This window comes from Cryptomeria japonica, chromosome 1 (assembly GCF_030272615.1).
Source record: "Cryptomeria japonica chromosome 1, Sugi_1.0, whole genome shotgun sequence".
NCBI classification, from domain to species: Eukaryota; Viridiplantae; Streptophyta; class Pinopsida; order Cupressales; family Cupressaceae; genus Cryptomeria; species Cryptomeria japonica.
The window spans coordinates 27,272,807-27,555,771 of record NC_081405.1 but is presented as its reverse complement, the minus strand read 5'-3'; the positions used below and the strand labels follow the sequence as shown (position 1 = coordinate 27,555,771).

Below are 282,965 nucleotides of genomic sequence, written 5' to 3'. Positions count from 1 at the left end.
ACCAAGAAATTCTAAACAAGTCTCCCCCTGTGGAAGACAACCAACAATCTCCTGCATATAGCTCTGAATATCAATGTCTCTCTCCCTTTGAATAATATCTCTGTAAAGTTCTGAATTTCTTTTTCACATCACTATCTCTCCCCCTTTGACATCAATGCCAGAAATCTGACAAAAATATCAAAGCAAAAACATAAGCCTCTAAATCTCTAAGTTGACTACTCCCCTTGAGCAGTAGCATCCCACATCAGTGTCAGAATGAATAGCATCTCTAATAATTCATACTAGACTGATGCCAAACCTCATCAATCAAGTCTTTGTCGGAGGGGCAGAAACCCCCAATCTGTTTCTCAGGTACTTAAATGATTCCTTGGATAAGGGTTTAGTGAAAATATCTACAATTTGTTCTTTAGTGTTCACATAAACTAGTTTAACTTCATTTGCTTCCACTTTCTCCTTCAAAAAGTTATACTTGATATATATGTGCTTTGTCTTAGAGTGAAATACCATATTCTTTGATATATCAATAGCAATAGAGTTATTACAGTCAATAACTACCAATGCAACACAAACCACCTTTATATCCTTCAACATTTGCTTCATCCATAAAACTTGTGTACAATTAGCAGCAGCAGCAACATACTTAGCTTCAATAGTAGATAAAGAAGTACATGATTGTTTCTTACTGATCCATGAAACCAACTTCTTTCCAAGACAGAAAGCTCCACCAGAAGTACTTTTCCGGTCATCAACATCTCCAGCCCAATCAACATCTGTATATGCACATAAAGTAAAGTTATCATCCTTAGGATACCACAAACCATATTCTGATGTACATTGCAAGTATCTAAAAATCCTTTTCATTGCCATCTTATGATTTTCTCTAGGATCACTCTGAAATCTTGAAACAATACAAATAACATTCATAATGTCAGGCCTAGTCTAAGTCAAATAAAGTAGACCTTCAATCATAGATTTGTATCTTGTAGAATTTATTGGTGCAAAAACATCTTTCCTTGTTAATTTCTCACTTGTAACCTATTAGTAAACATATTTGTCACTTCAAAATATTCTACTATGTGCCCAATGGAAGAGTGACAAAAAGTTCCCAACAGTTGGATAGATCGTTCGTGGAAACATGATCTTCCTCTACGTTTGAGAGGGGCAGCTCCCTCGTATGATAGGGGTATTTGTATTTTCACGTATAATTAACTTTGAAAAGAAAATGAACAATAACGTTGAATGGAGTTTAAGAAAATCTACGCAAAAAACATACGATTGTCATTTAGATTATATTGGCTTTAAGACGTATCACTATCAACTCTAGACTACGCATGAGAGGAGAGTGAAACAAAACATTAAGTTTGCATAACGCCTATATATTTCAGAGATACCAATGAAATCTACAAGGTTACATGACCATTGTCTTCATGAAACTGGGAAAGTAATTTGCAAGCTTGTTATTTCAATATCAAACGATAATCGCATAACATCAAGCAAATGAACACTTAACAATCATAGGAGCACTCCCAATCTGCCTTGTATTCAAAAATGATGAAATAATACAATTCAAAAAATTTAGTTGTCCCAAAATCATAAAATCCAAAAAGTCCTTCTTCCATCTATCTTTCTAATATTTATAACCTCTCAAAATAACTACCTCATAACCAACTTTGATCCTGAGTTAAAAAATAACTCATTTCTGCGCGAATTACAATGAGTTAATTACTAGCATATTTATGCGTAGAAAAAGTCAACTTATTAACCTTGACTCTATGAGATAGAAATTTACAACTTATACAATGAAACCAGAAATAAACTAAAGAATAACCAAGCATCACATAACAAAATAAAATATACAAAGATGTGAACATGGTGTTACTTTTCGATATCCCAAAAAGCGTGCTAGCTGACTATTTGTTTCTATTGAATTGGTGTTTTGGCCTTGAATGACTTGTATGCTTTGAGTGCGTCCACCATGAACTTGTACCTGGGAATGATCACGTTATCCATTTTTAGTTTAGCAGTTGCTTGGTTATCCTGAATGTTAACCAAATCCTGATAATATGAAGGCATGTCACAAGCATCTAAAGCAACTAAAACAACACCGAGTCTTTTCATTCTATTTGCATCTGACACCTGTGCATCTGCTAATTCAATATTAATCATGTCATTAAACTTTCTTAAGAAAAATTGGCTGTCCATTTGCTGAAATTTCTCTTTTACTGATATATCACCAATTATATTCATTGTATCTTCTATTATCTTCATCTTTGTTTGTTCTCAAGCTATCAAGAGTTTTTGATACTCATCCAAGCATTGCTTAATATTCTCCAATTTCCAACTTGTACTTTTGCACCATGTATTGGATTGATTTTCTTCTTTATGAGAGAAGACCTTCTCGGCAATGAGTACGTTCATATCTACTTTTGCTATCTTCTAGAATTCCTTCAAAGTATCTTGCCAAGACATTTCTTGTTCTTTAGCATTCTTCAATTCTGCTGCAATCTCTTGTTCCTGTGCATCCAATTTTGTATGAATATCCTTGGCCTTCTCAACAAAATCTTGTGTTTCAGACTTCATTTGATTAATCCATTGTTCTAACATCCTACTCTGTTTCTTGCATTTGTGTATATCTTCAATCACCTTCTTCTCAATAATTTCTCCGGTATGTACTAATGTTGAAGTTGAGGCCGACTCCAATTGTGTATCTGAAGAATCCACAATAGATTTGATGTAGGATGAAAGAATCTGAATTTGTTGCTTTAGTTGATTCTTTGTTTCCTTATCCTTATTTTCTTTGTCAATGAGAATAGCTACTGAAATTTGAAAATTATGGATAGCTCCCTCGTGAGTTGTAGGACCTAGATCCACCCATGTCATGTTAAAATCTGCCTCACTAGCTTCACTTACATCTTTTTCAACAATGGGCTGAACCACTTCAACACACAAATTTCTCGATGATGGATTAATTCTCAATCTAGATGCAACTTTGGTTTTCTTGGGTTTGGTTGTCCTATGAAGTACATTTGCAACTGCATCAAAACTAGGAGTTACTAGCTAAACATTCCTCTTCTTATTCTGCAAACTCTGTTGTAACCAGAATGATGAAGATGATAGCAACGATTCTTGATTGCTCACATATGCAGAGGTTAAAGATGTTAAATTATTTGGGAAAAATGAATATTGGATTTTAGCATCATTCATTTCAGCTTCTTCATGAATAACAAAATCACCATGTTGAGGAGATGAAATAATGATAGATGGTGAGGTGAAAAGAATTTGTTGACTTTCAATATTGGGAGGGTGTTGAGGTGAAACACTTTCCAACTCATCTTCAAGCTCCTGGACAAGGTTCACTATTTTTCCTTTTATCTTCAATCTCTTTTTCTTAATGACAATACTAACTTCACATGCCTTGGCAAGATCCTTCCCTTTTTCAAGATCTTCTCCATCATCACCTCGTTTGGAAATATTTTGGTGTGGACCCATCCTTGGGTTAGATCTTTGTGAATTAGCTGGAATGGAAGAACTTCCCTGTGCTCCATTTCTATCCTTTGAGGAATTAGCTTTATTTAAAGGTCTAGTTGTCGTAGACTCAATCCTCTTACTTTTAACCCATTCAAGGGTCCTTCGAACCACATAAGCTGATCTTTCTTGAATACTTCTTATTTCTGAAATTGACCAATTGATGGGTGGAAGTGGAAGAAGTTGAATCCTTTCAAAGTATAAACCATCGATCAAATTAGATTCATCATCCTCAATGCCATTCACATTTATTTCAATTCTATAGTCAATTATTTGTTTGATAGAAAATCTCATCCAGTCCCTTTTTCGCACTTCAAAATCATCTTCGCAGTCTTGCCAAAAATCTTCTATATTAGGAAAGTGTTCAAATCCGGCACCAAGATCTAACTCTCTTGTAGCATATCCTTTTCTATCAAAGGGAAATCTCATTTCATAAGGATAGAGGTAATCTTTGCTATAGACCTCTCGATACTTTGAGCATCTGAATGGATCTCACAGCTATAATAACCAAGTCCAATGGGAAAAGAAATGATACCCTTTCTTTTATTTCAACAAAATTTGTTGACTTGTGCAATCTGTCAGCATACCTCAATGAGGATCAACTTATCTTCAACAAACCTTGGTAACATGAGAGGGCAACCATCATAACCTCCTATCCGAATGTATGTGAACTTCAGAAACTGTATAAAGTAACTACCATATTTCTCAATAAATGCTGCTGCTTCTGAGGATATTTTGAGTCCAATATTTCCCTATAGCTCTCTTACTGCAACATAGTGAAAGCATCATTAATCCTCTTGAAGTGATGATAACTTTCCTCCAATTGCAATTGTGGATGATAATTGTAAATCTAGGTCGCATCATCATAAATACCTTCAACATTCAATCCTGGCCATTTCTTCATCCCAGCAATGGCATAGAAGAGGTACGATGTCATGTAGAAGTTATGATTGTCCTTTAGTTTGAGTAACTGATCGCAAAGATTATCACTAATAATCTCGGCCCAATTAATAAATTGTATGCCCTCACATATGATATTAATGAACAAGAACATCCTGTTACTACTCACTAAGTTGCCATTAGTCTTATGTTCAAAGTTATTCTAGTCAGTTACTACTGCCGAAATATTCAGTCGGTAAGCATAGTGCAGTCGGTTATAGAAGAAAGTAGTCTCAGAGCTTAGTATACACTGAGTAGTCTACCAAGTAATGTTCTATGACTACCGAGCAGCAAAGATGATACACCGAGTTGATATACACCGAGTGAAACGTGTTACCAGATTCATTGAACCTGGACACACATATGGAAATGTGTTACAAGATCGAGGAACATATAATCGTTATCTCATTGGAAATTGCACTTATAGATTTTTTATGATTTTGAGGTCATCTATCCAATGAAATATTTTGCATGTTCATTCAATAAATCATGTTTGTAATATCAAAGCATGAACCTAATCACCGACATAAGAGATCTATTTATACATCATGAAATAAGGATCAGGATAAGTGTATGAAGCAAGACATGTGTAATAGATAAGGAAGCATAGAGTATTGTGACTGTCAGAGACACAGAGGTCACCTAGAAGGATTTCAGAGAATAGTCAAGGAACAAAGTAAACATAAGGGTTTACCGAGTTAATATATGGATTACCGAGGTATGCTATAAGCAAGGTAATATCATTTTGAGCACATAGAATCTGCTATAACATTCCAGATGTAAAGTTGCAGATATTTTGTAAGATTTGATTGTAATATTTTGAGTTGTAAGAGAAACCTCTAACAAGGTAAAAGACTCTAACTAAGTCTATAAATTGTAAAGCCTCTAACTAGGTGCAACATTTAGAATAAGTGTTGTAAAATCCTTTAGCAAGGTAGATCTAACAGATCTTGATACTCCTAACAGGGTAAGCTATCAGAAATAGCTAAACATGTAGCTCTAACTGAGCAACCTTTATTATTGCAGTAGTGAAGTTGTGGGTGTCATCCCCACCGCAGTTTTTCTCTCTAACCAAGAGTTTCTGCATAACCAAAATATATGTGTTATGGAGTGAATCATGTATGATTGTTATTTATTGGTTTTAGCATTATATTATGTTACAACAATATTCAGTTTATGCTTAATAGTAAAGTTATTGTTGAAGAAAAGTTTTGAAGTACTAATTCACCCCTCCCCTCTCAGTACATTAGCTTTCCATATTAGGCCTAACACATCCACCCCTCCAAGTCATTTGAGTCTTCATTTCTTGTGACCCGATTCAAGAAAATAACCATATTAGCGATATCTTCCATCAACAGAGACCTATGAATTATTTTAGGAAGCTGTGTTTTTCCTTTCCTTGGTTTTGCTAACCACTTCCTGGCTATGTTATTCAAACACTGGGTTTCACTATTGATAAAATAATTTTCTGCATATTCCCTGTTTACCTCCGTGAACTGATCTTTGAAAGGTAACCTGAAAGTTATAGCAATGGAGACTGGATCAAGTTTAGCGATCATGTTACCCTCTGCTGTCCTAATTTCTTTCGTATCTGGATTAAATGCTTTCATACATTCCAGAACTGATTCCGAACATTGCACTGATGTGGGTTATCCTACTGCGTGAGCTAATCCACTATCTAATAACCTCTGAGCTGTCAAAGTCTTATCTTCTCTTTCCATTGATTTCCAGAAATCTGCAAGACTCACATTTCCTAACTTGGTATCCCCAATATCTGAAAGTGAACATTTGAGAATGGGAGCATACTCGGGGGTATGAAACTTATATTTCATTATGAAAAATAAAAATAATGCCCACACAACTCTATTTTAATAAATATCCGCAACTTTGCCAAAACAATTTATATACTCTGTCTTTGTATTGAAAGTCTTCAAATATCACTTGTTGTGAACATACTCCTGAATTGCATACAAATCTTCTGAAACAGCTGCAATCATGACATCTGGAGATATAATTCCATCTCTATACTCTGATGAATGTCTATACCCCAATTTAAAGCTCTCTGCAATCATATATATCAGAGTAGTTGCAACTTCCCCCCTCTGCACTCTGCGGATTATTATACTAATCCAAACCACATTTCTTTAAAGCGCTCTATCACACACTTCGCGAGAATCATCTATACTTTTGCATACTGTAACATTTCCTATGCTTCTACCATGATTTGCAATACACAACACAATCTCAATGACTTCACCGCATTGACTATGCTTCCCATGATTTTGTAGTCATGTCTACTAGAGCAGTTGCATCTACAACATCTGACAAAATTCCTCTAACTTTGCGGTTTGATCTTGTGTATATCTTGCGATCATTGCATGAAATGAGACCATATTTCTTTGAAGCATTCAGTCAAACAATTCACATGCCGTGCCTGAGCTTTTCCATTATTGCATTTTACATAGTATACTGTCAAATACTCCACATGCATTTTCCATGTTCCACACTATGCCTGGGTTTTCTGTCAAACAAATTAGGTACATTGTCCATGCATTCACAATCTGCATCCATGTCTACCAGATTAGTTGCAACTTTAACGTCTAACGAAATTCCTCTACCTTCTACGATTTACTGAAAGTCATGGTAAATTCAAAGGCTTGACTTTGATTATCGGGCAAAGACGGTGTAATGTCGTGTCTAAACTCCCATTATTGCATACGTTTTAACCATCATTTGTATGATCCCTCACTCTCCTGCCATGATTGGTAATCAACAAAGAAACTTGTAGCAGAATGCAATTTTAATTGGCGAGACAGAGCAGCCCGTAATTTCTCATGTTCACAGTTGGGGTAATGTTTACCATGGTGCACATAATCATACATAATTCTTTGGGATAATAGTTCATTGGTGCATTCTGACAAATGGTTCACATCCTACCATGCATTCTACCTTTCCCACGCATCTGGATTTTACGACATGTCTATGCTTGTATTTATTTTTTTGCAAACACGTCAGTCAAGGCATAAAATGTATTATACTTGGTAGATGTCAATACTTCGTTTCAGAGTTTCCATTTTAGCACAGGAAAGGAGGATGCTGATGTAGGTTGTGGAAATCGGCCTTACACTTGCGAATTGCACTTGCTTGATAGTTTCTAAATCATTTCAACCACAGATCCTGCACTATGAATGTACCATGAGACCACATTTCTTTGAGGGATTATGTCAAACAATTTGCATGTCGTGTTAAAGATTTACTCATTGCATATACACTTTTACTGCAATATTAGCATGGCGTTGGATGACATAAGCTGGTGAAGGAGAATGAAGATTGCTTGTGAACTTACTTGGGCGTTAATTTTGCAGTCTCTGCTCACCATAATGAAGTGACATCTCATCAAGGCAATTTAGTCAGACAATTCGCATGCCATTAGTATGTTCCTCATTCTGCACACAAATCTCCCGAAACATCACATGGAATATTGTATCTTCAATTTGGTTTGAAGCTCCCATTTTGCACAGGCTGGGATGATGGAGTCAAGAACCTGACCAATTACAAACATCTGCAACTACATTCAACACACATTCAAAACCTGGAATTTGAAGTTCTTTCCTTTCTCTTTTTTTTTTATTCTTTCTCTTTGCTAAAATTTATGGAAGAGGTTAAGAATGCTAAAAAACAGAGCATTTCTAACCTTCTTGACAAAGTGGGGCCCGCAAGGTTAAGAAATGAGGTAAGAAATGCTCAATTTTTTAGCATTCCTAACCTTTTTATGAAAGGTTATAAATATGGGTTAAGAATGTTCAAAAAGTGAGCATTTCTAACCTTCTTGGCAAAAGGTTAAGAAATGAGGTTAAGAATGCTAAAAAACTGAGCATTTCTAACCTTATGCTTCAAAGACTGTGATTTTGACCTCGGAAACCATTGATCACGGAGGGGAATCAAGGAGGAATGCAACTGATGTTTTTAGACAAATTTTTATTGCAAATGACCAAACATATTAAAATAATTTAAAATATTAAATTATTATTTGAGAAATAATTTAAATATTTTACATTTATTGCTTTGGCTAGAGAAAAATGACATAACTTTCAAACGGTAGGGAGTTAGGTCCTAAAATTTGAAACACGCATCAATGGTAGGGAAATAGGTCCACACAATTATTTACACCTCATGAAAAAACCTAGGATGAGATATTTTAATCATTTTTGGGGCAACAGACACCAAAAATTGAAAGTTTAAAATATGACGAAGTATGAACTGGGTTCAAGTGAAAGTTGGCCATGTGATATAAAATGATGCTTAGATCCTGACTGTCAACTGATTTCCCTCAACTTGTGATAATTTTCAAAATTCTTCCATTTTTCATATTTTGACTAGTAACAACCTTGGAAAACACGCTCATTTCTTATGCATAAACACCCATTGGACCTTTTCTCGATACTGAGACTGCTTTGAAAAAGATATGTCAAATGTGGGGGTAACATAACCATAGGTGTACTTACCAGTTTAGAATCTCCCATACCAAATTTCTTCAACAATTCCTTAGCATACTTAGTTTGACAGATAAAAATACCTTTATTAGTCTGAGTAATCTGCAAACCTTAGAAAATTTTCATCTTACCAATCATAGACATCTCAAATTCTTTCTCCATGTTCTTAGAAAATTCTATGCATAATTTATCTTCACCTCCAAAAATAATGTCATCAACAAATACTTCAACAATCAGTATGTCATCATCAGTGATTTTATAATATAAGTTACTGTCAGCATTGCCCTTACTAAAACCAAGCTTCAAAATATATTTATCCAACCTTGCATACCAAGCTCTAGATGCTTGTTTCAATCCATATAAAGCTTTCCTTAACCTGCAAACCATATCAGTATCATCTGATAGTGAAAAACCATCAGGTTGCTCAATATAAACTTCCTCATCAAGATCCTCATTCAAGAATGCACATTTAACACCCATCTGATAAACCTTGTAGTTTTTATAAGCAGCATAGGCAAAAAATAATCTTATAGCTTCAATCCTAGCTACCGGTGCAAAAGTTTCTCCATAATCAATTCTTTCATTCTGAGAATATCCTTTACAAACCAAGCTAGCCTTATTCCTTATAACTTTACCATCCTCATTCAATTTATTCCTAAAAACCCATTTAGTTCCAATAACATTTTTAATTTTAGGTCGGGGAACCAAAGTCCATGTGTTATTTTTCTCAATCTAATCTAATTCTTCTTCCATAGCTTTTAACCAAAATTCATCTTTACATGCTTCAACTACTGATAGCGGTTCAACTTGTGAAATTAAACATACCTCATTAGTTGTCAATCTTCTTCTTGTCATCACTCCATTTCTCTTATCCCCAATGATTTGATCTTTGAAATGATTCAATCTCACATACCTAGGAGTCTTCTGACTCTCTGTTCCTCTTCCTTGTTCTTCAGTTACTGTAGAATTCTCTGATGTTGCCGAAGTAACTGGTTCAACTCTTTATTCTGGTAAAGGTGCTACTAGTTCAAATATAATCATTTCCACTGTCGGTTGCTTCTCATAAATTTTGATTTGACTTTTGCTCAGCTCATCTACTTTGACATTAGCACTCTCCATTATTTTCTGCAATCTCTTGTTATAACATCTATATGCTTTGCTTTCATTAGAATAACCAAGAAATATGCCTTCATCACTTCTAGGATCAAATTTCCCAATAGTATCATCTCTCCTGATATAGCATTTACTACCAAAAATTCTAAAATATTGAACTATGCGTGTATTGCCAAACCATAATTCATAAGGTGTCTTATCGGTTTCTCCTTTTATATGTACTTTGTTGAATGTATAAATCATTGTACTAACTACTTCTCTCCAATATATATGAGGTAGATTAGCTTCCATCATCATTGTTCTAGCAGCATCCAAGATAGTTTTGTTTTTCCTTTCCACAACTCCATTTTGTTGAGGTGTCTGGGGACCAAAAAATTGTCTTCTTATACCATGCTTGTCATAAAAGTTATTAAACTGACCAGATGTGAATTCTCCACCATGATCTAATCTCAAACATTTAATCTTCAATCATGTCTCAATTTCCACTTTAGCCTTAAAGATTTTAAACTTTTCAAATGCTTCAGATTTTTCTCTCAAAAAAGTAACCCACATTGTTCTAGAATAATCGTCAATGATTAGCATGAAATATCTATCACCATGAAAACTTTTAACTCTAGCAGGGCCACACAAATCGATATAAATAAGATCAAGAACATCATTTGATTTATCTTGTATACTCCTAAAAGAGGTTCTGACCTGTTTACCCATTTGAAATTTTTTACATACCGGATTATAGGGCTTCATAATCTTAGGTATATCTGTAACAACCTCAGTTGAACTGATCTTCATAATGCAATCAAAATTCACATGACATAGCCTTTTATGCCATAACCAACTCTCATCAATCTGTGTAATCAAACATGTCTTCTCACTGAAGTTCAAATGAAATATGTTACCTTTTGTCTTCATACTGGTTGCAATCTCCAAGCCATATCTATTAATTATTTTGAATTTTCCATCCTTGAACTGTAATTGAAATCCCTTATCTACCAATTGTCCTACACTCAAAAGATTGTGCTTCAAACCTTCAACATAATAAACATTGTCAGTATTGTTCTTACCATCCAATGATATATTCCCTTTTCCTTTAATCATACATGCCTTGTCATCTCCAAATCTAACTAGTCCACCATCAATTTCTTGCAAAGACACAAACTTTCCTTTATCTCCAATCATATGATGTGAACAACCATTGTCAATTACCCATTCATCCTTATCCTCAATTTTAGCAGCAAGTGCCTTCTTCTTAGGTACATTCTCTTCCAATACCAAATCACCTTCCTTGATAGCCAAGAATACCCATTCTTTCCCATTACTAGATCCACTAGCAGAGTCTTTTGTCGGTTCATCATCTGAATCAGTAATGCCTTCCTCATCAACTATGTAGCATGATTTGTCTTTGTTTTTCTTGAATCTATACTTGTTTTGATATCCACAGTTAGGTTTAAATGATCTCTTAACTCTTTCTTCAAATCCTGAATTCCTTTCAGGACATCTAGATGCAAAATGACCAATCTTATTACATGCAAAACATTTAAAAGGTGTTTTTCCTTCATACTTACTTCCTACCGATTCTTTTGGTACTCTTCTAACAAATAGTGCTTCAAGTTGCTCAAACTCATCATCTTCTCTCTTCATATCTTCTAATTCTTTTGCATATAAAGCTCTCCAATCTTGCTTACCGGTTGTAGATGCATGAAAAGCAGGTTCAATTTTCACAGCTCTAGAAGGTCCAAATTCCTTAAGCTCAAAAGCATATAATTTCCCACCCAAAGTATCTCTATTGATAGATATATTAGCCATTGTTCTCAACTCATTAATTGTAGTAGCCTTCATTTTGTAAGTCGGTGGTAGGGCTCTCAAGACTTTAGAAACAATTTCATCTTCGCTCAGAGTTCCACCACAACATTGAATTCCCATAACAATCTCATTTACCCTTTCCATGAATGCAGTAATCCTTTCATCTTCTTCCATCTTTAGGTTTTCATATCTCACCCGGTAACCATCAAGTTTAGCAATCTTCACTGTAGGGTCACCTTCATTAAGAGTCTGCAATTTATCCCATATAGCCTTTCTAGATGATTTGTCGGCTAATCCCATTATTTGTTGATCAGAAAGTGAACACAAGAGGGCTTCTCTTGCTCTACAATCATTCTCAAGCTCTTTTTCTAAGTTTGTCGGAGGAGGATTGCCAGATCCCAGATTATAGGGTGTGACACCATTCTATGTGATCTCTCAAATATCCTTGCCAAGAAATCTTAGATGAGTCTCCATCTGAATCTTCCATATTGTATAATTTGTTCCTTCAAGCCTCGATATATCCCTTCGAAAGATAGCTCCAAAAGAAGTAGATGAAATTGAACTGTTAGTCGCCATAGGATCTTCTTCAAGTGGTTAAGCTTTCTGCAGAGAGGACCAAAGCTCTGATACCAATTGTTAGACAGTTCAGATAATCGGAAGACAACTGAGAGGGGGGGTGAATCAGTTGTCACATATTACCGGAAAAATTAGCAATTTAAAACAACAATACCGAATTAGAAGTTAATCCAATTAAGCATAAACAATAATCACATAATAAAATCCATCCACACAACACCAAGATTTGTATGTGGAAAACCTGGTAAAGGGAAAAACCGCGGTGGGAAGCCTACCCACAGTCGGATAATACTTCTGCAGTAAGGATGTGAATTTATAATGAAGGGGCCTGGACTTGTAGGAAGGCCAACATCCTAGAGCACACTTCTCATCACAAAAGGAGTCTCACTAACTACATACAAATCCAGACTACAATTCAGAGAAGTGTTGAATGCAAAAGATAGCATCTCCTATGCCTAAGTACAGTTCCAGTGAAGCTCAATATCGGAGGACTAAATCCTCTTACAAACCCAATTCGATCTCCAATGTTTGACCAACTCCTCTGCCTGAATGATATTACATTATTCGCACATTACATTCCTTGACCATGACCTCTTACAATAACCATGATGATCTACAATGAGATCTTACATCTTATTTATACAAACCCTCGACCATAAACAATCAGGTCGGCTACCAGACAACAAACCAATTACATAATTACAAACCATGTTAGCCTTAGACTAAAACAAATAATATCCAACGCATAAGACATCTCGTAAATACAACAATAGGTCCTATCCACACGTTACATAAATGTCAGTCCATAACCTAGATCAACCGGGACCAAGTATAGGTCCACACGCTTCAGCAATGATCTCCAAATACTAAGTCTCGAACATGATCACCACCAACATCCTGAAATTCCATCAGAAGCTGCATGAGCACCAATTATGCAATGCATCAAAGATCTCCACCAAAAGCTTTGTTGGTGAAACCCTCGTCGGAACTAGAAACCAATCTTCTAAGTAAGATGGCATCCAATCACCAAACCAAAACCAACTGACCAAATATGAGTATGAGTATCAAGAACATGCCAATTCCATCACCAGATTATACCGGAGTCAACCAGATCATGCCGAATCCAAGTTAACCAAAAACTACTCAACCTATCGGGACCAGAAGAGTGTCGGTAAAGCATCCAAACTGCTAGTGTTGACATCAATGACAAAACATCAATGCAACACATAATCAATTCTACCAAATGGCCAACATATATATGTATATATATGTGTATATGGTGAAAATGGATAACAATAATGACAATATTGAAAGGCTAAATGAAATCAACCACAAAACCTAGCCTAACAATCAACAAAGATCCACCATAACATATGAAGATTACCTAAGACAATGCAAATCACATGTCCAATAGGGTTTTGATCTCCATTCTTCCTATCTCCATTGATCTTTCTTGATATATTTTCTCTCAGATTTTATATGCACAAGAGCTCAACAAAGAACAGAATGTGGTTGCAAGTAGGATCGTAGTGTAGTCAATTGATCAAGTAGTTAGCTCATTAGGGTTTGATAATGAAGGAAGCATCTCCTTATATAGAAGACACAATAAGAAATGGAGGGATAAGATTGAGAGGTGTAAAAGGAGGTCGGCTATGATTAGAGGGTAGGTAAAAGAAATAATAAAATAATGAAAGGGGTAGGTATTGTATGAATTAAGAGATGAATGACATGTGTCATAGGTAGAAAAGGCTAATGAATTAATTAAATAAATAAAGATTTATTTAATTAATAAAAGAAGTGGGATAAATTAAATAAATAAGATATTTATTTAATTTAGGAAAATGATAATTTAAATAAATAAATGTATTTATTTAAATGAGAAATAAGGCTAGAAGAGGATAAATGAATTAATTAAATAAATAAGGATTTATTTAATTAATAGAAGAATTAGGCTTAGATAATTAAATAAATATTTAATTAGACTGGACAATTTTAGGTGTCTACATTTTGCCCCTCTTTGAGACAATGCGGCTTGTCGCATTGTTTCAAAGAAGATAAGATGAACTGATACAGAGTTGCCCCAGAATGGGAATGATATGCCCCCTCGAGAGATTGGATGAAAATGTCTGAAAAGATTGCAGACAATCTCTCGATAAGAAAGAAAGGCTAGAATGGATTGACCGGAGAAAGTGACAAAGTACGGGATAATGAAGACTGACTCGGGAAATGAAGGCGAGGGCTAGGGTAGGCTATAAGATAGACCACGGGGGAAAAGACATCCTCATTGTCATCCACACATCCACAAAAGCATATTGCAGAGCGAAAATAGAGCAAGAGCAGTCAGCAGCGATGGCTTTCACTCACATATTCGACCGCGTTCGTTGATTTCAGAGGCCAGTAGAGGCAGGAGAGCCGGTAAGTACCACCAAACCTCCTCGTACTTTGACGCATTTAATTTTGTCATTAATGCATGTCGAATAGGGTAATAAATGCGCTTAGACTAGGGTCCAAAAAGTGTCAAAAAACGTCTAGGCGCGTCTGCGTTGGTGCCAGGTGCGTCTGTGTTCGCTAGGTGCGTCTGTGTTTGTGCCAGGCGCGTCTATGTCTGGACCTGCGTCTGCATCAATTGCGGCCGTGTCTGTGTTGTTCAGGCGCGTTTGTGCCAAGAAGGCACGTCTATGTCTAATAGGCGCGTCTATGCAGAGCATAGGCACGTCTGTGTCAGGCAGGCGCGTCTGTGTTGTTCAGGCGCGTCTATGCAGTCTTTGAGCGCGTTTATGTCATGTAAGCGCGTTTGCGTTTGGGAAAGTATGAATTTGCATCTTCTAGGTCAAATCGGCAGTTCTGTGATAAACATACGCTGTCGATTGGATAAGCTGCTGAGAGGATACACTCAAGCAGGTCCTCTAGGAAGACTAGGATAGATCAAGGCACTTTGTGATGAACAGTGAGTACCAAGATAAAGTACTTTGTGATGAACAGGGAGTACTGAAATATGAGCAGCACTTTGTGATGAACAGGGAGTACAAATATGAGTAACACTTTGTGATGAACAGGGAGTGTCACACACGTAGTACTTTGTGATGAACAGTGAGTACCACTAGGATAAATAGCAACACTTTGTGATGAACAGTGAGTGTCACTAGGATAAATAGCCATATGCATTTAGATAAAAATGTAGCATTTTGTGATAAACAATGAATGCCACTATAACTGACATGATTGATTTGCTTGACTGTAGGAGTATTTGCCTATGCTGGAGTCACGGGAGAGATTCCCGTCTACTCAGAGGTTGCGACCTGAGTTGTCACTCGAGGACAGAGCTGCCATTGAGGAGATGGGTTTGAGACATGTGCTGTATGTGCCTGAGTTCCGGGCGAACATGGGACTACTGACTGCGCTGGTTGAGAGATGGCACTCTGAGACGTGCACGTTTCATCTGCCGATGGGTGAGATGACAGTCACCCTAGAGGATGTGTACAGGATACTGAGGATACCGATCGATGGGGAGCTGATCCCATACGATCGAGATGGTGATAGAGAGGCCCTGAGACGAGTATTCTTGGACCCTGGATTGGAGATGAGGGCAGGACACGTGGCATGGGACACCATGACAGCCACCGGGTTAGCATTGCCAGCAGTGATCGGAGGAGCTATCAGTGGTTTCCTGTGTCCAGACAGGGCGACATGGGGTTTGGCTGTGGGCTGGGGAGGAGCACTGGAGATGCTAGTGACACAGCATACCAGATATGCCTGGGGACCATGTGTGTTGGCCCACCTGTATTATGAGCTTCATCAGTTTGTCTACCATGGATCAGTAGGATTGGGCTGCGGAGTTACATTGCTGCAGGTATGGGCTTATGAGCATCTGCCGGTTACCCGACTGATACACTTCAGGGGCAGAGATTATGGATGCAGCTTTGTGCATTTGTATGATATGATCACATCGCAGCCACGGATTGGCAGGCTAGAGCATTGGCGGCGGGTGATTGATGACATTCATGAGGTCATATGGCGACCATATCTGGGTTGCGAGCAGTGGGAGGATGACGCAGTTGAGCTTCCCCACACCTTCCAGAGCAGGTATTTGATTGGGCGGATGCCCTATGTGCTAGAGAGGCAGCTGGTAGACAGGATTGGCCGACAGTTTGGCCGGATTCAGAGGATGCCGCGAGGCTCAGGCATGTATGCCCACACAGTTAGAGATCAGGCACAGTTTGGGTCGTTGTTGTCGTATGATCAGGCAGTGACACATCTGGTGGAGATGATACCTCTACCCTAGGACATGTGGCCAGAGATCGAGGATGCCGACATGGATGCCGAGTATACAGCTTATTGGGCAGAGCATCCGTTCCCACAGTTGACAGATCCAGGAGAGGCACTGGAGGGAGATAGTGGGGGAGATGATGATGATGGTGGAGGTGATGGGGGCCGAGACCGATGGAGGAGGAGGGGAGTAGTTGGAGAGAGGAGGGTTGCACCTCGGAGGGAGGGTGGTGAGGAGAGGCAGGCTCGGGTGGTGAGGGGTCGCGATGGATTGCCGCTACAGGTACCAACAACACAGGGTCCTGGACAGGTATAGGCATAGAGACAAGTACCAGTACAAGCACCAGTACAGGTACAGGTACAGGCACAGGGGCAGGCACCCGTATAGGGGGAGCCACGGGCAGAGGTAGAGGGGAATGACCCAGTGGAGGCCGAGCTGCTAGATCTGAGGGAGATCTGTCAGGGCCAGGCAGATGAGATCCAGGAGCTGGAGAGGGAGAGGGATCGGCTCAGGACGAGGCTTAGGGATACTGAGCGAGAGCAGGATCAGGCTATCCAGCGCTACACAGAGGCTGAAACAACACTGAGGGTAGGGAGACAGGCAGCTGAGGATACAGGGGCAGGATATGCTTATGTCCTGCGGGCAGGAGAGGAGATAGCCTACTGGAGAGACCTCTACTATGGTGCAGTGCCAACAGATCAGCGGGCGAGGAGCTTCCATCGACCATTGCGTACATCGACAGCTATGGGAGGGAGCCAGAGGAGACAAGCATCGAGTGGTGGGGTTATGGGTCCTCCACCACCACCAGATAGAGGAGACAGGAGGGATGATCCTGGGGCGGGTCCTTCAGGGGCTCAGATTCCACCGAGGCCAGCGGCTCTGAGGGAGGGAGTTCATCATAGCCTTAGAGGGCTCCCTATGTATCAGTTTTGTACCATTTTGTATTGTAGACACCTGCGGGTGCTTTTGTAGCCATATGATTTTGACATCATTGTATCATGACACTTTATATATATATGAGATGATTTATCTTTGCGGTAGCTATATGCATGTGTACCTATGTGATGAGATGTTCTTATGATGTATGTTTTATGCTATGGATGCAAATATGTATGTAATGCAATATTTTTGTTCTTTTATGTTTTTAAAATGTTATGCCAATGCAAATGTAAATGTATGAAGTGCAGATGAATATGATAATGCAAATGATTATTGTGCTAACAGATGTTGTGTGCAGGATGTGATGCAGTTGTGATATCTATATGTATGTATGAAACGCTTATATGTGGTAATGCAGGTGCAACTACATGAAATGCAAATGTTTTTGGTGTGTCATTATACTCAGTCATGTGATAGCAGGCTATGCAGACTCGAGAAGGATGATGGAAGTCAATCAAGAAAGGGGGATGGAAGACAGAAGATATGAAAGTGAAAGACCTTCTTGTGCGTTATCATCATTGAGCTTTATTATGGCAAGTAGGTTATGACAATCGAGGCATATGTTCGACCCAGAAAATCATTGTACCTGTTTGCATGGAGATAAGACAGTCATAAACAAGGAATGCCCCAGTTCACACTAGACTCACAGTGTCCTCATATCCTTGGACAAGTCATAGCATTACTAAGAGACAATCCACAGACAACAAATATAAATAGGTGACGATACCCCATCCTCGCCTTTCTAGTCAAAGACATCCTGGAGATAGAATCTCTAGTCAGAGACATCCTGGAAAAGCTAAAAGACATGTCACCAAAAAAAAAGATGAAATCAAAAGAAAACCAAGACTCAACACCAACATCCACTGTAGTCCTCAAGTTTAGTGTCTCTTGTCACTTGTATAAGTCTTATTTGATTGTGGTCACAATGTTTACTTTCACAGAAAGGATAGATAGCACTGAACCATAATGTTGTTTGAGTCTGTTGAAAGATTTGATTTGTTGAAGCCCATTGTTGCTGCTGTGTCTCATTTGAAACTGACTGAATCCATGAAACTGATACCTTATTGCGAGAAAGATAAAACTTTATTGCGGATCTGTGATGCAAATGTTGCTTTATTACGGATTGTGAGCGGATAGACTGAAGGAAGCTGGAAGAAACTGTACTCCTCGAAACATGTGATGTTCTCAGTTCCACACCCATCACTAGACATAGGATTTGCCTTAGCACAGATAGGATCTGATTTATTATGGATGGAAAGGGAGGTGAAAAGGGAGGTTTATTATGAATGGCTAACCAATCTTGGGTAGATCAATAACAAGCCATGATGGGAATGGGTAAGTTTATTATGAACGAATAGGTTGTGAGTGTGTGCAAAGTGAAATGATGAAAGAGAATCCTGAAGGAGGGAGGAGCAATGTTTCTACACATGGTGCTGGTGACCCAGTTTTCACCATGGTACTTGCCCAGGGCGCCACCGAAGTGGTTTACACCGTTGGACGAAATTATTTCTCTTTACTTTTTTTGATTTTTCAATGTTTTTTTTTTTGTGTCACAAGGCGCTTGTTTGCTAGGTTTTCACTAAGTAACGATTTTTTTGTTTTATAATTTTTTTTTGTATTTTTGAATTTTTTTTTTGATTTTTTTGTATTTTTGAAATTAGGATATTCTGAAGAGCTATGTGTAAAACCTGTGAAGGTGCATGCTATTGATAGGATCCTCCAAAGGTTCACCTTCTGTAGTTGAAAGCTGATATGCACCAGATCCATATGCTGCTGTAATGATGTAAGGACCAAGCCAATTTGGTTCAAACTTGCCCTTCTTCTCTGTGTCTTGTTGATTTTTAGGATTTTCTCTGAGAACTAAGTCACCTACCTCAAATGTGCGAGGCTTGACCTTGTGATTGTAGCTGCGACTCATTCGTTGTTGGTAAGCCTTGAGATGACTATAAGCAGTTTGCCTTCGTTCATCCAATAGTTCCAGCTCTTGTAAGCGAGAGACCCTGTAGCCTTCATCACTGATGATGTTTTGCAAAGAGACCCGTAAAGAAGGTAGCTCGACCTCAATAGGCAAGATGGCTTCAGAACCATAGACTAGTGAATAGGGTGTAGCTCTTGTAGATGTACGGACACTTGTGCGGTAGGCCCAAAGTGCAGGATTAAGTTGAATATGCCAATTACGACCAGCATCGTCGACTGTCTTCTTTAAGATTTTAAGGATTGTTTTGTTAGACACCTCAGCTTGGCCATTACCTTGGGGGTAGTATGGTGTGGAGAAATGATGGGAGATATGGAAGCGGTCACAGAGTTCGCGAACATCCTGATTTTTGAAGGGACGCCCGTTATCAGTGATGATGGAAATAGGAATACCGTATCGGCAAATGATATAGTTGTGGATGAATGTAGCAATCTGTTTTCCAGTAACTTGTGTGAGAGGCATGGCTTCAATCCATTTTGTAAAATACTCTGTGGCAGTGATAATGAATTTATGACCATTGGAAGAAGGAGGGTGAATCTTGCCTATGAGATCGAGTCCCCACTGACAAAAGGGCCAAGGAGACGCAAGTGGTTGAAGTTCTTGTGCTGGCGCATGTATGAGATCTCCATGAATTTGACATTGCTTCCATTTCTTGACAAACTGATATGAGTCTTTTTCCATATTGGGCCAGTAATATCCAGTCCTGATGAGTTTCTTGGCCAAGGTAGGACCACTAGCATGTGGACCACATATTCCTTCATGCACTTCCCGTAACGCAATCTGAGCTTCGTCGCTTTCTAAACATCTAATAAGAGTGTCATATAGACCTCGCCGGTATAGGATATCAGCTAAAATGACATATCGAAAGGATTGGCAAATGAAAGTGCGACGTTGGTTATTTGATAGATCAGGAGGTAAAGTATTGTCTCGTAGGTATGTGAAAATGGAACCATATAACTGGGATTTGGGACCGACAACACATATCATCTCAGTAGGCATTATCTCATATGAAGGGACCAAAAGGTTATCCACCAAGAACTCATAGCGGGTCTCGTTTGGAGGTAAATTGATCAGTGAAGCAATTGTAGCCATGGCATCTGCGGCGCGATTCTGCTCTCTTGGTATCTGCTCAAAGTCTATCTTTGTGAAATGTTGTTTCAGCCATCCACCATTTGTTTATAAGGCATTAACTTTTCATCTTTTGTTTGATAATCACCAGTTGCTTGACGGATAACAAGTTGGGAGTCCCCAAAAACACGAAGTTCCTGGATCTTCCATTGAACTACGATTCGTAATCCTGTTGTTAATGCCTCATATTCCGCTATATTGTTAGTGCAAGGAAATGATAAGCGGTATAATTTTGGTATAGAATCTCTTTGAGGAGTTATAAAGAGGATGCCAGCTCCTGCCCCATGCTGTGTGTATGAGCCGTCAAAGTACAGTTGCCATGGCTTTGCATGTGACATTGTCAAAATGGATTCATCTGGAAATTCAGAACTTAGAGGAACATCATCTATCATGGGAGCGTCTGCTAGTTGATCTGCGATGGCTTGTCCTTTTATTACTTTTCTGTCCACATACTTGATGTCGAATTCACTCAGTATCATTACCCATTTGGCCAGTCGCCCAGTAAGTGTTGCCTTATTGAGAAGGTATTTCAACAGATCTATCCTTGCAACTAACTTTGTCTTATGAGTAAGCATGTAATGTCATAATTTATGTGAAGCAAAGACCACAGCAAAACATGCGCACTCAATTGGTGTGTAGTTTAGCTCGTATCCCACCAATGTGCGACTGATATAGTATACTGCTTTTTCCTTGCCTTCAGCGATTTGTTGTGCTAAGAGTGCCCCCAGTGCTGTTGGAGTAGCTGATATGTATAGTAACAGTGGTTGATCTGGAACTGGTGGCATCAGAACTGACAGATTTAGAAGATAATCTTTGAGTGTCTGGAAAGCCTGTTGACAGTTGTCATCCCATTTGAATTTGATGTTTTTATGTAGCAGGTGCTGAAAAGGATTACACTTATCTGCCAGTTGTGCTATGAATCTTCGGATGGACTGGAGTCTGCCTTGTAAGGATCAAATTTGACTGATATTTCTTGGTGGTTGCATTTCCAAGATAGCTTTGACTTTTGCTAGATCCGCTTCAATTCCTCTTTTGGATACAATGAATCCTAGGAGCTTCCCAGAGGTTACTCCAAAGACACATTTCTTAGGGTTTGATCTTACTTTGTATTTTTCCAACCGATCAAAGGCAACTGAAAGTATGTCCAAATGTGTATTTCTGTCTATTGATTTGACTAAGAGGTCATCAACATAATCTTCCACAGTTACATGCATGAGATCATGAAAGATAGTAGTCATGGCTCTTTGATATGTAGCACCTGCATTCTTTAGCTCGAAAGGCATGACATTCCAGCAGAAAGTTCCCCACGGACAAGTAAATGTTGTTTTATGTTGATCCTCGGGTGTGATCCTTATTTGATTATAACCAGAGAATCCATCCATTAATGATAGCATTTCATGACCTGCTGTGAGATCAACAATCAAGTCAATGTTTGGTAATGGGAAGTCATCCTTTGGACAAGCTTTGTTGATGTCTCTGAAATCTATGCAAATTCTGATGCTGCGATCTGGTTTACTGACAGGTACCAAGTTGGAGATCCATTCAGGATAATCAATTGGGCGTATGAATCCGACATCGAGTAATTTCTCAAGTTTTGCTTTGACTAGTAATGCCACTTGTGGATGCATTTTTCTTAATTTCTGTTTTACTGGTTTTGCCTCTGGTTTGACTGTCAGATGATGCATTACCAAATCCGGATCCAATCCAGGCATATCAACGTATGACCAGGCGAAGTTGATTTGTCGCTTTTTGAAGAAACTTATGAATTTTGACCTTTCAGACTCTGTCAGTGATTGAGCTAGGAATATGTTGTGTGGAACCTCTTTTGTACCAATGTTTGTTTTGACAGTCTCCTCTACCAACATGGATGATTTTTCCTCATATGATGCTGGGAGAATGTCGAGCCTTCCATCTTCGGGCGCCTCAGAGAGGTTTTCACCCTCAGATACGTCCTTTCTTTTTACTTTTTTGGGGTCAGATAGCGCCACAATGTGGTTTTCACCATAAGACCCTTGATTTGTTCTTATTTTCACATTTTTGCGACTGGAAGGTCCGACACCCTCATCAAAATATGCCACGCTATTGAGTTCTATGGTGTATCTCGCTTTATGATCTCCAAGGGGAAGATCATCTCGTATGCCTAGATAGTCAATAAAAGCTTCATCATTTTGGAATGTATCCAACTGTGCAGGTCCTTCATGATCCCAGTCAATGAGCTGGTGGTGAACAAGAGGAAGGTCGTTAATGTCTTCAAAGTTAGCGGGGCTAAGAGTGAAGATGTGGTTATATTCGGGCATGTCAAGGTAATTATCGAGGTCATTGATGACACTCTCCTCATCAGTCTCGATCACGAGTGAATCCAAATTATCATCACTAGTAGCGCATTTCGGAACAGGTGTTCTCATCTTATGTGATTTCAACCTAGAACCTTGAGACAAGGACTGTGTAGACTCCTCATGGGTTGTTTCTTGTCCAACTCTGAATTTGTTATAACACTCCTCTTCTTCTGTGGGTTCACCTGGCTCTCTGAATGTCTCGATGAGCTCATAGTCACTGGAAGACTTGTCGGAACCCCATTCCCATTCATTGGAATCTGTGGAGTAGCGATTCTCTTGTTGAATTTTGGCAGCTTTGATTTGTAAGGCTTCTTCTGTCCTTTGGGTGTGGACCTTGGAAGTTAAGAAACCAAGTCCTTTCGAGCGTTCCTTCTTGAAAGTCAATTCAGGTTGTAAAGGTTCAATGATGCCTTCCTTTCGTAACCCCAGAGGGCTTTTTCCATCATACCCGAATTTTTGTAGAATTTTGAAGCCTTTGCCATATTTCTCACATGGTAGATTGATGTGGTCTTGTGTTTCCTCTTCATTGTCTCTGAAAAGCATTTGGTATAAATCTTCCTCTTCTAGTTCACCCCATCTTTGAAAGGTAGTAGGGTTCCATTTGAGCGTCATGATGGAGATTTGCTTGTTAGGATGTGGTCTTCCATATTCTTTTGGGTAACTCATGACTTGTCTTAAGTACATGGTCTGATTGAAAGTATATTCCCCCATGCCCTTGTCCTGAAACTTGCCTTTAAGCTCACCTTGTTTTGATGTCGAAGGTTTTAATGACTCAGGATCAATGTATGCCGATGAAGGAATAGCCTCCCGATTACTAGGAATGATGGTCTTAGTCTTTGATTTCAGGTTATTGCAGTATATGAATGGATTGGGATCACCGTTAACTGTTACTTCCACTCCATTATGAGGAAACTTAATGCATTGGTAATATGTGGATGGGACTGCCCTCATTTCATGAATCCAAGGACATCCTAGCAATATGTTGTAAGTGAGATTTAAATCCAGGACTTGACAGACCACATCCCTTGTAACTAGCCCAACTCTGAGAGGTAAGATGACTGTACCCTTGGATGGACGCTCTTCATCATCATATGCTTTAATGGTGATCTTGTTTGTAGAATTCACATCTTTATCAGAATATCCCAATTGTGTGATAGTGCTTAATGTGCAAATGTTTAGACTTGCTCCTCCATCTATCAGGACTCGTTTTATTCGATGTTTGTGTATGAAGGCTTCAATGTGTAATGGCGCATTATGCGGCTGACTTACAGAGGCGTCATCAGCTTCCGTGAAAGTAAGTGAATGTGGAATGGAAAGGTATCCCACCATGGCTTGAAACTGGTCCTCATTTAGATCAGTAGGAACAGCAGTATCTCTCAAGATTTTGTCAAGAATGGCTTTATGTGCGGGAGATATGCATAATAGCTCAAGGATTGAAATGAGTGTGGGTGTCTTCCCTAACTGTTCTACAAGGTCATACTCAGGTTTGGTTGATAAAGAAGCTGTGTTTTTAGTTGGAACACCTTGCAAAGTGATTTTGCCTCGACGGGTTGTAACATGACATTCAGAGGTAGGTTCGGAAGAAGATCCAACACCTTTTAGGACAATCCTAGGTCTCTGAGTAGAATTCTCGGATGCTTTGTCCTTGATGATAATGGTAGAGACATAATTGTCCATTGAAATGTGATTAATAGTTAAATCATAATTGTAAGATGCTCTGGTATAGTTGGTTTGATCCTCTGTGACTTTAGCTTTTCCCTTGTCATGTTTTGGGAATGGTTCCTTAAACATCTCATGTTCTTGATTGGAGGAATGTCCCTCAATCTCAATGTCACCTCTATCAATGAGATCCTGTATGATGTTCTTTAGTCGATGACAATTTCCTATCTTATGACCTTTGCTCTTATGAAATTCACAATACTCATCATCATTCCACCAATTTGGTTTAACCTTTGGTTCATATGGAGGAAAATCTGGAATAGTAATTACCTTGTTTGCCACAAGCTTCTTAAAAACTGACTCAAGTGGTTCTCCCAATGGAGTGTACTTCCTTCGTGATCTGGAAGTTGTTTGAGTATTCACTTGATTGTTTGTAGAGCTTGATCCTGAAAAGATGACTTTGGGTCGCACGGTGTTGGCATCGACAACACCATCATTGACTGTGTTCTTGTTTTTATTCCAAAATCTTGGCTTGTCTTTTCCTTTAAAGTCATCTTTGTTTTCCTTGAATATTTTAATGACTCCTTGTTCAATTAGGACCTTTTCTGTCGCTAAGCCTTTTTCAATGACATCCTTGAAGGTGGACAAACAAGCTTTCCTTAAGTCATAACCAATCTCTTTGTTAACATTTTGGGTGAACATTTCTACCATTTGTTTTTGTGGAATTTCACAAGAGCATCTGCTGGCTAGGTTTCTCCATCTTTGTAAAAATGATGCAAAAGATTCTCCCTCTTTTTGCTTAGTATTGCACAAAGTAGTGACTAATATGTCTGTCTCTATGTTGTAGGAGAAATGTTGAATAAATGCCTCTGCTAAGTCACCCCATGACTTAATTCCAGGTGGAAGTTGGGAGAACCATTCCATAGCTTGATCACCTAAGCTTTGTGGGAATAATCTCATCAAATATGTCTCTTCTGTTGCTACCTCAATGCAAGCTGTGAAAAATTGTCTTATGTGTGCCTTAGGATCCCCTTTTCCTCTATACTTATCAAATTTAGGCGTCACAAAGTGTGTAGGAAAAGGAGGCATTGGAATGCTCTTGTCAAATGGATAAGGACATATGTCTCTCATTGTGTATGTTGGCTTCGGTGTATTTATGTCCTCCATTTTCTTTTGTAAGTCCCTGATTTATTGCTCCAAATTGCTCTTAGGTGGAGATCGACTTCTTGGACCATACCCCATGCTTGAGGCACCAATTGGAGGAGGTGCATGTTGCATATATGGATGATATTGGTCATACACATGTTCATATGGAGGAGGTCTATAATGATGCTGCATATGTGAACCACTTGGTGTAGAATCATGTTGAGGAACACCATATCTATTTTGTGCATGTATACCATATTCTACAGGCATGTCATGTTCCATTGTGTTGCCCCCAAATTTGACATGAGGTTTCCTTGTGTCCAAATTTTGAGCATGCCTTTGAATATCCCATTGCTTTGGTGGTTGATCCTTAGCATTAATATGTGATTGAGCATATTTTTCTCCATAAGACTTCCATAATGGTCTGCGAAGGTGAGTATCATATGTTTGACCATGTGTATGTGGGACCTCTAGTTTTTGAAGCAAAGCTGATGGTGATTCAGGTACCATATGTGGTCCTCTATTTCCTCCACTATTAGGTCTCCTTTGATCCATATTGGAGTGAGGTTGTTGCAAAGGTCTATGTTCCATTATTTGAGACATGTCAAAATCATGAGGTATCTTGGCTCCACTTTGTGCCATCATTTGTAAGAAGTATTGTCTATCCCTCCTCATTATTTCCTCAACCAATCGATTGAAATGGGGATTCATAATGGATTCTTCCACATCTGTTGAATGTACTGAAAAGTTGTCCACATTGTCATTGTGTGTAGCATTGTTGTTTATAGTGTCCATGTTCTCAACATTTGGAATGTTTCTATAGACATCCATGTCAGGTAATGTAGTATGATCAGAATTGAAAAAGATATCATTGTCATACTCATAAGAACTCATGTTTGCAGACTCTTGAGCCTCTTTAGTTTCTCTCCTAGATTTTTGAAGATGGGTTTCAACCATGAACTAGGTATTGACCAAGATGTGAGAGACTAGATGAAAAATGGAAAAAGTATGGAAGACCAAGAGTTGAATGGAATGTAAATGAGTCTAAAGTGTACTTGCAATGTCCAAAGTGTAAGACCAAGTATGTATGTAGTAGAGTAGGTGTGACTTCCAAAGAGAGGATAGTTTCTCTTGATGAGGTAAGTTGACCTTGACTCTAAGTAAGACCAAATGAGACCCAAAGGTAAGAAACCTTGATGAGGGACCACTTAGCAAAGTGTTGTTGTATGTAGTGTGTTGACAAAGTATAGTGAGGACAAGCAAGTGACCTTTTGACTCAAGTTTAGACAATTGTGAATGTAATGAGATGTAAAGCAATGATGGACTTTGTGAGACCCAAAGACAGGTTGAATGCTAGATGAAACCCTGGAGAAATGACTTAGGAAGCTCAAGAATTCTGAAACTTGCTGTGTTTGTTTGCTGGACTATAACAGTTTTTCAATTCTGGACACAAACGTGTTTGTATACTTCACAGACGCGATTTCCCGACACAGGCGCTTCTCTGTTTAACACAGACGCGCTTCTGAGATTTTTTGTTTATGTTTGCTGGACTGTAACAGTTTTTCAATTCTGGACACAGATGTGCCTGTATACTTCACAGACGCGGTTTCCCGACACAGGCGTTGCTCTGTTTAAAACAGACGCGCTTCTGAGATTTTTTTGTTTGCCAAATGCAATGTTGACTATTGGAACACAGACGCGATTTTGTCCTTCACAGACGCAGCTAGACAACACAGACGCTATTATGCCCGACACAGACGCGTTTCTGCAAATTTTGTGCAATTTTTCCAATCTATGAAGTTGTTTTGTTGTGACCCAATCTGACTGTTTGACTGTTTTTCGTGACAAGAGGACACAATGTTGACGAGGACCCAATGTTTGCAAGTGTTTAGACTCAAAATGACTCCAAAAAAAGTGTGTTGTTTGATGTAAAAATGTTTTGCATACACTTGAAGACACAAAAGACACAATGTTTTGCTGTTTGGTCTTGAATGTTTTGAATGTTTAACATAAGTCAAGCACAATTCTTATGGTTGGCCAAGACAATAGTTGTTGATCCCACATGGGGTTTTACCCTCGAGGCTACGCTATTCAGAGCAGATACTTAGATGCTTGACCTCACTGGCTCCACCCTCGGCACTCACTTCTCGGGTCAGCCAAGCATCAGTCGCCATGAAAACTCCCCATGGCGAACTTTGTATCTCTACTAAGAACCGTATGTGTGTGGGCCGCTACCAGAGGTCCGACCTTCTGCCCCAACAACTAGAAGGATTTGGGCTTCTAAAACAAAAAGGTGCTAGTAAGGGCATCCGCTCGTGTGGCCATACATGCGGCACTTTCAGCTCTGTAAATACAGAAGGCTCCCAGCTGGTAGGGGTTACGCCCTACAAATGATCAAATAAATTTGATCAAACGGGTTTATGGGGAGACATAGTGTCGGTATGAACTAATCAGCACACATTATTCATAGTTTTCACCATGAATACATTTATTTATAGTGGTTCGGAAGAAGATGGCTTTTCTTTTGCTACCACTTGGGTCGTTCTCTTCTCACTAGTAGTCCTAATGACCACACGGGAAGACAGACCCTCTAAAGATTAAACAAAAAGAGCCTATTGCTCAAGACACAAAAGATAATGATTCAATTTTAGTCTATGAAAACAAAGCACACAATAAAAATCCAAAAACCCTTGCCAAGGACCTGCACCAAAGATTTGTTAGTAGTTTGGGTTGTTTTCAAATGATCACCCCTTCCTGCAAGCACACAAGTTAGGTAAATTTTAAAACCCAAAAGACTTTGTGAAAATAGGGGCCTTCAACCAAACGATTTTGCTTCCAAGACAAGCTGCACCAATTTTGTTAGCTAGATCTAAAAATGTCAGTCAAAAAATAAACCAGATCTGAAACCCTAAATGCAAAATCCGAAAACTGAATCAATAAAACTTCAAAATTTTGAAACAGGCGATACACAGACGCGATTACCCTCGACACATATGCGACTATGAGACACAAACGCGGTTCTGTGAGACATAGACGCGGATAAAAACCACAGACGCGCTTCTCATACACAAACGCGGATAAAAATGACACAGACGTGTTTCCGTAACACAGACACGCCTTTCAAAAACCTGCAAAATAAAATTTTGTCGAAAACACGAACGCGATCCCAGATGTCGCAGACGCGCCAGAAAATAAAAAACGCGATCCAAAAGTATGCAGACGCGAAAATGTCAAAAATGTTGTCGGAAATGCCAGATCTGCAACTTCAAACACAAAATCTGCAACAAAAGGTTAAATGCAAAAGGGACAAGGGTCCCACCGGGTGTGCCAAAATGTATATGGTGAAAATGGATAACAATAATGACAATATTGAAAGGCTAAATGAAATCAGCCACAAAACCCTAGCCTAACAATCAACAAAGATCCACCATAACATATGAAGATTACCTAAGACAATGCAAATCACATGAAATCACAAAGATTATACCATCACATGTCCAATAGGGTTTTGATCTCCATTTTTCCTATCTCCATTGATCTTGCTTGATATATTTGCTCTCAGATTTTATATGCACAAGAGCTCAACAAAGAACGGAATGTGGTTGCAAGTAGGATCGTAGTGTAGTCAATTGATCAAGTAGTTAGCTCATTAGGGTTTGATAATGAAGGAAGCATCTCCTTATATAGAAGACACAATAAGAAATGGAGGGATAAGATTGAGAGGTGTAAAAGGAGGTCGGCTATGATTAGAGGGTAGGTAAAAGAAATAATAAAATAATGAAAGGGGTAGGTAGTGTATGAATTAAGAGATGAATGACATGTGTCATAGGTAGAAAAGGCTAATGAATTAATTAAATAAATAAAGATTTATTTAATTAATAGAAGAAGTGGGATAAATTAAATAAATAAGATATTTATTTAATTTAGGAAAATGATAATTTAAATAAATAAATGTATTTATTTAAATGAGAAATAAGGCTAGAAGAGGATAAATGAATTAATTAAATAAATAGGATTTATTTAATTAATAGAAGAATTAGGCTTAGATAATTAAATAAATAAAATATTTATTTAATTAGACTGGACAGTTTTAGGTGTTTACAATATGTATATATACATGTGTGTATATATTTATATATATATAGATATGTATGTATATGTATGTATATGTATGTATGTATGTATGTATATACATACATACATACATGCATGCATGCATACATACATACATACATACATACATACATAAAATGCATTCACACATACACACACACACACACACACACACACACACACACACACACATACATACATACATACATATGCGTACAAAAAAATGATAGATGGGAGTAAGTTTTGATGATGATGAATATGCAAGATATGTGTGTGTGGAAATTGGTAGTAATGATGTGCGACTTGATGGAAGGATGTCAATGTGATGATATTATAGTGTAGGAGTGATAGTGGATGTAAGTGTTGTGATCTGGAAGGTCTGGTGATCCAGATATTTCAGTAAGAGTAGAGTTTGAGCTTTAATAGTGATTGTAATCAGCATATGGAGATGCTTCTATCTATACAGTTCTGTTTCTGAAATCTGTAATTTTATATCTTGCCCTGAGTGCGGTTAGCTTTGGGTGTGCAAGTCCTATTTTGTATCTTTCCCCATGAGCAGTTAGCCTTAGCGTGCAAGTCCAGAGCAGTGTGCTCTACCTTTTGTAATCATTTCTATATAGCGGATCATTTTGTGAGTTAACACTCACCATGGTTTTTCCTAGTTCGAGTTTTCCATGTACAAAATCTCTGGTGTTCCTGTGTGATTTCTTATGCTATTGCTGCTTAATTCTTCATGGTGTGGTTAAATGGATTAAAATAAAATTGTGTTATTGAGTTCTAGAATTTAATTTATGTTGATTCAGCCCCCCTCCCCTCTCAACATTTGGTGTGTGTTCAATATTTCCATCATGTGACAAGTGTCCTTCACATGACCAACTAAACCTTGTGTTAAAATGAATAATGTATTGTACCTAGTAAGGGTCTCGTGGCTTATGATTCCTTAGTAAGGGGACATATTCACATGTTAAGTCAACTTAGGTCCAAGGTCTCATTCTAGAAGTTAGTAATAATGGGGTCATGAACTCACCTTATTTACTTTTAGTTACCTAGGTATTTAATATGTGCATTAGGCATTTAATGTTTGTATCAAGGTAGTTTTTGATACTACATCTCACCTTGCCTATATAAGCAAGGCTCTTGTACACTTGTAACATATCCCATTGATCATTATTGAATCATATTCCATATCTCGGATCTCAATATTCAAACAAGCTCGTTATATTGCATACTCTCTTATGGAAGTCATCATTGTTTTTGAAAGTGACCCTGAAGTCAACAACTCCTACATGGTATCAAAGACACAACCATGCAAAACCATTCTTAGATTTCAGGGTAAAGTTATTGCCAAATGAGAGATCTCTTGTGGTTTTTCATTGCAAGTTATTTTTGGCATATGCTAGAGGATATATAACATCCTCATTGAGTCCATGACAACTGATAAATTCAAGATTAGCTTACATTTCATCTGAATCCGACATTTTGTGCCAAAGTTATGAGTGTTTCAAGTTGGAGCAAGTTACTAGATCTGGGAGGTAGCTAAATTTGTGGAGCAAATTAGGCCAAATAGACCCTACCATTCTGTTTGAAAGTCTTAAGAACCTTAGGAACACTTATCAAATTGTTATTTTTTAACATTGTCACCTATGGATGGAGGAAAAATTTCACCATTTTCCCAGTCATATAGATCCACTCTTGGCCATAAATGTCATATGATCTATACTTGTACAATGTCAACAAAAACTAATTGGCTCATTTGTAAAAAAATGACATATTCAAGAGAATATTTTTTTTGTATTATTATTAAATCAACCAACATATTGTTTGTCCCTTCACACTAGTCACACGTGTCATTTACTAGTATGAGTGGTACATTAGTTTTTTTAATTAAAATCAATTTATTATGGCCATTTGTGTTTTGGGCTTTAACACTTTTAAAAAAATTGTGTGGTCACATAAGGGAATGTGTGTTTAATGCCTAGTGAGTGGCACAATTAGCCCCACTACTCCATCACCTACCTTAGCTGGTAGTGCCACCCCTACCCAGTTGTTCATTTTTTTATACCCTGTGTAGTTACGCTCATATGGTGCGATCACCCACTAGCCTCTAGGCACCTAAATTTGGTCTCCTTGAGCCCTAAAAGGGGAATTTTTTTTGACAAATTGTAATTTGAACTACCAAAGTCCATTTTTTTTATAAATGGGATATAATTGGAAAGATGGTTCACTCAATGCCTAGGGAAGCTCACTGCTCCTAGAAGGACTTGCAGGTTGAGGTTTACTACCTCAAGGCATTTTTCTAGATTTTGCTATTGGTGAATTTTATTGCTCATTGAAGTTGATTTTTCTATTTTGAACCTTTGAGCTCATAAATTCTTGCACAATCTCCAACTTTCGTTATTCTTGTGATGTTTTTAAAAGTATCAAGGAGCTCTATGTTTACACCCATGCAATTTTTTCATATTCAACCCTATGCATTATTTATTTAGTTTTTTACCTGTATTACATTGTGACTGATTTCTTGGACATCTCGACTCTTAGAGAGCTTTTTTTCTTTTTGGAAAGGCTTCATATGTAGTATAGATCACATCTGGGAGTTTTTATTCCATATTGAGAGTTCTAACTTTGTAATTTTGGAAAAATATTATAGTTTCTAATGAGATTTTCATTTCATCATTTTTTGATAATCTTGAAAAAGGTAAAATATAAACAATGGATAAATGACATCATAAAACATCTTAGATGGCTTAATTTGTTTCCACATTTTTTATATTTTTGTTCTTTCTACTGGCACACCTAGTAAGAAATTTGCTTGGAATTGTAAAAGGGATCATGTCGTACGAGTTATAGAAATGTATGTTTATGATGACATATTGGAGTGTATTGTTGATTTTGAGTGTCCTCGTTCTCTTTGGACTAAAATTGGGGAGCTATACGGAGGTCCTACTACTCAACCATTCACCTTTCACAGGTGATCTTGTTTTAGATTGTAATGTGCCTCTTCACTTTTTAGAAAGGATACCATATGACCTTGATACTATTTAGGAGCACTTTGAAACTTTAGAAGATAAGGACAAGGTGACTTCAAAGGTATGTGATTCTTCTTTAGAGGTAGCTGATGTACCTTTACCTTTATTTATTCCTTGCGTAGAGTCATTAATTTAGGCTTCCATCGTTCTTGTTCATCAAGAACATCTTTCTATTTAGATTCGTAGGACACAATTGAGGGCTTAACTCTCCTCTTTGATGACAATCATGGAACTGTTGTTGTTAAACCATATTCATTGTTGGAGCTTGTTTAACATCAGTTTATGCAAAATTGTAGCTTTTCAATTTTTTTGATTGGGCATGTACCTGATTGGATTGTGGCGTTGTCATCTTTAGCAAACAAGGAGACACATGAGTAGTTTTCAAAGACACCTCCATACTTCTTCATGCTTCTATCTTTCAATTTCTATCCTAAATGGGAAGCATTCCTACATTTGTACATGTATTTTTGTTTCTTCCTAAGGGGAGACAAGTTGTTTGTAGGTATTTGTTTATGGTTTTTCCTTAGACACATCAATTTTTCTAGAGATTATTCATCATGGGGGCTATCTAATCTATATTTTTGCTCTTATGGGGGGGATATCAATTGTATCTTCATGACATAGATTATTTATTATGGGGAGCTATCTAGTCTCTCTTTTCCCTCTTATGATGGGTTAGTTTGTATCTCCATGACGGATTTAGTTCTTGGGGGGCATTATTGAAAACTCCATGCATCACACATTCTATCACTTGTATATGATCTTCTTTTGTGATGGTTTTTTTTCAAGTAGTTTTTCTCCTTTCTTCATTGTTGAGTAATTATTTGTACATGTTTATTTACCATGGCCTAGTGGTTGGGACCCATCTTTGCATCTTGCATCATTTAAAAAAATAATCTAATCTTGAAGTTGCACTTAAGTGGGGTGTTAGAGTCAATAATATCTTATACCTAGTAAAGGTCATGCAATTTCCCAGTTTGGGGACACATTCACATGTTAAATTAGGTCCTAGCTGTCATTCTAGAAGTTAGTTATAATGGGATTACATTCATCTTATTTTCTTTTAGCTACCTAGGCATTTAATATTTGCATTGGACATTGAATGTTTGTATCAAGGTAGTCTCCCATACTACATGTGACCTTGCCTATATAATGGGTCTTGTAAATTTAAAACAAATCCCATTGATCATCATTTGATCATATCCCATAGCTCATACTTCAATATTCAAGCAAGCTCATTATCTTGCATACCCTCTTGTGGAAGGCATCATAATTTTTGTTGGTGATCTTGGAGTCTACAACTTCTACATGGTGTTGGAGCATCCTAAACCTTGCCTGCATTCATTGAACTTAGACACACCACAAAATTAAAACTAAATTTTCATCTCATCCATTCATTCCATACCTCACCTCTTAATGTCATCTATTCACATAAAGATGTTGTCAGAATGCACCTATTGAACCTAAAGCTTATCCATCATGTGATGATGCATGAGCGTCCCCGGTTCATAGCAATCTTGCATCAACCAAAAATATTTCCTTTCTGTTTGTAGTTTCATCATTTCTTTCGGTTAGACAGTTCAAATAACCGGAAGACAACTGAGAGGGGGGTGGTGAATCGGTTGTCTCAGATGACCAAAACATTTAACAATTAAAACTTTAATATCGGAACCCAAAACATTAATACTGGAATGCTTAAACCAAATACCAGAATAGCAGTTAAACCAATTAAGCATAAACAATAATCAGAGAATAAATACCATCCACATGACACCAAGATTTATATGTGAAAGATCTGGTAAAGGGAAAAACCACGGTGGGAAGCCTACCCACAGTCAGATAATACTTTTGCACTAAGTATGTGAATTACAATTGAGGGGCCTGCACTTGCAGGAAGGCCAACATCCTAGAGCGCACTGATCATCACAAAAGGAGTCTCACCGACTACATAGAAATCCAGACTACAATTTGGAAGAATGAATGAACTACAAAGATAGCATATCCTATGTTTGAGTACAGTTTCGGTTAACCTCAATACCTGAGGACTAAATCTTCTTACATAAACCCAACTCGATCTCCAATGATCGACCAAATCCTCTGCCTGGATAATATTACATTATTCACACATTACATATCCATATCCCATTCCCATCACCATGATCTGCAATGAGATCTTACATCATATATATACAAACCCTCAACCATAAACAATCAGGTCAGGCACCAGACAATAAACCAATTACATAATTATAAAACATGTTGGCCTTAGACCAAACAAATAATATTCAACCCATAAGACATCCCGAAAACACATCAAGAGGTCCAATCCACACGTTACATTAAGTTGGTCCATAACCTAGATCAACCGAGACCTAATATAGGTCCACACGCTAAAGCAATGATCTCCATCCACCAAGTCTCAAACATGATCACCAACACCACTTATGCATATCATCAAAGATCTTCATCAACGCTCTGTCGGTGAAACCCTCGCTGGAACCACAAACCAAGCTTCCAAGCAAACATGATAGAATCCGATCACCAGACCAAAACCAACTGACTGAATATGAACATGAGTATCATGAATAAGCCAAATCTATAACCAAATCATACCAGATCATGCCAGATCCAAACCAACCAGAAACCACACATCCTATCGGGACCAGAAGGGTGTCAATAAAGCATCCAAAACAACTAGTGTTGACATCAATGACAAAACATCAATGCAACACATAATCAATTCCTCCAAATGGCCAACACTTTTTGTGTGTCCCAAATTTGGCTCATCAAAACCTATGGAGTTGGATTTTTATTGAAGACTTGATCATCTTCCTTATTTCCAAACCGTGGAGCATTTGGATCATTTTTCGGCAAGTTATCGCTATTGGTTTCCGAGACAATTTTCTGTTATTGGTTACCTAGACCTATTTGCATTGGTGATCTACCAGATCCCTTCCACAACTTGTGGAGCCCTGAGCGTTGATTCCGATGTTCCTTGGCGTGTGGCCAACCTTTTCCCGTGATCTACACTTCATCCTTTGGATTTTCCGAAGGAATTTCTTTGGCAAAGGCCGACCTTGTTGGTTTTGCACGTTAGGTCTTGTGTGGCCGAATGGATCCCCTTGGATCGTATAAATCATTGTAATAGAGCATTAGAATGCAACCAAGAAGTTAGACTGAGAATAAAAGATATATCTTAAGATTTGAGGTCCTGGTTGTGACCTGTTCTGTATTTTGAGCATGTTTTAGCAGACTCGTGAGTCGATTTTTGTAACCTGGTTGTTACCGGTTGGTTGTAATCAATTTTCATGATATAATTCAATCTGTTTTGCATTGCCTCCATCATGTCCTTGTGTTTTCATTGTGTTTACTCTTGTTGACCGATCTGGACTGATCTCTTTGAGGTCCCTCCTAGCCGGTGACTGCTTCATGTGACACTTGTCACATGACTCCATCTTTGATCTTAATCTTAATTTTCATTCAATCCTAGCCATCCATCATCAATCTATCTTAGCCTTTGATTTTTTCTATAACTCGATTTTTTAGATCTAATTTTATCATAATGTTAAGTTGTTCATTATATCACTTAATCATCTTGACCATACCATCATGCTACTATAATTTTAGGCAACCATATCCAATTTATCAATATCGATATATCATTTGATCTTTCTGAGGTCTACATTATTGGCAAGAGACACTGTTCTGGTGAAGATTGATGCATGTGAGATGTTTAGGAGTTGTCATTGATGGCAAATCAGTTCGGAAATCATATCCGGTGTACATAGATTTGGTTTACTAGAAGAAATATAGATCATAAGGCATAAGTCTGGAAGGTGGAATACAATAACCGGTCGAGTATGAGTTCAATTTGGATATCTTGATTTTGATTGTGTAACTTTGGTTGCGGTGATAAAGGAAGACGATTCAAGGTTTGAGGCAACTTATCTTGTGATTCCGATATCCAATGTTGATTCATGAGCAAGATTAAAGGTCCGGTATCCGGTAATTCAATTAGAACATAACTATTTTGGTGTAACGTGTGTTGCAGAATCTTAGGGTTGATTTTGGTGATTGGTTTCATGTTCGAGGTGATTGGGCTGACTTGTATGAAGCATTTTATCATTTTGTTTGGGCACGCATATGGATTTATGGATGGATTGATCCGACTCATTGATTACACATTTCATGTTGTACGTTATGCGGTTTTTGGAAGCCGACATGGGAAATGATTCATTTTGTTGGTGTGGATATATAAGATCTATTTGATTAAGCATTTTGATATATGGGATGAGTATGAGAAGTATGTATGAGCAAATTTGAGAAGGTTGGTGAATGTGTTTGAAGATTTTGGTGCTCCGGTGTATGTCAGAGTAGGAAAACATAGTAGAAAATCAGAACAATTGCAGAAGTCAATTTGAGCCACCAGAACTGTTATTTGGCATATGTAGATGCTATACTTCAGTTTATTCATTATTGTAATAATTTGTTATCGCCTGTAAGGCAGTGAGCCTTCCTTCAGGTTGTAGCCCTATTTTGTATTTGAGCACTGAGCTCTATGCAGTGTGCTTGAATGCAAGTGCATTCCCCTAATGTAATATTATCATACTCCTGGCCATAGTATAATAATATTGTGGGTTCAAATCCCATCGTGGTTTTTCCCTTTCCAGGTTTCCATGTAAAAATATTGGTGTTATGGTCGTGTGGTTGATTGCTTTATGTTTATGCACTTTACTTTCATTCTTATGCATCCAATGGTTTAAGAATCAACTTAATAAGTTTTTTAATTGCAAAACACTGATTCACCCCCCCTCTCAGTGTTCATTGATTCCAACATACATGTACTTGGTTTGATTTAAGCTAGATTTTATGCATATTTTGGTTATATCATTTACATGTAAGACACTTTCTTTTGGAGAGGAGTTTTTCCTTATGTGGTTTTCTCCTTTACTGCAGTCACAAGAGATTTTTTTTGTTTGTACATAGGTACCGAGCATTAGACCTTATAGTTGGCACCCATCCATGCATCCACCATTGCATTCATTATTAGATTTTTAGCTTCTCCATAAGTTGATCTTAAAGGGGATGTTGTAGTAATTAAGTAATAACTCTAGTAAAAAATTAATCAATCATTAATTAATTAGGCCCCCTATTTTATTACATCTAAGCTAAGATTATGAGTGCTTTTCTATATTTATATTAAGTTAATTATAAGTCATGTTGCCTCATAGAATAGGATGAGGACACTTGTTATGATCTAACTTAATCCTCACCCAAGGTTTCATCTAGGGTTTTATTTTTATGCTTTTATAAGCATCCATTGTACATTGTATTCCATCAAGTGCAATCTAATTGCATTCAAGCTAATATCAATATGGAATTCTTTCTTGGATCGATTTCTCTCTCAAGGTTGCATAACACTTAATCATGAATTTTTCTCTTTAGACGTAACAAGTGTTTTGGTTGATTTATGAGAGATATGGGGTTCACTATCAACTTTATCATCTTTTATATCTTTTGATATACAAGGGTTACCAGTAGTTATAAATACTTTAGCAGGAGTGCCATTATATCATAAATGAACATTATCTCCTAGGTCAACCAACAAAGATGTATCTATTATTGAAAATAACACTTGAAAAAAATGAATATACTTCTAGGATGATAGTGCACATCTAGATTCCTTTTATTGCACCAATTGGAGTGTGAAATTCATATGTCAAGTGAATATATCTCTTAAAGTCATGGATTTTTAGGATGAATGTCTTCAAATACAAGAAGATTGTAATAAATTTAATAAATTTCACAAATTGTGTTTAGTTAGCCCTTAGAGGGAAATTATTTGGTGTTAGTTGCCTACAATTTAAAATTTGCAAGGATTAAGTCTATGGTTTCTAGGTTGACCCCAAAATCATAAACTTAATTTGGAACCAAAAACTTGATAGATCAAGGTGGGAAATGCTTGTCAAAGACTTTGTAGAAAGATAAACATAACTAGAATATAATACAATAAATGTGTATAAGAAAAAATTAAAAACAAACAACACGAAATTTAACTTTATAAAAAATTACATAATTTATCAATATATTGAAACACTCACCTTAAAACAAATATAAAACTAAATAAAAATAATAAAAATAAAATAATATATAAATTTAATTAAAAACACTAATTAAAAAATTATATAAACCACCTAAACCTTATTAAATTAAAGGAAAACCAAAGAAGAGGTCCAAATTACATATATGAAAGAAATATCACACAAACCTCACTGCTTAGGTAGAACATCTTCGGACTGAAAAAAAAAAAAAAAAAGGGAATATTTTTAGCCGCAGATTGGATGAAACAGCCGAAACAGTTGACCATCCAAGCTGATGATTGCAAGTAAAAGCCGGCAAAAATCTAGCTACAAATGCCGATCCGCCCAATGATTTCAGACGGCACATATAGCTTGTTTGAAAGGATGAATACAATTATATCCGTCAAAGAGAACTTATGCAAACTTCAATATGATATCAAATAAATTAATGTGACAAGATGAAAACTTATCTAGATCGAAAGGAGGCGGCAAACTTCTCCGCGTCTGAATGTTTCTCCGCCTGCTATCTTCTTGGGGTGGACTATCTATTGTATCAAGCATATCACTCTCAAAATAAGATTCGATTCAAACACACAGGAAAAATCATGGTGGAGGGAGTCAGAATTGAACATCCAACGTCCAAAATCTTGAGTTCAGGGAAAATTTCGAAGCAGCAAATAAGATTCGATTTGAACAGAAAGGGAAAATCATCGTGGAGGGAGTCAGAATTGAATCTGTGACGGCCAAAATCTCAGATCAGGGGAAATTTTGAAGTAGTAAAAAATTTAAATCAGGGAAATGGATGATATAAGGAGACATTTATGTTTAATGTGTCTAATTTTTCTTGTATCTGGAGTAAGGTCTCAGCTTGACGAGAGCTTTGATTCGGTTTCACGGCGTATATACGAAAGCATCGAATTGATGACTGGAAATATCACCAACGAAGTTGCCGATAAGTTCCCTTTCTGTATAACGGACGTGTAAGTATAGTTGTGAGTATTTTCAGTATCGCTTTTGAAATTGACTGCGGTGTTTTAATCTTAGCTCTGATTTTCCCTTTCAGAGATAAAGAACGGAATGATGCTTTTAATTTCTCTTCAAATCCGGACTTTTTATCGCTTTGTCTGTTGGAAACCGACGGTATGGTTGCATTTCTTTTCTTCCTTTTCAGCTATTTAAGTATCAGGCATATAAGCAATCTAAATCATTCAATATATTAACGAGGCTGGTAAAATTGTTTGCGAATCTTCGATTTTGGGCTTTTTTCCAGCACTTCAGGTATATTTATCTAAGATTAAATCAACATAAATTATGCTGCGTTGGCGGAGTGGAGTTGAATCTGCAGTCCGAATCTCGTTCATGCTCTTGGCCTTTAGGTTAACTCACTGCCCACTCAATAATCGCTGTCCCACGACAAATTGGCTTGTTTTAGAAGAGGATGAATGGCAGAGAATAGAGGGTGGAATCGCATACTTACAAATGTTCCTCATGGCCCCTTTTCAACTATAGTTGTTTCGGCATACTTAACCCTCTGCCTGCCACTCTCTATCCAAGCCTGCCGAAAAAACTCATGGCGAATTTTAGGCAAGACTCACTCCTGCTCAGTCAGTCAGTACAAGATACTTGGTCGTTGCAGAAAACCCTGCATAAAACCCTTTCTTGTCATTTTGTCCTCAGCAATGGATCTCAGCAGTCTGAATTTGATTGTCAAGTCATTGGATCTATTGATGATTGGTTAAAACTTAACAACGATAAAGTTACGAAAAATGGCACGTGCCATGAAGGTCGTCCTGGCCTCAAAGGCCTTAATTTGGGCCTTGGGGTGTCAGCTTCACCCTTCGACCTTATCTTGAATTGCAATGGAACCCACAAGGGCCACTGCAGCCCCTAAACCACCACATCTGTTTTAAAAGTAGAAAAATAAAAATTGTGCACAGAATAAAAAAGCAACATTCTATTCTTTTATTTGGCTTGAAATAAAAATAACAAATTTTTAGAATTTTTTCTTGATTAAATCTTTTAACGATTGAATTCCATTTATATTATAGTTTGATGAGTCAATCCTAATTCTCAGTAATGCTGCTATGATCAAAATAGACTCATATATTGTTTAAATTTATTATATATTAGTTATCTAAGTTTAGTTTACAAATTTATATATTTGTTCAATATGTTAAGTTTTTGCCTTGCCCCAGGCCAAGTGAAATTTTAGGCTTGCCAAATCCAGAGTTTAGAAAGTATGTTTTCAACACTCTACACCCTCACTTATGCATGTTTGAAGCCTTTACTAGTAGTTGCTCTCCTTCAACAAATCAGCCTTTTAGGTTAGTTTGAGCGCATCAAGTAATTGTTGTCTTTCGACAAATTAGCTTACTTTTGGAGAAGATGACTGAATAGGAAAACCACACAAATATATTCTGTACCCCATTTTCAGCACTCATATCCTCACTTATGCATACTTGAAACCCATCCAAGTTCTCACTCTTCGTGGATTGTATTGGGAGAAGAATAATATTGGAAAATAATGATTATGAATTACATACTTATAAACGTGATATACCCCATTTCCAACACTTCAGTCTCACTTATGCATATTTGAATACTAAAAAATTCGGTGGCATGTTTTTCATCTTATGGCCGTCTTATTGAATTGCTATTTGATTGAAGGACCTGACTTATTCTGGTATGGGGAATTCAACCTAGATTGCTCTAGTTACTGATGTATTGCCGTACCATGATAAACGTTAGAACAGATTTGGTCAGCTTCTAAAATAACTTAAGCAAATTCTTGAAAATTTCTTTTTACTTTGTAATCTAATGCATCCTTTTCACGATATATTGTAACCCTTTGGATAGCTTTGCCATCTTTTAAAATGACTTACTTTAAGTAACTTTGTCAAATCCAGATTTCATTCTTTTTACTCATGCATCTCTTCACACATACACTGCAAATCTTGGGACAGCTTTTATCTGTTATTGAAATGACTTACTGTAAGTAATTTTCTTGTAATTGTGTTCTGATTATCAGATGAGTTTCATAAAGACCACTTCCAATTTTCTGTGCATTTTGCAGTCATAAATTTCCTGTGGCACTTTAAATATCTTGCTTTGATATCAATTTCATAATTAGCTTATCATTAATGTTTTTAAAAAACCGCTTCTTATCACTTTTCCTTGAGAGATTACTATATTTTCACCATAGTTTTTTAAACACAATATTCTATATTCTATATTTCATTATTTTCACTAAAGCATTTCCTGCTGCTTTTACTTTTCCAATTGCCATTTTGTCTTGCAGTTGGCGTCTTTAGGAGCAAACTATTCATGTAGCATCCAGTTTAACAGTTAAAACCAATGATGCTAAAATCCAATATATCATCTATTTAATTGCTTATTGCTATAATCCTATTGAAGTCATCGTAATCTATTCTCATGGAATTGATATGCTTTCGTTTTGCTACAATCCAAGTGGAAGCATCGACAGAAGTTATTTTCTGTTTTACCTAAAATTTTGGAACACTCTTTTATTTTACGACACTTTTTACTAAGGGAATTTTTTTTCACTCGATTCTCTCGAGGAAGCAATTCCTTGGGGCTTGAAAATCTTTTATCTTGGCATTAGTGCCCCACCATACTGCTGGACTACAACCAGATAAAAGGAGTTTCTAGTGTGTCAAAGAAGTTTTATTCAATGATAGACATAGTTTCTGGAAGTTCATTCTCATTTTCTCTATTTTTCAGATATTAAAGTCTATAAAGCAATTAGCGTACTAACTTGACATCCACTATATGTGATTGTCAATAAACCTTTAAGTAGTTTTAAGAAAGTAATTCAATTGAGATACAAAATTTTCAACTCCTCAAACAGGGGTTTAGAGTTATCACTAATTCAAGGATTTAACACAAACACAAATATATTGCAAATCAGGCAACAAGGGAAATCTAAGAGTATTTTTATTTATTGTACTACTCGTCTTCCATTAGAATTATCTGTTCCAATCATCAAAGTCATTTAGTGTTTGTGAATGTAGGCTAAAGGGAAGAACACTTAACACATAGTCTTGGTTTGCTGTTTTCGGTTGTTCTGTGGCTAAAACTGTTTCATAAATCAGTAGTTTTTTATTCTTTCAGAAATACAAACTCCTGTTTAGCATGGCCTCTCTCTCCTATCACGTTATTATTGTTTTGAGTCACGTTCTTCCTTGTAGTCGCATATGGATATCTCAGCAAAAAAATGTTTTTGAAGAGCAATAACTCCATAATGTCGGTGCCACTAGGCAACCATCCTTGTCCACTTGCTGTAAGGCTTAGCAATTTCAAAATTTTGTTTTCATGAACCCACTATACAAATAATTAAAGGATACCATATCAAAGAAATAAATACGTGGCAATAAATTAAAACTAAAAAGGATAAGATAATAAGATCAAAGTTCATTCAAAGGGCATCCATCAGGCTTAGTGGTGATGAAAGCATATTGCAATCATCTCTCTGTTGAAATAAATAAAAGAATCAAACTGAAAGTCAATCATCATAACAAATACTAATAATTGCAGAGGAGCATTCATACAAAGGTGTATGTCAACTAAATAACTTGAGAAGTAAACGTCTTAGTCCTTTGTAATTAGCAAAAATGTCTCTTAGTTTAAGTAAATAGTTCATTCCAGCATAAAAAAGAGTGAAAATATGAAATAAGTTAGTCAGATGCAAGTTGTTGCAGTTAAGAGAAACAACGCACAATTTTTATAAAGAGAAACATGTTTGATAACTTAGGAAAAATGCTCCCAATTAGAACCTGTTGTGCGTGCTTGCGCACCTCACCCCGTCATTGACAGGGACCCCCACTGCCTTTGTCTATCTGCCTGTCTGCGAGGGTTAGGCGTTTTAAGCAAAGTTACCCCGAGTTTCCAGGACAGGGACGGCAGGGGACGCGTTTCTGGGACGACAATTTTTTTTTGCCAAATTTGGGGACGGCAGGGGACGGCAAAGGGGTCGGCTATATAAAATATAGGAAAAATTTAAAATATATAGGAAAATTTCAAAATTCTAAATGTTCATATGAAAACATGGATAAAGCATGCATATATACATTATATGAAAACATGGATATAGCATGTGTATGATACTATGAAAAGCCAAAAACATTTTAGAATGTAAATTCTGAACATACAACATTGTTAATACTCAATAGACAATATGCAATAATGCATTCATAAATCAGAATCTCAGTTCATTAATATATAATTTTATTAATTTTAAATTTTTAAATGTTTAACAATTTGTCAATTTAATATTTATATTTATAATATGAATTAATTAAAATTTTAAACGTTTGATATAAAATTAATAAATTTAAAATTTAATTAATGTTTTCTTTTATTTTTTTTATTTTTAATAACAATTTGAATTAATAAGGGGCCTGTATTAGAAAATTTAAATAAAAAATTGAAAATACAACATTTTTTATTTTTTTAATATTTTTTAATGACCTTAGATATGGGGGACGTTTGGCCGTCCCTGGGACGGATTGGGGACGTCCCAGCCGTCCCCAGCTGTCCCCGGGACGTACGGACGTCCCCCAGAGCTAGGGCAGGCATTTCCCTGTTTCGGGGACGTCCCCTCAAAATACAGGGCAATTTGGGGACGGGGGGAAACGTCCCCTGGCTGTCCCCAAGTCCCCGAAACGTCCCCGAGACGGGGACGGGGGTTTTCAGGTTGGGGACGCGTCCCCGGGTAACTCTGGTTTTAAGAGCTCGAGTTAAAGTCAAGCAATTAAAGCAAACTCGATCATTCCTTGTAGAACCCAAGGTCATAAGGTAAAGCAAACACAAAACAAGAATGAAGGGTGTTTGAAACATAAATCTCATTTTGTTTCTCAGAGGCCCGAGCTTCCATACGAAGAGAAAGGCATTCAAACACAAACTCGTGCATTCTACTCTGTGAACCCGAAGCCCTAGTTGTCGCTTAAAACAAGTTCGCGCGATAGGTCATCCAGACCGAAATGCACATTTAAAGGACCAAAATCGGCCTCTGAAGACAAGACTCACAAATCGGCCTTTAACTCTGAAGTGCAAGTTCGATGAAGCTCTCCAAAATCGGCCTCTAAGCCGAAAATAGAAAATAGAAAATCGCGAAACTTTCAAAGGAGAAGGTAAAAGCCGAAAATAACAAAATACACCATTTGCCCGAAAAGTCATTCAAAGCTTTCCTAAACTCACGAAATCCCCTCATTGGCCGAAATATAAGGGGAAGAAAAACGTCAAACTCCCAAGATGGTCTCATAAGCCGAAATTCAGAGAAGGGCAAGTAATAAAATTGCGCAGAACACCCATATTGCCCGAAAAAAAACAATCTCTCATTTCTCCTTAGAAGCCTAAAGTCGCGGAAAAGGAAGACGAAATGTGAATTTAAAATCGCGCATTTTATCTTAGATGCTCGAGTTTGCCGGGGCAAGAAGGAAAGGCGCCTTGACAATTGATCATGTTAAGCCGAAAACGTTCTAGGTAAGTCGAGCTTGTAGGCCGAGAAAGACAAAGGGAAACCAAAATCTCGCAACCCTAGTCAAAATGCCGAAAATAAGATGAAAAGTTTGAATTCGCATTCCCTCAGTTGACCGAAAAGAAGAAATGAGACCAACATATAAATCGTGCAAGATCTTCTATTTACCCGAAAAATAGAATGAAGAGTAAAATCGCATCTTGGCCATTTTGGCCGAAAACCAAAAGCTCTCGAAATCGGCTTATAGCCCGAAAATCTTAAAGAAAGGAAAACTCAACTTTCGCAAATGGTTTGTCTAGGCCGAAAAATGAAAATCGCGAAATTCGGCTAAGTTACTGCCAACGCAAAAGGTGACAACCCCTACAAATTTTTGCCTAAAAAGTGTCATTTTTGTCTCCAAGGCACGTTTTACGAGGTACAAAACTCACATTTGATAGTGTCAAATCATTGGGGGGTGTCTTTGCCATCATCGTCCAAGTTTTGGTGAGTTTTGGTCTTCCTTTTCCTAACTTTCTGTGCAATTTTGGGTTTCAGAACAGTCACTACAGGTTGAAGATTTTACTCTATGGCACGCTTCCCGAGGCATAATTTCGCCTAATCCTTGGACTGGCTTAATCCCCAGTCCATCCTCAAACCACGTTTCAAATTTCATCGCATTCTGGGTTGGTTTGCTATGTCTTTCCTTCAATTTCGGGTTTTTTCTCCCTGGCTGCAAGTGGGAAATTTTCCTTGAATTGCAAGTTTTAATGATTTTCTTTGTTTTAGTCTTTGTAGGGAAATTTTTGGCTAATTACAAATGCACTTTATTGAAAAAAGAACTTGTAACTTACTTTTTATTTCCCCCTTGATGCTTTTTGGCTTTTTAAGTCATAATAGGGATTTTTTGGATAAGTTACAAGTTAATTTTAAATGGCATATTTAAAAGTCACTTGTAATTCTTTTCTAAAACCCCTATTTTAATGTCTTTTGTTTGTAATATGGATTTTAAACCCCTATTACATGTGTTAAGTTATTAAAACTTGTTGTAGGGAATTTATTTTCCCTTTACAAGTTATTTATAACTTGCATATCTCTCTCCAAAATCCGATTTTGCTTAGAAATGGAATAAAGTGACAATTTTAAACTGGCATATCTCTCTCCAAAACCCGATTTTGCCTTGTTGAGAGAAAGGTAACATTTTAAACTTGTAATATGGGAAGGAATTAAAACTCGATTTTCACTATTACATGCAAAATGAAACTTCTTGTTCTTTCCCAAAAACCCGACCAGCAATATTGGAGGATTTTGTTGACAATTTCCACCGATTTTTGTGGAGAAATTTTAGGAGGAAGGCGTTTTGGATTCCTTGCTATTTTCATGCATTTTTCAACTCTCTTCATGCCATTTGTAAGACATTATCGCTGGTTTTATGGTGTTTTAATAGCAAAAACGTTTTTGAAAAATGCCACAAATCTTGTCTTTCCTAAATCGTTTTGGCTTGTCTTGCCTAGGCGTGGAGGTTGGGTGCTTTACTTGACCGATTCTTCATGCTTTTAATGGGCATTTTGATACATATGACATTTTTTCAAAAACGTGGCTAGGGTTTGAATCTTCTTCTTTTTTCTATAAGAGATTCTTTCTCTTCATGATAGTTGTTAGTTTTGTTTTTCTCTTTCCTAAAATCGGTTTTTGTGAGAGATTTTCCCCTTTGTTCCAAGTTTGCAAAGCAATTTGTGAATTGCATTGATCTTCCCCATTTTCCCTCTTTACTTGTATTCGGGATTTTAAATCCCGATTACAAGTTGAATGAAAATAATTGATCTTTCCAAAATCCTTCCATTTTCATCCATGTTCATTGCCATCATCCGTGCATAACATTCCCACCATTTCATCCACTCATTTCACACCTTCATTCATTTATCCCATTTAAAGTCTACCTACAGTCAACCATCCAAAACCCGAAATTGATCCAAAATGCACTCAAAAAACACTTGAAAATGAGTTTTAAAGGTCCAATTACAAGTGCAAACTTGTAGTTACCCATTACACATATGAAGTTGCATGTTTGTTTTCCACAATTGCAAGTTAATGCTCTTGTTTTCCCCACACATGTAATGCAGCTTCCAGAACCCGAAATTCACTTGTGAGCCCATTTTTGCATCAATTTATCTCTTCCCTTGTTAGTCTGGTTTGCACACACGATCTACCAAATCAATGGATTAAGGCATGGGCCTTATTTTGCAAGCAGATTTCAAGAATGGAGGATGATACAAAGAAGAGATACAACAACAATTCATGGTTGAGAGCATAGAATGCTTTCAAGACAAAGACGATCATGACATGAAAAGAGGAAAGCAACCCTTTCCCTCCTGAAAAGATAGTACTACCCCAAGCAAGAAGACAAGGATGCAAGTTCCCGTTCCGGTTCAAGATGTCTTTACCAATCCAAAATACTTCAAGTTCTAGCATCCTGAAGCGACATGAAGATCATCACAGACAAATGATGATGCAGTTAGAGTCGTGTCTTTAGACACAGAGAATAGTTTTAGTTATGCATTTGTAATTTTGTTTTGACAAGTTACATGTAAAAAAAAATTAACTTTGTAATTGCAAGTTAATTCATTACGTGCACTTTTGTAATTACATGTAAAGCAACTACAAGTTGTGTTCAATTAGGACTGTAGTTGGAATAAGTCATAGTTAGTTATTGAATAAGTCTTGGTGGTTGAGAGAATTTCTCAAGTTAGTTGGGATCCTCCCACCTTTTTTTCATGACTCCTCTCCTATAAATACTTGAGGGGTCTATTGTAATTTTTATCTTTTGGAAAGCAAGCAAAAAACTCTGCCAAATTTGCAGCAAAGAAGTCTTTGAGCTTTTATGTGTAAATTGAAGAATTGAAAGGAATAGAAGAAAATTGCTCAAGCTTTGAGTCTTTGTGCTACATTCTTGAGTTTGTGTTCCATATTTCCTTTCTTGCAAGTGTTCCTTTGAGAACTTAATCGAATCTGATTTGCAGTCTTTGAGCTGCAAGTATTGAAGATTAATTTAGTTAAAGTAGAAGTTCTATTGGGAAAAGCTGTAAGACTTTGTTCTTACATTTGTTCGTAACAGAATTTAGAAGTAGATTTTGTGAGAAATAGCTGTGAGTCTTTGAGCTTATACTACTTCCCATTGTTTTATGTAGAAAGGATGAGATATTTCAGTCTTTGTGCTGTTATAATTTGTTTTTAATCAAATTAGTATAGAAAAGGGTAGATAGGACTTCACATAATCAAGTCTTTGAGCTTGATATTGCTGTCCCGTCCGAAGAAAGTGACTGAAGTCTTTGAGCTTTCAGGAAACTTCATTTCCTTTCTCTCATTTCATTTCGAAAGTTGTTACTGCTGTTTTATATCGAATCGCTATCACTTTTCTGTGAAGAGAAAAGGATATTGTCTTTCTTGAAAGAAGAAGAAAGATTGCTGTCCCATCCTATTTTATTTTTTAAAGTTGTAGTTAGATAGGGGGAGCCTTCCCTTAATTAGGAGAGTTTTATTCACACACTGTGGTTGAAACCACAATTTTGTATATTTCTTCAAGTGTACACAATTTTCAACCAACAGACTCTGACTTAGCAAAACTCATAACCAAAACCAGAACCCTGTCTCTTGGCCTTGAATTCCCTTTTATAGAAACAAGGGAGCAAACAAGCTATGGGCCAGAGGAGACACATGTCGCAAAACAATTGGATAACATGTGACATCTTGTTACAAAAATATTCCCTTTATGGAATGTCACAACCAAAACCAATATCTTCAAAAAGACACTCCATGCACTTTATCCCTTTTGTTGTTGCCGATGAAGATCTGATATGGGCCCACCTTGCTGTTGTTCGTGCTAAAAAAGGTAACTGCTGCGAGAGAACAAAATCGCCTGCCAGACTAACTGTTTGTAGTCCTTACTCCTCTTTTAAGAAGGTGTTACTCTATTCGTCATATTCTTCATCAGATGGCCATCTAAAATTCATGACCTCATCAGCCTTTGCTCTATTTGGAGTATATTTAACCACTACCTGATTTGCCTCTCTTTCAAAAGACTCAAAAAATGTCCCTGTACATATTATTTTGTCCATACTATCCTCCAACATGCTAGTATGCAATCCCTCACAAATCAATTCTACTTGGGTGTTGATAACCCTTTCTGCCTCTTCTTTCCAAAGTTGTAAAGGCTTAATTGCCCCATTTTCATCCTCAATACCTGGCAAAAGTGTTTCATTCAGCTCACTGAAGTTCCTCATTAACTCCCTTATCTTTCTTTCTAAACTTTCTGGCAGAATTTGGGCTTCCTGCATTGACTTCACCAACAAATAGGTTGGCTGAAATGTAGGTGGCCTCTCAACATGATATTTGGAAGCCATTGACATTATTCGTAATGTTCAACATAAAATTTGGGGTTTGTAATTTCTGAATCGGTTGGTTAATTGAAATCAATTGTGTAGTTATATATTTCATTCTCAAACACTTCACATCTGCTTGTGGATTCATTGTTTTCTCATTATTAATTAAATGGAACGAGCCATTTTATGTCAACTATTTATGATTTTTTGGGAAATATATTGCAAATGTTGGGTAGAAATTAGAAGGGTTTCTTTCTGGCTTAGTCGATTCTATCCTCCTGGGTGTTTGTTGGTGCTTCAAAAGGGCCTCTTACAGGCATTTTTTTCAATTTTGCATGACTTTTGCAAATGGAGGCTGATTTTTGCAAACTAGATATTGATGGAATGGTCTATTCGTAGGCATTTTTTCAGATATTTTGCTGTTTGATACTGTTTTTTTTTGTGTTGAAGTCAGATTTTGGTTTTGCGCAATTTCATGTTGTTGATCTCTATTCATGTTGAGATAAGTGTATCATTGATGTAATCATGGGTTATGCAACACATCCTTTTGTTATCACTTTGAAATTTTGAATAAGGACAATTATGAGTCATGGGCAAAAGGAATCATCACACATTGTAGGCAGCTTAATCTCTTGCCTCATCTTTATGGACTCATTCCTGAGCCAAAGACAAAATGGAAGTAATCAGTTTGGGGTAATCGAAATCATTATATCATAGGATTGATTGGTTGTAGTATTAGAAAGAGCTTCTTCTATGAAATCTACCCCAAGTTTAGAGATATTTAGTGCCCATGCACAATTTTGACCATTATTTGGTAGAAGTTTGGAGATCCACATGTTCCTCCATTCCCGGATGATCCTGGTTCAGATTGCCTTCTTCTAGTTGACGATGTTGACAATATTCCCTTGGATGATGGTACCTTAGAGGAGTTTGAATATGACACAACGCTTGAGAGCTATGATGATCAAGAGTCTCCACTTGCCGCTCCTACTTCTCTAGTTGAAATGACACATTCATCTTTTGTTGGTGATTCCAATGAGTCATTGCAACAGGTATCTATTCATCTTCCTGATTGGGATTCCTATTTGCCAGACTTTGGTTCATTGTTTGTGGAGTCTCACATTTCAAATTTGGGAGACACATTTGAGGGTTTATCTCTCCTATTTGATGATAGTCGTGCAACATTAGTTGTCACTTCATCTTTGTCTTTGGAGCTTGTTCAAAATCAATTTCCATTGGTTCCTTGTTTGTCACCTTCTATTGTGATTGGGCACGTACCTGATTGGTTTGTGGCATTTTCATCATCCAAGGACTCGGCAACACATGAGCAAATTTCAAAAACATCATCGTCATTCTACATTTGGATTTTGATTCCTACCAATTCCTATCCAAAATGGGAAGCATTCTTGCATTTGTACTTGGTTTATCTTCTTCCCAAGGGGAGAAATGTTGTTTGTAGGCACTGGACTATGTTTTGTCTTCAAGCACTCACCATTTTTGTAGGACATTATCCATTATGGGGGGGCTATGTAGTCTCCTTTCCTTCCTATGGGGGGATACTTGATTGTATATACATGATCTATGTAGTCCTTGGGGGGTATTAGTGAGTTCTCCATGCATCATCTTGTTTGTTTCTGCTCTCTTTCGGAGAGGAGTTTTGTCCCATTGGGTTTTCTCCTTTTCTCTGATTTGTGAGAGATTGCATTTCATTGCATTGCATTTGCATTTGTACATGGGTACCTAACATGGCCTAGTTGCTGGGATCCATATTGCATTTTGCTCTCATATTGCATAATAACTACTCCCTAAGTTGCACTTAACGGGGGTGTGCTGGAGTAAATGTGGTTTTACCCATTTACCTATGCTTAAGTTTTATTTAGGCAGACAACATTATTGGTTATTAGTTAGTACATTTAATTTCTATTGTTGCTAGTAGTTGGATGTCAGTTATCTATACCGACTCTCTCCTTGCCTTTATAAGCAAGGCATATGTACATTATTTGCATCTCAATCTCAATTCTAGTTCATTATTTGGTGAAATAGCTTTGCTTCTCTCCTTCTGTGAAGGTTATATTGCAGGTTCAGTTCCTAGTTTGGAGGTTGCTCCAACATAGATGAGAATCTAATGTGCTCAAGTGGCCCATCAAGTGGAACAACGTTGTATTGATTAAGGTTGCGTCAATTATATTCAAACAACCCCCTTGTAACATTTGACATAGGAAGATGTGGACATTCAACCTTAGACAATTGGATCAAATAAAAATTTGATTTAGTTCTTGAACCAAATTTAACTTTTCTTGGACTTATAGAAAATATTCATGTGATTATGTTGCCAGGTTGATGGGATCCTCTTGTGATTAGAATCATAGTGTTGAGACTCAGAGTCAGAAAAACTCAGAAAGCTTACTTTGACTTGGATCCAAACTCAGTGAAAAAACTTGGCCAAACCCTGATGAATTAAAAAAAATTAAACTATAGCAAAATTTAGGTATCAAATCAACTTTGAATATATTGAAAACTAGTCATTACATTGATCATACAAATGTATACACCAAGAAGTAAATGTTGTGAAGCTGAAAGTTGAACTTGTGCTAATATAAAATAAGAATTGCTATTATATTTGGAAATCCATTGCAATGGCATAAAAGAAACATTATATGAAAGACCAAACTAAGGTTGAGAGGAGCTTGCATCACTTGTCCCAACACTAGATGCATGATGTTGGATGCAATGATGTTTTATGTAAACCTAGGAAGCAATTGCAAGCATTGTACTTGCAATAGAGGTAGGTGTTGATGATGTAGCGTTAGAATTAATCCTTCAGGGCCAATTAGCAGATATTCTATCGGCCTTACATATCTAGTAAACCAATTTACTTGTGCATTAAATATCAAACATATTGCATTATCGGGTTTCGATGATTAATCATTAAAAGATGTTTATCGGGTGTGTTAACATTGAACAATATAACCGATTGTGTTATTAATGAATCGGTTTGTGTATAGTCAATAATGTTTTAGTGAAAGCGATTTAGAGTGTCATGAAGAGACACGTCCTTATTGGAAAGACATCGGAGTCAATATATATGGTTAATGCATCTCCCCTCTTGGTTCGTGGTGATAGATATATGCGATATACTCAGATCAGAAACACACAACGAGTTAAGACTTTATCATAACTTAGAGGCAGATTGAAGACATATATAGTAGTAAGCATATTGCATATTCTTTGGCAGATCATGTTATCTACTATTGCAGTCCAATCTTCTACAACAGGCCGATCTTCTACAGCAGTCCGATTTATTATCTTGTGTGTTATACTGTTGTGGCATAAAGCTTCAAGTAGTGAAGCTATTCTTTGTAAATCATATTCAAACCTGATTAAATATAACTGAGAATTTTGTGGCTGGGTTTTTCACCTTCATAAGGAAGGTTTTCCCAGGGTAACTTAGTGTTCATACTGTTCATTTGTGGAGAATTTTTGTTCTTGTTATAATCTGATCATAAACTTAACATGGTATCAGAGCCACGGTGAAATCAGATCGTGATCAGATTCTAGACAACTTCTAAGTATTCTCTCCTCTCTCTCTGTTGAGCAGTACCGCTAAGTCTCGAAAATGGTGAACAGTCTTAAAGTCAAAGATAGGCTTGAAGGCGCATCTAACTTCACCTCATGGAAGTTTAGAGTGCTCACTGCACTTGAAGAAAATGATCTTCTTCAATTCATAGAGGAAAAGGATTTATCTAAACCTGAAGATCATGAGGAGAAACTGCAATTCAAGAAGAATGCATTCAAAGCAAAGAAGATATCAATCGACTCCGTGAGGGATCACTTGGTGCCTCTCATCTCCAAGATGACAACTGCAAGAGATATGTTCAAGACCTTGGAGGGTTTATATGAGATTAACAACGTAAGCAGGGCTCTTGCCTTGAGACAACAACTCCACCGAGTGAAGATGGCAAAAGGAGATTCAGTCATCACCTACTTCATGAAAATTTCAGAATTAAGAGATCAACTATGCGCAATTGGGGACCAAGTGATAGATAAAGACCTTGTTATGCTAGCCTTGAATGGTCTGCCTCATTCATGGGAGCCATTTATCCAAAGCATAAGTGGAAGGTCAAAATTACCTAAGTTTGATCGACTCCGTGCGGATTGTATTCAAGAAGAATCAAGATTGACTACCAGAGGAATCGTCAAGAGTTCTCAAAATGAAGATACATATGTTCTTGCCACTCAATCTACCAAGAAACGAAAGTATTGGAAGAAGGGCAACTTCAAAAAGAATAGAGATTTCAAATCAGATTCTGCACCTGATTCTAGGAAGAGGAAGAAAGATCTCTCTTGCATCCAGTGTTTTAGGTGTGACAAGTTTGGTCACTTTGCAAAGGATTGTTTGACAAGACCTAATCATCAAGGAGCAAACATCAATGAAGTCTCATCTCAAAAGGAGGATGAAGATAACTCCAATGGTTTTCTTTTCATATCAGCATTATCAAGCAATGTTCCTACAGACAGTGATACATGGTTAATTGATAGTGGAGCCTCCCGACACATCACCGGTCATCGGGAGCACCTTTATGATCTAGTGGAGAAATAGACACATCTCCAAGTCATTATTGGGGATGATGCTCGCTATGCTGTAAGAGGAGTTGGTGCTACATCTCTAAAACTTGAATCTGGAGTTTCTCTACGCCTAAGTGATGTATTGTTTGTACCAGGGATCAAGAGGAACCTTGTGTCTATTTCAGCCTTGGAGGATAAGGGATATCAAATTGCATTTTCTGAAGGAAGAGTTCTTGCTTGGCCTAAGAACTCCGGCATCAAGACTGCTCGTGTGATCGGAAATCGACATATACAAACTCTCCACTCTCCCAGTTCAAGCTCTTATTCATGATTTTTCTAGTTCCAGCGAACTCTGGCACAAAAGACTTGGACATCTTCACTTTAGGGCTCTTCTATCTTTGGAGAAGATGGTAAAAGGTTTTTTTAAACTTATTCATGTAAATGATGGTACTTGTAAAGGCTGTGCTATGGGTAAAAATATGAAAAGTCCTTTTCATAGCAGTGAAAGTAGGTCTAAAGAAATACTAGATCTTGTACATTCAGATTTATGTGGTCCAATGTCAATTCCATCTCTAAGTGGATGTTTGTATTATATAACTTTTATAGATGACTACTCTAGGAAGACTTGGATTTATTTCTTAAGGTTTAAAGAGTCTGATGAAGTCCTAGGTAGGTATAAAGAGTTTAAAGCTCTTGTAGAAAATTTATCTTGAAAGAAAATTAAAACTTTAAGGTCTGATAATGGAGGTGAATACACCTCGGGTAGCTTTTGTGATTTCTATATTGAGGCAGGAATCAAGAGGGAGTTCTGTGTTCCTTACAACCCTCAACAAAACGGGGTTGCTGAAAGGAAGAACAGATCTATAGTTGAAGCTGCAAAAGCTATGATTCATGATCAAGGCCTTCAGATTTTTCTATGGGCAAAAGCCTCTAGAACAATAGTGTATGTTCAGAATAGATGTCCTCATCGGATATTACAAAATATGACTCCTGAAGAAGCCTTCTCAGGTATCAAGCTTGATATTAGTCACTTGAGAATATTTGGTTGTCCTGTGTATGTTCATATTCCCAAGGACAAGAGAACCAAGTTGGAGCCTTCTGGCAAGAGAGGAATATTTGTAGGCTACAGTGAAACCTCCAAAGCCTACCGTATTTACATTCATGGACAAAAGCAAATAGAGGTTAGCAGGGACGTCACATTTGAGGAAGATGTTGCATTCAGGAAATCAAAGGGCTCATGCATGGAGATAGATGATGAGACTCCTCAAGACATGGATGTTGATCATGCTCTTGAGATTCGGAGGGAGACTACATAACCTGATATGAGTAATGATCCAATTGAACCCTTGGATCCCACTGATGGGCCCAGAGATATTGTTGTGTCTCGAAAGAGACCTCTTTGGGCGCGAAACACTATGCAGGAAGCAAAACAATTTGCCGCTCCTAGAGGAACATTGAGAGAAAGCAAAAGACCACAAAGATTTTCTGGTTATGTTGCATTAATGTGTAATCTTATTGAGTCTGAACCTTCTAGTGTAGAGGAAGCCGCAAAACAACAAGTTTGGAAAGATGCAATGGATGAGGAGTATCAATCCATTCTCAAGAACAATGTGTGGGATATTGTGCCTAGACCAAAAGGGAATTCTGTTGTATCTTCCAAGTGGTTGTACAAGATAAAACATGCAGCTGATGGCAGCATTGAAAAGTACAAAGCTAGATTTGTGGCTCGTGGCTTCTCTCAACAAGAGGGAATAGACTACGAAGAAACATTTGCCCCTGTTGCTCGCTATACTTCCATTAGAACCATCATTGCCATTGTAGCAGCTAAGGGATGGAAGTTGCATCAGATGGATGTGAAGACTGCCTTTCTCAATGGTGTGATTGAAGAAGTCTACATCGAGCAACCAGAGGGGTTCGTGATTCATGGGAAAGAATCTAATGTGTGCAAATTGAAGAAAGCCCTATATGGTCTTAAACAGGCTCCTCGGGCTTTGTATGAAAGAATTGACAGATACTTAGTGGGTTTGGGTTTCTGCAAAAATGATGCTGATCCAAACCTTTACTTCAAGGTATTCAATGGTGATATGTTGATCTTGGTACTTTATGTTGATGACCTATTTGTTATCGGAGAAGATCATCTCATTGATAGATGTAAGAAGGAGTTGACTTTTGAATTTGAGATGAAGGACTTACGACTTATGCACTTCTTTCTAGGGTTGGAGGTGTGGTAGAGGCCCAATGGGATTATCCTAACTCAAGGAAAATACACCATGGATATCTTGAAGAATATCTTGAAGAGATTTGGAATGATAGATTGTAAACCTATGACCACACCAATGGAAACTAACTTAAAGAAACTAAGGGAAGCTGCAACTAGTTCAAATCTTGTGGACCCTACTATGTACAGGCAATTGATTGGGTCCCTGATGTATCTAGTTAACACTATACCAGATATTTGTTATGCAGTGAGTGCACTTAGTCAGTTCATGAGTGAACCTAGACAGATACATCTAGTTGCAGCCAAGCATATCTTGAGATACTTGCATGGCACAGTTGGATATGTTTTGAAATACTCTTCTAGTGTGGACCTGATTCTTGAAGGATATTCTGATTTTGATTGGGCAAGGAGTGTTGCTGATCGGAAGAGCACCTCTGGTTGTTGTTTTAGCTTAGGATCTGCTATGATTTCCTCGTGTAGCAGGAAGCAGTCTTCAGTAGCTCTGAGCACTGCAGAGGCAGAATACATTGCAGCATGTGTGGCAACTCGAGAAGCAGTGTGGCTTTGTAAGCTCCTTGCAGGATTGTTTGGACAATCATTGGAGCCTACTACCATTCATTGTGATAATCAAAGCTGTGTGAAGCTTTCAGTCAATCCAGTTTTCCATGACAGAACAAAGCATGTTGAGATTTAGTACCACTATATCAGAGATTTGGTACAGAGGAATGTTGTTCAATTGAGATACATTTGTACTAAGGAACAGACGGCTGACATTTTCACCAAGCCTCTTGCGAAAGTGAAATTTGTGCATTTTTGAGACAAGCTTGGAATTGTGGAGAATGAAGCCCTTGTTGAGAGAGAGTCTCAGCATCAGTGATTACCTGATATGTATCATTATGCATTCTTCTCTGTGAGAGAAGTTTGAGGTATCAGCCATTGTTATGCATTCTTCTCTGTGAGAGAAGTTTGAGGTATCAGCCCTTGTCATGCATTCTTCTCTGTGAGAGAAGTTTGAGGTATCACCCTTGTTGTGCATTCTTCTCTGTGAGAGAAGTTTGAGGTTCTAGCCCTTGTTCCACCCTTTGCGAGTAGGTATGGTGGATCCACCCTCTGCGAGTAGGTATGGTGGATGTCATGTATAGACTCTATGACTTAGCATTTGTGTACTCACCCTCTGGGAGTAGCCATGGTGGTTGTGTTCATTTGTATTAAGAAGGATTCCTCCCTAGCTAAGAGGGAGTGTTGATGATGTAGCATCAAAAGTAATCCTTCAAGGCCGATTAGTAGATATTCTATCGGCCTTACATATCTAGTAAACCAATTTACTTGTGCATTAAATATCGAACATATTGCATTATCGGGTTGCGATGATTAATCATTAAAAGATGTTTATCGGGTGTATTAACATTGAACAATATAACTAATTGTGTTATTAATGAATCGGTTTGTGTATAGTCAATAATGTTATAGTGAAAGCCGATTTAGAGTGTCATGAAGAGACGCGTCCTTATTGGAAAGACATCGGAGTCAATATATATGGTTAATGCATCTCCCCTCCTGGTTCGTGGTGATAGATATATGCGATATACTTAGATCAGAAACACACAACGAGTTAAGACTTTATCATAACTTAGAGGCAGATTGAAGACATATATAGTCAGTAAGCATATTGCATATTCTTTGGCAGATCACGTTATCTACTATTGCAGTCTGATCTTCTACAGCAGGCCGATCTTCTACAGCAGTCTGATTTATTATCTTGTGTGTTATACTGTTGTGTGCATAAAGCTTCAAGCAGTGAAGCTATTCTTTGTAAATCATATTCAAACCTGATTAAATATAACTGAGAATTTTGTGGCTGGGTTTTTCACCTTCATAAGGAAGGTTTTCCCAGGGTAACTTAGTGTTCATACCGTTCATTTGTGGAGAATTTTTGTTCTTGTTATAATCTGATCATAAACTTAACAGTAGGAACATGATCATCCTCCACAACTTGTTTATCTATAGCTATATATTGGCTCTCTCCTCTTTCCCTCCAATAGTACAAGTTATGCTACATGGTTAGCCTTATCAACCAATGCATGGTCCTTCTTTGTAAATGTGGGGTTTTAATCCTAGTTGATCCACTTTGATTGTGAGTCCTACTCTAGCTTGATAGGTTGTAATCCTTCACTATCCCCTACAATATTCTTTTGAACGACTTCATAAATCATTGGATTTCTATCCTAATGATGCATCGACTATAGATTTCGAGCTTAACTCATCTCATAACTCTCAGCAAATTACTCATAAAGGGATTAAATACCTACAACGATATGAAATTCAAAATACTAAGAAGTAAACAATTATTAACAGAGCACAAACATAGGAAATAAGTCACTTGACATAAAGTTTCCTCTTGAGAAAACCCAAGATGGGTGAAAAAGTCTAGGAAATGTATGCCGTTAGCATCCCATCACTAATAGGTATCACTACAAAGAGAATAGTGCCACTACAATGATCTTCTTTAAGTATTACAATGCAATATTCAAACTCCTCTATGTCCTCTTTGCTCTTGCAAACAAAAGAACTCTGCAACACCTTTTTCTGCTCAAATCCAGTATTAGAGTTACTTCCCAAGACAACCAGACCTGTTGAATGCTCAAAGTTATTCTTTTATCCCCTTTCTACTTATGTCGCTCCAAGGAAGATGGACTGGTGCCTTTTGAATAGGAATGGTTGTGATTTGCAACTATTCAAACATCCTTCTAACCATTTGGCAATTCATCTTCTTTAGTCCAATTGTCACCATCAAGGATTTCCAATAGTCAATTGGTTGCCACCCAGCTACATCTGCAATCATGATAAAAAATAAATGATATGGCTACAAATAACCAACAACTTGCATCCTATGGTGTTTTGCCGCCCCTTGATTGCCCACATGATAAAAGACCATCAAGTGGGATCTTTTCCAAGTCGACAATTGTTCAATGAACATAAATGTCTTTTATCCTACCAATGTGCACTTTAGCAGCAACATGTATTCTTCAGCAGCAACATATGCCTTCCTATATAGAGAATATAGTTGATCTTTGACAACATCCAAAGACACTTTTGGAAGCATAGTCATTCATTAGCTCTTAGACAACAATTGAAGGCACTTTGGCAACAATACTTATAATATCTTTTCAATTTACTTAAGTTGGAGAGTATTTGGGCTGCTTTCTTCCCTTATTTTGTTTCCCTCTAGCATCGAGTATCTTTTTAGCCCAATCCTTGCTCCTCTTTGCATCAAGTATCTCCCAATCCAGATCCTTGCTCCCCCTGTATTTAGTATCTCCAAATTTCAATCCTCACTCCTTCTTACATGAAGTATCTCCCTTATTGGATTCTTGGGCTGGAGTCTTGGACCCATGCTAGTTAGTCCCAGGATTGGGAGTGGTGATGGGAGCATCTTGGCTACGGTATACCCACAAGGAACTCAAGGCATCTAAGATGTCCCTTGGTTGCTCTTGGGTGCTCCCATAGATGTGCGGATGGGAAAGGGTGCCGATTTAAAAAAACACTTTTTTAAATTAAAAAACATAAAAATTTGGTAGCAAATTGGCCTGATTGCAGGTGAAATTGTTAAGTGCACTTGTATTAGAGTATTATAAATATGGGTGACCTCTTAGAAAGTCAAGGTGCTTCACCTTGTGAGCATCCCTAGATGCAATGAGTGTCAAGTAGTTCATTCACGCTCATAAGAGATGGCTTCTTGTGAACTTCTACTCATGAAATATGTATCTTGAAAACTAACTTGAAACCATGCAGCAGAATCCTAAAATATTGTATTACATAGTAGTGCATTGTGGAAACACCAATTGTATAACTTCAAAGATTTTTTTTTGGATAACTTGTTCATAATCCTTCCATGATCCACACATTTAGTAGTCAACTAGTCAAGACTTTGGTTATGTTCAAAATTATTCTATAGAGATATTGACATGTTATGTCTCTCTAAACTTGCTAGTCAACATGGTCAAATTTCATTCAATTGCATGATGCACATGCCTAATTTTGTGTTTGAGTCAAAATATAGCTGCTCATTTCTTCATTGATTTAAGTAAGATTTGATATTTGTTACTCACTTACCGTAAATTAAAATAAACACTTTTTTTAATCCAAGAACATAAAAAATTGGGTAGTGTTGACGTGTATTTTGTACACTGCCTAACACAGAATAAAATACCCAAGGGTACCTTATCCTCTCTTGAATAAAGCCTCTGATTGCTGAAGATGTCGCAAAAAAGGATCAATCAGGATGACTCCAAGGTTCTTGTATGTAGGGTCTCTACGTGTGGATAAGCTCTTTGTGGTATGATGTGATTTGCTGGAATCACAAGGGGACTTACACTTGATGATTGAACGTCTGATCTGCTTTGAATATTGCTGGAACACAGGATTTCACTAGCTTTGATTTGCAAAAAAAGGAAAAAAGACGAGGGCAAGGAGAGAATCTAATCCTAATACTAAGGAATGTAGGAGCAATGATTGATCTTTGATGAAATTCTAACTAAGTCTTGTTTTGACATCATAGGAACATCTCCACAAGGTTAGTGCGATCTTCGAAGGAAAGCTTTATGATGTTCAAGTCGTCACTGCAGGCATAGACACCATCAGGTTGATGCATATCAATGAAGAAGCGACAATTGAAGGTAGGCTTAAGCTGAATGATTCCAGTTGACTACGCAAGGCAAGTCTGCAATCAACAAACTGCTAGTAGTATGGATGTACGAATTCCACCATCAATCAAGCACATTTCTTCCACTCATCTAATAACATGAAATCAAATATGAGAAGTATAAAGACCATGCAAATTGTCGAATCGACCCATAAATTTCACCATTTCTTCAATGAAGTTACAAGTCTTTTACAACAACCTCTTGGCAACAATCTTTGCCTTCTCTCTCTACTCTACTCTAATTGCTATTCTATCAACTATATTCTAACTCTTCCAACTATCTTCTAACTCTCTAACTATTGCTAATTCCTAATTATTTTCTGATTAGCCTTTACAAATGAAATGCCAGGGCTTATATAGTGCCCACAATACAATTCGATGGCTTAGATCAATTCGAGATCAATGGCCAAGATTCAACAATGAAAACCCTAATTAGGGTTTGTTACAACCATTACATAACATTTAACGCTTGACCAATGATAAAATTGTATTGCTTGGACACATGTCCTCTCTAGAAAAATCGACCAATGGATAGCCGGGGTAGGTACATCGGAGTTTGTGCCACCTTCCATGAGTTAGGTACATTGAATCTGGAAATGTTGAGGTGGACCACACTGACTGGAGAAGTGATGACTAGGATGCCACCTTGTCTGACACTTGTAACTTGGTAAATATTCAACTTGGTGTTGTTGAGAAGCTAACTTTAATTAATTCATCTGGAACTATTTGCTTCTTCAACGAACCCTTGTTCTGACTTCTTGTGTCCTTGATGTGTAGGATGATTGATGTACCTCGCCTTGGAATGCTGGATTTGGAAGAGGTCGCCCTTGATGACGTTAGTCCAAAGAAGGCCGTCCTTGATCTGGCTTGATTTTCCAACTCCGGGATCTCCATTTGATGCCTACACAACATTTCAAAATTAGTAATATATCTTGAAATCTAAAAATTAAACTTTAAAAGGAATATTCAAGATTTTAATTAGGAAACTTCATGATAAATCTTGAGTTATCATTTCCTAATTAACCATGTAATACTTAGATTTTTCCCAAAAATGCTTAAAAAAAATCAAACCTTGAATAAGGGTGTCAAGATGATTTTGCCATACCTCTTCTTGAGAATCAACTCTAAAAAATAGATGAATTTTGGCTAGGCAAAGTGTAGATCAAAGCCCTCCCTTGGATAAAATGCACCTCCTTACTTAATTTCACCACCTTGAGGACTTCAACGCTTTGATAGAGAATTCGCTCCACTTCTAACCAAATTCGCACTCTTCCTTGGATGGAAATTTCGCACTTTTCCTTGTCTTCCAAAATCGCATGCAAGTGAATGATTAAATGATGATTTGAAATGCTTCAAAGTACCCTCCTTATATAAGCGCTCACCTCTTTAATTACCTCTAGGCCGACTTGAAAATAAGGCAAATAATAACAAAAAATTAAAATAAAAGGAGGCCGACTTTTGTATAAATATAAAAATAAAACCCAAGCGTTCTCCCTCTTATTTAATTAAATTAATAATTAATTAATTAAATGCCTTCGTAATTAATGATTTTTAAAAGGCTAAATTAATCAATTAAATGCCTTGTGCGCACCCATTAAATGCCAATTTTAATTAAAAATATCAAGGTCCATCGAAATTTAGCATTTAATGCAATTTGGAAATGATGTTGGCGCCTAGACATGGGAAGAAGAATGAATTTTAACCTCATCGCTCTGGTCCCTGGCAGAGGGACAGGAGCGCTTTAGCATTTTGTTCTTGAATTTCTCGCCTTTTACGTTCAAAGTCACTTCCCTTACGTCCAAATTGGCATTTTAAACGGGAACCTTGAGCTTGATCTTATTCAATCTTTCGAATGAATGTCTCTTAGACCATTATCGCCCTGGTCCCTGGCTGAGGGACAGGAGCGAACTTTGCATTTCCCCTTGTTTATTTCACACACGCCAAACTTCTTCTTTGCAAAGCAAATTTGTCCTTCAAGTGGTTTTCGCCCTGGTCCTTGACTGGAGGACAGGAGCGAACTTTAGTTTCTAGCTCAAATTTGTGATCCTTTATCATTCACTTCTTGCCTATCACCTTTCAAATGACATTTTCAACCTTGTATAACTTTGCTTTGATGTGATCTAGGAAGAAAAATGATGGATTTTGTGAATATCGCCCTGGTCCTTGACTGAAGGACAGGAGCGAACTTTGATCTATGGTGCAAATCCTCCATCATATTGATATCAAATAATCTTCAAGGCGTAGAATGATGTCCTTTATTCCTTCTTGAACATTTGAAACGAACGTGGCCTTCAAAGTTTAAGCATATTTGACTATTTCGCTCTGGTCCCTTGGAGAGGGACAGGAGCGAACTTCATTTTCTAGGCTCAATCACACTTTGCCCATGTTTAAAATTATCTTCAACGGACTTGTTGTGCCCCTTTTCATTCATCCTTGGCCGGGAGTTTGTTCAAACTTGGCGAGAAATTGACCTAAGGCAAAAATCGCTCTGGTCCCTGACTGAGGGACAGGAGCGCCTAGGCCAATTTGAGTCTCCTATTGATGTCTTGTAATCTTCAATTTGTCTTCAACGGGTTCATTTCATCCTCCTTTCTTGCTTCAAACTCAAAACTTGCTTGATCTTTGCCCAAAACATGTCTTATAGGGAAAATCGCTCTGGTCCCTGAGAGAGGGACGGGAGCTATCACTTAAATTCGCCCTGGTCCCTGGCAGAGGGACAGGAGCGATTTTGCTTCTAGGGTCAATTTTCCTCATGATTGCGCTTTCAAATTATATTCAACTGATAAAATGTATCTCCTTTGATCTCCTCAAATCGTCAAATGGTTCGAATCCTGCAAGGACAAGGCAATGTTTGATTTTGAGCTCCGGTCCTTCAGTGAGGGACAGGAGCGATTTTTGTCCTCCAGGCCCAAATGCTTCACTTTTCACCATGAAATGTCTTTGCTAGGGAAGATATCATCCTGCTTCATGCTATGAATAAAAGTTAATGTCCAAACAAAGTCTAAAAATGTGCATATGAATAAAATCGCTCTGGTCCTTCAGTGAGGGACAGGAGCGAATTTCACCTTCTAGGCAAAAACTTCATCATTTCATTGCTTTTGATAAAGTCTGGATGCTCCATCACGTTCATTTTGCCCTTCACCATGCCTTTGATGTCTCAATTCGTCCAAAAAAGGTCAGGAATGGCTCAAATAAGTATTATCGCCCTGGTCCCTTGGTGAGGGACAGGAGCGCACTTCGCTCTGGACCCTCAGTGAAGGATAGGAGCGAAATTTGACTTTTCGAACTCTCTATCAGGATAATTTTCATGGAATATAACATTTAAGTATAAGTTCTTATACTTTAAGTTATATTCCATATATACTTTCAGGATGTTTGAGAGTGGTTTGAGACCTCCAGGAGTTATATTGCAAAATCTAGTTTTTTGAGGTTTTTCAGTTTCCAGACTTAGTCAAATTTCAGGATCAGGACATTCCAGACTTAGCCAAATTTCAGGATCAGGACGTTCAGACTTAGCCAAATTTTCAAGACATTCCAGACTTAGCCAAATTTCAGGATCAAGACATCACTCAAGCCAGACTTGCTTATCCATGTGATCACCTGGGCGACACTCAAAATGCAAAGGCTAACTAACAAAACCCTAAAAGACCAAAAACAAACCCTAAAAAGCAAAAAACATGGGTCCCCATTTGCAATGGGGCGACGTGTGAAAACGTCACAACAGGTAGCAAGTTAAATGGCCTGATTGTAGGTGAAACTTCACTGTTAAGTGCACTTGTATTAGAGTATTCTAAAAATGGGTGACCTCTTAGGAAGTCTGGGCGACACTCAAAATGCAAAGGCTAACTAACAAAACCCTAAAAGACCAAAAACAAACCCTAAAAAGCAAAAAACATGGGTCCCCATTTGCAATGGGGCGACGTGTGAAAACGTCACAACAGGTAGCAAGTTAAATGGCCTGATTGTAGGTGAAACTTCACTGTTAAGTGCACTTGTATTAGAGTATTCTAAAAATGGGTGACCTCTTAGGAAGTCTAGGTGCTTTACCTTGCGAGAATCCCTAGATGCAATGAGTGTCAAGTAGTTCATTCATGCTCATAAATATGGCTTCTTGTTAACTTCTTTTCATGAAATATTTTTCATGAAAACTATCTTGAAACCATGCAGCTCCTATTACATAGTAGTGCATTGTGGAAACACCAATTGTATAACTTCAAAGATTTTTTTGAGTAACTTGTCCATGATCCTTCTACGATCCACACATTTAGTAGTCAACAAGTCAGGACTTTGATTATGTTCAAAATTATTCTGTAGAGATATTGACATGTTATGTCTCTCTGAACTTGCTAGTCAACATGGTCAAATTTCATTCAATTGCCTGGTGCACATGCCTGATTTTCTGTTCTAGCCAAAATATAGCTGCTCATTTTTTCATTGACTTATGTAAGATTTGATATTTGTTAGTATAAACCTACATAAACCTTTTGAAATCCTTTTTTGTCTACAAGACAAGGCCAGGTACATATTACCGCTCTTCTTGTCTAAATTGACAAATAGGAATGCGAGGCTTGAACTTGTATATTCTCTTGATATTAAATGACATATGCACATGAATATGAATATGATGGAAACATTTAAAGTTCAATTCAATTTGTGAATCATTTGTTTGCCTTGACTGAAGATAGCAAACATTTCTTATCTTAAATTTTGCAGAAGAAGATGGTCATCTAAGGGCCAAAGCTAATGCAGATCCAACTCAAACACTATAATATATATCATAGCAGACCTTTAGAGTCAGTTAATGTGGTGCAGATGATAGTTTACTTAAATATCAGTCTGAGTCATATTTAATTTTCTTTGTTATCCATCTCACATATATTATATCTGACTTTTGATTTAATTACAGGAGACATGTTGCGGAGGCTCTGTAGTGTGGCAGAGGTCAAATTCTACTTCAATACCTATGTGCGAACTGGTGATGCATATGTAAACAATAATTGTAATTCTTCATCCTGGGGTCCAGGATGTGAACCAGGATGGTCAAGTACTACTTCTACCGTGTTTGATCTTCAGAATCCCACAAAGTGGCCTGCTCGAACTGAAAATTCTAAGCCATGCTGCTCTGGATTTTTCTGTCCTCGTGGTTTGACATGCATGATTCGTAAGTTGCAAAAAATTTAATAGATCTTCTTATAAACTTTCTTTGTGAGGAATGGTTCAAATTCATCCTTTCTCATGTTTGAGCATTCACTGTATGCGGGTAGATACAACTTCTGTAGACTCTTAATAGTACATAGCACTTTTTCATAATGAAATAAAAAGCATGAGGAGTTATGTGTTGTGGTTTGGCTGGGAGAGGTCTAGTTAAAACTTTGTACTCTGGTGGTTCTCTGTGTTGGACACTACTTATTTATGCACACTACTTCTACTTCTAATTTATGCCTGTTCCTCTGCAGTCTTATTTATGCACACTACTTCTAGGGAATAGTTACCAATCCATGAGAGTAGTCAATTGTGTAATATTGTTTGAGATCATTCTATTTTATGTACACAGATCTGTTATATGAATACAATGATCTTTCTGCATGCACTTGTCTTGTTATTTTGATGCACCAAACTCTCTTTTCCATGTTACTGTTTGATTTTCCATGGCATGAGTATTTGTTTTGTATGGAATTTCATGTAGGAAGTTTAGTATGCATATAAGAATTGCAGCCTGCAGCTTCTTAATGAACATTTTGTTGGAATTTTTGTCATTGATGTCAAGTTTTATTTGAAGTTCAGCTGAGCTGCTTGCTTTCTTGGATGAGCTGTCTACTTGCCTGGTTGAGCAGCTTGAGGTGCTTGGGTGCCAGCTTGAGGTGCTTGGTTGCTTGTTTGAGCTGTGTGTATGTTTACTTCAGCTAGCTGTGTGCTTGCTTGTCAGCTTGTCAGCAGTTGCATCAGATTTCTTGCCACATCATGTTTATTTTATGCCATGTCAGCCTTTGAATTTTCAAAGGAGTTCTTAATTATTTAAGGAAATTATGAAACTTTATATTCTTGGGCTATTTTATCTCAACATAGCATTTAAATTTTTCCTTGTAACGCCTTAGTTTTTGAGGGCAGCTTCAGACCTCTTAGTGGTGATGCTATTTGTGGTGTTTCGAATTCTTTCTGGAGTATCGTGTCTCTGACTTGGCAGAGATAAATGAAATAATTGATGACCCTTCTTTAAAAGCCTTTGATTAAAAAATCGCTTTCGATAGTGGAGAGTTTGCATCGTGGGTAGTGGTATATGTTCTGAGTTTGCATTTTTTTTTGAGATGTATGAATGAAGACGTTTTCAGGTGTTTTTAGTCGTTTTTTAATTAAAAAAAAGGACCACGTCTGGCTTTTGAAGAATGTCGTGGGTCAGCATATACCACAATTATTGTGAAACGTATTGGATTATTGATGCCGGACAATGTAATGGCAAGTGTTGTGTAGCTTGGTTTCAAAAAGGAAAGGTTATCGCAGCATTAGGTGGATCAACGTTTTTGACTTGGAAGTCGTATAAGTTCTTGTGTGCTAGGGACGATTTTTCTTTTGGAAGAAGAGTTTGCTTGTAACGGCTGTGTGGGATTAGTGTTGGTGTGGAAAGGAGCTTTCATATTTTTGGCGTGTGTATGCTGGGAAGATGGTGTGGGATTGAATTAATATCGTGTGTGGAAGGTGTCTGAAAAGAGTCTGCAGAAACAGCAAACACAATTTTCTATTTCAGTACTGTTTGGATGGGTTAAGTTTTTGGTTCAAACTTGCAGATACGATATGAAATTAGTAGTTGAGCTGTGAAATTTTCTTTGGGATCGTTGTTTTATCCTGGTCATAAATATGGTGAAGCTGTTTTTCAAGCTTGAAGTTTTTGTTTTTGCATAAGCAGTTTTTGGGTGTGTGTATTCTATAGAAGTCACGGTAAATGGTAGTTGCTGGATATTCTAAATAGTTGCTGGATGTTCTTTCATGAAGAAAAGGATATTTTGGAACCAAAAATCAGACAGAAATTGTATGAGGGACTGATGCAAAAGTAGAAGATCAATACATTGCGTTCTTCAGTTCAAGGTTTCTGAATTCAGTTGTTTAGAGGAAAGTTCAAGGTTGATGCCTTAATCAGGTGGAGTGGGTGCTTCATCTTGCAAGGTGTGATCTTCAGGGATTTGGTGCTCTCAGTAATCTGATTAATCTTTTGTAATCTGCGTTGGTGCCCATTTAAGTTAATGAAAGCTTATTGATGCCGTGGTTTTTTACTCGAAAGGGTTTTCCACGAGAAATCTGTGTTCATGTTTGCTGGCTGTTTCTTTTTGTTTCATTTGGTTTAACTCTGAAAATTGTTTTTAAAAAAAAAGTCTCAAATACTGATTCACCCCCCCTCTCAGTATTTGCTGTGTGCGTCTCACATTTTATCATTTTATGTGGGTTTACATGATTTTAGCATAGTATTATTACTCATTAGCATTTGTAGATGTCCATTTTGATTGAAAGTTTTCCATTTTTCATATTTATCTGTTTGAAAGATGTTTATAGAGTCAATTTCCACTCACAGTTTTCATGTTGGCATGGATGGCTTTGTTGAGTGAAACATAATTATTAGGGAAACTGGAGTCCATGTGTTGGGATCTGAATTCAGACTAATTACTGATAACATTTGCCCGAATTACAAACATTATGTGGCTTTCAATTTAGTTTTTCACAGCTATTTTGGAATAGAAAAACTGCGCCTAAACATACTGCGTTTAGGAGCTGAAAATCTATTCATATTTATTGAACACACATAGGATTGCAACAATTTGCTACAATCTGAAAATTCTGTTTGAATATTCCTGTATAGTTTGTGATAATTAGTCTGAATTCAGATCCCAACACATGGACTCCAGTTTCCCTAATAATTATGTTTCACTCAGCAAAGCCATCCATGCCAACATGAAAACTGTGAGTGGAAATAGACTCTATAAACATCTTTCAAACAGATAAATATGAAAAATGGAAAACTTTCAATGAAAATGGACATCTACAAATGCTAATGAGTGATATTCATAGTTTATGATTTCATATTTATTGATTTGTTTTGGGTGACCTAAGGGATATAACTTTTTATCACAGATAGATAGGTATCAACCAGGCAGGGCATTACAAACTTGGGCTATGGTCAAAGGCATTTTGAGTTGCAGTTGATAGCAAGGCATAGTAGAACTACTAGAAAGTGTCCATTAAAGTAGACAAGGGCCTTACAAGATGTGCCAACACCATAAAACCATTGAGATTTGAAGAGGTAACAGAATGAATATCTTCCCTACATAAATTTCCTAATTAATGTTGTCAAATAGGGAAAGGTTTATAGGCTAGGCATAGTGAAAACTGATAAAATGGCTAATACATTCTCCTGTAAATTTGATTTTAGTGGTCAACTGTAATCCAGGTCCAGCCAGAGGAGGAGGTATCATCAGAAACAATGCAGGTAAGATTATGGGTTCTTACACCCTTAACGTCAGTTTTAATTCAAATAATATTACTGAAGCTGAATCCCATGTTGGTGGATCAAAATTGGCATCCAACATGGGAATCCAATATAGCATAATTGAAGGTGAGTCTTCAACAAAATGAATGTCAGCAGTGAAGGTTTTGAGGAGCATCTCTGTTGAATATTTGCCAGTATTTCCTATAATCATTGTTGAAGGGATCATAACTAATCTGCAAGTAGAGTCATTTGGTAGTGTGACACATAGTAGCCAAATCTCTCTTGGGAATAATTCCGCAAACCAAAAGATAAAGAAGTTTTCAATTTATTGGAAAAACTTGGGAAAATATCAGCATTTGAAGAAATGTAGAAAAAATTTTAAAAAGAAAAGAAAGAATTGTGCCCAAAAAATTAAAAACTTCAAGCAATGACAGTTTTTGTCATTACATTGAAGAATTCAGAGAATTTTGAGGTCGAGGCTTTTTTGAGAAGTTGAAATTTGAGACATTCTATATCTCTTACATTTTGTAATTTTGACTAGTACTATATAAATGGGACGTGTTTTATTGCATGTGTACCTTCATTTGTGTAGAAATATTGCTGTATCCTACAAGCGAAGAGACACAAATCTGTTAGTAACATCAAAGTTTACAAGATGGGGATGGTATGAGACAATGGGATGCATTTCAGGGACAGCATAGGATAGGAGGCTTTTCTTTAGGGGATGACAATTAAAAATAGGGAAAATTTAAAAAATGTAGGAAGTTTCAATTAGTCTTATATAATAATATAATGCAATCATCATAAACATTATAGAACCATGTTACATAACATTACAATTGATTTGAGAACTCACATGAGAGTTGGCAAAAAAATTATGAAATGCTTTCTTTGTTGACATGTATATGTATTGTGTAACAATTACAACAAAGTGCTACAAGTTACAGCTTCAAAATGACAAAAAACATAGAAATTCTGCCACTCCGCCTAATCTTAATTGGCTAACATGACATCAAAATTTGAGTCTTGAGTTTGAATCAATCCTAGTATGAGGCACTACCTCATGCAATGGTACCACAACTAGCCCCTCTCGTGTCTCCTCATCAATGTGGCATCTTAGGGATCAAAATCCCAACATGTGTTTGGAGTTTGACAATACTTAGGAGTTTGTCAATCTTGAAGTCACAAGGTATAATGCATGGCTACCAATTTCTCCAATCGTTGAGAGGTAGGTCTATTCCTCTTGATGGATTGAATGAAACTGTATGTAAACCGATTCCTCTTTGTAATAGAACAAGTGACAACCTGTGAAATGAGGCAAGTGGCAATCATCTTCAACTCTATGGTATTGATGCCATGGCATGCCCACAATCCGATAGGTTTGTTTTGAGCTAATGTAGCCCTATTTGCCCTAAACTCTAGTTTTTTAAATGGTTGTTAAAAGATATCCCTTTGTTGTCGAAGTAAAGCTACCTCTTCAATGCTCTACATCTTTTGAAGGGCCTTTGTGAACCTGTTGTGACCATTTCACACATCGCCCCATTAGAATGGGGACCCCCTCTTTTTCGCTTTTGTTTTGCTTGTTCTTCTCTCCGCTTTTAGGGTTTTGAGTGAGTGAGTGGTCTGTCTGGGCTAGGGCTAAACCTTAGGGGTTTCTTTTGATGTTATTCAAGCTGAGTCCAGTCAAATTTTGAAAAGTTGTTAAGTGTCCTCCCGAAGAATTGAGACGATTGAAATAAGGTAAGCCTTTCAGGGAAGTCAAATAGGTCTTAGGTCAAGTCTAATCAGGGTTTTTAGGGTGAAATCCAATTTTGACTAAGTGTTAGCATTTTTGAAGGAGAAATTGTGTGTTCATGCCTGGGTAAGTTTTGATCCATTCTTTGAAGTGAGATGATTCCTGAAACAGAGAAATCGCTCCTGACCCTTGCTGAGGGTCCAGGGCGAATTTTATCCTAAGTACAATTTCTTATTTTTGATGGACTTGCTAACTGGTTCCTGACCTTGAAAATGACCTGACTTTGCCTTGTGAAGCAGTTTGAGACTTAAATTTGAAGCAGTTTGGCCAAAAAGGGTAAAATCGCTCCTGACCCTCAGTGAAGGCCCAGGGCGAAAATGTTGTTTAAGTCATATTTGTCACTCACTTTTCTAAATTGCTTTGTGCAGGGTCTCCTGGAAGGATGATTGAACGTGACTTGATGCTTTGGATGGTTTGGAGACATGAAAGATGGTGAATTTTGGAAACTAAGAGAAAAATCGCTCCTGACCCTCAGAGAGGGCCCACAGCGAGAAATCTTATAGGGGTCATTGCTCGCCTTGTTTGGTCGACTTAAGATGTCAAAGGCATGGGGATGGATGAAATGAGCACAGTGAAGTATCCAGACTTGATCAAAGATGATGAATTGAAGGAGTTTTGCCCAGGAAAGGTAAAATCGCTCCTGGCCCTCAGAGAGGGTCCAGAGCGATTTTCTTTGTGTGCACATTTTTGGACCTTTCTTGGGCATGAATTTTTATTCATAGCAAAGAACAAGATGACATCTTCCTTGGCAAAGTGATTTTTAGACGAAAAGTGAAGCATTTTGGTCTAGGAAGCAAAAGTCGCTCCTGACCCTCACTGAAGGTCCAGAGCGAGATTTTCAAAAAATGCATGTTTTCTTCAAAAGGGTGCTAAGGCAAGGTTAGGATAAGGAGAAGAGAACTCCAAAAACATGATGAATATTGTTTTGCCTTTGAAACTTGATGATTTTGGTCAGAAAATGAAAAATTGCTCCTGACCCTCAGAGAGGGCCCACAACGAAAAATCGCTCCTGACCCTCAGAGAGGGCCCAGAGCGATATTGTTGAAAATCCTCATTCTACCTTGCAACAACAAAGCGAGTTTGGATGAGATGGATGAAGGAAGAACATTGCCAAGTGATGAATGAAGTTTCAATGAAAAATGGTGGATAATCAAGCTCAAAATCAAAAAATCGCTCCTGACCCTCAGGGAGGGCCCAGAGCGAAAAACACCAAAAACACACCTTTTCCCCAAAATTTGACAAAGCTAAGTTTGCAAGTCAGTGAGGGGGCCTAGTTGAAATGTCTTGAAGAGATTTTGGAGGTTGAAAATGCTAAATTGGAGCAAAAAATGAAAAATCGCTCTTGACCCTCAGAGAGGGTCCACAGCGAGATTTTGATTTCCTTCATTTTGCAATGAAAAGAGACCAAGTTTTGATCATAAATGGAAAATAAAGGACTTTCTCCACCCGCCTGAAGAAGTTTTGACTAGAAATGATGAAGGACTTTGTTGAAAACAGAAAAATCGCTCCTGACCCTCAGAGAGGGTCTAGAGCGAAATTGCCTTAAAGGACATTATTTCCTTCAAAATTATTGATGAATTAACTTTATAGTGCAAGGAAATGGATTTTGGAAGTGACATTGTGAGTTTAACAAACAAGTTGAGGTGGATTTTAACTAGAAAATGAAAAATCGCTCCTGACCCTCAGTGAAGGTCTAGGGCGAAATTTACATTTTCACCTATCTTTCCTCATAAAAAATGTTAGTTTGGAAGTGCAACTCGTTAACTAGATATCAATTTACCCTCCAGGAGATTTTCAAGTCAAAATGTGAAATATTCAAGGCTAAAATTCAAAAATCGCTTCTGACCCTCAGAGAGGGTCCAGGGCGAAATCCTCATGAAATCTCATTAAGCCTTGTTTTAAAAATTCATATTCTCCAAATTGCACTTGATCGCCAACATTGCTAATTTTGAGGCGTTTTGGAAAATTAAGATTAAATTGACATTAAATTAAAAAACATTTTGGCATTTAATAAATTAATTTTAAGCCTTAAAAAATCGAACTTCTATCTTGGAGGCATTTAAAATTAATTTTTATTAAATTAAAATTAAATATAAAGCACTCAAGGCCTTATTTTAATTTATTTTGCCAAGTCGGCCCCCTTTTTGGGAATTTTATTTATTTTTTAACCTCTTTTTTGCCAAGTCGGCCTAGAGGGAGCAAAAGGGTGAGCGCTCTATATATTGGAGGAGTTTTTTTTCACATTTCAAATCATTCAATCATTGCCTTAAGTGCGAATTTGGAGAGCTAGAAGGAGGTGCGAAATCTGGTGTACTTGGAGTGAATTTCTTTCAAGTGTTGAAAACTAGAAGGAGGTGGAGTTTTATCTTTTCAAAAGCTAGAGGAGGCGCAATTCATTCAAGAGAAGGCTTTGATCTACATTTTGCCTAGCGAAATTCATCTATTTTTGCATCATTTCTTAGAGTTTAATACTCAAGAGGAGGTATGGCGAAATCATCTTGACACCCTTGTTGAAGATTTGAATTTTGAATATTTGTTTTGAAAAATCCAAGTTTTGCATGGTTAATTAGGAAATGATAATTCAAGATTTATCATGAAGTTTCCTAATTAAAATCTTAAATCTTCCTTTTTAGTCTATATTTCTACACTTCAAGGTATATTGCTAATTGTGAAATGTTGTGTAGGTGTCAAGATGGCGGCTCCAAAGGCGGGAGCATCTACTAGTCGCCCGACTCTCATGAAGGAAGATCAGAAGAACGACGAATTGGAGACCAGGATCGTGTCCAAATGGAGTAATATCGGAGATACCAACTTGGGAAACTTCAGTGTGAAGAAGTTTCGAGAAGTCCCCTATATTGGCAAGCCATCACCTGTTGCGAAGAAGATTATTGAAAGTGGCATCATCAAGGCGACAGGTTTCCCTCCAGCAGTCCAGTGTCATGAGCTGATGATCGAGTGTGCCCGCCATTATGACTCACAATCAAGATCGATCGTATCCAAGGAAGGAAACACTTTAGCTTACCTTTCAGAAGAGGCTATAAGCGAAGCTCTTCATCTTCTAGAGCATAAAGATATGATTTACAAAAGCCTAGAAGGAGCCAGGTCAATGTATCAAGATGATCCCGACACTTGCCTGAATCTCATCAACAAGAATTGGTTGCTCAAAAGTCGTCCTCGCCTGAACAAGATTCCCAACACACCGCATAGGATTGATTTCCAGGAGGAGTACAGAGATTTGATAACTTTGCTCAATCGAGTTACAGGGGCTCCTCAAGCCTTCTACTTCGAGAAATGGATGTTCTTCTTCATTCAAGTGATTGTCCAAGGAAAAGGAACGATTCATTGGGCCAGAATTATTAGCCATAGTCTGGATGTGCAGTTGAGAAGACTAAGACCTACCAAATCATTCCATATGAGCTCATATGTCATATACGCCTTGATCAGGAGTTTCGAGTATGCAGGGCTACCTCACAGAGGAGTGATTGGAAGAGGACCCGGAGAGGTGAGAGTTTGTGACTCTTATGTTCATTTGCATCATCCACCTAGAAGTGACTACAAGTTAGTCAATGATACCTTCACGATGAACATCACTAGGATATTGCAAGGCGGGATTCACAATCGACTATCTCTGGATGCACAAGAGCTTGTGAAGAAGTATGGTGCATGGTTCATCCAGTTCCCAAAGTTTACATATATCAGAGTTCAGGGGTGTCCTTCACCTCCCTACATGTTGCCGAGATATCCGACAGACAAGATAGTGCTACTTGAGGTAACCAGGCAGTTGGTAGCTTGTGCAAAGGTATCTAGACACAAGCAAGGAAATGGAGTTCCCGTACCTATCATATTGGGGAATTCAGTTGAGGTATGTCCTAATACTCAAGCTTCGGAGGATGCAGAGAAAGAATTAGCCTTGTATTCATTCACCTTCTTTGCCCCGCGGGAGAATTTTGATCCTTATGGTTATATGAAGGAAACAGTTGCTAGGAAGTACGGACATGAGTTTTAGGTAGAAGACTTTTGGATGAATCTCTCAAGTGATTTAGAAGTGAAAAGAAAGATGCATTCCGGATTACCTTTAGATTTCATCAGGAAATGCAAAGTTTACAGAGTGGCCGATCAAGCTCAGGACAATGGCAGACATCTCCAGTCATCCTATGACAAAGAAGACAAAGCAGTGAAGATAGATTGGAATGAACCCGAGGTTTTCAACTTGAGAGCTTTGATGGCTCCTGCTTTATCATGTACTCACAGATGGGTGGACGTATAGCATCAGAAGTTGAGAGAACAGAATGTGTCAATGACTTTCACTTTGGAGGCTAGACCAGATGAAGGAGAAGCTAGCGTGAGTGAGAACACTTCTCATCCTAGAGGTGCAAAGAGGAAGGAAAGACCTGAGAAAAGGGAATCTTCCAAGAAGAAGCAAGAGGCCAATCGAGATCGCCCATCAGGCACATCTTCTCGACATGGAAAGAAGGCAAGTCAAGATGAAGGTCAAGAGAAGGTAGTACCTGATGTTGATGAATCTATGGAATCCATGGTGCAAAATGATAGGCCAGAGAAAGGATAGACACCTCCACATTCATCAAGTCAGTCTCCCCAAATTAATGAGCTACATGAAGATAAGAATGATGATGAGGCGACATCTCCTCTCCGAGAAGATGAACCACTACCTAAAGAAATACAAGTGAGAGAGACAAGATCTGCCATTCCAGATTGGTTGAAAGAGAGACTGACAAGGGTGATTGTGATTGAAGAAGAAGAAGATGTAATTGACTTAGAGAGCCTTATAGGAAATTCTCAAGAAGTAACGGAGAAGAGGAAGGCCACGAAAATGTCCAAAGTGATAAGGGATGAGACAGGATCCAGGAAATTGCAGATAGCTACACCAGTGGTGGACAAGTATGAAGGTGAAATTCTTGCAGATGAGTATGATGTAGAAACATTTGAGCTTGGTCCACTCACTACTGAACAGGCAATGGATGAGGCAACCGATTCATTTGAAGCACTTAAGGGCAAACTTAATGAAGAAATGGAAAAGAATAAGAAGCTTGAGACAGAGGTCGGTGCTTGGAGAGGTTACTTTAGTCATCTCAATCAGCCCTTGAGACGTCAGGATCCAACTGTATCTCCTATGCAAGCACTTCCCCTTGAATCAGTTGGCGAGGCAGAAAGAGTCAAGAGTTTGGTTCAGCTTATGAGCTCTTGGATTGACAAATCCCACACGGTAGCTGTTGAATTTACAACAAGAACGATGAAGACAATCCATCGAGCTATCCAGGTCCTTGAGATTGTCCACAATCTAATGATAACTGTAGCCGCTTTCGCTCACACTAGAGATGTTATCATTCCTGTCCTGCAAGTAATCAGGCAAACACCAAGGAAGATCCTAGCACAGGAAAAGATAATAGATGGAGGAGCTCATAGCCTACTTCAGTGGTCAACTCTACTCCAGATGAAAGAGGTTCTTTTCGAAGACATCAACACCAAAAGCAATCAAGTTGAAGGCGTCATCCATCCAATTCAGGATAGGGTGTTTGAAGTGTTGTGTACCATTCTTGGCAGGCGGATCAAAGTTGAGACGGATGTGGACCTCCAAGAGTTGTGTTGACGTGTATTTTGTACACTATCAAACACAGAATAAAATACCCAAGGGTACCTTATCCTCTCTTGAGTAAAGCCTCTGAATGCTGAAGATATCGCGAAAAGGATCAATCAGGGTGACTTCAAGGTTCTTCGTTGTAGGATCTACAAGTCGGCAGGTTCTCATCAAAGAAGATCTGGTCCAGGACAAAGATGATCTCCTCCAGCTCAGTATCACCAAAGAAGATCAAGCAAAGATAAGGGCGACCTCCTCCAATCTAGCATCGACAGGGACGACCTTCTTAGGTCAAGCATCATCAGGAATAACTTCTTCCAATCCAACATTCCAAGGCGAGGTACATCAATCATCCTGCACATCAAAGACAAGAGAAGTTAGAGCAAGGGTTCGTTGAAGAAGCAGATAGTTTCAAAAGAGTTAATTAAAGCTAGCTTCTCAGCAACACCAAATTGGCATCGACCAAGTGTCAGACGAGGTGGCATCCCAGTCATCACTTCTCCAGTCAGTGTGGTCCACCTTAGCATGTCCAGATTCAATGTACCTAACTCATGGAAGGTGGCACAAACTTCGATGTACCTACCCCAACTCTCCATTGGTCGAATTTTCTAGAGAAGACATGTGTCCTAAAGATGCAATTTTATCATTGGTCAAGCATTAAATGTTATGTAATGGTTGTAACAAACCCTAATTAGGGTTCTTATTGTTGAATCTTGGCCATTGATCTCAAATTGATCTTAGCCATCGAATTGTATTAAGGGCACTATATAAGCCCCGACTCTTCATTTTTGTAAAGGCAGTCGGAAGAAGCTAGAAAGGAGTTAGAAGATAGGGAGTGAATAGTTAGAATAGTGAATTAGTCAGTTGATAGAATAGCAATTAGAGTAGAGTAGAGGGAGAAGGCAAAGATTGTTGCCAAGATGTTGTTGGAAAAGACTTGTAAAACTTCATTGAAGAAATGGTGAAATTTATGGGTCGATTCGACAATTTGCATGGTCTCTATACTTCTCATATTTGATTTCATGTTATTAGATGAGTGGAAAAAATGTGCTTGATTGATGGTGAAATTCGTATATCCATACTACTAGCAGTTTGTTGATTGCAGACTTGCCTTGTGTAGTCAACTGGAATCATTCAGCTTAAGCTTAACTTCAGTTGTCGCTTCTTCATTGATATGCATCAGCCTGATGGTGTCTATGCCTGTAGTGATGATTTGAACATCATAAAGCTTTCCTTCGAAGATCGCACTAACCTTGTGGAGATGGTCCTGGGATGTCAAAACAAGACCTAGTTAGAATTTCATCAAAGATCAATCATTGCTCCTACATTCCTTAGTATTAGGATTAGATTCTTTCCTCACCCTCATTTTTTTTCCTTTTTTCAAATCAAAGCTAGTAAAATCCTGTGTTCCAGCAATATTCAAAGCAAATCAGACGTTCAGTCATCAAGTGTAAGTCCCCTTGTGATTCCAACAAAATCACATCATACCACAGAGAGCTTATCCACACGTAGAGATCCTACAACGAAGAACCTTGAAGTCACCCTGATTGATGCTTTTCGCGATATCTTCAGCATTCAGAGGCTTTATTCAAGAGAGGATAAGGTACCTTTAGGTATTTTATTTTGTGTTTGGTCGTGTACAAAATACACGTCAACAGAATTGGTGCTAGAAGGAGGGCGGATCATTGGCATGATTGCAATATTTGTTTGAACAGCTGATCCTATCAATTCGCAAGGAGTTATCTAGGACTTTTGTCCCTCCTCCACGCTCGACAGAATTGAAGTAGAAGAAAGGTGAGCGAATACGAACTCTTGAATCCAAGGAAGATCAGTGGAAAGCCTGTTCTCAAACACTCGACGAAAGTGATATAGAAAAGGAAGGTGATCGCTGGATCGGTAGTTGGACTTACGCAAGAAGGAATCAAGTTGGAACCAATTGAACATTCAAGTTGAATCTGAGATATTCAAGATCTCATTCCAGAAAATAAAAAAAAAAGTGAAAAATAGAAAATCAAAAAAAAAAATCAAAAATCAAAAAATCAAAAAAGAAAAGATTTCTCAATGTAGCGACAACAGTTTTACGAGGAGCAACAAGTTGATTTTCCTGAACTTTGGTGGAGATTAGATACACAGCTTTATCCACGCAGATTGTCCGAGTTTGCAAGGCTCGGGCAGTGTCGAGTCCACGAGACAGAGGAATATGATGAAATGCATTGCTTGAAGTACTTATCAAGGATGGAATCGGCAGCACAGGGAAAAATCTTCTTTTGGGATGTCCCCAGGCCAGAAACAGAAGAAGGCAACTTCAGTGTCCCAGAGAGCAAGGATCCTCTTCTAAGCTTCTTGTGGATGATCGAAAGTCAGCTCATTTTGAATGGTGAAATGCGTTTAGAGAACATATTGCTACCATTGTGGTGTAGAATTCACAACTCACCTCACTCTGAATTTACTTGCTCAGTATGTGAAATGGCTATCAATCAAGTCAGAAACCAGTTTGGAATGCTAACTTTGTCCGAGGAAGAGTGTATTATGAACAAATCTTGGGGTGCACATATCGCAGCCGAATTCAAGAGAACCTATGAAAAGGACATTGTTCCAGCATCTGATTGTGAGAAGGATGAGTTGTACGTTGACAATACAAATACACCTGATAATCAATGTATTACAGTGGATAGCTCGCCATGCCTTGCACCTGAAAAGGAATACCATGAAACGAAAGTTGAAGAATCAGTTGAGAATACTCAAACAGTAATAAAGGAAGATCCAGGAGTTGAACAAGCAATTAAAGGAGAAGATGACTCATTCCTTGAGGAATTCTCGTTTATGTTACAAAAGGAGATCCTTGAGATTGAATTGCAGGAGGTTTCAAATGGCATTCTTAAAGAAGACAATCAAGTTGACATATTGAACAAAGAGCTACAAATCATCATAAGTGAGCCCAGGTATGAAGAACAATTCAAAGGGGCGCTTGAAGATTTCATCGCCATTATGCTATTTGAGGAAGCATGGAAAGATCTTATAGAAGAAGTACAAATGGAATCACTGCCAAATTTTTTTCAAGATAAGCAAGTTACTATGAGTGATATGATCCATCATTAGCTCCGACCTCCCGAGACTATGCATGAAGGAGAAAGGCCACCAGAGATTATATTTGATCAACTAGAGGAGATGTTTGAAGCTCAATCCATCAACGAGACTCTCATTTTTGAAGATATGCTAACAAAATTTCATGAAAATGCCTGGTTTATGCAAGATATCTCAGTGGAAATAGAGAATCTTGAGTTATTCAAAGGGGCGCTAAGCTTGTTTCAAGAAGAACTTCCTAATCAAGAGCAACATGTTGTGGATGCTCGTGGAATAGTTCATCACCAATGGCGACCTCCTGAAGCGGCTGGTGACCTCGCTTCCGACAATACAGTTCCGTCTGAGCTTGAAATATGCCAGGTTGTCTCTTTCCTTAATCCTAGCCTTGAAAGTTATTATGATTTTGATTATGGGGATTTTGGGAAAACAACTTGCATCTGGATTGATCATGGTCCTAACGAATTACCTCAGTTGATCATTTTGAGTGAAAACTTGCTTGAGTATGAGAGATGCATGGTGAGAGTTTGCTTTTCTGTGTTTAAGGATGAATTTGCCCTATTGAGAACCATCACGTTTGCCATGCTCCTGTTGCACAACCTGAGAAACCATGTAAAGTCATGTATATATTTTGCTTCTTTAAGTCGTGTTGAGTCTAGGAGTCTTGTATATAGGTTTAGAGTAGGTTTTCTTTTTGTGTCTTTAGTTAGGTCTTTTGAGCCTTGTTCTTAATTTGCCTTGAGTCATTTGACTCATGATCTAGTGTGGCTCAGTTAGTTTAGTTGTTTGCTTTCTTTCGTTGGCTTTTGGTGTGCGCTTTAGCTTAGTTTGCTTTGAGTCAATCCGTCGGTTGTTTGCTTTAGTTTAGGTGTCTTGAGTAGGAGACTCCATTCGTGAGAGAGGCGTTTGTGTTGTTGCTTGCACATTGGCAATATCCTGGATCTTATGTTAGACTCATTTCTTAGATATCTATTCATGAAGTGCTCGGAATCCGAGGTTGTTCCTCTCCAGCTTTATCATCTGACCAGGATCTGTATTTGACTTGGAAGGGAATCATTTTCTGTATCTTGATGCCGACATCTGTTGATTACTATATCTTCACACATTAATAGACTCCGAGTCATTATGGTTTTCAGGCAAAGCTGTGATTGGTGAAAAATCTAAAATCTGACTTCAGCACCACCGCAATCTTCAAACCCTAGTAAGCTTCACTGCTTATGAGCCAAAGGAATTGACGGAATGAAAAAGCAATATCAAAAAGAAAATGAAAGAGAAAAATGAAAAAAAAAAAATGAAATGAAATATCAAAATTGGCTAAGGGGAATATGCGAGTAACTCCATCGGGGCTATAGACGCCTGGCTGGCAATGGAGCAATGTTCGTGAGCTTGCGGCGATAACCTCGTCGAGACTATGGACGTCTGACTGGCAACGAGGCTCTATCCAGGATGCTTTTGAGGATCAGATAAACTACGTAGCCGATCATAGGGGAACCTGAAGGTTATAATTGTCTTGTCGAGAGGAATGAATACACTTGCACACACCTGGGTAATCAAAGGCTAAGTGTCTAGATCTGGTTAAAGATTCTCCTTCTACTTTGAGTACATTTTCTAATCTCTTGATGAGCTAGGTTGAATTTTCCGGAGGTTCTAGGTGTTGATTGAGTCTTTATCTTTGAAATGTTTCAGGAACATTTATTCAAGGTGGCGCTAGATGTTGTGACGTTTTCACACATCGCCCCATTACAAATGGGGACCCCTACTTTTTTGCTTTCTGGGGTTTGTTTTCTAGGTTTTTTAGGGTTTTGTCAGTTAGCCTTTGCATTTTGAGTGTCGCCAAGGGGATCACCTGGATAGCAGGTCCTGCTTGAGTGATGTCCTGATCCTGAAATTTGGCTAAGTTTGGAATGTCCTGATCCTGAAATTTGGCTAAGTCTGAAAGTCCTGATCCTAAAATTTGGCTAAGTCTGGAATGTCCTGATCCTGAAATTTGACTAAGTCTGGAAACTGAAAAACCTCTAAAAACTAGATTTTGCAATATAGCTCCTGGAGGTTTGAAACCACTCTCAAACATCCTGAAAGTATATATGGAATATAAATTATCCTGACAGAGAGTTCAAAAAGTCAATTTTCGCTCCTAACCCTCAGAGAGGGCCCACAGCGAAAAATCGCTCCTGACCCTCAGAGAGGGTCCACAGCGAGATTTTGATTCACTTCATTTTGCAATGGAAAAGGACTAAGTTTTGAGCATGAAAGGGAAATAAATGACTTTCTCCACCCACCTGAAGATGTTTTGGCTAGAAATGATGAAGGACCTTGTTGAAAACAGAAAAATCGCTCCTGACCCTCAGAGAGGGCCCACAGCGAGAAATCTTATAAGGGTCATTGCAAGCCTTATTTGGTCGATTTGAGAGGTCAAGAGCATGATGAAGGATAGAATGAACATAATGATGTATCTAGACTTGATCAAAGATGATAAATTGAAGGAGTTTTGCCCAGGAAAGGTAAAATCGCTCCTGACCCTCAGAGAGGGCCCACAGCGATTTTCTTTGTGTGCACATTTTTGGACCTTTCTTGGACATGAATTTTTATTCATAGCAAAGAACAAGATGACATCTCCCTTAGCAAAGTGATTTTTGAATGAAAAGTGAAGCATTTTGGTCCAGGTAGCAAAAATCGCTACGGACCCTCAGAGAGGGCCCACAGCGAGATTTTCAAATATGCATTATTCTTGCGAGATCAAAGTGATTTTATGATTGGAAGGGATGGAGGAAGGCAAGATCTATCTGTTGAATATAATTTGGAGGATCAACACAAGAGGAAATCAACCCAAAATGAAAAAATTGCTACGAACCCTCAGTGAAGGCCCACAGCGAGAAATCGCTACGGACCCTCAGAGAGGGTCCATAGCGAGAAACCTAAAATGGGAAATTTTCATCCAAGTTTGAGGAAAGCTAAGGTTAGGCATGAGTTAGAAACGATGTTTGAAAAGCCTTGAAGTGAAAAGAAATCGTTGAGAATCAATATTTTGAAGGCAATTACAAAAATCGCTATGGACCCTCAGAGAGGGCCCATAGCGATTTTCCAGTTTTCTCTCCTTGGTTTGAAGAATTGAGATAAAATCTTGCTTGGACAGAGGAGAACGTGATGTGTTATGCCTTGGAGGTGATTTGAAGATTAAAAGATGAAGGAATTTGCCTAGAACCAAAAAATCGCTACGGACCCTCACTGAAGGCCCACAGCGAGATTTTCAAAAAATGTATGTTTTCTTCAAAGTGGTGCTAAGGCAAGATTTGGACAAGGAGAAAAGACCTCCAAGAGCAGGATGAATATTATTTTGCATTTAAAACTTGATGATTTTGGTTAGAAAATAAAAAATCGCTCCGGACCCTCACTGAAGGCCCACAGCAAAAAATCGCTATGGACCCTCAGAGAGGGCCCATAGCGATATTGTTGAAAATCCTCGTTTTACCTTACAACAACAAAGCGAATTTGGTTGGAGTGGATTAAGGGAAGGCATTGCCAAATGATGAATGAAGTTTTAATGAAAAATGATGAAGAATCAAGCCTAAATTGCAAAAATCGCTACGGACCCTCAGAGAGGGCCCACAGCGAGAAACTTCAAAATCACGCCTTTTCTCCAAAATTGGATTGAGCTAAGTTTGCAATTCAGTGAAAGGACCTAGTTGAAATGTCTTGAAGAAATTTTGGAGGTAGAAAAGTGCTAAATTTGAGCAAGAAATGAAAAATCGCTTCTAACCCTCAGTGAAGGTCCAGGGCGAAATCCTCAGAAAGTTTCATTAAGCCTTGTTTTAAAAATTAATATTCTCCAAATTGCATTAGATCGCCAAAATTGCTAATTTTGAGGCATTTGAAAAAAATTAAAATTAAATTGGCATTAAATAAAAGACATTTTGGCATTTAATAAATTAATTTTAAGCCTTAAAAAATCGAACTTCTATCTTGGAGGCATTTAAAATTAATTTTTATTAAATTAAAATTAAATATAAAGCGCTTAAGGCCTTATTTTCATTTATTTTGCCAAGTCGGCCCCCCTTTTTTGGAATTTTATTTATTTTTTAACCTCTTTTTGCCAAGTTGGCCTAGAGGGAGCAAAGGGGTGAGCGCTCTATATATTGGAAGTGTTTTTTTCACAATTCAAATCATTCAATCATTGCTTCAAGTGCGAATTTGGAAGGCTAATTGAAGGTGCGAAATCTGGTTTGCTTGGAGCGAATTTATTTCAAGTGTTGGAGACTAGAAGGAAGTGGAGTTGATTCTTTTGAAGGCTAAAGGAGGTGCATTTTATCTAAGGGAGAGCTTTGATCTACATTTTGCTTAGCGAAATTCACCTTTTTTTGCATCATTTCTTAGAGTTTAATACTCACGAGGAGGTATGGCGAAATCATCTTGACAACATTGTTGAAGATTTGAATTTTGAACTTTTGTTTTGAAAATTCTAAGTTTGGCATAGTTAATTAGGAAATGATAACTCAAGATTTATCATGAAGTTTCCTAATTAAAATCTTAAATCTTCCTTTATACTCTATATTTCTACGCTTCAAGATATATTACTAATTTTGAAATGTTGTGTAGGTGTCAAGATGGCGACTCCAAAGGTAGGAGCATCTACTAGTCGGCAGGCTCTCATCAAAGAAGATCCGGTCCAGGACAAAGATGATCTCCTCCAGCTCAGTATCATCAAAGAAGATCAAGCAAGGATAAGGGCGACCTCCTCCAGTCTAGCATCGACAAGGACGACCTTCTTCGGTCAAGCATCATCAGGAATGACTTCTCCAATCTAGCATTCCAAGGCGAGGTACATCATCATCCTGCACATCAAGGACAAAAGAAGTTAGAGCAAGGGTTCGTTGAAGAAGCAGATAGTTTCAGAAGAGTTAATTAAAGCTAGCTTCTCAGCAACATCAAATTGGCATCAACCAAGTGTCAGACGAGGTGGCATCCCAGTCATCACTTCTCCAGTCAGTGTGGTCCACCTCAGCATGTCCAGATTCAATGTACCTAACTCATGGAAGGTGGCACAAACTTCGATGTACCTACCCCAGCTCTCCATTGGTCGAATTTTCCAGAGAAGACATGTGTCCTAAAGATGCAATTTTATCATTGGTCAAGCATTAAATGTTATGTAATGGTTGTAACAAACCCTAATTAGGGTTTTCATTGTTAAATCCTGGCCATTGATCTCAAATTGATCTTAGCCATCGAATTGTATTGTGGGCACTATATAAGCCCCCCGACTCTTCATTTTGTAAAGGCAGTTAGAGAATAATAGAAGACAAATAATCAGTAGTTAGAAGGTGATTAGCTAGTTGATAGAATAGCAATTAGAGTAGAGTAGAGAGAGAAGGCAAAGATTGTTGCCAAGATGTTGTTGTAAAAGACTTGTAAAACTTCATTGAAGAAATGGTGAAATTTATGGGTCGATTCAACAATTTGCATGGTCTCTATACTTCTCATATTTGATTTCATGTTATTAGATGAGGGGAAGAAATGTGCTTGATTGATGGTGAAATTCGTATATCCATACTACTAGCAGTTTGTTGATTGCAGACTTGCCTTGTGTAGTCAACTGGAATCATTCAGCTTAAGCTTAATTTCAATTGTCGCTTCTTCATTGATATGCATCAGCCTGATGGTGTCTATGCCTGCAGTGATGATTTGAACATCATAAAGCTTTCCTTCGAAGATCGCACTAACCTTGTGGAGATGGTCCTGTGATGTCAAAACAAGACTTAGTTAGAATTTCATCAAAGATCATTCATTGCTCCTACATTCTTAGTATCAGAATTAGATCCTTTCCTCACCCTCATCTTTTTTCCTTTTTTCAAATCAAAGCTAGTAAAAACCTGTGTTCCAGCAATATTCAAAGCAAATTAGACGTTCAGTCATCAAGTGTAAGTCCCCTTGTGATTCCAGCAAATCACATCATACCACAGAGAGCTTATCCACACGTAGAGATCCTACATACAAGAACCTTGAAGCTTCTCCGATTGATGTACAAAATACACGTCAACAAGTTGGAAGAGAGAGTCAAGGTCATCTTTTGCAAAGATGAGAATGTCATCACAGATGAGCAACGAGATCTAATGTTCACTACTATGCTCCTGATTGAGAAGATCAAAGAACTCGAACCTGGATGGGAAGCGGCTCTTCTCATTGCCTTTGACCAGGTCTTTCACTTGGAAGAACGAATGAAGAATCTTCCTGAGATTCCTATTGCTGAGATTGAAGGAATTGTGTCCAGATTCGTTGCATATGCTAAGAAAGAGCATTGGAAAGGGAACAAGGTTCTAGAAGAAAGGTTGTTATAGGATGATGTGGCATCTTAATTATCATTGGTCTATGTTTCCTCGACTTTTGTGCCAATTAAATATTTGGCTATGCATTTAATAATGTTCATCTAAAAAGGGAACTTTTTGTAACAAACCCTAATTAGGGTTTAGGTGTCAGTATCTCAGCCGTTGATCTTCTTTTGATCTGGGCCGTTCATTGTAATTGAGGATGCTATATATACCCTCACTCATTTTCATTTTGTCAGGAAATTAGATCAAATTAGATATTAGAGAGATAGATAATAGTTAGAGCTTTGGAGAGAAGAAAGTTATTTTGTAACAAGATTGAGTAGTGAAGAAAGAATTTTGAACAATTGTTGTCCATTTGGCTTTGAGATCAATAAAATATTGAAGTTATGGTGTTTTATTGCAATTCTTGTGGCTATCTTCATGGTTGTTTATCTTCTTGAATCATTCTCAGTCGAAGTAGTTTTTAAGTTTGAAGGACTAAGTGTTGTGCTTGATCTTTGGTGAGATTCACGTTCCAAACCACTAGCTTCTTACTGATTGTAAGGACGCCTTGTGTGGTCAACTGGAAATATTGAGATTGCTTGAACCTTCAATCATTATTGAACTATTGACATGTATCTTTATGGTAGTATCTATAATTCTTGATGATTTGAAAATCACTAATCACCTTAGAAGATTGCATCAATTCCAGTAGAGTTGTAATTCCTTGGCAATACTGAAATTGGTAGAATCTTACCAAGTCTAGCCTACATTGAGTTATTCTTAGGATTAGATTAGAATTCATCTCTTGAAAACCCTATCTTTTGCTATTTTTTGAGAACCTGTTAGCATTTAGGAAAATCCTGTTCCTGCAGATCGAGAATACGTAAGGCCCCTTGAAGAAACAACATTCACAACGACCACTGGTGCTTATCCACACGTAGAGATCCTACAACAAAGAACCTTGAAGTCACCCTGATTGATCCTTTTCGCGATATCTTCAGCATTCAGAGACTTTACTCAAGAGAGGATAAGGTACCATTTGGGTATTTTATTCTGTGTTTGGTTGTGTACAAAATACACGTCAACAAAACCCTTCTCTCAACTCTTCATCTTTGAAAGGAGGCAGTTTCTTAGGTGCATACCATTTGGGATTTAGAGCTAAGCAACCATGTGAAGTGAGGTTTTCATAGTGTTCCACCACTGCATTACAATTGGATTAATATGCTCCTGATTTATCTCAAATGAGGGCCTTTGCTATGAATTGCTTGCTTCATTTGACCAAGCATGCTATCAAATGTCTCATAAAATTCACCAATACTAGGAAAGTCTGTACCAACATACATAATCACTTGCATAATGGGTAAGATAAAAGAGAAAATGTCTCTTGAAACAAAATATTCAGAAAGGAATAAGACTCAATTCTAGTTTAAAATCAAAATACACAAATTTTCCAAATTCAAAATACAGAAAAGGAAAAAAGCATTCTAATTCAATTATTTAGTAACTTAACTTAAAATGGACCACTAATTATCATCAAGGATCTTTCACTTCACTCTTCCCTTCAGTTGTGATGGCCGTTGCCCACTTACCCTGCTGAACATTAAATATCATTAATTGTAGCAGTTCCTTAACCTCAAGCATCCTCCCTAACAAGATTAAGTAACTAACACTGATCAGGATTAAATTGGGAAAATATTGAAATCTAATTTTTCCAAAATTTTATATGTTTTAGTAAATTGCAATTTTGAGGGTCTTCGGTGCATTTTTGGACAAATATGGTGCCCGGAAACATTATCATGTTTCCGGAATTTGGTTCTAGATTATTTGAGTACCTTTCCAACGCATCAAACGGTTTGTAATTCGGAGCTAGGATGAGAAAGTTATGCCTTCTCAAAGTGGACTGAAATTTTATATTTAGTTTTTTGATAATTTTGATAGTTTTAATAGTTTAATTGTAATAAACATTATGATGACTCTTCATTTCAAATTCCAAGGGATTTGTGTGACCCTTGGGATACATTCGACTTGTATAAACTCCAATTTTGAATAGAATGGAGACAGTTTTTGGTTTGCAATCTTCTTGTTGTCAATTTCTTTTTGTGTTGAAATCTACAATACCGCAAGTATCACACTAGGTATTGTAATCTGGTTTTCATAAATCAGATCAAACACATATCTAGTCCCCACAAGTGTGAGGAAGTCCTTTGAAAAAGTCTCGAAGATAGTGAGTTATGATGGTTGCAAATGAACATTTGTATATCTCTAGCTTTTGCCACCATCGGTTTCACCCAATCTATCTTTCCGATATCTTTCAATGTTTGAATGCAACATGGGCCCCAAAATATATGTTTGCATTGTTCTATGGTTTCTTTCAAAATCTGAAATTGGAAGTCTACATTTTTGCATTTCCCTGAACAATCAACAACTCATAAGAAAATAAGAGCCAATGGCATATGTATGTATGATATTGATGACTGGCTGATATGTAATATCAATCCATCCTTTCATAATTGATTAGCCCATCCTTAGCCAAGTTTTCCTCAAGTCCTCCATCAACAAACTCACCATAGAATACACTCTATTAAGGAGGGTGGTATATAGTCTATGTTCTCTGTGGGGACATTTGAGGAATCAATGGCAATTGTCTTTTTCAATATTTTTTTTTGAAATAAGGAGAATGTGCTGTTTACCTCACTGGGTAAACAGGAAGAATACAGAAATCGAACAGCAATGTACAATGCAAATATAAAAGAAGTACCAGAATAAGCTTTCCATTAATGTCAAAGGATGTTCATATTATATCTGTCCCAACATTACATGACCTCCAACACCCGGAGGTGGTACAATATATGACAGCCGAAGGGGTGCGACACAACCGTCGCGACTCCAACTACCTACCCGTCGGCTAACTAACTGACCGCCGTAACTCATTATTACCGACGACAACATAAACATAATATACCAACATAACATAATGATTATTCCCGTCAACATGTGCCACATCAAATGGGATGGATGGGCAAAAAAAAATTGGCAAATGAAGAATTTAGTTCTTCTTTTGATTGCATATTCAACATCCCTACTAATATTCAACATCCCTACTACACTAGTAGCCCTTCTCTTTGTTTTCATAGAATCATCTCCCTATTGAATCTCAATTTTTTATGGTATGGGTAGGCATAGTAGATTGCATAGTCTCTGTTAGCACACCCTTATTTCTTGCCTTACCTTCCATTTACAATGTAGACACCATGATCTTCTAAACTAGGGTTAGTTTTTTTACTTCTTATCTTACATCTAAGTGTACGCACAAAAGATGATTGCAGGCCTATGTATAGCTGCACTTGTAATCCTTATTGCACACATAACATGACCAATATCTACTCCCTCTTCAATTTTGCTTGTTGTTTTTGTGTATAGGAGTTGCAAATTGCATAAGGGTTTTTTTGGGATTGAATGGGCATTTTGTAAAAGATTGTAGGATAGTTGAAGGGCATTTAAATGGACTACTTCTCACTTCACCTATGACACTTTCATACCCAAAAGAACCCTCGGTATCTCTATAGCTTGTTTGTTGAATCTTAATCTCATCACTACCATAACCTTCACTGCTGCTCATCTTGCCTTTTTTCTTTTGGAAAAATAGCTGCAAACATTAAAAAAAGACAGAAAAAAATTCCTAATTATTTGAAACTTTAAAGGAAACCAAAACAAAATCAAAAGGATTTGTGAAAACGAACAGTAGATACTAAACTTACTTTAAATGGTATAGTTTGATGTTCTCTTTTTTTCATCTCATTACTGTTCTCATTCTTTGTCTTTTCACAACATGTAAAATGGCAAAATGAGGGAATATGTTTTTAAGTGTAAATGCTTGTGTGTTAGTTTAGAGTTGTGTAAAGTGGTGTGTGGGGCCTTGTGAGCTTTCCCATTATTTTATTTATTTATTTGTTATTTTTCAATATCCCTTTTTAAAAATTTTCTGGGCTATAGGGGATGGCTGGCTGTCCTGCGGACAGTCGGGCAATGGGAATGGCTGGAAATTCCTAGTGGACATGTCCCTGTGTAACATTTGCTAATTATCTACTAGAAATTCACATAATAATTGCAAAACATAGCAAAAATAAAAGAATCATATATGCAGTCAGAATACCAAAACATTTACTTTTGTTATAAGCAAAATATATATTAAGCAGTGGGAAAATTATGTAAACCAGTGATCTGAAAACTGGTCAGAAAATGGTTGTTCAGACTTCAGACCTTCAGGGCCTTTGAGAATGTTATATCCATCAATTATTTAGCTGACTCAGTTATAGTGTCAAACATTGGTAATATCCAGCTTACTCTAATGAGAGTCTGAAACTAGATTACTTATATCTACACACACTTCTAACTCCATCTTTAATCGATGCTTCAGTCATGCTGTGTGGTTCATGAGATAACAGAATTTTGTTTTTGGATGAATATCCCAGAATTGTAAATAACAAATCGCTGAAATAAGAAAGCAATGCCACTTCAAGTAGCTAACCCAAAAGCATTGGGACAAGAAATGAATTACGCTAGTGATTATCTCCATATTGATATCCATTCCCTGCATATAGGAAAAATTAGGGTTGGGCGATCCTTAAGCCCTTAATTAGGTCAATCAATAAGAAATATAAATTTGAAAAAAAACTACCATAAAATCATTGATCTAAGAGGTTCATCTAGGACTTCTGATGTAAATTAGTTTCCTCCCCTTCGAAATGATTTCAAGTTCAATACATCTTTTCCTTAGGTGCAGCTCTATCTCTATTCCTCTGATTTCCTGTCTCTTCTTTGTCATATAATTATAATCCCTGGATTCTACCATTTCCAAATCCCTATCTTCATCTGACCAATCTAATTCCTTCCTAATTCCTAAGTTCTCTATTCTAATCTCATTTCCATATTCTTTCCCTGCTTATTTAATTTTTGTTTCCTGGGACAGAATAGTTTTGGTTGTCTCCCAACTCAATCATGCAGAATAGTCCTCATTAATGATTTTTATGATGGGGCATTTTATGTGGCATGCTGCCAAACTCAGTTTCATATTTTTGGGGAGTGATGTGATGGGGAGAAGAGGATTAACTTCTGTGGGGGGAGTAACATGAGAAGATGATGATTATTGGTACATAGAAGTTGTAGAGAACATATTGGAAGGATTTACCTAATTTTTTGTCTGTTGGTGTGGGTAGTTCTGGTGTTTTGGTCTTTACAACCCTTCTCTTTCAGAATTTCTGTTCCTCTGTACTTGGAAATCTACAACTACCAGAATTACTTTGAATTTGGGCTACTTTTGGCTTACCTTGGTTGTTGGGTGGAAGCATTGCTGCTTCTGCTGGAAAATGGGATTCAGATGGGATGAAGAATCTCTCTCTGGCTATTGCTTCTTAATCTTATGATGTTTGGGATAATAAAGGAAGAATCAATGCAGCATACATCCAAGCATCCTTTGCATAATGTGACTAAGGAAATCCAGAATCCTCACAATAGAATTTGAATTCGAAGGATGTGGAAATGGCTAAGAAAGTGGATGAGGTTGAGGCAGCTGATATTGATAAGTTAAGGGAATTTATGGAGACTCGAGTCAATGAATTAAGAGAAATATATTTCATATGCTTGATAACCTCATTTGTGCTAATGTGTTGTCTGATGCTGCCGATTCTTTCCTTCTCCACTAGGATTATTATGCAATTCAAATGGCAGTTCAGAGTTGGGGCTATGAAGCTAGTGATCATTACCATCTTATCATAAATGCACCGAGGGCAGTCATGCAAGAGAACAAAGAGATTGCTGTTAAATTTGGTATACAGCTCTCCCATGAAGCTACAAAGCTAGTGTTTACTGCTCTATCTGATAAAATAAATACATGAATTACTAATAGAGATGACAATGCATACCAGAAAAGACTAAAATATATCCTTATCTGCACTTGAAATTATTATAGAAGAAGACCAAAGATGGTCACAATTGATCTGAGTAGATCATACTTCTTTCTTTCATGAAACACTATCTATTTAAAGGACTCGACGATTGCCAAGAGGAACACAATCGTCAACCAATTGACGCTTACTTGACACTCATAACTACTTGAGGCCAAAAAACACAATACGAACAAATAATGCATAGTCAGATAACCAATATTATCGAAACATAATAACAGACGTTGTACATTGACTACATTATTCCCCCCAAAAGAAAACGTTGTCTTCTAAATGACAAGTAAACATCAATTAATATGAGGGAAGACTGATAAGTAATAAAGATAGAGTAGTCAATGACTTGTACTTTGCAAACTCAAACTTGGACTATGCTTGGAAAATTAAATGAGTGTGATGGGGGTTTGGGGGCAATGCCATGGCGCACATCATTTCGCAAAAAGCAATGTTGACAAAGCTAGAAAATAGAGATTTTGGAGTGTTTAGCCAACGTATGATGTCGACCATAGAAGGAAAATTCTATACAATGGTTGATTGCCATGCGATAGATTACATGCGCCTAACGATGTAACTAGGTCGTATGTTGTAGAAATGAGTTGATGTTCGTTGTGTAATGAACTTAAGTGTTGGTTGGATGGCATTTGAAAGTGGACGATGTACAAGAAGAAGAAGAACCAACAACCACTATACGGTGAGCACTTGATGCCGTATGTTAGAGAAGAGGTACAATCGTATAATCAAACAAAGTTGCCACTATCGTCTGCTACAAAGAGATGGTCGCCGAATAGTCAAGTACAATTGCTCCCATTGCATATTGTCAAACGAAACTCGCTCGACGATGCTGGACCAACATTGTATGATGGGAAAACTTGGTTGTTATATGGTCAAACTTGGATGCTTTCATTGCCATATGAAGAACAAAGGGAGCCATACGCTGGACATTGAAACCAATACTTTGAAGAAAGACTGTTGTTGTACGATACAATCAAGATGCCACTGCTGTACATAATAGAAATACGGCTGTTGTACTATGAAATTCTTAGGTTGCAATACGATTGAAGTGTAAATTAGAGGCCGTGTGATGAATTGGGCGTTAGTTGGTTTGGGTGCACTTTATAGTTAGTTGAAATTACCTTCTCTTATGTCATACAATTAGAAAATGAAGTGGTTGTACATTATAATTGGTCTTTTTATAATGTTCGTTGAAATTTAATCTTCTCCTTTTTTGTTCCAATCTTTCCTTATTTCCTTATTTTCTTTTTCTTTTTCTATAATTGTTCTTAGTACTTTGAGATGTATTGTCAATAATATTGCAAAGTTGGATACCTCTACAACAACATAAATTGTCTAACTTTGTAAAATCATTTTTCATCAATTGCTCCTCGCAAAGAATCGTAGCTTCGAGGAAATTACATGATGGAAATACCTCATAGTTTTCCATTTGCTAGTGAAACAGGCCATGGAGAGAATTTGTTATGTCCTTCGAGCATGATTGTAATTCCAAAATTCCTTTGTCATTTAGTTCCATTGGACCTTGACTCTCCATCCATTCTTCTTCAGAGTTTGATTTTGACAAATCCAAGGAAGGTGCTTCCTCACTAACAGCTGGTTCTTTAAATCAATTACATACTTTTGACCCTTGTTTTCATTGGAGATTGTATTCTTTGTCCACTTGTGATCGACTTTGGCTACTATCAGCCATCCTCTCCCTAATAATGCACTATAGGCTCTTTCTTTTGCAATGGAATGACCACAAAATTCAGCAGGAACTATTGTGTTTTGATTGTTACCTTCTGTGCCATCAGTGTTCCCAATGGCTTGATTCCATGTTGATCTACGCTTACTAGTTGGAAGGTTGATGGCTAGAGCGTTGGCTTCTTGAGGCATTTCCATGTATCCTTTGGTAGTATGTTGACTCTCGATCCTCCATCAACAGTCGTGTTTTTCAAATTCTTTCCCATGATTTGCATTTGTACGACAACTAGCTTCTTCCCTATGTTCACTGTCAACAACATTAGATCAATGACTTGTTCTTCTTGTGGTGGCGCTTCCATATCATGTACCTACTTGTACCTTCCTGTCTCCAATTTTGATTGCCATTGACCATGTTGGTGATTGCCACTCTTAGTTGTGGCATTCTTTGAAAAAGGTTTGTCACCTTTATCGATATGGTTGTTTGTAGCACCTACCATACTATGTTCTTCAACTTCAATTGCAAAGAGGTACTTGTAGTTTCTTTGGAGGTCCTTCATTTGTTCGCCATCACTTATCTTACTTCCACTTTGGCTTCTTAGAGTCATTCTTTCGTTCGTTTGCCATTGTTTGTTCAACTTCTACTTTGGCTTCTAAAAGTCCTTTCTCCGTAGGACGGTTTGGTATATGGTTTTCTTCGTTTGTGCTTTGGTAATCGCCAAAACTGCCTTATATTGTTTTTCCACGTCCAACATATTAATACCCTTTTGTTTCAGGAAGTTAGTTTCTTCGTGGTCACCTAGCCCATACCATTTGCACAATAATTGTACTTTATCTTGCTTGCTCTAGTAGTCTCTTGCAAAGCGTACCCATTCACTACATTGTCGACACTGTATGATAGGATGTTCTTTAGAGTTGTATTGTATTTAATTTTGCTCTCCTTGTTGATTTCAATAACCTCTTGGAGATGCATTTTGTGGCTTTGATGGAGTGGATTCTCCTTGTGTGAAGAGTACTTGTGTACCTTTGGTCTTCAAATTGTATGGGCACTCTTTTATCGAATGATCTATAACCTGCCAAATCTCACAAATCATCTTTCTAGGACCATTACCTTTTGTGTGCCCCTCAATTTTGTACTTAGTACACCATAGTTCATTAGTTTCTTTCTCTACCTTCAACTCTTTTATCATTCAAAGCATGTCCCTCTAAAGTGTTTGTACTGTTCCCAATTCATTGTCACCATTGTCATCCAAACTTCCATCTTCCGTTGTTTTTCTTTTATTGCACAAGGACATTTTATCTTCACTTTTTATGTCCATTGCCCGATCATAGGCTTCAGAATAGGATGAGGGTGGTACTACCTTCATCTTTTTTCTTAACAATGGAAGTAGATCTTAAATGAACCATTGCTTTTTTAGACCTATAAGCTCGTACATTTTCATGCCTACCTTGTTTTGTATTGTAAATTTTTGCTACTTTTCATTATCATCACAAAGCAATTTAAACTCTTCTTCAAAGGCCTTATTTAATCTCTCCCATGTATTTTTGGAGGCTTGGCCAATTTCTGTATGCCAGTCAATCACTACACTTTGCAAGGTGGCTGGAAATGATCGTAGCAAATTGCTTTATCATCTTGTCTATTTGCTGTCCAGATTGTCTCACAAGTCTTACAGTGCCTAACATTGTTTATCCGACTATGTATTAGTAGACATTGTACGCTGACTATAGCTAGTCTTGGACTGCTGTGTTTCCCATACTAGTGAAGAAGATGAAGAAAGAGTGGAGGAATCGGATGATGAAGTAGAAATCCTAGACAAGATGGAGAAAAATGGGAGGTACTTACTGGGTTGATGTTTTGTACTTAAGCTGAATGCAAATAATTTTATGTAGTCCTCTCTTTTAAACTTCTTGGATGTAACTCCAAAGAGATCTTAAGTTTTGAATATGTATGTATAACTCCCCTTTTGGGCTCTTGGTTGGTTTGCGCTGTGTAATTTGCAAACCCTCCAAAGTCCCCTGCTGTATAAATTTCAGTTAAAAGATCATCTTCTGTATTCCGTCTCTGCACGTTTGTTGGTTATGGCATGAAATTTTTTATTTTTGTACATGTGGAGAGGATGTGATAGTTTAAGCAGCTTTAGTTTTGGCTGACTGCATCATTTCCTTAGTTTATATGATCATCGTGGTTTGAGTTCATTCATGATGGTATGCATGATTTCAGTTTAATCATCTTAGTTTGGTTCAGAAATGTAAAACTAGAGTAAGCTCTTCTGTTATTCTGTTCTGCTTATTCTTTTTAAAAAAGAGAAAGGGTATTATTGAAAAATCTGTTGCATATGAATTGCCTTTTTAATGCTACATTCTCATTAAAAAAGAAGGATAGAGATAGAATGGCTAAAGATGTCATTACTCAACAAACAATTGCTGTATACATTCACCAATCAGTTCATGTCTGCTAATTTGTGTAGATAATGATTTAAGAAAAGAAATAGTCGAGTGATTTAATTTTGTCTCTATATGAATGTATGATGGAGGGTTGTAATTCTTTCAATACAATTCTTTTATATTGAATGGTGTTTTGAAAAACTAAAGATTTTGTCTTTTAAAAAGAAATATTTCTAATAGTGAATATGCATATGTTTTTTTGAGGAAAGCATGCCCCTTAGGTGCTTACTGTCCAAGAGCCAAGTTGAATAGTTCTACAGGTTTATGTGACCCGTAAGTATTTTACCAATAGCTGTTTTGTATTCCTTCTGTATTTTGTTTATATATACTTTCATCTTTTGAACTCAGCAAATTTTGAGGTTCTGGTGCAGATATAGCTATCAGTTGACTCCTAGAGGGGTCAATCATACTTGTGGAGGAGCAGATCGATGGGCTGATGTTAAGAGAACAGATGAAGTTTTCTGCTCGGCTGGATTTTATTGTCCAACTACCACAGAAAGAACAATCTGTAGTGATGGGTGCTTATCCTTTCTTTTAGCTGCATGTGGTTTTGTAGTCACTATATTATAAATCAAATGAGTATCTTTATGAATAATGTGTGCAAATGGAATAAAAGAGCACTTTTCATGCAGTCTAGAATATGTGTTTCCATTCCATTCAATTCTACTATGCCATTTATTTGACATCTGCCATAACTCTGTTTTCTAGATATAACTCAAATTGGGTCCATAATTGTTCTAAATGAGATTCTGATAAGTACTGGCATTGTGCATGGTTTTTGCAGGCACTATTGCAGACTGGGGTCTACATCACAGAGTAGTAAGTAAAATCTCTTTTGCAAATGTTTAAGACAAGGTAGAACTAGATATATCCAGTTAACTTCCTCTAGACATATGTTTCATGTTCGATTATGGATTTGTTATTTCATCACGAGACCCTAGATACCATATTAATATTTAATAGCACTATGATTATGCTGTATGGGTTTAGTGATCCAGCATTTACCTTTATGGTTACCCTACTGCAGCAGACATCCTCAAGTATGTGATGCCTCATTAACTTAGTTACCCTTTATAGCATTCCTTTTGGCATTTTATACAATTTACATCTAGCTAGATGTTAGATATTTTTATTTCTTTTTCTCTTTTCTTTCCTCAGTTTAGTTTATGTCTCTGCTCTTGTCATTTAGAAATGTTCTCATGTAACAAGAAAATAATTAGTCAGTCTTCTTCATAATTGTGTATAAAGGATCTAATTGGTAAGCATAAGTCTTTCAGTAGCTCTGTTTGATTCTTTTGCTTTCTCCTTATAATTGATTTCAAGATGCCAATGCTTTAACCATTCCATGTAGGCTTCCTACTCCGTTATAGAGCAGTCACAACATTTTTTAAAATCACCTATTCTAGGGTAATGTCGTTCCTTAGTTTTCCTCGCCTACTTGACCTAGATAAATCTACAGACAGGAGAGAAGGAAAAAAGTATGAGTTAAATGCAACTCTGTCATCCTGTTACTCTTCATTGGATGCCAATAATTGACTTATAAACACAAAAAGAGCATATCATAATATGGCAAACATTGGCTGCACAAAATACAAAGTAGCAATTTGACATGCAATACAAAAATAGGATATGAGACAAACGTGCAATGCTACTTGTAAATGGAAGAGTGTGGCATGTGTCCATATGGTCTGACATAACTAGAATGATTTTGGAACTTAGTATGCTGGAAAGATAATTTCCTTTAACTATTTAGTTCTCATCATTTTCTCTGCGCTAAAAGGACTCTGCCCCAATCTTTGCTTGTTATAGAGAATTCTCATCTAAATAGCTGATTCAGATGGCCATTGTGATTTTTGATTGTGACAAACTTTTACAAGTTAAAATACCTCAAAAACAAAATCCATGATATAAACATAGCAGCTTTCCTGTGTAGAAAGTGTTCTTTTTGTCTGACCAAGTGGCAATTTTCTTATATCTAGTAGTTATAGTTTAGACATCAAGCAGTGTGTCCCAAGTTGAAAGAGGATGGTAATCTAGAAAGGCATTTGCATGATGAATGACCTGATTCTTTTAAATTTTTGATGGATTGTGCAACTTGAGTTAATGGATGCCCCTACCTCCAAATATAAGTGCTGGAAGAAATAAGGTTGGGTGCAAAGCAATTTTTCAGGATGATACTTCTGTACTAAGCTTAGAAAAACTGAGTCTCTTTTCTTTCCCATTTCTTGTAACTGAGAATTTTTAAGAAATATCTAGTTTTTATTGTTAAGTCAAGTTTGGTTGGTTTGTAAAGATATTGACTTCTGGTCCATGGGAAAATAGGGATAGGTGTTTTCTTTTGTTGATGTCATAGAAAGATATTTTCCTTATAATCATGCATTGCAGCTGATATTCTCCTTGTAGATGCATTTCTTTTAAAAAAAGAGACTTGATGTTGACCATATTATGTATGCCAACCTGAGTAGGCAGATCCAAGTGTTGAATCCAACCATGAAGATTAGGAAGACCAAGCATTAGCATGCAACAATGTGCATCCTTCAACCATATTGTCCCAAGTGCATGTATTCATTGTGACTTGATGCAGGGGACGAGCTCTCTGAGATTAATAGGGAATAATGTTTACTTCTCTTTTGGATAGGCAAAATATAGGGTATTGTAAACAGAGTTATTTGTGAAGAATTGAACCAGATAAGAACATACTAAACAACATATGAAATGAGAGAGTATATCAGATGTCTTTTATTCATCAATGTTCTTCATACAAAATGGGGATTAGGAACTTCTAACACAATCCGGGACCTTATCCTGACACAAGGAAGTATTTATACTTGCCAATGGTTGCTAAGGAATTCCCAACCATTAGCAACTAACCAAAACCAGAGAAACAGGACTTGCCCGGACTCGCCCAAACTCAGCGAGTCCGAGTACGAGTCATGCTCGGCGAGTCCTAGGGACTCGAACTCGGACTCGTCCGAGTCTGGGGAGTAAACTCGCCAGACTCGCTGAGTTGGCGAGTTTGGCTCAAAATCGCCAGACTCGGCTACTGGCTGGGTTAATAAAATGACAAAAATTAAACATTTTAAAAAGTTTTTTTTTAAAGTAATAAGTTTTTTTGGAAGGGTCAGGGGCGAAATTTGACATTTTGGTCTCTTCGTCAGGATTAGTCTATGGAATATAACATTTAAGTATAAGTGACTTTAAGTTATATTCCATATATACTGTCAGGATGTTTGAGAGTGGTTTCGGGCCTCCAGGAGTTATATTGCAAAATCTAGTTTTTGGAGGATTCTTCAGTTTTCCAGACTTAGTCAAATTTCAGGATCAAGACATTCCAGACTTAGCCAAATTTCAGGGCATTTGAAGATCAGGTTGACATTCCAGACTTTATCACTCACCAACTTGACCTAGCTCGGACCTTCAAGAATGATACTCACTCACCAAGCAAGACCCAATTAGCAACAAGAGCAAAACCAGGCCCTAAGGAAGACTCTCAAAGAAACCCTAATTCAAACTTGTAATAAGTTTTTTTGGCCTCGCGGGGCGCTGCCCCTCGACCTCGCCCTGTATCGCGACAGGGAGCGCGCAAGGGGCGATGCCCCTTGACCCCACCTTGGGGGCGCTGCCCCCAAACCCCCGTCGAAAAATATGGGGGGAAACTGCGTCGATAGAAGTAGAGAAAATTTAACCTCCGAGTTTGACACTGATTGGATCGACCAGGTACATATAGAGGTTGAGACTGTAGCCATGGCAGAGGAGGAGCGGAGAGCACGAGCACAGATAGGAGATTCAGAGACAGATAGTGACGCAGATGTTCTTGATGTTGGTGAGCATGGCATGGTGTCACGGGGAGCGGCTATGGCAGTCGAATCATCCAGGACCTACCTTAGATGCCTTCGCAGGGGGCCAGGGCCGGAGGGTGCAGGCTCCTCTGAGCCATAGACTTGTAGTTGTATTTACCTTTGGTATTTGTATGAAACATTTGATGATGATAATATGATGACATGGATTTTTTATTCCATGAGTTTTGTAATATTGTATACATTTGACAATATTTATATATCTATGTTTGTTATTTTCTTCAGCTACAATTTGCGTTTATGCTTATGTGATTGATGTATACTTGTGTATGTAATCAAATGAGCCGAGTTTGATGATGTTATTGTGTCTTTAAGGTGTATTCAATAAAGGGTGTCCGAAACAAGTTTTAAATATTTAAAAATCTCTAAATTTCTTGAGTTTTTCACTATCTCGAGTCCAGCCGAGTTTGATGCCGAGTCCCGAGTCCGAGTCCGAGTCGGCCTTGCCGAGTTCGAGCCGAGTCCGAGTCCCATTTCTTTGACCAAAACTACTCAACCCTATCGATGAGTCGTAGCTATTCTCATTGATTATACAACATAACAAAAGTAAACTAATAGATAATTTAACTATCAACATCATCTCTCCCAAAAGAAAAGTCGTCTTCTAGACAACAAAAAGTAGACTAAAAATGACTATGATTGAGGGGTTAGGTGAGAAGACGTTCTTGGTTGTTGAGATATAGAAGCTGGAGTGGAGTGGGAGAAGTTGACTAAAGCAATTTGTAAACCTTTGCTCGTTGCTTCAATTGATGAGCTATCAAGAGTTCTCTTTTCGGTGAAAGCTTGACCATCTATGTGGTCTCTAGTAGTTGAGATTTAGCCTTCTCATTTTCAAGCTTCAACTCTGTAATTTCCTTGTCATTCTTAATCAATTGTGTGTCTCTGCTTGTGTAATGGCCTCTTTTGGTGGCTATGCAAAATTAAACAGGAGTCCCTTTTCTATATTTTGTTGTTCGTAGGATTGTTTTGGCATCCTCACCTTTACTTGCCAAAACTTATATTTCAAGAGAGTTCCATCTAAAAATAAATGGCCAAGAAGGATCATATTTTGAGTCTGGTTTGAGCCTTCTCGCTACAACTGCAAACCCTTGTGTGAGAAGGGCATCCATGAGTAAGGTGATTGTCTGTTGCATCATATAAAAGTTTTTTTGCTTTAGAGACAAACTCTTAAATGTGAGCTGATAGAATCTCGACCCAATTAAAAATCACTCCTTTGTTGAGGCCAATCATATACTCAATCATCCAAACCAGCAAATTTAATGCATGTGTTGACCCCATTGATCTACTGCAAATGAGGTCTAATATGCACTTCCATTGTTTGTTTGTTAGGTAGTCTTTTTGTAGGTCTTGGTTGCCTTTTCTCTAAATATCTGCTTGTTCTTGTGGAGTAAGGTTATCTCGATAAAGTAATTGAATAGTTGCTTCATTTTGGTTTTCATTGATATTCATGAAAGGTTTAGATATTGAAATGCCTGGACATGGAATACCAAATACTTGAGGAAAGTCCTTTAATCTATATTTAATAATCATCGTGGAGTCCATGTATTGTATGACAGATTTTTGTGCTTTTTGATCATAATTGGCAACTGTTCTTATTAAATAATGTTAAAATTCCAAAAATTAAAATTAAGGAATTTGTATTACTTTATCTGCCTATGCATCTCATAGTGCAGCCTTCAACGGATGGTCATTTGGACTATTTTCCCACCATAATCGACATTCACTTTGCTCTCGATGAGTCCTCTTCCCTTTTGTTTTTGTTGATGTTAGAATCTTAGGCTTGTATACTGAGCTACCTGAGGCTATGCTTTGTGTAGCTAATTATTTTCCTTTTCTAGCCACTCTCAATGAAGATTGAAAGTTCTGAACTGTGATGTATCGGTAAACAAAGTTGCTCAACTTGCAATTAAATTTGGTATTACTATGCTCACTTGCACAATGATAACAATTGTTTTGAAAAATTTTCCCACCAATTTTGAAAAAACTTGACTATGCATGATACCTATGTCACCCCAAGTTTCCGGGACTGGGGGATGGGGAAACGGGTTTCTGGGACGTTTTTTTTTCCCAGAACAGGGGACGGCTATATGTGTGTGTGTGTATGGAAATCTGAAATTTCTATAACTGAAAAACCCACTTCAGTCTTCTTTTCCCTTTCTCAGACTGAAAAACCCTTTCACACTTCACCAGTTCACAGTATTCTGTATTTCACTATTTCTCAGACTGAAAAACCCTTTCACACTTCACCAGTCCATTTTTTTTTCTGCTCCTGTTTTTATTTTCTTTTAGAACTTTGTCACTGACTTATATCAATATGACATCGATATCATATTTCAATGTTTCATACGATATTGATAGTAAAAATAAAATAAAATTTAATCGCTTTCTTAAATTCTTTTGATATATTTTTTTAATTTATTAAAAATATATATTTTTTAATCGCTTTCCTAATATCAGAAATTTTCATTAAAAAAAATTTAATTGATTTCCTAGTTCAGAATTCCTTAAATTTTTAATATCAGCGATTTTCATTTAAAAAAATTATTTTTTAATTGTGTCTACTGCCGAAAATGGTCATCTGTCCCCAGGATGGTTAGGGGACGACTTGGGCATCCCTAGCCATCCGGGGACAGTCAACAGTCCTCGAAATAAAAGTTGACTGTTTCCGAAAATTTTCAAGGATCGGGGACGGCTTGGAAACGTTTCCGGCTGTCCCCCCACCCTCGAAACTGTTTCCGTTTCCGAAACGTGTGCCTTAAGGGTGGAAATTCGTTTCTGGGTAACATTGCATGATACTGATGAATTGTGGTTGTGAGCAGATTGTATAGTGAAGTTATTGTGACTGAAAATCAACTATATGGTGAAGTAAATGATGAACGTTAAATCGTACAATATAGATAGTAGATGGTATGGTAGTAGAATTTGGGAGTTGTATGATGGATTGGGTAGAATGGACGACATATGTATAGTAAAGTGATGCGAAGTGCATTGGTCGTATGATCAGGTTTTCTAAACAAACATGACGTGTACAATGAAAAAGGGGTGTATAGGTGAGGAGGAAGTGGAATATACAACATTGATAAAACATACAACTAGGGTTAGGTGAAGACGTATGACATACAACAAATAGACTAGATATATGGCAAAAATGAATTACATGGTAGGTTGCTGGCAATGTCATATAATGTACGATAGGCAAGGAGAGCGTTAAGTCAATGCAAATAAGAAAAGACTATTGTTAGGGGAAATTCAAAAAAGGATGTTTGACAATTTTCTTGGGATCATACAATTGCATAATTTGAAGATAGAGGAAGCTGTATGGAGATTGTTTATTGCTATATTTAATAAATTAAGTACAAGAAATAATAATACAAATGATAATGCATACCAGACACAACAATAAAATATATCTTTTATTCACACATGAAATTATTACAGAGAAGAAGACCAGTGATGGTCAGCCAAGGATTATAATTAATCCGACTATACCATACTCCCTTCCTTGGCAGTACACAACATATTTAAAGGACCCGACGGTTGCCGAGAGGAACACAACCGTCAACCAACAGACACAACTACCTGAGTGACAACCCACTTACTACAAATAATTAATACATTGCTAGATAACAAATATTATCAAATATAACAATAGGCATTTTATGCCAACTACATCATCCCCCCTTAAAAGAAAAAGTTGTCTTCCAGACGACAAGTAAACATTAAGTAATATTCGGAAAGACTATGTTGGCATTTGCATGAAGATTGCATTAATGATATGTTATGTTGTCATTGATGTCAATTGAACCGGTAATGATATTGTTGATATTGTTACTGTAACCGGTAGGAAGAATTTGTGAGGTAACTGGTGTAAACCTTATCTATTGTTGTAACCGGTAAACCCTACCTGTTGTTTTTGATAAACCCTAACCGATTAAGTTTGGTGAATTGGTTATATTGGTTTATGATCTGATGATGAGCGGTAATGATGATGACACGCATGATTATTGTATGAAGACAATTCCAAGAGATTTTGGCGAGTTGTAACAGTTTTTGTCTAGGGAATGAGCAAATGTATTGCATCTAATGCAAAGCGCGTGATGAGTTACTAAGTTCAATGAAGCGGTGATCAAGGAGTGATCAAGGTTTTCTTGATTGATGTGCAGAGATTGCTATGTAATCCAATGGTCATACTTGAACCGAATTTTGTAATCTTGATGAGAGTTAGGTTTTTGTTGTTTTACCGACCTGATTGATTTGTATTTAAGGTCGATGAAGTTGTTTAGTTTTGAGAGAGTTGGCAAAGAGATAGACACAATTCAGTTGAGTGTGTGGTTGCCGAACCGGATGATGTATCTGCAATAAGGCAGATAGGAGCATGAAATGGATCTGATCAAGCAAGTGTAGTGCTATTCAGACAGATCAACAAACTCCTGTTGTTTTCTAACAATTACAGCAGAATTGAAATCCCCTAACCGGGTAAGCTCTAACAAGCTTGGTGCTATTCAAATCCTCTAACGAGGTGGTCCATTAGATTGGATTTTCAAATCCTCTACCGAGGTTAATCCTTACAGGGTATTGCTTCTAATAAGGCATTTGTAGTCAATCCCTTAACCGGGTGATTCCTAACAGGATTAGTTCTTAACAGGACTTTTTTGTAAAGCTTTAACAGGCTAGGCTCCTAACAGGTCGAACTTTAGAAGAGTTCAGATATTATCTTGTGAGTCTCATCTCACCGTGGTTTTTACCTATTTGGGTTTCCACGTCAAAAATATTTGTGTCAAGTGGTGAATGTTTATGTGGTTATGTTTTCATGGTTGATTTACTTAACTACTTAACTATTTTTGATAAGTCATGATAACCGGAAGTTTTGAGATATGAAGAAGTTTACTGTTAAATTGCTGTAACAGACAACTGGTTTATCTTATGAGTTTTTATCTTGACAGAGTTATTGTTCTAAGTTTACTTTCAGAGATTGATTGGTGAAGTTTATTATCAGTTTTTCTATCTACTGATTCAACCCCCCCTCTTAGTAGTTGACCGGATACTTATTCTTTCATCATACCATCAGACTAATGATAGGCAATGACTTGGATTGGATAACCCCAGCTTGTAGTGTACCTGCCAAATGAAATGGGGGTCTGGAGGCAATGCTCCCAAAGGGGGTCTGGGGGCAGCGCCCCCAACAGGGTCAAGGGGTAGCGCCCTTTGTGGGGCCCCGAGGCAGCACCCTGAGTGCGCTCCTAAATTTAGACCTTCAAAACCACACGAAACTCCATGGCGCACATGATTTTTGTGATTTTTTAAGATGCCAAAAACATTGTTGGTGAAGCCAGAAAATGGAGATTTGCTCCTACCACCTGCTTTTTTTGCCCTTCTCGTACGACCTGATCATGTACGACTACCCTCACCTCACGTACGACCTGATGCACATCACGTATAGCCTGAAATCATAGAAACGAGACTCGGACTCGACAAGGCTGACCCAACTCGGGACTCGGCAAAAACTCAGCACGACTCGGCAAAAACTCTGCAGGACTCGACAAAAAACTCAATTTCTAGTGATTCTTGCTTAGAGTGAGTCTTGGAGAGTCTCGAGTCCCTAAGTCTCGGCTAGGGTCACTCAGCTCGGGACTCGCCAGGGCTCGGCGAGTTCTGGAACTATGCCTGAAACAAAACATGCATGGTCTGAAACAAAAAATGTACAGTCTGAAAGCTTACGTACGGGCTTGACTGCCTGTTGTGACGTTTTCACACATCGCCCCATTGCAAATGGGGACCCATGTTTTTTGCTCGTTTTGCTCGTTTTCGCTTTTCTTTTTCTAAGGTTTTGTTAGTTTGTTAGTTGTCTGGATTTAGGGTCAAGCCTTAGGGTTCTAATTACCGTCTTTTCGGACCAAAATCCAGTCAGTTTTGAGAGCTTTTTGAGCTTCCTTTCGTAGGATACAAATTTTGAATGAAATGAATTCGCCAGAATGGTCTAATTTTCAATTGGAATGTTGATGCAGAGCTTAAATTTGTCTAAGTGTTGAAGATGAAATGTGAATTTTTGTCCAATTGAATATTTTTGACCAAATTTTGACTTTTTTGAATTTTGATCCTAGGCATTTCAAATGATTTGTTTTCGCCTTGTGAAGTGATAAAATGTGTAAAATCATGATATATTGGCCTGTAGGAGCAAAATCACTCCTGTCCCTCAGTGAAGGACGGGAGCTCGTTTTCAAATATCTTACTATTCCTGCAGGGTCAAGATGAATTACGAATTGGAAGTGATGGAGAAAGGCGAGATCTTTCCATTGAATATAAATTGAAGATTTTCATGAGCACAGAAATGCCTCCAGGAGCAAAATCGCTCCTGTCCCTCAGTGAAGGACCGGAGCTTAAAATCAAATATTGCTTTGTCCTTGCAGGATTTTAGCGTCTTGACGATGTGAAAAGGTCCAAAGAGGTACATTTTATCAAATGAATATAACTTGAAGTGCTGTCGGGGAGATCACATGGATAAGCAAGTCCGGCTTGAGTGAGGTCCTGATCCTGAAATTTGGCTAAGTCTGGAATGTCCTGACCCTGAAATTTGACTAAGTCTGGAAACTGAAAAAACCTTCAAAAACTAGATTTTGCAATATAACTCCTAGAGGTCTGAAACCACTCTCAAACATCCTGAAAGTATATATGGAATATAACTTAAAGTATAAGAAAGAAGAAACTTAAATGTTATATTCCATTAAAATTGTCCTGATCGAGAGTGCGAAAAGTCAAATTTCGCTCGTGTCCTTCTCCAAGGGTCCAGAGCGAAATGCGCTCCTGTCCCTCTCCAAGGGACCAAGGCGAATCACTCGTGTCCCTCACCAAGGGTCCAGAGCGAAAATGCTTAGTTGAGCCATTCCTGACCTTGTTTGGACGAATCGAGACATCAAAGGCATGGTGAAGGACGAAATGAGCATGATAGAACATCCAGACTTGATCAAAAACAATGAAATGATGAAGTTCTTGCCTAGAGGGTCAATTTCGCTCCTGTCCCTCACTGAAGGACCAGAGCGATATCTACAGAATGGCATAAATTTCAAAGGACAAACAAGTTTCGAGCAACCAAGAGGGTCGAAAGGACATCATTTCACGTAATGAAGATGATTGCAAGTTGGTAAAAACAAGAACAAGCACATAATGATGAACTTCGCTCCTGTCCCTCAGGAAGGGACCAGAGCGATATTAGGTATATTGATCAACTCATGCAAGAATCACGTAAGGTCAAGGTTTTGCAAGGTCTTAGAGGGTCCATGGAGTCTTTTGAAGGTGATACACGAAGATTTCAAACGTAAAATGATCATCAAGTTGAACATAGAGACCATATCGCTCCTGTCCCTCTCCAAGGGACAAGGGCGATGATCCCTTTAAACGTCCAAACACCTCATGCAAACAAATGGAACAAGCGCAAAAGGAACGAACAAGGATGTTACTCACTTTACAATGAAAGAATGAGGTCGAAGATGCATAGTGAACGTGAAAATATGAAGATCGCTCCTGTCCTTTGGACAAGGACCAGGGCGATGAACACTCAAAGGCACTTAAGCACACATGCAAAGCAATCAAATTCGAAGAGCCTAACAAAATGATCAATTTTTGAACGTGGAGATGAAGGAGTTGGACGTAAAAAAATGCAAAAATCAAGACAAAATCATGGATCGCTCCTGTCCCTCTCCAAGGGACCAGAGCGATGAGGTACGTCCCTTTGTTTTCATAGTTTTGGCGCCAAATAAACAAATTCAAATTTCCTTAAATGCTAAGTTCGATAAAAAATTGAAATCCTATTTAAACTAGCATTTAATATGGTGTTGATCTTTTATTAATTATTTTTGCCTTTATTAAAATCGAAATTTGCAAATAAAAAACGTAAGGCATTAATAATTAATTAATTAATTAATATAAAAATCGATTTCAAGCGCTCATTTAAGGAGGTCGGCCTTGTTATTTTATTTTAAAAATCGTTTCATATCCTCAAGTCGGCCTAAGGGATGAAAAGGTGTGAGCGCTATAAAGGGAGGGTGAAAGATTTCATTTTTACATCACCTTTTTATCATTCAAATGCGATCAAAGGGAGAAGTGCGAAGTTGTATTCAAAGGGGCGAATTTTATTTCAAAGCAAGGTGGTGCGAACTTGAAGTTTCCATTTGAGCGAAGTTGCCTAGGACGTCAAAGACATATCAAAGATGGCGAAATTGCTAACTTGAAGAGGAGATCACGTCCAAGACTTGAAGGGTGGTGAAGTTGATAAGAGGAACGTTCTTTTGAAGATCACATCAAGACCATCTTATTTCAAATTTTGCCTAGGCAATTTTATTTATTTTGCATTTTAGAGTTAAGCTCTCAAAGAGGTATGGTGATATGGATTTATTGTTTTGATTTCGAATTTTGATCATCATTGCCTTAATTTTGAATTTTGAAAATTTTGTTTTGCCTTAGCTCAGTCGTTTTTAGGAAATGATTAATAAAGGACTTATCATTAAGTTTCCTAAAATTTGCTCTCTAATTTATGTTATGTATTGCAAAATCATGTTTCTAATTATGAAATGTTGTGTAGGCATCGAATGGAGATCTCATCAAGGGAAATCAAGCCGGATCAAGGACGGTCTTCACCAGGACATGGGCGACCTCTTTCAATCCAGCGTTCCAAGGCGAGGTACATCATCGTCTTGCACATCAAGGACGCAAGGAGTTAGAACAAGGGCTCGTTGAAGAAGCAAAATAGATCCAGAGGAATTAATTAAAGCAAGTTTCTCAACAACATCAAGATGAATATCTACCAAGTTACAAGTGTTAGATGAGGTGGCGTCCTAGTCATCATTTCTCCAGTCAGTGTGTTCCACCTCAGCATGACCAGATTCAATGTACTTAACTCATGGAAGGTGGCACAAACTCCGATGTACCTACCCTGGCTATCCATTGGTCAATTTTTCTAAAAGGGACATGTGTCCAAGCAATACAATTTTATCATTGGTCAAACATTAAATGTTATGTAATGGTTGTAACAAACCCTAATTAGGGTTTTTCATTGTTGAATCTTGGCCATTGATCTTGAATTGATCTAAGCCATCAAATTGTATTGTGGGCACTATATAAGCCCAAACATTTCATTTGTAAAATATAATTTAGAATTAGAGAGAGATAGCATGTAAATAGTTGGAAGAGTTAGAATATAGTTGATAGAATAGTAATTAGAGTAGAATAGGAGGACAAGGCAAGAAATTGTTGCCATTGATTGTAAACAAACTCCATTTTCATTGAAGTAATGGTGAAATATGTCGTTTTCTTGCAATTTGCATGGTTTCTTGTTGAAGTCTTCAATCTTGGATGGTAGATAATTAGATGAATGGAGGAAATGTGATTGATTGATGATGGAATTCGTATATCCATACTACTAGCAGTTTGTTGATTGCAGACTTGCCTTGTGTAGTCAACTGGAATCATTTAGCTTAAGCTCAATTTCAATTTGTCGCCTCTTCATTGATATGCATCAACTTGGATGGTATCTATGCCTGCGGTGATAATTTGAACATCATAAAGCTCCCCTTAGAAGATCGCACTAGCCTTGTGTAGATGTTCCATTGATGTCAAAACAAGATCTAGTTAGAGTTTCATCAAAAATCAAATCATTGTTCCTACATTCTTAGTATTAGGATTAGATCCTCTCTTCGCCCTTATCCTTTTTCCATTTTTTTAATCTAAGTTAGTAAGAGCCTGTGTCCAGCAAAGCAGATCGAAAGTTCAATGTAAGTCCCCTTGTGATCCCAGCAAATCACATCATACCACTGGAGCTTGTCCACACGTAGAGACCCTACATCAAAGAACCTTGGAGTCTACCTAACTGATCCTTTACGCGAATCTTCAGCAGTTAGAGACTATTTTCTCAAGAGAGGATAAGATACCCTTAGGTATTTTATTCTGTGTTAGGCTGTGTACAAAATACACGTCAACACTGCCTTGATTAGTTTTCCATGTACGGTTTAGTGTTTTCGTTCAATGTCTTTGAATTCGAGTACGGCTTCTCCTCTGCCCCATATGGACTTGACTTCTCTACTGTCATGTGCGGTTTTGTGTATGACATCAATCCTTACATCCTCTTCTCCTGTCTGTACGATGCCTGTAAGTATGTTCTTGTGGTTAGGTATGGTCTTTCATGTCTGTACGACTTACTACCTCCCCCTCTATACAACGTTTGGTCTTTCCTTTTGTATGGCTTGTGTATTTGCTCTTCGTACTACCTCCTCCCTACTTGCCCATACGGTGTAGTCACGTATGGCCTTCTCCTACTTTCGTATGGCTTCCTCACTTGCAACTCGCCTAGTGCATCATCTTCTTCCACGTACGACTCCTTGTATTTGGTCGTGTATGGTCTCCTCTATACAACTCTTGCACCTAGCTTGTATACAATCCTTTCCTTAGTCCTGTACGGCTCAACCGTGTATGGCTCCCCAATGCTATGTTGGCCCATTGCCGACTAACATATAGACTTCCCTTCCCTCGTCCGTACGGCTCACCTCCACTCCCATATAGTTTCCTCCAACTTCTCTTCACCTTCTCATACGGCTTGACCCCATACAATCCCTTGAGCCTGTTCTCATACATAATGTTCGGGCTTGGCCTGTGTACGGACTTTGCACTTCCTCAATTCCACCAATCTGTAGCATGTTGCAGTTGAGGTAGAAGACTTCATAGTCCTCCATTTTCTAGTGAAATAATTCGTTTAGAGAACTTGTTTCATCCTCCCAACAATCTTCCAGTTCCACTACCCCTTCGTCATTTTGTTCCATCCTCTTGCTTCCTCCGTACTCCATTCTCTGTCTTTGGACTTCGAGTTTGAAGATGCTAGTTCTTCACTCACCACCTGATTCCTTAGGTCGATGACGTACTTCCTTCCCTTACTCTTGATGGAGTGCGTTCCACTTCCATTTGTGATCTGCCCTCGTATTGATTAACCACCCTCTCCCGAGGAGAGCCTCGTACACCTTCTCTAATAGGATGACGACGAAATCTAGGAAGAAGGGCTATGTGCCAATTGTTACCTTCTGTGCCATCAAAGTCCCTAATGGCTTAATGCCGTGCTAGTTGGCATCCACCAAATTGAATGTTGGCGGCCAGAGCATAGGTTTTCTAAGGCTCTTCCAAGTTTTCTTTGGTAGTACATTGACTCTTGAGCCTCCATCGAGGATGGTGTTTGTTAATTTCATTCCCATAATTTCCATCTCCATGACGGCTGGCTTCTTGCCAATGCTCACTGTTAGCAACATCAGGTCACTCGCCCTGTCCCCTTCACTTAGGGGTTTCTCTGTCAGTTTCTCCCGTGGCTTGTTCTGTTTTTGATGATTGGAGTTGTCATCACTGACCGCGTTGGTAATTGCCATTCCTAGTTGTGGCATAGTTTGAAGAAGTTATATCACCTTGATGGGTGCGGTTGTCTGTAACATCTATTGAATTATGTTCTTCTTTGACTCTGATCGCAATGACGTACTTGCAGTTTTGTTGGAGGTTATTCGTTCCTTTGTCAACACTTGTTCTACTTCTGCTCTAGCTTCTTAGAGTCGTTCCTCCTCTGTACATGGGTTCGAGTACACTGCCTTCTTCGTTTGTGCTCTCGTGATTTCCAGAACTGCCTTGTCTTGTTCTGCTACGTCCAACATATTAATATCCTTTTGCTTTGGGTAGTTGGTGTCTTCATGATTCCCTGGTCCACACCATTTGCACAATAATAGTGTGTTGTCTTTCTTATTTTGTTAGTCTCTCGCAAAGTGTCCCCATTCACTACATTGTCGACATTGTATGGTAGGAATTCCTTTGGAGTCGTATTGTATTTGATTTCGCCCTTGTTGATTTCCATAACCGCTTGGCAATACATTTTGTGGTTTCGATGGGCTAGATTCTTCTTGTGTGAAGAGTACTTCTAGTCTTCGAATTATATGGACACTCCTTTATTGAATGACCAATCACCTGGAAAGTCTCGCAAAACATCTTTTTAGGACAATTACCTTTCGTGTGCCCCTCAATTTTGCACTTAGTACTGTTGTGACATTTTCACACATCGCCCCATTGCAAATGGGGACCCCCTCTTTTTGCTGATTAAACCAAGTCTTTTGCAGTTTGTGTTGTCTCCCGACCCCGAGGAATGAGTTATAAGGTCTTGTTGGTTTGGATTTTGATCTTGAAAGTAATGAAGTGACTAAGTAGGGAATGGATTCTTAAGGAATATACAGCCTAGCCAGGATACAGTCTTAATATTGTCATCAAGTCGAGAATTAGGGTTTTAATGTATTGAGAAATGCATTGTGCTTATTGCTTTATCCTTCAAACTTTGCATTTTGCTAACTATGAACTTGATCGATGCTTGTACTTCACAACATTTCCTTGTCTTTCTTTAAGTATATTATGAGGAGCAAGACTTTGGATGCTGAGAGGACATTGTTGAGTGGGTGATATCATCGTCCAAGGAGGAGATGGCAATAATAGAACAAAGAATGCACATCAAAGGAAGGGAATGATGGACATTTGGCTAAGTGTCAAGATAACCTTGAGAATTGATATGAGGAAATGAAAGAGAATCCAAGCCACCAGTGAGATTTGAGCATTTTCGGGAACTTTCTATTTTTAGCAATATCTATTTTTAGAAAGTTTCACTGTGGCTCCGTTTGGTCTAATTTCGCATTTACAACATTTCCTTGTCTTTCTTCAAGTATATTATGAGGAGCAAGACTTTGGATGTTGAGAGGAGGACATTGTTGAGTGGGTGATATCATTGTCCAAGGAAGAGATTGCAATAATAGAACAAAGAATGCATAGTCAACGGAAGGGAATGATGGACATTTGGCTAAGTGTCAAGATAACTGTTGGTGTACGTTTTATCATCTACCAAACATTAGAATAAGATACCCAAAGGTATTCTATCCTCTCCTGAAAAATCACTATTGATTCCAAGGTCTATATGTGCGAACGCGCGACTTTAGTGGGATAGCTACTTGGGTAGTGTATGCTGAAAATCTCAAGGGGGACTTACGTTTACGAATGTCTTTCAAGCATCTGGACTTACATAGATTTGTCAATTTTAGGCTCTTTCTCTTTTTGTTGGATTTTCCGGGATTTAGACTTTCAAAAAGGGGAAAAGGGGATAGGGTTAAGAAAGCTGATCTAAACCTACGAATTCTGGAGATGGTATTAACTAGGTGTTCTCAGGAAACCGCACTTTGCTTCGCCACACCAAGGACAACTACACAAAGTGGGTGCAATCTTCAATGGGTTGTGCTTATGATCGAAGTTTTGGCATACACAGGGAATAGGCTCAGACTAACTTTGCACGGTGAAATGGAAATCATCCATTCACCAAAAGTATGAGCGGAGATACACCGTTAATTAATACTTATCAAATTCTTCATTCAATTCTAATAACTTTGAAAGCAAATCTAAATTAACTTCTAATTAATGTGTTGAGGAAATTGAAACCATGCTAATCACTCAAATAACAGAGATTACAAAGCCTTAAGAGAAAGCGCACATGCAATGTATTATTTGAAAAATGACCTTCACGCAACAATATATCAAAAACCTCACCCTCTCCAAATGAGAGGAGGTAGCCTTATATAGTTTTTTAGAAAATAATGAATGACCGAGATCAAACAATGATCAAGGGCCCATATTGAAAGATAAAACCCTAATTAGGGTTTCCCAAAATTAACTACCCCTCGACCAATGAGAAAATTACATTTGGGGACACTTGTCCTTCTTGCTAAATATGAACCAACAATGAAAATAGAAGGTTGTTGCATTGTGAAGTGTGCCCTTCTAGAAGCTTCTGGATAAGTTAGGTTCATTGAACCTAGACATTCTAACTTGGAACATTTTGATTGGTTGGAAGATGACGAGGCGCCACCGCAGCGTGTTGGATGTCTTCCTTGAATTTTCCAATTTGTGTGAAGAAATTGTCTAAGTATGGAAATTTGATTTCTTCTTGTCACCATTTGATTCTGATTGGGAGCTTGTCTTTTAAATTTCTTTAGGAGATGAAATCCTTCAAGAAGTTGGAAATTTATTTAACTTTTCCATATCTTCACCAAGTCTGAGAACTTTTCTTTCTTGATACCTTGAGGTTCTTTCAAGTGTCTCGAATTCGGAGATGAATTCCTCTAGGCCTTCATCATAATAGCTCTTCCCATACTTAGCCAAACTTTGGCCATCTTTATGCTTGGACGAACCTTGCTCGTGGTCCTGTCTTCAACTCTGAATTTGGCTTGAAACTCCATTTGTGTTTTCTGTGACGATCCCGCCTTCAGCTACCAATTTATGTTGCACGGGAGGAGGGTAAAAAGCTCTAGATAACTCCTCACAAATATGAATTGATATGATTGAAAGTTCTGCTGTTCAGACATTCATTACGTTCAGCCATCATCCAAAACCTGCAAAACCAGAAGAAAATAAATTAGAATCCTCATTTTGAGGGCAAACTTTGAAGGTTCGATGGCAGAGTGCTCTTATTCTCCACTTCCTCAAAACTTTTAGCTTTCAACAAGCTGCGGACACTTAGGAATTTTAGAAACCCTCAAAAACTCATTCTGATTTAAAGGTTTGGGAGTGAAATTTGTCTTTGATTGCTCTGAGCAACTTAGTACCAAAGTTTGTGAATGTCAATCAGATTTGGATACAGGGAAAATATGTTAAAATCAGACTAAGTCCCTGAAAACTCCATCCAAAATTTGAAAACCAGGATGAAAACTCAATAAATCTTCCTTGAATACCCCTGTCACCTTCAGAATCTCAAAAATATGTGAATTTTCTCTTCAAGAATCTCCTTCAATCTGCGTGTAAACTCAGACCTGCACAAAATCTCGCAGAAACTCTCTCCTTTTGCTATCCAAAACTCGAACTTCATGTGAGAAAATGAAAGGATGAATTGTATTTGTTTTGAAGTTCAGAAATCTCTCTAAAATTTGTTTCTAATTCATCCTCAGTCTTTCAAATCTGCAAGGAATGTTTCTAATTCAGTCTTTAGTTGACTTGCCACTACTGAAATCTTCATCTTGTCTTTCCAATGCAACTTTCTAAATTGATTTTCAGTTCACAATTCGAACCAAATCTGCAATATTCTTCTTTGAAAAAACCTTCTAATTTGGTCTCAGTTCAAACTTTATCATCAAATCTTGGTAACATCACTCAAGAATATTCCTTTTTCTTCAAACTTAGCATGTATCCCTCTCCCTTGGGCAGACTTATCTTAAATTGTTGCACTTCAGTTTGTAGGGGAAGGGCAGACTTGAAGAAACTTAAGAATCTTTGCTTATTATCATTCTTGGGCAGATTTGGTGGAGAATGTGCACCACTTGATACACTTGGCCATATTTTCCTTATCTCAAGGCGGACTTGGATTGATCTTTGCACTCCACTCATTGCCTTGGGCGGAGTTCAACTTACCTTGGAACTTTTCATCTGCAGCATAGGGTGGACATTGCTCTCTTCATGACTATGGCAGACTTTGCCTTGCATTGGACCTTTCTTCTTAATACCTCCAAGGTGGACTTTGTTAATTGCATGCACCTTACTCATGGCGGACTTTACTAATCTTGAGCTCCATGCAGGTTAGGCGGACTTTTATGAAGATGATGCACCACATAGGAAGGCAGACTTTGTTTGATGTATGCACCTTGATTTGAAGGAGGGCGGACTTTACTTGACTTGAGAATCCTTCAACTTTGTTATTTCCCTTACTTCTTGGGCGGACTTTACTTGACTTGAGAATCCTTCAACTTTGTTATTTCCCTTACTTCTTGGGCGGACTTTGAGATACTTAAGCACCAAATGATATCCTTTTGGGTGGACTTTACTTTTTTCATGCACCATTACCCATCACCTTGGGCGGACTTCCATGAGTTTGTGCAACATACATCAAGGCGGACTTTGCTCATTTCATGCACCTCAATTCCTTTCCATCTAGGGTGGACTTTTGCGAGACTTATGCATCTTCACCTTGGACTTTTCTCCCTCCATGGCGGACTTTTTCAGGTTCATGCCACTTTGCTTGCCTTTTATCTTAACCTTTCATTGCAAGGCGGACTTTTGGAGTTTGTCACCTTTTCTTATCACCTTGGGTGGACTTTGGAGTTCACACACCACTTTGCTTGGGCGGACTTTCTCCTACATGTGCACTTTGGAGGGCGGACTTTTTGGACTTCATGACCATTGCCTTTGTACTTTGGAGGGCGGAATTTTGGAGTTACACCTTGGGCGGACTTTTGGAGTTCTCCTTCATGGGCGGACTTTGGAGTTCACCTTCATGGTAGACTTTGGAGTCTACCTTCATGGCGGACTTTGGAGTTCACAACACCATTTACTTTGCTTGGAGGGCAGACTTTTTGAAGTTCATGACCTTGGGCGGACTTTGGAGAGTCTCCATCATTCATAGGGCGGAGTTTGTAGAGCTCCTGACATGCATTCACCATCAAACATTGATTAGCCAGACTTAGAGAAATACTTGAAAAACTTAAAAATTTAATAACTTCATCAATTTTAGCCAGATTAATGTGATATTTGAAATCCATACTTAGGTAACCCATTTGAAGCGTCATGACCCCTAAAATGTAGGAACTTAGCTTTTTGGGTCAAAACTTGGAAATCTTTGATTGCGATTGATGCAGGTCGATGGTACCAGTGCAAACCCTAGGTCCTCACTCCGAAAAAGCAAAAAGAAGACATTCCTAAAAAATAGGGAAAACTTTCTAAAAATAGCCATACCGGGGATCGAGCTAAAAATGCCCAAAACGAAACTTCCTAAAAAATAGGAAAAAGCAAAAAAAGCAAACTTTCTAAAAATAGAAAGTTGTTCGAATTCGTTCAAATCAATTGCGTTCTTCGTCCTTTGGCCTTTCTAGGCACTTTGACAATGTCTAGACTCTGTTATCACTTGGCTTGCACAAATTGACTTTCAATCTTTAGGACTCAAGCTATTCAAAACTTGACAAAACCGAGCAGAACTGAAGCGGAAGGCCACGAGACTAACAAAATTCCTAGAAAGCAAAAAAAAAGGGAGGGTCCCCATTTGCAATGGGGTGATGTGTGAAAAAGGTCACAACAATAACCCTGAGAATTGATATGAGGAAATGAAAGAGAATCCAAGCCACTAGTGATATTTGAGCATTTTTCGGGAACTTTCTATTTTTAGCAATATATATTTTTAGAAAGTTTCACTGTGGCCTCGTTTGGTCTAATTTCGCATTTTGGCAATACTTTATCCTTCAAAGGGCCTCCCATGTTTTGTGAGAACTTTCTATTTTTAGAAAGTTTCACTGTGGCCCCGATTGACCTAATTTTGCATTTCGACAAACTTTCTATTTTTAGAAAATCTATTTTTGGAAATTTTATTTTTAGAAATAATTCAACATTAACTACAAGTGGAACAGATATCCAGATTCAAGTCTAGAAGAACGAATATGAAATGCAGAGCATAAAGAGTTAGTGTAGAAGGAAAAAATCCTCCTCCAGGCCAAAACTCCACCCAAGAGTGGAAATTCTTAGTGAAGGAGGAATTTGGCGAAAAGGAAAAATCCTCCTCCAGCCCAAATATATATTTTTCGGGAACTTTCTATCTTTAGCAATATATATTTTTAGAAAGTTTCACTGTGGCCTCGTTTGGTCTAATTTCGCATTTTGGCAATACTTTATCCTTCAAAGGGCCTCCCATGTTTTGTGAGAACTTTCTATTTTTAGAAAGTTTCACTGTGGCCCCGATTGACCTAATTTTGTATTTCGACAAACTTTCTATTTTTAGAAAATCTATTTTTGGAAAGTTTATTTTTAGAAATAATTGAACATTAACTGCAAGTGGAACAGATATCTAGATTCAAGTCTAGAAGAATGAATATGAAATGCAGAGCATAAAGAGTTAGTGTAGAAGGAAAAAATCCTCCTCCAGGCCAAAACTCCACCCAAGAGTGGAAATTCTTAGTGAAGGAGGAATTTGGCGAAAAGGAAATTAGATGAGAGCAGAGTGGCAGTGTCAGGAGGTGGCCGGAGAGAGTCAAGTGCAGACTTTGGTGAGACAGATTGAGCAGGCTGTGCGGGATGGCTATTACCGACTCCAGGAGGCTCAGATCCAAGCAGATAGAGCTGCGGAGCTGGCCGCTCGCATTTCGTCGTTGGAGACGAAGTTGGCCTAGCAGCAGGCCCGAGCCGGCCGTGTGGAGGAGGTTCTGGACATAGTGAAGAGAGAATTGAGCTCTGTGAGAGTAGCATTGGCGGTTGAGTCAGAGATGCGGACCACAACAGAGACCTGCGTTACCAGCCTTGCAGCAGAGTTGGAGGCGAAGCAAAAGGAACTCATGGAGGCTGTATTCAGGGTGAAGCGGTCATGGGAGCACCAGTTGGTGGCCGAGTGGGACCTTGCTTATCGAACTGATCAGGTGATGCGGTTGCGGGCGCAGTTGGCTTCGACATCAGTGGCCCCTTCTTCTTCAGGGATGCCCTCTTGCCCTCCCCAGTGATTTGTTGTTTGGGTTTCAGTTTTGCTTGTACATCATTCCCATTTTGGTTGTCTGTCGTCCAGAGACGACATTTCTTTTTGAGGGGGATGATGTTGTCGGGTAATTAAGCATTAAGGTAAATTGCGTTAGCATCGGTAGTTAACCCGTCGGTTGTCGGCAGTTGGCACCGGGTAACTGACCAAACTCCTTTATATTGTATCTGTTTCCAGTCTTTGGACATGCTATTGTAGTCGAACATATCGCTATCATTGTATGTACTGGCTTATTATGAATCAATAGAACACTTGTGAGTTCCATATATTCTGTGTACTTCTGTCATTTATGCAATGTCTTAACTTGACACCCTACGGGGAAAACAATGTCAAAATGCATTTGAAGGTGTCAAAGTGTATTTGGGGTTGGGAAACGATGGGATTCACTCAAGGAGTATGTGAGAAGCCTTCCAAGTCAAAGGTGGGCGATTGAAACAAGTTGTAATTGAAAGATCTTAAATCATTGAAAGTGTTGTCTTCCCTAGTTTTAAAAGAGTAAGAAATTCAATGACAGTATATTGCTGCAACATTGTAAGTCACCATAAGGAGTCTTTATGATCTTTTATGCCCTATAATAGGCCTGTACATGTCACCTAAAGTGCCAATACAGATGTGTTCGAAGGTTCCAAAGTAAGCCCAAAGGTAGTTGTCTAGGAAGAATACATAGGCTGCACCTGTGTTGGAATTGTTGAAACCCTTGATCAAGTTTGTGTTTAAACCAATGTGAAAGTCCTTTTCTCTGCATCAAAAGGCTTTAAAATTAACAATAGACATCTTGTTGAAAATATGCAGAATTCTTTATTGAAATGCTGTAAGAGCATTGCATGAGACAAATGACATTTTGTTGTATGCACATACTCCATCTTCCACAACAGAAGTAGTTTTCAGTTTATCTTCTTCATTAATATTGATTAGATTGTAGCTAGAGAGTCCATCCATAAAGGAGTATATTTCATGCCCTGCCATTTCCTCAAGGATGGAATTTGTGAAAGGTATTGGAAATAGACCTTTAATAGTCATTGCATTGAGACTTCTTAAGTCTACAAATATTTTGATTTTCTATGACTCCAACGAGATGACTTATTGGTGATACCCATTCACTAGTTTCTACCTTGAATATGATCTTTATTTATCTCCTCTTGGACCTTAGCTACATAATTTTGGTTCATCCAATATGGTCTCTTTCTTATTGGCTATTCTCTTGGTACAATGGGACATCGGTGCACACATAACTCCAGAGGTACTCTTTTAAGATCTTTAGAGGTCCATACTAAAACATCCTTGTTTTATATAGAATTTTTAAATGTTGTCGTTTTTAACATTGGGTCCTGGTCATCACTGCCCATCATTTTATCTAATCTTCCTTCTTACTCCAGTTTAATTTTTTGGTTAGGGGTTCTTGTAATGTCCCCAATTTTTAAAAGTGACAATTAATTAAATTAATTCTTATTAAGCTGTCCAAAATAAATATTATTTAAAAGGATGACTTATTAATTAATTTAATTATTAAAAAAGGGGATAAAATTATATAATGAAATGTCACTTTAGCCATCTCCGCATGCAATTGCAAGGATAGGAGATGATTGGGGTTGTAGAGATGTTTTGTAGTTAGCCATTTTTGGCCTTGGGAGGAGTAAACTATTAACACTTTATGTTATTTCATTATAAAGTTACTTTATGATTATAATAAAAATATTTCATTAAAAGTGGCTTTATAAAAGTAAGTTATAAAGTGCAAATTTAAACATAAAGTATTTCTCCCTTTTGCACGCCTACCTAGGGAAGTTATGGTTTAATTAAGTGGGGGCCTATTTATTAATGAAATATGACCCTCATATTGGATGCCTAAGTTGGGAGGGAGTATTATTTGAAATCTTGGTATTTTGAAGCCCTAAGTTGAGTGTGGGATTTGGAGAAGGTTAAAAGAGGTGTATGGGAATGATTTGGCATTCGTTATTTTTTATTATTGATATTTTCATCCTTGGAGAGCTTTGCAATAGCAAGATTGGTTGGAATTTCAGGTTGGGAATGAAAACTCTGAATCTTCTTCAGCGTTTGGACGAAAACCCACACACTTGCAGCATTGAAGGATCCTCTTTCAGGCCATTTGGGGTCAACATTTGGAGGAGATTTTACAATTACAGCAGGTCTGAGACAACAGTAGATTTGAGCAAATTGAAGGACATTTCTAGCAAGTTAGTTGCTAATTGGTGTTGGCATTACCATCTTTAGGCTGGCCGTACCATTCTTACTTGGCTTGTGAAGCCAATAAAATAAATTGGAGGGTTTTAGATTTGGAATTTGTTTGTAAATTCATTGTTGGCAGCAAATAAAGACAAATCAGTGGTTTTTTCAGGGAATTTATAGCAGATTTGGGCTACATTAGCATTTTAGTGGGGAAAAGAGGTCGATTCTGGAGATTTCTCCTGGCAAGAATTAAAATAAAGTACTTGATCTGCTATTTCTTCAGTTATTTGTTTTTGGTAATTATATACTAGGAGAATAAAACACCTTGGAGCAATTTACAGCACTTGGAGGCTCCTGTATTGTTTTGTGCACCACCTCTAGCATCAAAATAAGCTCATCCAGGCTAGCGTAGGACAACTGGTAAGCCAATTTTGGCTCTACTTGTCTTAAACAATTATTAATTTGAAATTGTAATTTGCTGGTAATAAAATCAGAATTCCAAGCTACTTTCCATACAACCAAGGAAAGTAGTATGGAATAGTCGGGTCAATTGTAATCCTTGGCTGACCATCTTTGGTGGTCTTCTTTGAAATAATTGCATGTGCGAATAAAGATATATTTTATTGCCGTGTCTGGTATGCATTATCATTTGTATTATTAATTTATCAGATATAGCAGCAAACAGCATGTTCTTCCTTTTTCATTTTTTTTGTAATGTTTGTAATACGACATTGTTATGAAATATTTTCGGTTTCCTGCTTTTCTTCACCCTCCTTACTAGGTAGTCTCTGCTATTGTCACACATTCATCTTGCATTCATTTTTCAGCCTAGTATAAGATTGTAGCCTCTTTGGATTTCCTTTCCTCTCTTGTGTACCATTAAGTTCCATTGGTATATTTTGGTCTTTTGTGGACATTAATATTATTATTTTTTTGTTTCTTTTATAGTCAGTGATAGTTAATATGGTTGATTTCATTTCCTTAAAATTGGTCTTTGTTGATGAAAAAATGGAGTGCATACAAAAATTTGAGGTGTTGAATAATCCTAAGCATATTGTGTGATATTTTAAAGGTAGAGGAGCATTGTCTAGACGTTAGTGTCATTGTCTACTGAAATTTACTCTTTTTCAATTTAGAAAAATCTTATATATGAAAGGACATATAGAAATAACATTAATAATGTAGACAATAAAAGTTATCATTCTAATAGTGTATTTTCTTTCCTAAAGTTATATAACTTTAGGAAAGAAAATACTAAGAAAGTTGGCTCGGAAAGGCCTCTATAAAGGGATTAGAGATGTATTATGTTCAATGCTTTCCCTTTTGTATGCTCTGATATGGTTATGTTAAAATTTGTTAGGAATTTTATGTTGTATACTGAAATATATTGAATCCAGATTTGACATACTTCAAGATGAAATGATGACATGTTAATATCTGAAAAATAATCATAAATTGCCAATGTGCCAAAATGGATGTTGTTTATGAACACTAAAATTGGTACAAATATTTGCAAGCACATCTTTGAAAATACAACAGAAATTATGATTCTTCTAATGCAATAAATATGCTGGTCATTGTTATATCATTTTGGAATATGTGTTTAATTTTATACTTCAATGTTGAAATACAAACCAAGAATTAGATCAGTAAGGATGCATTATCTATGATTCTATATACTTTCAACTTTGACTAAATGAGACATTTTCTCTGATATTTGACAGGATGCTATCCATTTACAACTTGCGAGCCAAATTCAACTAACCAAAACATTCAAGCTTATGGCGTGATGCTTATTGTAAGTCATGTCTTATTCATTCAGGAATCGTCTCAAAGTTCTGTGTATCGTGTTTCTTAAATCTAGATTGTAGTAAAGAAGATAAGAACTAATCTGAAATACTGTCATTGCAGTATTTGATCATTTATATGCTGTGGATCTTCCTACTAGCAAGTGGTTACCAATAATAAATATTGCATGTTTAATTGATATTGTCATTAATACATTTGCTGGAAAATCATTCAGGTCATAATAATAACCTTGCTTTTGCTCATCTACAACTGTTCTGATCAATTGCTCGTCATTCGTGAAAGAAGAAGAGCCAAAGCCAGGGAAGCAGCAGCTAGGTCTGCAAGGGAGAGCATGCGGGCACGCGAGCGATGGCAATTAGCAAGAGAAGCTGGAAAACGCTGGGCAAGTAAACGTCAGAGACAACTGAGTAGAACATTTTCATGCATCCAATCTAGTAAGAATCCTGAAGAAGAGGAGACTTTGGCTCCTTCTGGACCACTTCTCTCAGATGATGTTTCATTTGTTCATCTGTCAACTATTCCTGAAGAAAATGTGGAACAAAAATCATCTGTAGAATTAAGAGATCTGTATGAGATACAACCTTCTTATATTGCTGACCAGGAGGAGGATCCTAAGAAGGATCCTTCGTTAGCTTTTATTGATCCTAATGTTAATCATCACAAAGCAAATAAGCATCATATTGGCCATAGTCGTATTCATCTTTTTGAGTATGCTTATGGTGAAATAGAAAAGGAAAAGATGACACAGACAAATCACTTGACTTTGATGGATGCCATTTCAAAAGCTACTTTAGGTGGGATTAAAAGTCGGCCTCAAATTGAAGTTTCTTTCAAAGATCTCAGCCTCACTCTTAAAGGGAATGGAAAGAAAATTTTGAGGAATGTGACTGGAAAACTGATGCCAGGACGTATTGCTGCTGTTATGGGTCCTTCTGGTGCTGGAAAGACTACATTTTTGAATGCTTTGGCTGGCAAGGCGACGGGCTGTGTTGTGACAGGTTCTGTCCTTATTAATGGAAAGCCAGAGTCAATATATTCATACAAGAAAATAATTGGTTTTGTTCCACAAGATGATATTGTACATGGCAACTTGACAGTAGAGGAGAATCTTTGGTTTAGTGCTAGATGCAGGTACACTCTCCTCCATTTTTTAATTTTATATATTTTTCTGTTTGTACATCTTTTCTGCAATAGCTATGCACTAGCTTGGCCGTAAAGACTGTTTTTGCTGCTATTGACTTTCAAGTCCCTTTCTTCCTTTCTGTTTCTTGTTATTTGCATAACAAGCACTTTCTCACGAGCATTTTTGTTTGTGCCACCTTATAGATATATTGCTAATGCTATTTGTGATCGGCATTATCTTTGATGAGAAATGTTGATAAACTAAATAGTTGACATGAGTCTTGAACTTATTTTAAAACCTTTTGTCATTGTTTTTGAAATTGAAATCATATGGAATGAGGATGTGTTATTAAGTATGCTTTCAGTGATTCTTTAATAGGTTGTTTTCGAATGTTGAATAGAGAAATTTGTAGGGTTGCCCAATCTTTCTGTTTGATAAAATAGCTTTTGCTTTTCAAGAATTGAATTTTTATGTTTGTATGGTTTATATTCTTAGTGACTCACATGATAATATACATAATGTTTGTAGGCTTCCTGTTAGCATGCCAGAAGAAGAAAAAGTTTTCATTGTTGAACGTGTCATCGAAGCTTTGGGGTTGCAGTCTGTGCGAGACTCACTAGTTGGTACAGTGGAAAAGCGAGGAATCTCTGGAGGACAGAGAAAACGAGTAAATGTTGGTCTTGAGATGGTGATGGAACCTTCTCTTTTGATCTTAGATGAACCAACATCTGGTTTAGACAGTACTTCTTCGCAATTGCTACTAAAAGCTCTTCGGCGTGAAGCTTTAGCTGGAGTGAACATATCTATGGTACTTCATCAACCAAGGTAATTTCAGAAGAATTTCAGCTGTGATTTACATTTTATTGAATTGCCTTGGTGAGAGGAGGGAGAAGTTGGAAAGATCAGTCAAGTGAAAGTCTACGAATTTTGTTCAAATATGGAATCACATGGAGAAACCTTTCACAAATTCCTTTTGCCATTTGTGGTTTTACTTTTACAAGAACTAGTCTTCTTGTTCTTTCCTTGAATATTTTGCAAGACTGGATGCCAGTTTTCTTAATTTGATTCTCTGTTTCCTTTCAAGTTATGTAACATAAATTTTGTTTATTTTCTCAGCTACGGATTGTTCAAGATGTTTGATGATATAATGCTGCTGGCTAAAGGTGGATGCACGGTGTATCTTGGACCGGCAGACGAAATTGAAAAATACTTTTCAAGCCTTGGAATTAATGTCCCTGATCGTATCAATCCACCCGACCACTTTATGGATATCTTAGAGGGGATCGTAAAGCCTGATGGAAATCCAAATTTTGAGTGCAATGATCTTCCTATCAAATGGTTGTACAGTAATGGTTATGAGATTCCAGTAGACTTACAGAAAGCTTCTGCAAGAGGCAGTAATACAAATAACAACCCTTCTAGTTCTGACAATGGAAACATAAAAACTTTTGGACAGGATCTATGGGAAGAGGTGTGGTGTAACATTGAGTTAAAGTGGGATAGCATTAGGCATAGCTTCTTAAGGGTAAAAGATTTTTCTAATCGTCAGACTCCAAGTTTCTTCAAACAATTTATACTCTTTTTACGGAGGTAATGCATTGTTTAAAGGAACATAGAACAAATTTTATGACCAATCTTTCAGTCAATGACATCTTTTGGTGAAATTCTTGATTACTAATTCACAACTGTTTGTCTGATGTCACCAGAGTTGCCAAACAGCGTTTCCGGGATGCCAGGGTACAAGCACAAGATTACCTTATTTTATTGCTTTGTGGAATATTTATGGGAATTCTGGCTAAAGTAAAGGATGAGGACTTTGGATTTGCTGGGTACACATATACGATAATTTCAATGTGTAAATACCAAACCATACTTAGAAGCTGAGCCCTGAGGACAAAAGCTCTCTTTAGTTTGTTTAATGTGCTTTAGATGTGGTTTCTTGTTCCTTCATGCCATTTAGCATGAAATTATTGTTGTTGTTTGATCAGCACTTTATCTGATAATGCTATTCAGAACATTTCACCTTGAATATGGTCAATGAAGCATTATTAGGCTCTGGATTCAAACATCTAGAATAAAGTATTTTGACTTCTTTTTATCTTTGTTGTTGATATGCAGCTCTTCTGTGCATGATAGCAGCATTGAGAACATTTTCTCAGGATAAAATGCATTACTGGAGAGAGAGTGCTGCTGGAATGAACAGAGTAGCATATTTTGCTGCCAAAGATAGTATTGATCACTTCAATACAGTGATTAAGCCACTCGTTTATCTCTCCATGTTCTATTTTTTTAACAATCCACGATCAACATTTGCAGCAAATTATATTGTGACACTTGTAATGGTTTATTGTGTGGAAGGAATTGCTTACATATTTGCCATAACTCTCAATCCGGGATCAGCTCAGCTGGTGGGCTATCGTATCACCTATTCGTTTCTTCAAGTATAATCATGCATTGGTACATGGTTTCTTTTCATATGAACTAACAGTTATTTTCTGTTTTTGACAGTGTTCTGTGCTTTTTCCTGTTATTTCCGTTCTGCTAGCAACTCAGAAAGAGCCGGTTGGAATTATGAAGCATCTCATGAAAGCAAACTATTCACGTTGGGCTCTTGAGGCATATATGATAGCAAATGCAAAAATGTGAGTTGTACCTTGCTCTTCATTTAGCTGACTAGCCTTACTTGAAGAAGTATGTCTTGTGAATGGTCATCTCACCTTGCAGCTCAAGCCATACTGTTTTTACTTAAACGTGTACCTTTTTTCTAATAAATAAACTATGATGTCTACTAGTAATTTTATTGAATAGGCAATTTCACATTCAATAAAACTATATTAGGCTTCAATATTAGAAATTTACAACTTCTAAGTGTATAATAATCGCCCTTCTTTGCATATGGGTGTGGAGTGCTCTGTTATATTTGGTGAGTACATCCTCCTCTATGTCCATGCCCAATATGGCCTATTGCTGGAATCCCATAATCTGTAATCCTATACACTTTTCTCACTACCTTGTTTGTAATACAATCACTTAATTTTCTGATTAATCTTATGCCCAATTAGATAAAAATTTCTAAATTCTAAATCCCTGAACCCTCCTCACTTAGACACGACAGTTTTTTTCCCCAAGTAATTTTTCCACCATACAAGTGCATTACCAAACATTTTGAGACATGCAAAAGAATTCTTTATACCCCATTTACATTATGTATACTAAAATAAATCTCCATTTGTTTAATCCATGAATCTAATAATTTAACATTTACTTACTCATCAAATGATTTAATTTCAATTTTATTCTCAACTTTTGTTGAGTTTGTTCAGTTTTTACCTTCTCTTTTGATGGCCTTTCTGCAAAGAACTGTTCTTTGTCAAATCCATCTTCTCCATTGTCTCCAATACCAAATTTCTTGGCTAGAGCTCTTACCAACATATTGGCAGATGATTGTTTTTGGCCAAAATTTGTCCTTGTAGTCTTGTCATTTTGTTGTTGGTTAACTGAGGTTTGATTCTTCTTAACTCTCTCCATATGGCCCTCTAAAATAGTTACTTGAGCATTAAAATCCCCTTGCATTCTCACTACTTGATTCCACTTGTAGGTATCGGTTTCTAGATTGCAAGTGGTCAGTAAAGAGTTAAAGCTATACCTCAATCTCTCAACTACAATGGATACTAAAAGCTCTTCTTAGTACAATCGTTCACTCAACATTGTAATATGTGATCATGTACAATGAATCAATCATGCTCAAAATAGAGCAAACATATGAAAATTCAAAATATGCATGAAAGAGATCAACAACCACACAAAAGAGACAAGAACACCATCAGACCATTGGATGAACCATTAAATGGGGAGAAAGCTCTAGAAAGAGTGCATATACACTCCTCATGTCACACGATCAGAGGTGATTTACAAGTGTTACGACTCCAAGACAGATTATTGGAGCTAACAAGAAGCATATGTAATCCCTTCATACCTGCTCTATCTCCAAACACTATGAAAATCCTGATATCTCCATGCAAGTCCACTCCATGAGTATAAATCAGAGTTCCCAAACTTGCCGCGAGTCAGGCGAGTTCGCCGAGTTGGCGAGTTGAGCCAAGCTCGGTGAGTTTTGCTGACTCGGGACTCGGACTCGGCGAGTTATGGCAAAACTCGTCAAGTCCAAGCTCCAAGACTCGGCCACGACAGGTCAATGTTTTGACTTGTTTGACAAGTTAGTCTCTCCGTTAGGATTCATATATGGAATATAACATTTAAGTATAAGAAAGAGTCCTTATGTCTTTTTCTCTTTCTTATACTTTAAGTTATATTCCATATATATTGTCAATGTTTGAGAGTGGTTTCGGACCTCCATGAGTTATAATGCAAAATCTAGTTTTTGGAGGATCCTTCAAATTTCCAGACTTAGTCAAATTTCAGGCCATTTCAGGATTAGGATGACATTCCAGACTTTTAAGGCGAGTTCACTCTGACCTTGATGTAAGGGACGGGACCTAGGAGGACACTATGCATTCAACCAAGGTTTGATTTAGCAACTTGAAGCGTGACTAGATAATACACAAAAACCCTAGGAATGATCTAAATAACCCCTAATCACTCAACTGACCTAACCTCCTTCACTCCACCTTGAGGAGATCCACCTGATTTGATGACCTTTGAGAAACTCAATCCCTTCAATGCAAAGGCTAAGACACTAAAACGACCAACAACAAAACTAAAAGAGCTAACCCTAGAAAGCAAAAAGTGGGGGTCTTCATTTGCAATGGGGCGATGTGTGAGTACCTCACAACAGGGATGTTTCTTAAAATTTTGAAAAAAGGGGGTGAGTTGGGGGCATTTCCTACATGTCCCCACATCCCAAAAAATTCCCCCATGGGGCACAAGGTTATTTTTGGCAAGGGACATGTCTCTGAGGAGCATATTTTCAAACCCTTCTGGCCTCACAATTCCCCCTTCCATCCAACATATATATAGCCTAAAAACTAAGAGGTCCAAGAAAGACCAAGGTCAACTATAGTCCCAAGGTAAAACCTAAGTTCAACAAGCACACTATTTAATGCTACCATACACAAGCACTCCTTACAGTTTCCAAGTAAAGATGTTCATGATGTCTCATGTTGGTGCTCCCAAAATTTCAATTTGGCCAAAGAAAATATTAAACAGAAGCCCCAAACAAGTAGATACTCTACCAGCATGCCTTTCATGGCATAACAAGCTAGCACACATTATAATTGGGCTTTATTCAATAATGGGTGCATGAAACAAGTTTTAAATTGTTAAAAATCTCTTAATTTCAAGGGTTTTTTTATTTTGCCGAGTCATTGCCGAGTCGTTGCCGAGTCATAGCCGAGTCACGAGTCAAGTGGGCCTTGCCGAGTCCGAGCCGAGTCCGAGTCTGGGAACTTTGGTATAAATGCATGTTTGTACAATGAATCAACCCTTGCACATTTGTGAACTAACAACAAATAGATTCCTTCCAGCCTGCGATGCCCACTAGAAAGCCATGTGTAGTTAAGTTAATTCAAATGCTTAAAACTCTTCATCTTCGATGCACTACCTACATAAGAGTATGATCATTACTTTTTGAATTTATTGTTCATTGGTTTGCAATGAGTTTGCCATTTGTGTGTTTGTCATTGGTCTAAGTGACGAATTTTCTATTCTTACTTTTCTCCTAAGGTTTGACATCAACAAATTGAAATGAAGATTTTTAGGATGTTTTTGACCACCCCTTACACCTTCCTAACCACTTGGCCAACTATCTTGCATCATTTTTTTTTCATTTTGGAGGCAAACATTCTCCCAAGTGCAAGTCCTAATTAGTGGTTTCCAACTTGACTCCATTGGTCCAATGTATGTGACTCAATTTTCGGATTATACCTCTTCCACTAGGAGGCTTCTGGTCCTAAAAGCTGAGGGATTGATCAAATATGGAAATTTCTTTTCCTTATTTCTAGAACCAATTTTTCCTTGCTTTGTAGTTGCCCTTTCTAACCTACCAACCACACTTCATGCTCATCTTGTTGGGTTTGTCATACCTTGTTGAGGATAATATCAGTTTCTATTTCTTCATATTCCACAAGTGCAAAATCTTTCGTGTGTGGCATAATATCATCTTATTTATCAAGCGACAAAGCTTCAAATAATCTCAACTTGTCAACATTAACTATGGAGAAAATCTTCAAATACTTAGGCAAGTACATTCTAAAAACGTTATTACCCACTTGCTCTATGGTATAAAATGAACCATATCTTAATGAATTGAGTTTGTTTGAGGCTATGAAGTCTATCTTTGTTATGTACCTAGGGATATGATATTATAATGTATATAAATGGATGGAGATTCCAACATGTGGCACACATCTCTTAAGTTAGCTATATTGGGTCATGAATTATATTAGGTAATTGGGATGCATCATGTGTTTAGTGGTTTACCCCTACATTATGTTATTAGGAGGTCTATATAAGGAAGGTGATTATCATTGTAAGGGTATGTGTTAAGTATGATATTATGTTTAGGACCTCTTGGAGACATAGCATGGTGTAGCATCTTCTATAAGGAATATTGTATGGAGTTACCCTACCTCAAGGGTTTATTTTATTTCTACATATATTGAATATTAGGGCATCTTGATCCACAAACATCTCTTATGTGGTGTGTGATTGCTATTCTTTGTCTTATTTCCCCTACTATATGTGGGGGTCTTATCAAGTAGTACTAGAGCATGATCTCGGCCCCGACAAAGTAAGAAAATATGAGAGGTCATATTATGAAGGGCATATCTCTTTTCCATTTGGTGATTTTAATTTATTTATAGCATGTTGATCGAGGATATATTGAAGCAGCTATAGTCTAAATTTGAGGCCATTTGGAGCAGATTTGAGGGATTTATTTGGAAAATTAGGTTTTCCACCAAATTTGCTCCAAGGTTAAAAACAAGTTTTTTTTAATTTTTAATTCTTGATTGTTGAATCCTTATAGTTATATTTGAAGGGAAATATATTTTGTAAATTCTTGATGGTTGAATAGAGAACACACCACACAAGGGATATTTGTGTAGCAAGATGCTCTTATATCTATTATGTGTAAATTTGAAGCAACCAATAAAAATTTGTGGTGTGTGATCTCTATTTTATTTTGTCTTATTTCCATTATTATATTGTTCATCTTATCAATCTTTGCCAATTATCACCCACTTGGCATTTGTGCTCAACTTGATGTTGATCGCGGAAACATTTGTATCTTGCTTAGACTCGGACTCTTTCTTGAACTTTAAGATGGATTTGTCTTACCTTATCTATGGTATTTGCTGCATTATCTACCTTTACATACCCTTCTTCCAGTCCTATTGACCTTCCAAGGCATACATCAAATGGGATAGGAGGAAAGTAACTAACACAAGCCTCAAGTGGAGAAAAATTTGTTGACAAATGAATGGCTCTATTATATGTTATTTTTTTGGATCAGAATTTAAAATTACAGAAGTACAAAACAATATCTCTGATATTGTTGAATTAATACAGAATTACAACTGAAATATCTGAAGCAATACGTCAATATGCTGAAGATATTGATTGTGCCAAGGATATCGATTATGCTGAGGATCTCAAGACTTTCCTTAATCACTAGATTTCCCAATGTATTTGATCTGGTTGTTTGCCCTCTCGGGTGAATACTTAAAGCATAAAGTACGTAATGCAGAACAATGCCATAGATATCAGACAAGTATCAGATATATTATTCCATTCATAATTCGTGTCCTTCACAAGTTACAATCAGGAGTATATAAAGATACCGAGGGGGTGCGAGCGCCAACCGTCGCACCGCAACTGCCACCCCTCGGTTGCCAACTAACAAACCCAATTACGACTTAATTAACTATTCTTATTCCCGTATACAATAATGCGGCTAACATCATCCCCCCCAAAAAGAAAAGTCGTCTCCAGGCGACTTACAACAAAATGGAGAATACATGGAGCTCGCAAAAATCCAGAAGAAGAAAAAACTAAGGAAGTGCAGAAGGCGTCCCTGATGAAGAAGGCGCCGGTTGTGGTGTAGCAGTGGACGCCAAGCGCCCACGGAGCTCATACACCTGCTCTGTCCTCCTCTTGAGATCCAGTTCCGCGACCATCTGCCGCTCCATAGCAGTCTTTACCATATAGGCTGCCTCGAGCACCTCCTTATCCTTCTTGTCCACATTTTCCAGGGCACTGACCAACTGAGTCTCCAACAGCTCCCTCGAGGCCCTCTCCTCTTCCAACTGTATCAGCAAGGCAGACTTCTCTGCTACTAAAATGTCCATCGTTGCTTGGTTCTGTGCCATGGTAGCCTCTAGCTCGCGAAACCTGGTAGCCAGCTCCTCCTGAGCTGTTACTGCTGCCACCCTCAAAGCCTCAATTGTAGTTGCCGTCTGTTGTGACCTCTGAAGCTCCAGATAACCTTCACGGAAGGCCTGCTCTACCTCTCTCACCAACGACTGCATCTGGGTCTCGCCAACCCCCTCAGTGAGGCGCCAGGCCTCCAGCATCGCCAGGCTCTTCGTGTCCGGCCATCCGGCACACTCAAAACACCTCTCAAACTCAGCTCGGCATCCCGTGCGGGCAAAGGTCAACAACCCTTCCATCCGCTCAACCATGGTCGCATCGGCCTGGAGCGTGGCAGATGACACAAGCCGCTGTGCTCCCAGAGTCATCTTCATAATAAACTGCTCCAACTCTGCACCCTGCTGACTTCCCACGGGCACCTCCTTTGCTCTGTACGGACTGGTTACTACCACCACAGGGGGTGAAGCAATCCTTTGAACTGCCCTGCTGCTCGGGGAACTCCCTTCCTCGAGGTCAATGACATCCAAGGAATACGTGGTCCGCCCTGGGGATAGAGTGGCCTCTCCTGGTGCCATGGGTGCCATCTGGTAACGGCTCAACCAGTTAGTGAGGTCATCATGAAGAGTTCCTGCTGCTGTCATTGCCTCCTGCATATATCCGGGCAACCCTGGCACATCCTGTCCTGTCACATCCGGCACCTCGTGCACCATGGAAGCCTCTGCACTCGCCAAGGTCTCCACCCGTGGTGGTGTCATGGCTATCGTCGCCCGAGGCTGCTTGAAACTAGGAACTGGTACCGTGGTGACTACACTCACTGTCCCGAAGGACCGCGACACCGCCAACTGACAAGTCTCTGGTAAGCGGGCTGGTGTAAAGTGGACCTGCACCTGTGATGCTACAGTAGACCCTACTGTACCTGCAGACTCCACTACCCCTTCTTCAGGCAACTGGTCGCCCCTTCTCCCTGCCAGTCGGAAACTCCCTCTGCTTACCTGGGAGGTGTCTGCGGATTCCTCCCTGCCACTTTCTGCATCCTCAGCCTCAGACTCTTCTGTGTTAAGACTCCGTATCGAACATGGCGGCCTTCTTTCTTTTTGTACCCAAACGTGCCTCCGTGCCATGTGCCAAGACATCCAAGTGGGACCAATAGAATATGGGTGGCTGGTTTGGTGCAACACGCCCCTGTGGCTCCAATGGCTGTGAGCTCGGGGTGATCTGCGTGTGGACTACGTCCAAGAATAATCCAATGGCGTGATGTGGCATGTAGAACTTCTTGTATTGCAGCGTCATGAACTCGTCCATCCTACCGGCCAATAGTGACGCCCAATCGTATACCACTCCATTGTGCAGCCCGTTCATCAGCACTATCTGTGCAATGGCTATGTCCGACGCACGGGTGGCACCTGTGAGGCGACTCTTCACCATCGACAATAGGCATCGCCATACGCCCTTGGCAAAAAATTGTTTCTTCACTCCTTGACTCTTGCCTGCACTCTTGAGGCTATCTTTCTCGCTTTGGGTAAGGTTATCGCGCAACATCAACTGGAGCAGTGTGGCAAGATTCTCTGGGGATATTTTCTGTGAAGTGTCTATTTTCTTTCCTTTTATCCCCGGTATGCCAAATACCCTAGTGAACTCGCCTATCGTGAATGACACTGTTATCCTCTGATGTTGATAATCAAATACCGATTGGTGGCGATGTCTATCATAGCTGCCAATCATGGCACGCAAAACTACCTCAAAGTCTTTTATCGAAAAAACTGGCATTTGGACGGCCCAGTGTACTTGTGCCTGGCGAAGGCTTTTCTTTATTAAATCATCCTGAGGTGTCTTTGCCCACCAGTTCCGACAATCAATTCCATTCAAACCCTCGAACATAATATTATCTGCCGTTATTTCATCTTTGTCCTTTGTCGCCAAGGGTTTGGGACGATGCTTCTTGCTTTTTTGACTGGTGCTCATACCGAGACTACTTGCAATGCGCACCCCAGATGGTAAAATCCGTTTGCCTGTGTCTGCACTGGTTTCTTTTTGCCCTCCCTGCAACTTGTCTTCTAACGGCTGCAACCGTTTCTGCCAATCTGCCTTGTTCCTGTTTATGTCCATTAGTACCAGATTACTTCTTCAATTTTGCTTTTATAACCTTTTTTTTTCAAAACTAAAACCCGTCTGCCGTAGCGGCACAAACTTGTGCGGCCTGGTGCGGTTGCGGGCTGCGCGGCTGTGCGTGTGCGTGTGCGGCGTGGCGTCGTTCTTCCCCTCGCGACTGTCGTTTTTTCTTCTTTCCCCCTCGGCTGTTGGGGCTTTTATTTGTTTCCGCGGGGCTGTGCGGTGACCACAGCACGGTGGCATCCATCGCCGGTGGCCCCACAGTCGGTGGTTCCATCGTATGGTGGGCCCACTTCTTTTTTTTTTTTTCCCGCCTGTCACGCGGGTGACCCGGGTTCGTTCCCCGGCAACGGCGCCAAAAGTTTGCCCTCTCGGGTGAATACTTAAAGCATAAAGTACGTAATGCAGAACAATGCCATAGATATCAGACAAGTATCAGATATATTATTCCATTCATAATTCGTGTCCTTCACAAGTTACAATCAGGAGTATATAAAGATACCGAGGGGGTGCGAGCGCCAACCGTTGCACCGCAACTGCCACCCCTCGGTTGCCAACTAACAAACCCAATTACGACTTAATTAACTATTCTTATTCCCGTATACAATAATGCAGCTAACACTGGTTGCATGAGTTTTCTTGGTTGAGTATATGCAGCATATAATCCCCACATATAATGCGAATGTGCACAGCAATATTTACACGGACGATTCTATATCCCAATAACCCTGATGAAAGAAGCATAAATACCTGACAATGCCAGTTGAAATGACATGACTCTAGTCGGGGAAGCACGACTAATGCAAAGATTTATGATTAGAACTAATCAACCCAATAGTCAACCGTTCTTTAATCATCCGCTAACTAACCATAATGAATCACACGTATAAAGATTAACAAACAGTTTAGTAAATAAAAATCACAGAAATAATACAGCGATGAAAGGAAATGAATAAAGTTAAGACAGCAGTCAGAAAGATAACTCCTGCTGCTAGAAGAACATCAACATTATTAAGTGTGCTGAATGTAGATCAAATGCTCAACCTGACCTTTAAGATAACCTTTGATTATACCCTCATAGAAGCTGTACCAAAGTTCTATTCACCACCTCTATTTTCCAATTCGTTTGAGGATGCAGCATCATAGATTACTTAAGTTTTGTATCCATTCGATTTCACAAGGTGTATCAAAACTTGCTTAGGTATCTCATATCATGTTCTGAAGTGATACTTTCTGGAAGATCAAAGTGTATACAAACATTCTTAAAGAATAAAATAGCTGCATTGCTTTTGGTTAGATTCTTCTTACAAGTAACTAATATGGCATCTTTGAAAAACTAGCTACAATAACAAAAATGTAGTTATTACCATGTTTTTTCTTTGTCACTCCACCTACAAGTTCTATGGATATACCTCTTCACTATATACCTCTGCCAAATAATTCTGACATAGCCAAAGTGCTAACTGTGGGGAGAAATGGCAGTCTAAAAGGCATATCCGCAAACTTATTTGTTGAAAAAGTCCTACCCATGCTTATGGTTATACTTGATCACTAGATGGAATTGTTGCAAAAATCCCATCCTTTTGTTTTGGCATGACTGCAGCAACTTTGTTTGAGCTAGCAAATATTACAATCGTTGGCGATCACTGTGCCCTAATTAGGTAATGCTTCCATTTCTTTACAACTAAAACTAAGGTATACAACTCCTTATCATATGTGCTAATTACATCAAATATACACCATGGACATCGTTATCTTGGTTAAACATAGTTTGTGGTCTATTTCAACTTTTTGTCATACTCTTTTATTAGCTTTGTAATATCATGTTTACCTTTCTTTAGTACTTACAATTGACTCATGGGTAAACTGTTTGCTTACACATAATGCTAACCTTAGTTTTTTTGATATAACATAATAACTTAATTCTTAATTTTAATTTTTAAAAATCAATGTTAACTATAGGATACCAAAAGTAGGTGGCATAAAATTGGTTGTCATTAAATGACCATTTTTATTGTCCAAAATTATTTTAATCCAACATGTTTTCTTAACTAGTGAATGATTAATTTATCAATTCAAGATAAATTCATGCAAAACAATGACAGTGTTTTCTTTTAAAAGATAGACAACATATATCATTATTTTTCTAGTCGCATGCACTACAATTTTAATAGTTTTAAGCAAGTTCTCATAACCAACTAGAGGAATTTTTAAATTCGAATGCATATTGTATACATGATAGGTATTCTGGTGTCTGGTTGATATCTCGTTGTGGTGCACTGTGGGGCAGAAGGTACAATCTACATGATTGGATCACTTGTATTGAGGTTCTTGTTGGTATTGGAGCATTAGCTCGGTTGGTAGCTTTTATTTGTTTGCTTTCCTTTAATAGGAAAAGGCAAAGGTGATGTATAATATCTAAATTCTAGAAAACATGTTGCATTGAGATGTAAAATTAAAATATTTGTGGTATACTAAATTTATTCTTTGGAAATTATTTGTTATTTCATCAAAAAAATCTGTAATGCTACAATGATACTAGAGTGTATTGTGTCAACTATATGCTATACCTATAATTAATTGTTTGTATTAAATTGAGATCGAATGAAAAATGTATTCCAAAAATGCAAGTACTCTGCTTAAGCTAAGCATGTACATATTTGTAAGTTATAGAATGCCAAATAAACTTGTAATGCTAAGTGTCACCCAATGGTTGTAAATCAAAATTAGTAACTTGAGATATGCAAGTCAATAAATTTTAAAGATATAAGAAGATAAGAAGGAAAAGTGGAGATTTTTTTTTGAAATGGAAGCCACAAACTTTTTCAACTATAATATGCCAAACCAACCCCAAAACTAAAAGTCAAATGCAACAAGTTCACCTTCCCAAAAGGAGTTAAAGAGTTTTTCAAATTTACGTGATTTGATGATGAGTGGTCTAATATTGCAAGGTAAGACAATGTGTTAGTCATAACCATGGACTTGGAGTAATTTAACCTACAAAAAGTTAGCACAAGATCATCACAATCAACTTCATGACGAAAACTACTTGCAACATTTAACATAATAGCATGAAGCTTGCAAGCTAAAATAAATGAGGCTCAATACAAAAGACATCAAAAGAACCAATAACATAAAAAATTTAAAACAAAAGGTTACATCCTAGGGTTTTGCTTGTATATCTTAGGTCTTCAAAGGATATCCTCAATGGTACAATATTATACTCCCACCCATTTCATTGATTTATTGATGAGGGGCTAAATTGTATCGTCAATCCAAATCTTCAAAGGTGTACATAGAATTAATCTCATCAAATGGATTAGTGGAGAGACATTGATTTCTATTAAAAAGTGATTTAGGGTGTTGATGAAATGAAACCAAGGCATGAAATAAATTAAGGTTTACATGGAAAGAAATGAAAATTTTAACATAAACTCACATTTCCATTTAATTTTATATAAATAAACTTATGAACATAAAGTAAAACTTGACAAAGTTGCTTTATAATATAGCTTGGGTTGAAATACATAAAATCTCATCACACAATTTTCAAGGTATACGTCTTTCAATTTACTCTTAGAAGTAGAAATTTTGAATACATTTGAGCTTCGATCAAACAATTATTCTTTGGCAAAGTTTGTTTTCATTGCCTCATAGTAAGGGAACATTTTGCTGCTTATTTCATTTATGAGGTATTGTTGGAGATAATATTGAAAGCATACAAAGTTTTGAAGTATAATGCTCAAAATGTTAAATGAGTATTTTTAAAGGTATTTGTAAATTTGTAAATTTATAAGTTGTATTCTTAGCAATTTTAATTCTATAAATTTAATCCCTTTTAGTGTTTGACTTATAGTATGTTTCTATGGTAACAATGCAATAAAAATGCAGAGATAATTGAAGAGCACATATATCTTTTTTTGGAAATAGTTCATTGTTTCTAGGGTAAAAGTGTAATAAAAATGCAGAGATAATTAAATAGCACATATTTTGTTTTTTATACAATTCATTGATCAGCATTCCATATTTAACCAATAGGATTCACAATGTAATCCAACTAAGTAAGCAACCAATCATGACAACTACCAAGTACCAAAATGACTTCTCACAATAACTAATAAGTTAACAATGTTTATTATCTTATATTCTCCCCTGTAATGGACTTTGCAAGAAAACAAGGAAAAAATATTCATTAGTTATCCTATTTCTCCCCTATAACGAACATTAAGAAGAACACCAAGTAAACTCTGAAGTGTTTGGAAGTGATTATGAGGAAGGGGGCTTATGAAAATAGTAGCAATTTGTGTTGAAGCGGGATAATATACAAGTTCAAACAAGCCTTGTTGAACCGATTCATGAATGTAGTGGTGTTGGATGTCAATGTGCTTAGTCTTGCCATGCAACATTGGATGTTTAATCATTTGGATAGTATTTTGATTGTCACAATACAACATTGTGGGGCCATCTTGAAGTTGAAATTTTTATAACATTCTCCTCAACCAAACAACTTGTTAAGTAGCAAAAGTGATAGCTTTGTATTCAACCTTTGTAGTAGAAATAGATACAATGGGTTGCTTCTTGAATTTCCAAGAAATGATTGTAAAACCAAGACTAAATGTATAACCAGAAGTAGACTATCGATCATCCACAGAGCTTGCCCAATTAGAATCAATATTTCAAACTAGCTGACTTCCTTGGAATGCTGAAATTTTAGCAATACCTCAATGTGTATCCTTAGATTTAAACATGTACTTAGAGACCAAGTTTACTACATATGAAATATTTAGTTTAGTAGTGGTCAAAAAAGAAAACTTCCAATAAATTTTCAATATGGAGTGGGATTGACAAAAGAAGAATCATAAGAAGTAGACAAGTTAACATCAACGCCCATAGGTGCAACCATGAGATTGCAATCTCACATACAAAACTATTGAATAAGATTTGAAACACTTGTTGTGACAAAAAAATACCACCTATATGTTGCCAACCTTCAAGACCAAGAAAGTAACACATGACCTAAATTGATCATTTCAACTATGGAAACCATAGTTAATCTAAATTTAGGAAACAAAAAGGAATTATTATCAGAGTATATTAGATCATCTACATATAGAACAACAATTAGAATATCCTAACCACATTGTATAATATAAAGATTAGGATCAAACTAACTTCTTATAAGACCTTTTTGTTGAAGATAAGAATCAATTTTGGAGTACCATGCTTGGGGTGCTTGTTTTAGACCATATAAAGCCTTCTTCAACTTGTCAACAAATGCTCTTTGGAAGGAACTTCAAAACCTCGAGATTGAGAAACATTAACTTTCTCATCAACATAACCATTCAAAAAAGCACTTTTAACATCCACTTGATAAAAATTTCATCCATTTTGAGTAGTTAAAGACAAGACTAATCTAATACTATCCATCGTGGCTATAAAATCAAAAGTTTTTGAACAGTCAATGCTTTCCTATTGAGTGTATCCTTTTGCAACTAGTCTAGCCTTATATATATGAATAGTTCCATTAGATTTATATTTGCTTTTATAAATCCACTTTGTACCAATATCCTTACTAGGGGAAAATTCAACCAACTCCTGTGTGTCGTTTAGTGGAAACCATTTCATTCTTCATGGCTACGACCCACTCTTCCTTTGCATTGACGTTTGCAATATATTTTGGCTCGTTATTTTGCATAACATGAGTCATGAGAGCATAGTTAACTTGTCTATGGGACCTTGTAATCTTGGAACACACCCCAAGATTCAGATTGAGGGGGCGGGAGTGGGGGTGAATCAATCTTGATCAATCACTTAAACTTTATACCACAAATCAATAGCAACTTAACCTTAATTCTTAACAACAACAATGAAAGATAAACACTGAACACCATACACAAGAGAACACCAAATATATGTCGAAAACCCAAGAAGGGAAAAGCCACGGTGAGAGTTAACTCACAATATATGAACAAGATTACAATATTTGTTTTAGGTACACTATCAAGGAAGCTCATTGCTCCTGAAAGGACTTGCAGGTTGAGGTACACCACCCGAGAGCAAGATATAAGAGACTTGTAGGCTGAGACTCACTACCTCAGAGCAAGATACAAATAACTTGCTAAGGAGACTCACTATCTCCCAACACGGTACATGAATATATGAAACAAGATGAATAAGCTTTTAGTATATTGCCTCCAGCAATCTCCAAGCATGAAGCTGTCCTTGAATCTCTGTCTCAAGGGACCAACTTCAAAACATTCACTGCACACTTTCTCTACCTTTGCATCACATACTCTGCAATTGATATGATCATGTAAACACTCTAATCCACACATTCATGCCACTCATTCACATTGATTTGATCTTCTATATATCATTTTCTTCATCACAAAACATAATTTAGGTCAATCGGGACAAGGGACAAGCATAAGCCCTATCAAGTCAACCACCAAACACAATTGCAGTAAAAGTGGTCCAATCCAGGAGATAGAGAGGACTAAAATATTATTTTACAAATTTCTAAGTGGTCCCAAACATCACATGCGCTAGTACATCCTCCAAAGTTGGCAATAAGGTAATGTGTAGATAAACCATGTAGCACATAACCAATCGGCCCAAAAACATATCTTCCAAATGAATTAAATCAATGCGGATCCCCACAAGTCAGAGTAGGACCCAAATACAACTTATGACAATCTCTAGTGTTGGCATGACCCCTAAAGACATAACACAAGCATGAGAACAATCTGTAATGGCCAAACCATAATAATTACCCTGAACAACTAACACTAGACAAAATGTGGCACGAAATAGATCATCTAACATCATGCAGAGTATGTAAGGACGTTCCTTGAACATCCAAAGACATTCCCAAATACTTATTTCTCATTGCCGCATCAAAACATGTTGGCGCAACACAAAGAGATACAAAACACTTTATTTCGGAAGGCCAGAAGACACAATTATGAACAAAACATCATTATCAACTCTTGCGGACCACATCAGCACTTGTAACTTGAATTGAGACACAACATCATCATTACAAGCATGTCCCCTGAGCTGCAACAATAAAAGCATCAATATGGAGAAATGCAGAGCATTTTTTGAACCAATCTTGATAGATAATCATATTGCCAATGAGCTGAATTACCGACCACATTAGTTACATCATCAATGACTTGAAAAGATAGGAGTGCAACATCCACAGAGCAAACATATTATGTTCAAGTTTGCAAGACCATATCATCAATGCGGAGGAATGCAAAGCATTCTTCCAAACCGTCTTCAACATACATTCCTACACTTACTCTATCAATCATCCAAAGACCAGAATTTCCTAGAAACATCATAAACCATCATCTTGTAGCATACACAAGATCATCACAAACCTAGCTTCTAATCCTCATCTTAATAATCCACAATCACATCTGAATATGGTATCATCATCATTCTTCTAATCCTCATCTGAATGCATCTAATCCTCATCTTAATAACATATTAACATTATGCCATCTTTGCAACTAGCCAAGAGCATCAACACCATTACTGCCATAAAAAATAGCATACAAGGGCAAGCCTCATCTAAACATCTTTACTATCATTGTTCTTCAATGCATCATTATCATCGTCATTGCTCCACAACATCAAGATCGTACCACAACTCCTTAGGTATAGACATCTAACTAGGAACATCTATGCACCATAGTATACAACCATTTCATCATACTGATTGTAGACATTTGACCAAAACCAACATATGAGATCATCATTATCAAACAATCCAATTAAGGACTTCATCAACTACATCACTATCATTTGACTCAACTCATCATCATTAGCATCAATACTATCAATCATGAAATATCAACACCAAGAGGGTGGACATCAAACATGAAACATTTGCTTATCTCATCTGCATTCTTCATTAATGCCAACACAATATGCAACACTTGTCTGCATAGTCTATAACAAGAAACATCAACCATGAATCCACCATATCAGTACATGAGATATCAATCTGCACTATTAACTAGTCACAACAACCAACTGTTATAGTATCATTTCATCATTAGTTGTCAGTAAGAGAGAGCTCATTAACAATAGACCCCAATCAACAACATCAACATGTACTTCCATCATTAGCAGCAACAACAATACAAGCCAACAACATTAATATGAAAATGACAACTTCTAACAATTCCAACAATCTCCATCATCATATCTTTGTACTCAACTGCACCATGTGACATTAATGACAACACTACACTAAGGGTTAACATCAATGACACCACTAAACTAAGGGTTGACATCAATGACACAACTACACTAAGGGTTGACATGAATGACAACACTAAGTCATCAATGACAACAATTGCCAACAATAATAATTTAATCAAACTTAGTATCTAACATGAGTGATGGGGGGTGTTTTTTCTCAACTCTTCTTTGGTATTTTTGAGATTTCCTAGTCTCCACATTTAAGGATAAATGTTTTGCATTATTAATGACTTTTGATTCATCAAACATGAGTAGATGAGAGTCCTCTTCACCTACATCATTCATAGGAGGGTTAGATTTTTTCAAATCAATCTCAATATTTTTAGCCTTTTTATTAGGAGTATAATGTGCTCTTTCATCAAATATGACATCTCTTATTATGATTAATTTCTTATTATATGTTCATATAATCTCTAAGCTTTGTTCTTAGAGCCATAACCAATAAAAATGCATTGGAGACCTTTTTCATCCAACTTTGTTCTTTTTGTTTAGGAATATGTGCATACGAAACACAACAAACACTTTTAAATGATCAATAGATGGTGCAAAATCAGACCAAGCTTGTTTGGGATTCATTGCATGAATTGCTTTTTTGGGGCTCCTATTCAACAAATAAATTGTAATAGTGATTAACTTTGTCCAAGAACTTTTATCTAGATTCTTTTCTTTCGTCATGCTTAGAGCCATTTCAACAATAGTTTTATTCCTCCTCTTAGCAACCCTTTTTGTTGTGAAGTGTAGGAAGTGGTAAACTCTTTTTGAATCTCAAGCTCTCTAAATAAATCCAAAAATATACGTGACCTATGTTCTCCCCCATTATCTGATTTGATGACCTTAATAGATTGACCACTTTGTTTTTCAACTTAATTTTTGAACTCAACAAACTTAAAAACTTTAAATTTATCAACCAAGGAGTAAGTCCAAGTTTTACGAGAAAAATCATCAATGAAAGTGAGAAAGATCTTGGATTTAATTAGTGAAAGAGTTGCCAGAGGACCACATAAATCAATATGAATAACTTCAAGAGGTTTTCTTGCCCTTTTAGATAAACCAATCATAAATGTATTTCTATGTTGTTTTCCAAACAATCATTCTTCAAAACTTCTTATTTATTCTTAAGAAGTGGAAATCCTTAAACCATATGTTTCTTCTTACACAAAAGTAAACCGCCAAAATTTAGATGTCCATACATTTGATGCAATAGTTGACTATCATGCACCTTTGTAGTACTCAAGACCTACTTGCTTATAGAAAAGTGAAGGGGAAACATACAATCACTTATCATTTGTGCTCATGCAACTATTTCATATATGTATGACTTATCATTAATTATACATTTATTCTTGTTAAAAACAACTTGATAAGTTTGTTCAAGCATCTAACCAGTTGATAACAAATTCTATTTTAGAGTAGGATCTCACAAAGTATAAAAAATATGCTTAATTTTACCATTCTTATTTTCTACTTCAATGATTTCTTTTCCTTTAGTCCCATGTGATTTATTGTCACCAAACCCAACAAACTATTGTTTTTCATTCAAATTATTAAATAAAATTTTACTAGAAGTCACATGCGAGAAACAAACGGAATCAACGTACCATAAAGTCTCTTCATTAGAACTTGTATTCAAACAAGAGAAACAAATTTTGAGTATCTTCTATAATATTGTGAGTAGATTGCTTATGCTAGCATTCAAACTCATAATAGCCAAATTTATTAGAATGAAAATATGTAATATGTCTTTTGTCTCTATCAGTATCTCTATTATTACCTCTTTGAAAACTAGAATCCCTTCCACAATCATAGCCCCTGGCTCTGTAGTTGTGACTAGAGTCACCTTTATGCTTAGTTTTGGAATTATAGTCATGACCTTTAGAAGACTTATTTTCCTTTTATGTTTGCCTTAGATACAAATGCTTGTTCTAGAAATTCTTCATTACTTTTCGAACTTGTTCTTTTGCTATTGGTAGAATACCACTTAATTCATCAATTGTCATGGATGTAAGATCTTTTGAAATTTCTGTGGTTGAAACAAGATCATCAAATTTGGAAGACAGACTTCTTAAAACTTTTCAATCACATGTTGATTACTTACATAATCTCCTAGAATTCTCATTTGATTTATAATCCTTTAACTTTTATCAAAACTTCATTAATTGGTTCATTTGAATTCATTTTAACATTTTCAAAACATTTTCTTAGTTTTTGCAACTTAACAGTATGACCACCTTGATATGCATCTACAAGACCACACCATGTCTATTTATAATGTACAACACTACTTATCCTTGGAAAATTGATTGAGTTAGTGCACCTTGAATTAGAAAAAAAAGCTTGATTATCTTTAATTTTATGTTTTCTTATGTATTTGTCCTTTTGTTGATAATTTATCATTTTTATTCTATCGAACATTTATGCAATATCTAAAATGTCTATATTTATACCGTCATCCCTGACTATTCAGAACTATTTGACCTTTCACCCTATTTTGAAATTGTTATCTTTACATTTCTCCATCAGCAAAAATAAATAATTTCTATCTTTACACATCTTAAATGAAATTGTTTTAGAATTTTGTTGTTCTTCTCTGATTTGATCATTAATTCAATAGAAAAGATTCTATCTTTGTCTTACATTATTTGAAAACTTCATCATCATTATGCACAGTCATAATAGCGCTTCTTTTTCATTCCTCATTATTCTCTATAACGCAGCTAAATTTCCATTCTTACATGAATACACCTTTGACCACAAACAAAAAGAAAAGTATTTTGTTCTCCATTCAATTCTTCTTACACCTTTGACCACACGCAAAAAGTATTTTGTTTGTCATGCGCTCCACTCCATTCACACAATGATTTTTGGAGAATTATCTTATGTTTTTAATACTTATGCTGTCCCACGCATTGTAGCTATTTCACTCCATGCAACCCAAAAAAAAGCGTTCTATGCACCTCTTCATTGTTTATTCCCCTCCATTCTATTTTCCTATGCAATCGTTTTATTTGTGGCCATTCAACATGTAGAAGTGCAATCTCCATTGCTATATACACAATGATTTCTGTAGAAGTGCAATCTTCATTGCTATATACACAATGATTCTTGTAGAAGTGCAATCTCCATTGCTATATACACAATGATTCTATACAAGTTGAAGCGCAATCTCCATTGTTATATGTATAATGATTCTATATAAGTTCACTTTGTTCTACATTGTTATGCACTTTTGGGTTTAGGTATGAGATCAAGAAAAATAGTCACTCATTTTTTTGAGTAGCCTTTTATATCTGGTTCAATAATAGTCACTCATTTTGTGCACCTCTTCGTTGTTTATTCCTTTCCATTCTATTTTCGAGTGCGATCATTTTATTTGTTGCCATTCAACATGTAGAAGTGCAATTTCCATTGCTATATACACAATGATTCTATACAAGTTCACTTGTGTTCTGGCATGTTATGTACTTTTAGGTTTAGGTATGAGACCAAGAAAAATAGTCACTCATATTTTATAGGAGCTTTTTATATATTGGTTTAATTCATTCCATTGGGATTGGAACATACAATCATGTTTAGATTGTTTGTTGTGTATTTTTTGTCATGTTTTCTTGTTAATATTTCTAATTTTTTTTTCTTTGTATATTCCTTCTGCAAGCTATTGAAATCATATTGAGCTATTGCTTTCACTTTCTTCTGGAGGGAGCAATATTTTTGTAAACTTTTAATATCATATTCTTAATATCTTTCTCACATTATGGTTTAAACTTTCTTATTAACATTTGTATTTTTTAATTGGTATGTTTAAATTTGTCTATTACCTTATTTTTCTTTTGTATATATAATATAAAATTATAATTATACAGATCAAAATTATTCTACTATTATTTTTATCACATAATTATTTAGTTGTTGATTGTACACCGATCTAGTCTAAATGCACACACATTTTTATCAACTATTCGTAGAAGTTAAAAGACTAAAATGTGGGTTTGACCACTTCGATAGACTCCTATGTAGTCATATTCTTTTCTCTTTTCTCAAACCTAGATTGCATGGTGATTCTTCTCTTGGGATTTGATTAAATATCCTTTGATTTTATAGTCCAAACTCTCCTTTTTCTTGGGCTTTGGTGTATCCACTTTATTTAGTATGCTATTTAACTCAATTGTAGTAGTACTTGCCTATGGTCTTCTTCTTTGGATACATTAACATCTATCCAAATAGGTATTGAAGATGCAAAGTCAACTATTTGTTTCTCTATTACATTTGTTGTCCAATATTTTGAGAATTAATATGCTAGTCAAATGAGGTTTTTTTTCTTTTCCTAATATTTATTCCAACACTAGATCTTCATTTATATTATACATTAATGCTTCTTCTACATTATTCTCTTCTTTCACTATATAGGGATTAAGGTCATATGCAATCATGTAAATAGAACTCATTGCAACACTTGGTGTACACCTAAACCTTATTTTGGCTATTCCACTAGTACATTCGGAGCTGATTTCCGATGGCCATTTGTTGGATTTTCGATGAATTTTCGTCGGAGTGTCGACAAAATCCACCGTCGAAAACTTGGCGTCGGATTGGTCGACGATGCCATGCCCGTCGGAAATTCGACAATCCAATGGACTTTGCCGACGGTCAAAGAAGTCGTCGGTCGAAAGCTTGGTATTCATCGTAATTCTGACGATGATCATTTTTATAAAAAAATAAAATAATTATCATCGATATAAAAGAGCCATCGAAGGAAGGAAACACTGAAAGGACTCACCGAAGATAATAACTTCATCGACAAAAGATATGCGATTTTTTGTTGATCTAACAGTCTGCGTTGATTCGCGACCAAAAAGTGCTCAAAACTTAGTTTTCGCAAAGTAGCGAATGGCGAAGGTGGACTCGACATATAGGTTTGGACCAAAGCTAAACACCAATCAAGTTTCATCTGATCGGACGAACAACGTGGTTTCGTGAGATCAAGCTGAATGTGTTTTAACCTTCGCGAAGTGGCGAAAGGGTTTGGCGGGTCCCAGAGATAAGCGGTCTTCTTTGGTTAAAGAATGATCGGGTTCGAAAAAGATCAATGGCTCGCGTTGATTCGTGGCCGCAAGCCAAACGAAGTATAATGTTCGCAAAGTCGCGAAAGACAGGTGGAATTCACACGGAGGTGTGACATGGCATAACAGCTACCGCTTTTTGTAGAGCTCGATAGCGATGTGTCGAATGCCACGTGGCTCTAAAAGTGGTTGAGGGCCCGCCTAAGGTGTAGGGTCCATTTGTCATTTACCTAGGCGGTCCCTTTAAATATTTTACTCTTGTTCGCTTTTAATCTGCCTTTTCTAATATCTGTCGGGCCTTATAAGTATCATACGATTTTCTATTGATCTGACGGCCCGCATTGATTCGCGACCAAAAAGTGCTCGAAACTTAGTTTCCGCGAAGTAGCGAAAGGCGAAGGTGGACCCAACATATAGGTTTGGACCAAAGCTAAACACCGATCAAGTTTCATCTGATCGGACGGACAGCGTGGTTTCGTGAGATCAAGTTGAACGTGTTTTAACCTTCATGAAGTGGCGAAAGGGTTTGGCGGGTCCCAAAGATAAGCGGTCTTCTTTGGTTAAAGAATGATCGGGTTGGAAAAAGATCAATGGCTCGCGTTGATTTGCGGCCGCAAGCCAAACGAAGTATAATGTTCGCGAAGTCGTGAAAGACAGGTGGAATTCACACGGAGGTGTGACGTGGCATAACAGCTGCCGCTTTTTGTAGAGCTCGATAGCGATGTGTCGAATGCCACGTGGCTCTAAAAGTGGTCAAGGGCCCGCCTAAGGTGTAGGGTCCATTTGTCATTTACCTAGGCGGTCCCTTTAAATATTTTATTCTTGTTCGCTTTTAATCTGCCTTTTCTAATGTTCGTCGGGCCTTATAAGTATCATGCGATTTTCTATTGATCTGATGGCCCCCGTTGATTCACGACCAAAAAGTGCTCAAAACTTAGTTTCCACGAAGTAGCAAAAGGCGAAGGTGGACCCGACATATAGGTTTGGACCAAAGCTAAACACCGATCAAGTTTCATCTGATCGAACGGACAGCGTGGTTTCGTGAGATCAAGCTGAACGTGTTTTAACCTTCGCGAAGTGGCGAAAGGGTTTGGCGGGTCCCAGAGATAAGCGGTCTTCTTTGGTTAAAGAATGATCGGGTTGGAAAAAGATCAATGGCTCGCATTGATTCGCGGCCGCAAGCCAAACGAAGTATAATGTTCGTGAAGTCACGAAAGACAGGTGGAATTCACACGGAGGTGTGATGTGGCATAACAACTGCCGCTTTTTGTAGAGCTCGATAGCGATGTGTCGAATGCCACGTGGCTCTAAAAGTGGTTGAGGGCTTGCCTAAGGTGTAACCAGCAGTTATGTGGGAATAGTAAAAGGGAACACGTGGCGGATTAAGGGTGGAAAAAAAAGGAGTTTCCAGGGCTAATGGCCGACTGCCATGTGATGTTTATTAACCGAAGAACAAGTGGGGTAAGTAATTCCCGGGTAAAGGGCCCACTTAAAAGGCATTCATCTCAAGATTGATCCAACGCTTCTCGTTGTTTCGTGGCCCTAAGATGCCCATAGCTTAACCTCAGCGAAATGGCGAAAACCGTTAGCCGTCAAGATGAGGCGCGGTTAATTAAAAGGATTGACAGTCCTGGTTGGAGTTAAAGGCCGGGTGATTTGAGTTTGATCTAACGCTTGGCGCGGCCTCACGAAGGAAAAGTGAACGACTATTAAAGTCCGCGAAGTGGTGAAAAGGAGGTAGGGCCCGACACTAAAGCAAAGAGATCAAACGGAGATAAAGGCGATGCAAGTTCTCGTGATCCAACGACCGGCGTTGTTTCGTGAAAGAAAAGAGCACGGGTTTTATGTTCTGTGAAATAGCGAAAGAGAGAAACAGAGGAAAGACTTAGAGGAATTATGACCCGTTGGAGCCAGTTTTGAATTCGATTTGGCGAATTCAATTCTGAAAAGAAAGCCGAAGCATGCAGAGTTAATTTCTAAAACTTAAATGCCAACTTGTCCTTTTTGAGTCCACATCAACTTGATTGGTAGGTATTGTTTCATCGAAGTTTGTTGCAGGGCGAATTGTTGCAGAGCGATTTTCTTCAGGCGAATAATCAGGTTTCTTGTGCTTTTCTTGATAACTCTTGGTTTGTTCTCAAATACTGTTGTGTGAATTACTTCATTAGAGGTTTGTGCTAGTTGCTAGTGGTATAATTGTTTGACTAGAATGGCACCCAGAAGAGAATTGACAGGGAAGGTGAATTACTAGGACCAAAATATTTGTGATGATTTTTTAGAGCAATTAACCATGTCCACCAATGTTGGGGCTAAGACTAAAGAGCTAGTACCTAATAACCCTCGTCTAAAAATTGGAGATGGCCTTTATGATAAGGGTAATTGGTTGAGGGACCCTGAAATAGGATTGTCAGGCTTAGGACTCTTCAAATTCGGTTTTGGGCAGAGGAATTCCCTAGCTCCTTTGAATGGCATATGGGAGCAGGATGTAGGAAAGCTTGTGGTCCCAGGTGTTTTTATGGATGTAGATCTGTTAGCCCTAATTGCACAAAATTATGACTCTGTGGCAAGATGCATCAGGAACATAAAGGGATCAGTCTTGATTGAGATAAATGAAGATGAATTCAGGAAAGTGTTTAAACTCAGTGAGTCCTCCAATTTGTTAGAACCTATTGACTTTGAGTCGTTAGCCTAGGTTTACAACACACAAAGGAATCATCTTAGAAGTGGCCCATTGAAAGAATTCTTTGTAAAGATAGGGGGGTTAACAGTTGTAGGCCCCAACACAATGGAACCATTCTCTCTCAACCTATTCACTCTGAGAGCTAAGGGCATGTATTGGGCATTATGCCAGATTTTTGTTGAGGATGCTGAAAAGAATATGCCAACCCATTATATGTTAATGATTGCACAAATTCTAAACCCCTCCCTAGCAATAACATTTGATTATGCCTCATACCTTGCTGATGCAATTCGTAAAGGGCTAGTAGGAATAAAAAATAGTAAGGTGGATAGGCCATTTGGATGGTACTCCATGTTAATGCATATGCTTCTGTTCAAAGGGGCTAATTATTTTGGAAAGGAGATGGACTTGATTAAGGTCAAGGATAAAGAGGAGATGCCAGTGCAATTGTGGAGTACTGTTCTATCTTGGGATAGAGAAGATGCAAGTTATTTAAAGTTTGATAGATGCTTTGCATCTAAAATTAGGATTCTTCTATGCAGAGAAAACCCTAGAATTCCTAAGGCTCTTTTGGAGTTTCTCAGACCAAAGGAGTTTTCAGAGGATATCAAGATTGTTCACAATTGGGGAGACATATATTTGTACCCTGTGTCTACTATTTTTAGAGTGTTTGGATTTAGAGGCACCCCCTTTTTACTACCCTATCAGGTCCCATTGAAGATAGGGATTGTAGAAGTCCTGAGACAAATTGGGGGAGTACAAGAAGCAGAGCTAACCAATAGAGGTAAAGGGACTATTTTCCCAACTATTACCATGGCTCACCATTTTGTGATCACTAAGGGTGGATGGAGATTTTTTGAAGAATTCTTTATAGGCTGTCTACTGCAGTGTCAAGATGTGCAGACCCCGAGGATTTTTTCAATGGCATGTTCAGAAAAAGAGTAGTGTGCAGAGGTAGGCCACATCAATTTCAGTTCCCAGAAGATCTGATTAGAAATGAATTCAGCTTAAATGAACAAGAAATGAGGAAGGAGAAGTGGGTGGCATATAAGAAAGCACTTGATTTTATCCTTCAATTTGACACTGGCTATGACCCCCTTTCTAGCTTCAATCCATTTGAGGAGAAAATAAAATTCCTGATTCTTTATTTTGAAGATCTCATGCAAACCTTAAAAGAAAAGAGGGAGGCCATAATGCAAAATGAGCTTGATAAGACTAAGATGGTATTGGCTAAGCCTGCCTTTGCTAGAGATATCCCACCTGGTGACTATGTAAAGCACAAAAGGTCAAAGTACACTGTGATAATGCCAGTGACAGGTGAGCCTTCCACTTCAAAAGGGAAGAGGAAAATTGAAGATGTCATTGCCATCCAAGATTCCCCTAAGAAGCAGAGAGTGGGAAAGGAAATTGAAACTGATGAGCCTCAATATTCTCCATCTCAGTCTCCTATCCACATTGGAGATGAACAAGCTGTGGCTGAACAATTATTGCAGTTAGGGAGTCTCGGTGAGATTGCCTATACCTATGAGGAGACCCAAGAGGGGATGCCAGAAGAGCCACCTAATGCTGAAATGGATTTGACTGATGGTGAGTTAAAGGGCCAAGAAATGGACCTTACTGTTAAGCAAGCTAGTGAAGAATTCCTAGCTGACAATAATTTTGTCACATCAGGAGCTTTTATACAGTTTCTATGGAAGCAAAATATTGATCAATTCAAGACTAGATGTGAACAGAGGAAAAGTGAACAGCCTCTTAAAAATACAACTTAGGTAGAAGAAGAGGCTAAGCAAGAAATGATGGAGGAGTTCAAAGCAATCACCCCTGAGAAAGGAAGAGAAATGGTAGCAAAGGCTGGTGTGTTGATTCTCCCTGAATGGGATATAGCTGATGCCTTAGTGCTTGATGCAGTGAGGAAAGAAACAAAGCCTATGGAAGGAGTGACATTCGACAAGGATAATGCTGCTCTTGTCATGTGGTCTTTAAAGAAGGATGAAAACAAAAGAAGGAAGGATGCATCAGATTCTAGCCTCTTAGGAGGCATGATAGTTAAAAGAGTCCAAGACACAAGGGTAGTGGAGGTTGCAAGCACAGTCCTAGAGACTGCAAAATTCAGTGTTGCGGTGGCAGAGAAAGAGGCACAAGAAAAGGCTAATCTCCAATTGAATTTGGAGACTATTTTAAAAGCTTACAATGATGCTAAAGAAGGAATAGCCATTAGAGACAACATAATTGCTAGACTCCAGAGTCAACTGGCAGGTCAATATCATCCCAGTGAATCTTCCACACTCATGATAGCCTCCTCTCTAGCAAGACCCCCTCCTACTAGTCCCATAATTGAATATCCCCCTTCTCCTATGCCTTCTAGTTCCCAATTACCTGAAAATGTCCAACATGAGTTGGAAAAATTGAAACAAGCTCAGACATTGTATGCAAACAAATATGAGGAGAAGGTGAAAGCCACCATCTTGAAGTTTGCTAACTCAGTGAAAACCTCCAATGTATACATAAATATGAAGAGGATTCTTGAGATTTTGATCAAATTTAGAGAAGAAGAAGCCACTTTGGAACCAATCCTGAATAAGTGGGTGCCTAGAGGTAAAGAGTTAGAGCTCATGTGTTCTTCCCATGCAGATGCAGAAGAGAATGACAATCTAAGGTCCACATGTGAGTTTATAAAAGAGATGAATATTCTTTTAGTGGAAGGAGCAGGTATAAAAAGAAAAGCCCAACTTTATAGGAAAGAATATTCAAATCATAAATTTGAAATGTATCCAAGAGGTTTCATTGGTCCTGTCTAGCTAAAGGAAGAGAAGACTTGGTTAAAGGAGGTGGACCACAATTTGTCCCTAAGGGTCAATCAGATTATTAGTACTGATGACACATCCTTATTTGTCCAAACAATTGAGGAAATTGAAAAAGTGAAATCTCATTATGGTTTCATAGAAACAAAGATTGGGCATGTACGAGTCACTTGGAAGTGGCTAGAAGATATGAAACAGAAGATTGCTAGTTTTACTTGGCCTAGTGATGATGTGTATCAAGACTGGAAAGATAAGTATATGGGACAAAAAGAAGATGCTCAGGAGCAGTTACAGGAGGTTGCAATAGAACAACAAGTAGAGGAAGCCTTAGATGCTGAAAAGGACTTATAACCGCTTCTTGAAAAGGACCGATTGTTTGTAACAAACTTTCTTTTGAAGGGTCCAAAGCTTGTATGTATCCATACTATTATAAATGGATACCAGGACTCCTAAAAAAATGATCGCAAGTAATTGTAAGAAAACGCTGCAGAAATTTGTCTGAGCTTTTTTCTAGTCTTATGGAGAATACTCTGAGTTTTATAATATTTTCTCAAAATTAATATCAATATACAAACTATCAACTTTCGAGCCTAAATTTTGTGTTGCCTTATTGTCTACTTGTAAATATTTACTGTTTTCAATATGAGTAATCTAGGGTTATTCATTTGAGTATGGATTGTAAGGCAATCTTAAATAGAGGCGTTTCTTAGCTTTTCTTTCCAGGAGGGAAATTAAATATGCATGAAGCATTTCTATCAGTAAATTCCTTGTGGGAGATTTTGAATTTGATGAATGCAGTCTAGTTTGATAAGGGTAAATTCTTATGTATGTCAGGTATATGTGGGGTTTTATAGAAGCGGAGGTGATGGGATGTGTGGAGATATTTGATTGTGGGAGTATTGTTTAAACTTAGATGACTCTATGGCCTGGATAAGGCATTGGTATGCATACAAGAAACATATAGTTCTATTAAGGCACAAGCATCAAAGTTAGAGGTTATGACAACTAGTGAAAAACATCAAGAACAAAAAGTTTAGTCTCAAGCATTAGGAGTTGTAATAAAAAAACTTACAAGGATGAGGCATATTCATAACTTTTGCAGTCCCACCTTGGATATCAACACTAGAAGCAACTCATATCTGTTGGACCCTGCAATTAAGATTCAATATACATTATTCAATAAGATTAACTGTGCAACATAATGAAATATTGAAAAGTGTGTTACCTTGTTGAGCTTCGCTTGGTTTCGAGAATTTTAATATTCTCTACTTAACAGGGCCAACCACGTGAAGGTGGAAGCTCATTTGGCCCCTCCCCCCCCCTAACATCACTCTAAATTCCCCATTAACATCTTATAACATTCATTCATTAATTCTTTCTACCATTAATAAAATATAGCATTCATTCATTAATATCACATAACGTTCATTAGCACATAACATTGATTAACATTAATTAACATGCAACATTCATCAATATTAATTAACACATATCATCCATAACCATTAATTAACACATAATTACATTCACTAACACATAAAAATCAGTCATTATAAAATAAGTTAGATTACAATCATTTCTTTCTTTGTTTTTTCTTTGAAGCTATGAAAAGACTAAGTGGAACATCGGTGTCTTCATCATTTCCCCCCTCTACAGATGTTCCACCAACTGCTCGTGATCTCAATGTATGCCTAGTCCTATACTGAGGACAAGGACACTGAAGCGAAGGGGGGTCCTCTGCAATAACAAAGAAATGGATTAATTTCAAAAAAATAAAATTATTGTTACAAGTATTTCATTAATTTAGAGAACATAATTGCTGTGCTCTTTACCTGATGGGGCCACATCATTTTGTGTAGCCTCAACCTCAACATGCTGAACACCAATTGCAATTATATTTGTTTAAAGCAATAACAGTGGTCCTCTTTACCTGAGTGGGGAACATCACGTTCTTGAGGTTGTGTACCCAGATCATGCTCCACTTGCTCACCACCGACTACATGCTCTAAAATATTAACAAGAAAGGTTACATTAATTACTACTCTAATTACAAATTAAGATGTTTAATTGTATTAATAGCTAGATTAATAAATTTGAATAGCAAATGAATACCTCCACTACTCGGATGCACATCCGGACCTTCACGTGCAGGTGGTGTTTCACAATTAGCAGGCTGCATTCCAATGACATGTACATTGATATCATTGCTTGCTTATTTAAAACAAATATTGTCACTTTATGTTGGAACTCAACATCAATTAGATTATTGGTAAAGTTGTAAAGCGGAAAAATCGAACCCTAGTTGTTCTCCCCTCCCCAACTCCAAGGAGAGAGAAGGGAGAGTCACTAGGGTTGATGGTTTTCACTTAGGAGAGACTTTACATTCAAAAGAGGGGTTGAAACCCACAAGATCCAATCCCACACAATGCAAGATTGGATTCTAAATGAGTTTCAAGGGTTGTGACATCAAGGATACCCTCTTTTGTAAAGAATGTAGATAGAAAGATTGAACTAGGAATGCATGTAAAGTAGGAAAGATTCGCTTATAAACAGAGATAGGGATATGGAATGAAGCTCCGGACCTGGAATTAGTAGTAAAATGTCGAGACGGTGTTGTTCTGCAAATTTGAGCAAAAGTTGACTGGACGATGGCGCCCGGCGTGCACACGGTCCTCCGAAAAATCCGCGAAACGAAGGGGGATCTGTTCGTCTCTGCACAAGGATTCCAGATCTTCAATTACAGCCGCGTACCTGCAACCTACACACAGAAAAGAGAGGACGATTGGGGGGTTAGGGATGAGGGGTTTGCCTTTAGGTCAAACCCCGATTTTGGAATTAACCAAGAAATGAGAATGCTGTAAATGTAAATGTTTGTAATGTAAACAAGTACTGATACCTTGTTGTAAGAATGTTTGTATTCTTACATGCAAAGGTGTAATGTATGTAGTATGTTGTATGTGATCTCCTCTTCAATGGTTGAATCCTTGTCTTGAATGCAACACTTAGCCTTGAATGGAGACTTAGAATGATCAATTGCTTGAAGAAATGCTTGAATGCTTGAATGCTTGAATGCTTGAATGTTTGAATATCGTTTTCGCCTTTTTTCCATCTACCAAAATGGGAGAGGAAATGTAGTTTATATACTTGTCAATTAGGGTTGATAGACTGATTTTCCCGACCTTAGGCCGACCAGGAAACATTATTTTCCAATTTGCAAACTTAAAGACCCGAAGCCCCATAAGAGACCGGGCCCAAAATAGGGCCAGGGACCAGGGCACTGGGCGCCATGGTCCTGGGGGACCAGGGCGCTGGGCGCCCTAGTCTTGAAGGACCAGGGCGCTGGGCGCCATGGTCCCACCTCCCAGGACAGCAGGGTGCAAGGAGGATCAGGCTAGGGTGCTGAAAAATGCAGTTTTTGGTGTCATAAGCAAGTTTCGGGGTCTCCATTCAGGTTCAGTGTTGCGCCGCCATCGTGAAGACCCAAATGCGGTCGAAATTGCAAGTGTCACAATTTTAGGATGCTACAAAAGTATTCAATTTGAAACAACTTCCATTTAGCATATTTACCTATGTGACGGATGCACTTGAATGTTGTGTATGCCCACTCAATTCTCGTAGCTGATCAGCCATGGCTGAATAGCCTTGTTGGTAGGCAATTCTTTTGTCATCTTCTGTGGGCGCTCTATTGAATTCAGAGCCCTGCATTTTTGCTTGGTACCGTGAATTTTGCTTGCATTGTTTGAGACAAGTTATTGCATGGTATGTTTGCAATTTATTAATATTTTGAGACAATATGGGAGTTTACATGAGATACTTACAATTCGTGCAGCAAGTTTCATGTAACCACTAGAGCAGAGTTTGTGTTGCCCATGCTTTACTTGCCTTGCCTTGGTTGCCTTTGACGTGTCACTCAGTCTATAAAAAGTTTGAAATATGTTAGATTATATAAATATAAAGAGTAATTAATTAGTACATAATTACATTCTTAATAGTATCCCGTACCTTCTTCTGGCGTCTACTGGTGTATTTCCTTTTTTCCTTTCAATTCTCTCCTTGGCATCCAAAATCAGGTCCTTCCACTCCCTCTTTGGAATCATGGGGGGACGCTCGTACTTTAGGTTCCTCTCCAAATGGGTCCTGTATTGGTCCCTCACATACTTTAGATATGTGCCAGCTTTTTCAAGGAGCTTGGTTTTGTCAAAGGTGTCATTTCCAAACCACTCAACCATTTGGTTTGTCAATTCATCTTTTAACCTTTTTTCTTGGTCATTCCACCTTTTAAAGCAAAAACAAACCTGTTAGATTCAGAAAGGAACTGACGCTACATTTATTACACTTCAAGAAATGGATCAAAGGAAAAGTATTCTAGCAATGATATGAAATCAAGAGTGGATAAGGGTTAGTTCACATATGATGTACCACCTTTTACGTATGGTGGGCCCAAATATCTGCAATGCAATGTCACTAAGATGTTTATAGAAAATATCATTGCCTGCAAAAAATTCATGGGATCATTAGTCCAAAACGAGTGATCATAAAGTAAATTACAATTAGAGTATATATAATAATAATTTTAAAGTACCTGGAACCTTTTGTATCTTTAAGGGAATCATTTCTTCATCGCTCACCACGAATGTGGCCTGCAATGTTCCCGTACTAGCAATACGAGAAGATCCAGGAAACGATGCTATGTTATCAGCAGTAGTTGCCTGTGGCACATCCTCATGTGCATCTCCTCCTGCAAAAAATGAATCCACTATGAAATGGCATTAGAATTCAAGAAAGAACGCTTGAAGGGAAATAAACACATGACAGAAGATAGAGCAAAAGAGGGATCTACCAACAGTGGGCGGGCCAATATGACGTGCACTAGAGGATGTCTGCATGCTATGTGTTGTCGACATTGCAGAAGAAAATACAAGTGAGGGTGACCTCTAATGAGGCGGCATCAACATTTGCACAGTAACATTGACAGCACCTAAAGAATAATACATTAAATATATCAAACATTAAATATATGAAAAGTGCAAGAATTGTAAACAAGGATGAACCTTTATTTTGAAAATTGACAGTATGAAGTATGATTTGTTTTGGGTACTCAGAGTGATAAGCCAAGCAAGTGATAATACAAGAAAATCGTCATCACCTGATCCTGCAACACCCTGATCGTAGGAACGACTTTCATGAGGGCGGATAAATTGCTGTAAAAACAATATGTACATATTTTAGTTAATGACATAAAAAGAGAATAAAATATAAACCATTATTGAACTTTTGTTATAATTAAAGCTTTCATTAATGCTTGCAAGTTTTTTGTTTTCTTATACAATAATTCCACCCTCTGTCATATCTCATCAGTGGTAGGATGCACGACTGCCAAAGCAACAATCTCTTTTCTAATTTTTATAAGAGGCATTTTAAAGAATTTCACAAGGTCTGTGGGATCTTCAGGGTCATCATTGCTTAGCCCTAATGATTCCACATCAATAGAAAGGTGCTCAGGTACTGCAACTCCCTTTCCCTTTCCCTGAACATCCGTCTGTGTCAAGAATATCATTAACAATTACAAAATTAGTATAAATCACTAAAAAAAAGAACATAATAATGTAACACTTTGCTTCTACGTAATTTGTACAATTACAATGAGGTTTACCTGCTCAGTAGAAGTGTCGCAAGGTACATCTCTGTCTGCGATATGTGATGGATCCATGTCGGCCTGTGACAAAGAAAAAATATAAAAAACGTTAGCGAAATTACATCATACACAACATGAACAACATGAAATTTGTAGACAAAAAGAGTATTAAATATTAAAAAGATGTTGTCATCAAAATCATTGTAAATTTTTTAATTCCTTACCTTTACTTTATGTAGACTATGCAGGATCCTCAACTAAATGGTCACATAAATAGTCACATAGCTAATAAACAATCCAATTTCCATAAATAAACACAGTTCAAAAATTGTCACATAAATAGTCACACTCCCTATCTCCATATCCATATTAAAAGGTGCATCATGAATTAATTATGTAATGGCATTAGAATTCAAAACAAAATGAATTAATTATGTAAAAAAAATTCTATCAAGAAGTCAATATTAAATAGATAATATACTAATCGCATTCCTCATACATTTCATTCTTCATCATCATGAACATCAAGGTCATCATCGCCATCATCATCATCACCATCATCATCATCATCATCATCATCATCATCATCATCATCATCATCATCATCATCATCATCATCATCATCATCATCATCCTCGTCGTCGTCATCGTCGTCGTCGTCGTCATCGTCGTCGTCGTTGTCGTCGTTGTCGTCATCGTTGTCGTCATCGTCGTCGTCGTCGTCGTCATCATCATCAACGTCTTCGCCATCATCATCACCATCACCGTCATCATCATCATCATCATCTTCTTCTTCTTCTTCTTCTTCTTCTTCTTCTTCTTCTTCTTCTTCTTCTTCTTCATCGTCATAGTGAAATTGTCAATCGTGATCATCATCCACTTCATCTTCTACTTCTTCGGTATCTTCTTTTTCCATCACATTATACTTTATCGACCTTCCTCTTGGATCATGTCTAACAACAAATGACCAACCCGGTTTATGTGGAACCTCTGAGTAAAATACTTGCTCACATTGGCTTGGAAGAACATAGGGCTCATCCCCAACTGGTTCAAATGACCTTGTATTTAGCATTATAAAACCATTATCATGTTCAATAACAGTTCTATCAGGATCATTTTTATTCAATTGTAGCCTATACCATTTGACGACGAACAAAACTAATTTGAAGGAATTAAAGTCACACTCAAGTATATCATCCAAAATGCCATGGTATTGATTTGGAGACTATTGAGGATGAATGTCATTTCTCGATGAAATATTTTTCACCTCAAAGACTGCAGTGATGCCAGAATCACAAGTTTTCTTCGTGTCATCCAACTTTTTAATGCAAAATTTATGACCATTGTAGCACATAGCATTGTGGTGTTTGACCTGCGATATGTCAAACATGTAAAATTTATTGCATTGTGAGTTGATAAACATATGGGTGATTAATAAATTTATACGTACCTGTTTATCTCTTAAACCATATGCTAAATCAATTTCCCTTTGCATAACATTGGAATCTCCATTATGATGTGCTTCTTTAACCAATGAAGCCACACCTTCCCATGTTAACGTGCGTCCAGAATGTTGACAACGTTCAATCCATACCATCATCCAATCAAGATTGTTTGCAATATACAAATGTAGTGCATCCCACTCTCGACCAATTGTACAAAAAATAAATAGATGTCTTACAGTCGATTTATTTTGAAGATTAAGAATTAATTAACTACAATAACATCTAATAATTACCTCTCACTTTCCTCAATCTACCTTTCCCCATCAAGTACTCCCCTTCGAATTTGTTAATGGTGTTGGGATCCCAAATGTGATCCACGTGGATCTTTGTTGCAAACTTAGGAAGATATTCAGAAATGTACACCATAGTCTGGTATACCATATATCCCTCCACCATAGAACCCTCAGGATGTGCTCTTTGTCGAACCAAAGCCTTCAAAAATTTCAAGTGCCTCTCAACCATCCACATTGACCTAGTGTGTACGGGTCCACACAATTCAATCTCCTCAACTTGGTGTATGAGGTAGTGTTCTTGTGCATTGAAAAAAGCTGGAGGTAGACACTTTTGCATTTCACACATTAAATGAGGCATTTTTCTCTTCCAATATTTTATATCGTCTTTATGGATTTCTTTTCATGACAACCACCTACAAGGTATTCAAGACACAAAAAAATATATTACATAAGAAGTAAAACAAATCGCAAATATAATATCTATACAATGATGTAAACAAATATCACTACTTACCTCATGTATTTTCCAAGATCATATATGACTTGCTTGACATTATTGTCGAAGTCGTCTGGGAGAGATAGAGGTAGAACGTACTGCAACAATTATAAAATTATCTTTTCATTTTTTGTAACATAATGAAAAGTACACGTACGCGCAGTACTTAAATACATACTAAAAACACAAGAACATGAATTACCTTAATGAAGGTATGCCAATCATGTGTTTTCATCCCTGGCCCAAATTCACTTTTCTTTGATATGAGATTGTTTATGTTCGCAGCAAATCCTGTGGGAAATCGAATTTTTCGTATGACTTCTTTTATAGCATTGCTTTGCTGGTCCGTTAATAACCAAGGAAGCTCACTTATATTAATCTGGTCTCCATGGCTATTTGATTGAATGACATTTATCATTGCATGATTGGAATCCTGAATGTCACTACATATTTTGACAATTTTTTCTTTGTCACGCCTTCCATCCAATATTTTCCATAATGTCTCTGTTATATTCTTTCCAATATGCATATTATCAAACAAATGAACAATTTGTAACCACTCTGAGTAGGGCAACCTACTAAATTGTCGGGGATAACTTTTTATTCCCTTAGGAAGGTGGTCATTTATGACTTCATGACCTTCATGATCATCAATCACATCATCAGTAAACAAAACAAAATAGAAAAGATGTTTTATGACAAACCAATAGATGGAATGGCATTACCTTGACAATTAATTCTATTATATTCCAACTTCCACAGGTGAGGTGTCATTCTTCATGGCTTTGATGTATTCTCTTCTTTCCCATTGAAAAGATATTTTTCAGTATTTCGATACTTATGATTTTTGTGGAGAAAGTGCCTATACTCATCAAACACCTGCTTTCCTAAACTTTTTGAATGACGAGATTTCATCTTTGGACCACAAACAGGACATGCAAAATTTCCCTTTGTTTGAAGACCTACAAGATAATGTATAATTGGATTAAATATGATAATTTTTTGAATTATAAAGTTCATGCACAACTTAAACACTATAACATACCTCAAAAATGTGTTAGCCCCGGGGCATCGTTTATTGTCCATAGAAGCATCGCATGGAGTTGAAATTGTCTTTGTCCTATTGGTTTAGAGACGTCATACATAGTGACACCATTCCATAACTCCAACAACTCGTCAATAAGAGGCTCGATATATACATTCATATCTTTAACTTGGTACTTACCTAATCTAATGAACAAAAACATTACATAATTATTATGACCATTTTACTGCAATATTTATAATTAAATTTAGATGACTATATTTAAATGATAAAATACCTGGAACAATCATTGCCAACATTATGTGCTCCCTCTTTATTGACATCCATGGAGGAATGTTATTGTTGATAACAAAAACAGGCCCCACTGAGTAAACAGATCTCATCTCTCCAAATGGATTGACACCGTCCGCTACCAATGAAAGCCTGAGATTACGAGGTTCTTCTTTAAAGTGTGGCCACTTTTCCTCTATGTCCGTAAATGTTGAACCATCCGCAGGCATTCGAATAATGTCATCTCGACTTCTATTGCGTGCATGGTAATCCATAAATTGTCCCAAGCTAGTGTACTTGAATAATCGTTGCATACGTGGAATAATGGGAATATAGCGAAGAACCTTGCGAGGAACCCTTTTTGTTATTTGATCTGTTCGATATCTACTGATATGACATTTAGGGCATTCAATTTGAAATTCATGTTGTTTGTGATATATAATATGATCATTGGGACAAGCATCTATTGCTTGATACTCCATTCCGATATCTTTCATAACGACAGATAATTCTCGGTATGAGCGAGGTAGAATATTTGATGTTGGTAACAAAAACTCACCTATCAATCTACAACAACAAAATATAATTTGTTATAATAAATAATATTAATGGTACAACATGATTAATAGTTTATTATGACATATATGACATGCCTTAACATACGTGACATTGTTATGTTGGATAAACCATTCATAACCTTCAAGTTCACCAACAACAATACATCAGAGAGAAGAGTTTCCTGCAAGCCTTCATAAAGGGCCTCAGATGCCTTCTCAAGTAGAGGGACATCATGAACAACATCAAGGTCATCTTCATCATCATGATCAGCTGTACGAGTACTAAATGAGTCATGGATCAATGTATTTGTACCATCATCTTCAATTGTGTTTTCTGGCTCATGATCGTCATCTTCCATGGGATCATTATCTTCAGCTTTGATATTCACACCTCCATGTTCGTCCACTTTGAAAACCATATTCTCAGGGTAGTTGTGCTCCGGGGTGCTTGACCTATATAAAATTGATATACATAAATAAACCGTGATCATGATCTCATCATCATGTGATTTATTATGTATATAAATTGTCAAAACGATATAATTAAAAACTTACCAATGGATGATAATCATGTCCACCTTCAATGTGACCATGCAGCCTACAATGTTTCTTCACTGTTTTGATTAGAAGTCTTCTAGTCTTTAACCCCTTTCAAATTTTGCACGGACAATAACATTTTCCATCACCTTTTCTTTTCAAGTTAGACCACAATCTAGCAATTGTCTCCTTATTTTGTTGTTCGTTGATATTGTCTGACATGGTCTTTCTTCACAGGCAAGAAAATAGAAATTATTGTTTGACATGGTCTTTCCCTCAGGAGCTGGCAGATCCTGCTTCCATACTTTAATTCTGTTTTCTCAAAGGACAATCCTAAAAATCCATGCATCGCAAACAACTTTTTACACATTTGTTGGTTGTGGTGGCGTCACAAAGAGTTCACATCAATAAATGAAGAACATGCCAATGCTTTTAATGCAATAGTAGAAGTCTATCTCTTATTCAATATCTCTAGTGAAACCCCCCTGATCTTTTGTTGGAGTAGAATTTGTTATATTCTAGAAAGGGTCTTGTCCTTTGTTGATGGGATATTCATCTACCTCAAGAAATAATTGATCTTTTCTCCAACAAGAAGTGGAACTAAATGAAGATCTAGCACCATGAAATTAATCCTCAAAAGGATTACTATAGTTAGTTTTGGTAGATAATGATCTGGGTAAAATACTAATGTGGCTTTACGAAACATTAAGTACTTGCTTAGCATACTCTAACAACTTTGATGCGACATGCTACATCCAATTAAGTCTTCATCGGTATCTCTATTGTGTTTATGGATTGGGATTCAATGTACTCTTTTTATACACAGATTTTACTTTCAACTGAGGAGGTTTGTATGTACTTGTCTTTCGATTGTATCCCTATTTCAAGAATTTCTTCTATCAACAAATCATTTGTTGTAAGTTGTACAAGTGGAAGCTTCAACATGCCTTCCATGCTAGCCTTGTTGATACGTTCAACACCATCTTGTGCAACAAATCTTTAGAACTCCATTTTTCCGAATTGAAGAGTGAGTAGTAGGGACAATCTAGGACACTTACAGAGGTTTTGCAAGAGAGATAAATAGACCTAAATATTATGACTTAATAATGATCAATAGGTAAATAGATAAGAAACTCTCAATATCAAAATGACTTTCTCAATTGTCTTTACTAGAAATGGATAGATCTGCTAATAATGGCTTTAGGACTGTATGTCAACTTTAGACTCAATCCAAGAAGAGCTAGAACTAATATGCGATATCTAGATTTATGATCTCTATAATATAACAATCCCATAATTATGTTTCCATGCATCTATACCACAACACAAACATCATGCTAGTGTTCAACCATAGCAATTGATATCCTAATTATAGAATGTGAAATATGCACATAACTATGAATAAAGATTAAGAAAAACAAAGAAAGATGCTTATTGCAAACATAAATGACTAATGGACAAAAATTGAATTCATTGTAGATAGTTTTGAATATCAAATTCACTTATTTGTGTCCATTTAGTAACTCATGTACTTGTGGCCAACCATTTATCTCTTTCATAAATTAAACACTTATTAATAACATTAAATGATTGAGTAATTATGTTTTAGTTGAAATTGAAAATAAAATATTTTATTTCAGGATAGCTCACACTATTCCCTATCATATTTTAGACTCTCGATTTTGTTAGTAGTGGTTTGATGTCTTTGGAGCCGATCATTGCATTTCTTTAGTTACGTTTGCCAACCTACTCCCAGCCTGTGCCAAAATGGGAGCTTTGGAACAGGGTATGGACATCCATCAAAGCATAAAAGATAGAGGAATTTTGTCAGATGTAGTTGCAACTGCACAAAATGGATTTGTTGAGAAGGCTTTAGAAACTTTCAAGCAAATGCAATCGGCAGGTGTAAAGCCAAATTCCACGACCATTGCTACTATCCTCCCTGCTTGTGCCAAAATGGGAGATTTGGAACAGGGTATGGACATTCATTAAAGCATAAAGGATAGAGAAATTTTGTCAGATGTTGTAGTTGTAACTGCCTTGGTAGACATGTATGCAAAATGTGGAAGCATAGACAAGGCACGTGAACTATTTGATAGAATGCCTGAAAGAAATGTTGTCTCGTGGACTGCAACGATTGCTGGATATGCAAAAAATGGATTTGTCAAAAAGGCTTTAGACACTTTCAAGCAAATGAAATTGGAAGGCATAAAGCCAAATTCCACAACCTTTGCCAGCATCCTCCTTGCCTGTGCAAAAATGGGAGCTTTGGAACAGGGTATGGACATCCATCAAAGCATAACAGATAGAGGAATTTTGTTAGGTGTTGTACTTGCAAATGCCCTGCTTGACATGAATGCAAAATGTAGAAACATGGACAAGGCTCGTGAATTGTTTGATACAATGCCGCAAAGAGATGTGATCTCATGTGAACAATCAACATGCACGTATATAGGAGGAAGGGATTGCTGATACACAATTGAACGCTCACTCCTCAATCACAGTTCTATGGTTTTACGAGATTAAACTAGGACAATTAACCACCACATGTATATTTTTTGCAACATGAAATTAAAAACTAGGGCAATTTGAATCTACCTCCTGCGTGGGATTGCCTTCGATGCAGGTTTGATGTTCTTGGGGGTTGAAGTCACCACGGACGCCTACGCGGGATTGCAATTCACAAATGAATTCCCCGCCTCTTTTTTTATTTTGTAATGGCCGCTGTCGTCAGAATTACGATGAACTCGAGCACTTTTTTGAAAAAAAGAAAATTCTCATTGCTAATGCCTTCTTCGTTGAAACCAAATGGGTAATTTCCGTCGGAATTACGACAAATACGGGTATTTTTTCAAAAAAAAACAAATTTGGCCACAATATACCTTCTCCGTCGGAAACCTCAGTCGAAAATCTAGTCCAAATGTATTAGTGTTCTATAAGGATTTATTCTTGTATGTATTTAGTTTATACTCATCTTGTTTATCACTATTGTTTACTTGGCTTAATGGTTTCATATTAAATTATTCTTGGAGGTTGGAAGTAGCTTAAGTGGATACGTTTATTTGAATTTATTCTAGAATCGGATCCAACACCTTATTATCCTCATCAACTAATTGTTGAGTTCTAATAATTATTTCATCTTCCTTGCTCAATTAATCAATCATGACTTGAGCATCAAACAAGCCATCATCTTAGGGTAGTATTTCTTTTGCTTGATCATTTTCTACTAACATTTATTCTACTATAGGATATATATGTACCCTACTATTAACTCACCCCTTATATCCCCATTGTTATTTCATTTCCTTTGTTGTTCTTTGGATATTTGACAAGCAAGATGGAGAGAAAAGTTGTACCAATCTTATTGGAAAATTGGTGGGAGTTATTAAGCTTATTGGTTGTTCTTTTATTACTACTCAAGATGGTTTTACAATGCTAGGAAATGGTAATGCAAATGGGTTTCATAGTAGAAATGTAGGAGGGTAAATGGAAATAGAGGGATAAGATGATGTGGTTGGAGCCTTACCAAAATCAATGGGATTGCTAGGTGTAATAGGCTCCAAAACCTCCTTTTAAAAGGGATTTCCTTTTGATCCATCATTTATTCAAGAGAATTTGTTCTTTTTTTTTGTATACTATTTGAATTTTTCCCCTTGTGGTTTTCTTTGTTCTCTTCACCTTATAAGATTGTAGAGATTCTTTCCCTAAAACATCCACCTCTAGCTACATGGGACTACCTTCACCTTTATCTTTCTTCTTTATTGTGTCTATGTTATAGTTGAGGATGAATCCTTTTGAATTAAATTGATCCAATTTCATTTTCAACCACATTGCACTTAGCTTAAGGTATCTTTCATTAACTCATTCAAATATCATAGTTTTAGCTCAAACCAATTTGGCTCAAGAATAGATTTATATAAAATACTTTCATTGCAATATGCACTTTATGAAGTAAAACTCCATCATTAGATACTTGGTAAGGAATCATTTCAATCTTGAATATTTTTATTTGACATGTTATCTCGTAGTAACTTCTCTTTCCTTATTTCATGGTCATCATTATAATTCACCCAAAAGTATTCCAAATGAGGAACATGCATAAGTTATAAGGAAAGCATTTTATCCATCTAACCAAATGGATCAAAATTAGGTATAGTGGAATAGATGTGTTCAAGTAAAGTATTTATTTTTTTGCATTTGAATCTTTTGCATATGGTAATAAAGAACATACATATGCTCCAATCATTATAGGGAGTTGTGCTTTAGTTCTATGATTTTCTTCTAATGGCTTTAGTTCTATGATTTTCTTCTAATAACTAAATCAATAAAGCATACATAACTTACAATCAAACTAATAGGCAATAATGATAGGAAGTTCAGGCAAAAACCAGAGACTCAAACACTTCAATACAATTCAGTATGTCCCAATAATGACAAGAAGAAAAACACTAATGCTTATTGAGCACAATGAACATAAATTATTCTCATACACAATGTTCCACAATGATTACAAGGATACTCGATCCCTCGAGGAATCGTTTTGCAGAGTCAAAATCTTTTTTCAAATTCATGATTCCCTGCACACATAGACAGTTGATCTCTTCCCAAACCCTCTATTTCTCCTCTTCATGGAATTTCGACCAATTCTTGTCCAACTTGACCAATCCTAATACATTGGAAATTGCCCTTCAAATAGATGGGCATTCATTGGCAACCAACCCCGACATCATTGGCAACTTTTTCACAACAACTAACTACTCTCGACACCCATCTAAAACAATTTGTTCATTTCCCATTACCTTCCTATCACTGATGTGGTAGGTTGTCAGAAATAAAAGAACCTGTGATGAGAACTCAAGAGAGATGCTTCTTATGGCCTCCTATAAAAACTCATGAAAACCCCAATATGCCAAACTGACCTGCAGAAACAACCAGAACAAAAGAAAACCAAAATTTGAAAGAAGAAAACATAAAAATAAAGAAAGGGAAATAGATGCCCTTGCATCAAACTCCCCAGGCATAAAAAGAATCATGAGTTCCTGCTCATGAGATTTGCAACATTATGACCCAACTTAATAATCTCTGGTTCAATGAGCCAAGAAGAATCCTCCACTGATCGATGCTGCCACTTAACCAGATATTGGAAATACTGTTTGCCCCAGTCTTCTTCAACAATTGTTTCTCAAGAATGCATTCTATTTTTCACGGAGTGGAAGTAGTTCCTTGTTGTTCCACATAGAATGGTAACTCGGTATCAACCACATCTTCCTGTACATCACCTCTATATGGATAAATATTTGACACATTAAAAATAGGAGAGATGCCCAAATTTGAAGGCAGAGCTATTTCATACGCATTGGCAAAGAATTTTTTGAGAACTTTACAAGGACCCACTTTCTTCATCTAAAGTTTGTTGTAAACACCAATAGGAAACCTCTCCTTTCTAAGATGAGCCAAGACAAGCTCTCCAACCTGAAAATGAAATTCCCTCTCCTTCCTATCAACATGCAATTTAACCTGGTGATTACTAGATTCAATATTCATCTTGACCTCATCAAGAAGATCATGTATGAGTCTAGTAAAATCTTCACCGAATGTACTATGCCTTTCCATACTACCAAGATCTCTCAACTCAAACACCCCCCTTGGATGCATACCATATACAACATAGAATGGACTAAATCTAGTACTCCAATTAGGAGAATCATTAAAGACAAACTCAACTTGAGCCAAAGCTAAATCCCAAGTGTCTAGTGTCTTTCCAACAATACATCTCAAAATGTTATCAAGACTTTGATTAACAACCTTTGTTTGACCATCCGTTTGGGGGTGCTAAGCAGAACTAAAACACAGATTTGTGCCCAATTTCTTCCATGGGGTCATCCAAAAATGATCCACAAACTTAGTATCCATATCAGAAATGATACTTTTTGGAATTCCATGTAACCGCACTACTTGCTTGAAGAACAAATTTGCAATGTTAGTGGCATCACTAGTTTTCTTACAAGGTATGAAATTCAACATTTTGAAAAATCTATCTACCACAACAAAAATAGAGTCATTGCCCCTTTGTGTTTGAGGCAAACCCAACACAAAGTCCATACTCACTGAGTCCCAAGGTTGAGTTGGAACTGGAAGTGGCTGGTATAGCCCAACATTTTGGCTTCTTCCTTTGATATGCTGACAAATGTTGCACCTTTCCACATATCTTCTCACATCCGCTTGCATCTTCGGCCAATAGTAATGAGTGCTCAATTGCAAATAAATCTTATCCTATCCAAATTGACCAACAAGACTACCATAGTGTTTTTCCTTCAACAAATTATCTCTCATGGATCCTTTAGGAATACATAACTTATTACCCTTGAACAAAAAACCTTATTTAATCATGAAGTCCACCCATGGCTCTCTATTCCTGGCAATTGGATCACTGCAAGCTTCAAATGCCTCTTTAAAATTTGCATCATTTGCATATAATTATTTCAAACTTCCAAAACCCACACTGTTAGCTTGTATTTCACAAAACAATAAATTCTTCCTACTCAAAGCATCAACAACTTTATTCATTTGTCCACTTTTATGTTTCAAAACAAAGTTAAAACTTTGGAGATACTCAACCCACTTGGCATGTCTTTGATTCAACTTGTGTTGGCTATTTATGAATTGTAGAGCATGATTATTTGTATACACAATGAATTCTTTTGGAAGCAAATAATGTCTCCATTTCTTTAAGGACTGTTCACCAAAGCATAAAATTCCAAATCATAAGATGAATACTTCATGAATACTTCCTTTTCGCCTCATTTAGTTTCTCACTAAAGTATGCTACTAGTTTACCTTCTTGACTTAGGACTGCCCCAATAGCCAATCCAGTAGCCTCACACTCCACTTGAAACACTTTGTCAAAATCAGGCAAAGAAAGAATGGGTTGCTCACTTACCTTTTGTTTATAATTTAAAACTTTCTTCAACCTTTCTAGTCCATTCAAAATGTCTCTTATTCCCTTTAATGGTTTCAAGAATAGGAGCAACAACATGACTAAAAGTCCTTATAAATTTTCTATAAAAACTTGCCAACCCATGAAAACTCCTTACCTCCATTACACTTTTTGGTGTTGGCCATTCAAGTATGGATTGTACCTTTTCCTTGTCCATCTTTAGTCCATCCTTGGAAACCACAAAGCCTAAGTATATCAGTTTGGTTTGCAAAAAGACACACTTCTTGAGATTTATTTGCAACTTCTCCTCATGTAGTCTCCTCAACACCTGTCTGCTCTAGATGCTCTTCTTTAGACTTGATAAACACGAAAATGTCATCCAAATATACAAGTACAAATTTACCAAGGATTGTTTCAAAACCTCATTCATTAGTTTCATAAAAGTGTTGGGTGCATTAGACAATCCAAAAGACATAACCAACCATTCATAAAATCCATCACTAGTCTTAAAGGTTTTATTCCTTTCATCACTTGGTTTGATTCTTATTTGGTGGTAGCCACTTTTCAAGTCTATCTTAGAAAAATACATAGAACCACTTAAACAATCCATTAATCTTCAATTCTAGTAATGAGAAACCTATATCTTATGGTAATCTTATTAATAGCCCTTAAATTAGTGCACATATGCCATTCCCCACCTTTCTTTGGCACACACACTATGGGAACAACACAAGGAATTATGATTTCCCTTATCAATCCCTTCTTTAAAAGGTCCTCCACTTGCTTGCTTATCTCTTTATTTATTTATAGGTGTCAACCTATAGGATGCCTTGTTGGGAAGGCTAGCCCCCAGAATCAAATCTATATGGTGGCTAATGCTTCTCATAGGTGGCAACTCACTAGGAAAATCAGATGCAACAATATCTAAATGTTCATTCAAAATACCTTGCACTTCAAGAGGCAAATCATCAAGTTTTGTAGTAGTAAACACATGGCTAGGTTTAAGAACCAAAGGAAATCCTACTTCTTCATTCTTCATTTCATGTATGAATTACTTACCACTTACCAACATTACCTTATTGCTACTACTATTGTTGTTGTCTGCTTCTTGCTCCTTCATAGGCATCAAAGTATGTTTCACCTCACCTTTCTCATTTGTATAGGTGTTCTCCATTCCATTATGCACTGCTTTCCTATCAAATTGCCATGGTCTTCCAAGAAATACATGGAAAACATCCATGGGCATCACATCACATAACACATTATCTTTATAACTTCCAACCTGAAAATCAACATAGGCCTACTCATTTACTAACAATTGATGACCTTTCTACAACCATGACACCTTATATGGAGATGGATGCTTGATTCTATTAAGGTCTAACTTATCTACCATCTCTGCTGCAACAATATTATTCGTACTACCACTATCAATAATCAATCTACAACATTTACCTTTGGAGTTACATTTGGTTTTGAATAAGGCTCTACTTTGAACAAGTTCTTGGTTTTCCTTTTGGGGTTTCAACAATACCCTCTTAAGTAACAAAGAATCTAGATTATGGCTCCTCTTTATGGTGAACAAGTGACCCCACACTTTCTTGATCAACATGAACAATCAGATTACTCGTTTCAAACTTCATATGCCCTCCTTGAGAGGACTCGGAACATTCCCAACTCTTGTGCCCAATTTGGTTGCACTTGAAGCATTTTCCAACAAACCCTCTTCCTCTACCTTGTGAACCACCTCTTCCATAGGATCTTCGACCTTTGTTTTGGTAACCTCCTCCATCATTGTTGGCTATCCCACTACTACTTCTAGCCTCTTCTCCTTGATGATATTGTTGTCCTCAACCAAATTTATGTCCTCTTCCTCTAAAACCTCTTCCCCTCTTCTTCTCTTGTTGACTTTGCTTTCACTGCAATTTCTCCTCTGCCTTTAAGGCAAGTTCATAAGCCTCTTCAAGGATTCTACGGGACACAAAACTTAATTCATCTTGTAAATTTCTATACTTCAGACCATTCATATATCTTTCTATTTTCTCAATATCTTCCTCACTATGGCCAGACCGAATCACCAATTTATAAAATTCTTCAGTGTAATGTTTGACTGTCCTATCTTTTTGTTTCAAATTCTGAAATATTTTGAAAAGATTTGCTTGATAGCCTCCAGGAAGGAACTTGGCCTTCAGTTTTGCAACCATTTGATCCCTTGAGTTATTATTTTCTTTATTCTTCCTTCTTCTCTCAGATTGGACAAAGTCCCACCACATATCAACATGGCTCTTCAATCTGGTGCAGGAAAATTTAACTCTCCTTTCCTCTACCACTCCCTCATATTTGAAGTACTTGTCTAAGTCATTGATCTACTCAATTAAATATTCACCATTGAGGCTTCTCGAATAAATGGGAACCTCTATCTTAGGTTTGAAATCCACATTCAATACTCTCCTCAATAACCTTTCCTCAAACCTTTCAAGTTCTTCATGTGCTTCCTCATTCTTTTCCTTTACTTGTTCTTCCTCTTCATCATCATCAGGGGTTCCTCTTCTCTGTGCCCTTTATAAGGCATCCATTCATGCAATCAAATGTTGTAACATCTCGGGAACTCCTTCTCCATGTTCCCTTCTGCCTCTTCCTCAGGTTCCTCCTCTGCCCATTCTCCTTGGAGGCATTCTGTCCTCTCAACTACAACCCAATCTCTTTCAATCTCAAATACCACTATGATGACATGCCTTATTGATCACTAAATCAATAAAGCATACAAAACTTACAATCAAACTAACAGGCAATAGTGATAGGAAGTTCAGGTAGAAACCAAAGACTCAAACATTTCAATACAATTTAGTCTGTCCCAATAATGATAGGAAAAAGAACACTAATTCTTATAGAGAACAATGAACAAGAATTATTCTCATACACAATGTTCCACAATGATTACAAGGCTACTCGATCCCTTGAGGAATCAATTTGTACTGTGATAATCTTGTTCAAATTCATGATACTCATTTCAACAACTATTCACAGCACACACAGGCAGTCGATCCCTGCCCAAACTCTCTATTTCTCCTCTTGGTGGAATTTCGACCAGTTCTTGTCCAGCTCAAGCAACCCCAATACACTATAAATAACCCTTAAAATAGAAGGGCATTCATTGGTGACCAACCCTAATACCATTAGTGACCGTTTCACAACGACTAACTGCTCCCAACACCCATCTAAAATAGTTTGTTCATTGCCCATTGCTTTCTTGTCATTGATGTGGTAGGAGTTAGAAAGAAAAGAACCCACGATAGGAACTCAAGAGAGATGAGGCTTATGAGCTTCAACAAAAACACATGTAAACCCCTATATGCCAAACTGACCTACAAAAACAACCAGAACAAAAGAATAACTAAAATTTGAATGAAGAAAACACAAAAATAAAGAAAGGGAAAGAGATGCCCTTGCATCAATAACTTGTATGTCTCACACAACTATCTTGTTTGTTCTAGAAAATTAATTTTAATTTGTAGGGTACTTTTAGAAACCTATAAGGCTCTCCTAAGAATCCCTCCACTTTGAGATAAGAGAACTTGGGAAAGTGGATAAATCGGTGTCTAAACTTGCTTACTACTTATGTAGCATTTAAGATAATATCTTTATTTTGTCACCTTTTAATAAACTCACAATCCACATAGAGAAGGAATCATTCACTCTTTTATAGTGAATTAGGGATTTCATATGCTCCAAATGATGATAATGATCATATAAAAGAATACACCTTAGCTCCATAACTATGTTTCCTTTTCTATCCAATCACAGAAAGGTGGTTCTTTTGTCCAATGATTACACCAAGTAAGATTTCATGTAAAATATTATAAATTTTCATGCATTATTAAGATGGTAGTGTTGTATCAATAACCTATGAAAATAAATTGGATGTAGTAGGTAATCCCATCATTTTGCTTGATAGGGTAACCACATCCCCTATCTCTTGTTGGAAACCATTTCTCAATAATATATCTCTGTCATTTTGGATACTATTGTTTAGGGATGTTATATCCATTTTGAGTTCATATACTTTAATTATTTCTTTGAATTATTGCTAAAAAATTCTCATGAAAATGGATATGAAAAGTTTTAGTGATGGCATCCAAAGAAATAGTAGTCAAGGCTTTTCCCTCTAAACTTGTGTTTCTTTGCCCCTAACCATAGTTTTTGTCACTTTCGTTCGTAAGTAAATGGACATTATAAGACAAGACAATAGGAAAGTCAAAAGATTTGTTAATTCCATTCTTTAGGTCATTTTTAAAGCTTTACCAATTGCATTTATGTATCCATTGTTTTCTTAAAGTCATCCGTACTCACATGTCCATTATTTGTGATGAAGGGCTACTCCACCCAACACTTGCACATAAGACAATAATAGATAAAAACATAGAAAATGCAAGAAGGAAAACAACCTACTTTTGATTTCTTCAGTAAAATGGAATTATATATTAAAAAATAATACTACAACCACATGAGCGAACTCATTACAAAGAAAATCAAGTCTTTAAGAAAAATCTACAATATGAAACCATAATCTGTACTGATGGATTTGTCCTTTATAACCTCTATTTTCCTCTTTATTTGGAACCAATAATCGCAATAGAATGTTTTAAAAAGTGCAATTATTCATTTTCCTGCTTAGGAATGCTTTTTATTTGAAAGTTAAATTTTGGTGGTACAACTTCTGAGAGCCATAACTTTTGATCTGGGCATCAGATTGACAAATTATTCACACCATTGGGAAGCTTTGCCAAATATCCTCTAGGGGATATGTAGATTTTTGACAAAATTTTGAGCCATTTAAAACCTCAAAGTGCCTCAAATTTGACTTTGAAGATTTTGAAAATGAAATATTAATATATAACAAATGAGAATATACCAAGAAGTGGGTACTAGACATATCAATTCAAGATATCCACATCCATTGGAAGAGTTTGTTGCTTCTACATTTAAGTTTTACATGAATTTGAAATAAATAAGAATTTTTGACACTAGTGAACATTAAATGTCACCTTTTCAATTTATCATTTGACATCTTCTAGCAGGGCATCATTTTGGGTATTTTACTTGTTAGGATTAATGACAGTCCCAAAAACACTGAAAGGGGGGGGGGTGTGAATTAGTGTCTAACCGGTTAACAGAATATTTAAACTTATTAAGAATTTTGCATCCCAAAACAATGTATCGGTAAATAAGAATTAATGCAGCAAATAAGAATAACAGAGACAACATAGAGAACACACCATAACATAAGATATTTAACGAGGAAACCCGGTGTGGGAAAAACCTCAGTGGGATTTGTGACCCACAATATTCACTCACTGACCAATGAATAAATATTACTTACAATGAGGGGCCTGCACATGCAGGAAGGCCAACTGCCTAGAGCTCACTACTCAATAAGAGTCACACTGACTACAAAAGTGGATTTTCAAAATCCAATACAATGTACTGCTTCAAATCAGCATCAATTATGCCAGGTGCGGTACCGGTTTAAGCTCAATCTATAACCAAAACCTTATACAAAATTTGCCTTATGCATTCGCATATAACATCCTTATTTCTCACCCTCTCCTCTATACCTTGCATTCTTTTTCTCCTATATTTGACTTACAAGATCTCATACATATATGAGACTTTTACAATATGCCATGTCGGCTTTTACAAAAGATAACTACAATATAAAGCAATAAACAAAAGTTTATTCCCTATCAGCTGGAGTGCCGGTATGCATTGTTGCTGCTGTCAGTGAAGTGCTCGCCGGTGTATGTAGAAGTCTATTGCCAGTGCCGGTAACTATCAGTGGCTTACCGGATGAATGCCAGATGGTTGCCATCAATAACAACATCAACTATTCTCATAAGAGTGTAGAATGCCAACAATCTCCCCCTTTGGCATTGATGGCAACACTCATGAGAAAAATCCAAAAACCTGTTCCAAAAAGTTTCCAAAAAGGTGTGCTCCCCCTGATCAAGTGATCTTCTCTGAATAAGTATTTTTCTCTCCACTACTCCCCCTTTGACATCAATGACAAAGGTTGTCAAAAAAATAGTCAAATGAGTGCAAAACTTTCACCTCAAAGTTTGTAATGGTTGGTTACAATCTAAAAGATGTCTGCCAAAACCAAATTTAGACTCTGCATGAATCTTTTGTTGTCGGTCAGGGTTGCCTCAGTCTATTGGATCTTGTCGGTGAAATAGTGCATGTGTTCTTCTGGTGATCGCTCTCCTTGAAGTAATGCTTTAGATATTTCATTTCTCAGAGAGATAAGATTGTCCAACTTAGGACCAAGCTTATATTTAAGTTCTCTAGCATTAGACTTAATCCTTGCCTTCTCTTTCTCAAGTTTCTCCAATTTCTCTTCAAAACTTGCTATTTCCTGCTCAATAACTGATATAAGTTCAGATGAACTAATTATGTTATCAGCTATGTCATCTATTTCTTTCTGTACTTTGTTGATCTCCTTTTCTAAGTCCTCTGTCAAAAGATGGGGTTTGCATGTTTCCTTGTAAAGCTCCTTGTATTCCAAAATTGTAGAGTTCAGTGCTGGTAATAGTGTATTCATGTGTTTTGTGCACTTCTTTATTGTGTCTTCAAAGAATTTGTCCTTTTCCTTTTCAACTTTCTCCCTGAAGGTGTCCTCATTCACCTTGTCCATGGCTATTACATTATCAGTAATAAATTTTGATGGTGTGTCCAATTTTCCTATAGAATCCTTGATGTGATCAGTGTTACAATTTGGTGCAATCAACTTCAGAACTGGTAAAGTGTTATCAATTTCCTTGTAGGCCAATGCATTGCAGTCTGTTATCTTCTTGATTGAATCTAAAAGTACTTCAGTAACATTTGTAGGTCTGAATTCACTTGTTGAAGTGTCGGATGTCTGACCAATTACCTTTATTACCTCTATGCTTCCAACATTAGTAACCATTTTGTTTGTGTTAACCTCCAGTGGATCAGTCTAAGTTTGCATTTCAACCTGTAAAGGTTTGTCTGATTGTTTAGGTTTCTTAGTGATTGCTAGTTTCTCTGCCTCAGTATGTACCTCTACCTCTGTAGGTTTCTCAGTAAGTTCATCTGTTGGTATCTCTGTCTTCGATGGCCTTGTGCCAGCATCTTTTCCTTCAGTAGGTTTTCCTGTATCTGATGGTTGCTCTGTTTGGGTTGGGATCTCAACCTCAACAGTCTCTACCAGTTTCTCAGCTATGTTTCCATTGTCAACATTATCATTCTTAACCTCTTTACTATCCTTATCCACAACAATATTTACTTCCTAAGTATCCACATTCATGGTAAAAAGTATCTCAGATTCAGGATTTGTATCATCATGTGTGATACCTTTAGTGTTAAAGACCGGTGTATCATCTGTGTGTACCGGTGCAGTATCCAAAGGTGGTGGTCGTATATTATCAGTAATCTTGATGTTGGGGATTCCACCAATCTTTCCTTTTCGATTATCCTTATCCTTCTGATACACTTTGAATGTCTTCTTTGGTCGATTCCTTTCCTCTTGTTTTTCTTTTTCCACAAAAAATATATCCCAGTTATCAACAGTCTCTTCTGCAATCTCATTCATTCTTCCTGCCATTAAACTTACTTGTGGGTGCCCACTGGCAAAAACGGATCTATAAGCCTCACAAATCAATTCATCAATTTCCTCTTTTGAATTCACAGGATGAATAGCTAGAAGTTTTTCAACTTTTAGTTTCTTATCTAATTCCATCACTGTTATCCTTTTTGCATCCAATCTTCTATACAGTTCATTTGGTAAATCATCCACAACTTCAATTAAGACTTTCTTATATATGTCCAAGTGTAAAATAAAACTATTCTCAATGCTTTCCTTGTTAGAATCATTAAATGAATTATACAGTCTACTCGCATTAGCCAAATTTCCATCTTCAGTTATTTCATTTAACAAATTATCCAATGAAGGTGTGACCGGTTTCTGTTTCTTCTTAGGAGTTAGTTTCTTGGTCGGTTCCCTTACTGCCTGTTGTTTCTTCCTCAAGGTCCTTGTTCTTTTGGGTGAAGGAGAGGGTACCGGTGAAGGTTTTCTCTTCCTCCTTTCTACTCTCTTAAACTTTGTTGCCTTGTCACTCTCGGTTCCAAAAGATGTGCCAACCGATGAAATGTGTGCCTCCGGTTGCAGTCCTTCAAGCTCACTGGCCAATATGCCATTGATGTTCATTACATTTTCCTTGATTTCTTTTTCTTTCTTAGAAGCATCTCTGATAAATTTTTCTCTTTTCTTCCTTTGCTTCATTGTTTTTACACCACTTTTAATAGTTTTTGCACTGCCAAAAACTTGGTCTGATGGTTCTCTTGGTGCATCCATTAAGGCTTTTGCATATGTTTCTAGAATGTTTAGATCTACCTCATATCCCATTTCAGTTACCCATACAGTCCTAAGGAGTACAACTTCCATCCATGTCTCATCCTTTTTTATAACAAAACCGATTTCTTTGTCATACTTGTCTACTATACTCTGTGGTAATCTTTCTCTAGCTCTCATCTTAGCTTGGAAAGTTTTAAAGTATTCAACTATGTTGTTGTCCTTAGCAGTTCCCATGCCGGTGAAAGCTTCTTGTATTTTTTTCCTACCGGTATATCATAACCAAAGTCTTTGGGCCCTGTACCAGGAATCTCCTTAGTGAAATACAACATTAAACATACCAAAAGGTTTCCAAAATGGAATGTGCCTTTCTTGTCACCTTTGATCTTTTTCAGGTTGTCAATAAGTTCATCTTTCACCCATTCACATACATCAATCATTACATTGTTGTTTACCATCTCATATGCACTGTGTATACAAAGACTAGAAACTGAATTTAGCCTATTAGCATGTGTAGCCTTGTATCCTAGCACCATACTCACAAATCTCACATTGATGTCCTTAATGTCATTCACTCTTAGTGATCTACTGTCAGATGTTGCTCCGGTTAGGCTTATCACTGTGTTGTTGGGAATCTTCTTAGTTTTATCAGGTCTTTTGCTGGTTGAGGGTAAACCAGTTACTGCCCTAATTGCTTGTCCGGTTATTTTGCAAACATAATCCAACCATAAGAATTCTCCATGTGCTCTACTTAAGACAATTCTGACTACTTCCTCCGGAAATTCAGGGATATTCAATATCTCAACAAAACCTAGAGTTTCTACAATCTTGTGTTCAAGTTTAACAACACCATTTTCATCACAAATTACCGTTTTAAACATTTTCATCAATTCCTCTGAACTTAATTCTTTAATGTTGCAATGTATATAAATCCTAGGGTCTTCTGCAAAAGCTACACCTTTAGGAATTTTCGAAAATGCCCCCATGGAATCATCTTGCTTAGCTACTTCGGGAATTATTTTGAACACGGGCCTAGGGCGTTTCACATTTTCCACAATAGCAGGGTTCTGAACGAATTTGGGAGTAGAAGAAGAAGCCATTGAAAAATACCTTTAACTGCATGAAAATATTGTGAATGCTTGGAAAAATCACTTCGCACCTTTCCTTGAATGCCTTCACTCAGTTTTCGCGCTCTCTGCTTTTTCGAATGTTCGGTGTGTCGAAAAAGAGGGAAATCAACTGATTTATAATGAAATTTCTCTCAATAACCGCATTAAATGCTCACCGCTTAAGTGAAAACTTAACACATCTTTCGGTAAGGAAGAAATCTATCTTCTCACCATCAATCGAGGGTACTCTGCATGATTTTCAACTTTCTGCAATACCCCCAAAACGGGTTACTTCTCAGTTGGATGAAGAATCTCCTGTCGGTGGAGTATTACTCTGTTCTACCAGTGCAGAGACAGTTTCATCAACATTCAGATCTCTCTTTCTAATCCATTGTTTTGAAAATTCGTGCTTTACCTCATCTACCTTTTCTTTACCTTTCAAACTGGATTCTTTATTGTTTGTTGGTGCAGTCTTGCTTCTACAAAATTTTGCACTATGTCCAATCTTGTTACAGGCATAACAAGTTACATTATTCTTCTGAATAGCCTTTCCATATCCTAGGTCGGTTTGTGTTTTGCATTGATTAGATAAGTGCCCAAATCTTCCACAAACATAGCATCTCACATTCATTCTGCAGTTTTCTGAATTATGACCAACTTTGTTGCATTTGGAACATTGACCGGTGGGTGCATTAATGTTCTGATTGTTTCTAAATCTACACTGATTTGCTATATGACCATACTTGTTACAGTTAAAGCATTTCCCATTAAATTTATAAGCACTAGGTTGACTTACTGGTTTACTCTGATCATGATTGTTTGTAGTACCAGAACTTTCTCCGACTTCAAATCCAAGTCCATTAGTATCTCCATTAGGTTTCTGATTTTTCAGCATATCATCAAGTTTCTCTGAACTTTTCTTGAATTTCTCTTTATGTTTATTTGCAGTATCCAGCTCATTTTCCAGAATTCCCTTTTGTCTCATAAGCTCAGTTATATCATGTTGCATGTGAATTAGATCTTTCTTCAACATATCATTTTCATGATTGAGTCTTAGATTTTCATTTCTAGCATCATTGAGTCTCCTAGTCAAGTCTTCTTCATTCTTCTTCTTGTCTTCAATATCTTTACATAACCTCATAGTCATATCTTGCATTTCATTTTTCATATTACTGTTCTCTATTCTCAATTTGTTCACAAGTTCATTAAGAGTTTCCTTTTCATTATCATCTTTCTGCATCTTCTCATGAAGTTCTTTTGTTTTATTTCGAGCCATAGTAAGATTCTCCTGAAGTCCTTGAATGAATTCTTGTGCAATCCTCAAATCGTCTTCAAGTTTGATATTCTTCAATTTTTTTGCATCATAGTCTACAAGAGCTCCTTCCAATTGTTTTCTTAAGTTCTCCATCTGTACTAGTGTCAGAATCTTCCTCAAACTGTTAGACTTTTGAAAATAGAGGACCAAGCTCTGATACCAATTGTTAGGATTAATGACAGTCCCAAAGACACTAAGAGGGGGGGTGAATCAGTGTCTAACCGGTTAACAGAATATTTAAAGTTATTAAGAACTTTGCATCCCAAAATAGTTTACCAGTAAATAAGAATTAATGCACCAAATAAGAATAACAGAGACAACATAGAGAACACACCATAACACAAGATATTTAACGAGGAAACCTAGTGTGGGAAAAACCTCGGTGGGATTTGTGACCCACAATATTCACTCACTGGCCAATGAATAAATATTACTTACAATGAGGGGATTGCACATGCAGGAAGGCCAATTGCCTAGAGCCCACTGCTCAATAAGAGTCACACTGACTACAAAAGTGGATTATCAAAATCCAATACAATGTACTGCTTCAAATCAACATCAACTATGCCAAGTTCAGTACTGGTTTAAGCTCAGTCTATAACCAAAATCTTATACAAAATTTGCCTTATGCATTTGCATATAACATCCTTATTTCTCACTCTCTCCTCTATACCTTACATTCTTTTTCTCCTATATTTGACTTACAAGATCTCATACATATATGAGTCTTTTACAATGTGCCATGTCGGCTTTTACAAAAGGTAATTACAATATAAAACAATAAACAAAATTTTATTCCTCGTTCGGCTGGAGTGCCGGTATGCATTGTTGTGGCTGTTGGTGAAGTGCCTACCGGTGTATGTAGAAGTCTATTGCCAGTGTCGGTAACTGTTGATGGCTTGCCAGATGAATGCCAGTTGGTTTCCAAATGGTTGTCATCAATGACAACATCAACTATTCTCATAAGAGTGTAGAATGCCAACATTACTGAGGTTTTTTTATTGATCATCATTAACTTGTATGAAGTATCATTCTAGGAACTAGAGTTTTCATTGATAATTTTGCCCCAATTTTATGTTGTAATTGATCACATAATTTCAAAAAATAATACTTTTCTAACACAAGAGTTCTTGATTTTAATTTTTTAATGTAGCTAATCCTATCAAAATTCACCATGCCTTAGTAGATTGACCACTATTACCCCAAGGTAGGATTTTCATGGCCCTTGTGAGGGACCCTTCCCCTTGCTTTTTATTTTTTCTTGTTAAAACTAAAAATATATTGAGATCTATCTTTTATCTATTCTAAGGGAAAATTCCTTTCTTGATTTCCTATCTCACCTTATAATAGGGCTACAATTGGCTCTTTATTTTATCTCTCTTGTTGTGATATATTACATATAGAATTGGAAATGAGAATATCCTTTTCCTCAGTTTTGTCATTTCTCCTTCAATGACTTTCTCTAGAATGGCTCAATCGTTTGATCTCATTTAAGGAGGAATCTCATTTAAAGGTGGGGAGAGGAGATTTGGAATATGATCGACCTTAGATGGTAGGCGGGGAAGAGAAATTTGCATTGAAAAACTAGAGGGGGGAGGAATGACCTTTAAAGAGGGGACAAAAGTGAGATAAGATTTTCAAGAAGATTTTGGAAAATATTTCACATTTGAACTTGGTTTTCTTTTTAGTTTGTGGAAAAGTGATCTCTTAGCTTGAAAAATCTCCAGAAAGATGGAATAAATTCAACTTCAACAGATTGATGCTAGATTGATATACCCAAGATTAAAGAAATTTTCATCAAAAAGGGTTTTAAATGGTCCTTAAGGATGCATATTTGTGTTTAGACTTGGATTCCACCTTCAAGATTTCTTTGTTATTTTTTTTTCCAAGGAAGCTCCAGTATATCAAAGGATTGTGGAACCCCAAAACTCCACTAGTAAGTTGTAAATTTAAATCTTTGTCGAAAGCTCTAGGATATGGAATCCCATGGGATCAAAATTTGAAGACCATGTTATAAAAAAGGACTTGCACCTTCCATCTGCTATGGAATCCAACCAAGTATATTGTCTTGTTCTTCTTCATTCAAACACTCTACAACGAAAAATCCCTTGCAAAAGAGAATAATGAAAAACTGAGGATACCAAGAGGAGAGAAAGCATTTTTCAATATTTTCCTTCGAAGGCTAGGTGCTAAAGAACTAACCACTAATGGTAATGTTTGTTAAGCCACCAACCATCACTCTAAAGATGAAGGGTGAATTATGATAGTGATTTATTAATGGTTAAATGCTATCTTATATTAATATTCTTTTTGATGGAGGAGGGCTTGATTTGATAGCTTTGTGCCCATCATACCTTAGTCTTCCATCTCACTTTTTGGGGTAGCTAGGATTAGAAATGTTTATCCAAACTTTCTCATAAATGTTTTTAAACCTTGTCATGCTTATGTTTCTCCAATCATTTGGATATAAACTACATATTTGAGCCCTAGGCTTGGGTGTGCCTAGTCCTCGTGAACAAATTTCACATAACTTTTATATCCTACCACTTTTGTGGGATTTTGAGGGAGTATGATTGTAGATATCACAATCATGAAATAGAATTTGATCTTTTTAAATTATTGTCTTCCAGGAGTCAAATGCAAGTGTTCAATGTAATGTTGTAATGTCCCCATTTTTGTGAGCTTCGGAGTTTGAAGGATTAGCCTATCATTTGACCCTCGTAGGCTAGTATGGGGGATTAGAGGGTCTATTTTGGGCGTTATGGATCTCTTCGGGTGGCAGATGACAATGTTTTCCTCTCCAGATTGTTGGTATATTCTGAGGCTAGGCTATTCAGAGGTTTCTGGTTCCATTTTGAGAGACTTACTATTTATAGAAAGTCAGTGGTTGTTGGAGAGGGACCCTTACTATTTTTAGTAAGGAAGTTGGATGCACAATGGATATATTGGTTGACTCCCAAGTTCAGACGAAATTGAGAAATAATGATTAATGATGATTAATGATGAAGTTCTAATGTTATAATTATTATTAAAGTTATACTTTAATAATATTTACTTATTAAGTGCATATCATTAATAAATTAAGTGGACTTTGTTTAAAAAATGAAAGTTATAAGTGAATAATAAAGTATACTTAATATTTAAATATTGTGCACCAAAAAGGAGGGAAAATAAATGAAATTAAAGTTAATTAAATGAGATGAAGACAAATGCAAATTAAACATTATAGAAGGGCATTTGGATTTCATTTCATTCATTCTTGAATCATTTCAACATTTGTCTTTTCCGAAGAAGCTTTGACTTTGAAGAAGAAACCTAGGGCTTCGCTATAAATTCAATCTAGGAGAACATAGCCTCTCTTCGATTGTGCAAATACTAGTGGCTTTATTCAAAGGTCACATTTGTGCTTTATTGGTGAAGAAGTTTAGAAATTTATAAGGGTTTCATTGAAGATCAAAATATTAAAGAGTTAATCATTTGCATATCAAAATTTGTGGCAGCTGCTATAGTGGCGTGAACAGTGTCACACTACAGTGCTAAGGTATTTTAGTGGATTTTATCATAAAGATTTACAAGGGTTTGATTTCATGAGCAAGTGGGCAATAATCTGCTACTATGCATTTATGAGTGTAGAATCTTTATCAGCAAATCCTTACAGCTCTTGTTATTAGGTTCTTACTATCATAAATTCATATCTTATGCAATGTTTTCAATTTGATGCTAGTTGTAGCCATTAGGACAGTCCTCTGTCATGTTAGGAGAGGCTATGCAATGAGGATCAATCAATAATTTGAGCACTGTAATATGATTTCTTAGAACTTGTAATCAGTTCATTACATATCAGTATTTCAGTTTAAATAAGTAGGATTGAAACTAACTTTGCATGCCAAGTGTTTGCATTAATGCCAGTTGTTGTGGGTACATATTGACTATCTTAGGATGCATGGAAAATGTTTGACAATATGTCAACTAGCTGTACAAGCTAATCCCAGTCAGTTATATGCATGTGAAAGGTCAAGAACAGTTAGCACATCATTTCTATTACATTAATAATCCATCTTGCATCATTGGAAGCATTCAAAAAACATCTTTTACAACATACAAACTTATATCAAGGTAAACCGAAGTCCTAATTAGCAAAATCAGACATTGTGTGCAAAGTGTTTGACGATATTCCTTGAGCCTCTAATCAACAAATTTGGGTCAGAGTTAGCAAGGGATACTACATTCAAGCACACCATCAGATATTTCTTGTAAAGGCGGTTGAGGATCATTATATTATTGGTTACCCTAATCAAAGCCCATTACAAGTTCCGTTTTGTTCATGTCATTTATCCACAAGATCATTTTTGCCAAGCCCGTTTCTAAATTTGCTACTTTCAATATCATTTCTTTGAACATTGTGCTTTCATTGCACCATAATTATGAAACTTGGATTTAATTTATACTAAATATCACTCCAATTGCTCCATTTTTTTTCCTTGAAAAAAAAAAGAGATGTTTTGTATGTAATATTTATAAAACACATTTATATAGCATAATGCATCTAAGTCTATATAAACCTGGGATAATTTACATAGTTCATTAATTTACCCAAAGATTATTTATAGATGAAGCATCTATTTGTCATAATTTTCATTCTTCATTTTAAATTGCATTACACATTTAGTTAATTGACTTGCGATTGTTTTATTTATTAAGATTTATGAATTCCCATAATTTTGATCAAATATGATTCAATAACCATTTCCGCTTCAATTTTAAATTTACAACAAATTATTAAATAAATGTTAAAAAATATAAATCAATATTCAAATAACATATAAAATAACAATACACTATACAACCAAATAAAATAAATATTATATTATAAATCAATTAACATGTTTTAATAAATTGTAAATATTAATAAATCTTAGAAAAAAAAGTGACCTAATAGACTTAAAAGTTATTTAACATCAATAAATTTATGGGCATCCCCATCTTGAAACATTAAACAACTTTTATCTTGTTGGTCCTCTCATTATAGATTTAAAATGCATGAGATTTTATCTTAGTTGGTAATTAGGGATGGAAAAAATTGTAACCCCACAAGGAAGAACTTTAAAAAGAGCCCTTTGTCATTGAAAGTCTTATTATTTAAATAGTTATTGAATCATTTTTTAATTTATTTTTTACTTTGTCATTGAAAGTCTTAATATTTAAATAGTTATTGAATTATTTTTGCATAGTCATACTTCAAATTCATGTCACGCCTAGTCCTACTCCTCTTAAAACGTTTTCTCCGACAAACACTTTTTAAGTTGGTTACGTAATGTAATGTATGTTGGGACTTTAAACAAATTTTATAAGTAAAAAGCTTTGCTCACCACTTTTTAATGCAAGTTTATCTTTATAGCCTTTTGTCGGTGTTTTGCATTCTTTCACAACCGTCTAAAGTGAATGATTGTTTTGAAGCTTTTCAAAAGTGCCAACAAAATGCTTTTTCTATCCTTTGACTTATTTACAACATCATCATTTAGTTGTGAAATGGGCATAGGCTGTTCATACACATTTCAAAACAATTTTTTTTATTGAATTAATGTAAAGAAAATAGAATATTAAATTTTTATGTAGTCTATGTCAGTAAGTTTGGACGCTTTTGGATTTAAATGTGTTTGTCTTTTTGAATCAATGTTTCGGATCATATTTTATCATCATTTACATAAGGGTGCTTTTGGATTTAAATGTGTGTCTTTTTGAATCAGTGTTTCGGATCATATTCTATCATCATTTACATAAAGATCTAATAATCAATTGTCAAAAGAGCATTACAAATCTTCAAAGAGTTTTGTCTTTTGCATGATTGAACAAATTTACAATCTGGTATTAGTCCACGAAGGATCTGGTAAGTACGCAGATCAAAGTATGGCTGAAGATTACATTTATATTCAAGCTTAAACATGCTTTGACATTGTCTAGAACATAAACTATCTTCTTTGCGATGTTGTAGAATCCGAAGTTTGATAGTATCCAACAAATTGTTGATCTTATTATGCTCTTTGTTGACTTGTTGCAGCCGAAAACAAAGATAGACAATTGGAACATGATATCAGAGTAAAACCTTAAAAAATTAGCCCCCTAGTGAAACAATTGATGTGAAAACATTGCCAAATACTAGCTTTTCCATTTATTAAATAAAATACATTGTTTCACAAAATCAATCAAAACATTATTATAAAGACCAGCACTCAAAATAGACTCTTTCCAGCTCGAAGTATGATCAAATACAATAGGAAAATTATTTTAAAAATGCATTTTATTTCTTTTTTGCCAATATATAGTCCCATAAAATATGTTTTAAGCTTTCAATATGTTGGAAAAAAGAATATTTGATGGGTTTCAATCTATTTGCTATTGGCAATTTATAATGTAAGATTTTTCAAGCTAAAATTTGGACATTAGCATATTTAAACACTCAATTTCCTCTGTGTCCTTTTTTGAATCTTACATCTCTATTTCTATTTCAATCTAAATTAAGAGGAAAAATTAGAAGGAGAATCAAATAGATTTGATTTAGAGGAAAGTAAGAGAAATGGTATATAGAAATTCGTAACTAATCATTAGGAAAATTACAATGTAGGGGATTATAGAGTTCCATTTCAAGATGCACCAATGATCTCACAAAAATAAGGTGCCCTATAGAGTAATTTTTTAAACTAAAAGTGCACTTAATAATTTTCTAGGAAGCCCACTCAAAAGAGTTAAAATCTCAAATGTCACCAAGCTAATAAACCTTTTTCCTAAAAAGATAGAAAGTGTGTCTTGCAAAGGCAACATCAAGAGGATGACCTTGGTATTGCACAATATTGTTCCACCAGATAGAATAATTCCCAAACTAAATCCATGTTGTAAGGAAGAACTTTTTAACATCAGCATTTACTAACAGGTTGCCAAGCCTTCTAGATGGATTGAAAATGGAATGATTCTTTTAAATGAAAAAAGAAAGCAAGAAGGATTTTGTTTATCCATCCAAAAGTTTGGCATTTCCTCTTGACCACAACAAGACTAATGTGATGGTAGACCAATTTTTCCATGGCCCATCTCTTGAAACACTCTAACTATCCATTTTGTTGCTAAGCAAAACCCTTGTGTCTTAGGATCCAAAAGGCCATGACCATTGTTAGCATTTGGTTGAATATAATGTAGCCATAAATTAGATTTGTAACAAGATTTTTCTTCCCAATTAGACCATAGAAATTGGCAAAGGGGTTTATTTAAATCCTCATAACCCTTCTTGGATGGCATCTTGCATAAAGAATAATATACATGAGAAGAAACAAAATTTTGGTTAACAACTTGAACATTTCAAGCTAGTGACAAAAAATTATTCCTTCAAGCCCAACGTCTAGTTTTTAACTTGAGACTAAACCAATTCCAAATGTTTGAAAGAGTCACTCAATCCAAAAGGAATACCCATATAATAATTGACTTTCCCATTTTAATATGCTTTGTTCTTTGGGAATCCATTGCGACACCAAATCAGAATGAACCATAAAGAATTATGTTTTATGATATGCTACTCTAAACTAGAAACTAAGCAGTATAAAATTAAAACTTCTAAAACATTATTATTTTCCCTTTCAAAGTTTTGTAGGAAAATCATATTGTCACCAACAAAATGAAAATTAAGTACAATGACATAGTTGGGAATATAAATCCCTTGTATTAAATATGTTTGGTTGTATTTTGTAGTAAGTACTCAAGTGCATCAACGGTAAGAACATATAAAAATGAACCTAAATAAAATACTTTCCTATTTGGTTGTTGTAGAGGTAACATATTTGATAAAAAAAAATCAATAAATGGGCATTTGCATTTTTGAATGGCATCTAAATATGCTTACACAACTTGGGTCCAAACCCAACCAACACAACATATTTAGGATAAAGCTCTATTACATTTTATCATATGCTTTGTCAATGTACAACTTGACCAACAAAGCATTTTGACCCAATTGTTAGGCCCATTCATTGGTTTCCCAAGCCAAGATTAAATTATCAAGAAATTTTTAAAGGAGAGTGAGAACTAAATACATTGAGAAATAGCATGGTGCCACCATTATCTACAATACTCCCCTTCTTGTGGCTTAGGTATAGAATTCCAAATACCAATGTACCATAAAAAAGTTTGTTTAAGTAAGAAATGTTAAGCTTGTAAGATAACTGGTGTTCCATTATGCTAATTTTAGACATTGAAATGGAGCGAACGATGGGGAAATGGTCTAATAGAGTAGTAGAATAATCAACTTTTACCCAAATGTCAAATAGCTCTTGAATCAATTGCAAGTTGGGAGAAACATAAAACCTAATGATCCTACTAAACTTTCTCTCATCTCCAACTTCATAGTTAGATTAGGTGAGCTAGTTATGAGCATGACTAGAGTGTTTGTAATGTATTGGATCTACTACCCCAACAAAATTATGAAAATTCAACCACTTATCTAATTCTTCATCACTTAGCTTAACATGACATTAATAGTTGTGATCTACGAAATATCCTACCATGCTAAAATCACCTCCCACAACCCAATCTACATTAGGAAGATTGTTAGTCATCCAATCTCATAATGTACACCTCACTTTTGCATTATTAGGAGCAAATACTAAAAAAAAAAACTGATAAGATGTCCATTGATAAAGGCCAAGGCCCACACACAATTGTGTGATGGGTCCTCTCCTTTATCAACATGAAAAATGTATTGGTGCATAAAGACAACCTAGATAACAACCCTACCTTGACCTTATCTGTGTGATGTATAGAGAAAAAAAACATCTCTCCATACATTTCAAAGAGAAGAATCAAGATGAAGGCCATTGAATTTGACTTCATATAGATAAATCACAATAGGTTTTCACTTAATGATAATCTCCTTAATTTTATATTTTTCACAATGGAGATAAATCCCCTTACCATTCAATGAGATAATTTTGCAATTCATAGTTAAGAGAAATTAGAAATATTTTCTTCTCATGGCAGAACTTCAAAGAAGTTAGCAAGAGTAATAAATTGGTTAGAAGGACTTGACTCTTTTGTAGTCATTTGAGGAGGATCTTTATATTTTCCCTATGGAAGGGAGGGAATGGAATTTTGATCCAAAAACCTTGAACAAGGGCATAATTCTAACAAGGTATATTCTTGAGAGATCATAGGACCAATTTGAGCCATAGAAGATCCATCAAGATAATTTTGAGCCAAAGAAAACCCGAAGGCTCTTTTTCCTCCCTCTCTAAACTCCAACCGACTTACCACATCACATATTTATAAGAAGGGATAAGAGTAACATAAATATTACTATTTTTATATATAACATCTGAAGAATGCTTGATTTGTTTTTGTGAAATAGTAGAGGCCTTTTGGGCAATATTGAAGGATGAGATGAGGTTTATAAATATTGTGGGTTGGTTGTACATAAAACTTGTAGCTAAACAAATCTATTTCATCTGATAGGGCGTTCTCTTATCATGTGACCTTCTTGTCGACAGTATACACAAGCATTCTAGGGTAATTTAGATACACTAGAGGCTAGAAAAACTCAAATTGAGGGTTGATTAACTTGACACTAAATACATGTAAGATTAATGTGATAGTATATCATACCATTAATATGAGGAAGAGAAGAAAATAAAAATGGGTGGTATGAGGTTTCAAAACTTTGCTTGATACTAAAACATGTATGAGTAATGTGATTGTATACCATACCACTAATATGAAGAAGAAACAATAAAATAAAAGAATGTGGTATGGGGTTCCATACCACACATTCTATATGATGGAGGTAATTTAAAATGGGTTAGTATCATTGCATGTAATTCTTAAGGGATGATTTCTATAAGGTATCGTCTTTTAACTTTCTATATTAGTTTTTAAAGTGATAAGACTTTCTAGACATGACTCAAATTAAACACATTCACTTAACTATCAAATAAATGCAAGAGAATCTAAATTAATTAGTAGTATGAGTATGAAAGGAAATTACAATATTTAGATTGCTCAAAATTAAATATGTAATCAATTTAATTAATTCATTGCATATGACTATTTTAATTAAGAAGTGAACCCTCTCTAATTTCTTGCAGAACACATTCACCTACATTTTGTTGATATATACACTTTCAAAACTCTTATTGTGGACATTACTCTTTAATCTTTTTAGAATAGTTGGACTTGGATTTTGGAATATGAAGGAATACCTTTCTGGTGCCACATGTGTTTTAATGCTAGTTACATTTTTATTGAATGCTTCAAACACAATCAAGATAGCCAATCGACATGGTGGAAATATGTTTCTTTCCATGACTACTATATGGGAACATGCAAACATATAGGATAGGAAATCACATGAGACATCTCACATGGAACCAAGAACAAATATTGAGATGGTAATTCTTAAATCAACCATCAACTCTTCATCCATATCTCTAGTTATTGTTGAGTCCTCTCCTCCTAGAGGGTATAGTATTTGACACATGACTCTAGGTATAAAATCATGCATAGAAGTTCCACATATGACAAATAGTGATTGATTACTTCTCAATGATCTTAATGCATCAACTACTTGCATGTTGGATCTATCAATGGAAATTGGATGCTTGTATAAAAGAAAAATAAAAAAGGACTTGCTTGCTCAGAACGTGCACCTTTGTCCACAAACCAAAAGTGGCATTAATGCTTAGTTTTTGCTTAATAATATCCTTTATTTAATGTGTTGCATATCCATATTTATGAGTTTGATGCATCATTTATTTTTATCTGTTATATTAGAATGGGAGTGGTCCCCATGATTGCAATTTATTTGCAAAAAAAAAGGTAAGAGATGAAAAGGAGAAATATAAGGCACAAGGGTCATTTATAGAAAAATGAAAACCAATGAGTACCATAAATAAATAAAATTTGTCAGTAATGGCATAGCATGAAGGTTGAATTATGGCATCATGGTTCTTACCATCGGGGTTCAAACTTGTAGAGTCAAAAATTGCATACCATTACAATTTCACCTACACTTTTACAGTCGCTTTAGTGTCCATTCCTCGAGTATTTATGTAGGTTAATTTCAGCCCTTGTATCAGCATTTTCCTTCTCAAGATGCTCAAAAAACCTTTCCAATGGATACCTTTTGCGTCGGTTTTTTGTTAACCATGTGATTTTATCGTCTCTTGTCATTTTTTAACATGATTTGTTTGGACACTAGCACATCACACATGTTTACATGCTACACTAGTGTCCTATGATACTTCATTGTTCAAAGGTCATTCCTGAGCATTTTTCCACTTGCCACCTACCTAGGTTAGTGAAATCTACCTAAAATAACTTGTAACGTATCAATGGCTCTTTCTTTCCCTACTATTCTCACTTTTAAATTCATCTTTTCTCTCCACAAAAACTCTGTTGGAAGTTTTCTTGCTTCTCTCTTGGATAATCTCTTTTCACAACTCTTTCTCTCTAGCTTGAACAACTCTATACAACTTGCTACAATAGTATCAAGCTACCACAACAGTCTTTGCAACTCTCTTGGATTCCTCAAGCTTTGTTTGTAATATCTTTCTATTTGTCTAATGTCTTTGACCATTGTGTGATTTATCACAACCCTTGTCTATTAAATCATGTATTTGTCTATTTGCCTTTTGATTTATCTACCTATCTAGCTGTTGTGGAGGTGGAAAAACCGAAGTAGGGACTTGATTGAGGTAAGTCCCCAAGCAACCCCAATTTTTTTTCTTTTCTTTCTATGTGCAAGTTTTTGGAGACATTCAACAACACAAAGGTTTTCTTGTATCTATTTATCTTATTTCTTCTTCTCTTTATTATCTAGTATTTATTGTAATGTTTTTAACTTTTAGGTTTCACAAGTTAGACGAAGCACAAAGTTCGGTCTTTGCTACTTTCTAAGCATTTCATGTCATGGTCTATACAAGACTACAACGTGTCACGCGAACTTTGGTGCATTGCACTACCATCCTTGGATGAGATGCTTAGATTATAGTAGAAGACTCTCTATCATCCGCACTTTCCATTTCAGTAGTTAAAAGCTTTATTTTATTTATATATAATTAGATATTTCCACTAGTTTAATGAGCTGGAGATATTTGAATGTATGTTGTGAACTTGGCTCTGAAAGGAATATAGTTTTCCTTCTATCGGGTCACATTTCCTCCATTGGGATGTTATTGAGATAAGGTCCCGTATTTATGATCTCACCAATTCATAACTCCGATAAAAAAATGTTTAATCCAAATTTTAAAAAAAAAACTAAAAGAGTCATTACTTTATTAACAATTGTATTTTAGTTCTATTTGCACTAAACATTTAAAGTGACTATATATACTTTTAATATATTTTACATAATTTATAACATTAATCCATTAATATAATTTTACACCTTACATCTTAGTTATTATAATTTCATAAAATAATTTATATATAATTTTAAATTGAATCTAAATGCCTTGTTTAAATTATTAAAATTTAACCTTATATAGTAAATTAATAAAAGAGACTTTACCATACATTCATAAAGTTAATAATATGGGATTACACTTGAAATAGATAAATTAAATATCTTTAAGTGTACAATCAAGTCACTTTTTTCAAAATAAATAAATTAGGAAGTCAAATGAAAAAAACGATATGAAAGTCATAAATTCTTCCTCTTATTCCATTTTTCATTTTCTTACAAAATCAAAGGAGAAAGGAAAAAGAGAAGACAAATAGTGAAGAATTAGGAATTCTTTTTTTTAATATATATTTTTGTTGACCAAGGAGTATACATTTCTTCTATTATATTTTTCAAGCTATACCATTTATATTTGCTTATATATTTTGTTTTTATTGTGATTTATTTAAAAGAAAATACTATTTGAAAGCTATATTTTTTAGGTGTGTATTACAGTTCATAAATATAGATCTTTATTTTATAGACATAATATTAATTATTATTGTTATGTTTGTGTTAAAGTATTTGAAACGAGGGTTTTGGATCAATAATAATTATGGGTAATTTGTTTCACTTTCTCTTGTCTTAAAATATTTTTGAAATTTTGTTTATTCTAATTTTTTTATCATATTTTGTAATACTCACTTCTTTTAACAATGTAAGCATCTTAGTGCCCTTGATTTTGGGTGAGGATTCCCACCAATCTTTTACCTACTAAATAAAGTTTGCATCTTAAAACCACATTTTTCAATTTAAAAGTTCTTTTTGGAATAGCAGAATTATAATGCTAAGAGGGGGAGATAGGGAAGTGATTAAATCTCGTTACAACTATGATTTTGTATTATATATTAAGGCTTTAACTTGACCATTTAAGGGATATAAAAAAATGGTCCAATCTTTTAAATACGTTTCCAATCCTAACTCTCCATTCCAATTAAAATCTCTATTTCTTGGCTCAATTCAACTAACAAGTTTTGTTGTGTAAAGGAGGTAATGTCATGCTCAAATTGGGCAATTTATATAGGCTACTTTGTTTATCTTTTATATTTAACACTGCATTAAGTTCCCTGCCCAAAACTACCAAATCCTTACTCATAGAAGATAAATTATCAAAGATGTCCCAAATATTTTTTGTAGGGAGATTCAACGTATAAATATTGAAAATATAAAAGCTAAGATTAGAGGAGCAACATGAACCTTGGCATGATTTCCAATTAGAGCCTTGTTTGATTGGTGTCATACTATAACCTTTGTCATACCATAAGATTCCAAGCCCCCCAAAAGAACCTTAGGCATAGGTGAAAATTCATTTCTACTTAAACCATTTTTCGCATGAGTTGTCCTAATCTTTTAATATTTAATTCAGGTTCTTTAAAAAATATAATATCTAGCTTCTATAGTTCTAACTAACACTTGATTATGCATCTTTTGTTAGGGCCATTTAAGCCCTTGACTTTCCATGATTGTTTTTTCATGGTACTTGTATGGGACCCTTCCCCCCACTTTTAGTTTTCTTGTCAAAATTAAGAATAGATTGAGACATCCAACTTTTATATCTTCTAAGGTGACTTCATCGATTTTCTACTTCACCTTGTAACATGACTACAATTGGCCTTTATTTTCTTTGACTCATATTGTGATCTATTGTAGATGAAATTGGAATGAATATATCCTTTTCACCTTCAATTTTTCTTCAATTTGATCATTATATTTCTATAACTTATTTTGGAATGGTCTTATCATTTGATGTGATCCAAAGAGAGCTCTGATTCAAAGGTGGAGATGAAATATTTAGAACTTGATTTGCCTTATATGGTAGGTGAGGAGGAGAAAGATGCATTTCCAATCTAGAGAGGGAGGGGTTGGCCTCTGAAGAGGGGACCATAGTGGGTTGAGGAATCCTTAGAGGATTTTGGAAATCTTTCACATTTGAAAAGTTTGCTTTGTAGTTTATTAAAAAATAATCTCTAGTTTTGCATAGTCTACCATGAGAGAGAAGAAAGTCAATGGTCCTTAAGGGTGCACATTCTTCCATAGGCTCTAGATTCTCCTTGCAATATTTCTTCATCACGATTCAAAAATTTGCCCAAGGAAGCTCTTATTCGTTCAAGAATGAAAGAATCTTAATACTTCTCACGTAAGTTGTAAAGTTGAATCTAGGTTGGGATCTTTGGGATATGAAAGCTCATGTGGTCAAAATTCAAAGATCATTTCATGATAGAAAGACTTGTAACTTCCATAAACCATAGACCCCCCACCAAGTATACTTTCTTGTTCCTCTTCATTAAAAAATTCTATAATGGAAAATCCCTTGGGGAAGAACTTAACTTGGATAGAGGATATCTAGGAGAAGAAGATCTATTTTTCAATATTTTTCCTTGGTAGGTTAGATACTAGAGAATTTTACCAATCATAGTTTTCTTTGCTAAAGCCACTAACGACCACTCCAAAAATGAAATGGAAGAACAAAATAATTGAAAAGACATTGATTTACATGGTAAAACCTTGACAATTTGCCAAGGAAACATCCATGGGGCAAGGCATCGATATTCTTATTGCCAAGAGAAAAATAATTGCAATCTTCACAATTGCTGCTATATCAATTTGTTCTTACATTTCACAATGAAATTGCCTTCAAGACAACAAAGATATATATAATATCTTCTAGATAACAATCATCACTTCAAATAGAAAAACTAGATTTATTCCTTTGAAGAAATTAGGAATTTCCTTTCAAAGATTAAAAAAAATGTTTTATTTCTAAAAGATTAGATATGATTCGCTTTCTTGTTTTTTCCTTATTTTATTGTTTTCTTGTTGTCACAATCCAACATTATTGTGTCATAATTCTCTATTGAAATTCCAATTTAATTTCTATTGGATGTCATTTCAATTATTCCATTTTTTTTCCTTGTTAAAATATTTTTTATTTTATTTCTATATATATTTATAAATATATTTCTATAGCATAATGTATCTAAGCTTATAAATCTAGCATTTATTTTTCATAGTTTTTATTTTTATTTTTAAATTAGCTAATTGACTTTCGACTTCATTATTTATTGAGTTTCATAAATTCTCATAATGTAAAGTAATGACCCAATTACCACCTACTTTTCACTATTTCAAATTTACAGCCAAATTAAATAAATATTACCTTATAAATTAACATGTTTTAATGGAATTTAAATATTAAGCTTAATAAATCCTACAAACCAATGCAATTTAAAAGACTTTAAAAGTTATTAAAATCAATAAATTTAGGGAAATTTTATTTTAGTGAGTAATATGGGGTGGGAAAAATTGCTACTCCAATAGGAAGAACTTTATTGGGAGCCTTTTTGTCAATGAAAATCTTAATTATATTTCCACCATGAAATCATTGAATTCCACTCAATATTAATATATTGACTCATCTTGCTATTCTGAAATTATGGCACGTTTAGCATAGTCAAAGTTCAACTTTATATTACACCGACCGCCCTTAATCATATTCATTATTTATTTTTTTCACAAAGGAAAATATAAGACTTCAAGAATATTAAAATGCAATAAATTTTGATTGAATGTATTTTTTTTCAATTTGGAACTTGGTCAGCTTGTATATGATAGTTCCATGAAGCATCTTGTTATGTGTTTTGTTTCATCTTTTACAAAATATTGTTTGTTAATTAGTTTGGTGAAATTTTGTAAATTAAAAAAAAATAAAAAATTGAAAAGGAATTTTTATCTAATTTTTTTTATGTTGAACACAATATAGTCATAGATGCCTCCATGAAATTTTGTTCTTGTAATTTGAGTGGATCTCTTTATTTAATTATTTGGGACATACCAGGTCAAAGTGGGGAGAGGAAACATGCAACTCCAACATCATACAAGAACCACTAACTCAAATATGTTGTCGTAATGGATATGTTTAACGTAGAGTGATATTCAACAATTGAATGCAAATGTTTGATGTTGGTTAAGTACATTTACAAACAAGAACCACTAACTCAAATTTGTTGTCGTAATGGATAGGTTTAACGCACAGTGATATTCACCAATTTAATGCAAATGTTTAATGTTGGTTAAGTACATTTACAAACAAGAACCACTAACTCAAATTTGTTGTCATAATGGACAGGTTTAACGCACAATGATATTCACCAATTTAATGCAAATGTTTGATGTTGGTTAAGTACATTTACAAACAAGAACCACTAACTCAAATATGTTGCCGTAATGGATAGGTTTAACACATGGTGATATTCACTAATTTAATGCAAAATGTTTAAAATTTCTCAAATTTAAAACTAAGGGCAACACATTTTAAAAAATCTCAACCAAAGACTCTTCCCTCTTAAACTACCATCCTTTGCCTTTGATCATAGTTTTTGGCACATTCCATTATTAACTATACGCATTGTAATGTGATAGGAAAGCCAATAGATTTACCAATTTTATTCTTTACCATATTAAAAGCTATACCAATTGCATGTATTAGTAGCAATTCAATGTTTGAAGTCATCCATATTCACATGTCCAATATCTATGTCTAAGATATTATCTTATGTTGAGTTGCTCTTAGAAGAGGGTGTTACTCCTTTGAGTTCATATTTCATTTACTTGACATAATACAACAACACTTTAAAAAAGGAAATAAAAAATATATCATCATCGAATCAAATTCTATTTTTAATTTCTAACAAGACCTATTATACTAGATTTGTTTGGACGTTAGGATATTTGTTGTGTTCAAGTATACCCTCTTGCTAAGTGAATAATTATTAATCTTGAACAAAATTGACTAATGTTAGAATAGTTGTGTTCAAGTATACCCTCTTGCTAAGTGAATCTTACATTGACTTGGATTTGGACATGTGAAATATGTTATTAGGGTTTTATCCTATCCAACTATCTAGTAGAATTCTCTATAACCTTTATAACTAACAAGCTTAAGGATGGATATTTTGGTGTTATGGCAAAACATATCCTTGTCTTGATAATTCACTACTAGAGATACATTTTCATTTGAAAAATTCGAAGTGTTTTAAGAGATGGCTGGTAGATCTAGATGTTTGGTAATCGTATTAGAAGTATCCTCTAGTTCACTAGGGTTTTGCAATTTTATTATCATTGGTCATTTTTTGAATTTTATTAAATCTTAAGTATTTGTGGAGAACACATTAAGAAAAGGATACTAGATTTTACAAATTCAAAATGTTCACATCCATGAATAAGGATGTTTGACAAGTGTGAACATTAAATGTTGCATTTTGTATGAAGTATCATTCTATGAACTGACGTTTTTGTTTGCCATTTTTCCCTAACTTCGTGTTTTAATTAATCACTTAAGTTTCAAAGATAATGATGTTCTAACACAAGGGTGGTAGATTTTCATTGCTTAAGGTTGTTCATTCCATCAAAGTTCAACATGCCTATGTAGAGTGACAATTATTATCTTAAGATATGATTCTTGTCAAAATTGAGAATAGATTGAGATCCAACTTTTATATGTGTTAATGGGTCTTCGATCTGCTAGTGAAGTTGAAAGGTTCTTAATGAGTCAACTAGAGATCAAATCTTGCTGTGTGTAAGGCTCCAACATCATAAGAGATGAGGCCGGGATTGTGCCCCAAACGAATTAGGCAAAATGGATACCCCTCAATCCTTGGCTCTTAACCAAAGAAGTTTCAGCTTAAGACTTGTCCTCCCTTACCGGATATATAAAACGACTTTATGGATGAAAAATCCTGAAAAAAAAAAGAAAGAGATTTATATATTATCAACATTGATAAATTCCTCTTAAAACGTAAAACACCTTCCATTTTACTAGGCATCTCCCTAAAGATTTAAACAGTGCATGACTTATTATCTTAGTTGTTAATATGGTGTGGGAAAATTGTGAATTCCACAAAGGAATAACTTTAGGAGGAGCCTTTTTGTCAATGAAAGTCTTGATTATGTTTCCACCAAAGAATAAAAAAATTTCCACACCATATTGAAAGTTAAATCATCTTGCCAGTCCGAAATTAAAGTTCATTTGACATAGTCATAGTTACAATTTCTATCACACCTACTACTCAGAATCATTGTTGTGAATGCAAACCATTTATCCATACCGTACAAAAAGCCTTTGATCAACAGCCCGACTGAAATTTTCCCAACAAATGTAACTGATTATTAACATAACCTTGTCCAATGTCTGAATTTTTCATGAAAACAACTGTACTTTAACAGACATGAAAAAGGGTTACAAGAAGCATCAAAAGCCCTTTTGTAAATTAAAAAAAAAATCAGTAGTATAAAACCCCATCCTCTCTCCTGTGCCAAGGAATCAATCACCTCAATCCATAATGTTGAGAGATACAAGCCCCTTCTAGCTAAATTACATACCCAACAATTCATCACCGTATGAGTTGTGAATGTGTCAATGTTGTAATGCAGATTCACCTCAAATGGGGAGATTTTTGAGGTGGGCAGAGTACATATTCACCTGGCCTTGGATTACCATGGGAGGGATGATTTATGCTCCGAGTGTTGAGATTAGCAGGCTGAACCTTTTGCAATTGGTTGGGTCGAGAATACTTTGCCATATCTTTGTTTTTCTCCAACTGCTCCAGTGTTTCAACTACTTCTTTCATATGAGGCCTACACTTCGGCTCTGGATTAAGGCATTTGAGAGCAAGTGTGGATGCAGTATGGGCTCCCTTGATTGAGTATTGACCATTCAATCTGGTGTCCATGATCTGATATACTTTACGTTTATCATTCATATAAGGTTTTGCCCATTCCACAAGATTTTGTTCACCTATAGGTCTGTTCTTGTCTATAATGCGGCGCCCAGAGAGGAGTTCCAGAAGGACAACTCCAAAGCTGTAAACATCACTCCTTGTTGTCAAATGACCTGGTGAATAGAATCCACAGATTTATCAAGCATCAGTTAAAATTCACAGAAAAACTGAAGTAGATTGAGTAAATAGAATACTCAAAGGCCACAACAATCCTTTTTAAGGTCAATTTAACTACAAACTGTAGCAATTAAATGAGAAGAACCTGTAGCTAGATATTCTGGAGCAGCATAGCCATAGGTTCCCATGACCCTTGTAGATACGTGTGTTTTATCTCCTTTTGGGCCATCCTTGGCTAGTCCAAAATCTGAGAGCTTTGCATTATAATTCTTTGAAAACAACCGAAGTTACTCGGTCAGGTACAGAAAATACACCCAAGATTAACAGAAGACAGATCAACTGAAAGAAATAGTTCAGTAATCTTGTTAAAAGATAAATAATGCCATAAGAAGGGCTGTTTGTTGACATACTGAATCAAGAAGAACATTTGATGCCTTGAAATCTCTATATATAACTTGACTTTCTGCACGATGTAGAAAAGCAAGCCCTTTGGCAGCCCCAACAGCTATTTTGATTCGTAGAAGCCAAGAAAGAGGTTGGAAATGAGAACTTCCTGCATATGATGGAATAAAAGAATCAGTCGAATTCAAAGGATTGAATGGATCAATAACAACATGGCACTAGCTAGACACATGTACTACAAAAGCTGATCAGTTTAATGTTGCGTCTTTACCAAACTTCAAAAGGCAATTACTTGTTTGTCACTAATTTATCTAGATTAAGGTCTTTTGGTTTCATGGAACTGGAGGATAAAAACAAGGTTCCCCATCACCGCATAATCTCTCTGCCTTTGGTGTCTTGTCCCCGTATGGTGGATAGAACTGAAATTGGGTGGGGATTGCACTCACTAGGTTCTCCAAGCACACCATTTACAGTAGCTCTGATTTATAAGGTCAAATTCCAAGCCTTAAATACCAGGCTGCAAGGTTAAACTATGTGTTTACCTTGTGCTTGAAATGCTAATGCCAGTGATATTAACTACCATCTTAATTTGCAAGGCCAATTTCTACAGAGATGCTGCATGTATATCTAAAATACATGACACAAAAATACAACCTTAACAACTCTTGATAAACTGAGGCCAGAATAGCTTCGTAAGCTATTTACCTTCAACTCCTTTATTAATAGTCATAGATTATTGAAGCACAGACAAAGATCCATAATGATTTTTAAAGCAGTTACTTATTTTAGACTTTTAAAGAACCCATAAACAGAAAAAATCAGAGAAAAGACATTTTTCACATACGTCTAAACAGATGGTTCTCCAAGCTCCCTTTAGGCATAAACTCATACACCAAGAGGCGGTGATCATCCTCCACACAGTATCCTATCAGCTTCACAAGATTTGGATGATGAAGCCGGCTCAGGTAATTCACCTCCGCCTATAAACACATCAAATAAAGCAAGTCACAAACTACTCCAAATCCTTTATACTAACCAGTCAATACAAAGAAAAATAAACCAACAAAGTACCCTTGGCGAAATGCCAAAGAGTAAGACTGCAAGAAAGAAATGACAGTAACAAAATGTGAAAAGTATCTGAGAAAACCAGCATAAAATAGTGATCAATCCTTCTAGTTTTTATTTTGTCCTTTTTAAAAAATTAAAAGAAAAATCTCCACACACATTACAGGAAAACAAAATACTTACCAGCCATTCCTTATGCCCTTGCAAACCTTCTTGGTTCAACTTCTTTACAGCTATTACCAGGCCCATTCCTGGCTTTGTTGCAACGAATTCATGTTCATCAATCCATCCCTTAAAAACACAGCCAAAACCCCCCTCACCCAAGACACTGTCAGGCCGAAAATTTCTGGTAGCATTTTTGAGCTCTATGAAGCTGAAACTCTTCAAATTAGATTTCTGAAGAATTTCCCCCTCAGTGGTTGGAGAGGGGGGACTGTCATTGCTAATGCTCGAGGGCGGATTGCAGTTTACATGGCATTTCCCATTCTGAGTAGCAGGCTTTGATTTGCCTGTACATCACGAAAAACATTTCATCAAATAACAATCCAGCCAACAATCACAAACACCACCACCATAATAAAAATAGCAATAAGAATGCATAAACGTCTTATTTAAACCAACGCCATAAAAGGGCTTCAAGGTTGCTACCAAACATAACCACCATATTTAGAACACTGCTTAATTTAACTTGAATTCATATAAACCGAGTTTTACTCGGTAATAAAATGTCGACTCAAAAAAATACACAGTTGATTCCAGAAGCAATCTTGTTAAGGCATATATCTAACAACAAAATCATCAAAAACAGAACAGGGGTACAGCAGGACTACATTTTTAAATTTTTTTTTTTTTTTTTCCATTTTCCTTCTTTCTTCTGTGAAATGAATCACAGGGGCCTCGTTGCCTACGTTTATCTAACGCATACGAAAAGCTTTTAAGTTATCCTTCCCAATAAAACGAAAAGCATGCTGTCGGTAATGGCAGAATATGAAACAAAAAAAATGTAAGGTTCAACACAACAGAAAACGCGGTTAAAAAGGTTTCAAATGTTTGTATATATGTAAATGAAATCTATAACTTTTTATAGAGATTCGTCGCTAGTTCATACTGCAAATGGTTCAAACATCATTAACATCACAAGAATTGGGGCTTGGCAATCTGTCAACAAGCCAAGGACTTAGTCAACATATGGTTCAGATGCTCACAAAGCTTGACAGGTATAAAGATCTATCAGGCGTGAAAAATTCACTGACAAAAAGAGACAAACCCAGTCTGATATTGGCAGAAAAGCTATGGTTTATTACATGCAGGGGCCACAAGGTCTACATTTATCCAACAAAAAGAACATGGGCACTGCAGAATTCAATTTCATTTCTATAAAATGGGTTCTGGGTCCATTGCCTCCTTATACAGATATCATATAGAATTCCTCAAACTCATATCATGGGTACTACAGGATTCAATCTCCACTTTTGAAAAAATGCCCTCGTTGATTACCTCCATCTAAAAACAGAAAAACATCTTCAAAAGCATGGCATGGTACTGCAGAATTCTAATCATATTCCCTTAATGACTTATGGGCCTCACTGCTAACATTCACCCAAGGAAAAATTGAAGCAAAAAATTTAAAAAAGAAGATCATTTTGGTCTTTGATTTTCTGCAACAACTGCATCAAACAGACCATTTCAGTTCAAAAACAAATCATGGGTTCTGTAAAATTCGAATTGGGCTTTAATGGAAAGGTCCATGAAGCTTACCAGTACCAGAAAAGAAATTTTCAGCCTTGACACGAGCGCCCCAACAATTTCCCATCTAAGGAAGACGACGTTGTGAGGGAATTAAACCGAGGGGAACTTCATATATATGGGGTCTGCACCTCTGAACTCCTCACCAAATTTGACAGCAACAAAGGGGGAAAACAGGGGAAGCGGAAATGGTGCAAAGATCCGTGAAGAGTACAACTCAAAATCAAATCTAGCAGAGGGTCTATCTAAATTGAAGCCGTGAGCTTCTAGATAAAAACAGAAAAAGTCAAAAACCAGGCAAGAACTGCCCAACCATTGACTTGCATAGGCTGTGCCTGCTGTAGGTGGATCTCGTCCTTTTTAAGTATAACACACTCCTTTAACCCCTATTTTTTTCTTTTTTCTTTGCCTTTTCTCTGACCCACTTTTTCATCAACTTCAATGCCCACTGGTCTGGTTAATTTCGTAGTTCTGCGAGTCATCCTCGTAGTCAGTAGCATCTTCTCTTCCTTCAAGACTTCAGATTACCTGCTTAATTTACTGTGCCATTTAATGCACATCACATGCATAGTGGAAACCCGTTTTTACATTGTCTAGGATCTTTTCATAATTTATTCAATGTGACCTACATTGAATGCATAATTTGCCACATTCAAATTGGTAATTTTGTTTAACAGTTGAAAGAATTTTATTTGGGTTGTCGGTAAAATTTGAAAACGCCCACGGTGCTAATAAATGACAATTAGGCAGACACAGATACAGTTCGTCATTAGGATCTTCTCACATGAATGTTATTTCTAAGAATATATAAAGGCTCTTGCCCATTATTTTGTCCTCTTCTATATCATTTGTTTAGAAGAGGTTAATGATCTTTGGTTTTCTTGTTACAAGTCTAAAATAAGATGATTTGGCCTCATACTGCCTATTGAGCTCGCCACCTTGCATGAAGATGGGATATTGGTTGCATGAGTATTTTAATAGTATTCTTGTTAAGCTTGTTTAATATTATTGTTGTTTATATAGAAGAACACAACCATCATGTTGTGTGGATTCTTCTGATATTGATGGCTGCTTGGTTGGTATTAAAGTTCACGCATTGAAGAGAATGGTGTTAGGACATTAGCTTGTTGATAACTTTTGTCTCTTTGTTGATTGGGTTATACATGTTTACATATTGGTGTGTTGTAAGAGAGTGAAGTTTGGTTCTATTTTTGAATGCTATTAGGTTTGTCAAATTCAGATTTTTATTGGAAATGCATCACATACAAATCATGGCTTACATGGTCTAATTTCTAGGTTGGTTAGAACAAAGTGTTCAAATGTTTTGATTGTATCATGGTTCTCTCTAACCTTATTCACATCACTTCTAATGTCTTGTGGGACAACTCTCCTTTAGAAATAATGAGAAATTAATTCTTTTGAATATGTCGTTCCTTTCTCACAAAGGAACTATCCACCTTGTCACTTGGATATGAAATCTAGAGCCATGTCCTAAATACGTCATTCCTTTCTCACAAAGGAACTATCTACCTTGTTAGTTGGATTTGAAATCTAGAGCAATATCTTTTGATGACAATCAACTAGATTGAGTGGTGGAACATTGTGATTTCTCTACTACAACCTTTTTGGAGCAGTTTGGCAAGCAATTAAGTGGAACTTACAAGGAAGGCAATAAATTTGTGGATGAGTTTAAGCAAGTTCCCAAGGAAATGAAAATAATTATTTTATTATGATTTGTAGTGCTTAATATTATAAAGAGCCATCATGTTGAAGATGCTCAAATATGCGCTCTCCTTCATTAATTACAAGTCACAGATACAGCCTTTAAAGAATTTCAAAGCCCTTCCCATCAAGCAAGCCAAACTTTAAATTAAGGCTATTAATTTTTTCCCTTGTTAGTTTACTGTTAGGAACCAGGAAGGACAACTGAGAGCGGGGGGGGGGGGGGGGGGGGTGTGAATCAGTTGTGAACCAGTTGTCAATGAATTATAAACCAAAGCACATTATTCCAACTTAAACTCGGTGTTGGTAAACAAACTTTAAATGTTGGTAAAATAGTTTAACAGTTATAGCAGTACCGATGTAACTTAATGCATGAAACAGAAAGAAAAACAACATCCACAACACATGACACAGAGATTTTGATGTGGAAACCCTGTAAGGGGAAAAACCATGGTGGGAAACCTTACCCACAATCAGATGATACTACTGCAGATAGTAAGTGTATACAAATGGGGTCTGCACATGCAGAAAGGCCAATCGCCTAGAGCTCACTGCTCAATCACAAAATAGGAGTCACACTGACTACAATTGGATGGTTAAATCCAATAACAATGTACTGCCTCAGAATAGCATCTGCAATGTTGGATTCAGTACTGGTTTAAGCTCTGGACATGAGTGTCAAACATCTTCATAACCTTTCCTTCAACCTTCAGATAATGTCTGTGTGATTCGCACAAGGATCTGCTTATTTTCGCTCTTCAATATTCATACACACTCATCATTATCGATCTTCAATAAGATCTTACAATCATATATACAAAACCTAAGACCTATACATGAGGTCGACTCACTAAGGATATTACAATTAAATCAATTACAAATAAGTCTTGATGCGATACAATATGTCGGCTCAATGTATTTACCACATTATCCAATCAATAAACCATTTCCAAGACGTGTTGTGCTGATCTGGAATAGATATCATGTACCGGTCCATAACCTAGACCTATCTGTCAGTAAAGGCAAATATGTCAACTCGATTAGACCAATAAGAAAAACACCAAATCCAAATATCCAATCCATGTCTTCGACATAACCAAATGATCTCCAGATGATACTAAGTCATCATCATTGTTGGTGAACAATATATCCTGCTGGTGAACATATACCGGTGACTATGCATAAGCCACTAACCATGTCGGTGAACACAATGTGTCGGTTTAGCAATAAACCAATATAACCATAGTGTCAAATCAACAATGTAGACCTCCAAGAAGATAAGTGTTGACATCAATGACAAAACCGATGCAACATATGACGAAGTCATCCATAATACCAACAATCTCCCCCTTTGGCATTGATGACAACACTAGATGGAAAAACATCCAAGTGTCAAAAATAGAATGCCAAAAACCAATAAACCAACAATCTCCCAAAATAGATCAATACAAAGTTCTGTGCCAAAACAGAAACCAAAACCAAAAATACATCTCTCCCCAAAGTACAAAGTTTTTCCATAGATATCTCTCCCCCTTTGACATCAAATGCCAAAGTAGTTAAGAATCAAAACTTAACATACAACCAACTTCTCCCCCTGAGCAATAACTCTCCTTCATCAAAGCCGAAAAAATATTTTTCTGTTAGTTTCTGTCAGTTTGATGCCAATCTTCATTATTCAAGTCTTTGTCGGTGGGGAAATTACCCCAAGCTGATCTCTAAGATATTCAAATGTTTCAATAGGCAAAGGCTTTGCAAAGATATCTGCAATTTGTTCTTTAGTATTCACATAAACCAATCTCACTTCATTTGCTTCAACATTCTCTTTCAGAAAATTGTACTTAATAGAAACATGTTTTGTCTTAGAGTGAAAAACCGAATTCTTTGATATATCAATTGCTGTTGAATTGTCACAATAAATAATTATTGGTTTTTTGCATTTTACCTTTATATCCTTCAACATTTGCTTGATCCATAATACCTGGGTACAATTAGTTGTTGTTGTAACATATTCTGATTCTGTTGTAGATAATGATGTACAAGTCTGCTTCTTGTTGATCCATGAAATCAATCTTCTGCCAAGAAAGAATGCACCGCTAGTGGTACTCTTTCTGTCATCTACATCTCCTGCCCAATTTGCATTTGTGTATACACATAACTCAAACTTTTCATCCTTAGGATACCATAAACCAAGATTTGTTGTGCCTTGTAGGTATCGGAAAATCCTTTTAACTGCCGATTCATGATTTTCTTTAGGATTGCTTTGAAATCTTGAAACAATACATACTGCATTCATTATATCAGGTTTGGTTTGTGTCCAATACAGTAATCCTTTCAATCATAGATTTGTACCTTGTCGGATTAATAGGAGTTGAATATCCTTCGATGTTAATTTATCAGTTGTAGTCATAGGAGTACTTATCGGTTTGGAGTTTTCCATACCAAATTTCTTCAAGAATTCCTTCAGGTATTTTGTTTGACATATGAATATACCTTTATCTGTTTGTGAAATCTGCAAACCTAGAAATTTTTTATCTCTCCAATCATAGACATTTAAAATTCTTTTTGCATCTGGTTAGCAAAGTCTTTACATAATTCTTCTTCACCTCCAAAAATGATATCATCCACAACTACTTCAATAACCAAAATATCATCATTGGTAACTTTGTAATACACATTGTTGTCAGCATTACCTTTTGTGTAACCAAGCTTTAAAAGATATTTATCCAATCTAGCATACCAAGCTCTAGGAGCTTGCTTTAATCCATATAAAGCTTTCCTTAACCTTCAAATCATATCCTTGTTATCTATCAAAGAAAATTCATCAGGTTGTTCAATGTAAACTTCCTCCTCAAGATCTCCATTCAAAAATGCACATTTTACATCCATTTGATAAACTTTATAGTTCTTATAAGCTGCAAATGTAAGAAATAGTCTAACTACCTCAATTTTGGCTACCGGTGCAAAGGTTTCATTACAATCAATTCCTTCTTTCTATGAATAACCTTTACAAACTAATCTTTCTTTGTTTCTGATTACTTCACCATCTTCATTAAGTTTATTTCTATATACCCATTTAGTTCCAATTACATTTTTGTCTTTAGGCCGGGGAACTAATGTCCAAGTATTATTCTTTTCAATTAGTTCTAATTCTTCTTCCATTGCTTTTATCCAATGTTTATCTTGACATGCTTCAACAATTGATGCTGGTTCAACTTGAGAAATTAAACATACCTCTTCATTTGCCAATCTTCCTCTAGTCATAACACCTTGATTCTTATTTCCAATTATCTGATTCTCTAAATGATTCAATCTTACATACCTGGGTTTATTCTGATTTACATTCACGGGCTGTTGTTCTTCAGTCACAGTTGAGTTTTCTGATGATGCCGGTGTGATTGGATCTTCACACTGTACCGGTGCAATTTGTGTCGGTTCATTTATAATCATTTCAATTGTCAGTTCTACAGATCTTGAATCTCCTCTAAAATGTTCATCTATCTTCACATTAGTACTCTCAATGATTTTCTGCAATCTTTTATTATAACATCTATATGCCTTGCTTCTAGATGAATAACCAAGAAATATTCCTTCATCACTTCTAGGATCAAATTTACCAATATACTCATCTCTTCTAATATTACATTTGCTTCCAAATATTCTGAAGTATTTAAGAGTAGGAGTATGACCAAACCATAGTTCATAACGTAGGTCTTACCGGTTTCACTTTTGATGTGAACTCTATTGAAAGTATAAACTGTTGTGTTCATTGCTTCTTTCCAGTACATATGAGGTAGATTTGCTTCCATCAACATGGTTCTTGCTGCATCCAGAATAGTTTTGTTCTTCCTTTCCACAACTCCATTTTACTGGGGTGTCCAGGGTGCTGATAGTTGTCTTTTGATTCTATTCACTTCACAGAATGCATTAACTTCTCTAGATGTAAATTCTCCTCGATAAGATCTCAAACATTTGATTTTCTTGCCAGTTTCATTCTCTACCATTGCCTTGTATATCTTGAATTTTCCAAAAGCTTCTGATTTCTCCTTGAGAAAAGTAACCCAACACATTCCTTGAAGACTTCTTGTTCTTACTAGACCACATAAATCAATATGAATTAAATCAAGAGTATTATTGGATTTCTCAGTAATGCTCTTAAATGTTGTTCTAACTTGCTTTCCCATTTTACATTCCTTACATACTAGATTATGAGGTTTCACAATCTTAGGTAAATCCCTTACTGCCTTAGTTGAACTGATCTTTACAATGCAATCAAAATTCACATGACAAAGTCTTTTATGCCATAACCATCTTTCATCAATGTGAGCAATCAAACATGTCTTATCATTGGTATTCAAGTGAAAGATATTACCTTTAGTCTGATTATCGGTTGCAATCTCCAATCCAGTTCTATTTATGATTTTGCATTTTCCATTCTTGAATTGTAACTGAAATCCTTTTTCCACTAACTGACCAACACTCAAAATATTATGCTTTAAACCTTCTACATAATAAACATTGTCAGTATTATGCTTACCATCCAAAGATATAGTGCCTCTTCCTTTGATTAAACAACCTTTATCATCTCCAAATCTTACTAGACCTCCATGAATTTCCTGAAATGATAAGAATTTGCTTTTATCACTAGACATATGATGCAAGCATCCACTATCTATAATCCATTCATCATTTTCTTCAATTTTTGTTGTCAATGCCTGCTCTATCGGTTTGACAATATGTGTCGGTTGATCTTCTTTTATTGCAAAAAATGCCCATCCATTATCTGCTGGATCTTCATCTGAGTCATTTGTAACACCTTCATCTGCATAGTAACATGACTTATCTCTGTTTTTCTTAAATTTGTATCTCTGGTATTCAGGGTTAGGTTTATATGTTGTTTTTGCTTCCTCCCTTAATCTTGCATATCTATCAGGACACCTAGATGCTATATGACCAACTTTATTGCAATTAAAACATTTGAAAGGTGCTTTACCTTCATACTTACTTCTTGTTGGACCTTTAGGCATCTTCCTTGCAAATAGTGAGCTTCAAGTTCTTCATTTTCTCTTCTCATATCTTCAAGTTCTTTTGCATAAAGTGCTTTCCAATTTGTTTTGTCAGATGATGATGATGATGCTTTGAAAGCTAAATCAGTCTTGACTGTAGCAACAGGACCAAATTCCTCAAGCTCAAATGCAGAAAGTTTTCCAACCAAGGTATCTCTAGAAACTGATGTATTAGGCATTGTTCTCAACTCATTAATAGCAATCACTTTCATTTTGTAAGCCGGTGGCAAAGCTCTTAAAACTTTAGACACAATTTCATCTTCACTTAAAGATCCTCCACAACATTGTATTCCCATAACAATTTCATTAACTATTCCATAAATGCAGAAATTCTTTCATCTTCTTCCATTTAAAAATTTTCATACCTGACCCGGTAACATTCCATTTTTGCAATTTTAACAGTGGTATCTCCTTCATTCAATGTTTCCAATTTATCCCAAATAGCTTTAGCAATAGATCAGTTTGATAATCCCATGATTTGTTGATCTAATAATGCGCTCAGAAGTGCTTCTCTTTCTTTGCAATCATTCTCCAAGTCCTTAGCCAAAGTCAGTGGATGAGGTTGATTCGAAGTAGGACCAACATAGCCATTCTTAGTAACATCCCATATATCTCTTCCAATGCAGTTTAGATGTGTTTCCATTCTAATCTTCCATATACCATAGTTAGTTCCATCAAGTTTCAGACTATTCTTCCTGAAAATATTTGTTGCCATAGGATCTTCTCAAGCTGTTAGGCTTTTGCAAAAAGAGAACTTAGCTCTGATACCAATTGTTAGGAACTGGGAAGGACAACTGAGAGGGGGGGTGAATCAGTTATGAACCAGTTGTCAATGAATTATAAACCAAAGCAAATTATTCCAACTTAAACTCAGTGTCAGTAAACAAACTTTAAATGTCGGTAAAACGGTTTAACAATTATAGTAGTACCGGTGTAACTTAATGCATGAAACAAAAAGAGAAACAACATCCACAACACATGACACACATATTTTGACGTGGAAACCCTGTAAGGGAAAAAAACCACGGTGGGAAACCTTACCCACAATCAGATGATACTACTACAGATAGTAAGTGTATACAAATGGGGTCTGCACATGCAGAAAGACCAACCGCCTAGAGCTCACTGCTCAATCACAAAATAGGAGTCACACTGACTACAATTGGATGGTTAAATCCAATAATAATGCACTACCTCATAATAGCATCTGCAATGTTGGATTCAGTACTAGTTTAAGCTCTCGACATGAGTGTCAAACACCTTCATAACCTTTCCTTCAACCTTCAGATAATGTCTGTGTGATTTGCACAAGGATCTTCTTATTTTCGCTCTTCAATATTCGTACACACTCATCATTATCGATCTTCAATAAGATCTTACAATCATATATACAAAACCTAAGACCTATACATGAGGTCGGCCCACTAAGGATATTACAATTAAATCAATTACAAATAAGTCTTGATGCGATACAATATGTCGGCTCAATGCATTTACCACATTATCTAATCAATAAACCATTTCCAAGACGTGATGTGCTGATCTGGAATAGATATCATGTACCAATCCATAACCTAGACCTATCTACTAGTAAAGGCAAATCTATCAACTCGATTAGACCAATAAGAAAAACACCAAATCCAAACATCCAATTCATGTTTTCGACATAACCAAATGATCTCCAGATGATACTAAGTCATCATCACTACTGGTGAACAATATATCATGTTGGTGAACATATATCGGTGACTGTGCATAGCCACTAACCATGTCGGTGAACATAATGTGTCGGTTTAGCAATAAACCAATATAACCATAGTGCCAAATCAACAATGTAGACCTCCAAGAAGATATGTGTTGATATCAATGACAAAACCAATGCAACACATGACGAAGTCATCCATAATACCAACATTTACAACCCTCACAAATATTTTTTGAGTCTTCTTGAACCGATACAAGTTTGTTTTCTAAGCTTATTATAAGACCTTGTTTTGAGGCCATGCATTTCAACATACATGTGTTATTACTAGGTGGGTCGTACACCTTACAATCCCTTAAATATTTAATATTTATAATGAGTTATATTTAGTGATCCTCAAGGAATGGGGTGCACCCCTTGAGCGATACCTTGTATGACATGTCTTGCCACTTGGGATGTGTTATAATAATTATTTGAGAGAGTCCAAATCAAGAGTTACAAGTAGACTAGCTAGATCATCTTTGAATAGCTAAATATAGTTCCATACAAGGGTGTTGTAAGACCAATTAGTGCTCCAACTTATGTAGAATACTTGGGTTAAATATTTTTTACCCCTTGGCTATAGAGATTAAGGCCATTATGAGTTGCATTTTATTCTCAAAGGTGCATTCAATGAATTTGGGTAGATGGTCCAATTGGACCATTTTGACCATGGATTTGGCTCATGGTTTTGGAAAATCATTTGTAGTTTCCTAGGTGCTTCTTGCTAATATATTAGATGCTTACAATAAAGTGTAGTATGGTTTTGATGGCAATACATGCTATTCGGTTTTCTCCACATTAAGTTAAAAATCCTCATAACATGATAATATTCTTATTGTATCATAGTTTTTGAGATAATATAATGAGAGTATTGCTATTGTTGGATTTTCCCTAAAAGAGTTTCCCAATGTAAAAATTTTGTGCTTTATTTTATAACTCTATTGAAGTTATTATAGGTTTTGTAACCTTTCACATTATTGTAGAGAAATAGATTTATTTCCTTTTATTTGGTATCAAAGATAGAGTATCATTGTATTTGTGAGAGGAAATAAATTTTTGGATCTCTATTAATCATTATTTTAGTGGGGTTGTCTATATAGGTGAATAATTTTTAAGTATAGAGAAATTGCTATCACACTTGGAATGAAAATTGAGAAGTTCAATGTCACTAACTTTGAATTACAAAACTTCAAGATGGAGGATGTTTAAAACCCTAATTTTGATATGTATTAGGTATTAGTTTTTATTTATTGGTGTATATGCCTATGATAAGGTATAATAAAAGTGTTTATCCCACATGATGTAATAGTAGTAGTTGTCTTAGCTAAATTTTATATAATATTGACTTCCTAGGTATAACACATCTTAGATAGTATAATTTAGTTTATGTTCTATTGGAAGGACTATCCTCTCGAAATGGCATTGTGAAGATGTAGTGACACAAATTGTACTTTGTGAGCTAATTTCACACTTATGCATTATGCCCAATGTATTTGTGACAATACCTATTATCGACCAGGAAATTGAAAAGGAAGCAATGAAACATGCAAGCAACCACAAAACCCTAGTTTCAAAGCTAAGTGCTAATTAAAGTTGTGTACTACTACCACTTTTTAACTAGAAGCTACCTAATTCACCTCCAAACATTATTATTCTCTCAGTACAGGGAGGGGGAAAAATCTCTCTCGAAGACACTCACCATATGTCCCTCTTGAGCGTATGTGTGCACTCCACTTTTGAGTGGTTATTACTAGGCTTATAACGAGACTCCACTAGCTCTCGCAAAGGAAAAAACATGGGCGCCCTTTAGGGGGTGACAAGGTTGTGTGAGCTGACAAGGTATCAAGATGTGGGCTGAGAAATAATAATGAAGCCAATTTGGTTAGGATATAACTGATTGGTGTGTCTTTTATGTTATATACCCGTAAAAACTTGGGTTTTCTTCAAGGCCTTGAACATACACTTTATGTTGTCCATTGACACAAAGCCAATCTGTTTGTTTAAAATCTGGCTTCTATGTTCTTGAATCAAAATCAGAATATCATCCATTACAAACACAAAAATTGCAACTTCAAACATCAAACTCTCGGAATTACACATCTCCCTATAGTATAGCAATCTCAGTCCAAACTTTAGCATTCTGAGTTTAAACATTTTCTTTCTAGGTTCAAAATTCAACGTTCTTAGTCTAGACATTAGCATTTTGAGTCAAAACAATAGCATTTTGAGTCAAAAGAACCGTGTTTTTTGTCAAAACTTTAGCATTTTGACTGGGTAGCATAGTGTTATGTAATTCAACTATAGCGTTTTGGAAGTAAACTTTGGCGCTCTATTCTTTTCTTTCAGCGTTCTGGGAAACTTCAGCAAAATTGACAGCAAACACCCCCTTTTCAGGAACTTAAGCATAGTTTTGAACACCTCTTTTCTTGAAACTTCTCATATTATCTCTGTTAGATGGATTCAAAACTAGGCATAACAGGTTTCACAAGTATACATCTCAAACAAGTTTAGGATCCAAATATCTCAAGTGCATAATCAAAACATCTTTGATAATTGATCTCTCAAACATAGTTTCTTATCAAGATTTATCATCCTTCATCACGAAACTACAACGCTAGATCAGATCAACTTGGTTCTTTAATAGGATATATCTTCCTATTAGACTTGGTTCTATCATAACCAAACTTTGCACTCCAAACAAGGATCACAAAAACTTGCAAACTCTCAAATACTTGCATGCCCATTTCTTGTCGTTCAAAAAAGAGGAAGCTTAGTTAGAAAAAAATCTTGAAAAGGAGAAAATCCCTTTATATAAACCGCAAAATCTTATTAAAGCATCACACATTATTACACTGCTATTGTGATTATCTACATGATCGTGGAAATAAGTTTGATAAAGAATCTCTAAGAACGCGTGCCTTGGAACAAAGATTAGGACTATCTCAATATCTCAATAGAAGTGGTCAAATCAACTTGTCATATCTACCTCAACAACTAATCACCTATTGAGTCACGATTTTGAGATTAAAACCTTTCAAAACATTTGGATCACTTGTATGCCTGTATTAACCAAGGCTCATAAACAAAAACTCAAAAGAAAGGAAAGAAAAATACCTACAATGGCAGAGGAGAATCCTTTGTTTCATCAATTCGGACATGAAGAGGAGGAAGAGGAAATGACTGATAAATACTTAGAGAAATACAACAAGATCCCAAATTTGGGAAATTTATGGAAAAGATATTAGAAACCGAAAAGGAGAAATATTTCTTGATGCTAGTTGATTCAAGTGCTAAACTACCTCAAAACTTTGACATAACAAGCTTAAGACAAAATGCAGAATCAAGTAATACTCGCAATACTAACGATCGACCTGAGGATACACTAAATCGCACTCGTAATGAAGCCAATGATACGGAAAGAAACCAACATGAAACAATAAATAATGTTGACAATCCTCTTTTGGAACTTACCCAACAAATGCAAGCACTCCAATAGCAAATACAAGATATCCAAAGAGGAATTGTCAAAAGGTATTCATTGGAAGACATTTGTCCATACCCTTTTGATAGGAGTTTGAACATGGTGCCTTTTCATCAAAATTGCAAGATCCCAAAGCATGGTAAATATGATGACAAAATAGATTCCCAAGATCATATCAGAGAATTTTGCACCATGAGCATGGAGTTTGCGCATAATGAAACATATAATCTCATGTGTTTATTCCCAAGAAGTCAAGTGGACAATCTATGGAGTGGTTCTCAAAACTACCACCATGAATTAGATCATTTGAAGAACTGGTGAATAAATTCATATCACAATACTCCTATAACATACAACATGAGATTACCATGCTTGACTTGTACAACATGAAACAAAAAAATGGAGAACCTTTTATGACTTTCTTACAAATATGGAGACATTTGTTTGCCAGATATTCTAGACATGTGCCAAATAACAAAAAAATGGATATTTTCATTGACAATCTCACAAGCAAAATGAGCTATAGGTTAAAATTACAATGGCCTCCCAATTTCAATAAAATGGTTGAAAATGGAATCAAGATAGAAGAGGCTATTGGTAAAAAAGGGAGAATTAAAACTTTACAAAGAAAGAAATAATTCTTTTAACAATATCAACAACAATAGCAATCATAATAATGATAAACCCAAATTTTGGACCATAAATAGAAACATTGTCAATGATGGAGTGGTAGATGCAAATAATTTGTAACCAAAGCAACCCATATTCAATCTATCAAGTTGCACACCAGTGGTTAACCAAGATAACAACAAACCAAAACCATCTTTTCCTAACTTTAATAGGAAATCTACCAACATTGGTGAACCATTACAATCGACATTGAAGACACTTATTGCAAACAAACTGATCACATTGCCATAAATAAGAGACTTTGAACCTAAATTGAAACCATCGTGGTGGAATGACAATCATTTTTGTGATTATCATCAAAGCAAAGGACATCAAACAAATGATTGTCAAAGACTCAAACACGTCATTCAAGACATAATTGATAATGAGGTCATAACAGTGGATTGACATAGGACAAATGAATCATACACTGATAACACAATGATGAACAGTGAGTACCAAACCGGTACTGAGAGGGGGGGTGAATTAGTACAGGTACAAAAACTTTTCCTGAACCGGTTTGACTGCAAACATTGAACTTGACTCACAATCACTAACACCAGTCATAAACCAAATTACTGTCGGTTAAGCACAATGAGACTGTGAAAGATATAAACCAGAAACACTTATCTTACCACACAACCTACACCCTCATTTCCACATTATCCTTGTGCATAAACAAACAATCTATCATCAGAAATATAATAACTTGCTAGATCAACATCACATGAAAAAGACATTAACAAAGCATCACATGAAAAAGACATCACATATGACACACATATTTTTCACGTGGAAACCCAACTAAGAAAAACCACGGTGGGGATGAATACCCACAAGCTATTTTTGAACTCTTTAGAAGTCCGCTCTGTTAGAAGCCTAGTCCAGTTAAAGACTGTTACAACAGGTTCTGTTAGGAACTGATCCTGTTAGGGATCACCCGGTTAAGGGATGGCTAGAATACCCGGTTAAGGGTTAAACCCTATTAAAGGTTACCTTGTTAAAGGATTTTATGAACTCAATGGCTTTGAGTCACCCTATTAAAGGATTTACATCAAGCTGGTTAAAGATACCCTGTTACGGGATTTTCCAACTGTTGAAGTGATTAGAGATTAAAAGGTATTACAATGATCTGGTAATAATACTCAATGCCAATGCAGACCCGCTTTAGTTCCTTTCTTCTGCATACTTAATCTGCAGGTATCAACCCTCTTATTTGGTCTGGCAAGAATCATGTATCTTTGCACTTAGATACACACCCAACATTTGCTAACAACTTCAACATGAAACACAACATCGACCTTATAGGAAATAGATAGGTCGGTAACATAAACCCTAAACCCTAAACATTTAGGTTGAGAAATTCAGTCGGTTCAATCCTGACCATTGAACACTTTGCATTTGAATACAACGGTCTTGAACAAATCTCAATACATTCTTTGTCGTTCGTTCTTCATCGCTTCTTGGAGGTGATAACCCATCATGCATTCTCCACCGTTTGCAGAGACTTCACACATTCTGGAGGTAGATAGGATCAATCTCCTTCATGCAAGATCCTTCACGTGCATGAGGATGATGTGGCAACATGATCTGATCTCCATTACAATGCTAACTCATCACACAATGTCATTGGTTGAATCACACAGGCTCGAAACACTTCAACCAGAAACCCTGAAGCTGAGACTACCAACCGGTAGTCATACCATATTAAACCTTGATAGAAAACATTCCATATACCGGTTCACTTGGACAAACGTACCGCTTCACCTTTTGCACATATACCGGTTCTCAACATTATACCGGTTCACTTTGCCAATTGCTTAACTTCAATAAACCTGTTCACTCTTCATCATATTACCAATTCACTCTTCAGCATATTACCGGTTCTCTCTTCCAGCATATTGACATCAATGACAACACAATATCATCATGTCAACATATTTTGCACATATGCCAACAATCTCCCCCTTTGGCATTGATGGCAATATACAAAGACATCTCTCTTTCTGCATCACATCTTCTCCTTAATACTATAGATATCTTCTCTGCTTCACATCTTCTCCCCCTTTGACAACAATGCCAAAGTGGAGGCACAAGCTTCCTTGTTCCATTATGCTGCTCCCCCTGAGGAGTAGCATCCTTCAACACATCAATCCTGAAAAGATATAGCAAAGTAAGATCTGACTGATGTGGAGCACAAACCTTTAGATTACCTCTTGAAGGGGCAGCACCCCTAATTCACCTCTCAGATAGGTAAAAGTAGCCTTTGGTAGAGGCTTGGTGAATATGTCTACTAACTGCTCCTTACTGGAAACATGTTCCAATACCACCTCTTTGTTCTAAACCTTTTCCCTCAAGAAATGATACTTGAGTTCAAAGTGCTTGGTTCTAGCATGTAAAACTGGATTCTTGGAAATGTTAATTGCACTTGTATTGTCACAAAATATACTTACTGGTTCAGATACAAGAACTTTGAATCCATTCAATACATGCTTCATCCAAATAGTCTGGGTGCAGTTCATAAAAGCTGCAACATACCCTGCTTCTACTATAGACTAAGAGATACAACTCTGCTTTTTACTCATCCATGAGACTAGTCTACCACCGAGAAAGAATGCACCACCGGTTGTGCTCTTCTGGTCATCCACATTACCAGCCCAGTTAGCATCTGTGAACACTTTCAGGTTGAAATCATCATTATATGGATACCATAATCCATAGTCAATAGTTCCCTTTAGATATCTAAGAATCCGCTTGACTGCTACCAAGTGGGATTCTCTTGGGCTTTGCTGAAACCGAGCGGTAATACCCACTACATGTGCAATGTCTGGTCTGCTATGCACTACATAATGCAACTTACCAATCATTGATTGGTATTCCTTCTCATTTACCAATGCTGAGTCATCCTCTTTTGATAGTTTACAACCAGTCACCATTGATGTACCAACCGGTTTGTTGTCTTCCATGCCAAAGGTCTTCAACACCTCTTTGACATACTTGGACTGAGTAATAAAGATTCCATCTTTCATTTGCTGAATCTGTAGTCCAATGAAGAACTTAATCTCCCCTATGAGTGACATCTCAAACTCCTTTTTCATCTCATCTGCAAAGTCATGGCTCATCTTGTCATCTCCACCAAAGATTATATCATCAACAAATACTTCACAGATCAGAATCTGATCTCCTTCCGATTTCAAGTAGATATTGCTATCTTCACTTGTTCTTTCAAATCCAATCTTCACAAGATGGGAGTGCAAGTGTTCATACCATGCTCTAGGTGCCTGCTTCAGACCATACAAGGCTTTATGTAGCCTACACACCATGTCACTGTATTTTGATAGGGCAAACCCATCTGGTTGCTGTATATACACCTCATCTTCAAGTATTCCATTTAGAAATGCAGATTTTACATCCATTTGGTATACCTTGAATCCTTTAAAAGCTACATATGCAAGAAGCATATGAACTCCTTCCAATCTTGCTACTAGAGAAAAGGTTTCTCCATAGTCTTCTCCTTCTTCTTGGGCATATCCTTTACATACTAGTCTGGCTTTGTTCCTTATCATTGTGCCATCCTCATTCAGTTTATTTCTGAAGATCCATTTGGTTCCAATGACATTTTTATGCTTCGGTCTAGGTAGCAAAGACCATGTACCATTCTTCTCTATTTGATCAAGTTCCTCTTCCATTGCCTTGATCCAATCTTCATCTTTATGTGCCTCTTTGAACAATTTAGGCTCAAATTCAGAGATCATACATGAGTTTTCTCTGACCTTTCTTCTTGTAAGAATTCCTGCATCTTTGTCTCCTATGATTTGCTTTGGATCATGATTGAGTTTTACATACCTAGGTATATTCTTAACAGATTCCTCTTGCTTTTCTTCTTTATCCTCATCTTTATCAGCATCAGCATCCACCGGTGTAGGAGCACAATTACTGGTACTGGGCTGATTTTCAATCGGTTCCCAGAAGGTTACTACCGGTTCATCTCCCGCATGCTCTCTACCAGTTTCCTCAGATTTCTCAGAATTTTCATCAACCCTAACATTGATGCTTTCAACAACTCTCTGAGTCCTATTGTTGAAACATCTGAGAGCTTTTCTCTTTGTGGAATACCCTAGGAATATTCCCTCATTACTTTTAGCATCAAACTTTCTCTGATGTTCACTCCTCTTGATATAACATTTACTACCAAACACTCTGAAGTAGCTTACCACTGGTGTCTTACTAGTCCAGTACTCATAAGGAGTCTTATCCTTTCCTTTCTTAATGAGTACCCGGTTCATTGTGTAGACTGCAGTGCTCACCGCTTCTCTCCAAAAGTTGTGAGCAACCTTTCCTTGGATTAACATGGTTCTAGCCGCTTCAACCATAGTCCGGATGTTCCTCTCTACTAAGCCATTCTACTGTGGATTCTGGGGGGCAGACAGTTGCCTCTTGATGCCGTTCTCTTCACAATATTTGCTGAATTCACCGGAAGTGAATTCCCCTCCTTGATCAGTTCTAAGGCATTTGATTCTTCTACCGCTTTCCTTTTCTACCAGTGCTCTGAAAGCTTTGAACTTTCCAAAGGCTTCAGACTTATCCTTCAAGAATGTGACCCACATCATTCTTGAGCAATCATCTGTAAGAATCATAAAATACCTATCTTCCTACACACTCCTAGTTTTCATAGGACCACACAAATCAGTATGTACAAGATCAAGTAAATTGTCTGTAGTGAAAGATTTACCTTTGAAGGTTGAGGAAGACATTTTCCCTAGTTGACACTCTTTGCACAGAGGATTTTCTGGTTTGCTCAGCATCGACAGTCCTCTAACTGCCTTGATCTTACTAGCCTTCACAATGTTATCAAAGTTTACATGGTAAAGTCTCCTATGCCATATCCAGCTATCATCAAACTTAGCCATAAGACATGTACTTATATTTGCATTCAGTTGAAATAGGTTACCTTTGGTTTGCATACCGGTGGCCATTAGTTCGCCATTTTTTCCTTTGATTTTGCACACTCCATTTTTGAATTCTAGAGTGAGTCCACTATCATTCATCTGGGCAACACTCAATAGGTTGTGTCTGAGACCTTCCACCCAATACACATTGTCAGCACTACTCTTTCCATTCAGAGAGATGGACCCTCTGCCTTTGACCATACATGGTGCATCATTACCAAAATGAACCATACCACCATCATACTCTTCCAGAGAAAGAAACTTACTCCGGTCACCAGTCATATGGTGAGAACAACCACTGTCAATAATCCACTCATTGGAATTATCAAAGCGGGAGACAAGAGCCTTCTTGTCTGACACATCTTCCTTGATTGCTACAAACACAATATCCTCATTTTATTCATCTTTCGATTCCTCATCAGTGACACCTTCATCAACTACTACAAAATAGTTTCTCCAGTTTCCTCCTTTGAACTTCTTGAACTTTTCCGGTTTGTCCTTGCTATCACCATTAGGACAGTTTACAACAATGTGTCATATCCGGTTACAAGAGAAGCAGTTCAAAGGAAGCTTACCTCTGTATTTACCGGTTCCCTTAGGAAGTCTCTTGGCAAGAAGCTTCAAATTCCATCAGGATATCCTCATCATCCATTTCTCTACTCTGTCTTGGTTCACCACTGGTACTAGCTTCTTTGCCTTTTCTAGATGGTGCAGAAGATGCTCTAAAGGCTGATTCAATCTTTTGAACACTGTCATCAAAACTATTTAGCTCATAGCCTGTCAACTTTGTGATGATGGAGTCTAGGGACACCTTAGTCTTGTCTATTGACCTCAACTCCTGAATAGCAGCAACCCTTATTGCATAGACCAGTAATAAGGATCTCAAAACTTTGCTAACAATAGTGGAATCTTCCATTTTACCACCTACACTCTTGATATCTCCAACAACAGTTTTGATTCTTATTCCATATTGTTGAATGGTCTCTCCTTCAACCATCTGCATGTCTTCAAACTTTCCTCTAATTCTTTCTTCCTTAGCTTGTTTCACATGTTCATCATCGCCATAGATATTCTCAAGAGTATCCCATACTTCTTTGGGATTATCTTTGTCTTGAACATCAATAAACTCAATGTTAGATAAACTACTAATTAGGGCTTCCATGACTTGCCCATTCTCCTGAATCTCTCTCTTTTGGTCATCGGTGAGAGTACTGGTAGGGATAACATAAACATTCTCAACATAGCTCCAATGTTGAGCACCCATGCTTCTAATGTATATCTTCATTCTGTCCTTCCATATTTTAAAGTTCTCTCTGTTGAACTTTGGACCTTCCCTCTTCATCATTACAATAGGATCTTTCCCTCAAGCGGTTAAGCTTACAACACAGAGGACTTGGAGGAAGCTCTGATATCAATTGATAACACAATGATGAATAGTGAGTACCAAACTGGTACTGAGAGGGGGGGGGGTGAATCAGTACAAGTACAAAAACTTTTCCTAAACCGGTTTGACTACAAACAATGAACTTGACTGGCAATCACTAACATCGGTCATAAACCAAATTACTACCGGTTAAGCACAATGAGAGTGTGAAAGATATAAACCAGAAACACTTATCTTACCACACAACCTACACCCTCATTTCCACATTATCCTTGTGCATAAATAGGCAATCTATCATCAGAAATATAATAACTTGCTAGATCAACATGATTCACCTTTTGACAGAAATCAACAAAGCATCACAAGAAAAAGACATCACATATGACACACATACTTTTCACGTGGAAACCCAACTAAGAAAAACCACGGTGGGAATGAATACCCACAAGCTATTTTTGAACTCTTTAGAAGTCCGCTCTGTTAGAATCCTAGTCCGGTTAAAGACTATTACAACAGGTTCTGTTAGGAACTGATTCTGGTAGGGATCACCCGGTTAAGGGATGGCTAGAATACCCGGTTAAGGGTTAAACCTTGTTAAAGGTTACCTTGTTAGTGGATTTTATGAACTCAATGGCTTTGAGTCACCCTGTTAAAGGATTTACAACAAGCTGGTTAAAGCTACCCTGTTAAGGGATTTTCCAACTATTGAAGTGATTAGAGATCAACAAGTATTACAATGATTTAGTAATAGCACTCAATGCCAATGCAGACCCGCTTTAGTTCCTTTCTTTTGCATACACACTCTGCAGGTATCAACCCTCTTATCTGGTCTGGCAAGAATCACGTATCTTTGCACTTAGATACACACACAATATTTGCCAACAACTTCAACATGAAACACAACATCGACCTTATAGGAAACAGATAGGTCGGTAACATAAACCCTAAACCCTAAACATTTAGGTTGAGCAATTCAGTTGGTTCAATCCTGACCATTGAACACTTTGCATTTGAATACAACGGTCTTGGACAGATCTCAAGACATTCTCCATCGTTCATTTTTCACCACTTCTTGGAGGTGATAACCCATCATGTGTTCTCCACCGTTTGCAGAGACTTCGCACATTCCTGAGGTAGATAGGATCAATCTCCTTCATGCAAGATCCTTCATGTGCACGAGGCTGATGTGGCAACACGATCTGATCTCCATTACAATGTTAACTCATCACACAATGCCATCAATTGAATCACACAGGCTCAAAACACTTCAACCGAAAACCCTGAAGCTGAGACTACCAACCGGGAGTCATACCATATTAAACCTTGATAGAAAACATTCCATATACCGGTTCACTTGGACAAATGTACCGCTTCACCTTTTGCACATATACTGGTTCACTTTTCCAGTTGCTTAACTTCAATAAACCTATTCACTCTTCATCATATTACCAGTTCACTCTTCAGCATATTACCGGTTCTCTCTTCTAGCATATTGACATCAATGACAACACAATATCATGATGTCAACATATTCTGCTCATATGCCAACATACATGACATTCAAAACTCCACTGCCAAACTATGAGAAGGGTGAACCATTAAACACACGTGATAGAAAAGGGAAAGAAAAATTTAACTATGCTCATGCATATTACAATGTGGTTAAAGTCATCATTGTTAAAGAAAAAGCACAATTAGAACTAGCACATGCTATCAACAAAAGCAAAGCTAAAGTAACATTTTTGGGTCTGATAACTAACACAACATCTACTTATAGACAATATAACCTAGTAGAGAAAATGCAAAAGACCCCTACACAAATATCAATACTAGAGCTTTTTAAACTTTCACCAACGCACAAAGAGGATTTAGTAGAGACCATTGTCTCTAAAGATTTGGATGCTGACCAATTCCAAGCCATGGTAGGACATATAACAACACCTCATTCTTATCCTCCACAAAAAATGATGACATGTCCTTGCAACATCCTCATAATGCTTCGTTGCATATTGAAGTACTTATCCACAAAACACGCGTTAAACGTGTCCTCATAGATGGAGGAGCCGACTTGAATATTTGTGCATTAAGTCTAGTTCATGCCTTAGGCTTTTTTAAAGAAGCAGTGGATCCTAGGAATAAGATCACCATAAAAGCGTATGACGAAGAGGAGAAGTCTTCTAAAGGAATGGTGATATTACCTCTCAGAATAGGACCAGTACAGAGGGACACAATTTGTTAAGTGTTAGACCTAAATTTATCGTACAACATACTCCTAGGCAGGCCTTGGATCCATGATATGTAGTAGTTCCTTAAATATATTAGCAATGTGTAAAATTCCCCTATGATGGATAAGAGATCACTATTTTAGCATATTCAAATCCCTTTCAACATTGTACTAATCTGAGACCAACTCAGGATGTAACAATTCCTACAACAGAGAGTTTTTGTCTCCTAAAGCATCACCTAAGGAGAACTTGTTCACAATAACTTTGACAAGTTTTGAGAAAAAGTTACAACTGCATGACAATGGAATGGGAGAATATTCTTTACAAGATTTATCACTCTCTCCTAGGTCTTATGGTAAACCATCAACTTCAAAACAACAACCCCTGCCAAAAACCCTTAAAATCTTTGATGGATCCTTTGTCAAGGTCGACAATTTGTTTGAGGAGACGAAAGATAAAGATGTACTACAATGGTTATACAAGGATGAACAAGAATCCCAACAAGAGGTCAATAATGTCCATATACCAATTGATCAGTATGGAAAAGGATATGATATCATGAAGAAAATGGGGTATAAAGTCAGTGGTCCTATAGGCAAAAGACAAGAAGGTATCCTCGAACCCATACAACCTCATTTTCAACACACCAAAGACAAATCAAGATTAGGTTTTGGCTAACACAATCTAGAGCAACAAGAAGAAGAAGTAGCACACAAATGACAAGCAGAGGGAAATGAGTGAAAACAAGAAGAGCTTGCTATTAATAGGGAAGAAGAAGCCACTCGCAAACAACAACAACAACAAGAAGTGCGCAAGTAGCAAGAAGAAGTAGAAGAAAGAAGATGAGAAGAACTTGCTAAAAAGAAAGAGGAAGCTACTCATAACATCTATGAGAAAATTCTGAAATTGTGAGCCTCTAGTGACACCGACTCTAATGAGTGGGAGTGGGACACATGCTCTAAAAAATATTTCGAAGAATCTTGCTATACAAAAGATGTTGATGTCGATATAATTCATTCGCATGAGGGACAAATGTCATAATACATATTGTTTGAATTAGAGTCACAACTTATCAATTCTAACTTCATTGAGGACAATCAAAGAGAGATCGGGAGAGTATATGACGAGGAGAGTAATATCCCAACCTTGGGAGAAATCACCCAAACCGCTGACAATTTTGTCATGACCCTCAATGTCTTTGATGCTAGTCAACCTGTTGATCCTTTACCCTTAATCCACCAAGAACTTATTGACTGGGAAGACAATGGACCCATTGAGATAGATACCTTTCACAACGATCATGTTATTGCCTTATATCTCAATGCAGTAGAACCTAAAACAAAATCCACTAGTATTTAATGGCAACATTAGATCAAGGAAAAGTAAAAAGAAAGTGTTATTGTGAGGATCCAATTAACATTGAGAGGGGGGGGGCGGTGAATCAGTGATACCAATAAACTGTAATCTTTCACCAATCTGCAAAATACTTCACAAAACAGTTCATAACCAGTACCGGTAGCATATCAAATAGTCTTCAAATAAGATATACTAAAATATTATCGGTGGCTACTTAAGTGTTCATCATTAAGAAAATATAGTAGAGACGTCAAATGAATAACTCAACAATCCATCCACAACATGAACATAAAGTTTTTTCACATGGAAACCCAAATGGGAAAAACCATGGTGGGAATTGATACCCACAAAATATTTGCACTCTTTTGAATGTGCCCTGTTAAAGGCCTAGCCCGGTTAGGAGCTTTACAATAATGCTCGATTAAGAGAAGACCCTGTTAGGAATCACCTGGTGAAGGGATTTTAACCTCAACTCTATTAGGAGCTATACCCTATTAGGAGTAACCTTGCTAAAGGATTTAAACACAAATTAACGAGCCACCTAGTTAAGGGATTTACAAGATCAGGCCTATTAGGACCTACCCGGTTAAGGGATTTTAATACTGCTGCAACTGTTAGGAAACAACAAATAAATGATCTGATCAATGCACTCTCTGATTACAAATCCATTTCAGCTCCAATCTACTTCACACATGCAGACATCTCAATCTGGTTCAACACACTCTCCTTTTCTAATCACCGACACACTAAACCTTCTCAAACTCGACCTAAATACACTTATCAACTAGGTTGGTTACAAAACCCTAACAACATTCAAAATTCATTGAATTTACATCGTAGATCATATTAGATCATTATAAATCATTACAGATCATCATATGAATCATTGCAACAAATTTCAAGACAATTACAGTCGTTGAATGATCATAACACATCACCACACATCGATCTGATAAGTTGTCAAACCCTTAACACATTTTGCTAAGCACTTTGCTGATTCCCAAGAAATTCAATCCTTGTACGCGCTTAAATGCAATCTTATCATCACTCACATTTTCTGACATGTCATCACTAAGTAATGGACATGATAAGATTCACCACCAAACCATAAAACATCACCAACAAAGATCTTGTTACCGGTTCTCAAACCCTAGCTGCATATACAATAGTCAATTACAAACATGACTTTCAGTTCTCCAAACATGATGCAGTTCCAGTCATAGACTCGTTACAATGTCATAAGCATACATTCCAAACCGCAATGCCGAACTCAACATGGATCTCTACCACAACCATCTCCTTCACTGTTCCTACTTATCGGTTCACTATCAACTTAGCAAACATGCCATTACCGATTAGGCTTAGATAACTTAGATGATATACCAAACATAAAAAAACATGGTTGCCATCAATGACAACACAAATAACTGATCATTAAGAATCATATCATAATTATATCATCAACAACAATCCTTTACCGATACATTATCATCTCCATTGGTTATGCCAATATGACAAAATTCTCCCCCTTTGGCATTGATGACAACACTAAAAGAATGTAACAACTAAAACAATCAACTATCGACAAATACCAGGAACTCATCATGCCATGTTGTACTGATCTATGCTTCACTTGATATTCTCCTTTGATCTTCTCCCTGTCATTGTTCTTCTCCCCATGACTGATACTTTTCTTCTCCCCCTTTGACAACAATGCCAAAGGTACAAAGGCATCTTTTGTCTTCATTTATGTTGCTTCATCTCTGTTGCTCCCCCTAAGGAGTAGCCCACTTCTCATCAATCCACAGTGAAATATATTCAAGAAATCCACTAGATTGATGCATCACTAGCATCCTAGTTGATCTTGTGTAGGGGTATAACCCCTAACTCACCTTTGAGATATTCAAAGGTAGCCTTAGGCAATGGCTTAGTGAATATGTCAGCCGATTGCTCCTTACTTGACACATGCTCCAGTCTCACTTTCTTTTCCTACACTCTTTCTCTTAGAAAGTGATACTTCAATTCAATATGTTTAGTCCTAGCATGCAGTACCGGGTTCTTTGAAATATTTATAGCACTAGTGTTATCACAATGTATGATCACTAGTTCTGTCATATCATGCTTGAGTCCTTCCAAGACATGTCTCATCTATCTAGCTTGTGTAGAATTCATGGATGCAGCCACATATTCTGCTTCTGCTGTGGACTGAGATATACAAGTCTATTTCTTACTGGTCCAAGCTACTAGTCTACCACCTAGAAAGAATGCTCCATTGTTTGTGCTCCTTCGGTCATGTACATTTCATGCCCAATCTGCATCAGTGAATACCTACAAAGAAAACTTGCCGTTATATGGATACCACAATCCATAGTCAATTGTCCCTCTCTTCACTGCTATCATATGTGTCTCCTTAGGGCTCTTCTGAAATCTTGCTACTAAACCAACTGCATGGGCAATATCCGATCTACTATGAACAACATAATGCAATTTACCAATCATGGATTTGTATTCCTTCTCATCCACTGAGGTTGAATCATCTTCTTTTGAAAATCTGCAACTGGTAACCATAGGTGTTTCGACCGGTTTACAGTCTTCCATTCAAAAGGTCTTTAACACTTCCTTCACATACTTAGACCGACTAATAAAAATACCACCTTTCATCTGTTGTACCTGCAAACCAATGAACTTTTTTATCTCACCTATCAGAGACATCTCAAACTCTTCCTTCATCTCCTCTGCAAAAGTCATACTCATATCATCATTTCCTCCAAATATGATATCATCAACAAATACTTCTACAATCAACATCTTGTCTCCTTCAGTCTTCAAATAAATATTGTTGTCTTCACTGGTTCTCTGAAATCCTATCTTTATCAGATGTGCATGAAGGCTCTCAAACCATGCCCTTGGTGCTTGCTTTAATCCATATAAAGCTTTATGCAGTTTGCATACTATATCCGTATCTTATGTCAATGCAAACCCATCTGGTTGTTCTATATACACCTCTTCTTCAAGAATACCATTCAGAAATGTTGACTTTACATCCATTTGATAAACTTTGAAACCTTTAAAAGCTGCAAATGCAAGTAGCATCCTAACTCCTTCAAGCCTAACAACCAGTGCAAAGGTCTCTCCATAACCTTCACCTTCTTGTGCATACCCTTTGCAAACTAGTCTTGCTTGCTTTCTAACAAATTCACCATCTTCATTCAGCTTGTTTCTAAATAACCACTTTGTACCAATCACATTTTTATCATCAGGTCTAGGAACAAGTGACCAAGTGTTATTTTTCTCAATTTGGTCAAGCTCTTCATTCATTGCCTTTATACAATCTTCATCCTTAAGAGCTTCTCTAACTGTCTTCGGTTCAACTGTGGAAATCAGACATGCACTTTCTTTGATTTTTCTTCTAGTCTGCACTCCAGCATTTGTGTCTTGAATTATTTGATCTGCAGAGTGATTCAACTTAACATATTTGGGTATAACCAATTCCGGTAAAGAATTCTCTTCTTGTTCTTAATCTTCATCTTCTACTGGTTGAGCAATATTCGCCACATTGTTCTGCTCAACATCAATCTGAATCTCCAGTTTTATGATCAATATCTTCTATTCATGAACTGCATCAAACTTGCCAGTAACTTTTGATTCGTCAGAATACACATCAACTTCTACAACTAGGGTTTCTGGTCTGAATGTTCTTCCACAAACTTCATAATCCGCTATCAACTTCATCAAAGTAATTGTTAGAGTAATATTTTATAGTTAATAATTATTTATTTAATTATTAATCTATTATACTCTATGCTTAAGCTAAACTTAAGAATCTTATTGTATATGGTGAAAGTGGAAACAACAATATTGAAAGACTAAATAGATTCAAACACAAAACCCTAGCCTAACAGCAACAAAGATCCACCATAACATATGAAGATTACCTAAGACAATGCAAATCAAATGAAATCACAAAGATTATACCATCACATGTCCAATAGGGTTTGAATCTCCATTGATCTTGCTTGATATATTTGCTCTCAAATTTTATGTGTGCACAAGAGCTCAACAAAAAATGGAAATGTGATTGATAGTTAGATCGCATATGAAAGTTCGAATGCTAGTGTAGTCGAGTAGTCGTTGATTAGCGGGGGGGTTGATAATGAAGGAAGCATCTCCTTATATAGAAGACACTATAAGAAATGGAGGGATAAGATTGAGAGGTGTAAAAGATAAATGGTCGGCTATGATTAGAGGGTAGGTAGAAGAAATAATAAAATAATGAGAGGGTAGGTAGTGTAGGAATTAAGAGATGAATGACATGTGTCATAGGTAGAAAAGGATAATGAATTAATTAAAAAGATTTATTTAATTAATAGAAGAAGTGGGATCAATTATTTATTTAATTTGGGAAAAGGGTAATTTAAATAAATAAATGTATTTATTTAAATGAGAAATAAGGTTAGAAGAGGATAAATGAATTAATTAAATAAATAAAGATTTATTCAATTAATAGAAGAGTTAGGCTAAAGTAATTAAATAAATAAAAATATTAATAAAAATATTAATAAAAATATTTATTTAATTAGACAGGATAATTTTAGGTGTCTACATTTTGCCCCTCTTTGAGACAATGCAGCTTGTCGCATTGTTTCAAGGAAGATAAGATGAACTGATACAAAGTTGCCCCAAGATGGGAATGATATGCCCCCTCGAGAGATTGGATGAAAATGTTTGAAAAGATCACAGACAAACTCTTGATAAGAAATAAAGGGTAGAATGGACTGACCGGATAGGATAGAGTGACAGAGTCACAGGATAAGGAAGACTGACTCGGGAAACGAGGGCTAGGGCTAGGGCTAGGGCTAGAGCAGTCTATAAGATAGACCACGAGGGGAAAACATCCTCATTGTCATCCACACATCCAAGAGATCATAGTACAAAGAGAGAATAGAGCAACAACAGTCAGCAACGATGGCATTGGTTCACAGATTCGATCGCGTTCGCTGATTTCAGAGGCCAGTAGATGCAGGAGAGCCGGTGAGTACCTCAAAACCTCCTTGTACTTTGTCACAATAAATGTTGTCATTAATGCATGTTAGGTAGTGCATTTAATGATTTTTAGAATATGTCAAGCAGGGGTAAAAAAATGCTAAGGTGCATCTGTGCTATATAGGAGTTGAGAAAATACAACACCACAGGAGCCCAAATAATCTCTGCAAGCTGAAAAACCTGTTACAAGGAGAAGCAAGGAAGCAAATCAAGAAAAATATGCTCAAAAAGAGAGAGCACAATATTCTCCAAAAATGTATTGTCAATAATAATCCTTCTTCATACAATGAAAAGAAAGAACTCAACCTTTAATAGGTCAAGAAACCCTAAAAGGGAAAACCTAGGTTTGCACATAATAATTAATTAAAATAATTAATTATATGCACTTAAAGTTAGCTTAAGTGTAAAAGAGATGAAGGGAACTTAAATAATTAAACAAATATTTTTTAATTAATCAAGTAAATACCCGAATACTCTAACATGCTAGTGCCAGGCGCGTCTAGGTAGGCTAGGCATGTTTGTGTTTGTGCCAAGCACGTTTATGAATGAAAAGGCGTATGTCTCAAATGTGAGCATGTCTGTGTATTTCAGACGTGTTTATGCTATATGGGCGCATCTGTGCAGAGCAGAGGCGCGTCCGTGTAGAGAAGACGCGTATGTGCAGTATCTAAGCGCGTTTATGTCATAAATGTGTGTTTGTGTCTTCTAGGCCAAATCGACAGTTTTGTGATGAACATAGGCTGTCAATTAGATAAGCTGCTGAGAGGATACACTCAGGAAGGTCCTCTAGGGAAGAATAGGATAGCAGATAGGGCTAGGATTGATAATTTCATGATAGAACATACGTTGCCAATCAGGAAACTACTCAAGAGGATACACTCAAGCAGAGGCCCAAGGATAGGATAGATCGAGGCACTTTGTGATGAACAGGGAATGCCAAAACATAGTACTTTGTGATGAACAGGGAGTACTAAAATGAGCAGCACTTTGTGATGAACAGGGAGTGCAAAAGAGAGCAGCACTTTGTGATGAACAGGGAGTACAAACACGTAGTACTTTGTGACGAACACGAAGTACTACTAGGATAAAAAGAAACACTTTGTGATGAACAGGGAGTGCCACTAGGATAAAAAGCAACACTTTGTGATGAACAAGGAGTGCCACTAGGATAGAATGCCATAAGCACTAGGATAAAAAACAGTATTTTGTGATGAACAGGGAATGCCACTATGATTGACACAATTGATTTTCTTGACTGTAGGAGTACCTACCTATGCTGGAATCATGGGAGAGATTCTCATCGACTCAGAGTTTATGACCAAAGTTGACATTTGAGGATAGGGCAGTGATTGAGGTTATGGGCTTGCGACATATTCTGTATGTGCTTGAGTTTTGGATGAACATGGGGTTGTTGACTGCGCTAGCTTAGAGATGGCACTCAGAGACTTGTAGTTTTCATTTGTCGATGGGTGAGATGAGAGTCACCTTAGAGGATGTATACATGATACTATGGATACTGATTGATGGGGAGTTAGTACCCTATGATCGAGATGGAGACAAGGATGCACTGAGATGAGTGCTCCAGGATCCAGGATTGGAGATGAGGGCTGGACACATGGCTTGGGATACCATGACACGTACAGGATTAGCACTACCAACAATACTGGCAAGAGTGATCAGTGGGTTCCTCTGTTCGGTTAGGGTGACACGAGGATTGGTACATTGGAGACACTGATGACACAACATACCAGATTTGCCTGGGGACCGTGTCTGCTGGCACATTTGTATTATGAGCTTCATTAGTTTGTATACCATGGATCAGTAGGATTAGGCTGTGGAGTGACATTGTTGCAGGTGTGGGCATATGAGCATCTGTCAGTTACCTGACTGATTCACTTCAGAGGCAGGGGCCATGGATGCAGTTTTGTGCATTTGTATGATATGATTACATTGCAGCCATGGATTGGGAGATTAGAGTACTGGCGCACCTGGTCATTGATGAGATTGACACTATAGTATGGAGGCCATACCGAGAGTGCGAGGATGATGCAGTGGAGTTTCCATATACATTCAGGAGCAGGTATCTGATTGAGTGGATGCCATATGTGCTTGAGAGGCAGTTGGTGGATAGGGTGGGCAGGCAGTTCGGTAGGATACAATGGATGCCACGGGGTTCCGGGATGTATGCTCGGACAGTGAGGGATCAGGCACACTTCGGGCCATTATTATCATATGATCAGGTAGTGATGCAGTCGGTAGAGATGATTCCCTTGCCTTGGGATATGTGGCCAGAGATAGAGGATGCAGGAATGGATACAAAGTATACTGCATATTGGGCAGAGCATCTGTTTCCATAGTTGATAGATCCAGGGGAGCTGATAGATGGAGATGGGGGAGGCGATGGGGATGATGATGGAGATGGCGAAGGTAGAGGCCGATGGAGGAGATGGGGTGTGGTAGGAGAGAGGAGAGTGGCTCCGCGGAGAGAGGGTGGAGAGGAGAGGCAGGCTTGATAGGTTCACATGGTGAGAGGCAGAGGTGGATTGTCGTTACAGGTGCCAGCAGCACAAGTTCCCAGATAGGAATAGGGAAAGGGATAGGGGCAGCCACAGGCACATGGACAGGGGTAGGCATAGGAGAAACCATAGGGTGAGGGGGGAGAGGAGGTGGATGAGTTGCTGGAGTTGAGGGAGATCTGCCAGGGATAGGCAGATGAGATCTAGGATCTCGAGCAGGAGAGGGATAGGCTCAAGAGACAGCTGAGGGATACTGAGCGGGAGAGGGATCAGGCTATCCAACATTATACAGAGGCTGAGACAACATTGAGGGCAGGGAGATAGGCAACAAAGGACACAGGAGCAGGATACTCCTATGTTCTATGAGCCGAGGAGGAGATATGTTACTGGAGAGACCTATACTATGGAGCCGTGCCACCAGAGCAGCGGGCTAGGAGCTTCCATAGACCATCGCGGATAGTGACGACCACTAGAGGGAGGGACAGGAGATAGACATCGAGTGATGGGGTCATGGGTCCTCCACCACCATCAGACAGAGGGGACAGGAGAGATGATCCTGGGGTGGGTCCTTCCAGGGTTCAGACTCTGTCGAGGCCAGGTGGCTCCGAGGGAGGGAGTTCATCATAGCCTTAGAGGGCTCCCTATGTATCAGTTTTGTACCATTTTGTATGATGACACCTTCGGGTGATTGTAGCCATATGATTTTGACATCGTTGTATCATGACACTTATGATTATATATATATGAGATTCATCCTTGCGGCAACTATATGCATGTGTACCTATGTGATGAAATGTTTCATGATGTATGTTTCTAAGTACTTGATGAAATGCAATATTTTTGTTCTTTTATGTTTTTATATGTTATGCAAATGCAAATGTATGCAATGAAGATGAATATGATAATGCAAATGACTATTTACATGATGAGAATGTAAAATTTACTAACCTGTGTTATGTGCAGGATGTGATGCAATTGTGATATCTATATGTATGTATGAAATGCTTGTATATGGTAATGCAAGTGCAAACTAAATGAAATGCAGATATTTTTGGTGTGTCATTATACTCAGTCATGTGATAGTAGGCTACACGGACTCAAATCAAGAAAGGTGGATGGAAGATAGAAGATATGAAAGTGAAAGAGCTTCTTGTGTGTTATCATCATTGAGCTTTATTATGGAAAATAGGTTATGGCAATCGAGGCATATGTTCGACCCGGAAAGTCATTGTACCCATTTGCATGGAGATAAGACAGTCACAAATAAGGAATGCCCCAGTTCATACTAGACTCACAGTGTCCTCATATCCTTGGACAAGTCATAGCATTACTAAGAGACAATCCACAAACAACAAAGAAAAATAGGTGACAATACCCCATCCTCGCCTTTCTAGTCAAAGACATCCTGGAGATAGAATCTCTAGTCAGAGACATCCCAAAAAAGCTAAAAGACATGTCACCAAAAGATAAAATCAAAAGAAAACCAAGACTCGACACCAACATCCACTATAATCCTCAAGTTTAGTGTCTCTTGTCACTTGTATAAGTCTTATTTGATTGTGGTCACAATGTTTACTTTCACAAAAAGGATAGATAGCACTGAACCATAATGTTGTCTGAGTCTGTTGAAAGGTTTGATTTTGTTGAAGCCCATTGTTGTTGTTGTGTCTCATTTGAAATTGAGTGAATCCATGAAACTGATACTTTATTGTGGAGAAGATGGAACTTTATTGCGGATTGTGATGTAAATGTTGCTTTATTGTGGATTGTCAGTGGATAGACTAAAGAAAACTGGAAGAAACTGTACTCCTCGAAACATGTGATGCGCTCAGTTCCACACCCATCACTAGACATAGGATTTACCTTAGCCACAGATAGGAGCTGATTTATTATGGATGGAAAGGGTGAAAAGGAATGTTATTATTATGAATGGCTAACCAATCTTGGGTAGATCAATGACAAGCCATGATGGGAATGGGTAAGTTTATTATGGATGAAGAGGTTGTGAGTGTGTGCAAAGTGAAAGGATGAAATGGAATCCTGAAGGAGGGAGGAGCAATGTCTCTACACATGGTACCGGTGACCCAGTTTTCACCATGGTACTTGCCCAGGGCACCACCAAAGTGGTTTTCACTAGTGGACGAAATGTTTTTCTATTTTCCATTTTTTTTCATTTTTTTTTAATTTTTTGATTTTTTAATTTTTTTTCATTTTTTGATTTTTTAATTTTTTTTGTGTCACAAGGTGCCTGTTTGCCAGGTTTTCACCAAGTAACAATTTTTTATGTTTATGATTTTTTTGTATTTTTGAATTAGGATACGCTGAAGAGCTATGTGTAAAAACTGCGAAGGTGTATGTTGTTGATAGGATCCTCCAAAGGTTTGCCATCTGGAGTTGAAAGTTGATATGCACTAGATCCATACACTGTTGTAATGATGTAAGGACCAAGCCAATTTGGTTTGAATTTGCCTTTCTTCTCTCTGTCTTGCTGATTTTTAGGATTTTCTCTGAGAACTAAGTCACCCACCTCAAATGTGCGAGGCTTAACCTTATGATTGTAATTGCAACATTCCTTGACTAAAAGATGTGTAGCTCGAGTGACTGTCTTCCTTGATAAAGGAACTGAGATAGAATTACTAGTGTGTGGACTACACAAGCCCGTATGCGTGTCACCTGAAGAAGTTTGGGCATCCCTGACAACAAAGTCCCTCAAGAAAGCTCCATTAAAGTTCCACTAATATGATGTATCGCCAAAAGGGAATAGATGTGTGGAACAAGTGGATGAGGAATGAAGGCTTATGATTGTGAAAAGAAGTGAAAGTGGGATGACATGATGGAGACTTAGGATCAACAAGTATTCTTTTTGACTTAAAATTGTAGAACTTTTGCCCCCAGTTATTTTGCTATTAGGGGAGATCAACTCTTGTTCTTTCTCTTTCATAGGATTTATATCCTTGACCTTGATTTTTGCAGAGTCCAATAGCTTTTGATTTTGATTTGGACTAAAGGAATTCTCTTTATTTTTGACTTTTAAATTTTTTTGTTCATAGCTTGATTTGTGATCCCCAATTAGTAAGGGCTTTTGTGATTCCTATTTATCCAAGTCTAGGAGAGGAGTGGAAATGGAATGAACAGATGGAATGATAAAGCGATGTGAGTTCTCAAGAGGGCTGACAATACACTCAATAGATTCTTTGTTGGAACCACTCTTAGGATTATTGATATCAAGAGTTGCTTGCACCACTAGAGGAGATTTGCATTCAGACTTAGTAGCCACAACACTAGGTGGTTCACACCCAATTCCTTTCAAATTATTTATAGATTGTTCTTGTCTACTGAATGTCTTAGGAGATAGTGGGAGTTGATCAAAATGAAAGATATACTCACCACATCCCATGTCTTTAAACTTGAACTTTTCTTTGAGCTCTATTTGTTTGGATGTATAAGCTTTCAAGGATTCTGGATCCACATATGCTGATGAAGGAATAGCCTCTCGATTGACTGGGATTGTTATTTCTAATCTAGGTCACAGATTGTTGCAATACATGAATGGGTTTGGGTCGGCTTTGACGATCACTTCAACTCCATTGTGTGGGAACTTGATACATCGATGATATGTAGAAGGAACGACTCTCATTTCATGAATCCAGGGACATCCCAAAAGTATGTTGTATGTGAGATCTAGGTCAAGGACTTGACAAACTACATCCTTCGTAACTGGCCCAACTCTAAGAGGTAAGGTGACTGTGCCTTTAGATTAACATTCTTCATCATCATATGCTTTGATGGTAATTTTGTTTGTAGAACTCACAGCTTTATCAAAATATCCCAATTGTTTAATAGTGCTCAATGTACAAATGTTTAGACCTTCTCCTCCATCTATCAGAACTCGCTTTATTCGATGTTTGTGTAGGAAGGCTTCAATGTGTAAGGGTGCATTATGTGGTTGGATCGCAGAGGCGTCATCATCTTCTATAAATATAAGGGAGTGTGTTACAGAAAGGTATCCCACCATGGCTTGAAACTGGTCCACGTTTAGATTAGTAGGGATGGAAGTGTCTCTCAAAGTTTTGTCAAGAATGGCTTTATGTGTTGGGGATATGTGTAAAAGCTCAAGGATGGAGATAAGCGCAAGTGTCTTCCCTAACTGTTCTGCAAGATCATACTTAGGTTTGGTTGATGAGGAAGCGGTGATTTTAGCTAGAGCACCTTGCAAAGTGAATTTACCTCGATGAGTTGTGACATTACATTCAGAGGTGGGCTCAGAAGAAGATCCAATGCCTTTTAGGACTATCTTAGGTCTTTGAGTAGAATTCTCAGGCGTTTTGTCCTTGATGATAATGGTAGACATAATTGTCCATCAAAATGTGATTCACAGTTGAATCATAGTTGTAGGATGCTCTGGTATAATTGGTCTGCTCATCTGTGGCTTTGGCTTTTCCCTTGTCATGTTTTGGGAATGGTTCCTTAAACATCTCATGTTCTTGGTTGGATGAGTGTCCCTCAATGTCAATGTCACCTCTATCAACGAGCTCTTGTATGATGTTCTTCAGTCGATGACAATTTCCTATCTTATGGCCTTTTCTCTTATTAAATTCATAATATTCATCATCATTCCACCAATTTGGTTTAACCTTTGGCTCATATGGAGGCAAATCTGGAATTGTTATTATTTTGTTTTCCACTAACTTCTTGAAAATTGACTCAAGTGGTTCTCCCAATGGGGTGTACTTCCTTCATGATTTGGAAGTTGTTTGAGTCTTCACTTGATTGTTTGTAGAGCTTGATCCTAAAAAAATGATTTTGGGTCGTACTGTATTGGCATCAACAACACCATCATTGACTGTGTTCTTGTTTTTATTCCAAAATCTTGGCTTGTATTTTCTTTTATAGTCCTCTTTGTTTTCTTTGAATATATTAATGACTCCTTGTTCAATTAGGACCTTCTCTGTTGCTAAGCCTTTTTCAATGACGTCCTTAAAGGTGGACAAGCAAGATTTTCTCAGGTCATAACCGATTTCTCTGTGGATATTCTGGTTGAACATCTCTACCTTTTGTTTTTGTGGAATTTCACAAGAGCATATGCTGGCTAGATTTCTCCATCTTTATAAAAATGATGAAAAAGACTCTCCATCCTTTTGCTTGGTGTTGCAAAAAGTAGTGACTGATATGTCTGTCTCTATGTTGTATGAGAAATGTTGGATAAATGCCTTTGCTAGATCACCCCATGACTTAATTCTAGGTGGAAGTTGGGAGAACCATTCCATAGCTTTATCACCTAGGATCTGTGGGAATAATCTCATCAAATATGTCTCTTCTGCTGCTACCTCAATGCAAGCTATGAAAAATTGTCTTATATGTGCCTTAGGATCCTTTTTTCCTCTATACTTATTAGACTTAGGTGTCACAAAGTGTGTAGGAAAAAGAGGCATTGTAATGCTTTTTTCAAGTGGATAGGGACATATGTCTCTCATTGTGTAAGTTGGCTTCACTATATTTATGTCCTCCATTTTCTTTTGTAAGTCCTTGATTTATTGTTCCAAATTGTTCTTAGCTGGAGATCGACTTCTTGAACCATATCCCATGCCTGAACCACTGGGTGGAGGTGGAGCATACTGCATATATGGATGATATTGATCATACACATGTTCATATGGAGGAGGTCTATAATGATGCTGCATATATGGACCACTTGGTATAGAGTCATGATAAGGAATGAAATATTTGTTTTGTCCATGTATACCATACTCTACAGGCATGTCACAAGTTTGTTCTAGTGTGTTTCCCCCAATTTGACATGGGGATTCCTTGTGTCCAAATTTTGGTCATGCCTTTGGATATACAATTGCTTTGGTGGTTGGTCCTTAGCATTGGTATGTGATTGAGCATATTTTTCTGCATAAGACTTCCATAATGGTCTGCGAAATTGAGTATCATAAGCTTGACCATGTGTATGTGGGACCTCAGGTTTTTGAAACAAAGATGATGGTGATTCAGGAACAATATGTGGTCCTCTATTGCCTCCACTATTAGGCCTCCTTTGATCCATGTTGAGTTGAGGTTCTTGCAAAGGTTGATTTTCCATTATTTGAGACATGTCAAAATCATGAGGAATCTTGGCTCCACTTTGAGCCATTACTTGTAGAAAATATTGTCTATCTCTCATCATTATTTCCTCAACCAATCGATTAAAACGGGGATCCATAATGGAGTCTTCCACTTCTGCTAAATGTATGGAAAAGTTGTCCATATTGTCATTGTGTGTATCATTGTTGTTTATAGTGTACATGTTCTGAACATTTGGAATGTTTCTATAGGCATCCATGTCAAGTAATGTAGTATGATCAGAATTAAAAAAGACATCATTGTCATACTCATAGGCACTCATGTTTGCAGACTCTTGAGCCTCTTGAGCTTATCTCCTATATTTTTGGGAACGAGTTTCAACCATGAACTAGGTATTGACCAAGATGTGTGAGACTAGATGAAAATGGAAAAGAGTATGGAAGACCAAGAGTTGGATGGAATGTAAATGAATCCGAAGTTTACTTGCAATGTCCAAAGTGTAAGACCAAATATGTATGTAGTAGAGTAGGTGTGGCTTCCAAAGGGAAGATAGTTTCTCTTGACGAGGTTGTAAAGCGGAAAATCGCAATCGAACCCTAGTTGTTGTCCCCTCTTCCAACTTCGTGGAGAGAGAAGGGAGAGTCACTAGGGTTGATGGTTTTCACTTAGGGGAGAGACTTTACATTCAAAAGAGGGGTTAAAACCCACAAGATCCAATCCCACACAATGCAAGATTGGATGCTAAATGTGTTTCAAGGGTTAAGAAAGCAAGGCTACCCTCTTTTGTAAAGAATGTTGATAGAAGAATTAAGCTAGGAATGCATAGAAAGTGACAAAGATTTTCTTATAAACTGAGATAGGGATATAGGATGAAGCTGCGGACCTGGAATTAGCAGTAAAATGTCGATACGGCGCTGTCCTGCAAATTTGAGCAAAATTTGTCGGGACGATGGCGCCCGGCGTGCACACGGTCCTCCGAAAAATCCGCGAAACGAAGGGGGATCTGTTCGTCTCTTGTTGTAAGGATGTTTGTATCCTTATGTGCGAAGGTATAGATGTTGTTGTTTGTTGTATGTTTGTATGTTGTATGTTGTATGTAGCATGTAGTATGTGATCTCCTCTTCAATGGTTGAATCCTTGTCTTGAATGCAACACTTAGCCTTGAATGGAGACTTAGAATGATCAATTGCTTGAAAGAATGCTTGAATGCTTGAATGCTTGAGTATAGTTTCCACGCTTTTTTCCATCATATCGAATGAAAGAGGAAAATGTAGTTTATATACTTGTCAATTAGGGCTGATAGACTGATTTTCCCGACCTTAGGCCGAACAGGAAAGATAATTTTCCAATTTGCAAACATAAAGACCCGAAGTCCAAAAGAGACCGGGCCCAAAATAGGACCCAGGGACCAGGGCGCTGGGCGCTCTGGTCCCACCTCCCGGGACAGCTGGGTGCAAAGGAGGTTCAGGCCAGAGTGCAAGAAAATGCAGTTTTCAGTGTCATAATCAGGTTTCGGGGTCTCCATTCAGGTTGCATGTTGCGTCGCCATCGTGAAGACCGAAATGCAGTCGAAATTGCAAGTGTCACAATTTTAGGACGCTACATTTAGCCCCCACTTTAGCGGGAGTATAGGCGTATGCTCATACTTCCGGTAAAGTACAAGGAAACAATATTGAAAGACTTTCACCACGTCAAGGAGGCAAGATACACCAAGCCCCCAGTGGACTAAGGATCTTACGACTTCGATTGACAAAGTAAAAGGGAAGATCACGAGGGAGAACCATGACTGTCAGTAGTAAGGTTCCCTCACTATGAGTCATGCAAGAAAGATATCAAAAATTTTCAAGGCAAAGCTAAATTTGTCAAGAAATTTTCAAGTATCTTGAAAAGATATGGACGGGATGTATGCCCCCCTACGTTAAAGCGATCACACACGCCTCACCGGGGGTGATTGCTTTAAGGTAGTGATACATATAAGAAAATGAAAAAGGGAAAGGAGCACATTATCACAAGGATTTAGCCCCCAAGTGTGAGATAAGCCCAAGGATAATAGACACAAAACACAAAGCACGAGGTGACTTCGCTTTCCTCGGGGTCAGTATGCTGTATGATTATTCATGTATATCATATGTATGTATGCATAATTGTTCTTCATTCCCCAATCAAGGAAGGTCACCTAGAAGAAGGGAACACATGTGTCTTTTGAGTCAACATGAGAGAGATCGAGAGATCTCAATACTTTGCATCGTCCTCAAGTAGACAACACTAAGGACAACAAATAGAAGAATGAGAATAACATATAGAAGAAGTAACAAAAGAGAGGAGGAGAGAATCTGCTATGCTAATGAAACTAGTCTAGCACGTCATCTACCCCCCGATCTTGCTGATCAATGTTTCGGGAAGGCAGGGAACACGCTAGAGGAGGAACATCCAACACAGCAGATGGAGCTATCACAAGATCCAAACAAGGGCTATGTTCATATCCCAAGCCACGGTGTTCTTGTCTAGGAGCTAGGATAAGTGCTTTAGAAAATTCGTTAGATAAATGGTTATCAATATCAACAAGTTCATATTCACTATTAGAATGAACAGGAGAAGTAGCATTTTCATCATGAATAACATTTTCATCTATATCATCATCAAGATTTATAAAAATAGGATCTTTAACTCGCACAGGATCAAGACCATCATGCATCTTATGTTTAGGAGATTTCGGCTCAATCGTCGGCTGAGGAGAAAATGGAATAATGCTTGTTGAAGGTGTTTTTGGGGATTGCAAAGTTTGAGCTCTAAGACGACGCTTTCGTCGGCGTTCACGTGCAGAACGATTTCGTCTAGTCTTAGTAGGAAGTTGAGAAGATTGAGGAGGAGGAATGTTCTCATCCTTATCACTTGGGTGTTTAGGTTGTGGTCTCTTAGGCTGAACAATAGGAGAAGAGGAAGGTCTCTTCTCTCCATAAGAGGAAGGAGGAGGAACTGCTCCATATAAGGGAGGAATATTTGGTTTAGGAAGGAGACCAAGTCCATCATGACGAGGAGGTATAGGTCTACTCTTAGGAAGTTTATTAATCATAGGCATAGTCACATCCATAGGGATGGGTTGGGAATCTTCTTGAGGAAAGACATTAGTTTTATCTTTCAAAGGAAGAACTTCCTTCTCAAGAATGATAGGAATGTCAAGTTTGGGTGTTCTAGGTTCACTTAGAGATAGGATCATATCTGTTTTCCACTTTTGATAAGATTTGAAAAGATGATCACTTCGCGGAGGAAGAGATTGGAATTGTTTAGGCCAAAAGTAATCAAGAGGAACGCTAGAAGTTCTTTCAGCTGGTTTAAAGAGACTATGATTGACAGTAACAACTTCACCATTATGGGGAAATTTCAAACACTTGTGAATAGGAGAAGCGATAGCTTTCATGGAAGATAGCCAAGGATAGCCAAGCTTCACACAAAATTGTTCGAAAGATGGAATAATAGCAAAGTCCACATCAAGGGATTTGTTACGGACCTCAATAGGTAATGTAATAGAACCAATTGCAAGAGAAGAAAATGCATCAAATAGTTTCACAACCACATTTGTTTTGTCATAGATAACTTGATTCAATTGCAAAGTAAAAAGAAATTCTTCAGTAATGACATTAACCATGCAAGAAGGATCAATAAGCACTCCACGACAAGGTGTATTTTTGACTTTTGCAACTATATATAAAGGACCATCAGGTGCCCTGATAGTTTCGCTAGAATCAAAGGTGATGGAAAGTTCTTTAGGGATTTTCTGCTGCTCTACAAAGTTAATCACATTCGGAGTCATAGATACAAGATCATCAGGTGAGACAGAGGAATCAGTAGTATCAATCGCATTAGAGGTATGAGAAGGTAATGGATCAGTGAAAATCTAAAGATTTTGGTTAGGAGGAGCTACAGATGTATTGCCTTTATCATTCACTCCAGAAACAGAGATAGTATTATTATCAATCAAATCTTGAATCTTCCCCTTTAAAGCAAAACATTTTTCAGTATCATGCCCAGGTTGATGATGAAATTGACAAAAAGATTTGTTATCAAAATAAGGTGAAGTAATCTTTGCAGGATCAATTTGCCTTATAGGAGGAAGAGTAAGCACATTTTGTTCCAATAACTTATTCATAATACTATGCAATGATTCATTCAAAGGAGTAAACTTTCTTTCTTTCTTGAAAAACTTAGAAATAGGAGACACACCTGATGCTGCATTCACATTGTTGTTGATGATGTTTTCATTGAATTTAATGGACTCTCTGTTCGGTTTAAACTTCCCAAATGGTTGTTGACTACTATCACCCTTATCACTCGGCGTCATAGGATGTGATTGTTCCATTTGACTCACAGTCAGTTGATAATTGTGAAGAGTTGCGCACAACTGTTGGAAAGAAGTAAACTCAGAAAATAGGAGTTTGTCTCGAATATCTTTTTGTAAATTAGAAATAAAGATTCTTTGAATATCATTGTCAGGCACTGGAAAAGAAATTTGAGCATACAAATGCTTATATCTACCAATGAAATCAGTCACTTTTTCTTTAACACCTTGTTTACAATGCATTAAATCAATCAAAGTAACTTTAGGACTTATATTGTTTTGAAATTGTTGAATGAAAGCATTTGCAAGTTGTTCAAAAGAAGTAATAGAATAAGAAGGCAACGAGCAATACCATTGTAGGGCTTTGTCTCTTAATGTTCTAGTGAACAATTTTGCAAGCAACCTTTGGTCATAAGCAAAATCAGTACATATTGTTTGAAAGGTCTTAACATGTGTTAGAGGATCACCCTTACCATTATAAAGCTCCAAATGTGGAATTTCAACATGTTTAGGGGGAATAGCTCGAACAATGTCAAGAGAAAGTGGGCTCGCAACATCAAATGTGGGCACACTAAACTTAGATTGATTCATAGAGGCAATTTGTTGCTGTAAAGAAGAGACAGTTTGTGCAAGATTGTTAATGGTTGCTTCAGTCGAAGAGTTCATATTAGACGTGTTAGATTGTGATGGAGGTGTTATGTTATTGAAAGAAGGTAGAGAGTAAGGTGGTGGGACACTATGATAGTTAGTCATAGGAGATGATTGGACAGGAGGAACACTACAAGGAGGAATGGAATGATTAAACGAGTTACCCCCTTGCGTCATGTTCATTTGTGGTGATATAATAGGAACACTCATTGAAGGAATGAATGAAGAAGTTGGATTGAATGAAGGAAGAGGGTTAATTGAAGAAGAGGGATTGCCCCCATGACTGGTGATCATAGGAGGAATTTCTTGTGTTGAAGTAGTCATTATGTTTGATGTAAAAGTAGGTATACTAGCAATAGGAGTCGTCAAAGGAATAGAATGATTGTCTTGAGTAGGAGGTTGTGTATAACCTAAGGTTTTGGCACAACTTTTCATAGGCATCACATTCGAATCCACAATGTGTGCAATACCACGCAAAATATCAATTCCATTCTTATCACTTTGAAGCATACGTTTTAGTCCCTCAATTAAAGGAAGAGCTTGACTATCAGGGTATTCTTGAGACATCCATTGTCGAAAATCATCAAATTGGTTATCCAATTTTGAAAGTTGTTCTACAGAAACCTCATGGAGAGCTTCTTCATCATTAAGAGGATTAGAGGAATGACCCATGTCCTCGTTAAAAAGGCCATTCAAATTAGGTTCCATCTCCTCAGTAATTAAACCTTGGAAGGACTTAATTCTAAGGCTTCGTCTAACGGGAATAGTGTAAGTAGGGCTTACTGTTGTAAAACTCATGCACTAAAGAAAGAGAGAAGATTTTGAATTTTAGAGGTAGCAAATTTCAGTAAAACCAGCCAATCTTCTAGATTTAAGCTGTTAAATGCAATCATGACAGTCTCCCGAAATTTCGGAAAAAATGTCCGGGACCATGGCGCTCGGAGTGCACACGGTCCTCGCAACTTTTTTCAAAATTTGCAGGGATGAAAGTTATGATGATTTTACAGCTAACCTGAAAAAATTGAGTGATTTTACGATCTGTAGATAGGCCAAATTAAAGTTGCAATCTCAAAATTGAACCCTACCAAGATTGTCGAAAAATGCAAAATTTGAATTTTGAAAAATAGAGGGAAACTGAAATTTTGAATTTTATGATTTTAGAGGGAATGTTAAGAGCAATGCAAGTTTTGAAATTTGAAAGTTGACTCAATTTCACGCGAAATTCAATTCTGAAAGCGGAAATCAAAGTTGTTGTAATTAAGCACTTAATTTCAAAAGTCACAAATTGCAAGAATTTGAATAAATCACTGAAATTTCGAATGAATGCTAACACACTTTTCAGATTTATGATAGTAAGAACACGATTTTGACACAAAATTTCAATTTCAACAATTTTTGAATGTTTAGAAGCCTTAAACCAAGCAATCACAAGACCAACTTTGACTGTAATTTTGAAGGTGTTAAAATTGATAAAATCAGCCAAAATTCTGGATTTTAGCAGAAAAATACAGTAAGATCTAGCTCCCGAAATTTTGGAAAAAATGTCGGGGACGATGGCGCTCGGGGTGCACACGGTCCTCGCAACTTTTTTCCAAATTTTTAGGGATGAAATATATTGTGATTTTATTGCGGAATCCAAAGTTACAGCTGATTTGGAGATGTTTTGATCAGTGAAATTGTCGGACAAAGGTTGAATCAAGAGGGTTTCAAAAATTAGGGTTTTGACATTTAACCACTTAATTTTCAAAATTAAAGCACAAATATGAATTGACAATTTGTAATAGAAGGGCAGATCTGAAACAAGCATTAACAATTAAATATTTCACAAGTTTAATTACTTAAAAAGAAAATTTAGGGTTTTTATGCAATTAACCTCTAAAATTTTGCAAAAGATCAAACATGGAAATGTAATCAAGGAATCCAATTTTCAGATCTAACTATGAATAATCAGAAAGGATGTTCACGTCGGGTTCACCAAAATGTAAAGCGGAAAATCGCAATCGAACCCTAGTTGTTCTCCCCTCTTCCAACTCCGAGGAGAGAGAAGGGAGAGTCACTAGGGTTGATGGTTTTCACTTAGGGGAGAGACTTTACATTCAAAAGAGGGGTTGAAACCCACAAGATCCAATCCCACACAATGCAAGATTGGATGCTAAATGTGTTTCAAGGGTTAAGAAAGCAAGGCTACCCTCTTTTGTAAAGAATGTTGATAGAAGAATTAAGCTAGGAATGCATAGAAAGTGACAAAGATTTGCTTATAAACTGAGATAGGGATATAGGATGAAGCTGCGGACCTGGAATTAGCAGTAAAATGTCGATACGACGCTGTCCTGCAAATTTGAGCAAAAGTTGTCAGGACGATGGCGCCCGGCGTGCACACGGTCCTCCAAAAAATCCGCGAAACGAAGGGGGATCTGTTCGTCTCTTGTTGTAAGGATGTTTGTATCCTTATGTGCAAAGGTATAGATTTTGTTGTTTGTTGTATGTTTGTATGTTGTATGTTGTATGTAGCATGTAGTATGTGATCTCCTCTTCAATGGTTGAATCCTTGTCTTGAATGCAACACTTAGCCTTGAATGGAGACTTAGAATGATCAATTGCTTGAAAGAATGCTTGAATGCTTGAATGCTTGAGTATAGTTTCCATGCTTTTTTCCATTATATCGAATGAAAGAGGAAAATGTAGTTTATATACTTGTCAATTAGGGCTGATAGACTGATTTTCCCGACCTTAGGCCGACCAAGAAAGATAATTTTCCAATTTGCAAACATAAAGACCCGAAGTCCAAAAGAGACCGGGCCCAAAATAGGAACAGGGACCAGGGCGCTGGGCGCCATGGTCCTGGGAGACCAGGGCGCTGGGCGCCCTGGTCCTGAAGGACCAGGGCACTGGGCGCTCTGGTCCCACCTCCCGGGACAGCTGGGTGCAAAGGAGGTTCAGACCAGGGTGCAAGAAAATGCAGTTTTCAGTGTCATAATCAGGTTTCGGGGTCTCCATTCAGGTTGCGTGTTGCGTCGCCATCGTGAAGACCGAAATGCAGTCGAAATTGCAAGTGTCACAATTTTAGGACGCTACAGAGGTAAGTTGACCTTGACTCTAAGTAAGACCAAATGAGACCCAAAGGTGATAGACCTTGATGAGGGACCACTTAGCAAAATGTTGTTGTATGTAGTGTGTTGACAAAGGAGGATGAGGACAAACAAGTGACCTTTTGACTCAAGTTTAGACAAATGTGAATGTAATGCAAGGTGTAAAGCAATGATGAACTTTGTGAGACCCAAAGACAGGTTGAATTCTAGATGAAAACCCGGAGAGATAACCTAGGAAGTTCAATAAGTCTGAAACTGATTGCTCTTGTTTGTTGGACTGTAAATTTTTCTAATTCTAAACATAGATGCACCTGTATACTTCACAGACGCGCTTAAATGACATAGGCGCAGTTCTATCAGACATGAACACATTTTTGAGATTTTATAAATGAATGTTGCTCAAGAAAACACAGACGCGTTTATGCCCTTCACAAATGTGTTTCTGAAAACTGAGTGCAATTTTTCCAATTCGTGAAGTTGTTTTGTTGTGACCCAATCTAAATTTTTGACTATTTTTTATTCATGACAAGAGGACACAATGTTGATGAAGACTCAATGTTTGCAAGTGTTTAGACTCAAAATGACTCAAATAAAAGTGTGTTGTTTGATGTAAAAATGTTTCGCATACACTTGAAGACACAAAAGACACAATGTTTTGATGTTTGGTCTTGAATGTTTGATAGTTCAAAATAAGACAAGCACAATTCTTATGGTTGGCCAGGACAATAGTTGTTGATCCCACATGAGGCTACATTATTCAGAGCGGATACTTATATGCTTAACCCCACTAGATCCACCCTCGACACTCACTTCTTGGGACAACCAAGCATCAGTCCCCATGAAAACTCCTTGTGGCGAACTTTGTATCTCTACTAAGAACCGTATGTGTGTGGGTCACTCCAGAGGTCCGACCTCCTGCCCCAACAACTAGAAGGATTTTAGCTTCTAAAACAAAAAGGTGCTAGTAATTGCATTTGCTTGTGTGGCCATACATGCGACACTTTCAGCTCTGTAAATACAGAAGGCTCCCAGCCAGTAGGGGTTACACCCTACAATTGATCAAATAAATTTGATCAAATGGGTTTATGGGGAGACATAGTGTCGGTATGAACTAATCAGCACACGTTATCCATAGTTTTCACCATGGATACAGTTGTTTATAGTGGTTCAGAAGAGGTGGGTTTTCCTCACTACCACTTGGGTCATTCTCTCCTCACTAGTAGTCCTAATGACCACACGGGGAGACAGGCCTTCTAAAGATTAAACAAAAAGAGCCTATTGCTCAAGACACAAAAGACACTAGTTCAATTTTAGTGCACCAATTGAAGTGTTTGATAATCTATGAAAACAAGGCACACAATAAAGATCAAAAAACCCTTGCCAAGGTCCTGCAACAAAGATTTGTTAGTAGTTTGGATTGTTTCAAATGATCACCTTTTCTTGCAAGCACACAAGTTAGGTAAATTTTAGATCCAAAAGACTTTGTGAAATAGGGGCCTTCGACAAAATGATTTTGCTTTCAAGAAAAGCTGCAACAATTTCGTTAGCTAGATCTGAAGACGTTAGCTCAAAATAAACCAGATCTAAAATCCGAATAACGAAATAAAACCCTAAAACTGGATAAAACAACAGAAATGCAAACAACTGAACACATACGTGATTGTACCCTACACAAACGCGATTATCCAACACAGACGCTCTTTAACACCTCACAGATGCCTTTCTGCAAAAAAAATGCAAAAAAGAAAATCTACAAGACACAGACGCGAATAAAATGACCACAAACACGATTATATCTCATAGACGTGGTTAAATTGCCCACAAATGTGCCTGAAATGAGAACCTACAATCTAAAAAATGAAATACTATTGGCAACATAGACACGATTAAGAGGTTCACAGACGTGACAAAAAATAAAAAATGCAATCTCAAAATGCGCAGATGCGGAAATGTCAAAATATTGTTAGAAATGTCAGATTTGCAACCTCAAAAATACAAAATCTGCAACAGAAGATGTTAAATGCAAAAAGGGACAAGAGTCCCACTGGGCATGCCAAAATGTATATGGTGAAAGTGGAAACAACAATATTGAAAGACTAAATAGATTCAACCACAAAACCCTAGCCTAACAACAACAAAGATCCACCATAACATATGAAGATTACCTAAGATAATGCAAATAAAATGAAATCACAAAGATTATACCATCACATGTCCAATAGGATTTGAATCTCCATTCTTCCTATCTCCATTGATTTTGCTTGATATATTTTCTCTCAGATTTTATGTGTGCACAAGAGCTCAACAAAGAACAAAAATGTGATTGATAGTTAGATCGCATATGAAAGTTCGAATGCTAGTGTAGTCGAGTAGTTGTTGATCAGCGGGGGGGTTGATAATGAAGGAAGCATCTCCTTATATAGAAGACACTATAAGAAACGGAGGGATAAGATTGAGAGGTGTAAAAGATAAATGGTCGGCTATGATTAAAGGGTAGGTAGAAGAAATAATAAAATAATGAGAGGGTAGGTAGTGTAAGAATTAAGAGATGAATGACATGTGTCATAGGTAGAAAATGATAGTGAATTAATTAAAAATATTTATTTAATTAATAGAAGAAGTGGGATCAATTAAATAAATAAGATATTTATTTAATTTGGGAAAAGGGTAATTTAAATAAACAAATGTATTTATTTAAATGAGAAATAAGGCTAGAAGATGATAAATGAATTAATTAAATAAATAAAGATTTATTCAATTAATAGAAGAGTTAGGCTAAAGTAATTAAATAAATAAATATTTATTTAATTAGACAGGACAATTTTAGATGTCTACACTTATAATTCTTTAGGGTTTTCTCCTTTAGGGTTTCGAGTATCCTTTTATAAGGATTCTCTCTTTGTATTTTTCATAACAATTGTAATTATTGAATTGCATTCTGGTTGCACAATCAATATGACTCCTCTTTTTTGGATCTCTGAATTCTAGCCTCCATAGCTTTTTTGCTTCTCTCCTTCTGTGAAAGGTTTGCATGTAGGTGATCTTTGGGAGTTGTAGAGTTGATTTTTCCTCAACTCCAATATGGTATCAGAGCTCCAGATCTGCATGCCCCTGTTCTCTTCATGAGAGATTTTGGGCATTGTTCTTCAGATCTATGTATTCGGGGGTTTGTGCAGTTGCTTTTTTTCCATTTCTAGGGGTAGCTAATTTTTTGGTACATTTTTGGTGCCAAAAGGACCTCATAGTTGGATTTAAAAGGTTGATTCCATGAATTTTGATATATAATTTGCTTATTTTTTGTGACAAGGGCATCATGGGCATGATTTTTAATTGGCACATTTTTTGAGGCACAAAAATCTGTATGGTTGTACTTGCAAATGCGTTTGAAAATTTTCGTCAATATTTTTTTTAACCCCTTTTATGCCCTAGAAGAGGTTTTTTTTCTTTTGGCCATAACTTGGTCATACGAAGGCGCTTTTTAAAAAACCTTATATCGTCAGAAAGCTCTTTCCGAGCTCTATCCAAATCTAGACGTTTGAATTTTTTATTTTATTTTTTTGATGGTGTTTTTTGTTCTATCAAAGCCAAAGGTTCTTTTTGCACTCTGGGAGACATGACTTGAGCATCCGACCTCCATTTTTTGGAAACACTATATCGTTGGAAAGATTGTTCTGTGTTCTTTCCATTCATATGAATTTTATTTCCAGATTCTTCTCTAGGTATATTTTATTCATTTTTTTGTTTTTTAGCACTCTGGTATATATCTTGGATGTTTCAGGTCCTGGGATCTCATTCTTTGAGTAGGATGTCTCATCTTTGGTTGTTCTTTCTATTTCCAGTCTTTTGTCTCTTCTGATCATTGTAGTATTTTATTTATGCAAACACACTGAGATAAAGTGCCATCATGCATTGTATACTTGGGATCTTGCACATCTTGTTCCTTATTGTACATGCATTACTTATAAAGTGCCATGGGGGGGTTGATGTTTGCCTTTGTTTGTCATCTACCTTTGTCATGTGAGTGTTCCTTCCATGACATTAGCCTCATGATGTGTGTCAAGTGAGTGTTCCTTCCATGACACTATGTACTTTCTCTACACCTTCGTTGTTCCTGGTTCTTCATCATGCAGTTCTTGTTGGCTGATTTTTTTAGTGTCCCTGTCCCTCTCCCTTTTCAATATTATGGGGAGGTTTGTCCTATTGCTCTAATGATTCCTTGGTTTGATTGGTCAACTCTTCAGGCTTTGGTGTTTTATGCCATTTGTATCTTCGAGTTCAGTTGTTTGCCTTTGTTTGCCATCTGATTTGAGTAGTGTCATTTGAGAGCACTCATGCAGATTACAGTCTTCTCTACCTGGTCATGTTCTATTTCAGTGGAGGTTTTTTAGATCAACAGTTACTCTTCGACAATGTTTGCAACTATTTCATGCTTCAGTGGTGTTCTTCATTCTCCTCTTTTTGTTCCTATCTTCTGGAACACTTTTGTTTGGAGGCTTCTTAGTCCTTCACTTGAGCTTTCATCTCTTCTTGGAGAGGATTTTTGTTCCCATGAGGTTTTCTCCTTTTTCTCCACTTTACAAAGATTTTATTGTACTTGGGTACCTCATCAGGCCTAGTTGTCGGGACCCATTGTTGCTTTCCTGCATTTTTTACATGCCTTTTTTAGTTCTTAGTTGTTTTTTGGCTTCTCTCTAAGTTCATCTTAAGGGGGGGTGTTAGAGTAATAATTTATAGCTAATAATTATTTATTTAATTATTAGTCTATTATACTCCATGCTTAAGCTAAACTTAGGAATCTTATAATTCTTTAGGGTTTTCTCCTTTAGGGTTTTGAGTATCCTTTTATAAGAATTCTCTCTTTGTATTTTTCATAACAATTGTAATTATTGAATTGCATTTTGGTTGTACAATCAATATGAATCCTCTTTTCTGGATCTTTGAATTCTGGCCTCCATAACTTTTTTGCTTCTCTCCTTCTGTGACAAGTTTGCATGCAGGTGATCTTTGGGAGCTGTAAAATTATTTTTTCCTCAACTCCAATAGTAATAATCAAAATTTCTTCTAGGTTCATGTTTCTCTCTAGATGTGCTCTCAAAAGTGTTAAGTGAGAAATGAAACTACAAAACACCTTTTATTTACCTTTTGTCATACCGATCAAACATACCCTAATTACTGTTCAACTCTAATACTTGATATCGACACACATATCACATTCAATTTACCAAATATATCTCAAAATCAGTTTGTAACATCATATTGCATCAAAATATGTAGATTTGACTTACTGTACACCATTCAGGGGGTCGAAATGGATCTGACAATATGTTCCCCCTAAGCTTCATCATTGCTTAGTTTACCGATGAAGGATTCTCCACACTAGGTGAAGAATGGGAGTCTTCAGACGATAACTCCTCACTTTTCTTCTTCCATATCTTATTCATCTCACTTTTGGTTTCTTCAACATCAACTTTCTTCTTTCCTTTCTGGTCAATAGACTGATTAACCAGTTTGTTCATTTTAGCTCTGCAAAACCTTGCAAGCTGTCCCAGTTTGTGACAATGGAAACATGCCATTCCAGATGCGCTCCAGGGTCCAACATTGCCTCTACCAGTTCTCCTTCAGCAATTCATTGCAACATGTCCATAGTTGTGACAGATTGAACAAGTCATATTCCATCTATTCTCCATATCATATGGACTAGACCGGTTCACATAAGGTCTCTGCCAAGTAGGGTTCCTCCAATCATTATAAGATCTCTATCAATTAGGGTTTCTTTGGTTATTGTAAGATCTCTGCCAATTGCCATTAGACCTTTGACCCATGTAAGATCTTAGATTGTTCACCCAGGACCTGCACTCAACAACTTTATGCCCATACTTGTTGCAATTGAAGCAATATCCATTAAAAGTACTAGGATTATATCCTTCATATGCATTAGATCTATATCCATCAAAAGTACTAGATCTAATTCTACAAATATTAGCAGTATGACCTACCTTACAAAAATTAAAACATACTGGTTTGTAGGTTCTATTATCGGTATTCTTCTTTTTGGTCTTTAGTGCAAATTTGGCTTCATGCTTGGTGTCCTCGGTACTTGATGGTTGTCCTTGTTCAAAGGTTATGAATCCCAAGCCATGTGTATCTCCATTCTGCCTATGTGACTGAATCTTCTCATCAAGCATAACAGTGCTCTTGTTGAATTTAGCTAGTATCTCATTAGCATCAACCATCTCTTTGGTAAGTTCCTCATTCTTCTTTGTAAGACTTTCTCTAAGAGACATAGCCATGTCTAGATCTACTTGTATTTCATCTTTTTCCTCTTTTTCCTCTTTTTCTTCTTTTTCCTCTTTTTCCTCATGAAGTTGTGCATGCAAGGTACTAATCTCCTGATTTAGGTTTAAGATCTCATGATCCTTATCTTTTATTATGTCTTCAACTATTCTCATGGCTTCCAACTCTTGACTAATTCTGATGGCAAGGGCTTCCAACTCTCTCCTTAGATTTGTCTTATCATCATTAAGATTATCCAACTCATTAACCAAGGAATCAATGCTTGCTTCATCTGATGAACTACTTTCTATGAATTCCATCAACTGCTCATTCATCTCTCTTCTCTTAGCTAGTGAAGCTTTGTACTTGACCTTTAGTTCATCATAGGATTCTTTAGATTTTGCAAGCTTTTGTGTAAACTCTCATTTTCTCATTGAACCTTCCCCCATGTTATCCTCAAGGATCTTTACCTCAAGCGGTTAGGCTTCTGCACAAAGAGGACCTAATTATTTGATAGCAATTGTTATTGTCAGGATCCGGTTAACACTGAGAGGGGGAGTGAATCAGTGATATCAATAAACTGCAATCTTTCACCAATCTACAAAATACTTCACAAAATAGTTCATAACCAGTACCGGTAGCATATCAAATAGTCTTCAAATTAGATATACTAGAACATTATCAGTAGCTACTTAAGTGTTCATCATTAAGAAAATATAGTAAAGACATCAAATGAATATCTTAACAATCCATCCACAACATGAACACAAAGATTTTTCATGTAGAAACCCAAATGGGAAAAACCACAGTGAGAATTGGTACCCACAAAATATTTGCACTCTTTTAGAATGTGCCCTGTTAAAGGCCTAGCCCGGTTAGGAGCTTTACAATAATGTCCGGTTAAGAGAAGACCATGTTAGGAGTCACCAGGTGAAGGGATTTTAACCTCAACTCTATTAGGAGCTATACCCTGTTAGGAGTAACCTTGCTAAAGGATTTAAACCCAAATTAATGAGCCACCTAGTTAAGGGATTTACAAGATTGGGCCTATTAGGACCTACCCGGTTAAGGGATTTTAATATTGCTACAACAGTTAGGAAACAATAGATAAATGATCTGATCAATGCAATCTCTGCTTGCTAGTACAGATCCATTTCAGCTCCAATTTGCTTCACACATGCAAACATCTCAATTTGGTTCGGCACACTCTGCTTTTCTAATCACCGACACACTAAACCTTCTCAAACTCGACCTAAATATACTTCTCAACTAGGTCGGTTACAAAACCATAACAACATTCAAAATTCATTGAATTTACATCATATATCATATCAAATCATTACAAATCATTACAGATCATCATACAGATCATTGCAACAAATTTCAAGATAATTACAGTAGTTGAATGATCATAACACATCACCACACATCGATCTGATAAGCTGTCAAACCCTTAACACATTCTGCTAAGCACTTCGCTGATTCCCAAGAAATTCAATCCTTGTATGCGCTTAAATGTAATCTTATCATCACACACGGTTTTTGACATGTCATCATTAAGTAATGAACATGATAAGATTCACCGCCAAACCATAAAACATCACCGGTCAAAGATCTTGTTACTGGTTCTCAAACCCTAGCTGAATATACAATAATCAATTACAAACATGACTTCTGGTTCTCCAAACATGATGCAGTTCTAGTCATAGACTCATTACAATGTCATAAGCATACATTCTAAACCGCAACGCTTAACTCAACACGACTCTCTACTGGAACCATCTCCTTCATTGTTCCTTCTTACCGGTTCACTGTCAACTTAGCAAACATACCATTATCGGTTTGGCTTAGATAACTTAGATGATATACCAAACATAAACAAACATGGTTGCCATCAATGATAACACAAGCAACTAATCATTAAGCATCATATCATAATTATATCATCAAGAATAGTCCTTTATCGATACATCATCATCACCATCAGTTATGCCAATATGCCAATAGAAAGGATGTATCCAATGGTGAAAACCTCCTTTAAGCTCCTGAGGATGGGAGATTTGACACTCTACCTAAACATTTTCAAGAGAGATCTGCCATATTGATTGAGAAAACAGAAGCGATTAACATTGGTACTTCAAAAAATCCTAAAGTTTTACATCCAACAACATCACTTTATAGAAGGAGAGGCAAGACTATAGTGATTTATTCAAGAGGAGACAAATCAAATTCGCTTGGTCAAATGCAAACATGCCAAGGTTGGATCTAGAACTCATTATGCATCATCTAAATGTTACTCTAGGAGCTAAACCCGTCAAACAAAAACTAAGAAAGATGCATCCTCACATAGCTCTTCTCATCAAAGTAGAACTAATGAAGTTGTTGGAAGTAGGATTCATAAGAACAGTCGCATATCTAGACTAGGTGTCCAATATTGTACCTGTTTCTAAACTAGACAAAACTATCAGAGTGTGCACAAACTTCAGGGCCCTGAATAATGCATGTCCAAAAGATGATTTTCCACTGCCAAGCATCAATATCTTTGTAGATCTGACAACCGATCATGAAATATTTTATCTAATGGATGGATTCTCAGGGTATAACCAAATAAAAATAACACCTGAAGATCAGGAGAAGACAACTTTGACATGACCCTGGGGTACTTTCTGTTGGAACATCATGCCATTTGGGCTCAAGAATGCATGTGCTACATATCAAAGAGCTATGACAACTATTTTCCATGATATTATGCATACATACATGGAGGATTATGTAGATGATATACTAGCAAAATCACACACATGAGAAGAGCATCTGGAAATCTTGGATAAGATATTTCAAAGGCTAGAACAATACAAGTTGAGGCTAAATCTAAAAAAGTGTACTTTTGGGGTCACATTAGGTAAACTTCTGGGATACATCATTTCAGCTCATGGAATAGAAGTGGATCCGAATAAGGTAAAGGCTATCATGGAAATGGAATTTCCCAAGAACATTAGTTAGCTACATTCTCTCCAAGGAAGGTTGCAGTCTATAAGAAGGTTCATAGCTCAACTGATCGACAATTGTCATCCATTCATGCACCTCCTGCACAAAAATACTTTATTCAGGTGGGATGATAAATGTGAACACACCTTTAACACTATAAAAGAATATCTAGTAACTCCACCTATATTAGCATCGGCAATAGAAGGAAAGCCTTTGTTACTCTACATTTTTGCCACATCAATATCATTGGGAGATCTTCTAGCGCAGTAAGATCAAGAAGGAAAGGAGAGAGAAATATACTATATTAGTCGAACCTTGGTTGGCTACAAACTTAACTACACATCAGTTGGGAAGACATGTTTAAGCAATAGTGTTTGCATCTCAAAAGCTACGATATTATATACCGACTCATTCAGTTAAGTTGATAGTGAAAATAAACCCTCTGAAATATCTTCTCAACAAGGTAACATTGACAGGTCGACTAGAAAAATGGTTCATGCTCTTGAGTGAGTTTGATATTGAGTATGTCGATAGAAAGGCTATGAAAGGATAAGTGATCACTGATCAACTAATAGAAGCACCCTTGCCTAATGATACTCCATTGCAGATTGAATTTCCTGATGCAAATGTTCTCACAACCAACAAGAAAACCTGGAAATTGTATTTTTATGGTTCCTACACACAACATGGATTAGGTGCCGACATACTTTTCATAACACCTCAAGGGCATACAATCCCAAAATCATACAAATTGAGCTTTCCATCTACTAATAAGACAACAAAGTATGAGGCATTAGTCATTGGAATCAAGATGGCTATTGAATGGAAAATCAAAGAGCTATAGGTTTATGGAGATTCTTAATTAGTGATCAATCGGATTAATGATGAATATCAAACCAAGGATAATTAACTCACGACTTATAAAATTTGATTGATGATTTCAAAAAGTAATTTGCTGAGATCACTTTCATACAAATCTCAAGGAAGGAAAACAAAGTAGCAGATATCATGGCTACAGTTGCATCTCTCTTGCAAATATAAGAAAATAAAGAGCGTTACGAATTCCTGGTGAAAGAATTATTTTACCTAGCTCATGACTCCCCTGATACCCAATTGGTTTGCCAAATATCCAGACCCGATTCCTCCTGCTATGGCCAAATGTAGATGTACCTAAACGATAATATCCTTCCCATTGACCTCTTAAGAAACCAAAAGAAAAAATGTATTCGTCAATCTGCTCGTTATACTATAGTTGTTGATACCCTTTATTACCCTTTATAGACGAGGTCTGGATGGTACTCTCCTCAGGTGCCTCGAATGTGACAAATCTGAGAAGGCTTTAAATGAAGTCCATGAAGGTATTTGTGGCACTCATTCAAGTGGTCTCACACTAGCTAAGAAACTCTTACGATTGGATTATTATTGGCCTACTATGGAAAAATATTCATTCACATATGCTAAAAAATACAAGCAATGCCAGATTCACATCAATCTCATACATGCACCATCATGGGAGCTCCATCCTCTGGCAAGCTCGTGGCCTTTTTCTCAATAAGGTCTAGACCCTGTGGGTAAAATTCATCCTTTTTATTCTAACGAACATAAGTTCATCTTAGTAGCAACAAAACATTTTACCAAATGGATTGAGGCAGTGCCTCTAAAAATGGTCACTGGGAAACAAATTTCCTCATTTATCTTAAATTACATTATCTACCACTATGGTATTCCCATCTCCATCATTATTGATAATGGAAGATGGTTTAAGAAGCAGGATGTCCAAGAGATTTGTGAGAGATTCCACATCCAACATAGATTCTCCACGCCATACTATCCTTAGGGGAATGGTCAAGTTGAAGCAACAAACAAAACTATCTTGAAAATCCTAAAAAAGACAGTTAATGAGGGTGGTAGGGATTGGCATGTCCAACTGAATCCTTCTTTATGGGCTTACCATACTAGTATCCGTACACCCACTAAGGCAACAACATATTGTCTTATGTATGGATCATAGGCAATCTTACCTATTGAAGTAGAGATACCTTCTCTATGAGTATCATTGAAAGGGTTCATTCCAGATGAAGAACAACAGGTATCTAGATTGTACAAACTTGAGTTGCTACAAGAGCATCGCCAAAATACTTCTGATCACTTGAAGGCATATCAACAAAGGATGGCAAGGAGTTACAATCACAAATTAAACCTCGAGTGTTCCAACTAGGAGATATAGTACTAAGGGAAAATCCACATAACGAACATGATTGTGAGTGTGAGATTTTGCCAAGTTCAAGAGCTCAATGAAAAGTACAATAGAGAGACAAAATAGATGATAGGGATAAATTGTATTCTATCAATATGAAATTACTAATCAATTGAATCATCAATCGTTACATACAATGAATATGAGCCTTCTTATATAGAGAATGCTATATGGATATGTGAGCACCCAAACATGACATGTGGCTCAATAGGAAACAAGGGTAGGTAGGAAATAGGTGTGGGAGGTAGGAGAAACCATATAATATTCCACATGAGGTGGATCACCCACGAATGTGGAATGTAACAACAAGATAAGACCACAAAATGTGGAAATTCTCCTACACACACTATCCCAATGTGGCACAAACACCCAAGTGTCTCATACCCAAACTACTATGAAATGCATTATCCTAAGTAAACTTAAGTAAGGTGTAATAATATCCAACATGAATAATTAATTACACCAACACCCCCCCTTAAGTGAAACTTAGCAGAATGCACTTAAGTCTACAATGCAACTAAGCAATGCAAGATGGGTCTTGACTACTAGACCATGTTAGGTACCCATGTACAAATGCAAATGCATGCAAACCAATGCAATGAAATCTCTCACAAAGTGGGGAAAGAGTGAAAAACCCAATGGGAAAAAACCTCCCCCAAAAGAGAGATGAAAACTATACAAAGAGAACTCTCATAGAAGCATGTGAGGAAGAAAACCACATGTGAGGAAAAAGTCCCCCCCATATGAGAGAAGAAGAGAAGCTAGGTAGCCCTCCCTCAATGTAGAATCTGCACCAATGGTAGAAGCTCGATGATGTATGAAGAAACTACTCCATGAACATCGAACAACATTCCTCCCCTTCGGAAGAAACAAAACCAAAGGTGTATCCATGAAGTCTCCCCAATCATGAAGGGAAGATGTAGGAAAAATAATCATGATGAATGGAATCTCTGAAAACTTCTCAAGTGTCCCCATGTCGATGTTGAAAGATACCCCCTCCAAAGGCGGTAAACTTCTCCACACTACTAAAAAAGGTACTCCAAGATCTGATGGAGAAGAAAGTAGAACAAGTTCCAAAGACTCACATGTCTCCTCAAAGAATAAAGAGACCTCCTCCAACTACCGTACGAAAGTATCCACAATCATGTCAACCTCAAAAAAATGATCATGTAGAGAATGCACAAGAGGGTTAGAGTGTTCCCTCGCAAAAATTGAAGAAGGATCATATTCATCAAAGAGAAGATGAATGTCATCAATGATGTCTCCCAAATCTGCAATGTAGGACTCCATAAACAATCTTGCAATGTCTATCAAGTAGTCATCCCAATGAACTGAACCTGGAAGACATGAAATATCCTTCTTCACTGAATCACAAGAAGGCAAAATTATCGCACTAGCTACATTATCAGGTGCAATAGGTGGTGTGATATCAAGAGCAGGAGATGAAATAGAAGTCTCAAGAATGAGGTCACATGTGAGAATCCCCAAGTTCAAGTACCCAAAGTTCTCCTCAAAATCTGAATCATCAACATAGGAAGAATCAACCTCATCAATAGGACCAAAATGTGAAAAAGAGTACAACTGAGATGCATGATCAACCGCCTTGTCACAATGATAGCTCTAGTCTCCAAGTCTCTAATGATAACTAAATCAAGTGTGCACTCCACAATTTTCATAGTTGCCTCATGTGTGATTTGATAGATGGAAAGAAGATTGTTTGTCAAGTGGGGTACACACAACACATCATTGAAGGAGTTATCCCCAATGGCAATAGATCCTTTCCCAATCACATCCATGTATGTATGATTTCCCATCAAAATCTACGGCATGTGGCAAGGCTCAAATGAAGAGAACATAGACTGCAAAGATACCATATGATGAGAAGCCCCTGAATCTAGAAGCCATCTCCCTGAATCATGACTTGAAGTAGCACAAAGAGCTTGTCCCTTTCCTTTATCTGTCCCAAAAGAGTGATCCTTTCCTTTATCCTTATCCTTGGAAGAAGCCGATGTAGGCATTCTAGAAGGTAGGTTGATTTTGTTCTTCTCAAGAAGATGCTTCAACTCATCAATATCCTTCTTGTAACAATGTTGCTCATCATGTCCTAACTTCTTGAAATATGCACAAAAAATAATGTCCTTATAGGATTTCCTCTTAGGTGAGAATAGTGAATCACCTTGTTGTGGAGAGGATGATTGTGCTCCATCTTGTTGTGGTTTTGACTTAGATTGCTTTTGATTCTTTCCTTTTCCTTGATTGCTTTGATTCCCTTTGTTAGCCACCAAAGCTTGTGACTTTGAAGATTTGAGAATCCCCATCTTGGTCAACTTAGATTCCTCAAGTATCAACATCTTCGTGAATGAATCAAATGAGGGATAAGTGTAAGAGGAACCTTGAGCTAACCTATGGGTGTGAAATCTACATACAAAGGATGCATACTCTGAAGGAAGCTTGTCCAACAAGTTATAAACCAATTTAGCATCATTTTTGTCAATTCCACAATCCTTTAGCTTTTCTCTTAGCTCAATTTGTTTTGTGACATAATATTGGATTGTATCAAAATCCTTGGGATCCAAAGTTTTGAGTTCACTATCAAGCTTGTAGCCCTTAATCTCATCAACTGGACCATACAATTTCTCAAAAATATCCCAAGCCTCTTTAATTGTTGTACACTTCTCAATGTGAAAAATGAGGTCATCTGATACATACTTTCTAAGAGTTCCAAGTGCCATAGCATTCTTAGTGAGCCATTCAATCTGAGCATTAGGATCAGCCTTAGGATCAAGTGGTGTTGTAATAGTTCCATTTACATAATGAATGGATCCTTTTTCCATTAGTTTACTCTAAGACTTAATCTTCCATGTAGCATAATTATGAGGAGTTAAAAGTGGAAACTTAGGAGAACCCATAGCACCAAAATGAAAAAACACAAGATAGAGAGAGGCACAATCACACAAGACACCCCCCCAAAATACTCAATCAAGAAAGCCCCCCCACAAAAATGATGATTTGGCACTTTATACTTAGTGCATATACAATGGGCCACTTGCAAAACAAGGCAGGGTGGACTTCTTATTTCAATTTTACAACTTCTCAAATGAGATATAAGAGACTTCAACAAATACTGCTAGTGATCTAAACTGAGATCCAAGCGAAATACATGTACCAAATAGGCCAAAAATGACCAAATACTGAAAGTACAATTTCTACTCAAAATCACTGCAAACAAATGGTAGATAATGAAAGTAGACAAAAAATTATGCACTTTCAAAAAAATGACACTTGAAAAGGAGGTCGTATGACCCCAAACGAAGCCTCTGAAGTTGCAAAATTGATGATTAGATAGGTACAGTCATGAAGATCTGCAAATTCTGAAAAATCCATCCATCAAAATCAGAAAATTCCTCCACCACTACGAAGAGCACAAAATTCTAGCCCATTTCAAAAACAATTGCACCAAAAAAGGAGCCAAAATGAGCAAGATACGGCCTCCTGAAGTATGACTGCGAAATCAAAAAGCCAAATGAAGAGGGGGTCAAAAAATTTCAAAATACTGATGACGTGGCACCAACATCAGAAAATGACGGGCTTTAATTTGATGCCCATTTGGCCATCGAATTTTTTTGCCTCCCTGCCCATTCAACATTAGTACAGTACAGACAATATAGTGGCGATAACCAACCTGACACGTGGCAGAGGTATGAAAGTTGACGTGGAAGTACAAGTGGCACTATACAGAGTGTTGATTGGTAGGTGAGTTGGCGGGCCTACGTGGCAGTCTATGTGGCAGAACTGGTGTGTGTGACAGGGCGACCGAAGGTGTAGTTGTCGGCGGGGGTTGGCAGGTCGCCGTCGGTGATCGACAACGAGAGTTTGCAGGTCACCGGCGGTGGTCGGCAAGTCACCGTCAGTGGTTGATAGTGAGATTTTAGAGGTCATCGAAAACCAGCTATAGTCGAAAGGGTTGAGGTCGAGAGGAAGGTTCGTCAGCGACAGAAATGGTGATAGGAAAAGCTGCATGGGCGGGGCCGCCGACAGGAAAAGCTGCATGGGCGGGGCCGCCGACAGGAAAAGCTGCCAGTGAAGAGCACGACCCAGCACAAGGTACAACCCTACACAAAGCTGCAAGTGAGATAGAGTATGGGGGGGTCTGCGGACCCCCCAATAACAACTCTTTGATTTTTTGTTTTTTAAAAACCACTTAACAAAAATAAAATATTCGTATAAATATAGCAAAATTGGCGAATTTGTTTCTCTCACCAAAATAGGCCGACTTTATAGTCAAAATTTATGGAAACGACCTCCCGAACGCAACCGTGATGTCCAAATTGTTGTACGATGCCCCCAAAAATAGCACCTCCTTAGATCCAAAAATTGAAGCCTTCAAAATGACTAATCAAAGACACTTTAATGGCTCTGATACCATGTGAGATTTTGCCAAAATCAAGAGCTCAATGAAAGGTAAAATAGAGAGACAAAATAGATGATAGGAATAAACTGTATTCTATCAATATGAAAATACTGATCAACTGGATCATCAATCATTACATACAATGAATATGAGCCTGCTTATATAGGCAAGGCTATATGGATATGTGAGCACACAAACATGACATGTGGCTCAATAGGAAATAAGGGTAGGTAGGAAATAGGTGTGGTAGGTAGGAGAAACAATATAATATTTTGCATGAGGTGGATCACCCAGTGAATGTGGAATGTAACAACAAGATAAAACCACAAAAGGTGGAAATTCTCCTACACACACTATCCCAATGTGGCACAAACACCCAAGTGTCTCATACCCAAACTACTATGAAATGCATTATCCTAAGTAAATTTAAGTAAGGTGTAATAATATCCAACATGAATAATTAATTACACCAACAGTGAGAAAAAGGGGAAATTTGAACCAAACTAGTTAGGTCCTTTTGTTGTGGTTGTTGCATATGGGTTCGACGCATATAAATTATCAATGCTAGAAGGTGACTGGCTCGATGAACCCATCAATACTATGCATCTTAAGAAGTTCTATGGTTGAAAATGCAAAAAATCCCAAAACAATGAAAAAGCAAAAATTCCCCAAAAAGTGCAAAAGCAGAAAATCCAAAAAAAAAGAGCAAAAAAGAAGAAAGTACAAAAAACCGCGAAAACAGTGAAAAATAAAAAAAATCAGATATGGGAAAAGTGTAATAAACACATATGGTGAAAACCTAGCAATAGACACTTTCTGTCAGTTGGCTCTTCCATCTAGGAGTTCATGCTTTCTTTCTACAACCATTCGTCACATTTGTATATATCCATTATAAAAAGCCTTTGTACAAAATCAAGCTTCGACATCTTACCATGACTTGGATCATCATATATATCCATAATAATTTTGTTTCTAGACTGGGGGCAAATCCTAAACCTCGCTAGGGGCAAAAAATACACATTCGATTTTAAACACAATAAGTGAAACAATAGTGAGACTACACTCGTGCAACAAAATCTAGACGCACAACATAGAACATCGATCGACTTTATCAAGTATCACATTAAAACTCAACATCGCTGAAACAAAATTCAATGGATGATATCTTTGGAAACATGGTTTTACACACTTTGTCAAGAATGTTCAATTGTATTTGATTTTTAAAATCATGCCTCTTGAGTTACTCAAGGATGTCTTGAACTAGAGGAACAAGGAAGGAGCATGACATTTTCTTTCTTCTGTCTATTAGTTAATCATTTATACTCTCCAAATTTGCCGTAGGACATGATCTATAATGCATCATCGATGACATTTCAGATTTGCATAAGAAGATGATTAACTTATGTCTGTTGAACGCGAACAACACTCAAGTCATCATGGTTCAATTATACCTTAATTCTTGTGTTCTCCCAATATCAAAACCTAGGTAAACAATACTCAGGTCATCATGGTTCAATTATACCATCGATGTTTGCACTCACTTGCCACATTTTAAAGGCTTAATGATGATAAAAAGCATGATCACATGACTGGTCTGATCACGACCACAACATTGCATTTAATTAGCATTTGCATATGTAGAGTAGATTGCATTTCACATAAGTATGCTTGATGCACACTTTTCCAAGGCTGAAGGCTTCAAATATGTGTTATCCTTCTTATTAAGTGATTGAGTATATTGGATAGCAACGAAATCAAGCAATTCATCCATCCTGCATTTTAGATCCATACATTTCATTGTATTGCATTTCATCAGCATATAATAAATCATTCAGTCGTTTGGTTAACCCATACATCTCATTTTGTACATCATTATCATAGCATCATTTGCATTGCATTTTACATCCACTGCATAGGAAAAATCATATAGAATAACATCTCATTTCATTGCATCACAAGGTATATAAAATCATTAACCATAATTATACATACATAATCAAATATAGAATCACTGCACATTCATCCAATAGGAATCATCTACATCTATCATAAGCATAAAAACATATTATATATCATCATTGCATTGCATATAGAACCATTACATCATTCATGTAACATAAGCATATAGAACCATCTCATCATTCATGTAACATAAGCATATAAAATCATTGCATCATTCATTCATAAGTATAAACATCTCAAGTAGATCCATCATGCATTGCATATCATCATCAATCAAAATCATAAACTACATCATCATATAGTAGGTAAAGGCATACTCATGAACATAACTGCATATCATAAAATCATATAGAACATATAAAGAAAATGCAAACATATAGAAAGGAAATGCATAGCCATGTCAATAACTGCATCCATGACATCATAAGCAAGTGACACAATCAAGTAGGCTGCATCTCATATAAAAATAAAATATAATTGAGGTCCAATGTACAATGATATCCCAAAAATATTGGAGATAAATTACAAAAAAAATACATCGTAGGATCATCAATTTCTCATCACAAAGTGTATACAAAATCAAATGTGTGACATATCAGTGTATCAAGAGGGGTGATGTGCAGAACTCTCTCTGGATGTTGTAGGTCTAGATCCACCACTTGACGACCCTTTTCTTGGATCCCTAGCTAAGTGATCTCTGCGAAGTGGACCTGTAACCCCTCGACTCTCTATCTATGTCTAACTGTGTCTGGATCTAGCAGCAAAAACCTCAGCATAACTAGGTGCTCACTAAGAAACAAGAACTTTGGCATAATATAACTAATGGTAGTACTCCATATCTCAAGGAAAATGGTGAACCTCTAGAAGTATGTCTATTGTTGTATCCCCCTTGACCACTCTCAATATCCTCTCTGCGTATGCCTTTGCCTATCTGCGCCCCTCCATCGCTGCATCCCTCTCGGCTGTGAGAGTGGCAATCTATGTCTGCATCTATGTAACTTGACCCTATAGTCAAGGAACTTGTTCCTGTGCTTGTGCCAACTGGGCCTATAACTACTTGATTTGACCTTGCAATCCTTGCATGGTCCTCTCTAGACCTCTGAGTTGTGCCTCCTGCTAATGGGAGGGTACCCTAATCTGTATGTGTCTAGGCCCTCGAGGTATCTATTTTTGGGTCTGATCTTGAGATCCTTGTTGTGGTGGTCCCTCCTAAGGTATCTATTGTTGTGGTGCCTGCTACACTTGACCAACCTAACTTGACCATCTCCCTCTGACTACCTGGGTCGCCCAATCAACAAGAAACTCTCTAATCAGCCTAGAGCTACTATCTCTTGCTAATGTGCCAATTGCTACACCAGTTGTCAAACTGCCAGGCTCAACATTGCCTTCTCCTCCACCTCCCTGTTCTCCACAATCCCCCCCATCCCCTCCATCTCCTCTATCTCCCTCTCCACCTACACCTCCCTCATCTCCCTCATCTCCACCTCTCCTCCATCTGGCATCCTAGTGTGGAGGTCTATCCTCCCCATCATCAAATCCTGACACTGGCTCATCAATGCGAGATAATCATGGGAATAGATGTGTCAGCAAGTACCAAGCATACTTGACAGTAGTCCCCACATCAATCACATCGGGTAGGTAGTCACAATCCTGTCCCCAAGTGCTTGGTACTCGACATATGCAGCATCTGCTGAGATCATTGACCCCCAAGCTGACACATCATGTCACCATAATGCGTAGATGGCGGTACCCTATGGTGGTCCTTGTACTCTACCATACTCTTGCAACACTTGTGTAATGATGAATCACTCAATGATGTATGGTGTGGAACCAATGAGGTATTGTGAGGTAATAATAAAAGCCATCTCGATTGCATCCTCAACCTAGGGCTCACAATCTCTGTATGGCTGCCAAATAACTGTATTGAGATCATCAAGTACTTGATGCCAATGCTCAAGTTTTCCCAACTTTTGTTGGAAAACTTCACCTGTATATTCATAAACATAGGGTCTCCTAGTTGGATGGTCCTATCTGCTAGTGGGGGTGTGATGGCCAGGTGCTCCCAAACCCATATCTGTAGAGGTGTCACCTCGATTGACAAACTCATGCCTCTGAGGTACACTACCCTGTGTAAATCATGATATAAGTGGGCTTACATGCAAGAGCCCCAAGAGAATCTCGTACCCTGTGTGATCAGCTGCTCGAGCAATCGACCCCATCCAATTGATAGTCCCTTTGACCTGTGATCATTTTTCCTTGGTCTTCAAGTTACACTATCAAATGAAGGCCTTTTCATTTCTCAAACCAATTATATCAAGGAGATGTTGAAGAAGTTTGGGATGGAGAATTCTAGACTAGTTGAAACCCCTATGGCTATTGGTTGTAATTTAAGCAAGGATGATGGAACTTCAAATCTTGATCAAAAATAGTATAGTCATGATTTCAGGATTGTTGTATTTGACCGCTTTAAGACCAGATATTATACAGGTTGTGTACTTGGTTGCAATATATCAAGATAATATTAAGCAATCTCATGATCAAATATTAAAATGATAGTCAAATATTTAAAAGGGACTCCATATTATGGACTATGGTATAAGAAGGATGATGATTTCACTTTGAGAGTATATATAGATGTTGATTGGGCTAGATGTGCTAATGACATGAGAAGTACAAGTGGTGGTGCATTTTTCTTGGGAGATAGATTGATCTCTTGGTTGAGTAAAAAATGAGATTCAGTGTCATTATCTACTACAGAAGCAGAATACATTTGCAACAACATCTTGTTGTACTCAATTCATGTGGATGAAGAAAACTCTTAGAGATATCAAGGTGAAGAACGATGAGGCAATTCCTAATATGTGTGATAATACAAGTGCAATTATCATTTCAAAGAATCTAGTGATGCATTCAAGGAATAAACATATTTTAATCCAATATCATTTCTTAAGAGAGAAAGTTGTAGATGAGGAAGTCAGATTGGAGTATGTGCCTACTAAAGAACAAATCGCAAATATCTTTACTAATGTTTTGGCGAAGGATACCTTTGAGTATCTCTTGTAGAAGTTAGGGTTTAGTGCCCCTCCTTATTTAAACTAGATGCATTTAGGTGGTCCATCTATCTAGGGGGAGAATTAAAGTTCATCCTTTGTCTCCTAGATTGATGTGGTTGCTACTCTTAGGAGGAGCAGTGTAATGTGTATGATTTTGGATGGAGTATTACAATTATCAAGGTTTTTATTTGGAAGAGGGAGAGATAGAGCTATTGTTAGTAGTTTTTCACCCTTTGTCCTTGATGTCAAAGGGGGAGAGAGATAGTTTTAGAGGAGAGAGATAGAAAGTGTGTTGTTTGTTCTTGGTGGTAAAAGTGTTGTCATCAATGACAAAGGGGGAGCATGTTGTAAACTTGAGTTATGTTGAGTTGTGTTGTCATTAGTGTCAACCTATTTGGTGTTGCCATTTATGTCACTATGAATTGTATAGGTCAAAAAGTGAGTGTTCTAATATTTATGTGTGGTTTGGTGATGATGTTGAGGTGTTTTTGGAAGGCTAGAGTAGTGGAAATTTCAATATACAAGAAATAGTATTTGTAGTCACATAAATCTGTCCACTTAATTAAATGAATATTTAGTATTTATTTGATTATTTAACCATCAGTCATCAGTAATATTTAATTAATTCATCCTCAACCCCTTCTCCTATTAATTAAATAAATTATTCAATTTATTTAAATTAATGCATTAAGCCACACTCTAAATCAATTAAATGAATAAAGCACATTTATTTAATTTAACCCCCTTTCCTCTTTTAAATAAATAACAAAATATTTATTTAAATCCCTAAAGTACCCCCCCACTTGCATTCTCCTACAAATGCAAGTTGCACCTATTTTGTTGAAATAGTGAATTTTATTTAAATGAAAAATCCTATTTTCCCTCACCCACCAAACCCACTTGCATGCTAAATCCCCTTCTAGAATCTTCTAACCACTTTCTAAATTCTTCTAAACCATAACTGTAGACACCTAAAATTGTCATGTCTAATTAAATAAATAATTTTTAATTATTTAATTATCTTTAGCCTAATTCTTCTATTAATTAAATAAATCTTTATTTATTTAATTAATTCATTTATCCTCTTCTAGCCTTATTTCTCATTTAAATAAATACATTTATTTATTTAAATTATCTTTTTTCCTAAATTAAATAAATATTTTATTTATTTAATTGATCCCACTTCTTCTATTAATTAAATAAATCTGTATTTATTTAATTAATTCATTAACCTTTTCTACCCATGACACATGTCATTCATCTCTTAATTCCTACACTACCTACCCTCTTATTATTTTATTATTTCTTTTACCTACCCTCTAATCATAGCCGACCATTTATCTTTTACACCTCTCAATCTTATCCCTCCATTTCTTATAGTGTCTTCTATATAAGGAGATGCTTCCTTCATTATCAAACCCTCACTATGCATTCAGCCTCGACTACGCTTTCGAACTTGCATATGCAATCAAGCCTACTTGCAACCACATTTCCGTTCTTTGTTGAGCTCCTGTGCACACATAAAATCTGAGAGCAAATATATCAAGCAAGATCAATGGAGATAGGAAGAATGGAGATTCAAACCCTATTGGACATGTGATGGTATAATCTTTGTGATTTCATTTGATTTGCATTGTCTTAGGTAATCTTCATATGTTATGGTTGATCTTTGTTGTTGTTAGGCTAGGGTTTTGTGGTTGAATTCATTTAGTCTTTCAGTATTGTTGTATCCATTTTCACCATATACAATAACTAATTAGCCTAATCTATTTCCTAAATATTGTCACATTCCTAAGCAACTTGAAGTCACTTCTCAAAGCCTCAAAGTCTTTGAAAAGCATTAAATGCTTTATGTCTCCAACAAGTTAACCCTAAAGTCTTCCAAACCATTAATGGCTCTTACATGACCATTTATGGCTCTTACATAACCATTAATGATTAACTCAACTCACCCACATGGTTAGAAACTTTCCCTCTAACTCAACCCTCATTTGACTCATGGGTCTCTTTAAGCATTTATTGCTTCGACCATGGTTATCCCCACTAACTCTTGCACAAGAGTTTATCCATTGGATAAAGGCATTATTCATTGGATAATGGTTTTATTCATTCAACTCAAGCCTAACCTTATCTTCTAAGGTAACTTTCAAGTCATGTCAAGGATTTAATGCTTCTTCCCTCTCCTCTCAAGCCATCTCTTGTTGACATTTGTCATCCTGGGATTGGGTTGAAAGCCTTCACATGGATCATAAACCCATAAATCTTAGCCCTTGTTGAGATTACTCAATCCCAACCATCCATTTCTCTATTTTTCCTATAAATAGAGCCCATTCCTTCATAATCCAGATCTAGAAAGCTTGTATGCATCTAATCTATACTAAATTTGATAGAGCATTTTAGGAGTAAATCATAATCTACATTGTTATTTTGGTTAAAATCAATATAGCTTCATTAGGCTTTCTCATATTTAACTTGCATTTGCATAGTCTTTTAATAATTTTTCATAAATCTTGAATCTCCATAAGACTTCCATAGTAGTGCAAAAAGTCGAGGGCTACACTCATGTGGAACTTGGAGAGAAGAGGAACAAGGGAGGAATAGCAATGACCATGGTTGAGAGAATTTGGGAGTGTTTTGTATCTTTTCTTCGTTTTTGTATGCTTTCTTCAATGTGTTTGATATCTCTCTTGATATGCATGCTTAGGATGGTAGTTTCCTTTGTATTTTGTTTATGATTGATACTACTAACACTAACGTTTGACTTGTCTGTCTTGTGTGTTCCTAACATCCTTTTTGCAGTGCACCAATATTTATATGCAGGAAAGGGTATTTAATGTCCCAGTGGAAGAATGATTTGCATTCCTTCGATGTATGAAGACTATGGATTGCAGTTCTGGATTATAATGTTTATGATCTATGTATATTGCACTATTAGGTTTTCTGGTCCACTACTGCTTAAATGGTAGAGTTGGTTGTTGATGTTTTTGATAGTAAGGTTGACTGTCGGAATCAGTTTGAGGAATGCTTGGTGGTTGTTAATATGTGGATTCAAGTGTTGTAGCTTGGAGGACATGATCATTTTGTTTGTTTAGTGTTCCAATTCAATTGTCTAGTGCTAGTTTGATTGGGAAATGAAGTTATGTTATTTAGTGTTCAGTGTTGTCAATTGGTTTGGTGTCTAGTTGATTGATGTGGTGTATTTTATTTGGACCATGCTTTTTTGGTTCAGATATGCATTGAAGGGTAAGTTTTGATGTTGTTATGGGTTTCACTATGGTGTGTGTAGATCTACATTGTGTATTTTACATTGGAGGATGTTTTTGGGCTGACTAGTTGGAGTGATTTATTGTTTATCTATGCATTTCATTTGATTCCGATTTTGGAGAATATGTTAGGATGTGTAGTTGATTAGAATAACTTTAGTAGTATGTGCTGTGATATGGATGGGTCCTCTCTATCTCGCACATTAGGATTTTTGAGAGCAAATTAGCGAATTTGTAGGATTTTCTTACATTTTTGGAAATCTCTCACAATTATACATAGGATATGTTCTTTGTGATTTTAAATTTGATGCAAAATCATTCCTCAAAAATTGGATCTTTGAAAATTACGGGTTTGCATTATTTTACTCATATCTCACAAACTGCTTGGATTTGTTGCAGAAATTTTTTTATGCAGGTTTGGAAGACCATCAGGACTCTCCAGTAAAAATTTTAGATTTTTTGGATCGATTTTGCATTTTATATGAATTTTTTATGATTTTTCATATAAAATTAATTTTTGGAGCAAATTAGCAAATTTTTTGGATTTTCTTACATTTCTGGAAATCTCTTGAAATTTTACAGGTGGTCTTTGTTTATGATGAATCAAATATTTGAATTGGTTAACAAAATGCATTGTTGAAGGCCCCTATTTCACAAAGTCTTTTGGATCTAAAATTTACCTAACTTGTTTGCTTGCAGGAAGGTGTGATCATTTGAAACAATCCAAAATACTAACAAATCTTTATTGCAGGACCTTGGCAAGGATTTTCTTTTGATCTTTATTGTGTGCCTTGTTTTCATAGATTATCAAACACTTCAATTGGTGCACTAAAATTGAACCAGTGTCTTTTGTGTCTTGGGCAATAGGCTCTTTTTGTTTAATCTTTAGAGGGTCTGTCTCCCCGTGTGGTCATTAGGACTACTAGTGAGGAGAGAACGACCCAAGTGGTAGCAAAAGAAAAGCCATCTTCTTCCAAACCACTATAAATAACTATATTCATGGTGAAAACTATGGATAACGTGTGCTGATTAGTTCATACCAACACTATGTCTCCCCATAAACCCGTTTGATCAAATTTATTTGATCATTTGTAGGGCGTAACCCCTACTGGCTGGGAGCCTTTTGTATTTACAGAGCTGAAAGTGCCGCATGTATGGCCACATGAACAGATACCCTTACTAGCACATTTTTGTTTTAGAAGCCAAAATCCTTCTAGTTGTTGGGGCAAGAGGTCTGACCTCTGGTAGCGGCCCACACACATACGGTTCTCAGTAGAGATACAAAGTTTACCACGAGGAGTTTTCGTGGGGACTGATACTTGGCTTCCCCGAGAAGTGAGTGCCGAGGGTGGAGCCAGTGGGGTCAAGTATCTAAGTATCCACTCTGAATAGCGTAGCCTTGGGGGAAACCCCATGTAGGATCAACAAATATTATCCTAGCCAACCATGAGAATTGTGCTTGTCTTATTTTGAACAATCAAACATTCAAGATCAAACATTAAAACATTGTGTCTTTTGTGTCTTCAAGTGTATGCAAAACAATTTTATATAAAACAACACACTTTTCTTGGAGTCATTTTGAGTCTAAACACTTGCAAATGTCCAGTTCTCATTAACATTGTGTCCTCTTGTCATGAAAAATAGTCAAACATTCAGATTTGGTCACAACAACAACTTCACAAATAGGAAAAATTTATAGTCCAACAAACAAGAGCAATCAGTTTCAGAATTCTTGAGCTTCCTAAGCTATCTCTTTAGGTTTTCATCTAGCATTCAACCTACCTTTGGGTCTCACAAAGTTCATCATTTCTTTACATCTTGCATTACATTCACATTTGTCTAAACTTGAGTCAAAAGGTCACTTCCTTGTCCTCATCATACTTTGTCAACACATTACATACAACAACATTTTGCTAAGTGGTCCCTCATCAAGGTATATCACCTTTGGGTCTCATTTGGTCTTACTTAGAGTCAAGGTCAACTTACCTCATCAAGAGAAACTATCATCTCTTTGGAAGCCACACCTACTCTACTACATACATACCTGGTCTTACACTTTGGACATTGCAAGTAAACCTCAGATTCATTTACATTCCATCCAACTCTTGGTCTTTCATACTCTTTCCATTTTCATCTAGTCTCAAACATCTCGGTCAATACCTAGTTCATGGTTGAAACCCATTTCCAAAAATCTAGGAGAGAAGCTAAAGAGGCTCAAGAGTCCGTAAACATGAGTGCCTATGAGTATGACAATGACGTCTTTTTCAATTCTGATCATACTACATTACCTGACATGGATGCCTATAGAAACATTCCAAATGTTGAGCACATGGACACTATAAACAACAATGATACACACAATGACAATATGGACAACATTTCAGTACATTCAGCAGAAGTGGAAGACTCCATTATGGATCCACGTTTTAATTGATTGGTTGAGGAAATAATGAGGAGAGATAGACAATACTTCTTACAAGTGATGGCACAAAGTGGAGCCAAGATCCCTCATGATTTTGACATGTCTCAAATAATGGAAAATCAACCTTTGTAACAATCTCACCTCAATATTGATCAAAGGAGGACTAATAGTGGAGGCAATAGAGGACCACATCTTGTGCCTGAATCACCATCATCTTTGTTTCAAAAACTAGAGGTCCCATACACACATGGTCAAGCATATGATACTCACCTTCGCAGACCATTATGGGAGTCTTATGTAGAAAAATATGCTCAATCACATTCCAATTCTAAGGACCAACCACCAAAGCAATTGGATATCCAAAGGCATGCTCAAAATTTGGACACAAGGAAACCCTGCGTCAAATTTGGGGGCAACACACTAGAACAAACTCAAAAAATTCCCATAGAGTATGGTATACAAGGACAAAATAGATATTCCATTCCTCATCATGACTCTATACCAAGTGGTCCATATACGCAGCGTCATTATAGACCTCTGCCATATGAAAATGTATATGATCAATATCATCCATATATGCAACATGCTCTTCCTCCACCCAGTGGTTCAGGCATGGGGTATGTTCCAAGAAGTCGGTCTCCACCTAAGAACAATTTGGAACAACAAATCAAGGATTTACAAAAGAAAATGGAGGACATAAATACACCGAAGCCAACTTACACAATGAGAGACATATGTCCCTATCCATTTGACAAAAGCATTCCAATGCCTCCATATCCTACACACTTTGTGACACCTAATTTTTATAAGTACAGAGGAAAAGGGGATCCTAAGGCACACATAAGACAATTTTTCACAGCTTGCATTGAGGTAGCATCAGAAGAGACATATTTGATGAGATTATTCCCATAGAGCTTAGGTGATCAAGCTATGGAATGGTTCTCCCAACTCCTAATTGGAATTAAGTCATGGGGTGACTTAGCAGAGGCATTTATCCAACATTTCTCATACAACATAGAGACAAACATATCAGTCACTACTTTGTGCAACACCAAGCAAAAGGATGGAGAATCTTTTTCATCATTTTTACAAAGATGGAGGAATTTAGCCAGCAGATGCTCTTGTGAAATTCCACAAAAACAAATGGTAGAAATGTTCACTCAGAATGTTAACAAAGACATTGGTTATGACCTAAGAATAACTTGTTTGTCCACCTTCAAAGACGTCATTGAAAAAGGCTTAGCGACAGAGAAGGTCCTAATTGAACAAGGAGTCATTAAGATATTCAAGGAAAACAAAGATGACTTTAAAGGAAAAGATAAGCCAAGATTCTGGAATAAAAACAAGAACATAGTCAATGATGGTGTTGTTGATGCCAATACGGTACAACCAAAAATCATTTTTTCTAGATCAAGTTCTACAAACAATCAAGTGAATACTCAAACAACTTCGAAATCATGAAGGAAGTACACCCCATTGGGAGAACCACTAGAATCAGTTTTCAAAAAGCTAGTGGCAAAAAAAATAATAACAATCCTAGATCTGCCTCCATATGAGCCAAAGGTCAAACCAAATTGGTGGAATGATGATGAATATTGTGAATTTCATAAAAGCAAAGGACATAAAATAGGAAACTATCATTGATTGAAGAACATCATACAAGATCTCATTGATAGAGGTGACATTGAGATCGAGGGACACTCATCCAATCAAGAACATGAGATGTTTAAGGAACCATTCCCAAAACATGACAAGGGAAAAGCTACAGCCACAGATGACCAAACCAACTATACCAGAGCATCCTATAACTATGATTCAACTATCAATCACATTTCGATGGACAATTATGTCTCTACCATTATCATCAAGGACAAAACACCTGAGAATTCTACCCAAAGACCCAAGATTGTCCTAAAAGGCATTGGATCTTCTTCCGAACCTACCTCTAAATGTAATGTTACAACTCATCGAGGTAAATTCACTTTGCAAGGTGCTCCAGCTAAAAACACCACTTCCTCATCAACCAAACCTGACTATGACCTTGTAGAATAGTTAGGGAAGACACCCGCGCTTATCTCAATTCTTGAGCTCTTATGCATATCCCCCGCACATAAAGCTATTCTTGACAAAATCTTGAGAGACACTACTGTCCCTACTGACCTGAACGTGGACCAGTTTCAAGCCATGGTGGGATACCTTTCTATTCCACACTCACTTACATTCACAAAAGCCGATGACGCCTCCGTGAGCCAACCACATAATGCACCTTTACACATTGAAGCCTTCCTACACAAACATCAAATAAAATGAGTCCTGATAGATGGAGGAGCAGGTCTAAACATTTGTACATTGAGCACTATTAAACAATTGGGATATTCTGATAAAGTTGTGAATTCTACAAATAAAATTACCATCAAAGCATATGATGATGAAGAGTGCTCATCCAAGGGCACAATCACCTTACCTCCAAGAGTTGGGCCAGTTACAAAAGATGTGGTTTGTCAAGTCCTAGACCTTGATCTCACATACAACATATTGCTAGGACATCCATGGATTCATGAGATGAGCGCAGTACCATCTACATATCATCGATGTATCATGTTTCCACACAATGGAGTTGAAGTGACCGTCAAAGTGGATCAAAATCCATTCATATATTGCAACAATCTACAACCTCAATCAGAAATAACAATCCCAGTCAATCAAGAAGCTATTCCTTCATCAGCATATGTGGATCCAAAATCCTTGAAACCTTCTACATCAAAGCAAGCAGAGCTCAAAGAAAAATTCAAGATTAAAGACATGGGATGTGGTGATTATATCTTTCATGTTGATCAACTCCCACTATCTCCTAAGGTATTTAGTCAACAAGAACAACACAAAAACAATTTTCAATGCCAAGGAATTGGGTATGAACCACACAGTGTTGTGGCTACTAAGTCTGAATGCAAATATCCTCTAGTGGTGCAACCAACTCTTGATATCAATAGTCCTAAGAGTGGTCCCAACAAAGAATCTATTGAGCATATCTCCAGCCCTCTTGAAAGCTCACATAGCCTTACCATATCATCCACTCATTCCATTTCCACTCCACTCCCAGACTTGGATCAACAAGAATTACAAAAGACCTTACTAATTGGGGATGAAAAATCAAGCTATGAACAGAAAAATCTAAAAGTCAAAAATAAAGAGAAGTCCTTTAGTCCAAATCAAAATCAAAAGCTATTGTACTCTGCAAAAATCAAAGTCAAGGATAAAAATCCTATGAAAGAAAAGGAACAAGAGTTGATCTCCCCTAATATCAAAATAACTGGGGGCAAAAGTTCTAAAATTTCAATTCAAAAAGCATACTTGTTGATCCTAAGTCTCCATCATGCTATCCTACTTTCACTTCTTTTCGCAATCACAAGCCTTCATAACTCATCTACTTGTTTCACACATCCTTTCCATTCTGGTGATACATCATGGACCTTTAATGGAGCTTCCTCGAAGGACTTTGTTATCAGGGATGCCCAGACTTCTTTAGGTGACATGCATATGGGTCTGTGTAGTCCACACATTAGTAATTCTATCTCAGTTCCTTCATCAAGGAAGATAGTCACTCGAGATACACATCATTCAGTTAAGGAACGTTGCAGTTACAATCATAAGGTTAAGCCTCACACATTTGAGGTGGGTGCCTTGGTTCTTAGAGAAAATCCTAAAAATCAGCGGGACAGAGAGAATAAGGGCAAGTTCAAACCGAACTAGCTTGGTCCCTACATTATCACAACAACCTATGGATCTGGTGCATATCAACTCTCAACTATAGAGGGTGAACCTTTGGAGGATCCTATCAACAACATGCATCTTCATAGGTTTTACACATAGCTCTTCAGAGTATCCCAATTCAAAAATTCAAAAATACAAAAAAATCATAAAACATAAAAATCGTTACTTGGTGAAAACCTGGCAAACAGGGGCCTTGTGACACAAAAAAATAAAAATAAAATAAAATAAGTAAAGAAAAACATTTCGTCCAATGGTGAAAACCACTTTGGTGGCGCCCTAGGAAAGTACCATGGTGAAAACTGGGTCACCGACGCCATGTGTAGAGACATTGCTCCTCCCTCCTTCAGGATTCCATTTCATCCTTTCAATTTGCACACACTCACAACCTATCCATTCATAATAAACTTACCCGTCCCTATCATGGCTTGTCATTTATCTACCCAAGATTGGTTAGCCATTCCTAATAAACATTCCTTTTCATCCCTTTCCATCCATAATAAATCAACTCCTATCTGTGGTTAAGGCAAATCCTACATTTAGTGATGTGTGTGGAACTGAGAGCATGACCTGTTTCTGAGGAGTACAATTTCTTCTAGCTTTCTTCAGTCTATCCATAGACAATCCGCAATAAAGTTTCGTCTTCTTCGTAATAAAGTATTAGTTTCATGGATTCAGTCAGTTTCAGATGAGACACAACAACAACAATGGGCTTCAACAAATCAAATCTTTCAACAAACTCAAACAACATTATGGTTCAGTGCTATCTATCCTTTTGTGAAAGTAAACATTGTGACCACGATCAAATAGACTTATACAAGTGACAAGAGACACTAAACTTGAGGACTACAATGGATGTTGGTGTCGAGTCTTGGTTTCTTTTGATTTTATCTTTTGGTGACATGTCTTTTAACTTTTCTGGGATGTCTCTGACTAGAGATTCTATCTCCAGGATGTCTTTGACTAGAAAGGCGAGGATTGGGTATCGTCACCTATTTTTCTTTTTTTGTCTATGGATTGTCTCTTAGTAATGCTATGACTTGTCCAAGGATATGAGGACATTGTGAGTCTAGTGTGAACTGGGTCATTCCTTGTTTGTGACTGTCTTATCTCCATGCAAATAGGTACAATGAGTTTCTGGCTCGAACATATGCCTCGATTGTCATAACCTATTTTGCCATAATAAAGCTCAATGATGATAACGCACAAGAAGCTCTTTCACTTTCATATCTTCTATCTTCCATCCCCATTTCTTGATTGACTTCCATCATCCTTCTTGAGTCCGTGTAGCCTGCTATCACATGACTGAGTATAATGACACCAAAAAATATCTGCATTTCATGTAGTTGCACCTACATTACCACATAATAGCATTTCATACATACATATAGATCTCACAATTGCATCACATCCTACACACAACACATATTAGCACATTTTACATTTTTATTATGTAAAAGTTCTTTGCATTTCATACATTCGCATTTGCATCATACATAACATTTAAAAACATAAAAGAACAAAAATATTGCATTTCATCATGTATATATTTGCATCCATATCAATCATCATCATAAATCACATCAAAGCAACATCACATAGGTACACATGCATATAGCTGCCACAATGATGAATCATCTTATATATATCTCAAAATCATAAGTGTCATGATACAATGATGTCAAAATCATATGGCTACAATCACCCGCAGGTGTCTACATCATCATATAAAATGGTACAAAACTGATATAGAGAAACCCACTGATCACTCCTGCCAGTACTGTTGGTAGTGCTAATCCCGTCTATGTCATGGTATCCCAAGCCACATGTCCTATCCTCATCTCCAATCCTAGATCCTGAAACACTCATCTCAAGGCATCCCTATCTCCATCTCGATCGTAGGGAATCAACTGCCCATCGATCGGTATCCTCAGAATCCTATACACATCCTCTAAGGTGATTGTCATCTCACCCATCGACAAATGAAAACTACAAGTCTTCGAGTGCCATCTCTCAGTCAATGCAGTCAGCAACCCCATGTTCATCTGAAACTCAGGCATATACAGAATAAATCGCAGACCCATAACCTCAATGGCAGCCCTTTCCTTGAATGTCAACTCTGGTCATAATCTCTGAGTGGACAGGAATCTCTCTCGGGACTCTAGCATAGGCAAATACTCCTGCAGTCAAGCAAAACAATCATGTCAGTCATAGTGGCATTCCCTGTTCATCACAAAATGCTGCTTTTTATCTTAAGTGCTTATGATACTCTATCCTAGTGACACTCACTGTTCATCACAAAGTGTTGCATCTATCCTAGTGACACTCACTGTTCATCACAAAGTGTTGCTTCTATCCTAGTGACACTTACTGTTCATCACAAAGTGTTGCTTCTATCCTAGTGGTACTCACTGTTCATCACAAAGTACTACATGTTTTTGCACTCCCTGTTCATCACAAAGTGATGCTCATATTTGCACTCCCTGTTCATCACAAAGTGTTGCTCCTATTGGTACTCCCTGTTCATCACAAAGTACTATGTCTTGGTACTCACTATTCATCACAAAGTGCCTTGATCTATCCTAGTCTTCCCAAGAGGACCTGCTTGAGTGTATCCTCTCAACAACTTATCCAATCGACAACGTATGTTCATCACAAAACTGTCGATTTGACCTTGAAGACACAAACGTGCTTTTATGACATAAATGCGCTTATAGACTGCACAAATGCACCTTCTCTGCACAGACGCACCTGAAATACACAGACGTGCTTATGCTCTGCACAGACGCACCTGTCCTGCACATACGTGCCCACATTTCACAAACGTGCCTACACAACATAGACGTGCTCACATTTGACATAGACGCTGCTGAATTCATAGACACGCTTGGCACAAACACAGATGCGCCTAACCAACCTAGACATGCCTGGCACCAATGCAGATGTGCCTATACATTTTTGACATTTCTTGACATTATCCTAAATCGCATTTATTGCACTACCTAGCATGCATTTATGACAACAATTAATGTGACAAACTACAAAGAGGTTTTGTGGTACTTACCGGCTCTCCTGCATCTGCTGGCCTCTAAATCGGTGAACGCGATCAAATCTATGCACCAATGCCATCGCTGCTGACTGTTGTTACTCTATTCTCTCTCTGCACTCTGATCTCTTGGATGTGTAGATGACAATGAGGATGTATTCCCCTCATGGTCTATCTTATAGACTACCCTAGCCTTAGCCGTAGCCCTATCCCTCGTCTCCCGAGTCAATCTTCATTATCCCGTGACACTATCACTCTATCCTATCTTGTCAATCCTTTCTAGCCTTTCTTTCTTATTGAGAGATTGTCTGCGATCTTTCCAGACATTTTCATCCAATCTCTCGAGGGGGCATATCATTCCTATCTTGGGGGAACTTTGTATCAGTTCATCTTATCTTCTTTGAAACAACACGACAAGCTGCATTGTCTCAAAGAGGGGCAAAATGTAGACACCTAAAATTGTCATGTCTAATTAAATAAATAATTTTTATTTATTTAATTATCTTTAGCCTAATTCTTCTATTAATTAAATAAATCTTTATTTATTTAATTAATTCATTTATCCTCTTCTAGCCTTATTTCTCATTTAAATAAATACATTTATTTATTTAAATTATCTTTTTTCCTAAATTAAATAAATATTTTATTTATTTAATTAATCCCACTTCTTTTATTAATTAAATAAATCAAAATTTATTTAATTAATTCATTAACCTTTTCTACCCATGACACATGTCATTCATCTCTTAATTCCTACACTACCTACCCTCTTATTATTTTATTATTTCTTTTACCTACCCTCTAATCATAGCTGACGATTTATCTCTTACACCTCTCAATCTTATCCCTCCATTTCTTATAGTGTTTTCTATATAAGGAGATGCTTCCTTCATTATCAAACCCTCACTATGCATTCAGCCCCGACTACGCTTTCGAACTTGCATATGTAATCAAGCTTACTTGCAACCACATTTCCATTCTTTGTTGAGCTCTTGTGCACACATAAAATTTGAGAGAAAATATATCAAGCAAGATCAATGAAGATAGGAAGAATAGAGATTCAAACCCCATTGGACATGTGATG

The 282,965-nt window shown here is 37.0% G+C and overlaps 2 protein-coding genes across 3 annotated transcripts; one reads left to right on the top strand and one right to left on the bottom strand.

Moving 5' to 3' along the window:
• Positions 1-39,408: 39,408 nt before the first annotated feature.
• Positions 39,409-137,304, top strand: LOC131038890 (ABC transporter G family member 28). The gene is made up of 14 exons (XM_057971452.2): positions 39,409-40,095; positions 40,179-40,255; positions 66,359-66,613; positions 97,006-97,069; positions 97,168-97,314; positions 97,581-97,615; positions 123,103-123,176; positions 123,402-124,318; positions 124,839-125,135; positions 125,427-125,900; positions 126,017-126,165; positions 126,429-126,718; positions 126,819-126,952; positions 136,990-137,304. Exons 1-14 carry the CDS (start codon positions 39,914-39,916, stop codon positions 137,153-137,155), a joined length of 3,261 nt encoding a protein of 1,086 aa, XP_057827435.2. The 5' UTR covers positions 39,409-39,913; the 3' UTR covers positions 137,156-137,304.
• Positions 137,305-200,024: 62,720 nt separating this feature from the next.
• Positions 200,025-204,737, bottom strand: LOC131038901 (receptor-like cytoplasmic kinase 176). 2 transcript variants are annotated; one of them, XM_057971465.2, is made up of 6 exons: positions 204,166-204,737; positions 202,585-202,910; positions 202,181-202,316; positions 201,345-201,487; positions 201,080-201,203; positions 200,025-200,930 (listed from the first exon to the last, which is right to left on the bottom strand). In XM_057971465.2, the coding sequence occupies exons 1-6, from the start codon at positions 204,212-204,214 to the stop codon at positions 200,473-200,475; spliced, it is 1,236 nt and encodes a 411-aa protein (XP_057827448.2). In that variant the 5' UTR covers positions 204,215-204,737; the 3' UTR covers positions 200,025-200,472. The 2 variants fall into 2 exon arrangements, with proteins under 2 accessions (XP_057827448.2, XP_057827447.2); XM_057971464.2 differs by having other exon boundaries at positions 204,160-204,733.
• Between the last annotated feature and the right edge of the window lie 78,228 nt (positions 204,738-282,965).

Coding starts and splice junctions, on each gene's coding strand:
- LOC131038890 (XM_057971452.2), top strand. CDS start 39,914: ATGGATGATATAAGGAGACATTTATGTTTAATGTGTCTAATTTTTCTT. Junction 40,096..40,178: donor CCTTTCTGTATAACGGACGT/GTAAGTATAGTT, acceptor TTTCCCTTTCAG/AGATAAAGAACGGAATGATG. Junction 97,315..97,580: donor AGAACAATCTGTAGTGATGG/GTGCTTATCCTT, acceptor TGGTTTTTGCAG/GCACTATTGCAGACTGGGGT.
- LOC131038901 (XM_057971464.2), bottom strand. CDS start 204,214: ATGGGAAATTGTTGGGGCGCTCGTGTCAAGGCTGAAAATTTCTTTTCT. Junction 202,317..202,584: donor AAGGGCATAAGGAATGGCTG/GTAAGTATTTTG, acceptor ATGTGTTTATAG/GCGGAGGTGAATTACCTGAG. Junction 200,931..201,079: donor TCCAGAATATCTAGCTACAG/GTTCTTCTCATT, acceptor TCTATTCACCAG/GTCATTTGACAACAAGGAGT.